The following is a 288358-nucleotide window of genomic DNA, read 5'->3' on the forward strand; positions in this document are numbered from 1 at the left end:
AAATGACATTAATAAAAGTTTATAATACCACAAAGACACACTTACAGTATAATAAAAAAGTAGAACCAGAAGTTGAATATTAATATGGTCATGATTTTATAAATAAAAGGCATATAAGAAAAGGTTTTAGATGGAATGCAGCTATTTTTAGTTTCCTTTTTTAAATTTTCCAAGGTTTCCAGGTATTCTTTAATGAATATGCATTTTTATAATATAAAATTACAAAATATTTGTGAAACCATATTTGAGGAGCAGTTTGTCAAAATCTGTTAATGGTGAAGATGCCTATGTGTACAATCAAATAATTTCATTCCTAGGTATACAGTAGCCAAAAGAAATTTTCACATTTGTACACAAGGATACAAATAAAAACATGTTCATTGTAGCATCAACTAGCAGCAAGAGAACAGAGAAAAAACTTAAGCAGTGGTGAAACTGAATGAACCAGAGTTACATGTATTAAATCTGAGAAGCATAACGGTGACAGAAGAAAGAAAAAATCAAGTTGCCAAAAATATATAAAGTATGATCTTTTTACAAAGTTTAAAACATCCCAAAGAGTGCTATATATTGTTTATGCATGCTTATATCTGTAGTAAACGTGAAAAATAAAAGAAATGCTTGGATAGAGTAAATACCACATTCAAACTGGTGTAAACCTCCAGGAGGAGAGAGAAGAGATCAAATCAGAGAGAGATATATAGACTTCATTTGCTGTTTTTATATTTCATTACATTTTTAAAAAGATTAAAAACAAATAAGGTAAAAATGATAAGATTTGGCAAAGCCAGATTGTAGGAATTTGTATCCTTATTATATGACAATGCTTTGTAATATGCTTGAAATACTTCATAATGCCAGAGAAAATAAACAATATTTTAATATATGTAGAGTGAGAAAGTTACTTCTATTAGGAAAAGGTAGCAAATTTTCATCTATACATGACAAAGTTATTTTTATAAATCAAAAAATTTTGACTACAAGAACTTAAAAGTATATCTGCTTAAAATGTGTTTAAATGGTCAGAAATGGGAGGAAACAGAAACACATTTGCACGCTGTAAAAAACTGAATAGTAAATTACAGTTACTAAATGAAAAAAGCAGGAACCTAAGAAACCAGGAGTCTGAGCAGTTTTTTTGGTTTAAGTAATGTTACCCAGAAAGCTGAATAGAGTATGTTTATGAGTGTGGACGTTGTATTGTATTCATACTATCAGTGTTTGAATTCTAGCTCTACCAGTTACTAGCTATTCACCTGAAGCAGGTTACATATTTTGACTGGGTGATTGTGCTTTTTTTTTTTTTTTGCAAGTAATATATTTTATAATTATATCATTTGAACAAAAATTTTTGTTACTTCAAAATGAACCCCATGTACATACAAATCATCTCCCTGTATTTCTTGCCTAATCAGTCACTGAATAGGATAAGCATCTATGATGGATCAAATACTATAAGAGATACAATGTTATAGAGTACCCTTTCCAATATCCTCAAGAGACAATTGGTTAGAAATATACATGTAAAATATATGCAAGGTTGACCAAATGGACAATGAGAAATGCAGAGTTACCTTGCTTGGAATCTTCCTTTCCTCTGTATTTCTCCCTCTCTCCATTGTTTAGGGCCTAATCCAAGCACTATTGTTTTTTTGTAATTTTACGTTTGTTTGTTTGTTTTTAACATCTTTATTGGAGTACGATTGCTTTACAATAGTGTGTTAATTTCTACTTTATAACAAAGTGAATCAGTTATACATATGTTCCCATATCCCTTTCCTCTTGCATCTCCCTCCCTCCCACCCTGCCTATCCCACACCTCTAGGTGGTCTCAAAGCACCAACCTGATCTCCCTGTGCTATGCGGCTGATTCTCACTAGCTATCTATTTTACGTTTGGTACTGTATATATGTCCATGCAACTCTCTCCCTTTGTAACAGCTTACCCTTCCCCCTCCCCATATCCTCAAGTCCATTCTCTAGTAGGTCTGTGTCTTTATTCCCATCGTGTCCCTAGGTTCTTCATGACCTTGTTTTTTTTTTTTTAGATTCCATGTATATGTGTTAGCATACAGTATTTGTTTTTCTCTTTCTGACTTACTTCACTCTGTATGACAGACTCTAGGTCCATCCACCTCACTACAAATAACTCAATTTCATTTCTTTTTATGGCTGAGTCATATTCCATTGTATATATGTGCCACATCTTCTTTATCCATTCATCTGTCGATGGACACTTAGGTTGCTTCCATGTCCTGGCTATTGTAAATAGAGCTGCAATGAACATTTTGGTACATGACTCCTTTTGAATTGTGGTTTTCTCAGGGGATATACCCAGTAGTGGGATTGCTGGGTGGTATGGTAGTTCTAACTTAGATTTTAAGGAACCTCCATACTGTTCTCCATAGTGGCTGTATCAACTTACATTCCCACCAACAGTGCAAGAGGGTTCCCTTTTCTCCACATCCTCTCCAGCATTTATTGTTTGTAGATTTTTTGATGATGGCCATTCTGACCGGTGTGAGATATCTCATTGTAGTTTTGATTTGCATTTCTCTAATGATTAATGATGTTGAGAATCCTTTCACGTGTTTGTTGGCAATCAGTATATCTTCTTTGGGGAAATGTCTATTTAGGTCTTCTGCCCATTTTTGGATTGGTTTGTTTGGTTTTTTGATATTGAGTTGCATGAGCTGCTTGTAAATTTTGGAGATTAATCCTTTGTCAGCTGCTTCATTTGCAAATATTTTCTTCCATTCTGAGGGTTGTCTTTTCATCTTATTTATGGTTTCCATTGCTGTGCAAAAGCTTTTAAGTTTCATTAGGTCTGATTTATTTTTGTTTTTATTTCCATTTCTCTAGGAGGTGAGTCAAAAAGGATCTTGCTGTGATTTATGTCATAGAGTGTTCTGCCTATGTTTTCCTCTAAGAGTTTGATAGTGTCTGGCCTTACATTAAGGTCTTTAATCCATTTTGAGTTTATTTTTGTGTATAGTGATAGGCAGTGTTCTGATTTCATACTTTTACATGTACCTGTCCAGTTTTCCCAGCACCACTTATTGAAGAGGCTGTCTTTTCTCCACTGTATATTCTTGCCTCATTTATCAAAGATAAGGTGACCATATGTGCGTGGGTTTATCTCTGGGCTTTCTATCCTGTTCCATTGATCTATATTTCTGTTTTTGTGCCAGTACCACACTCTCTTGATTACTGTAGCTTTGTAATATAGTCTGAAGTCAGGAAGTCTGATTCCTCCAGCTCCGTTTTTCTTTCTCAAGCTGCTTTGTCTATTAGGAGTCTTTTCTGTTTCCATACAAATTGTGAAATTTTTTGTTCTTGTTCTGTGAAAACTGCCAGTGGTAGTTTGATAGGGATTGCATTGAATCTGTAGATTGCCTGGGGTAGTAGAGTCATTATCACAATGTTGATTCTTCCAATCCAAGAACATGGTATATCTCCCCATCTATTTGTATCATCCTTAATTTCTTTCATCAGTGTCGTATAATTTTCTGCATACATGTCTTTTGTCTCCTTAGGTAGGTTTATTCCTAGATATTTTATTCTTTTTGTTGTAATGGTAAATGGGAGTGTTTCCTAAATTTCACTTTCAGATTTTTTATCATTAGTGTATAGGAATGCCAGAGATTTCTGTGCATTAATTTTGTGTCCTGCTACTTTTCCAAATTCATTGATTAGCTCTAGCAGTTTTCTGGTAGCATCTTTAGGATTCTCTATCTACAGTACCATGTCATCTGCAAACAGTGACAGCTTTACTTCTTCTTTTCCTATTTGGATTCATTTCTTTTTCTTCTCTGATTGCTGTGCCTAAACCTTCCAAAACTATGTTGAATAACAGTGGTGAGAATGGGCAACCTTCTCTTGTCCCTGATCTTAGTGGAAATGGTTTCAGTTTTTTACCATTGAGGACCATGTTGGCTGTGGGTTTGTCATATATAGCCTTTATTATGCTGAGGAAAGTTCCCTCTATGCCTACTTTCTACAGGGTTTTTTATCAAAATGGGTGTTGAATTTTGTCGAAAACTTTCCCTGCATCTATTGAGATGATCATATGGTTTTTCTCCTTCAATTTCTTAAGATGGTATATTACATTGATTGATTTGAGTATATTGAAGAATCCTTGCATTCCTGGGAGAAACCCCACTTGATCATGGTGTATGATCCTTTTAATGTGCTGTTGTATTCTGTTTGCTAGTATTTTGCTGAGGATTTTTGCATCTATGTTCATCAGCGATATTGGTCTGTAGTTTTCTTTCTTTGTGACATTTTTGTCTGGTTTTGGTATCAGGGTGATGGTGGCCTCGGAGAATTAGTTTGGGAGTCTTCCTCTCTCTGCTATATTTTGGAAGAGTTTCAGAAAGATAGGTGTTAGCTCTTCTCTAAATGTTTAATAGAATTTGCCTGTGTATCCATCTGGTCCTGGGCTTCTGTTTGTTGGAAGATTTTTAATCACAGTTTCAATTTCAGTGCTTGTGATTGAACTGTTCATATTTTCTATTTCTTACTGGTTCAGCCTCAGAAGACTGTGCTCCTGTAAGAAATTGTCCATTTCTTCCAGGTTGTCCATTTTATTGGCATATATTTGCTTGTAGTAATCTCTCATGATCCTTTGTATTTCTGCAGTGTCAGTTGTTACGTCTCCTTTTTCATTTCTAGTTCTATTGATTTGAGTCTTCTCCCTTTTTTTCTTGATGAGTCTGGCTAATGGTTTATCAATTTTGTTTATCTTCTCAAAGAACCAGCTTTTAGTTTTATTGGTCTTTGCTCTCATTTCCTTTATTTCTTTTTCATTTATTTCTGATTAGATCTTTATGATTTCTTTCCTTCTGCTAACTTCGGTTTTTTTTTAATTCTTCTTTCTCTAATTGCTTTAGGTGTAAGGTTAGGTTGTTTATTTGAGATGTTTCTTGTTTCTCAATGTAGGATTGTATTGCTATAAACTTCCCTCCTAGAACTGCTTTTGCTGCATCCTATAGGTTTTGGGTTGTCATGTTTTCATTGTCACTTGTTTCTAGGTATTTTTTGATTTCCTCTTTGACTTCTTCAATGATCTCTTGGTTATTAAGTAGTGTATTATTTAGCCTCCATGTGTTTGTAGTTTTTACAGAGTTCTCCCTGAAATTGACATCTAGTCTCATAGGGTTGTGGTCAGAAAAGATACTTGATACAAATTCAATTTTCTTTAATTTAACAGGGCTTTATTTGTGGCCCAAGATATGATCTATGCTGGGGAATGTTCCATGAGCCCTTGAGAAGAATGTGTATTCTGTTGTTTTTGGATGGAATGTCCTATAAATATCAATTACGTCCATCTTGTTTAATGTATCATTTAAAGCTTGTTTCCTTATTTATTTTCATTTTGGATGATCTGTCCATTGGTGAAAGTGGGGTGTTAAAGCCCCCTACTATGATTGTGTTACTGTTGATTTCCCCTTTATGGCTGTTAGTATTTGCCTTATGTATTGAGGTGCTCCTATGTTGGGTGCATAAATATTTACAATTGTTATATCTTCTTCTTGGATCAATCCCTTGATCATTATGTAGTGTCCTTCTTTGTCTCTTGTGATAGTCTTTATTTTAAAGTGTATTTTGTCTGATATGAGAATTGCTATTCCAGCTTTCTTTTGATTTCCATTTGCATGGAATATCTTTTTCCATCCCCTCACTTTCATTCTGTATTTGCCCCTAGGTCTGAAGTGGGTCCCTTGTAGACAGCATATATGGGTCTTTTTTTGTATCCATTCAGCCAGTCTATGTCTTTCGGTTGGAGCATTTCATCCACTTACATTTAAGGTAATTATCGATATGTATGTTCCTATTACCATTTTCTTAATTGTTTTGGGTTTGTTATTATAGGTCTTTTCCCTCTCTTGTGTCTCTTGCCTAGAGAAGTTCCTTTAGCATTTGTTGTAAAGCTCATTTGGTGGTGCTGAATTCTCTTAGGTTTTGCTTGTCTGTAAATGTTTTAATTTCTCCATCAAATCTGAATGAGATCCTTGCTGGGTAGAGTAATCTTGGTTGTTTTTCTCCTTCATCACTTTAAATATATACTGCACTCCCTTCTGCCTTGCAGAGTTTCTGCTGAAAGGTCAGCTGTTAACCTTATGAGGATTCCGTTGTGTGTTATTTGTTGTTTTTCCCTTGCTGCTTTTAATATTTTTTCTTTTTATTTAATTTTTGATAGTTTGATTAATATGTGTCTTGGCATGTTTCTCCTTGCATTTATCCTGTATGGGACTGTCTGTGCTTCTTGGACTTGATTAACTATTTCCTTTCCCATATTAGGGAAATTTTCAACTATAATCTCTTGAAATATTTTCTTAGTCCCTTTCTTTTTCTCTTCTTCTTCTGGGACCCCTATAATTCGAATGTCGGTGCATTTAATGTTGTTTAATATCCCCATATTTTTTTAAATAAAAAATAATTATTAAGAAAAAAATTTTTAAGTAATGATAATTTAAAAGAAAGGACAGACAGAACCCTGGGACAAATGGTAGAAGTAAAGCTAAACAGACAAAATCACATACAGAAGCATACACATACACACTCACAAAAAAAGAAAAAGGGAACAAAATATATATATATCGTTGTTCCCAAAGTCTACCTCCTTAATTTGGGATGATTCGTTGTCTATTCATGTATTCCACAGATGCGGTGTACATCAAGTTGATTGTGGAGATTTAATCCGCTGCTCCTGAGGCTGCTGGGAGAGATTTCCCTTTCTCTTCTTTGTTTGCACAGCTCCAGGGGGTGCAGCTTTGGATTTGGCCCTGCCTCTGCGTGTAGGTCGCCTGAGGGCATCTGTTCTTCACTCAGACAGGACGGGGTTAAAGTAGCAGCTGCTTCAGGGACTCTGGCTCACTCAGGCCAGGGGGAGGGAGGGGTACGGAATGTGGGGTGAGCCTGTGGCAGCAGCAGAGGCCAGCATGACGCTGCACCACCCTGAGGTGCGCCATGTGTTCTCCCGGGGAAGTTGTCCCTGGATCACGGGACCCTGGCAGTTGTGGGCTGCACAGGCTCCCGGGAGGGGAGGTGTGGACAGTGACCTGTGCTTGCACACAGGCTTCTTAGTGGTGGCAGCAGCAGCCTTAGCATCTCATGCCCGTCTCTGGGGTCCGTGCTGATAGCCGCGGCTCGCACCCGTCTCTGGAGCTCCTTTAAGCAGCACTCTTAATCCCCTCTCCTCGAGCACCACGAAACAAAGAGGTAAGAAAAAGTTTCTTGCCTCTTTGGCAAGAGACTTTTTCGGCAGACTTTTTCCCGGACTCCCTCCCAGCCAGCCGTGGTGCACTAGCCCCCTTCGGGCTGTGTTCACGCCGCCAAACCCAGTCCTCTCCCTGCGTTCCTACCGAAGCCTGAGCCTCAACTCCCAGTCCTGCCCGCCCCGGTGGGTGAGCAGACAAGCCTCTTGGGCTGGTGAGTGCTGGTCGGCACCGATCCTCTGTGCGGGAATCTCTCCACTTTGCCCTCCACACCCCTGTTGCTGTGCTCTCCTCCGTGGCTCCGAAGCTTCCCCCCACCGCCACCTACAGTCTCCGCCTGTGAAGGGCCTTCCTAGTGCGTGGAAACCTTTCCTCCTTCACAGCTCCCTCCCACTGGTGCAGTCCTGTCCCTATTCTTTTGTCTGTTTTTTCTTTTGCCCTACCCAGGTACGTGGGGAGTTTCTTGCCTTTTGGAAGGTCTGAGGTCTTCTGCCAGTGTTCAGTAGGTGTTCTGTAGGAGTTGTTCCACATGCAGATGTATTTCTAATGCGTTTGTGGAGAGGAAGGTGATCTCCACGTCTTACTCTTCCACCATCTTGAAGCTCCTCTGGGTGATTGTGCTTTTGTTTCTTCATTCATTAATTGCAGAAAATACATATAATTATTTCATAAGCTAAATGTGAGGTGCAAATGAGTTAATACACATAAAATGCTTATAACTGTATATAGCTCCTTTACCATGTAGATGTTATCTCAAAGATCACTGCCTCAGAAAGGACTTCACTGAAATCTCAGTTTAAACTCCCATTCGCTTTATTGTATCACAGTTTTGTCGTCTTCATAGCACTTAACATTTTCTCATACTATGTTATGTACTGATTTATTTACTTTTGTTTTCTACTTACCACCAGTATGATACAAGTTCCATGAAAGCAGGCACCTCTCCTGTCTTCTTCACCACAGTATTACTAGGACGTAAGTCAGTGCCTGGCAAAAATATTTATTTAATGAAGAATAAAAGGCACATCTCTAGGAATGAGTGAGTCTTAATAGACATGGATGTCTATTCTTGAATATTCTTACTGGTATTGTGGGAATTTTGTCCAGTCAGATTTGGTAATAAATACTAACATAGTTATAACTGATACTAAACATTCAATACCCCCTGTAACAGCATCCCTTTCAAGAGAAACTGTATCCACCCACAGCCCCTACCAAAATAGCAGAACTAAACAGCCATGTTGTATTACATGAACCTACCTTCCAGCCAAAAGTGATTGGACTAGGGATGAACAAAGGGAGTTCCAGACATTAGCCAACCACATCCTTTCAAAAGAATTTGAATGAAGAGCACAGAGAACATTGTTAACTAAAGGTGGCTGCTAAAACTAAGAGTTCATGATGTAGTGATGGAGTTGGAGACCATGTTGAGCCAGATATATTTTTAGTAAGCAGAAAGGAGAAACAGAACACTAAGCAGCACAAAGATTAAAAAGATAACATGGTTCCACAGAGATAATAAGAATGAATTCATTTCCTGGGTTTCTGATTCCCAGCTCTGCTACAGTATACACTATGAACCTCACCTTGGGATCCTTGAGATCCTCTGCATCTCATTATAAAACCCCCTATTTTGCTATTTTGCTAGTGTGAAAGGGTGACTCTTCTTTGCAGCCGAAAGAACCTTGATTGGAACTCTATTGAAATCCAAATATTTTCATTCAAGAGAAAAAGTGATCCAAATTTACAGAAAAGAGGTGATCCTTAGAGAAACATTCAATGAATAGTGAATGATCAAAGGTATAATACAAACCCGACCAAAATGTGACTCTTACATTATTAATATCGTCGTGGAAGAAGAATTCACTATTAAAGGTGTACCAAAGGTGTGATGTAAAGCATTAAAGTCCTTTGAAGTAGGTACCATGCCCTAAACTTCTTTTCACATTACTCAAAGTTCTGAGAACATAGTGGTTTCTCAGTAAATACTTTCGATTGACGTCATCACTGTGAATTTCTTGTATTTTTTTTTGTTTTTATAATTACATGCTTATTTTTCTATAGAGGATGAGATTTGCTTTGATATTTTTCACAGGACAAAATCTTAACCAAATGTCACACCAGCACAGCATAGCAGTTATTACCCAAGCTATTTTCATTCTGCTCGTTTGGTTTCTTTCCTCCCAGTGAAGTATAATACCACCTAGAACTGAGGTGAGTGTAGAGTCTGTCGTTATGAGAACTTAAAAAAAATCAACAAACTTCTCTGAATATGAAGAAGCGTGAAAAAACTGCTTCGTCAGAAGCCGAGAAAATAATTCTGGAAAGTCACAGTATATTTTCCAAGAGGGAGAAAACTGCGGGAAAAAAACAACAGGTTTAGCATAAAGATGGAAATGGAGTGCCAAAGGCTATTTATTTTAAAGATATAGAGCATTATGGAATAGCTAATAAAATATGAATGCAGATTTTCTGTTTCACTCTGAAAATGCCAATAAAAACTTGGCCGACTGAACATTATCTTCTATCATCCATCCAGATGTAAAAATGTGGAAAACATACAATAAAATCTTTTACATGTTGAATCTTTCATGTTAATTTAAACTCTGACTTCTGAGAAGCGTCAGAAGTCTTCCCTGTCTCATGTTTATTTCTGAGCTTACCAGTTAGCCAGAGAACATAAATAATTACCCATTGTTAAGAAAGTAACATTTGTGTCATTAAACAGTAGGAAATACAGGTTCTTTAAAACATTCTAAAAAATGCAGGCATGTTAATAAAATTGCCTTTTGTTTCAAAAGCTTATTTTATTATAACCTCTGACTTCCAGGAACATGGCTCATTTGAATGAAAAAAAAAAGACATACCAACATATTATGTTCTGGGTATTTTGTTTGCTTTTACCAACCTCTCATGACTATTTTGACTGGGTTGATTAGGTACAGTGAACTGAAAGCCCAGGACATGTCTTGCTTTATCCAGGATTCTAAAGTGTATCCCTGTTCTCCTAGAGCACAATGGGTTAAAAAAGCAAAATGCTTCATAATCAGCACTCTAACCCTCAAAAAAATACATTTAAAATTCTTTTGAGTGGTGTTAGGCAAATTCCAAGTATGAATAGCCCTTAAGTTTAGTAGAGTAGAAAGATTTTAAAGCTGTCTTTTATCAAATCTTTGCCCATAAATAGAAAGGGCCTTTCTTGTCTCATAGAAGACAACTAAAGTAAAGAGAAGCTTTACTTAGGTAAAGAGTACAGGAGCCACAGCTTGCTTCAGCAAGTTTTAAAGACTTTCTTTTCCTTTCCATCAAATAACCCCTAAAGTGTCATATTCTTGTTAGTTTCCCAAGCAAAAGCAAGAAATAACCTATTAAAAATTTTATAGCTCGGTAAACCAAGTCCCAAAGCACAATAAAAAATACAGCAAAAGGGACAGTAAGTTTTCATGCTCTTACTTTATGAAATACATTTATTTCAGGTTATTTTCAGGCTTTCTTTAAAATAAAAAGTGATTTGTGACCAGAATTGATCCAAATTATGCTTCCAATCTTTCTCTGTTCCAGCTATAACATTACTTCATGGGTTGCCTTCAATAGAAAATTCATAGTTATTTTTCTAAAATCCAAACCTTAATTAGATTTTAAGGACTTTTTTTTCTAATGAGAGCCATAGATTTTTTTCCTAATAAAAACATGAATTTATTGCATTTTAAATTTCCTCAGAATATCCCTGATAGAGGTTGTCATGTGTGAAGATTTAACTTCTCAAAGTTAGCCTCCCAGGAACCAAGTGAAGGCAGCACATTTATTTATGCCAGTTCCTTCTATATACAAGCCTTTGTCAAAAACCAGTTGAGTCAAGTAAAGTAATTCCTTAATTAAAGAACACCATAAACTATAAAAAGTATCATTTGCTTAAAAACTTCTTAGGTAATTTATACACAATAGAAGTCACACAATTTCAAAAGTGTTAAAACATCTGTATCAAAGCCAGGAAGAAAACCTCAGTTCCCAGAGTTTCCCATAGCAAGAACAGTGCCTAGAAAAATACTTTGAATTTGGTAAACCTGTTGACATCTGACTGATCTTCAAGTATAGACAATTCAAAGTATAGAAAACATAGAAAAACTGGAAATATTGTCAAGTGCTAGTTTCCTGAAAATATTACCAAAGCAACTTTTGATAAGACAAAAAAAGAGTATTTTTTTTTTACCATGGTAAAGGAGAGCAAAATAGGGATATTTATGGAGGATTAGATTCTGGTTTAACATGGGTCTTTCAATTTACAGGCTTAGTTAGGATTGGGTAAGAATCATGATAATGCTAGTGTAGTACTGATGGACATCAATGAGGCAAGGATTTTCAGGCAAGTTCAAATACTCTTAGGAGTAAATGGTCATTCGAAACTAGCTATTGAAATGAAAATTTCAGTGTCCTTTGTAAAGTATCTTCGTTTTATTGCAACACAGACATGCTCATTTGCTTATATATTTTCTATGGCTGCTTTTGAACTGTAAGGGCAGAGTTGAGTAGTTGCAATAGAGACATGGCCTGAAGCACCTAAAATATTTACTACCTGGCTATTTACAGAAAAAGTTTGCTGACTACTGCTATAACAAATACCGTCGATGTTCTACAGAGATTCCCTTTCTTTACCAATTCTGTGTGCCCCTCCCTTGACTTTTGTGTGCTTTTACTTCTACCTGCCTTCTTGTGACTCTCTTTGGAGGACTGCTCTGAAGCTATTGGAATCACTTTTCTTGGAGACACAGGTGGCTGGAAATAACAGATAGGTTACATTTCCCCCATCCTACTATGGCTCTCAGCCAATTACTGACTGGTATGGGATTGTGAAAGCAGCTCCCTTCCCTCAAGTTGGAATAAATTCTGAGGGGTAATTTATAATTCGCAGATACATTTATACTTCAGAGTCTTTTCTACTGGGGAGTGGCTTATCTTTCTGCCTGCTACCTCAGTTTTCTGTAATGCTATGGAGATGGCAAGGTTAAGTTTTTTCCGATGTCATCATCTTCCTTCTTTACAAAAAAACCAAAAATTGTAAAAAGGCAAATAATAAATTGCGCACAAACTGAAAAAATGTTTCCATTACTTAGAAAATAGGGTGTCACACTATAAGCCCCCCTTTTCTTAGTGCAGTTGCTCATAATTTGCTGTTTAACCATTTAATGGCCACAATGGGGTGATCTAGAGACAAGTTTCATTTCTCCAGTTTGATTCACTCAGCAGTTTTTGACTATCCAATATACCAGGTCCTATGCTAACTACTGAGAACACATTGAATGTAAGATGACCTAGGCCTTGAAAATTTCACACTTTTGTGAGATACTTATAATTTCCTATGCCACTAGAGCAGGGACTGGAACTTCTATTATTTTTCAAATTTTCTGAGTGCCAAGCACAGCGATGTGTTGAATAAATACTTGTTAAATGTAATTGTACCTCATCATTCTCAAGAATGGAAATCTATCCACCCAGGGCAGCAGCTTAATGCCATACATAATTCCTAGTAAAGGAATTATTGACACATAACCAGCATGATATAATGTCACAGGAGTGGGCTCCAGGCTGAGCTCCTGAAGTCCAGATTCCTGGTTGCCACTCTATTAGTAATTCCCTAGGTGACCCTGGACAATCCATTTCACTCTCTAAGCCTCAAATTCTTCAATTATAAAATAAAGAGGCCAGACTAGATTATACATAAGGTTCATTCCGGCTCTGAAATTCTGATTCCTTTGAACTCTCCAATTACTTAGCAATGCCTGACTTTTCATGAACTAATAGACTTATTTCAGGACTCAATCCAATATTCTTACAAGAATTGAACTACAGAATTTTAAAATGTGATAAACCTTTTTGTGATAGAACCTCTATGTCCCTTGATTTATTCTGTCTACAATCTCAGGCATGACAATGATATTTCCCCAACATTTCATTCATAGCTTTCAGTCTCTTATAAAAAGAGGTTTGCAGTAAGTTCTGAAAATATTTGCTACTTATTTTCTGACTCACATTTCTAGAAGGATCCAAGTTCCAATCAATGCCATCTTTCTTCTATTTTAGCAAATTGCCTTATTTCATCATTTTGAGTTATTTTTCAGATTTTTATATTTTTAACACACTCAAGTTTGTTACCTTTTTTCTAACCACTACACCGCTTTCTTAGGTCCTAGACCTCAGTAAGAGCCTTAAGATTTGTAGGAAATTAAAGCAAAAGTAGCTTCTATAAAAGTTTGATATAAAAACATGAATAATTTATATTTGTTATTTTGATGCAAATAATTTATTATTTGTTCACTCAGACACAATTGTAGATATGTAGTTGGATATTCACCTTGTTCCAATTTTTTATCAGGAGCAGTTTTTATGTGAGTCTAAAAAACTTTCATGCATAAGAATTTTATATTCTTCATGTCTCCCTTTCTTTTCCTCATCTCTGAAACTGTACCACCCTGCAATGCCTTTCTCCAATGGAAAGAAAGAATTTTCTCACCACCAGTTTTGATTCCTGTATCACTTACCTACTGTTTCAATATTTATTGGACACCTAGTACTTGGTCTGATGCTAGGCACTGAGAATATAAAGGAAGAAGAGAGGGACGATTTCCCAGAAAAGTTGTTAAATTGCATTTTGAAGAAGGAGTGAAGTTATGAGAAAGAGGATGGAGGCTTGAAGATGAGAAAACACAGTACATTCAAGAGTCTGAAAGTGTCATAGGATGGCCAAAGCACAGGGTCCTTTATAAAACATAGTAAGACTAATCAAATATCGGTAGAATGTATGTGATTTATCTATGTAACTATCATTGTTTTCTCTTCCAAAGCTGGCTCTACTATAGGGCTATTTATTTAGGTTGTGATAAAAGAAAATAAATTTTTAGAAAATTTTCACCATCATCCATTTCTATTTTTTTCTTTCTTCACAGACTTTATCATCTAACCCCATCATTCAGCTCTCCTATCTCCTTGGGTCCTGTATCAGTTGTCACTGGGTAAATAGGGACCAACTACAAACTGGGCCCAAGTTCAATTCTACATTAAAATTCTGGCATTCAGCATTTATGGATTTAGAAAGACTAAAAGCTAAGCTAAAGAGATGAAAAATTGGCTTCAAACCAAAATCCAAATCTCAAAATCAGCAGTGTGTGTTGTGGAGTCCTGGGTATGGAAATCCCTTAAGACCATCTTTAGAAGAAAAAAAACAAGAAATTTTTAAAAAATAATGATTTCACACACTTTCTAAAGAAAAAAATAGCATATTTGATATAAGCAGAAGTGAGGGAAAATTGCTTTTTAAAAGCAGATTGCCTGGTTTAATCCCATCTCTGCACCCCAAGAGATCCTTAATAAGCCAAAAATAAACATAAATATAAATAATAATCCCCCCACGGACACCTATATCCTGAATGGCATTACAAATACATGTTTGCCAGTACACTCACACACACGTGCCACACGTGTGCATGTACACACCCCAGATCCTTGCCCTTCAGTAGGTGATCAAAGCCCATGAAATGGAATCAGATTCAAGGACTAGACTTGACTTAGATAGGTCATCAGTGGCAGTCAAACTAAACAGATTGTCTACAATTCTCTCACCCAAGTGCAGAAGAATGTGGCACTATGCATCATTCCCACACCTTTCCATCATATATGCTCAATATATACATGCCTGTATTCCCTCTTTTCACACTCATTATTTCATTATCTCACCACATGAATCAGAAAATAGCTGTAGGCAAAGTGAATGCAACTTAATTTTATCTAGACTTTAGTGAAATACTTTCTGGTCTAGTTCTTTTTCCTTTTACTCAGCTCTGAAGGTGACCAAATTTAGAGAATTTTTCACCTCTCATTGGCATCACTTTGGTCATTTGAAGTTTATCCTGTAAAAGTAGATATTCACATGCCAAATCATTCCCTTACATGTCAGCATGATGTTTTACAAGCCAAAAAAAAAAAAAAAAAAAAAAAGAAAGATGGCCATTCTTGTACTGGTGGCAGAAAACTAAGGTCCGGGACCCAAGGGTTTTCTGAAGGGTATCTACAAAAGATCACCTGGGGATAAAAAAAAAGGATTCCTCTATATATTAACAACATCATGCATCAAAAGGAAGCAATCAGATAACTATATATTTGACAGATAAAAGCACCAAAATGTTAAGATGACTAACTCATGGTAACAGAATTACAGACTATGTTGCTCTTCTATACTTGAATTTATAAAACATAAGCAATTATATTATTAATCAGAAAAATTAAAATGTCACAATACAGTTTCAGAAACTCAATATCAAAAAGAGGCAACAATGCATAGCAAAACCAAACAAAACAAAAAAGCAATTTTCACTGGATCAACCAAACTCAAATTTTAGCTTTGCCTATTATGTGATCATCAGATTATTTAGCTTCTCTGAATCTCAGTTTACTAAAAAACTACCATAACTAACTCATAGGGTTGTAATGAGGATGAAATAAAACAAATGCATACAAATTTAAAAGAATTTTCATTAGTATTATCAAGATGAACCGTCGCCTTCCCAAAGTTAAAAGACTGTCCCGTCTTCAGAATGGTGCTGCCATCTTATCCATTAATAAATGGATACACCTGTGATTTATACCCCTGACACTCATTCCACGGACATTGAAACATTTAACAAATAATAAGAAAAACCTTGTAGGTACTCATATAGTATGACTTGCATATGTAATCCTGGCTTCTATTAGTAACAACAATAACCATAATGATAATAAAGAATTCCTGTGGCCTTATTCTGTGCCCAGTTCTAGATTAATCACTTTATGTGCACTATCTCACATTATCTAAAAAGAGACCTAGTGAGGTAAGTACTATTATTAGAGGTTAGTAACTTGCTCAGCATCATGGAGCTAATAACTGATGGATCTGTGTCTCTAATCCCAAGTTTGTATGGTTTCAAAGAGCAGTCTCCTAACCACTTTATAATCTAAAAAAAGATAAGAATTCTGGCCAAGACATACTTACAATTATTTTTTTTTATTCACAATCTCATTCTTAGATATAAAGTATATTAGACTCTACAATGTGCTATCCTTTCCCTGAGGCGTGTCAGAAACAGCAAAAATCCAAACTCTGCAAACAAGTTTGGTCATGGGAGCTAAAGAAACTGGCAAAACTGTGACTAACTCGCAATTTTGATGCATGCAAATTATCTGCTCCTCAGACACTATGGTCAGAGTAGCAATTGTTACAGTGTTGTGATTTTGTTTTCACAGACCAAAGTACAATCAAGTCAGACCAAGCTGAACCTATTGGAAAATAAATCATTCTCTTCTCAACTTTTTAACCATGTAATCCTGGTTAATCGAAATGGAAATTAATTCTTCATTGTCTAAATATGATGGTATTTCTGTGTCCTGGATATTTAGTGATCTTATTCCCTGAAGATGATGCCCTCTCTTCCATCTGATAAAATAACATCCTCAAATAGCAAATGAAGGAATTTGGGAATTGCAGAAACAGATACTGTGCCTTTATGAAGTCTAAAAACTAATGTTGTGCAATATTTTTAAAGTGTGTTAGATTTTGAAGGAGGATGTTCTTTTGAATTTTTATTTACTTTTTTTATACAGCAGGTCCTTATAAGTCATCCATTATATACACATCAGTGTATACAGGTCAATCCCAATTGCCCAATTCATCACACCACCATCCCCACACCCCTGCCACTTTACCCCCTTGGTGTCCATATGTTTATTCTCTACAACTGTGTCTCAATTTCCGCCCTGCAAACTGGTTCATCTGTACCATTTTTCTAGGTTCCACATATATGCGTTAATATACAATATTTATTTTTCTCTTTCTGACTTCACGCTGTATGACAGTCTTTAGATGCAACCACGTCTCTACAAATGACCCAGTTTCATTCCTTTTTATGGCTAATATTCCATTGTATATATGTACCACATCTTCTTTATCCATTCATCTGTCAATGTGCATTTAGGTTGCTTCCACGTCCTGGCTATTGTAAATAGTGCTGCAATGAATATTGGGGTGCATGAGTCTTTTTGCATTGCGGTTTCCTCTGGGTATATGCCCAGTAGTGGGTTGCTGGTTCATATGGTAATTCTATTTTTAGTTTTTTAAGGAACCTCCATACTGTTCTCCATAGTGGCTCGATCAATTTACATTCCCACCAACAGTGCAAGAGGGTTCCCTTTTCTCCACACCCTCTCCAGCATTTGTTGTTTGTAGATTTTCTGATGATGCCCATTCTAACTGGTGTGAGGTGATACCTCATTGTAGTTTTGATTTGCATTTCTCTAATAATTAGTGATGTTGAGCAGCTTTTCATGTGCTTCTTGGCCATCCGTATGTCATCTTTGGAGAAATGTCTATTTAGGTCTTCAGACCATTTTTGGATTGGGTTGTTTGTTTTTTTAATATTGAGCTGCATGAGCTGTTTATATATTTTGGAGATTAATCCTTTGTCCATTGATTCATTTGCAAATATTTTCTCCCATTCTGAAGGTTGTCTTTTCATCTTGTTTATGGTTTCCTTTGCTGTGCAAAAGCTTTCAAGTTTCATTAGGTCCCGTTTGTTTATTTTTGTTTTTATTTCCATTACTCTAGGAGGTGGATCAATAAAGATCTTGCTGTGATTTATGTCAAAGAGTGCTCTTCCTATGTTTTCCTCCAAGAGTTTTATAGTGTCCAGTCTTAAATTCAGGTCTCTAATCGGTTTTGAGTTTATTTTTGTGTATGGTATTAGGAAGTGTTCTAATTTCATTCTTTTACATGCAGCTGTCCAGTTTTCCCAGCATCACTTATTGAAGAGACTGTCTTTCCTCCACTGTATATCCTTGCCTCCTTTGTCATAGATTAGTTGACCACAGGTGTGTGGATTTATCTCTGGGCTTTCTATCTCGTTCCATTGATCTATGTTTCTGCTTCTGTGCCAGTACCACATTGTCTTGATTACTGTAGCTTTGTAGTATAGTCCGAAGTCAGGGAGTCTGATTCCTCCAGCTCCGTTTTTTTCCCTCAAGACTGCTTTGGCTATTTGGGGTCTTTTGTGTCTCCATACAAATTTTAAGATTTTTTGTTCTAGTTCTGTAAAAAACGCCATTGGTAATTTGATAGGAATTGCATTGAATCTGTAGATTGCTTTCGGTAGTATAGTCATTTTCACAATATTGATTCTTCTAATCCAAGAACATGGTATATCTCTCCATCTGTTGGTATCATCCTTAATTTCTTTCATCAGTGTCTTATAGTTTTGTGCCTACATGTCTTTTGTCTCCCTAGGTAGGTTTATTCCTAGGTATTTTATTCTTCTTGTTGCAGTGGTAAATGGGAGTGTTTCCTTAATTTCTCTTTCAAATTTTTCATCATTAGTGTATAGGAATGCAAGAGATTTCTGTGCATTAATTTTGTATCCTTCAACTTTACCAAATTCATTGATTAGCTCTAGTAGTTTTCTGGTGGAATCTTTAGGATTGTCTATGTATAGTATCATGTCATCTGCAAAGAGTGACAGTTTTAATTCTTCTTTTCCAATTTGTATTCCTTTTATTTCTTTTTCTTCTCTGACTGCCGTGGCTAGGACTTCCAAAACTACGTTGAATAATAGTGGTGAAAGTGGATATCCTTGTCTTAGAGTTCCTGATCTTAGAGGAAATGCTTTCAGTTCTTCACCATTGAGAATGATGTTTGCTGTGGGTTTGTCATATATGGCCTTTATTATGTTGAGGTAGGTTCCCTCTATGCCCACTTTCTGGAAAGTTTTTATCATAAATGGTGTTGAATTTTGTCAAAAGCTTTTTCTGCATCTATTGCGATGATCATATGGTTTTTATTCTTCAATTTTTTAATATGGTTTATCACATTGATTGATTTATGTATATTGAAGCATGCTTGCATCCCTGGGATAAATCCCACTTGATCATGGTGTATGATCCTTTTAATGTGTTGTTAGAGTCTGTTTCCTAGTATTTTTTTGAGGATTTTTGCATCTATATTCATCAGTGATATTGGTCTGTAATTTTCTTTTTTTGTAGTATCTTTGGTTTTGGTAACAGGGTGATGGTGGCCTCATAGAATGAGTATGGGGGTGTTCCTTCCTCCACAATTTTTTGGAAGAGTTTTAGAAGGATAGGTGTTAGCTCTTCTCTAAATGTTTGATAGAATTTACCTGTGATGCCATCTGGTCCTGGACTTTTGTTTGTTGGAAGATTTTTATTCACAGTTTCAAGGTCATTACTTGTGATTAGTCTGTTCATATTTTCTATTTCTTCCTGGTTCAGTTTTGGAAGGTTATATCTTTCTAAAAATTTGTCCATTTCTTCCAGGTTGTCCATTTTATTGGCATAGAGTTGCTTGTAGTAGTCTCTTAGGATGCTTTTTATTTCTGCGGTGTCTGTTATAACTTCTCCTTTTTCATTTCTAAGTTTATTGATTTGAGTCCTCTGCCTCTTTTTCTTGATGAGTCTGGCTAATGGTTTATCAATTTTGTTTATCTTCTCAAAGAACCAGCTTTTAGTTTTAATGATCTTTGCTATTGTTTTCTTTGTTTCTATTTCATTTATTTCTGCTCTGATCTTTATGATTTCTTTCCTTCTGCTAATTTTGGGGTTTTTTTGTTCTTCTTTCTCTGGTTCCTTTAGGTGTAAGGTTAGATTGTTTATTTGAGATTTTTCTTGTTTCTTGAGGTAGGCTTGTATAGCTATAATCTTCCCTCTTAGAACTGCTTTTGCTGCATCCCATTGGTTTTGGATCGTCACATTTTCATTTTCATTTGTCTCTAGGTATTTTTTGATTTCCTCTTTGATTTCTTCAGTGATCTCGTGGTTATTTAGTAACATATTGTTTAGCCTCCATGTGTTTGTGTTTTTTACGTGTTTTTCCCTGCAATTCATTTCTAATCTCATAGTGTTGTGATCAGAAAAGATGCTTGATATGATTTCAATTTTCTTAAATTTACTGAGGCTTGATTTGTGACCCAAGATGTGATCTATCCTGGAGAATGTTCCATGCGCAGTTGAGAAGGAAGTGTAGTCTGCTGTTTTGGCATGGAATGTTTCATAAATATCAATTAAATCTATCTGGTCTCTTGTGTCATTTAAAGCTTCTGTTTCCTTATTTATTTTCATTTTGGATGATCTGTCCATTGGTGTAAATGAGGTGTTAAAGTCCCCCACTATTATTGTGTTACTGTCGATTTTCTCTTTTATAGCTGTTAGCAGTTGCCTTATGTATTGAGGTTCTCCTATTGTGGGTGCATATATATTTATAATTGTTATACCTTCTTCTTGAATGGATCCCTTGATCATTATGTAGTGTCCTTTCTTGTGTCTTGTGACATTCTTTATTTTAAACTCTGTTTTGTCTGATATGAGTATTGCTACTCCAGCTTTCTTTTGATTCCCATTTGCATGGAATAACTTTTTCCATCCCCTCACTTTCAGTCTGTATGTGTCCCTAGGTCTGAAGTGGGTCTCTTGTAGACAGCATATAGATGGGTCTTGTTTTTGTATCCATTCAGCAAGCCTGTGTCTTTTGGTTGCAGTATTTAATCCATTCACGTTTAAGGTAATTATCAATATGTATGTTCCTATGACCATTTTCTTAATTGTTTTGGGTTTGTTTTTGTAGGTCCTTTTCTTCTCTTGCGTTTCCCACTTAGAGAAGTTCCTTTAGCATTTGTTGTAGAGCTGGTTTGGTGGTGCTGAATTCTCTTAGCTTTTGCTTTTCTGTAAAGCTTTTGATTTCTCCATTGAATCTGAATGAGATCCTTGCCAGGTAGAGTAATCTTGGTTGTAGGCTCTTCCCTTTCATCACTTTAAACATAACATGCCACTCCCTTCTGGTTTGTAGAGATTCTGCTGAGAAATCAGCTTTTAACCTTATGGGAGTTCCCTTGTATGTTATTTGTCATTCTTCCCTGCTTCATTCAATAATTTTTCTTTGTCTTTAATTTTTGCCAATTTGATTAGTATGTGCCTTGGCGTGTTTCTCCTTGAGTTTATCCTGTATGGGACTCTGCGCTTCCTGGACTTGGGAGGCTATTTCCTTTCCCATGTTAGGGAAGTTTCCTTTAATAATCTCTTCAAATATTTTCTCTCTCTTCTCCTTCTGGGACGCCTATAATGTGAATGTTGTTGCATTTAATGTTGTCCCAGAGGTCTCTTAGGATTTTTCATTCTTTTTTCTTTATTTTGTTCCACAGCAGTGAATTCCACCATTCTGTCTTCCAGGACACGTATCCATTCTTCTGCCTCAGTTATTCTGCTACTGATTCCTTCTAGTGTAGTTTTCATTTCAGTTATTGTATTGTTCATTTCTGTTTGTTTGTTCTTTAATTCTTCTAGGTCTTTGTTAAACATTTCTTGCATCTTCTTGATCTTTGCCTCCATTCTTTTTCCAAGGTCCTGGATCATCTTCACTATCATTATTCTGAATTCTGTTTCTGGAAGATTGCCTATCTCCATTTCATTTAGTTGTTTTTCTGGGGTTTTATCTTGTTCCTTCATCTGGTACCTAGCCCTCTGCCTTTTCATCTTGTCTATCTTTCTGTGAACGTGTTTTTTTCCCCACAGGCTGCAGGATTGTACTTCTTGCTTCTGCTGTCTGCCTTCTGGTGGATGAGGCTATCTAAGAGACTTTTGCAAGCTTCCTGATGGGAGGGACTGGTGGTGGGTAGAGCTGACTGTTGCTCTAGTGGGCAGATCTCAGTAAAACTTTAATCCACTTGACTGCTGATGGATGGGTCTGGGTTCCCTCCCTGTTGGTTGTTTGGCTTGAGGAAACCCAACACTGGAGCCTACCTGGGCTCTTTGGTGGGGCTAATGGCGGACTCTGGGAGGGCTCACGCCAAGGAATACTTCCCAGAACTTCTGCTGCCAGTGTCCTTGTCCCTACAGTGAGACATAGTCACCACCTGCCTCTGCAGGAGACCCTCCAACAGTAGCAGGTAGGTCTGGTTCAGTCTCCCCTGGGGTCACTGCTCCTTCCCCTGGGTCCCAATGTGCACACTACTTTGTGTGTGCCCTCCAAGAGTGGAGTCTGTTTCCCCCAGTCCTGTCAATGTTCTGCAATCAAATCCCACTAGCCTTCAAAGTCTGATTCTCTAGGAATTCCTCTTCCCATTGCCAGACCCCCAGGTTGGGAACCTGATGTGGGGCTCAGAACCTTCACTCCAGTGGGTGGACTTCTGTGGTATAAGTGTTCTCCAGTCTGTGAGTCACCCACCCAGAAGTTATGGGATTTGATTTTACTGTGATTGTGCCCCTCTACCATCTCATTGTGGCTTCTCCTTTGTCTTTGGATGTGGGGTATCATTTTTGGTGAGTTCCAGTGTCTTCCTGTCGATGATTGTCCAGCAGCTAGTTGTGATTCTGGTGTTCTTGCAAGAGGGAGTGAGCACATCCTTCTGCTCTGCCATCTTGGTTCCTAATCTCTTGTTTTTAAATTAGAGAAATCATGCACACATTTGTTTCTTCTGCCCTTGGAGATTATAAATAGTCAGAGGCAACTCATTTTTGCAGAGTATTTGCTTTCAAGAAGCAATGAAGTGCAAATGGAAGCCAACTGAATTTAGCAATTTGTTTACTCAGAAAGAAAATAGCTGGAGAAAAAAAAAAGAGTATTTTAATAATTAACCAGTCATGTTAGATAAGGGACATTCCAGTATATGTTCTAGCATTATAATAAGGAGGCTGAGACTTTGGATGATAAAGAATTAGCAATTAACCTTCTAACTCAAGAAAAAAGTACTCAAAAAGGGGGGAGAAAGTAGAGAAACAGACTTCAGTTTTGAATTTTATTCACTATGTCTTCAAACTCACAATGGTTAGTTTTTAAAAGTTTTACCAGGTAATATGCTTTGAGTACTTTTGCAAATAGAAGGCTTCATGAGCCCGTGCTAAAGGTAATGTTGTTGAGGAATTATAAGATAGAGCAGTTATCATGGGGAACTTTTCTCAGCTGTCTAATGAAAACTCAAATTCTGTATTCCTTTGTCTACAATGTCTGTACCTACTGTAAATTATTAGAAGAAACGAGTTAACCTCTGCTATATAGCTTAATTATTAAATAGTTGCTGGCACAGAATACAAAATTAATAGCACTCTTCTTTACTGCAGATCTTTAATTAACCACAAAGTCCTTTCACAATGTACGTGGCCAGAACACTTCTTAAAAATACAGAAGACACATTCAAAGAATATATATAATTCTTCGTTGAGATGTGAGATTGTGACTATGGTCCAAACAGAACCATAGCAATAGGAACGAGGATGGTAATTTTCTCCAAAGCTCACCTGTTTGCTTTCTTGCCATCAGCCAACCAATGGAGAATTTGAGATCTTTCCTTTCAGAGAAGCATCCTAACTGCCAGTTCAGAAGGAGAATGGCCTCTTCTGCATGTACTCTGCTTTTGTGTAGCAATATCTAAGCAGATGGATAGGGCTTTGAAGTCCTGATGAACAAGAGGAGAGCTACACTAAATAATAGTTATATCCCATAGGTCCGAGGGAGTATGACAAAGAAGCAGGCATTGTGTGAAGTTGCTTTTGGTGCCTAGAGGAGAGAGAGGAAAGGAAGGGAATTACAGAGAGCAAAGAACTAAAACGAGGGTTAAGGAAGAAATAAAGATGGTTTATGGTCTTATTGGAAGTTACTAAAATTGGTTACAAATCAAAATAACTCAGTATAGTAAATGCACTGAACCAGAATAACCCAACAGCTGAGGCTCAGAAAGTGCTGCTGCTATAATTATTGTGTGATTGTTGTTGCTGCTGGTGCTGATGCCGATGCTGCTCTTCTCCAAGAGGTTCTGATATATTTGAAGAATAACCTGAAAAAGATGCTAGGCTTAGAAGCCCATGGTAAACCACCATGTAGCTGAGTTACCCCAGGACTTCCAACATCCAGAGGAGTAAGACCATGTAACATCAACATTTCTTCTCTGTAAAAACAGGCTCTTTTTCTCCTCCTTTGATCCCATAGATGTGAATATAATGAGATTTTATCAAAACCACTTCATCCTATTGTTACTTCTGCCAGAGAAATAGTGCATTACACCCTCCTGGCTTTGATGCAGACAATGAACCTTTCTAATACATTGCCAATTGCTTTGACACAAAAGCTAGAGAAAATGTAACTTAGCCCAGAACCTTGTTCCCAATCTGTCTCCAGCATTGCAGCTGTCAAATTCATCCCCTAAAATGCCCTTGATTAAAGGAGTGAGCCAAAGAAAGAGTAATAGTCTGCCAAGTTAGGTGGCTATAATCCTCAATATTGGTAATTACACGTCAAATACATCAAGCTTTGTTGTTGAAGCTCAGAAAGTAAAACTCTGATTCATCTAAACAAAAGATGATTCAGATCTTGCAAGACTCAAAAAGCTCAGTATGTTCTAAAATATCCCCTGTGGCTAAATTACCTTCGTAGGATTTTGTCAGATTTCCCAAGACAGCTTTGGCCTAGTCTGGTCATCTGAAGAAATCTTAGCCAACCATAGAAAGTACTACATGTGGCTTACTTTTCTGAAGAACAGTGAGTCTGAAGCTAAGCTCTATTTGATACAACATAAATCTAAGGTGTCTCCCATATTTGGCCAATAGCTCTGAGATTTCATCAAGAAGGAAGTGCTCACTTGCAAAAAACAGCCAGAGGAATCAGCTCTTCTTCCGAAATCTCTAACCATTTGCATCATGATCATAGTCAAAGCCTTCGAACATGCTGTTCGAGTTCTCATATCTCAGTCAATAAAAATGCATTGTTTTTCACTTTCAGTATGTCACACATTCATGAGTTAGAAATATTTACAGAATCAGTAATGCAGGGCAAACTCATCTCCTATTGGCTGGCATTATTTTTATTTATTGGTTTTCCCATGAATAATAGAATGACTTTGTTCAAATTGCCATCCTGTATCAGTTAATACATCACTTAATTTCTTCTATAGTCAACAGTGTCAAAGTTCACATTATAGTGTTTCTTCTGTTTGTCTAACTTATAGATGGCCTGTTGCTAATGTAGCAACATTAAATTAAACAGTAGCATGGTAGTAATAGACCCTGAATAGAGTTCAGTACCTTTTACACTTTTGCCACAATTGGCATTGCTTAATTCACCTTTATAAAATCATTCATCAAATATTTGAGATGAAACACAAGGATTTTTATGTTTAACCCCTCCCCCCCACTATTTGGTTATTTAACCACCAGCCAACCAAATAAAGCCAGCTTATTGCAGACAAAAATTAAACCATGGGGACTTCCCTGGCAGTCCAGTGGTTAAGACACCACCACACTTCCACTGCAGGGGGCAGAGGTTCAATCCTGGATGGGGAACTAAGATTCCATATGCCCACATGCTGCATGTGGTGCTGCCAAAAGAAATATTAAAAACAAAATTTAAATCATGATTATGTCCTTTAAAATATTTCTACCAGAAGTCTCTATATAGTTTCAACTTCACTCTTTCAGAACCTCCTCCACGTTCTATTTAAAAATGATCTTGAAACTCAACATCACTTTTTAAAAAGTCACATTCAGAAAACCCTCATTCCACACTGCACTCTCCAAGTATTCCCAAAATAATGGAGGGACGGATAGGTTGAAATCCCCAGCTCAAAATGTCATTTCAGAAATGAATCCCACCAGAAAGTAATGCTTATTACATGTCACAGCTATGGCCAAATTATCTTTTAGGCACTGATGACATGTTAGTCCTGATACATGCTTAGTTGAAAACACTGAGTTCTAAAAGAGGGCTTCTCTGACCTCGAGTGCACAGCCAAACCATAGCCAGAGGAGCACCTCTAAAGTTGGCACCATGTTGCTTCATGTTTTCATGATGCCACACCAATTCAATAGAGCGAGAAAGAAACCTTGTGTTTGGGAGCTTGAAATTTTAGTAGTAGGAGGAGAAGGAATAGTAGTAGAAATAATGGTAATGGTAGTACCAATTGTCATTTATTGAGTACTTCCCATGGGACAGACACCAGATTAAACGCTCTACAAACATTGTCCATGCACTTAATAATTATTTGAGAAAATATTAATTTTAATATTAGGATTCTCATACATCCAAATATTCAAAAGGAGACCTAGTTTTCTCTTCAGGTTTTCTATCTTATTTTTTTCTATCTTAGTTTTTCAGAAAAGTTTTCTATCTTATTTTCTTAAGATAGCAAGGAAGAACCTAATTACATAGCTATCAGCCTTAGGAAGAGGGAAATTAGTTAACTGTGCTTGAGGGAATAAGTCCTGGTTACTTCCAACTGAACAAAGAGAGCTGAATGGAAGTCCAAGGAAAGAAATATGAAAAAAGAGAATCTATTTCAGAAATAAATCTTCAGGAAATATCAATATAACAATATCAAAGACCCAAGTAAGATACAGATAGTATACTGCCTAGGTTGAAAGAAGAAGGACAAAGAGATTGTTCTAATGGCTGGCAAAGAAAGGGTGGGTGTCTAATACATCTGTGTCAAACATGAAGACTGAAACAAACTAGGTAGGCAGTTTGGGGCCTGTACAGCTTAACTATGGCTTTGCATTCATGAACAAGGTTGGTATTTAAATTCCAGATTACCTTCACCTGATAATGTTTCATGCATATTAAAGTGAGCTAAAAAGAAAATTAGAATCCTCCCCCCTTTGTTGGTCAAACCTTTTTATCAGCATTTGTTGGAAGTATAACCTTTCTGGGAATCAGTTTCATCAAATGTATAATGAAAATTAATAAAACCACCTGCCTATATCACACATTTTTTACACTGTAGAGGGTAAGATAATAGATATGAAAGCAATTTGAAATAATATAAAGCATTATGCAAAGGTAAAAGGTGTAATTATCATTTTGTATCAAATGCAATCAACTCCAAACGGATGACTGGATGGTCTAATTTTTCATGAAGGACACGGGACAACATAAAAATGTGAAATGAATTAGTGGGGTCTCTGTCTCGTTAACTTACAATGGAAAGGTTATAATGAGGATGGACTAAAAAGATCCAGTGGGAGTGGTACCTGGATGAAGAAATATATGAATATTTTCCTTGGGTCTCCACTAACTAATTTAGTCATTTATTCATTAAATCTATGATTTTCACCCTTGGGAGATTCCAAGCTTATTTTCTCTTATTTCTTGTTGAGTAGTAGTTCTTCATATATTAATTATAATAAAATCAACACCTAGATTTTTCTTCTTTAATAAAAATAATAACTCCAATGTTTTTCATTCTTACTCAGTGAGAAATGTTTTTCAACTCCTTATTTACCTTCACTGAACTTGTCTGGACTTAACAGTGTGGAAACCTGGGTGTCTATCAAATTGTCAAAATGGAGAAAGGTCTCCATGTCAGATATTGTCCAGGGCATAGACCGCAGCTTGGCTTGGAGTCATCTGGGCCTGAACTCAATTAAGATCAACTCTGATTGCTACTACTCCTACATATCTGACAAAGCAAATGAAAATACTCTTTAGAGGAAGGTAACATGATGCTCAGTCTTAAATTATTTCAACAATTAATCTTTCAAAATACAATGTGCAACACACAAGCTAAGATAACTAGGAACATGTTGGGAAAAGAAACAACAAAAATAACAGGCTCAAGCATTTTATTTTTTTAAGGTTACAATGTTTAATGTTTATCAAGTAAAATTTCTACAACTAGCAAGATAACACATGAGTTACTAGGACTCAGACCACGTCCTAGGGAATGTTTATTGGGCCATCCCAATTACACCACAAGCCAAATTCCAAGTCAAGCTTGAAAATGTTGGCAGGGAGCTGGAACCTATGGGAAGTGACATAGGGAACTGTAAAATAACCAAGTGAAAATGCTAGGAAAATTCTAGGAAATAATAATAGAATTTAAGAATTTGAGGCATAAAACTGAAGACAGAATGAAGTGTGAAGAGGAAGAGATGTAGGAAGGAATGAAGAGCAATGAAAATGGTAAATACATGGCAGTCTCTAAATGAGAAGTAAATGAATAAAACAATAATAATATTGTTTTAAAACACACATTATGTAAATATATATCTTACATACTGTTGTTTGTTGTTTTATAGTCATTACTCATTTAGATTTACCCACATATTTGCATATATATGCATGTATGTGTATGTGTTAGAAAATATAAGAAAACAATGGCATGTAAGTCAATGTAAATGAGTTTAAATGTTTTAATAACCTTGCAATGTCCAGAGGAAGTCAAAGGTACATGTTTTAATTTCTAGAGTGAACACATACACACACTCCACACAAGACAGACAATTCTAACTAGAGGATGAATGGTAAAAGATATCACCCTGGAAAATGGAAAGGAAAGAGAGAGCTAGAGCTGATTCTCTGAATGCGAAGGAGACATGTAAGGAAGGGAGGTTTGCAAATTGCATCATTTTTATATTAAGAGAAGTTAAGAGATAAGTAGAAAATGAATGGGGGGGGGGGAAGGAGATTTACAAACAATAAAGAAACAAAATTAACCAAACAACTGAGCGAAATAGTATAGTTTTTCAAAATGGGAAACATGGTGAGGTGATACAAAGCATTATAAATGAGCTAAGTGTTCATCCTTCATCATAAGGAGTCAAACTGATAAATTAGGAGACAGTAAAATAAGAATCTCTTTTGATTTGAGGATACCCAAAAAACTAAAATAAAAAGTAGGTTAGTGATATTCTCTTAAAAGTGGACTGAGGATGGTAAAGACGTTGTTTTTAATTTTCAGTTCTTCTGTTTGATTATTTTACCCTCGGTATATAAAAATTTAGATTACATATATTTATAGATGATTTTATATTGCATGAATCTACAGCTATAGTAAATTTTGCTTATATATATGCTATATATTCCTGACATAGTATATATTTTACATTAATATAATTCTCTTTATATATTATATATTTTATTGTGTACAGATCCATACTTTATATAGTTATGTTTATATATTTATGTTAATACTGGGAAATTAAACTATAATCATCCTTATAAACTGATTTTATTTTCATTGATCTCTAATACATAAGGGTGTTAAAATCCAGATCATACTTTCGCAAATTTCGAGTCAAACGGATTAGGTTTCAAATCTTTTTTCTGCCATAACCTAGCTATGTGACATATGAAAATTCACTTAACCTCGCTGAGTCTCTATTTGCTCATCTATTGATTTAAAGGAAGAAAAATTATAGCTACTGTCAGAAGTGCTGTGATAATCGGAGATAATATATTTAAAGTGCTTAGCCAGTGCCTGATATAAAGTAAGTGCTGAATAAATGAAAATAATCATTATAATTCAACACTATTACGATGCCTTTAGTTAATTAACATTTTCTGGGGCCTATTATGCATCAAAAACTCTCCTAAGACTGCCCACAAGAAGATTACAGTATGGTGGGAGGAGGTGAGCAGAGAATGCTGTGGGTGCAGGGCTGTCAGAAGAGGCTTCATTAAGTCATTAACACTTGAATAGCATTGTGACAAATAATCTGAGCTAAAGAAAGGAAATTCCAAATAGATGGAACAGTGTGGGCAAATGACATAGAAATAAAATAACATGACATGTTTTATATTTCAGATATTGACTTTGAATTTGACCACCTCTATAGATAGCCATTGAATTAAGCAGGACAATTGATATTAGAAAAAACACTCTGTTGACAATAATGACAAACTGGAAGGAGACTACTGTAAGCAATTAAGATGAGAGAGACTAGTTAAAATAATACCATAGTAATCTGGGAAGTAAGTGACAAAGACCTGAATTAAGTCAATAGGAATAGAAAGGCAAGGTCAGAAATTTTAAAATTAAGAATTTAGGGCTTCCCTGGTGGCGCAGTGGTTGAGTCCGCCTGCCGATGCAGGGGACACGGGTTCGTGCCCTGGTCCGGGAAGATCCCACATGCAGCGGAGCGGCTGGGCCCGTGAGCCATGGCTGCTGATCCTGCGTGTCCCGAGCCTGTGCTCCGCAACGGGAGAGGCCACAACAGTGTGACGCCCACGTACCGCAAAAAAAAAAAAAAAAAAAAAAAGAATTTAGACATTAGAGACATGGACTACCTTAATGTGACGAATGATAGGGAAGTATTTAGGATGGCTTTGTAAATGGGGTGAACAGTAGTGTATTAACTGAGATAAAACATGCAGATGGAGGAGAGCAGGTTGGGGCATAGTGAGTTCGGATAATCTCTAGAACACCAAATATGCAGTGGGTATTTAGCTTTGTGGATCTGGAGCTCGGTAAGAAGAAGGGGCTGAGGGTCTCTATATGGATCAGCACATAGAGAACAGTTGAAAATATTATTTATTATTAGTTAATTTACTTAATTTAGAAAATATCATTTTAATTCTCCAAAGGAAATTATAGGAAGTGAGAGGAACAATTACTCCTTGTATAAAAACCAATCCTCCAGACTCACTCATTGCACTTGTACAAAACTTCATTCCTTCATTCACCAAACGTTTTCCAATTAAATATCTATTACTGTCTAAATGAATTGGTTTTTTGCATGCCATATACTAAATGTATATTTTTTATTTTTTATTTATATGTGTATTTTTTATTCACGCTAGACTAAATTTTTCTAGGGTAGGGAACATGTCATACCTACATCATCTTTATCACTAACATAGTTTCTGGCACACAGAATGCCCTAAACACATGTTTACTGAGTTCATTCCTCATGCCTCTGATAGCTTTATAATGCTATTCCTTATCCTGTGTTTGGGTCACAGCTGTTTCTAAAATTTTTTTTTTTTTTTTTTTTTGCGGTACGCGGGCCTCTTACTGTTGTGGCCTCTCCCGTTGCGGAGCACAGGCTCCGGACACGCAGGCTCAGCGGCCATGGCTCACGGGCCCAGCCGCTCCGTGGCAGGTGGAATCTTCCCGGACCGGGGCACGAACTCGCGTCTCCTGCATCGGCAGGCGGACTCTTAACCACTGAGCCACCAGGGAAGCCCTAAAATTTTAATTCAAGTTGTTTCTCTACTTCCCTACCTCCCACTTTATGCCATACTGCATGTTACCCCTCCTGAGTCTTTTAATAAATATATGGCAGTGAAGTCACTCAGTCAACCACATGGAGCTCAAATGATTATGATATAAGTAGTGAGAGAACAAGTGAAACCTTGAAGAAGCTGAAGGTAAACATTTGCACTCCCAAATTATCATTGATGAATAACTTCTGGGCCTGAAATACATGGTATCGTTGACATGCAATTTGGAGGGTGACTTTGATATTCTCATGTTGGGGGTGATAGTACTTTCAACTGGAACCAAGGTCAGTAGAGAAATGCCTTTGGTCTGTAGGAAACTTGCCCTATTCCAGGCCTATCCACCACACAAAGATTTAACCCGCAGACCTAGCAGAAATGAAGACATTCCTCCTAGATGAAAATTTTGAAAAGAATAACACTCAGTAAGACATGAAGAATATTCTTTAAAAAGTTTCATTCCAAAAGAAGCTTTTTTTCAAAATGTGGTGTACATTTGGAAAGAGAAGGTCACAGTGAAAGTCAGCTCCACATAAACGTTTGCTCACAAAAACACGAGTAACAAATAAATAATATTTGAAGCAATTGTCTTGCACAAACTATGTACAAATGGAGAAAAGTCTTCAAATACTTCAATACCTTCATTTTGAAATGCTGGTCAATCTCAGAAGCTGTCCCTTATAATACATTCCTGGCAATACTTGCACCTCTTTGTTTTCAGACCTATTAACCAAATTTTAAATATTATGCGACTGCTATTTGAAAAACAGTGTCTGAGATGCATTTATTTTGTAATTATAATTATTATATAAGGTTCTCACAAATAATTTAACAGAAGACTATTTGGAACAAAATTTTTACCAAAAAAGTAAAAATTTCAAAAAGTGAGATAAACAAAAAACAGGTGATTTATTTTTAAATAAAAACAATGCAAAGTATGACATACAATGAATTAAGGTAGTGAAGGAGGGACACATTCTATATTTGACAGCACCTTGAACACAAGTAGCAGTGGCCTATTTTATTTTTCCTTATGATCCTCATTAATAATTAAAGACAGTTAAGAATTGCCCTTCTGTATCACCTGGAGAGAGCCGTGCATTCTAGACTTCTGCCAAAGTAAGCACAGTCAGTATTTATAAAGGTCAAAAACTTAAATCGTTAGTAAAAAAAGAGAGAAATGCTATTAGCCACATGGAAAAACAAAGAAAGCATTTCCACACTAGTTCTTCCATCTCGCCAATAATTAGCAGCTCAAGCCCCCAATATCTACTAACTCCTGATGGTTTCCAGTATCCCCATTCAAGTTCAAGGTCTTTGCAAGCCAGCCTCCTTTGTTGCTAGCCACAAGGCCTAGTATTCTGCCCAAATGCCTCTTGGTTTGCTGACTGACAAAACTTGTCAGAGTGTACATTTTCAGATAGATAGAATATTTTCCTTGAGTATAATTCTAAAATGTCATGGCCACTGTTGTCCTCATTGATAAAGGCAGAGGCATGAGACAGGAAGAGAATAAACATAAAAGGAAAGCAATTTCCCCAAGTCCCCATTAACCCACCTAATAAATAACAACACAGTCATCATATTGCTTAGCATTCTACTGTACCTCGATAATGCAGTCATCTGATTAATAGATTGCTAAGGCTGTATTTGCCTTGCACCTTAGAAAAATTAAAAGACAAATGAGATTGCCATCTTTGGCAATGTGCCCATTGAATATCTTTGTGCTTATTGAATATTATTGCAAAGAAAAGGACAGTAGTCATTCCTCAAAGGATCTGTTTTAGGCAGGGACTGACACAATGACCCAGGAGCTCTTTATCCTCATTCTTTAGAACAGTGCAGATAGTTAATGAAATATTATTTGTCCAGTTTAATTAGCCATTTTCCTCCATGTGGGTAAGAGTCAGGTGGTGCCTAAACAGGAGGGAATACTCCTCTCCACACCAGGGGACAGAATACATTCACAAAACACATCCTGCAGGGATACAGTGGTGGATTCAGAAATCAGACTTCCTGAAACTGAATCCCTATCCAGCCATTTAGAACCTCAGGTAAGTTACTCTACCTCTTTGCCTCAGGGTCCTTATCTGTAGGCCACATGGATGTAATAACAACTACTTCCTAGGCTCGTTGTGAAGATTAAATAAGATAGGGCATATTTTATTTTGGGCATGTCCACTACAATGACTGGCACATGCAAAGAGCTCAAGAAACATTGACTATTACTATTATTATTATCATTACTCCTGGGCTTAAATGCACAGAGCCTACAGAGGGGATATCATCTCATGTAGGGGGTCCACATAAAACCAAGGCTGAGACACATCCAGTGTGTCATTTGGGTGGTACCCCCTCTCTCACTAAGCTTTTGTGTGCATCTACTGATTTCCTAGAGGCTGAAGAGCCCCTGGGACAAAAAATTTAAACTACATCCACAATTAGGGTTCAGATCTAGACAGGAATGTGTGAGCACCTGGGAAGCGGGGATGAGGTAGCGGTGACAGGAGGGGAGTTCTTCCAAATTTGCATAGGGGGCAAAGGAGCCCTAAAAAGGAAATCACTTGAAGAAAGAAGAGCCTGGCCCAAGGAGCCAGGAAACAGCCAGGAAAAGCCAGGAAAAGCATTAGAGGAAACAGTAATTCTAGATACAGATGGTGGTCATTACGTGAGACTATTCCAACTCAGCTGTTCTAGTGGACTGAAAAAAAGAAAAGGGCTATATTATTAACCTCTGCTGTAAATCAGAACCGGGGCAACAATACTGGGGATGCTTCTTGTCTCTGATCTAAACAGAAGGCAGACGTGGCACCAACATATGAGGTGAATCGGCAGAGATCTGACCCTCAGCAGGTCAAGACAGCTGAGGGCAGAGCGGCGCTGTTCAGACGTCAAAGGCAGCAGCTGCAGAATCCAGATCAACTAATGGTGAGGTCAGCAGATCTTTGGGGCAACCAGCGCTGAAGTTGTGAAAGGAGTCCAAACAGAACAATCGAGTTGGTGGCACAGCACAGAGCGGCAGAAATCAGCCCTGAGGAGTGGCCCGGCTGATTGCAGGTACTTGTAAAACACCTCCTAAGTGAGCCTCCAAACCCTCAGCAGAGTGGGCTCTGCCAGGGGCTATCATACTTTGAGTGTGAGTGCAAATAGGCCTTCATTTGTGTTCTCTGGCTGCTCAGTCCTGGGACAGCTGGTTTTCAGTTATGTCATATTTGTTGCCTTTTTCACAAAAGCCTGTTTTCATTTTTGTGACAGGTGTCTGAATTCAGAGTAAGGAGTATAGCCTGACAGGTTGGTGCACAGATTTTTCTGGTAATAACTAAAGCACAAAACTCAGATGTGGGAGAGCTTCTTCTCCATCCAAATCCCAGAAGCCAGGCCATAGTGCTGTTGTAGGTTCAGATGTGACAGCTGAGCTGCAAACAAAGTTCCGTGTCCCTATTTGAGATAGGAGAGTGTTGGGGGGTGGGAGGTATAGGGAATGACATCATCAGTGGATATTTTCCAATTTCTAATATTATCTATCAAGTGAAATATAGTTAAAATGAATAACAACTTAAATAGTAGGTGAAGAGGGGAAGTTATAAGAAAACATGACTATCCTGTAGGATTCTCCGTTTACAAACTTGGGTGTGCAAGAAATATTTTTAACATTTTCTTAAACCAAAACAAAACTCAGACTCTGAGCCACCCCCATCTCAACAAACTAGCAGAAAAGTCAGCCTTGGTCCCTCTTGAAGTTTCCCATCCTCCTGCTCCTTGGCCTGTCTCCTCCCCTGTATTAAGCAAAAGTCAAGCATCTTACAAAAGAATCAAGGCACTGAGGAGGCCTTTCGGTCAAGATACGTCACTCCCTACTGTCTACCTCCGAGACAGGCATGATCTCTTTAGAGCTGGCAGCTCTGCTGCTGCAGCGCCACCCTTGGGTTAGGAAGTGTTTGAAGAGGGCTGGAGCGTCCAAACTGGGCATCTCAGCCTCCCCAGGTGCCCCACTCAGCCTTTCTCTTGGCAGGTGACCCCTCTGCAATGTGGACTACAGAGCAGGACAAGCGGCTCCACTTTTTTTTGTTTGTTTGTTTTGTTTTTTGCGGTACGCGGGCCTCTCACTGTTGTGGCCTCTCCCGTTGCAGAGCACAGGCTCCGGACGTGCAGGCTCAGCGGCCATGGCTCACGGGCCCAGCCGCTCTGCGGCATGTGGGATCCTTCCGGACCGGGGCACAAACCCGCATCCCCTGCATCGGCAGGCGGACTCTCAACCACTGCGCCACCAGGGAAGCCCGCGGCTCCACTCTTAAAGCACACTCCCTCTACTCTTCCCCATGGAGGGAACATGTTTCCCTCTTCTTGCTGCCCTTAAACATTTTTAAAATAAAATGTAAAATAAATATCGAGAGAAGTATACAGACTAAAATATGCTGAATCCCAAAACCCCTGAGCTTAACTTCCTGCTTGCATAAAGGAAGGGAGAAAGGTGGGAGATACACAGAGAAAGTCATAGATTAACGTGTCAAAAAATCTTCCTGCTATAAGTGAAAAGCCATGGTGACAATTTATTTACTTATCAAGCCCTTACTTATTGCTTAGCACAGCCAGTCACTGTTCTAAGTACTTTACAAATATTAACTTATTCAATCCTCGTAACAGTCCTACATTCTCCTCATTTTACATTGTAGAAACTAAGGCACACAGATTCAGTAACATGTGCCAGTTCACACAGCAAATAGTGGCAGAATCTATATTCAAAGTAAGACTGTCAGGCTCCTTAGACTCTGCTGTTGCCCGCTGCTGTGTGCTCCTTCCAGAAGGCAGAGATGGGGCTGCAGAGTACTACACTGTCTTGTCTCGTTGCTGCTTTCTCTGCTGCTGCCCTCTTGCCCTGGGTCACTGCAGCTCCCTCCACCTGATCCACAATTTGCTGGGCCCAGGTTTACATTCTGAAGTTCAGACCTTACACTGGCTCATATCCTCTCATCTTGATTCAACATTTGCTCTTTGCTCCCTGCTCTGTTCTTATATCTTCATTTTCCTCCTTGACCTTCAGACTTTAGGAACAATTTGGTCTTTCTGGCTTTCATCCTCCAAACCCTCTGACTTTCCTCTTGAGCTCTTAGAGTAATCCTCTTGGCCAAGTTTAAATGCCATGAATCTAACTTTGACATGAGGTCTCTGGACCTGTGTCCCCACTGAGCTTGCGCTAGATCCCAGGGAGGAATCGTTGCCCGTGCAGAATTCTATGAAAATATGACACGTTCTATATCCCTTGAATGCAGGGATCTCAAAACCCTTTAAAACATAACATTTTTTTCACAATAAAATATAGTTAATGTTTGTATTTTTAAGGTACTTAATACTTTGAAAATCTTTATTTTTCAAATTTTCATTCAAAATAACATGATCCTATTATGGAAAATTAGAAAATAAAGCACTAAGTATTACCAAGTATTTTTTATATTAGAGGTTATTTTCAATACTGTGCACAGTTACACATGAACCTTGTAATAATTCTTTGAGGTAAATTGCTTAAGAGACTTGTTACTTTAGGCCAATGCCTCAAATATTTTTAACTGCAACCTACAATAAGAAAAACAAATAATGGTACAAACGAATGCATACATACTTAAAACTTTCCTGTAACATTACTTCTTTTCCTATTTCAATACACTCTGATTTAGTGTATATTATGCTACTTCATTTTTTTAATAAATCCATTAATGTTATGTTTTAGTTTGAGAAACAACATAGTATGCTATTTACTGGCTTTTATTTTTTGATAAACCTATCTTCTTGCTGCTTACACACACACACACTCACATGCACTGCACAGAGAATGTGTATCTCAAAAAATACACTAGGAACAGAACACTCTCTCAGAAGATGGCTTTTTTCACAGTCCTAATGACCGTCAGGATAGCATGTGAGCACATAGATTTCCTGTCCTTCAGGTCCAAGGGATCGATTGATCAAATACTGGCAGGCTTTGTGTAAGAGTCTATCCTAAAGCAAATGGCACTGGTAGAGCTTGTTTCCTCCGTCTGAATAAGGTAGTATTGACTGTGGGACACACATTATTTGTCAAAGGAGTGTTAAGTGATACTTGAGGTTTAGAAGGGGAGGTATTTATAGGATGACAAGAAAACAAACTATAACTTTTCTCTAGAAGTGTTATTGTCTGAATCTAAAAATCATATTGGATTAAGAATATAGGATTTCTTACTAAAAGTTCACCTTAATATGCATTCTTTTCTATCTCTGTGATATAAGAATAAATGTTACTTCATTAAGTTATCACAAGACTTTAGGGATGGGCCTGGGATAACTTATCAAATTATCTCCTTCACCTAAATCCATCATACTTTATTCTTGGCAAGATCGGTAACCAAGACTTATGGACTGAATGTGTCCCCCTAAAATTCATATATTGAAATCCTAATCCCCAATGTAATAGAATTAGGAGGTAGGGCCTTTGGGAGGTAATTAGGTCATGAGGACGGAGTCCTCATGAATACAATTAGTGACCTTAAAAAAAGACCTCATAGAGCTCTCTTGCTCCTTTTGCCATGTGAGGACACAGCGAGAAGATAGACGACTATAAACCAGGAAGCAGGCCCTCATCAGATACCAAGTCTGCCAGTGCCTTGATCTTGGACTTCTCATCCTCCAGATGTGAGAGAAATAAATGTTTTTTGTTTAAGCTGCTCAGTCTATGGTATTTTTTATAGCATCTCGAACTGACTAAGACCCTTTAAGACAATATATTCAGTCTCCAGATTCAGCTCAGAGGATTTATTTCCACTGCATAAAGAGAGTTCCCATCTCAGAGAAACTCAACTGGTAACAAGGATCAAAGAGCCTAAGGATTCATCGTGATTGCCTCGCTACTCTTTAGAGCACCATTATGAAGGAAGCTAAAAACTCCACATCTGCAAGGGCTAGATGTTGCTGGAATAAAGGAAAAGGTTCATTACATTCATTACTTTGGACTTGATTCTGTTATCTTCTCAACACTGAGGGTATAAAATAGTAAGGATAGGATAAAACCCAAGAAACAGAATGTACACCAAAAGTGGAGGTATAGAGGTTGCTGAGTTCACTGTTTTTGCTTCAGAATGGAGAGTTAATATGAAATTGAAAGGAAATGAGGAACTAAAATACTGCCCATCAAATGAGTAACAATAGACAAACTCACCAGGTCTCTTGGGGGCAGAAAATTTCATAGTTATGGCATTTATTAATGTTTTATTTTCATCAAAACTCTAAGCTTGTCATTGCCTAGCACATTACTTAAATTATTTATGTAATTCATTTCAAAGAAACATAATCTGTCTTCTCTGGATTCAGTCACTCTTCTCTTTCAAATGTTCATTCAAAACTCACCCACAAGGTAAAGGTCATCCCATCAGTCATCTCAAATTCCCATAGTACTGATACTTATTTTCTGCACAGCTTATTTTTGCACCTGATCACACAGACAAGTTTAACTTGCCTCACCCTCTGCACCCATACAGATAAATATGGCTATTAGAAAAACACACAACCACACAGGCAGACACTCTAAATTAAGAACCACAGTTCAAGATGAACCTTTAATGTTGTCCAGAAATCCTACTAAACTTCCCTAAACCATTTACTTTCCCACTCCCCAAGATGATAATCCACAACTCCTTCTCATGCCTCAAACACCTTCTCTTGTATCCTCATTCCCAGTAGGAAGCTGGTCACCTTGCTTTCTATCACACTGAGAAAATGAGACCAATCAGAAGAAAATTTCCATAGACTCCACCACCTGCTAACATGTGTACTCACATACTCAGCCCTTCTTCTGTTACCACTGATAAATTACTAACGCAACTATCTAAATCCAAACCTTTCATTTTTGCACTAGATTTCCTTGTCTCTCTCCTGTACCATCAGAGTTTTACCTTCTACTGAGTCATTCCCATCAGTATACCAAAAAACCAGTCTTCTTGACCCTACTACCCCTGCCACCTATATGTCCATATCTTGATCCCCTTTGCAAAAAAACTTATTGAAATAGTTGTCTATATTAATTGCCTACAGTTTCCCTCACCCTAATTCTCTTTTAAACCCATCACATCAGACTTTTGCTCCATCAGTTCACTTAAGCTTCTCTGGTTAATGTCACGAATGACCTCCATGTTGCTGAATCCAATGGTCAATTCTCATTTTTCATCTTAGTTCATGCAGGTAATCGACTTCCCCTCCTTGATATGTTTTCTTCTCACTTTCCAAAGGCTACACTTCTCTTGAGTTTCTTCCTGTTGCACTGATCACTCCCACTCCTTTTCATCCTCCTTTGTGGTCCCTCTTTGTCCCTCAAACTCTTCATATTGAAGTGCTTCAGGATTCAGTCCTTAATCCTCTCCCAAAGGAGGATTTACAGTAAAGTTAATGAAGTTTAATCTTAGCTTCAGCAACCCTCTTTTGCATGAGCCCATTTTACAATGCTAGGAAGGCCCTAGGAACATTTTCACATATTTTAACTGCATTTGCTTAAGACTATTTTTTTCCATTTACACTTCCTCTGTAGCACATTTTCACACATGTCAAGTGCTGCTGAAGTAGTGGCAGTTATTTTAGGGATGTGGCCAAAAGCAAGTGGGGTTTAGTAAGGTATTTTAAGTGGTTTGCAGTCATTTTCATTTATAGTGAAGCCAATGCTATCTACCTCATAGAGATGTGGGCTTCTAAGAGTACTCCACCATCACCCATGTGCCAGAGGTCACGTTGCAATATGAATATGTTCCAAGGCACCTGAGACTATGTAGGTGTTGGAAGGGAAAAATGGTTTAAAACATGTGGATCCAGAAACCAGTCAATGGAAAATTCTTCCAATCTTCAGACGTGTAAAATTAATACCTAAACAAAATGGAAGTTCTCTCCTGTCAGGAATGCACTCAGTAATTCAGCATGTCAATTATAAATATACCATTTTTATGGGAATGATACGCAATCAAATATATTAGAATTCTTGTGTTTATAGGGTATAGCCTATATCAGTATTATACAGTATGTCTGTGAGCAAAGCCATGTGTCTTAGGCAATCAAAAACAAACTTTGATTCCAATTCCAGCAGTCAAAAAACAATTCTGATATAACATTTCTATTTTCAATGGAAACATATCTAAATTGTGGCTACAGGAAATTGTTTTAAGGATGGGCAGCCAAAAAATGTAGGGAAAAAGGCTTGAGTGGTTTATCAATTGGTAAATTAATAAAAAATACTGTTACTTTCATGGACTTTGTAATATTTTTATATTTCTCAGCTTTTTTAAATGTGTAATTTATTTTTTAACCTAAATAATTGTTTACTTTTGTACCTAATCTTGAACTCATAATTTTGTATTCTATTTATTCAAAGGGTCACCCACCTTGTGAGTCAAACCCTGGAAACCTGGATCCATTCTTGCTACTTCTCTTTCTTATCTACATTCATTCCCTTGGGGATCTCACCCAGTATCATGGTTTTAAATCTCACATCAATACTAAAGACTCACAGACTTCTATCTCCTGCCCAAACCCCTCTCTTAAGCTCCAGACCCTACTGGATGTTGACTCCTTTAGGACTCCTTTCTCTGATAGTCCTTTCTCTATAGTCCACAGTCAATCCTGTTAGCTCTACCTTCATAGTTTATCCAGAATCTGAACTATATCCAGGTCACTTTTCACCATCTTCACTGTTCCGCTTGGGTCCAGGCCATCATCATTTCTTGTCTGGATAACCATAGTTTCATGTGATTCTTTGCTTCTCCCCAACCCTCCCACACCTGCATCATAAGTCAGTCCATGTCTCTCCTCTTCTCAAAATCCTATTCGGGCTCCCCATTACAATCAGAATGAAATGAAAAGTCCCTACCACAAAGCACTATGTCATTTGTTCTTCTCCCTCCTCTGTCTCTGACATTATCTCTTACTACTCTCCCCATCACTGTCTTTGCTCCAGGCACACAAACTTTCTCTTCCTCAAGTACCCAATCCTAATCCTTGAGGGCCTTTGATCTGACCATTACCTTGGTGTGAAATGCTCTTCCCCTCTCCTTGACTAAACTTCTCACTTCTTCAAATGTCACCTTCAAAATGAGACCTAACCTTGACTACTCTGTGTAAATTATAATGCATTCCTCTTCCATTCCTAACACTCTTAACCCTGCTTTGTATATTATTTTTTCCATAGCATGTAAGACTACCTTCTCACATGTTACATAATTCACTTATTTCCTATTATGTTATTGTTTATCATTTGTATCTGCAACACACACACGGACACACCTGATTGTAAATTTTGCTCTTCTCCAAAGACATTTATTTTGTTTTTTGTTTGTTTTTTTTTTTTGCGGTACACTGGCCTCTCACTGCTGTGGCCTCTCCCGTTGCGGAGCACAGGCTCTGGATGCACAGCCTCAGCGGCCATGGCTCACAGGCCTAGCTGCTCTGCAGCATGTGGGATCTTCCCAGACCAGGGCACAAACCCGTGTCCCCTGCATCGGCAGGCAGACTCTCAACCACTGTGCCACCAGGGAAGCCCTCCAAAGACATTTAAACAAAATGATATAAAAAGGTAAAACTAAAGATAGAAAAAAGCTATACTAATCAAATATCAATAAAAAGTTGATTGAAAATATAACATAAAAAAATGGAATTTAAAGGAATAGAAAAAAAGGGGCAAAGTGACCATTATCATTGCTTTAAATTAAAAATAAGCAAATATTTATTCATTAAATCAACAAATATTTGTTGATAAACTACAATGTGTCAGGCACTGTCCTAGGCTGGGGACACACCAGTAAAGAAAACAGAAACAGAATAGAAGATAGAAGAAAAATACTGCTCACCCAACTAAAAAAATAAAATAAAATACTTCTAACTAAATATAACAAAGTATTTAAAATCTTAAGATTAAACCATAAAATGGCAAAATATTCAAAAATTATAGTCATTGTAATTATAATTATTCTTTATAAAATAATAAAATTTTATTAAAAACATAGAAGGCATGAATAAATTGAGAGATACATCATGTTAATTAATTAATTCAACCTTGCAACAAGTTCCTTCCAAAGTAATCTGTAAATTCAAAGAAATTTCATTAGGGAATTCGCTGGTGGTCCAGTGATTAGGAACGGTGCTTTCACTGCCATGGTGAGGGTTCAATCTCTAGTCAGGGAATTAAGATCCCACAAGCTGTGAAGCAGGGCCAAAAAAAATTTTTTTTCATTAGAATTCCAGAGGTTTTTTTGGGGGGGAGGTGGGGTGAGAAGGGAGCATGAGTGTTGAATTCAAATGACAATTCTAAAGTTCATATGGAATATTAAAGTTACATTAAAAATTAAGAAAGTTTTAATAAAGAATAACTTGGGGTAAAGAACTTGCCCTCAAGAATTAATAACATACTTCAAAGCTAAATTAATTTAAAACAGTATGAAATTAACACAGGAAGAAAAATAATCTCAAAGGAACTGAATAAAGAGCACAGAAACAGACCCATTATATGTGGAATCTCAGAATGATAGAATGGCACTGCAAATCAGTGGGGAAAAAAGACAAATTGTGTAGGACAATTGGATTTCCATACTGAAAAAAATAAAATAAGATTTCTATTTACACCATAAACAAACCATTTCCATATGGATTAAAGACCTAAATTTTAAATAAAATTGAATTTAAAATACAAAACTGTTAGAAGAAAATGATGGAAATTATCTCTACTTTCTCAGAATAGGAAACCTGTCTTAAATGAGACACAAAGCATGTACTCTAAAGAAAGAGATAAATACACTTGATATTACCAAAATTTAAAACTATGGTATAGATGGAGAAGAGTGAAGATATCAACAAGAGGCAAGTCAATTCACCTTACAGAATCTTAGAGTCTCAGGAAATGGAAGCACCTAGTGTCCCTGAAGGCAGTTTTTGATTTAAGACTGAGAATAAGAGACTTGATTGAAAGTCTTTATAAAAAGCCACAGTCCCCATGTTCTCCTTTCATTACGAAGTGTCAAGTAACAAATCCAGTCTCACCCCACCCTCTCTCAAGCACAAGACACTATAGAGTATATACAGTATAGAGTATACCATCTATGGAGAGAGTGTAGATGGTATACTCTATGGAGAGAGTAGCCAGAGAGAATCTGGTACAAAGGACACGAAAGTTGAAGGAAGAAATGAATCATTGTACTGAAGACCAAGGGATAAATACAAAACTCAGCAAATCAAATAATGAGATGCTCAGCCCTCAGAATGATATCAGCCAGGCTTACACCCATCCATTTCCATATTCCTGGTGAGTGATTAAAAAATTTCCTGGGGAGACTGAACAGACCAAGGGGGTGGAGGTGGAGTGAGCTCTGTAGACCTACTGTTAAGGATCCTGCAATAAAATAGCAAGGTCCTCACCTTACAACCTACAATGAAATCTAGCCTGTCACACTGTGTACACAGAGCTGCAATCAGGTTTGTTGTGCCTCATTCTTTTTCTTTTTAATTGAGCTTTGCTTTATTGAGCTTCACAGATAATTGCATTTTTACAAATTGAAGTTGTTTTGACTCATTCTTAAGTATGAATGGATAACCGAGGATCACCAAGAAATTGAGGAAAACCTCTTTCATGAAAGAAAAGAGACAAAAATAAACACATATTCTAAAGGAAGTTTAAATAAATAGACACAATATATGCAGCAGCAGAAAATTTTTTTAAAAAATGTTTATCTATAATTGATAACAGCAAAGAAAAATTAAACTTTTGAACAAGGAAACAATTACAGAATACTATTTGGTACAATAATATTCTGGAAAAAACTATTTGGAAAAACCAAATCAGAAAGATTGCCAAGGAATATGGTCAATAACACTGTAATAACTTTGTATGAGGACAGATGGTTACTAGACTTATTGTGGCGATTATTTTGTAATGTATTTAAATGTTGAATCACTATATTATACACCTGAAACTAACATAATATTGTACATCAACTATACTTCAATTAAAATAAATATGTATTGATAACATACATATATATAATAAATATAAAAATATTTTAGCCCAAATAAAAAATTTAATCACAAACTTGGAAGATGAAGAAAATTTCACTGAATGCAGAAAAAAGAGAATATGAGATGGAAAATAGACAGAAAAAAAAAGAAGGAAAAAGAAAAGGAAAGGAAAGGAAAGAAAAAAGAAAAGAAGAAAGAAAAAGGATCAGGCCAGGAGGTCCCCAATCCAAATAATTAGTGCTGTAGAGAATTAGAAAAAGAATAGAGGGGGAGAAAGTATCAAATAAATAATGTAAGAAAATTCAACAGAGCTAAGGAACATGTGTTTCCAAACCATGAAGGAGTCCACACAATAAATAAAAGGGGAAAAATAGAATAATTTTAGACACAAGATCACGAAATTTCAGAACCATAGAAATAAAGGGAAAAATCCTAAAAGTTTTCAGAAGAAAAAAAAGTGTGTAATATACCAAGAAACAGGAGTCAAAATTTATTCAAACTTCTTAACTGTAACACTGGAAGCTAGATGACATTAGAGAATTTGGAATTATAGGGGCAACTGTTTACAACCTATAATTCTATGGGCAGACAGATGTGGGCATAGAATAAAGTGTATTCAGATTCACACTCTTTCTCTGAAAGCTCTTAAAGAATGTGTACCATCAAAATAAGGGAATCAAGCAAAAAAGGAGAAGAAATAGGACTCAGGAATCAAAAGATCCCACACTAGAGAGGGACAAAGGTAATTTATGGTATAAGTCTTAAGCTGAAAAATGAATAGCAAATCTTAAGAGTCACCTCTTCATTCCCAACAGCTAGGTATTACAAATTCTATTGAATCTTCTATGTACCACTTATAAAAATTGACCACATACTAAGTCATGAAACAAATAAATAACGGGACTATGTAGATCACATTTTTATGATAGTTAAGTTAAAAATCAAAATCAAAAGGAATTTTTAAAGTTGTGTACAGATTTTAAATATACTGCTAAATAACTCACAGGTTAAAAAAATAGTACTAAAATCAACACTACAATGAGAATCATAACAAACTTAGAACAGTTGAGTTGGACAAAGAATAAGAAAACTAAGAATATTTTGAAGGTCTAAATAATAAAGATGCATCAGAAATAAAGGTTAAAAGATACAATGGAAATAATAACATGATTCCACTTAAAATAAATAAGACAAGAATGGTCACTCTCACCACTTCCACTCAACATTTTAGTGGAGGTTCTAGCCAGTGCAACAAGTAAGAAACAGGAAAAACACATAAGAAAAAGATAGAACAAGCAAAACTGTTATTATTTGCTTATAATATAAATGTGTGCAGAAAAAAAGAAAATAATCTATGAATAAGGTTTTAGAATTAGTAGAGTTTAGTAAATTTACTGGATATAGAAATACAACTGACTTTTTTGTAGTGGTCTAATATTAAGTAAAATAGAACATAAGTTTTTAAAAAAATTGTACTTATACTAGCATTTACGATAGCAAATGAGAATGAGATGCCAAAAAATAAATCTAATGAAAGGTACTCTAGTTTTTCAACAGAAAAATATTAGTAAGATCTAAATAAAAGGATAGATATACCATTATGAAAAAGGCAATGTCAATTCTCCTTAAACTGATATAGATTCAATACAATTCCAATCTAATGTATCCTGACCTTTTTTCCAAGAAACTAAACAAATTCACTTTTTAAACTTGAAAAAAATTTTTTGAGATAGTTATAGATTCTTGTACAATTGTAAGAAACAATACAGAGATTCCATTCTCTTTACCCAATTTCCCCAAATGGTAGCATTGTATAAAGCTCCAGTGCTTTATCAGAAGCAGGATATGAACACTGGCAAAGTAAAGATACAGAGCAATTCCAACACAAGTATCTTCATGTTACCCTTTTATTGCCACACGCACGCCACCCCCCTATTCTTACCACTTGGCCATCACTAATCTCTTCTCTATTTCTATAATTTTGTCATGAGGATGTTATATAAAGGGCATCATAGAGTATATAACATTTAGGGGTTGGTTATACTTTTTTCACTCAGCTTAACTCCCTCAAGATCCATCCAAGTTATTGCATGTATCAATAAATTTCTTTTTTATTGCTGAGAATTCCATGTATTCCATGGTATGCATGTACTACAGCTCATATAACCATTCACCTGCTGAAGGATATCTAATTATTTCCAGTTTGGGGGTATTATGAATAAAGCTTCTGTGAGCAATCCTGTCAGATTTTTGTATGAATAGAGGTTTGTATATCTCTGGGATAAATATCCAATGGTACAATTGCTTGTTTATATGGTATTTACATGTTTAGTTTCTAAGAAACTGCCAAACTGTCATCCAGAGTGGCTGTGTTCCCACCAATAATGTATGAGTGATCCAGTTTCTTTGCATTTTTTGCCAGCATTTGGTGTTGTCATTAATTTTTATTTGAGCCATTCTAATAGATATGGAGTGATAGCTCATTGTACTTTTAATTTGTGTTTTTCTAATGACTAATGATGTTGAAATCTTTTCACATGCCTACTAATGATCTGTATCTTCTCATCATTGAAAAGTCTGTTCATGTCTTTTGCCTATTTTTCTAATTGGATTTTTTTTTGTACTTTATTGTTGAGTTTAAATAATTCTTCATATATTCTAGCTACTAGTCATATTTCAAATAAATGGTGTACAAACACTTTTTCTTGGTCAGTAACTTGTCTTTTCATCCTCTTAATGCGTCTTTTGCAGAGAAAAATTTTAACACTTTGATAAAGTCCAGTATTATATTGAATAACAATGATGTCAATAAATTTATATTAATATTTATGTAAAAAGCAAAAAGGCTATGAATAGCTAGGGCACTCCTAAAACACAAAAACAAGTTGTGAAGATATGTTACATCAAATGTCCAAATTGGTTGAACATATTTGTTTCTTGCCACACCACAACTCCACTTCTAGGTGTATACTCTAAAAAATCACTTGCACCTATGTTCCTGGAGACATATACAAGAAACTTCATAGCATAATTGCTCCTCAGAGTAAAATATTGGAAGCAACATCATCTGCAGAAGCATTGTTAATGTAGTAAATTGTGTATATTTGCAAAGTGGAATACTATACATTACTGACAAAGGATGATGGAGAGCTACATGAAACAATGTGGATGAATTTGAAACATAAAAGACAACATACAGGAAGATATAACTTTTGAAAAACCAATTAAAGCAAAACTAAACAGTATGTTGTTTCAATATGCATGTATATGTGGTAAAACAAGGAAAACAACAAACAAGGGAATAATAAATACAACATTCTGAGTATTGATTACTTTGATTGAGGGGTAGGCAGAGAGATAGGATTAAAGAGGTACAAAGGTAGCACTAAGAGTATTGGTAATGTTGTCTTGCTTAAGTGGGATGGGGAAGACACAAATGTTGGCTTTATTATTCTTCTTTATAATTTAAATACCTTATTTTGCTTATAATAAGTATTTCATAATTTTTAAAAGATACGGAATACGCGTGCCAAACTCATTATAGTGGCTATTTCTCAGGAGAGCAGGAGGGAAAGAGAATTGGAGGTAATGGTTTAAAGGGACGTTAGTCCTAATGATTCATTTATTTAACATGAGGGGAAGAAAACATAACAAATAAGGAAAATATTCACACATATCAATTGTGACAGTAGGTATAGGGAATATAGCTTTTTGCCATATCATTCTTTGCAATTTTCCTTTTTTGAATTATTTTCAAGATAAACTCTTGTATGCCCATCTCCTTTGTGCCGGGATCATAATGTCATAGATAAAGAGACAGATAGATAGACAGATTTCTAGGCAGATGGATAGGTAATAGAATAAGAATGTGAAGAGTAACACTATAGATATTTGGTTTCATCCTCTGAGATACACTGAGAGCAGCAACATGATGCATCACAGAAGAGCACTTAACTCCTGGATGAGTGAGATGGTAGAGAGAGAAAAACACTTTTGGTTTATACCACATCTTTATATTGTATATCATTTTAACACCACCTAAATCACCACAGAATCTCTTTCTGACAACAAAATTAACAGAAGCTAAGCAGTGAAATACATTTCATTTTGGGGTAAGAAATAGTACTGAGATATTTACTAGCCATCAGTGACACTGTACCAAATATAAGCATTCAAAGATATAAAAAAATCTAAGGGCTACATCTACAATATAAACAGACAAAAATAACTTGAAGTACAATTGAAATCTGCAAAACTGTTAAAAATACCACTTGAAATCTCAGTCACAGAAGTCAGAAAGTGTGCTTTCAAAGGCTAGGGAAAGAAATTTGCACAATGGAAAGATAAAATCTTCAACTAAACAAGAGCCTTATATAAGCGAGGAAGAGAAATGAAATTGATTATGTCAAAGAACTCAGTGAAATATGGAAACTATCAAAACCAACAGAAAGGAAAATGCATGAGAAGATAAGAAAATCCAATGTGAAAACTGGGGAAAGATTCACTGAAAATGTCAAGTACTTCAAGGCAGCCATAGGAAAGTACATGCTGTTTCCCTGGGGAGAAAAGACTGCTCCATATCAGCAGAAAATTGAGGACTTGTAAATACAGATGCAGTTTATAGAATGCCATTTAAACATATGGCCATTGTTTTCTACGCTCGAGTATTTGGAGTCTAACTAATTGACTTTGAGAGACCATCCCACCAGCCCTGAAGCACACTGGGTCTCAAGGATTAACACAAGCTAAAACCCTTGAATGGCTGGGTCACTGTCTGGTTCATCATTTTTATCTCCCCAGCACTTATTATAGTACTTTGGTCAGAATAGGTACTCAATAAATTTATGGTAAAAATAATACCGATTCTGCTAGAGAAAATAAGTCTTTTCTACCACCTTAATAATCAAATGTGCTTTAAAGTAAATTAAACGTTTTTTGACAGTGAAATAATACAAAACAGCAGGTAAACCATAGCACTGTACTTTGAGAGAACTGTCTAATATGGTATTGCAAATATTTGTTGTGCTCAGTAAATGAAAGCTTTATTCAGAGAGTCCGTATGGAATGAGAGAAGCTCTGCACTAAGAGAATCAGATACCTACTCTACCTCTTACAGGCTATTTAGTCATGGGATCTTCCACAAATCACTTTATCTCTCTGACCCTAGGCTTTCCAATCCAGAAAATGAGGTTGTTAAACTAGAAATCCCTAAGACCTCTTCCAGCTCTGTCATACAGTCTCTGATGTGAATCCATGAAAACACTAAACATAACCTCTGATATTCTTAGATTTCACTTTATTTAAAATAGATTTTCTTCCAAGGTGTGGTTAAAACAAACAAACAAACAGGAAATAAAATTTCCTGGAACAGCCCAGCAGGGCTTTCGTAACTAGGTAGTGATATACCACAAACACCAGCAGAACCATATGAACTTGGTGAAGGCAAAATTGCTGCCTCGTCAATTAGTGTGCATGAAAAGACCCATTAGGGAATAATGGGGTTCAAACCCGTGGGACAGCATCAAGACAGAGCTGATGGAATAGCAGCACTGCATTGTGCCTGTTCTCCCACAAACAGACATGCAAGCCTGGTAGTGGAAGGAAGGCAATGGAAATGAACAGACGATAACCTCTGCTAGTGGGTGCCTATCCCACCCCTCCACTTCCATCCTGTGGAAAGCACAGCCTCGATGGAGACCTACGGTTTGAAACAATTGGCTCTTTTATGACAGGGTAACAATTCCCTGTCCTTGTCAGGTGTACTACAGTCAGTTTCTGTTAAGTTAAAAGATGCCAAAAAGATCAAGGAAAACAGGCAATGAAACCAAAATAGTGTTAACTGAAATGAATGTGAAAAAGCAAAAAGAATTGTGTAGCCCTTATGACTTGGAGGTGCACATAAATTCAACATCTCTGCAGCTACAGAAATTTATAGCCTTCCATGGATTTCAACATTTCAAATTGCCTTTGCTAAATCAGAAATGGCTCCACAATATAAGAATTATATATAACATGAACCATTGGTAAAAAGCATAGCGGCTTCTTTTTTATTCTTTCTAATAGTGCATGCTTTACAAATCCCAAATGAAGAAAAACCCTCTATGATTCCTTGGCACAGAATCATACCACACAAAAGGTATCTTCTGGAATAAACAATCCATTTCTGTGGAACTCAAAGTTCTGTATTGCAAATGAAGACTCTCTAGAGTCAGACTTTGTTTTTTAACTTTGATCATTAACTTTTTCTCTTACATGTCTGATTAGGTTTAATGAGTTAGCTAAGTTAATGAAGTGTGATGTCCCATTAAATATATCAACTGACAACAATTAATTCCTCAGAGAATGTTCTCTGTTGATTGATTATATTTATCAGTGTAGTAGAATTTAAGTGATGTAAATCTCTTAGCAGAAAATAGGAGTTGCAAATTCTGGGAGTTTAATTCAAAGAAAATGATTATTTTCTATAAGTGAACTTTGTTCATCAGTTCAGTGAATGAGCCTATTGTCAACAAATTAATGAAAACGTCACAAAAACAAGTTATCAGTCAATGGAAAAAATGTCCTCTATCATCGAAAGTCTTAGCTAGGAGCCCCTAATTGTGTAGAGTACTTCTATGTAGTTGCATTAGATCTAAGTAGTACATCACTGTGCTACATCTAAATAAGAAGCAGTGTGAAGTTTAGAGGTTTAGAAAGAAAGCCCAGAAATATAGAGAAAATGTAAGTACCTTTGAAATTAGGGAAATCTCAAATCCCTTTATTCATTTTTGGTAATAGACCAAGTTTCCCCAAAGCACCTAATTGTCACAGGAAGCCTGCAAACTTTCTCACAAATCACCTCAGTAGTAATGGGCCATCACAGATTTCTTAAGTGATCCTGATACAAATAGTACAGGATTTCCCAGGAGATTAAAACCCAGCTAAATCACCTCAGTGAGTGAAATTAACCAATGCAGGAAGATCCTAGTTGGAAAAGACCAAACAACTGTTTAAACATAAATAGCTTGATAATAAGCAATAAGCAAAATGACAGAAGAATTCAAAGTTATCATTTGTAAAATACATCTATAGTTAGAATTCTGAGTCTAATTAATCCAGATTATTACAGGGATTAACGTTAGATGTGGAGAGAAAGCAGTTAATGGATGCAAGCATCCAAGTATGGTTGATAGTAAGAAAACTCTTTCTCATTTCCTTGCACACTTCACTACAGTTCCCGCAAGTTGATACATTTGGGAAGACTGAAGAGCATTTACCCACGTATTCATTGAATGAACACAGCAACACAGAGCCCAGCTTGTCCTTGATATATGCATTTGTAGGATCTTTCTGATAACAGAATAACCTTTCTTGGTTCTTATATATTACTAAACAGCTGAGAGTCCTCAATAGAAAAAACTGTGTATTCAATTAAGTAGGTGTTTAATGTTTGCAGGCTTATCAAAGAGGCATCCTCGAATCCTGTTCATTTAACCAATCCATGAATGTAAGCAGCATTTGTTAGCTATTGTCAATGGTATATTTTGGGTTGTTTGTTTTTATGGTGCCTAAACCAGGATGTAAAAGCAAATGATCAGTGATAGTCATTTTACATATTCAAGTAAAATATTTAACAAATACATTAATTGAATCAAGCCCTCCACATCCCATCCATAACCTTGAAGTTAGTATAAAAGGTTTTCACGATTACCCGAGCAAAAAATAATAAACTTACAGGGGTGAAAAGTATACCTTACCTCTTCTGTATCTATGTGAGAAACGACTGTTGAATCCTGACAGTAGATGAAAGTAAAATATTCCCAATTAGAGTGAGAGTCACTGGCTAGCCCAGCCATTGAAATTAATAGGCACCTGCTCATCTAAAGGGCCTGAAGTGGTTAGGCGTGTGGCAGACGAGAAAAGCATGAAAGTCCAGTTCTACCTATAACACTTCCCCTTTGTTTCTTTCCCTCCTTACTCCCAAGATTAGATCCATCTGCTAGTGCCTCCCTTCAATACTCCTCATTTCAGAAAAGCAGAAAGAAGACGACTAAACACTGGTTTAAGCATAAAGTATTTTCCTGGTTGCCAAATAAAACTGTTTTAACTAAGTAGGATAAATCCTCTGTTTAGTACGGCCATTCATTATTGCACAATTCTTGCTGTCATTTAAACATTCCATTTAAATGTAGCAGATTCTGGATATTTAAACAAATAATAAGTAAAATGTTATATTAATTCTTCTTAAATATTATAACTAGCTCCACGTTACTATTCTCTGTGCAGTCCAATGTCTCCCAAAGCGTGGACTAAACACCATCTTAAACATCAGAATCACCTGGGGGTAAGGAGCAGTATTAGAAACACAAATTCCTGGGCCCGTACCTACTGAATCAGAATGTCTTGGAGAGGACCATGGAATCTGCATTGTTAATAAACACCCCTAGTGATCATTAGGTACTAAAATCTGAGACTTACTGTCATATCAATGAACCCTTAAATTCCCTCTTTAAAAAAAAAAACTCTTTGTGAACCATCACCACAAATGAAGGCATGAATGATAAGGACATTTCATAAAATTACAAATGTACAAAAGAGGTTAGTTGCCTGAAATATGCTGAGTTACTACTATTCCACACTGTACCTTGTATTTATCTTCAAGTACAGCACTTACCACAATGTTTTATGCCATAATGTATTTGATATATCAATTTTTCCTACTTGGCTATAGGCTATTAGAAAGCAATATCAGTGTCTTACTTTATTTTCCTAGAGCCAAAAAACAGTGTTAATTATACATACTGAAATGAAGGAATAAAAGAATAAATATTGTGCCTATTAAGTAAGCTTATTCAGATATATGAGTTACTTAGAGAAACTCCACTTAAAGTTGCCTGAAGAGCAACACAGTGTATTTCATTCCATCTAAGATGCCACTGAGTATAAGACACACCATTATTTTATATACTACCAAGAAAAAAACTCTGGAAAATAAATGTGACATCACCATTGATTATAAGATACAACCCAATTTCAAGGATAATAAAAATGTGAAAAAGTGTGTGTCTTAGTATCAATATAATAGGGGACTTATTATATGGTACCCTGGTAGCCAGAAAGAGTAAACACACTGCCACAGAAAGTGGTTTTCTTGATTATATCATCCATTTATTCCTGACTAACCATATTACCATGTAAAGCAAGTAGGGTACATACTTCATTTCAGGAATCACAGTCTGAGAAATTCCGCATAAAGACACTTTTCCCATTGAACACTGTCCAAAGCACATGCAACTCACTGTAAAATGTGAGTCTCAACAGACCTTGATTAATTGATCATCCAAATAGGTTGCTTGTCTCTCCACCTAGTGTGCATTTGTTTAGGCCACAGAGCTCTGCAATATGAGCCTTAAATTGTATTCAGTGCTTAAATGGGAGTAATAAAAATAAGTGGGTGGGCCAGGGATTGAAGCCATCTATTTAAATGAATTTTAAACCTAATTAGGTGACTAATTGTGTGTCAGAACTCAGTTGGTGTACAACACGCACATCTGGTTAATGATGATTTATTCTAAAATTTTTCATTCAGATTGCTTTGTTTTCCATTTTCGATGAGTCAGATCACTAAAAGAACAGCCTTAATTTTGAGAATGTTCTCCTTTTTAATCATTCTCTGTCTATTAAATTTGCAGAAATTTAGAGACATCACAAAATAGAACCCAAAGTTACAAAATGAAAAGAAAGAAAATTTGCTATTCAAAGCCCTCCCTAGAGCCTTACATGTGGTACATAATTGAAGAGGTAAATTCTGGGTCATATTTGTCAAACACAAAGTACTACACTGGTAATTATCAATATTTCAAAACAAAAGGAGAATTGTGTGGGTAAAACTTCTTGCAGGTCTATGTAGTATGGCAGTAAATAAACTCCTCTAATTTCCCTAAATGAATTTTTGGGGACCATGGAGGCAAAGACAATAAAAAATTAAACCAAACATATTTTACTCAACTAGCCCAACAAAGAGACGGAATTACGGTATCCAAGAAATAAAATGCAGATAATTAATCTTTTGGAAAGTTCACATGAATCAGACCTGGTAGACAGATCTTAGGATCTTGGTCTCCTCATTGGCCTTCCTTCCTAAAATACTGACCTTACTGGGATGCAGAAGGTAGGAGGGAGGTGAGAAGGAGTTGTCTAACACATGATACAGAGAGGACTCCTCCTTCCAGATGAAGGCTGGACTCTGTACATTCAGGAAATTAAGGAGAGAATGTCAGAGTCTCTTCACCCTCTTATTCTCCACTATGGTCTCCTCACTTTTTCACTGGCCCCTTGTATCAAACTGTTCCTTTTCTTTACCAGCCTCTCTGCCATCCCCAACCAGTATTCTGCATTCATGAAAGCAATGTATAACCTTTATGTTAACCTTAGGCAAAAACGGAATTTTTATTCCAGCCTCACCACTGACTCCATTCTGTGATCTTAGGAAAGCTCAATCCTTCTGATCTGTACAATGAACATAATACCTATTTCAAGAGTTATTATAAATATTAAAGAAGATAATGTATGTGAATACCTAACTTTATGCCTGGCATATATTTATGGAACCTCCTCCAACAAATATCTTTAAAAGTGTACTCTGGGCTTCCCTGGTGGCGCAGTGGTTGAGAGTCTGCCTGCCGATGCAGGGGACACGGGTTCGTGCCCCGGTCCGGGAAGATCCCACATGCCGCGGGGCGGCTGGGCACGTGAGCCATGGCCACTGGGCCTGCGCGTCTGGAGCCTGTGCTCCGCAATGGGAGAGGCCGCAACAGTGAGAGGCCCGCGTACCACAACAAAAAAAAAAAAAAAAAAAAAGTGACTCTGAGTCACTTACTGGGTTGGTATATGGGTGAGCTAAGGGTGGAATAGTGAACCAAACAGACTTGGTACCCCTTTTAGAGCCTGAGGTCCACAGATGGGATAGAGAATTAAACAATTATAATAAATCACCCTAGTGCTCTAAAAAATGGAATTACAGGGAGCTTGGTGAGGCACCTGTACTGGTCTAGCAGGTGGCAGAAAACATTACTAAAAGATATGTAAAAATTAGTCACACGCCACCTAGGGGGGAAGATTGTTCTAGGCAGAGAAAGCAGTTGAGTGAAGGCTGTGTTTATTTCAGAAAGTGAAAGAAGTTGTGTTTATATGGGATTGGCAGCTTGTGTGAAAGAAGAAAGAGCCCAAATGGAAAATAAAGAACTCTTACGGAGTTTGGACTTTGTTGTAAGCAACAGAAACAAATAAAATACCTTTAAATCAAAGAGGGTCGTGATCAGAATCGAATTCTAGAATGATCACTTTGCTTTAGTGTGAAAAATGGATTGCAATGGAGCAAGACAGAAGGGAGAGATTCATGCTGGAAGAGTTATGTCATTCTAGAAGGGAGTGGATGGAGACATGACCTGGGAAAGGGAAAACTGGGGATAATTAAAGGTAGACGTGGGAAAATAATTGAAGATATCATAAAAAGACAGTTGGTAATTTATTTGGATGTATCGGTGGGGAGAGGTGGAGAGGGGCAGAAAGGAGTGATGAAATTGAGAAGGCAAGGAGTCAGGCTCCAACAACTGCGTGAATGATAGGGCCTTTCACTGGGAAACCAGAGAAGGGAAGAAGGAGGAAATCTGTTTTAGATATTCTTAGAATTCCTAGAATTCTTAGACTGCCACTCAGGAGACAGGTGAGTTCACCATGAGGACGTGACCAGTTGGCAACTGGCTGGCAGTTGTATAAATGGGTGTGTGACATTTAGGAGAGAGTTTGGGTATGTGTCAACATTATTTTTTAAATATGTTTTATTTATTAACTCATTCTGGATTTTTGCCTAAGATGATCTCTCGAACCTAACAGAGGTCATACTTTCTCAGGTCATTGGAGTCAAAAAATGGCAAAACACTGTTGTAAGGGTAATGAGGAAAGCCTCTAAGTGTTTGCCAGCTCTGTTCCCAAGACACCTATAATTTTTCTGAAGAATGGTTTTCCTGATCTCAGTATGCAAAGACAGTAAACCACATTTGTTGTATAAAAAATTGATTTTGCTCAATGTACGCTATATATCTGCCATTTTCTCAAAACATTTCTCCATGTCAGCAAATCTGAAAAGGCTGCCACAGCAGATTACCGCAGCTAACATATAGCAGGCCTTAGCAAATGTGGTCTGAGGGAAAGAAATGAAAAGTGGAGGCTTTCTGTACTGAAGAGCTAAGAGAGCAAGCCGGGTTCTCTGTATTCTGTAAGAGAAACAGGTCTGCAGCACAGCAAGCTTGAGGAAATATTCTGCAAAGATCTTGCACAAATCGAACAGAACATAAAAGAGTGTGTGCTGATTAGTGCACAATTGCAAACACAACCGGAGCCTTCCTTATTCATTTTCTACTCTGGAAAGCTCTGCTGGGCACTCTATAACCATGAACAATTTCTTTGCCAATTGCATCATGGGCTTAAGAAAATATTTTTCATAACCATCTCAGGAACAGATTTTCCCCTGATGTTTGCCATATCCTTTGGGGTTTAATCAATGCTTTGCTTTTGAAATTCATTTTCTAGTTTCAGTCCATGAGCAGCACTTAAATTTAAAACCAGCAGACAGTTCTCTTCTGAGAAAATGATGATGCTATGTTTCAGATGCTCATTAATGAAGACCAACAACAAAAACACGCCAAGTCCAAAATCATTTCATCTCTCTTCCCACTTACATCTGAATCTGGGTTTTGCCACATTCTTTATGAAGTTTCCACTGTCCACCTTGGGAATCATTTCTTTGTACAAATCAAGGGTGCATAGCTCACTGGCCACATCTGAAGTCTACTTATACACAATAAGTAAGGATTATTGTTTCTCTGACAAATACAACTTTTCTCTTCCTCCTCTACGTTAAAATATACTTTTGCTGGACAACTTCCAGCAAAAATTATGGGTTAGGATATGTAGAAAATCACTAACTAGTCTTCTTTATACTAGTAAAACTCTAAATTGCACTTTGCTCACCTGGTGTGTCTTCATAAGAACTTAATCTCCTCCTTTCTTTAGAACACATTTATATGGCTCACTAGAAAAGTGTGTAATTTCAACTCATGCTGAGGATAGAGAATGGGAATTTTAAAATACAATAATAATGATACTTTAGCCATAATAACAATAATAATGGCTACAAGTTATTGAGGATGTCCTGTATAGAACTTGGCTAAGAGGTTAACATAATTAAAAAAACTTTTTTAACTCCACAAAATCCAAGGGAGATAGATATTCGTTTTAATCAAATATGCTTTTTAACCCCATTGGTTAACCCTTCCTAGGGTCCTGGGGCAGGCTGGGCACACAACACCCAACGCCTGACGGGTGAGATTGATAATTAGTCACAAATACTGACAGCCTAGGGGAGGAGGATACCACGTGCCACACAGGGCCACCTGGGCTGCATGCAGGGACAGAAGCAGGGCTTGGGAGGCAGGCTTTGCAGTGTCGAGAGGGTGAGGGGCCCCTGGTTCTGATGGGAGCATGTGACTGGCTTCTTTGAATAATCCTGCGGGCTGGCAGGGAACTACATCCACAGGGATCAGCAGAAGTGGCACTTGGCCAATTTGGTAAGGAAGCATGCTTGGCTAGGAGGTCTTACCCATGGGAGCAGAGGAGGGAGGGGAACTTGGGCTCAGGATATTTGAGGCCCTTCCAATTTCAGCAGATGTCAAGGCAGCACTTATTTTAAACCTTAATTTTAGACCTTACACTCTAAGATTTTTTTCACATTACCAGATGTAGAGACTGAAATTCAGAGAGGATTGATGATATTCGGGGTGACACAGGTGGCAAATGGTACAGCCAGGATGTAGACCTAGTTTTCTTAGCCTCCAAAGATTAAGAACTATTTAGTTTTTGTCTTAAATCAGTATTTTGTGTTATATTTTTAACCTTGCTCTATCTTCCTTTTGAGATACAATAGAATTCTCTGTTTAAAATCTAATCACATTGACTTTACCTTAATAAAGGCAAACACCTAAATCCTGCTTAGGAATTGTGGCAGGCAGAATAATGGCCCCTTAAAGATGTCTATGTCCTAATTTCTGGAACCTATGAATATGTCACCCTTCATGACAAAAGGGACTTTAAAGATGTGATCAAGTTAAGCATCCACAGATGAGGAGATTATCCCGAACTACCCAAGTGGGCCTAATGTAATCACAGATGGGTCCTTATAAGTGAAAGAGGGAGGAAGGAGAACCAGAGAATGAATGTGATGACAGAAACAGAGGTCAGAGCCATGCAATTTCTGGCTTGGGGCCATGAGCACAGGCATTTAGGTAGTCTCTAGTAGCTGGGAAAGGGAGAGCAACAGATTCTCCCCTAGAGCCTCCAGAAGGAACCAGCCTTGCCAACACATTGACTTTAGCCTGTGAGATCCATTTCAGATTTCTGACCTCCAGAACTGTAATATAATATACTTATTTTGTTTTTAAACCTTTCAGTTTGTGATAATTTGTTACAGCAGCCACAGGAAACTAATACAGTCATGGTAACCATCAACACTTATTTCAAACTTTGTTTTTTTCTTCTCCCACATCTCCAATTTCCCCCTAGGAGATTTTGATAGCCATGAACACTAACCTCTGCTCCTGTGGTCTCTCATAGGTGATTTCAATGTCCCTCTCTACTCAGCTTCTCCACATTCTACCTTATCTCCAGCATCCTACTTCACTTTATTACTTCCCCAATTCACCTCTTATTTTCTTCTCAAGGATTCTCATTCCCATTTTGTTTCTGCTTCCTACTTCCTTTAATGTAAACCTCAGGCCTTTCTGCCTTCAACTTTTATTTTACTGATTCCTTCATGCTCTATGCTTCCTCTATCCACTTCTGTGCTTCTTCTCCCTCTCTGATCTACTAACACTATCTATTATTCAACCCAGGACTTGGCTTAAAGGTATTTCCTTTTAAGTCTTCCTTATTCCTCAGACATGGTTAGTACCTCTTGCTCATACAAGATATGAGCAATCATATCACTGTTTTTGTAGCACTGTAATTTACTAAATAGTTTTCCATTAAGGTCTATCTTTCCCATTAGACACAATTCTTGCTCAAGGATGGTTACTGTCTTGTTTATAACTGTATCTCTAACATTGGGCCAACTATCTGGTACATAGCATATGTTCAATAAATAGTTGTTGAATGAATGAATAAATACAAAGTCTCACCGGTACTTTCTATAACTCAGAAGACAATACAACCATCCTTTATTCTAATACTAAAAGGAAAATTTTCTCAATAATCATAATTAAGAGGAAATAGAATATTATAATCAACAACACTGGTGCAATAACTGGAACATTTATATTGGCATTCAAGACATAGTCAACATTTATGTGATAGTCAACATTTATGTGAGTGCATTCATACACACACACATATGCACATACACACAAAACGAATTTCATAGAGCCATTCTTCATGATATTCCACTGTAAAGGCTAAAATTTCAAACTAAAATACCATTGAGTACTATCAGTTCTACAGCTGGGCCAATAAAATATGGTAGAATTTATATCAGATTACAGGTCACTGAATACAAGACTGACTTCCATCAGGGCTAGCTTCATGGGTGCACAGCCTAAGAAGTGGCACAGGGCCCCAAACTCAGGACGATCTCAAACCCAGTTTAATTCTCTACCTTTACTGTCTTGAAATTCTTAATAATTATTGAACAAGGAGTCCCATGTCTTCATTTTGCACTGGAATTCACAAATGATGTAGTCAGTCCTGTTCCTCATGGATGGATTCATTCCACAATAGCTTTTAAGATCCTATTATACATCAAGCACCATTTGTGGGGATACAAAATATGAATAAGATGATGTCTTCACAGATGGTATAGAGAGCCAAATAAATATTTACAAATAATTACAAAATAATATGACAAAGTCTATAATGGAGGCAAATGAAAAGGACTGTTGGAACACTAAGGGTGAAGTTAAGGATGCTGCCTGAGAGCTCTCAGGGAGGCTTCTCAGAAGAGATTACAACTGAGTTGAATCCTCAAGAATGAAAAGGAATTCTCCAATGGAAAGGGTCATTACTAATGTAGTGACTAAAATTACTTAATAGATGGATAAGAAATAGCAGGATAATAGGGCTGTCACCAACCACTTTCCAAGGTCAGAGGGTATCCAATATGTGCATTTCATTACCCCCCAAGAACAAATCCAAGACTGCTTCCCCATAACAACCCAGTTAGGAAACAAACAGACAGTCCACTTCTTTGCAGTTTACAAAGTTCTGTGCAGGTGAGATGGGGATGAGAGGATGATAAACAGTGAGCACAGAGCAAAAGGGATCTGCTAGAATTAACTGACAAGGACAGAACAGAAGGCCCAGGCAATATGACAGGCTACTTGGTACAGCTTTCTAAGCATCCAAAGAATCTTAGCCAGGGCACTCACATGGGTCCTCCCTCTTTCTGGAAAACTTCTCCAGGGTCAGCCTGTTGATTCTTTGGCACCTCTCTGATGACTCTCTCACTTTCTCCCTCTTTTCTCACCTCCTCTTAATCTTAGGTTAATCCTTCCCTCTACAACTTTTTCCAGTGTTCCTCAAAGGGAGGCCCTCCCTCTCTTCTCAAAATCTCTTTGTGTTTTTTTTTCACATTATTCTTTAATAGGATATTAAGCCCTGAGCCCGAATCATTAACAATTAAATAACCAGTTCTCCTTTCTTTAAAGGGTCAGAGGGCTTAATATTTAAAACATCCCAGGAGATGAAGAATAATATTTGTGTCCTATCCTTCTGGTACAGAAGAAAACTAAAGAGTTAACTCTCTACCTAAGAGAGTCTGCAATTGTTCATGGAGCACAAGATGGAAGATTCTGGCTCAGAATCCTTGGGGCAGGTCTTAAGAGATCCTGATGGGACCATTTAGCATCAGTGAATTCTTATGGTTAAGGTAGAAATTTTGGCTTCATCTTCTCCAAACTCTTCCCTTTTCTAAAAGAATAGCCTAAATCTGGTCTGGTCATCTCTTAAAGATCTAGAAGTTATGGCTCTGGAATCTGTGCTATCCACTTTTCTGTTAAAAGATTTATCTCAGGGGAAATGGCAATGCCTAGACCTTGCTCAGAGAGATGTAGATAAATTTATGATTCTGAGGAATTATAACAAACTGGATCATTTTCAGGACTTTCCACTTCTAAGCCAAATGTCAACTCCTTATTGGAACAAAGGAAAGAGCCTTAGTTTTGCTGTCAGAGAGCTAGAAGGATGCCTGTACCCAAACAGCATATTGGTGGATATTTCTGTCCAATATTAGAATCTCCAACTTTTAGTTCATTTTGATATCAATGTTATACTGGTCTCACAAAACAATTTGGGAAATGTTCCTTTTTTCTATTCTCTAGAAGAGTTTGTGGAATATTGATTCTATTTCTTCCTAACTTATACCTGTGTCAGAAAATACATTATTTGAAAATGCCAATTCTCTCCCAATTGATCTAAAGATTTAGTGGAATCTCAATAAAAAATCCCAGCAGTTTGTGTGTGTATGTGTGTATAAATTGACAAGCTGATTGTAAATTTATATAAAAATAAGAAGGGCCAAGAATACCCAAGGTAATCTTGAAGAACAAAGCTGGGGACTTGTATTGACAGATATCAGGACTCACTATAAAACTATACTGTTCTATTAATGTAAGAACAGAAAAACTATCAATAGTACAGACAGGAGATTCCCACAACCAGTGCCATATATACATATTGTAACAGCTTGCACTCAGGACAGGATCTCTCACATTACTTGCATCTAACACCCTATGCCTTCTGTTCCCAAGGAGAGTTGGATAATCAGGGAAGTAGTCACTAACCGGTCTTCTTGATGCATTGGCATAAGTGGAAAAGCCACAGTTTGCAGAGATACCTGAACACCTAAGCAAAACCCCCAGATGTCCAGCTGCAGACCTGAAGAAGAAAATGGTGGAAGGTCTACAGCACACTGTTGTCTCCATATCTTGCCATACCTGTGGTGTACTGCCAAGCACCTGGTGGTGGCCTAGGGCTGCTATTGGCCAGCAAGGGTAGCAGTCAGCAAGAGAAGCTAGACATGGACATAGGAAGAAAGAGGAAAGCTAGAATCCACCAGCACCATGTGTCTTTCCATGGCCATATCTAAGAAGACTTCCAAAGAACAATGGTAACATCCTCATTTTTTCCTTCCAAATCTTGTGCGAGTTCCTCTATTAACCAACTCTAATGGAAACCATTCAAAGAAGGAGATTCTGGGGAAAGTCCTTCTCACCTTAACCAAGTTAACACAGAAGAATTCAACATATATGGTCACCTGCTTGACGACAAATGTAACAATGCAGAAAGAATGATCTTTTCAATAAATGTTCCTGGATCAATTAGATATCCTTATGGGAAAAGAATAAATCTTGATACCTAGCTCACACCATAAACAAAATCAATATCAGATGGATTATAGACCTAAATGTTCATGATAAAACAAAATTTTACAAGGAAACATAGACCAATGTCTTCATAACATTGAGGTAGGCAGAAATTTCTTAAACAGGACAAAAAAGCATTAATTACAAAGGCTAAAATTTTGATTAAATTGACTGTATTAAAATTAATAATCACTGTTCATCAGAAAAACTCTACTTCATTGGAGGAAGCAAGCAAGGTGGCAGGAGTGCCAGCGAAACACTCCAAGTCACAGTTTTTACAACCTAATCTCAGATGTAACATTCTATCACTGTTGCTATATTCTATAGATTAAAAGCAAGTCCCTGGGTCCAGCATACACACAAGTGAGGGTTGTAGATTACATAAAGGCATGACTATCAGGACAGCTAGAGCTCTCAAACACTGTTGATAGAAGTATACATTGTTACAACTGTCTTGGAAAATATTTTGGTAGTATTTATTAAAGTTGAATATATACATAACCTCTGACCCAGCAATTCCACCTCTTTGTAGATGACCAAACAAAACGTATTCATGTGTTCATTCAAAGAAATGTAAAAAAAAAAAAAAGTTCAAAGCAACACTGTCCATGACAGCCAAACCAATTTAAATGTCAATTACTAGTAACATGCATAAATAAATTGTGTCATATTTGTACAAAGTCAGTACAACAATGAGGATGATTAAATTACAATTATATCTAACAATATGGATAAATCTATCAAATATAACTTGAATAAAATAAGTTAGAAAATCAAGGGAGCATACCACACAATGCCATTTATATAAAGTTCAAGTCAAAGTAATCTATGGTGTTAAAAGTTAGAAGAGGTTACTCTTGGAGCATTGACTACAAGGGAACATAAAGGGGCTTCTGGGGTTTTGCTCAAAAACTTTCTATAACTTCACATCTCATTCAGAACTCATTGAACCACTAGAGACTATATGATTTGTACCTAAACTGCCCCTACTTTCTCTTTGTCGTCATTTACTATTCTCCTCACTCACTACTCTAGGTTCCCTGAACTCTCCAACCATACTTCTACTTCAAGACCTTGTCTCTTATTGTTGTTTTACCTGTAAACTTCTTCCCCCAGATTGTGAAATGCATTGCATTCTCACCTTTTTCAGGCTTTGTTCAAACGCAGCCCTATCAAAGAGGACTTCCTTAATTATTCTATGTAAGCTTGTCTTTAATCTCCTTCATTTTTTACCATGCAGTTATCAATACCCGGTATATAATACATTTACTTGCCTAATATCTGCCCTCCTCCACTACAGCGTAAACTCCATGAGCAGGGATTTTGGTTTTTTATTACTGTTTTCATGGAATCTAGAACAGTGCCTTACATGTAGTAGCCACTCTTTAATTTTTTGTTAGATGAATAAAGAGACCAGGAAGCCCTGTAAGAGATGAGGAAGGATCACAGAAACTGAGCCAGGATGAGTACAGACAGGGACCAGGGAAAATCACGTGCCATGGAGAGGCTACCCATTAGGGTTAGTGAAAAGGAAGGAGTTAGTGTTCCATGTTCAATACCTTAAGACCAAGAGGCATGGAGAAGGCAATATTCACTTGATGCAGGTGTTAATATCCCATGAGTTCATTCTGAGAAAGATGAGAACAAGAACCAGTATGAATACTTCTGGGTAGCAGTAGTTCTCCCCATAAGGAATAAATCTGAGTCTTGCTTGCATCAGGGTAATCTTAGACTAGAGAAGACACCACTCAGGCTTCCTGAGTGTTTTTTATGTCAATAGAGTTCATTCCCTCTGATAAATGCCTAATGGAAGGGTTCACAGACATCTTTAAAAAATAATGCATATAAATAGAAAGTAATGAAATCAGACTTTCAAGGAACTTGTAGTACATCAAACAAATTGTTTAATTGATTATTGTAGCCATTAGGGTAAGATGGCTGTTCATAACTACTGTTAAGATTATTGCTTTGGTAGATGGATTCATCTACGGAAAGTGGCAGCTTTTAATCAGTTGCCACTATATTGGTCACAAATAGAAACAATATGACAAATGTTACCAATGAACACTTAGTTCATAATTCTTTTTATTCCATGTTCCTATCTGTCTCAGGTCATTTGATTCACAGATTTATCTAATTCACATAAGCAGCTCATATGCCGACATTAGCAGTCTTCCTTTATATTTCCATTATTTGCACTCTGAAGTGTTTTATCTTCCCCATTGTCTCTATGGATTAATCACCATTTACAATATTAAGACGAAATGCGTTTTGTCTGGAGTTTTCAACTCCTAATAAACAATGAACCCGATGTAATATAAGTCAGTATTTAAATGCATACATCCTGTAATAACAAGATGACATTCAATTTGGTTATTAGCCCTTTATGATAGCATCTGTCTTCTAATTGCATTTTTAATGGTAGTTGCTCATGCATTTCATCATCTGAGAGAACCTAAGAGATGGTGTAAATAGATGTCTTGTGAACAGAACACATCAACATGTTAGCTAAGTATAAATACCCACATATAACCAGGAGATAGCACTTCAAATCTGACCTTCAAACTTCTTTTCAGGAAACCATAATGTGTGTTTAGGTGTGGCACAGAAAATTATGCATTTATTTATAATCTGGCAGTTTACATATAAAATATTTCAAGAAGTGTCTGAATGCATGTTTATTTAACATAACCATGTATTTACAAATCAAGAGGAATAGCATGAAATAGTTCTTTTTCTTGCTAGCATGTTAAATTCAAATAAAATCATACATCATGAATTAATTATGTAAAAATAGGGCAAATAACTACCATTAGGAAAAAGTAAGTGTGAAAGAGCTTCTATATAAACTGCATTGAAAAAAGCAATATTGACCTTGTTTATTTTCCTCTTCCAAATTATTAAACTTCTATGGCTACTAAAGGAAAGTAGCAAGCATATACAACTCAATTTGACCTTCCATTAATAAATCAATCTCAGTTTTAGACCTACAATTGCCCAAAATAAGGAAACTCCCCTTTTTATAAAATTAACACAATATTTTCTCAAAAAATCCATGTCTTTTCTCAAAACAAACAAATAAACAAACAGACTTACTTCTGGTATTTCCAAGTTCATTTACACTTTATATACTCACTCATTACTTCATTTATTGAGAATCTAATATGTTCTTCATCTTAGCATTTATTTCTTATCCCTGCTTGGTTCCCAATGGCCATGATGCTACACAGAAACTGCCCAAAGATCCTTATTTCAAGCCCCCAAACAGCCTGCTTTTTCTCTGAAGCATTCTTGGTTTTCAAATTGCTATTTTCTTTCCTTTGTGCCATCTCACTATCGAAGCCCCACGTTTGCCTTAATGATTCTAGCTGAGGAAATGCAGGCAAAAAAATCTACTTATGCTAATATTCACTAAAGTAAGAATGAATAAATTATTGGACCCCAATCATTCCCTACATACCTTCTGCTTAAAAGCCAGTAAGAGTTAAATCAAACACTCTGGAATATGGTGGGCATGCCAACAAAATGACAGTGAAGGTAGGCAGGGTATTAGAAATTTGAGTAGACACTGTCCTCTAGCAGAATAAAATCTTATGATGTGGGTATGTTCCACCATTTCTGTCATTGGTTGAAGATGGCTTCTGGAACCATGTTCTCTCCTTGGAGGCATAGTGTGCTCTTACAACCAGAAAGAAAGCCCCAGGATATAGTCTCAGGTGTTAACAACGCTCAGCCTTTAGTGGGTAGAGTTTCGGGCTGTGAGACGGAGTAAACAAAAAGCATCTGCTACATAAAGGAAGACAGTTAAGAACAATGAACAATCTCCCGATTATCTTCTCCCATACCTAAGTCTTCACAAGTGGGAATGAGTCAGTAAACCTAATGCATCATCAATATCATTCCAACAAATCACCATCGTCTTCATTCAAAATATTTACTGAGTCCTCTGTGCAAATCTCTAGGTGGAAGAATATAAAAGAGTAGAGAAATAGTATAGGCCTTCTAGAAATATACTAGTAAGATACGGTTATAAGGATAATTACAAAAGAATAAATGAGTTAATAGCAGCACAAGATAATATGTTTTATATAGCCTAAGTATTATTAATTCATAGACATTTTAGCAGCAATCAACCTTAGATATTCTTCAGTCTGGCTCCACTATGGAGTCATAGAGGTTAAGTGGGTTGTCCAATGTTGCATGACTTAAAACTGGCGCCAAAACTCCTCATATTGAAAATAAGTGTTGGAAGTAATTAAAGAAAGTAACTCGGTCAATATAAAGCCAAGACAGGAAGAGAGGTCATTGTTTCTCTTTCAATACATGTACCATTTTATATTGTAATATCCAAAATCAATGGTGGTGGGTGGGTCTGTATTCATCCGGTGAAAACAATCTTCAGTAGAGTAAAAATGAGCCCTGAGTTTTGCTGCTGTCAGGTTTCATAATGACCAGCAGCAGGAAAACATAAGCCTGTTTTGAACATGCTGTGATCCATTTTACTGGTCAGAACAACTGGTCATCATGTAATGAGGTTCTGAAATATCTGCCTCTGCTATTTATTCTTCATTTATTAAATGAATTAGGGAAGTTCTCACATATTAGTTAGTATTTGTGAAGACAAGATTAAAAGAATTAAATGACTATCCAACTTTGAAATGAAGAATCTTGCTTATGAGAAATATTATTCTCTTATTCAAAGTTTCATAGAAGAAAATAGCCATTCTTAGAAAGATAAAGAGAGGAGGATGCCACTAAAATATAAAGAAACTAATTTTCCTCAGTGGCCAAAGGGGGAACTAGGGAAAAAAGACACAAACAAAGTAATTTCTTAGGTAAGTAAATGAAAATTGCATTCACTTTCACAATATTGTTGATTTTTTCACAGTTAAAATTCCCAAGTGTATACACCACTTCAGAGTCACCATTACCCCTCTGAACATCTTCAAGAAGGACAAAAAATAATTATTGGCCTACAAGAATGGCCAGTTGATCTCTTCTGAAGGGCCAACAGAAACCACATAGATATTCATTAAGAAATGTTCAAAGCTCATACATTATCAACATGGATAGTAGTGGCAAGCAGATGTCAGAGAAATGAATATAGGATGAAATCACAAAACACTCAGAAAAGTATGAAGTGGTAAAAACACAAGGTGATAAAAACTATCCAGGATGCTTTCCTAAAGAGTAGATCTGTTCAAGTAAATGTGGTAGAAATTTTAAAAAATAATAATAAGTTCAGTGGAGTGAATCACTGGGTATTAGCAAATCCCAAATGAGTTTGAAATTTGTGCCACATAGTCTTCTCATATAGAGAAATCCAGTAGAGATGGAGAGGGTGGAGGGGCTGCGGGGAGGAGGAAGTCTAGTTAGTAATAAGCAACCAAGTGCCTTACCGAAAAGAACTTGCATTCCTTTAATTTAGCCAAATGCTTGCTTTATAGCTGGTAGTCAATATACATTTGCTGTAGAAAACAAGAAAGAAAGAAGAAATTTGCTTTCCAGACAGAATCTAAACTGATGAGGTAATCAAGAGAAGACCACAATTAATTTAGAAATAAGGAAGAACTGATCCATTAATATATAAAACTCTGTATTAGGGTCATGACTGTTTAGAAGAGAAATTCGTTTGAGGAAGTGTTGGCAACAGGAGTATTCATCTCAATTTAGAATTATATAAGCATTAAGACGGACAAAATGAAGCTTCTCTTTTGTAGGGCACAAGATGGAAATTATGAACTTTCACTTGGGGATTTCCTTTTTTTAATTATACAAAAAAATTATATACTGTGAAGTTCAAACAGTCTCTCAAAGCTTTAGCCACATCTCAATTAAACAGCACTGGGAATTGCATAAGGAACCCTGCTAGAAATGAGAACAAGTATGTAAAAGCAACTTTGATCAAGTTAAGATTTGTTTCCAAAGTAGAATTTTAAAAATAAAGAAATGGAAAAAATGGTTCTTGTCTTTTACTGTTTTGTCAATTTAACTTGAATCTTATGCCCAGCTCATTAATTATGTAGTATCCTCGCTGTTTGAGTGAAATATTGTAGCTATGAGTTTGTGCCTGCCCAACACATTTCCTATCTTTCTATAACTGGGAACAACATGCCCTCTTTTTTTCAGGAACCATATAAATAATGATACCCTCTACTTCCTCAGTCAAGGTAGAGGCATTTGGCATAGTACTGCCTATCAACATACCCTACTCCTCTGGCCAGGAAGAGGCCCATGGTATAAACAAGGGCTGTAAGAATCAAGAATTTTTGAGATTAGCCTGACAGAAAGGGTGCTCAATCAACATTAGTTAAAAGAATGTCAGTCAACTGAATGAATATGTTATGGGAATAAGCTAGACCTTTTTCTTTGCTTTAGAGTCTGATGCTAGGAGAATATCACCCTGGGCTTCTCCAGCCTTTATTAACTTACTAGAAGAAGCTCATCATCAGTAGATAGATGATAATGATGCTGAGATTAAAGGAAAGCAGAGACAAGTATTACTATGAGGTGAATGAAGAGAAAAAAATATTCATGGAATCCTCCTGGAATTTCTGGTTTTGTGACTAATAAATTTCCTTTTCAGTGGAGTTGATCTAAGTTTCTACCACTTGCCCAAAGAAGCTCATGACGAAAACCACAATATTCAGTAGGGCTTTAACAGACCCTCAGAGTGCCTAGCAGAAATGGAAGTGATCAAACAAGCAATCATTATAGATTTAAATAAAATGTATTTCATCATAGATGTAAATAAAATTAAAAATTGCTGTCGGAATAAGCAAAATTTTGCTCATGGTGCACTTTCAGTTCACAGTTACTTTCACATCAAGTCTAATAATATTACTTTAGAAAAAAATAGATAATATTAAGTTCATATATACTGCATATCCTGTATAATATAGAAGACTCTAAAAGGATAAATGTTTACTATTTCATTTTCATGATTTAAGACTTTCATATCGTATTAAAAACATTTACAACTTATTAGCAACTGCCTCTTGCATTTCCTGCTTTCTTATTTCTTTGGAAGGCTATTTTAAATTTACCATCAATTGATGAGTTTCATCTTACGGACATTAAGTTTCAGAATCATAAGTTCAGATTCCCACAAGGCTGTAAAACAGGCTTTACTCCATGGTAAGCTTAAGAGTGTTTTAAACTATAATTCTGGTGAAACTAATTCTCCTTATCAGCCTTTGGAAATCAAGCCACAACTGTAAATTACTCCTCCGAGTGTAGAAGATGAGTAGGAAGAAAACACCTCAACTGTAATTCAACATTCATCTGATAAATATCTATGGAGTTCACCATGATAGAAGTATTGTTCTAAGTTCTAGAGATAAAACCACGAAGAAGGAGACAGAACTCCGATATTGTAATTGGAGACAGAGCTAATAAAGTAAACAAACGAATGAGATAATTTCAGATAGAGATAACAAAATTTAAAACATACCGTAATAGAAAATGGTCAGGTTAGGGAAATCCACTGTGAGGAGATGATGTAAAAGCTGAGATCTGAATGAAGGTCACCAGACACTGAAATTGGGAGACATGCATTCTGAGCAGAGGGAACTGATATGCAAATGCTCTAAGAGGCAGTGTGTTTGAAATTCAAGAAAAGTATATGGATACTAATGTAGCTGGAGTGTGGGGAGCAAAAGGGAGAGTGGTAGGTGATGAGGTCAGAGAGCTCTGTGGGCATTGGTAAGTTTGAGAAGCCACTGAGGAGTTTTAGATGAGGAGTGACACTATCTAATGTCCCTTTCAGAAGGGTCACTGGCTCGAATGGGAGGCTGGATTGTAGGGCTCAAGATTAGAATGAAAGATATCAGTAGGAAGCTATTATGATAGTCCAGGGGAGACATGATGGTAGCTTGGGCTAAAAGGTTCAAATGAAGTGAAGTGGAATAGTACAGGATCCTTTGAGAAGTAAAGACTATGAGATTTATAAGATGCAGGTGAAGAAGAAAAGAGGAATCAAGGAATCTCATAACTACATCTGACGATCAACTTTAAGAATGTGACTCTAGATAACATGGTATACTTAGCAGATTTCCAAGTTAAACTAAATTATTAAATTTACTCTCGTTTTCAGGACTCTTAATGTCATAAAGTAAAAATGACTAAGCCAAAAAAATAATTAAGAATGTGTATGACCAAATTTCTTCACAAGGAAAATAATCACTTTTAAAAGCATTGTTAGGAAGAAGTAGATGATGGCAGTTTGAATATTTAGGTCTTTAAATTGACAACGTTATACAACCTTATACGGAAATCCCCTTCTGAACATTTTTTAGACCTTCTCTCTGTATCACTTAAAATGATATTTAATTATTCCCTCTCATTTTCGTGTATAGGATTTACATCTTATTAAATTGTAAGTTTATACTCCTTATATCCTCTCCATAATTTAACACATTTTTTTCTCACAATAATGGCTCAATAAACATTTTTCAGTATACGAATTATTTCCTTTTAGAGAAACGTCTCCCTCGTCTTCACTTTTTCACAGTTTACTCATTCTTCCAGGACAATTCATCAACAGCCCCTGCATATGCCTTCTCTGCTGTCTCCTCAGTCCTCCCAGAGCATTTCATCCTCACCAGTTTCATTGATCGACTCTTGATTCTTCTCTTAGCATTGCGGTTGCTGGGCCACAATTGGTCCCTCCATCACTAATGGAACTTCATGTCCCATACTCTAAAAGTGAGCATCTCAACTGACAAAGAGAATCTTAATGTTTTACTCCCCTGGGCAAACACTGAAATCCCTTCATAGATCTTGAATATTTTTTTCTCCTGTACAAATCCAATAACCCTTTAAAAGATCCTAATGTTTTACTAGACAACGGTTGTGACCAGTATGGCATTTCTAATGCTATATCTCAAATTTGGAATTTCTATGGTAATTTTTTTCAAATAGTCCAAAGCTCATTAAGGAATGACAGACTCCTCTTTCCTTCTGCTACTGACCATTCACCATAGTTCATCTCCCCTACCCAAGTGCATGAGGCACCTCCTTTCCTGCAGAACACAAGACAAATCTGGAAAAGGGTCTTTTATACTTAAGTGTAAAAGGAAGCCTGTAACTTTGATGTGTTTAAGAAGCAGTGTGTGGCATCCCCCAGAGCCTGGCTGGTGGGTACTCTCCTCCTTCCTTCTTGAAATACATTTCTATCAACAGCACAATCTTTTAAAGTTTTGTGGTGTTTTTACAATATCTCACCTTCCCTACTGAACTATAAACTCTTAGACCAGTGCTAATAACCACCACAGGGTGTTCAGAAAATATTTGTTTAATCAATTATTGCATACACTTAATTAAAAAACAAATCAATGAATGAAAAAATGAATAAACGTCTTGATGGCTAACATTTGACTATGAAAGCAGTCTCATTTGGGCGAAATTTTTAAAAACGTTTAATACAGTCAGATTTGCATTAGAAAGCCTCCTTTTTGCAAACGCTCCAGGGGAACTGTGCAAAGTCACTTTGAAGGTAAATGCCATCAAATATTAATAAGATAAGCCAAGGGAAATAAGTTTGTAGTTTAGCCCAGATAAAAAGAACATATTTTTCCCCTGAAGTATGACTACATACAAGAATTTAAAGCTCCCTTCTAGATGCCAGACAGAGGCATGTGTGCAGCAAAGCTGATTAGGGAAAGCAGAGTGAGTGAGGCATATTGGTAAGAATGAGTGGGTGGAAAACCCCTCATACGGTGAACAAGAATCTTAGAAGATGCTGCTATTTTTCTCATTAGATTTTCTTCCCAGAATATACTTACTTCCATATCTACCCTAAGGTAGAAATAAATTTAAAGTTCTATTTTAACAAGCCTTCAATCACACTGTAACCTTCTAAAATAACAAAAGCAGGGCTTCCCTGGTGGCGCAGTGGTTAAGAATCTGCCTGCCGATGCAGGGGACACGGGTTCCAGCCCTGGTCAGGAAAGATCCCACATGCCGCAGAGCAACTGGGCCCATGAGCCACAGCTACCGAGCCTGCGCTCTGGAGCCCACAGGCCACAACAACTGAAGCCCGCGCGCTTAGAGCTCGTGCTCCGCAACAAGAGAAGCCACCTCAATGAGGAGCCCGCGCACCGCAGTGAGTAGTAGCCCCTGCTCGTCCAAACTAGAGCAGCAATGAAGACCCAACGCAGCCAAAAAAAAAAAAAAAAAAGTCCAGGATCTCTACTCTATGGTCAGAAAGACTTCACATATTCTGACCAAAGAAGAAAGAGAAGGGGTGTCTTGGTCTGACAGAGCAGCAGCAAGCCTGGCTGGAAATGGAAGAAAACAGGTCCCACAAGGTCCCCACTCAAATGAGTTTCCAGTGAATTGTGAAATGTATCTTATTGGCTCAAGAAATTAAACACTGTAGAAAGAGCCAATTAGTCATTAAACAAGAGCTGTATGTCCTAGTTCCTCCCCACAGCATCTGCCTGCTATGCCCAGGGAGTCATCACCAGCTCTAGGACGGGTCTTACATCATAGACTACCTGTGGTAGTAACAAAAGCATTGGATTGTCAAAAGAGCTGGATTCTAATTCTAACTCTGCAACTTATTAACTGGTTGGCCTCAGCCAAATCATTCACTTCTCTGAGACTTATTTTACTTACCTGGAGTAAAAATACAATATCAATCTGATATTGTATCAGATATCAATCCCACAGGACTATATGCATATATGTAAGATATAAGCAGAATAAACTCCAGCCTACACAGTGTGTTGAGATAAGCCTTCTGCCACCCAAAACTCTCTCCCACATGCTTAGATAAATGTTGACGTTATGTAAATAAAAAAACCTTGGGCTTCCCTGGTGGCGCAGTGGTTGAGAGTCCGCCTGCCGATGCAGGGAACATGGGTTCGTGCCCCGTTCCGGGAGGATCCCACATGCCACGGAGCGGCTGGGCCCGTGAGCCATGGCTGCTGGGCCTGCGCGTCCGGAGCCTGTGCTCCGCAATGGGAGAGGCCACAACAGTAAGAGGCCCGCATACCACAAAAAAAAACCCCAAAAAACCTTACATGTAAAAGTATAAACTTTAAATTTCAGGAAACATGTCATTGACTAATTAATAATAATTAATTAGCCACTGACTAATTAATAATATGATGTAACTAACATGATGTCATATTTTCCCTGAGTATATCCAGTGTAGCTCCTCTCCTGTCAGAGAGCTCTAGTAAAGAATGGACCAAGTGAACCTATGCTAAAGGAAACACAACTGTGCATTGAGCCAGAAGGAAAATAAGAGAATCAATCTGAGAAAGAAGATATACAGATTTCCAACAAACACATGAAAGGATGCTCAATATCACTAATCATTAGAGAAATGCAAATCAAAACTACAATGAGGTATCACCTCACATCAGTCAGAATGGCCATCATCAAAAAGTCTACAAACAATAAATGCTGGAGAGGGTGTGGAGAAAAGGGAACCCTCTTGCACTGCTGGTGGGAATGTAAATTGATACAGCCACTCTGGAGAACAGTATGGAGGTTCCTTAAAAAACTAAAAATAGAATTACCATATGACCCAGCAATCCCACTACTGGGCATATATCCTGAGAAAACCATAATTCAAAAAGAGTCATGTACCACAATGTTCATTGCAGCTCTATTTACAATAGCCAGGACATGGAAGCAACCTAAGTGTCCATCAACAGATAAATGGATAGAGAAGATGTGGCACATATATACAATGGAATATTACTCAGCCATAAAAAGAAACGAAACTTAGTTATTTGTAGTGAGGTGGATGGAACTAGAGTCTGTCATACAGAGTGAAGTCAGAAAGAGAAAAACAAATACTGTATGCTAACACATATATATGGAATCTTAAAAAAAAAAAAAAAGATGGTTCTGAAGAACCTGGGGGCAGGACAGGAATAAGGACGCAGACATAGAGGATGGACTTGAGGACAAGGGGAGGGGGAAGGGTAAGCTGGGACGAAGTGAGAGAGTGGCATGGACATACATACACTACCAAATGTAAAACAGATAGCTAGTGGGAAGCAGCCTCATAGCACAGGGAGATCAGCTCAGTGCTTTGTGACCACCTAGAGGGGTGGGATAGGGAGGGTGGGAGGGAGACGCAAGAGGGAGGAGATATGGGGATACATGTATATGTATGGCTGATTCACTTTGTTTTACAGCAGAAACTAACACAACATTGTAAAGCAATTATACTCCAATAAAAGTGTAAAAAAAAAAGAATGGACTAAGTGAGCCCATGCTAAAGGAAAGACAACCATGCATTAAGCCAGAAGGAAAATAAAAGAATCAATCTGAGAAAGAATGTCAAAAATCAAGCTGAGATATTGTGTCTAAAAGTGCTCCTCCAAGCTGATAGCATTTAGGGTGTTAATTGTATTAGGGTGTAATTAAGGATTAGTAATCTCAGCAGTGCCATTGGTACCTCCCGGCCACTAGGGGGGGCCAGCAATGCCCTGCTCTATAAAAGGAAAAGGCTTGTTTCAAAGTCAAAAGGAAAAGGCTTGTTTCAAAGTCAAGTCTGGACTTATCAAAGGGCAGGAATTATTTTGATTTTATAGGGCCACAGGAACTCTTGCCATCAAATTATTCCTCTGAAATATAGAAAGAAAAATGGCAGTTCTATTCCCTAGAAAGAAAAATGAAACAAAACACAAATTCAGGAATGAAAAATCAGATATTCTGAGCATAACTGCCTTAAAAATTCATTTGCTAATCAGTGGATTAAACTAGAGACAGCACTCCGTATATTGTCTCCAGGTAATGCACACATTTATTTATTTTAAAATTTGATATTCCGTAGATATTTATTTCCATGTGTGTCCCACATGGGCCAGAGAACTTGAATACGCCTTTGCTTCTGCGCTAAGTGATAGGACCTGACCACTTGCAGCACATGTGCAGGGCAAAATGGCACTGCTATACTGCTTGCTTTTCTTTTCCTCTAAACTTGTATGTGTGTATATATATATTCACATTTTTGTTTATGTATATATGTGTACACACTATATATAAATAATACATATAAACAATATTTATAACTATTTGATACATGCAAAAGTAAATAACATCTATATAAATATTGAAGAATATTAATAGAAAAAAAATAAAAACTCTGCACCAACTAGAACATAACTTTAAAATGTCTGTTGTCTTCTTCCCAAACCCAATTGCCTGTTTCTACTCATACTGATTCACTACTATTAATATTGTGTTTATCACTTCAATGCTTTTTAAAAAATTTGTATCACACCTATGTGTACTTTTAACAATACATATTTTTAATTTCTTGGAATTTTATTAAAATTATATCATTCTGTATGTTGCTTCTTGTGATTTTTTTTTCTTTCAAAAATATGCTTCTATGATTCATCCATTTTTTCCATGTAGGTGTCATTCATTCTTACTACTAAATAGTACTCCATGGTGGAGAATATCACACTGTATTTAATTACTATCTTCTTATTGGACATTTGGGCTGTTTCTACCTTTTGCTCTCATAATCAGTTAACAATTCTGCTATGAGCATTCTTGCTTATGCCCCTTAGGACACAGAGGCACATACCTAGGAGGAGAATTTCTGGTTCATAAGTTGTGTACATCTTCAGCTTTCAAGAAAATACTAAATTGCTTCCAAATTTGTGGTTCCACTTTATACTCCCACTAACAATGTGTGAGAGTTCTCATCGCTCCACATCCTTACCAAGAGATTGGCATTGTCAGACTTCTATTTTTTTTTAAGTTTTTCTAGTTTTGTCTTTTACATTTCATTACATTTTCTCTTTCACCCTGATATATAAAAATGCAACTGCATTTTTTAAATGGGTCTTATATCTAGCCACCTAGCTAAACTCTCTTATTAGCCTTAATAAATTATGTGAACAATCATATCATCTCTGTAATTATTGTGCATGTTCCTTTCTATAGTAGGCTGAATAATGGCCCCCCAAAGATGTCAACATCCAAATCCCCAGAACGTGTTAATATGTTACCTTCCATTGTAAGACGGACTTTGCAGATGTGATTGTGAAAGACCTTAAGATGAGGAGATTATCCTGAATTATCCCAGTGGGCCCAAATAATAACCAGTATCCTTCTAAGAAAGCAGAAGATTGGATTACAATAGTAGATGTACCAAAGAAAGCACAAGATTGTAGTGATAGGAGGAGGGGGATCATGAGGCAAGGAATGCAGGCCTCTAGAAGCTGAGAAAGATAAGGAAACAGAATCTCCCCTCAGAGTCTCCAGAAGGAACTAGCCTGCCAACACCTTGACTTTAGTCCAGTGAGATTGATTTTGGGCTTCTGACCTCCAGAGCTATAAGATAATAAATTATTGTTGTTTTCAGCTACTAAATTTGTGGTAATTTGTTAAAACAGCCATAAGAAAACAATACACTTTCCTTTTTATTTCTTTTTCTTCCTTTAATTCTTTGACTAGAAATTCTAGCCAAATATTTTATTCTGACTACATGCTTTTCTAACAGATTCTTAAATATGATAGGAAGAAAAACTTATAATACTCTAGACATTTTCGGATTTATTAACTATAGGATATTTCCAAAGAAAGATCCAAATTATTTTCTAAAGTCTATAATTTTAGTCTGGAACATGTACTTTCAAATATTCCAGGCACACTGCCTTTAATGATAACCTCCTACTTCTCATGTCTATAATAATGATCTGGTCCGTATATATTCTTTTTTTCATATATATTCTTTATTTGTGATTGATTGATACTTTATCTCTGGAAAGGACTGAGGTATCAAAATAGTTAGAATAGGAAGATTAAAAATAACAACAAAAGAGCACAGCATTCTAAGGAGGAGAGAAAATAGATGTACCAGGTGCCTGGAATGAGTAGTGAGCACAGTGGGAATTCTGAGAACACTGTCACTTTGGAGAACTTAATTTGCAAGTCAGAGGTTGACCTGCCCATCAGCCAAATGTGAGAGTATCTTCCTAGATGTATAAATAGCCATAATTATTAATAACTATGGCATCATGAAGAAGTGGGAGTCAACTGCAATTGACACCATGGTCAGTAAAATTTGGAAAATTTCCATCAAAGTAAAGCCATTGTCACTCTGTTTATAATGTAATAATTTTAGTATGTAAACCTGATCATTTTTCCATTGAATACAGAGCTTAAATTAATATTAAATATGATTCAACAGAAAGATGCAGAAAAAAGCTAAAGTTCACTTTTGTGCTTTTTATGACTTTACACCATAATTCTTATCATCTTCCTGAGGGGAAGTATTATATATTCTATTCTCCATGATTGAGACATATACATTGAATCTACTGATTCACTCTAATAAGAACTGGATAATCAATGGATTGTAAATGCTTATGTACAGAAGTTCTCTGAGAAAACACTAAAATTAAAAAGAAGGGGCAGTTGTACTTCCTACTTCCTCAGTAAGGACTAGAATAATCATAAAACTATTAACTAGAAGTGTAAGAAAGAGTACCCTAAAAAGTTTATTTCGTACTCCCTAAGATCTGGTTAGATTTTGTTAAACAGTTCAGAGTTTTTGAAATCCCCGTTGCCTTTCCTAGTCTAGTCTTGTGTGATAAAAGCTGACTTCTTGGGTTTTCATAGCAGTTAGTTCAGCTCATACATATTTTGGAGACTTACACCCAAGGTAGCCAAGAAGATTTCTTGGCTTAGGTTCAGGAATCTGCTTACCAGCTTTTCTCATAAGTTGTACCTTCCTTTTACTGATTTATTCCTGAAGAGCCAGCTCATTACACTGGATTTCCTTCTGTAAAGGAAAACATCAACACAAAGAAAATTTATTTCCCTCAGTGAGTATTTTTATGTGTTGACCAGGTGCTACTTTAACCTTCTCACTCATAGCTAGCCCGCTCCCAAACCAACTTGCATGTCTAATGCATAAAATCAAAATAGAGGAAAGGACACATAAAGGTTTCACTTTTAAAGGTACCACTTCTTGCTCAGGATTGAATGTAGAACCATCAGTGGGAGGAGTAAAGAAATGTCTCCATTATCCTGACATAGACTGATGAAAACTCTTCCCAGTTTGAACATTCTCCTAGGATCTGTTGGCTCAGTCTGACTTTTGAGGCCCCAGGTCTGGTGGCTTAAACAAAGTGGAAAATAGGAGGCGAAGATGTGACTTCCAAGACTGAGCTCTGATGTAGGCCTCAGGAAAGAGTAATAATAATAATAACAATAAAAACATTATTATTTTTATTATTATTATTAATACCTAACAGTTCTTTATAATCTAATATGAACCAGACATTTAGAACTTTACATGTACTTTGTGTATTCTAATTTATGTGATCCTCGTAACAACTCCATGAGTTAGTTACCGATAAAAAAATGAGATGATGTAAAATGCCCGAAGTCATGGAACTATAAACTATGCCGCCTCTTAAAAGTTCATGAAGTGGTAGTATTATCCAGGCAGCTCATCAGGACAGGAGTCAAGATAGTGATTTAATGTAGAACCCTATGTGGAAGTTGACTACAAATGCCCCTCATCCTGGTGGTGGTAGCTGGTCTGTGTGGAGCCCAAATCCAGTGGCGGAGAGAGCTGCCATATGCAGAGTAGTGTACTATACTCTAAGAGGACTATATAAGAAATACAATACATTGTTTCTACGTTCTGAAGGTAAGCTTAGATATTCACATAAACAATTAACTAGTAATTCAATCCAATATGTATTTATTTCATTCAATTCAATAAACATTTGCTTGAGCTTACTTTATTTTACAAACTGACTAAAGATTGCCAAAATCAGGATCTGCATTCAAGAAGAAGAAAGATGAATAAGTTGTGGGATCTGTTTGAAGGACCTCAAGGTTTGGTGGGAAAAAGCAGATGTCAATCAGCAATTAAAATTTCAATGCAGTCAATGCATTCAGGCACTAGGTGCCCAAGAAGAAGATGTGACTGGCATTTCCTAAAAGATCAAGGAATGCTTGCCAGGGAAGGTAATGCTTAAGCTAAATCTTAAAGGATACATTTTTAATATTTCTATGAAGGGAATATTTCTCATTTGAAAACATACATTTTCATTCCTAAATAAAATCATTGATTGTATATGGCATCTCCTCGGTACATCATGGATATGCAAACCTGAAAGTAGCTCATTCATGACACAATTTAACTTTATATGTTGCAAATCAATGGCATTTGGAAAATCAATTTCGTGAAAGGCCAGCTGCCAGGGCAAAGGACACGTGTTTTCACATCAGTACCTTTCTGCTGGCTAATACAAAAGCTAAGTCAATGACTAGATCAATGCCATTAATAAAGAGATTTGACAGGTTTAATCCATTGTAATACCTTATTTTTACACATTTAAAGAATCTAAGGATTTGGAAATACATTGTGGGTTCTTGTCAATATTTTTGAAATAAGATCAAGATCCAATATTTTGACATATTCATCAGTAGTGCTCCACTTCAGATGCATTCATTCTTTCACTACATCCTTACTGAATACCCACTCAGTACCAGGTACTGTCCTGGGCATGGAGTATATAGTACAGCAGTTCACAAGGCAAGCAAGAGTCTAGTTTCGGGAAGGCTACACTCTAATGGAGAAAGACTGACAATAACCATGTAAGAAATGAATAAATAAGCTGCTTTTACATAAGAACTAGAAGATAAATAAGTGCCATGAAGAAAATAAATAAAACAAGATGGTGGCTTAGAGAACGAATTGGGGGCTGTAGAAGGAAGCTATTTGAGCAAGGATGGCCCCAAAATCCTGGTATGAAAATATGACATTTTTATCTAACACTAGAATGTTGAAAAAAGTACCAACTATGAAATATACAGTAAAGAAAATGCCAGGCAGTAGGAACAGCAAGTGCAGAGACTAAGAGACAGAGGGGATCTTGGAGTGCTTGAGGGACAGAAGGAAAATGAGAGTGGCTGGAGAACAGTGTAAAAAAATGAGAGTGGTCAGAGATGAGACCAGAGAAGACAGCTATAGACAGATCAGAGAGGGTTTTAGAAAATAAGGTAAGAAGTCTGGATTTTCTTCCAATTGGCATGGAAAGCCATTGGGGGAGTATAAGCAAAGTAATGATGTGATTAGATTTAAACTTTTAAAAAACTGTTCGAGCTACTGTGAAGAGAATTGACTATAGATTAAGAATGAAAGCAGGAAAATCAATTAAGAGGCAAGTACAGCTAGGCAAATAAGACATGAGGGTGGGTCAGACTACAGTTGTAGGAGTTGGTGGGGTATGATCACATTCATGATGCGTTTTGGAAGTAGAGCTAGCAACATATTTGTGAATTGGGTTTTTGGTTTGGGGGCCTGGATGATAAAGATAAGACTCAGAAAGAAACTAAAAAAGAATTGGGAGGTAGAAAAATAGTTATCTTTTGCCATGTTAAGTTTGTAATGTCTATTGTATATCTGAGTGAAGATGCTAAACAAGCTTCTAGAAATGTGATTCTAGAATTCAGAGAAAAGATATGGAAAAGGGGATTTATATTTGAGAGTTATCAACACATAGGTAGTACTTGAATCCATGGAACTGAATGATATTATAAAAGAAAAAATATTTTTAAAAAGGAAAGGAGGACACACATAGACCCCTGTGATTTCCAACATTTAAAGATCTGTCAGAGGAGGAAAAGAAGTAAGGGAGATTGAGGAAGAACATCAGTGAGGTAGCAGGAAACCAAGTAAATGTGATATCATGAAGGTCTAGAAAAGAATTTCAAAAAGGAGCATTTTGTCAGATAACTGACTCTAAGATGTCGTGAATTAGAGGGCCCTGGTGACCTTGATAAGAACAAGGTCACTTTCAGAAGTGTGGTGGCAATGAAAGCCAGATCAGTGGAATATGGTAACTAGCTACTGCTGTGTAATAAACCACTACAGAACTCAGTGGCTTAAAATAACAATTATTTCTCACAAGTCTATGGATCATCTGGGTGGCTCTGCTCATCTGGACAAGTCTCAGCTGATCTCAACAGGGTTAGCTCATGTAACTGCAGTTAACCAGTGAGTATTCTAGGGGTCGGCTGCTCTAGAATAGCCTCAAGTGGAACAATGTTTTGCAGGGTTTCTCAACCACCCAAAGGACTGTCCTGGCTTGTTTTCAGAATGGTGGCAGGGTTCCAAGAAAGAGGGCAGAAGGGCACAAGGCTTCCTGAAACATTGGCTGAAAACTGGCACACCATCATTTCTCTCACAACCTATTGGCAAAGGCAAGTCCGAGTCCTCCCGGAAACAGAGTGGGTGAGAGACTACAAAGTTAGAGACCAAAGGGCATGCATACAAGGAGGCTATTAATTAGAGCCCACAATGTAATGAAGTTTCCATATGTGGGCAAAAGGGTCGAGAAGAAAATAGAAAGACAGTGCATAGAGACAGCATTCTGCTTCAAAAAGTCAAATACATGGGTGGGTGCCAAACTAAAGATGCTGTGGAGTGAAGGACTCTGTTCTGTTTGTCTAGTAGGTTTTTCTTTTTTAAAATAGATATGAATGATTGTGTTCATTGGCTGATTGAAATGACTGAGGACAGAGAGAGTTCAGGAGAGAAAAGGATTCCTGTGGGAACAGTCTATGAGTAGATCAGCTAAAATCAGAGGGGTTGGCCTTACGCAGATGCAGGGGCATGTCTTCAAGAGCAACAGAAGGGAAGGAAGAGCATGTGCACACCTGGTCTCCCTCATGTTAAACTGGATGTTAATTTCAGAATTCTTAGGGATTAAGAAAAGTGTACCAAACCGGTTTACAGGGCAGAAATTGAGACACAGATGTAGAGAACAAACGTATGGACACCAAGGGAGGAAAGCAGTGGCGGGGGGATGAATTGGGAGATTCGGATTCACATGTATACACTAATATGTATAAAATGGGTAACTAATAAGAACCTGCTGTATAAAAAAATAAATAAAATTAAATTTAAAAAAAAGTGTACCAGTTCAGGGAAATCTTATTTTTTACAAAAAGACTTGTTTACAATTCAAAATTATAGAGAAACTGTTCATACCAGGTGAATTTACTTCTGCTAGGCAATAAAGCTACTGAGAGACAAAGATAAAATATGTTCTGAAGAGAAATCAGCTGGGATCAATGTCTTGATTCCAGAAATCAAAATATTCCACAATGACTTGCACATCCAGTGATGTGTTCACTGGGAAGTCACTCTCCAATGTAAAATACTGATTTAGATCCACGGTACAAACTTGCATTATTACTGTACTCCTAGAGTGTTACATTTTGAATGTGCACTATTGCAACATCCTTTATTTGACTAATCACTTGATCACTTGATCAACTGAACAGCCATTCAGTTAAAGATGGCTTAAATTTACAAACCACAGCATTCATGAAAAATTCATCAGCTCACTGCTGAGAGATGTTGAGCTAATTGTTCATGATGTGGGTCAAATATCTTTGAGTGCCTAAGACCGTTTAGGGAAATTTGTGCACATGGAGATGGTTGGGCGAGAAAAACCTCACAAAGTTAAACTTCAAAAATCTGAGTTTATTATGTAAAATTTTACAAAAGTTTAAAATTGTACAAAATTTTAGGCATTAAGTTGCAGATTGAGAGGGATGTGTGGCTGACAATGAACATGACATATATAGTAACTGTCTCAAAATCAGAAACGCTCTTTCACTCAAACCAGGTTCTGATTTCACTGGGAACTCAGGCAGACCAAATATCTTAAAGCTGAACTTATGTCAATTGTTAGGTCTTTATTTTCACATTAGTTAAAGCCAATGCAACAGGACTCTTAGGTCAAGAACAAAAGCTTTCTAATTTCAAAAGCCTTCCTGTAAATCCTTCCTATATATGATTTCATCTTTATGTAGATTGCCTCAGGCTGCCTGTGAGGATCCTAACAGGTCAGGTCATTAGCAATTAAAAGACAGGACAGGCTTCTTTAAGGAGTTCTTGATTTCCATTTTCCATTGGTGCTTTGTGACCACCTAGAGGGGTGTGATAGGGAGGGTGGGAGGGAGATGCAAGAGGGAGGAGATATGGGGATATATGTATATGTTCAGCTGATTCACTTTGTGATACAGCAGAAACTAACACACAATTGTAAAGCAATTATACTCCAATAAAGATGTTATTTAAAAAAAAAGAAAGAAAGAAAACATTCTAAAATCAAAACTGTTTCCAGTATTCTCCATCTGACCCTAGGAATACCTAATTGTACTGAAGTCAGCACACTATGAGAAGGATGTGAAGGTAGGAAATATATATAAAGTTGGAGGTTTATACAGTAAGGCAGAGTCATCACAAAAACACCAATCAGCAACCAGGAGCATGTGGAATGAGGAAAAAGAAAGAGAGAGATGAACAGACCAGAGGCAGATAAGAAATAAATTTAATTCACTTTCGTAAACACTTACTGAGCAGCTACCATGAGCCAGACAAGGTTCAGAAATAGAAGTTGGGAAGGGGTACAAGGCAAGATAGACATAATAGCATATGATATTAATGGAATGCAATGGTAAGGCGTACACAGGATTCCATGGGTCCCCAAAAGAGGGGCACTTGATTAAGTCTGGGGCACCGGAGGGTGTATACTAGAAGGTATATTTTCGGAGCTGTATCTTAAAGGGATGGATAAGAGCTAGAGAGGTAAAATAGAAGAAGATTTTAAGGTGAGACCAAGTAGAGGTCCAAGGGCATGAAATATCATAATATCTTATAAGGATATTACAAGCAGTAAGGCTAGAGTGGTTAGTAAGCCATATCATGGAGAACCTTGTTTTCTAAGTCTAAACTTTATCCAGTAGGTAATGGTAATTCTTTTCAGCACAAGAGTCAAATGATTTGAAGGGATCAAGACTGGAGACCAGAAATCAGTGAGAATAAATGCATGAGTTTAGGAGAAGGAAATAGTGTAGAGTAACGTTTGTAGGATTCGGTATATAAATGGAAATAGAGGTCATTCTATGGAAAGAGAGGTGGAACAGGAGGAAGGTCACTGCGAGAGATGCCACACCAACAGAAATATGTCATGATCAATAGGCCTGACAGACACACTAGCTTTCAGTCCTGGAAATTTTAACATCTTTCCTTTGCAAGCAGAAGTCCACTTAGAGATGATCCCAGAGGGCTGTGAAGAGTCTAAAACAGATATACAGGCAGTTTGTACCATTAGAAAACACCTACGGCACTTTTTTCATGGAAATATCAGGGAGTACATAAACGAAACATCTTGTTTCTGAGCATCTGAGAGATAAAATGACATACACATGCTAGGATAACTGAGTAGTGACCATAAACACATCCATATCTACAGATTGCTGGTGAAAATATGTAACCTTTCAGTTTAAAGTAGGTTGTTCTTTGGCCAGATCAAATGCATGAAGGCAAAACTACTAATCTCCATGTTCAGCTTTTGCTATGATCAAAAACAGACTAAAAATATTTGACAACCTCAGTTCCAATTTCTCCTCACCAATGAAACTCAGTATTTGTGCTTCAACTCTTCCTTAAAACTTTTACACTAACCTTTGATTACCTTGATGCAGCTAATCAATTAAAGCCATTTAGGAAATTATTAACTGAGGGTCAGGATTTTGAAGGTTCGAATGGTATTGGGAATAGTAATAATTGAATATATCGAATAAGTCATTCACTATCGCTGCACTGATATGGTAAAACTCTATAAAGTACAGCCTACCAGTATTTGAGTCAAAATTTCATGAGATCCCATTTATGGAAAAATAATATCCTGGGCTGTAATAAGATCTAACACTTTAGCTGGAAGACAGAACTTGAATAGCAGAGCTTATTACATAATCTGAAATCTAGAATGTCTCTAGAAAGCTTTAAAAGATGTAGCTCTAACATATTTTTCAGCTGTCCTGAAAAAGCTAAATCTTCTTTTTTTCAATTGTGAAATCTCTGCATCTATCATCAGGTTAAATATCAGTCACCAAGTTCTGCTCCTGCAGTTCTTATAAAGTCAAGTTCCTAGTAATTAAAGAGACAACTACTCATGTTACAGCTGTAAGATCAGCTCTCTAATAGGAAAGCAAACATCTCACAAAGACTGAGATCAAATCCTTTTAATGCGCTTTCAACTTGCTGTGGAGGAGATCTATTCCAAGCATAAACACAAGCCTCCAGAAATAGCTTTTTTATGATGCTCTTAAATGTCTAAGAGGTGTTCAACATCCGCTGTGAACTGGTGAACCTAAAAGGGATTTAAGGGTATTTATAAGTGTGATGCCATATAGTACAACACATACACACACACACACATATCTGATGCAGGCATAGTTATTGCACCATCATCCCTGTAAAAAACTACTTGTATAGTACCATAAGGCCCCAAAAAAAGATTTTTAAATTTTACAACCGAAAAAATAACTACAAAATGGATTATAGTGACTCTATAAAATCAATAGTTAGCCACATTAACACAAAAACATTTAGGATTTGAAAGGCACGCTGGTTTGTAATGTTGAATTTTTTAGTTAGAAATGTGTTTTATTGTCTTCATTTAAAAATCCTAAATAATAAACATATTCCTCAACAGTATACATTCTTCATAATGTTGATATTAAAAAAATCATTTCAATTTTGAAAGTGCTTTTGGAGTCCTTTGTTAGGCCTTGGGGAGTGGTGATTTCACAACTTCCCAACCAAGCATTTAAATTATCATGCTGGGCTTTCCTGGTGGCACAGTGGTTGAGAGTCCGCCTGCCGATGCAGGGAACACGGGTTCATGCCCCGGTCCGGGAAGATCCCACATGCCGCGGAGCGGCTAGGCCCGTGAGCCATGGCCACTGAGCCTGTGCGTCCGGAGCCTGTGCTCCGCAACGGGAGAGGCCACAACAGTGACAGGCCTGCGTACCGCAAAAAAAAAAAAATTATCATGCTTAAACAAAAGCAAATCTCTATTTATGTAGCAGATATGGTCTTGAAGAACTCTTTAAAAACAGAATTTCTTAATAAATGACAATGTAGTAAATAAATGGGGAACCGGCCAGTTAAGTAAAATATATAGTTAATTTTTTAATATGGTAAATCTTTTGATAAAATAAAAAAGGAAGACCTTTTAGTATATCTGTTTTGTAAGTTAAGATTTTGTGTATGAGATTTTCTTAAACTGGGGCAGATTTGTATACCTTATGGCTGAGGAAGAAACAATTCTAATTGCATGAGTTGAGACTTTGGTGAGATTGTTCAATCTTTTTTTTTTTTTTTTTTTTTTTTTGCGGTACGCGGGCCTCTCACTCTTGTGGCCTCTCCCGTTGCGGAGCACAGGCTCCGGAGGTGCAGGCTCAGCGGCCATGGCTCACGGGCCCAGCTGCTCCGTGGCATATGGGATCTTCCCGGATCGGGGCACGAACCCGTGTCCCCTGCAAAGGCAGGCGGACTCTCAACCACTGCGCCACCAGGGAAGCCCTGTTTAATCTTTTTAACACTGAGTGGGGTGCTTTAAAAAATATATCACTTCTTCTATGATGGCTTACCAGATTATTGCCTACATTTCTCCTTTTGGTTACCACAAATATCCATGTATCAGGAATCATTTTTAGCTGTAAATAACAGAACCCATTCCATCCAAGATACACATAAAAAGAATATATTAAAGGTTATGAGGTCACTTATACAATATCAAGGAAGGCTGGAGATATCTGGCCTGCAGACTATATAGCCAGGAAGAAGAGTCCAATTACACTGATAGAATGCCCCAGTAAGGCTCCACTGTCACCACCACAGCAGTACAGTTTGTACTGCCCATGCAGAGCATGGAACTGTACACTCAGAACTCTGTGTGTGTGTGACTTCTGAAAGCTCATTGTCTCTCCGTTGTTCTCACAAGAATTAATTCTCTGCATGTGACATTTTCATGTCGCTCTCTTCTGAAATGACTCCCAGGTGGGTTCTCTCCAACCTACATTCTCACTCTAATGGAAAGTAGGAAAGCATTTCTGTCTTCTACCTCAGAATGATCTACCATAAGGTGAGAGATTTTAAGTGGGGAATTCAGAAGGAGCTAGGAAGACCATAACCAAGACAAATATTCACTCTAGTCTCTTCCCGGCATCAATATATTCCATTTTTCTATGCGTAAATTTCCAAGCATTTATACCACAACAACAAATGTTCATATCTAACAAGATGAAACTACTCTTTTTAATATGAAAATGCATTCACTCTCTTCCTGAAAGGGGGACTGCCTGAAAAGTCATTGGTTACTTCATCGGCTCCAAGTCCAGAACCAACTGGCCTCACGCTAATAGTCTGCAACAAATGGATGAAATTGAGAAGTCAACCATCACCATTAGGTATAGTTAAATTAAGTAGGTGAAATAGCAAGGGAATTGTAGCAAGAAATAGAAGCATATTAATGAACGTGAAATTTCTAAATATTTAACAATTGGCTCCTATGAGCAAAGATTGTTCTCTACTGCAAGAAAATTAAGCATCCAACAGTGATGTTAGTCAAATCAGCCTTAGAGGGTGCCACCATGGTATACCACCATGACCACTTTATTTACTGTCTCATTGAGTAAGCACTGGTTTAGCTGGGAAAAGGCTACAGACAAAATGGTTATCATGTACACCTAATTATCAAGAGCCTCTTCTATAATGAAGGGTATTTGCTGGATATTCAAATATTCTCACACTACCTAATCTGAAAGAATAATCCACATATTTCTCTCACAGACTTTCTTTTCATGAAACTTCCTGTCTGTTCATTCAAAGATACTAGGTTATCCAGCTGAAGCATTAGCATCTCCCCATGAATCACTGTAAATGCATACCTCAAGCATCTGTCCTTCTAGACAAAATGAGCATGAGGCCTACTATTCAACCAGCTATACATTGAGATTTCCCTTCCCCCAAGTGTTCAGAGCCTCTTCAGTGTGGGGTTACAATGCTGCAACTGTCCACTTTCAGCTAGTGCCAGTGTAGTATTAATGAATCTACTTTTAACTTTTGCCTTCTTCAGTCAAAGGTCACTGGGATAGGATGATGAAGGATAGCTAGGAATGTAAGCCCCCTGCTAATAGAATTTACTTTTTGTCATATTGAAGCATATTCCTGGTTTGCCAGGCAAAGTACCAGTTTATTCTAGTTGTCCCAGTATAATTATTAGTAGTGCCCTTTTTACTCTCAAAAGTGTCCTGGTTTGGAGACTTCCCTGGTGGAGCAGTGGTTAAGAATCTGCCTGCCAATGCAGGGGACACAGGTTAGAGCCCTGGTCCAGGAAGATCCCACATGCCACGGAGCAACTAAGGTCGTGCACCACAACTACTGAGGCTGTGCTCTAGAGCCCGTGAGCCACAACTACTGAAGCCCACATGCCTAGAACCTGTGCTCCGTGGCAAAAGAAGCCACTGCAATGAGAAGTCCGTGCACCGCAACGAACAGTAGCCCCAGCTCGCCAAAACTAGAGAAAGCCTGCGTGCAGCAACGAAGACCTAATGTAGCCGAAGATAAATAAATAAATAAATTTATTTTTTTTTTGAAAGTGTCCCAGTTTGGATAATAAATTATATATTCACCCTACACATATACTATTTTCACTTGATAATAAAGTGCTACTGGGCATGCCTAACTTTTCTTCTTGGTGGACTGGCTTACCAAGTTATGCACAGCATAAGCATGGCCAGTGGCCAACTGTTTAAACTCTACTAGAAACTATTAATAAGAAGAGAATAGTTACTTGTCAAAGAAGGCATAGTTTTGCTCCAAATCTCTAGGAATCTCTGCTGTGATTCTCCGAACAGTGATTTCCACAAGCACCCTAATAGGCTACATATACTTTGAATATCATTGTATCCACTTAGTCATGAGAACTAAATGGTAAAATAAATTGTACTATAGCTTGGCTCTGCTGGAGAGGCTTTCCTTGGTGTAGGGCCCTCTCATATCTGGCATTTTGGGTAATAGGGTGAATTATTCAGAGGCTCACTCCCATATCTGACAGGCATTTCTCCAATATAAGTGGGCCCACCAAACTTGTGCCATTTTACTAGTAGTACGGTACTACGTAAAAGGCTTCTTTTACTTTGAAGGCAGTCTCTTAGCAGGTCTCTTAATAGATCCATTAAAAGGTAAATGGAGCTAGAGGCCCCCATATCTTTTTGCGTTTCATCGGCCCACCTCTGGCACTGCACACGAAAGCACTAGAATACCTGATACTCCCTGATCTCATAGTCCTTTCAGCATGATGGCATCAAGGTACTAGAATATATGATGTCCTGTGAAACAGTGAGAAAATTAGGGTGCCTGAAGACTACATTTTATGTCTTGAATCTGAAGAGTTAACATGACCCTGAGATAGGATGAGGAAAATGAATTGCTCTCACTGTAAGGTTAAAGAAAACTGCTTCTTTTTTTCTCTGTATATTGGAATAGATAAAAATCAAGAGCTATATAGTAGATGCCACGGACTCTGTTAATTTGTTCCAATAAAGATAATTTCTATGCCCGGGCCGGTGCAGTGGGTACCGGGGCCCCGGTGGCTGCGGGGCTTACTTACTGCAGCGCCCGGTGGGAATGGGAGTCGCCTCACGTGGGAGAGGCTGCGAAGGCATAATTAAAAGGAAAACCTCCTTGTTATTCTTGTAAATGCTTGGTTAAACTATCAGAAATGGAATTAAATAATAAAGCTGAAGGAAGCCATCCAAAAAAAAAAAAAAAGATAACATCTGGAACAGCAAATGAAAATTAGTCACTATCTGAATAAGCTGCTGAAATTATGTCAATTTTTTTAAAACCAATATGCCTTCTGAATGGCCAAACCGGTAAGGTAAATGAGGTTTCCACTGATTGGTTTTGGCTTTAAGTCTGTGTTGAAGGCACTGGACACAGTTACCCTATAAATGAGTGCAAGTTTAGGGAAAGTTTGGTGGAAGATTTAAGCAGTCTTATGACGTTATCACAGAACCTTCCTCAAACACACCACACCTTCCTCTTTTTTTTTCTTCTTTCTTTTTTTTCCCAGAGTGCCTGTTTCTGTAAATGGACTTAGTTTTTGGAATTGAAGAATTCCCATGACTATCCATCATGGGGGTCCAAGACAAGCCTCTTTTTACCAGACTTAGAATCTTTGGTTGTTTTCGGTTTTCCAGTTCAAGTGAGACTTTAGAAGGCTACCTATCTATTTCAATCCCAATGACCCTGTAATCAATTAGGCACCCCTAAATATGCTTGCAGGTCATATAGTTCTGAATATGACTCTACCTTTGCTGCCTGTAATGGAAACCATAACCACTTATGCCACTCTTAAGATCCATCATTCCCATCGAAATCATAGAACCCACTTTAATCCTGCCCCAATCACTTAGGTAAATAATTTAAGCTCTAAATTAAAATTACTGGTATTTTAGCAGGTTGTTTCTTCTTCTTGCACTTGCTATTTCTATAATACCTTACAGTTACCATGAATAAAATGAGTTAAAACACACTAAGTATTTAGAACAGTACCTGACATAAAGAAAGTGTTCAATGTCAGCTATTATTTTTTTTCTTTTGAATTATTTTTCCTTTTTTTTGGTAACGGTTTAAATATATGACTAGGTATGGCACCTTACGTGAACTGACTTAAGAGATTCTATCTCTCCTGTTTAGTCTAACAAGACCTATTTTCTTACTAAATAAAACCATTTTTCCTTTGTCCAGCTTGATACCACCCTGTCTGAATGACAGAGGCCCTGAAGCACCAGGAAGTCTGCGTGTTTGCAATTTACTGATGTTTACATGTAGGGTTAGAATAAACAACACAATTCTTCCAGAATTCGTTGGTAATCATCTTTTTTTACACTAAAATAGATAGTTCTCTCTAAGAGATTCACTAGAGGTGTCATAGAGCATTGTGGCTTTGAAAAGACCAGAGTTCAAATCCTGGTTCTGCCACTTGCTGGCTATTGTTCATTTAGCAAGTTTCTTAAACTCTTTCAACTCTATCACATGAGAATTGAATTTTATTATATGTAAAATGCCCAGCAAAGAACTTCTCACTCTTAACATTATTATTAATAGCCTCAACACAAAATCATTTTTGTTATTTATTACACATACAGTTATAGTGAATGTCCTTTAAAACAAATTACAAATAGCCCAGTAAACAGAAGGTGAAACTAACAGCTTTAGAGTATTACGTTGGATGGCTTTAGATCACAGATAAAGGTGTCCTAGTCCATAGCAGTAATTGATGGTCTTTATTCACAAAGGAAGAGAACAACACATTTCCCTCACACATCACTAGGTCTGAGTTATGGAGGCATTCATTATTTTGAGTACGTCCCATTCCTCACTACCATCCATAAAGTGGTTTCTCACCTTGCACCCTTGACAACATGAAAAGTGAAAATACAGCTTCTAAATACCATACGGCAATTAGGGTAATGATCCTTCCACGTACAGGGCACTGGACTGCTCTCCACACTACCCCATTTCAGCTGACTAGGAAGGCTGCCGTAGGGTGCTACTTAAAAAGGCAATTTCCTATAAAAGCTATGGAAAGAAATTGTCTGTTGAAAAATACCACTAGAAATTGAGCTTGCATCTGCCTTACCAAAAATGTTACATTCTCCCAGCAGTTTTTTGAATTCTATTCCAAAGTAATATTAAACCATTTAAGACAACACTGCATAATTCAAAAGAAAAGAATGGATAGACTGTAGGAAGGAAAATTGTATAATACTGTGGTTTAATGTAATAGAAGTCAGCATTATCTGGATCTTTCTAACCATAATTTCAGCCATTAAAGCACCAGGGACTCCATCAGTATAGACACTATATTCTGACTCAATTACATTGTGCATTAAAAGTAGTGGTTTACAGCATCTATTAGACTTGTCATTACCCTTGTGCCATACTCGATTGACCAAAGGGGTGGAGGAAACCCTCTCTCCTAAGGGAAAAGAAAACTAAGAAGCAAATTCAGTGGAATGCATAATAGGTGTTCCTTGGGAGAATGCTTTAGTTTTCAGTTCATTTCTTCATAAGATGAACGTTCCCACCAAAAGCATCAGAGTAAACAGCATGCCTCATTATTCCTTTCCACTGTTCATACAGCACGCATGTAGGTATAATGCTGATTAATGCAAAAAATTACAATATTCAATGACTTTGAATAAGCAGTGGAGGAAGCAAACCTTTCCTAGATTCCATGAATAAAAACCTCTCTAATAAAGTTTATGTTGGAGGATAATGGCTCCAGCTACCCTAGCAAAGGAGGCAGAGTCCCCTTTCCTATGAATAGCTGGGCTCATGTGTGATGTTGGGAACAACACAAGCCCATACATCACTCTGAAATGACAAGGCAAATAAATAGCAATTGAGAAAATAAGTTCTTCAGATACATATCATTTGGTGGGCATTCGATAATCTCAAAAAGCACATATGGGAATTGTATGTATAGGCTCTTATGGTCTGTAACTAAAAAAGCTTTGATTTTACAAATTATTTTCCTCTAGAAACCAGAAGCATGGTATTTCAGATGGAACAATGCCCTAATGTAATTAGTTTGGGCCTTCCAGTAAAGATTTGTCAAAAATAATAATAATACATATAGATTCAATAGTAATAATGATTATAGACTAAATAAATAGGTAAATTTTTCATGTGGATATTTTGCCATAACCTGAATCTCAAAATAATGAAGAAACAGAACACCAATGTTGGTTTTCACAGCTGCAAAAGAAGTAAAACATGTTACTTTTTTTTTAAACATAATACCAATTAGTTTATACCTTCACAAAATGAAGAAGATTAAGATAGTGCAATTCACATGGTACAAAACCCACTAAACAGAGAGCTGAGGAAAACGCTAAAGATCAAGAGGCACCTACTTCATAATTTCTCTTCCTGACATTAAAGAGAAGAAACATACCCCATCTGCATTTAGGGGTGAGGGTACTAGAGCCAATCTCCAATCTTCTTACCATGGGGTTACACTTTATTTGCATTGGATCCTGGTTTAGGTCCACTAATTCATGTTCTTTTTTTTTGTCTTTATTAGTTATTTTATCCTTTTGCTTTTTCTGGAGAACTTTCTAGGAGGTAAACTTTCTGAGTATTTAGTTGCATGTTTGTAAAAGACACCTGATTATTAATTTAAAACATGTTACTTTTAATAGAATCAGAAATGTTAAAGGTGATTTAGATCCATAATATCCAAACTGGACTAATCTTCAGGATTATTTACAGTGCTTCCTAGACACTATCCCAGACATGCTGTTTTGGGCTGAATTATGTCCCCTCAAAATTCATGTGTTGAATTCCTAACCATCACTATCTCAGAATGTGCCTATTTTTGAAGATATGGTCTTCAAGGAGGTAATTAATGAGGAGTAAGGTCATTAAGGTGAGCCCTAAACCAATATGACTGGTTTTCTTATAAGTGTAGATTAGGACACAGACAGGCAGAGAGGAAGGTTCATGTGAAAACAGTGGAAGAAGAGGCTCTCTACAAGCCAACGAGAAAGGGCTCAGAAGGAATCAACGCTGCTAATACCTTGATCTCAGACTCCTAGCCCCCAGAATCATGAGAAAATTAATTTCTGTTGTTTAAGCCACCCAATCTGTGGTACTTTGTTGTTAGGGTAGCCATAGCAGACTAATATACCCACTAAATCAAAATCTCTAAGTATTGGCCAAATAATTTTTCTCTTTTAAAATATCCCTAGGATTACATGTCCAAAGGAAATGAAAACAGGATATCAAAGAGATATCTGCCATCCCACTTTTATTGCAGCATTACTTGCAATAGCCAAGATATGGAAATAACTTAAATGTCCGTCGAAGATGAGTGGATAAAGAAGATCTGATATATATATATATATAAATCACACAAGTGAATATTATTCACCCATGAGAAAGAAGGAAATCCTGTTTGTGACAACATGTATGGAACTTGAGGGCATTATGCTAAGTGAAATAAATCAGACAGAGGAAGACAAATACTGTATGGTATCACTTATATGTGGAATCTGAAAAAGCTGAACTTGTAGAAACAAAGAATAGAATGGTAGTTACCATGGGCTGGGGGTGGGAGAAGCAGGGAGATATTAGTCAACAGTTACAAACTTCCAGTTGGAAGTTGGAAGATGAATAAATTCTGGGACATCTAATGCCCATCACTGTGATTACATTTAGCAATAATGCATTATATACTTGAAAGCTGTTCAGACAATAGACCTTAAATGTTCTCACCACAAAAAAGAAACGGTAATTATGTGACATGATGGAGGTGTTAGCTAACCTATGGTGGTAGTCATTTGCAATATATAACTGTATCAAACCAAAATATATACCTTAAACTTACAAAATGTTATATGACAATTATATCTCAATAAAGCTGGGGGAAAAATATCTCCAGGTGATTTTGCTAATTGGCCAGGCTTAGATCAACCCCACCATCCAGAAGCTGAATTCAGTTACTTATCAATTCATTTTGCCTTGTTTTGTTTTGAGTTTTGAGAGAACAATTACCAAGCATCTGCTGACCTAGGAATAGTTCCAGACACTGGGGATACAGATGAATAAGACATGATAATTGCATTCAAAGAGCTCACCATTTAAAGGATATAGATATAAGATGTGGAATTAACACAGAGCACAGAGTATCAAAGGGATACTGACGAAGGGCACTTAAAGTCTGCAGAGGACAGGGAAAGCTTCTTGAAGGAGGCAGTGTTTGAGATGTGCATTAAAATATGGTTAGAGGTAAAGCAAGTAAAGAAAACTGGAGGAAGAGAGAATTCAAATATTAGCAACACTTATTTTATAGCTGAGGAAAATGAGGCCCAAGACGGTTAGGCAGTTCCCCAAGGTCATAAATGCTGCAAGCAGAAGAGCAGAGATTTTAACCCAAGTAACCTGACCTCATGCCCCAGGCTCTTCCTCTTCCTGGTACATAACTGGTGACATTTCCTGTGTCCTCACATGGTACAAGGAGCAAGGAATCTTTCTGAAGCTTCTTTTGTAAAGTCACTAATCCCATTCATGAGGGTTCCACCCTTATGACCTAATCACCTCCTAAAGGCCCCACCTCCTAACACCACCTGCAGGATTAAGATTTCAACATTTGACTCTTGCGGGACATAAACATTCAGACCATAGCTGTATAAACATTTCTAATTTTATCACACGATACACTTTAAATATTGTGTTTTATTGTATTATTCATATATCAATAGAGCTATTTTTAAAAATCCATCAGTTTGAAAAGCTTTCAGGTAAAGAGACATGGTTAAAAAATTATGAGGTCATAACAATAATTAAAAAAGAAAACTGCCAATGACACACAATCTAAATATCCCATATAATAAGTTAATGTGTAATATTTTATAATACAGATTAAGACCTTCATACATAAATACATTAAGATATGGTGAGTCCAACATATTTTTAGCGGGTGGGAAGCTAAAGATGCTTTGAAACTTCATCAAAGGGCCTGCATCAAAGAACCGGGCTCCATCTGGAGGCTGGAATATATATGAACGTCTTTGGCGGCCATTGACAGGAAGGGATCCTAAGAACAAACTAAAGTGATCATTTAGGGCTGACAGCCTTATAAATGCTCCTCTATACCTATAGGAAGGACATAAATCATAATTGAGCTATTAAATCAGGAGAGCGAAGTTTGAGTCCCATAATTAATGCCCAGTGGTTCATTCCACTATTCTCTCTACTTTGAAATTTTCCATAATAACCAAATACATTTTGGTTCAGTCACACAGTAGACTATTAAGTGGTCTCTAAAACTCCTATTTTCAAAGAACATTTAATAAGCTGAAGAACAGCTCAAAATAAAATGCTAAGGGCAAAAGGCAGAATTAAAATTAAGTATGTATCACGATCCCAATTATTGGTGTATGTGTTTACAAACAAGAAGATGAATCAAAACGTCTGCAGTGTGACCTCCGTGTGAGGGGACCATGAGTGATAATTGTTTTCTTCTTTTTATCTCTATTTTAAAAATTATCTCCAGTCAACACAGAATATTAAGTATATATAATAAAGTGTGTATGTGTGCTTATAAAGTTTAGTATTAATTGACTAAGCTGTTTGAGGTAAAAGTAGAGAATGAGAAACTTTGGGGCCTCTCTCCAGGCCTATAATTTTACAGCATGTCTCAAATCTAGCTTCACATTAGAAAGACATAGGTTATCTTTAAAAAATTCTAATGCCTAAGCCCCATTCAAAGAGCTGGTGATGTAACTGGTCTTGAGTAGAGTCCAAGTATGAGTTTTATTTCTCCTTGTTTTAGAGTTTTTGTTCGGGTTTTGGTGGGGGGGAGAGTGGGTATTTGTTTTTTACTTCTCTCCAAGTGAATCTAGTTTGAAGATAGGATTAAAAATCAGTGCTCTATATGTATGGATCAACTATTATTTACCAAGCACTATACCTTGCTAGAGTGAAATGTACATGGAAATGCACAAACTTGAGAAAAGAAGCATGGAGATCACTTGGAGATAGAGAGGAAAAACAAATCATCACTGTAAACTTCCTAGCTAGAAGCAATTGGAACACAATTAGCAGAGATTCTATATCTGTATGTACACCAAGCTTCCAGAGTGATATTCTGAATTCCCTCATGGTCATCTGCTAGAAGTTTATTCAGGTAAGTTCAGAGAATGTGACAAATAATTCCACTTGCTAATAATTTCAGCTGTTTGTGTACAGGAGCATGTATTGATTCCACTGAACTCTACGTAGAGACTGCGATTTGGCCATTCTTCTCTCCTGATGTCCTTAGTCAGACCAATAGGCTGGAAGCTACCATGCTGGTTAGGAAAATGGATGCTGATTATCAAGAGGAATTAGGGATGCTACTGTGCAATGGGGACAGGAGGAGTAAAGTCTGGAATCAATGGGCTCCTCTAGGTTGCCGGCTAGTTCCACCTTATCCAGTAATAAATTTTAGAAAAGCTATAGCAATCTAATATAGGGAGACCCTCTCAGCCCTGGAAGAACTGACTGAGGGCAAAGAAATTAGATAATGGACAAGAGAATGAAGGAATTAAGAATTAGGAATGTCCCTCCCCTTACCCAGTAACTAAAGTTTTTCCTTTCCATGTTCCCTACTATTTTATATAGGATGAGCTGGTGATGATAAACCTTATAAATTTGATACATATTTAAGTATATCAATACAGAATAGTGACTGAACTAGAGGATTTATGAACATCGCCCAGATGGGTAATGATTGATGAGATTTTAAGCCTCCCCTCTCTTCAATTATGAAAAGAATAGTTATTTTATATTATGTTCCTTTAATATGAACAATGCTGCTGGCTCCCATTGTTACAGGCAAGTTTAAATCTACGAAGAAGAATACATACGCATGTGAGGTTGCCTAAGGGTGACTGCAGCAGACACCACAGATTGATTCCCTCAAGGCCACTGCAGCAGCCTTACAGTATATCTCCCTGTTCATTAGAGGTTAGAAAATTGTCTACATTTCCCAAGTTCCCTGTATCTAGGTTATACATTTGACTACATTCCCCTAACAGACTCACTTATGAGACTTTGATGGTAGAGGCAAGATTATGAGCAGGGGCTGCACAGATCTAACAAACAAGATCAAGGAGGGCTTAGAATTTCAACAGCAGCACTTGAGGAGGTTTGGTGAATAGGTGTAGAACAACAGAGGGCAGAAGTACAATTTCTTGGCTTCTTTCAGAACAGAGAAATGATGTATTTGGGCATTTCTTCTACTTGTAACACCTGTGTGTGTATACAACATTGATCCAGTGCACATTCAGAAATTCTCTGAGCCAATTAAAACTCTGTAATAAATTTCCTCCCATTTAAACTAACCAGAATGATTTTGACTGTAACTAAAAACACTGACTAATACAAGGAGATAGTGATATATATATAACTGAGACGCTGATAGACTAAAACTGTGTTTATATAGCCTTTATACTAACCTGCTAGAACAAGACCAAGTTTATATATTATTTATATAACTTACATTATAATAATGTATGAATTATGTTTACATTAAATTTATATTAAGCAAGTCAGAATGCTCTCTTGGCCTGTAATTATGGTGGGGAGGGGGAGCCTTAAAATTTAAAAAAAAATTTAAATAAGACTTTCTCATTTACTAAAGGCTTACATGTGAGTTGAAATGAAAAAGGCAACTACGAGACAGAAGCTGGGCAAATACCACATCTTAGTTCTTAACAAATTAAATTATAAACTGTCTTTAATATAAGGGCACAGTCTAAGTCATCTTCCAAGAATTGTCTTAAAAACAGAGGGGAAGAAATGATCTCATGACACTTAGGTAGGAAAGGTGAGACCTCTAGTTACTCAGAGAAGAAAATGAATCTTTAATTCCTAACTTGGCAAACGTCAAAAAAGGTATTTTAAAAAGATGCTAATAACATCAATTTGAAAGAGCTCTCAGGTTTTGTAAACTATTGAAGATCTTTACAGTGTTTTCCCATTTGAATAAAACATTACATCTCTTTGTTACTTGAAATTTCAAATTTTAGAATATGTGACATGAAGCTCTGTTAATTATGGAGGCTGCTTTTTTCTTCAGAATCTCTGGATGAATAAGACAGATATGACAACCAGGTGTTATATCATTGTATAAATGTACAGTTGATTGAATGACTGTGTCCAGAGAATGGCATACCATGTTTTGTCCTCTGCCTTGTTCTTTTCAGTATTTTCAACAATGACAAGAAAGTAGATTAAAATAGAGGGACTACATCACAGTAAGAGGCTTCACTATAGCCAAGGAAACCATCAACAAAATGAAAAAGCAACCTATGAAATAGGAGAAAATATTTGCAAATCATATATCTGATAAGGGGTTGATATCGAAAATATACAAAGAATTCATACAACTCAATAACAAAACAAAACAATCCAAATAGAGAAGAAAAGGAAATAAAAGGAATCCAAATTGGAAAAGAAGTAAAGCTGTCACTGTTTGCAGATGACATGATACTATACATAGAGAATCCTAAAGATGCTACCAGACAACTAGAGCTAATCAGTGAATTTGGTAAAGTAGCAGGATACAAAATTAATGCACAGAAATCTCTGGCATTCCTATACACTAATGATGAAAAATCTGAAAGTGAAATCAAGAAAACACTCCCACTTACCATTGCAACAAAAAGAATAAAATATCTAGGAATATACCTATCTAAGGAGACAAAAGACCTGTATGCAGAAAATTATAAGACACTGATGAAAGAAATTAAAGATGATACAAATAGATGGAGAGATATACCATGTTCTTGGATTGGAAGAATCAACATTGTAAAAATGACTCTACTACCCAAAGCAAGCTACAGATTCAATGCAATCCCTATCAAATTACCACTGGCATTTTTCACAGAACTAGAACAAAAAATTTCACAATTTGTATGGAAACACAAAAGACCCCGAATAGCCAAAGCATCTTGAGAATGAAAAACGGAGCTGGAGGAATCAGGCTCCCTGACTTCAGATTATACTACAAAGCTACAGTAATCAAGAAAGTATGGTACTGGCACAAAAACAGATAGATCAATGGAACAGGATAGAAAGCCCAGAGATAAACCCATGCACATATGGTCACCTTATCTTTGATAAAGGAGGCAGGAATGTACAGTGGAGAAAGGACAGCCTCTTCAATAAGTGGTGCTGGGAAAACTGGACAGCTACATGAAAAAGAATGAATTTAGAACACTCCCTAACACCATACACAAAAATAAACTCAAAATGGATTAAAAACCTAAATGTAAGGCCAGAAACTATCAAACTCTTAGACGAAAACATAGGCAGAACACTCTATGACATAAATCACAGCAAGATCCTTTTTGACCCACCTCCTAGAGAAATGGAAATAAAAACAAAAATAAACAAATGGGACCTAATGAAACTTAAAAGCTTTTGCACAGCAAAGGAAACCATAAAAAAGACAAAAAGACAACCCTCAGAATGGGAGAAAATATTTTCAAATGAAGCAACTGACAAAGGATTAATCTCCAAAATTTACAAGCAGCTCAGGCAGGACAATAACAAAAAAACAAACAACCCAATCCAAAAATGGGCAGAAGACCTAAATAGACATTTCTCCAAAGAAGATATACAGACTGCCAACAAACACATGAAAGAATACTCAACATCATGAATCATTAGAGAAATGCAAATCAAAACTACAATGAGATATCATCTCACACTGGTCAGAATGGCCATCATCTAAAAATCTAGAAACAATAAATGCTGGAGAGGGTGTGGAGAAAAGGGAACACTCTTGCACTGCTGGTGGGAATGTGAATTGGTACAGCCACTATGGAGAACAGTAGGGAGGTTCCTTAAAAAACTAGAAATAGAACTACCATATGACCCAGCAATCCCACTACTGGGCATATACCCTGATAAAACCATAATTCAAAAACAGTCATGTACCAAAATGTTCATTGCAGCTCTATTTACAATAGCCAGGAGATGGAAACAACCTAAGTGTCCATCAATGGATGAATGGATAAAGATGTGGCACATATATACAATGGAATATTACTCAGCCATAAAAAGAAACGAAATTGAGCTATTTGTAATGAGGTGGATGGACCTTGAGTCTGTCATACAGAGTGAAGTAAGTCAGAAAGAGAAAGACAAATACCGTATGCTAACACATATATATGGAATTTAAGAAAAAAAAAATGTCATGAAGACCCTAGGGGTAAGACAGGAATAAAGACACAGACCTACTAGAGAATGGACTTGAGGATATGGGGAGGCAGAAGGGTAAGCTGTGACAAAATGAGAGAGTGGCATGGACATATGTACACTACCAAACATAAAACAGATAGCTAGTGGGAAGCAGCCGCATAGCACAGGGAGATCAGCTCGGTGCTTTGTGACCACCTAGAGGGGTGGGATAGGGAGGGTGGGAGGGAGGGAGACACAAGAGGGAAGAGATATGGGAACATATGTATATGTATAACTGATTCACTTTGTTATAAATCAGAAACTAACACACCATTGTAAAGCAATTATACTCCAATAAAGATGTAAAATTAAATAAATAAATAAATAAATAAAAGGTACAGAGGAACTGAATAGACGTTTTTCCAGAAGAAGACATTGAAGTGGCCAACAGATGCATGAAAAGTGCTCAATTTCACTAATCATCAGGGAAATGCAAATGAAAACCACAGTAAGGGGGTGGGGCTAATGGCAGACTCTAGGAGGGCTCACGCCAAGGAATACTTCCTAGAACTTCTGGTGCCAATGTCCTTGTCCCCATGGTGAGCCACAGCCACCCTCTGCTTCTGCAGAAGACCCTCCAACACTAGCAGTTTCCAAATCTGTGGATTCAACCAACCATGGATCAAAAATATTCAGAGAAAAAAATTCCAGAAAGTTCCAAAAAGCCAAACTTGAATTTGCTGCACACTGGATAATCTTTAAATAGGTTTCCCACCGTGTATTAAATCCAGCTAAAGAATGTGGTTTCAAGTTTGATTCCACAAAAGGATGTGGCTTAATTTGGTGTCTATGAATCAGTTCTCACCTCAGTTAAGCCTCCCCTAATCCTGTTCGTCAGAATCAATTGCTTTGGGAGTTCCCTGGTGGCACAGTGGTTAAGAATCCGCTTGCCAATGCAGGGGACACAGGTTTGATCCCTGGTCCGGGAAGATCCCATATGCCATGGAGCAACTAAGCCCGTGAACCACAACTATTGAGCCTGCACTCTAGAGCCCACAAGCCACAACTACTGAGCCCGTGAGCCATAACTACTGAAGTCCACAAGCCTAGAGCCCTTGCTCCGCAATAAGAGAAGCCACCACAATGAGAAGCCCGCACACCGCAATGAAGAGTAGCCCCGGCTGGCTGCAACTAGAGGAAGCCCACACGCAGCAACAAAGACCCAATGCAGCCAAAAATAAATAAATAAGTTAATTAATTAATTAATTAAAAAAAGAAGAAGAATCAATTGCTTCTTCCCCTAAGCTCTCCCAGTAGGGTATTTGTATCTCTAGTATTTAGTTATTTGCCTAATTGTCTTATCTTTTACTAGAAGGAAGAAGGGACTCTCTTATTCATCTCTATGCCTCCCTAAGCACCTAGCATATGCCTTGTACATAGTAGGTCTCAAAACATTTTTGCTGGATTAAAAATAATTTCATAGATGAAACAGAATTTGTAATACCCATGATATCCTGAGAACTTAATGCATATTTTAAGAAGCATGCACTTTAACAGTATGGGTGTGTGAGTATTTGGTGGTACTCCTGTGTGAAATCTGCCTAGATTTTTTTTTCAAACAGGATTTTCATCAGCCAGGCAGCTTTTAGTGTTCGAAACCTTATCACTACCGGCAGTAAATTTCTTTGAAAATGCCAAGTGAGGGTCATCGGGCTAATGGATTTAGTTACTATGATATTCTAGGAAATTATGATATCCAACTTGCCAGAAGTTGTTTCAAGGTCAAATACTGACATATCTAAGTAGATTACAAAGGTACCTGGAAGATTCTTTTTTGACAGTCTTGCCTGTTTCTACACCTGTATTCCCAACTCTGATTATATATTTCTATTCTCCAATGTTCAGATGTACTTTCTTTACCACTCTTTCTATTTATAATTAGGATCCAGCACTTATTTGAATTTTCATCTCACTGGATATTTCAGAAAATTTTACCCTTTGAGCAGCACTTCTTTGGCTCTAAAAACCAAGGAATAAAACCAGGAAGATGAAATAGTAACACTTCATTTGGAAATGGCTTCCTCTAGAGCAAGTGAACTCTGATCAGGAATTAGAATATGATCACACAGGTGCACTGAATGGGCTGAACAAACTCTCTTCTTACTGACAGGTGCGTAATGATTGGCAAGTATTAGACAATGGAAAATACAGCTCCCCCTCAGTCAGTTCCTCTGAAAACATTATCCCTCCCTGGCCACTTCCTGTCCAGTTATTCACTCAAGACAGGCCTTCAATCACCTGGCCAATTATAAAACACACCACAAGCTACCTGATTACTCTCTGGCTTCCTATTTACTTTGACAGATCTCTGATCATTGGGTTCATTAAAGGAAAAAACACCATCATGGAAAGACATTAAGTGTATAACAAAGGCCCCAGCTTAAGCATAAGTGGTGCTCAAGTATGTTTCAAAATGCCCCAATAGACTGTATATATATATTCCATGAAGGCAGAGACCATCTCTCTTATATTTTCTGAGCTACACCTCTGTCTTCATTGTCACTTTTGGGCTTATTGGTTTGACATTTCTCCTGTTTTTTTTTTTTTTCCTTGGCGCAACATTTTATTTTTAATTAAAATTTTTTTTTTAATTGAAGCATAGTTGATTTACAGTATTATATTAGCTTCAGGTATACAACATGGTGATTCAAAAGTTTATAGATTATACTCAATTTAAAGTTATTATAAAATATTGGCTATATTCCTTGTGCCGTACAATATATCCTTGTAGCTTATTTATTTTATACATAGTAGTTTGTATCTCTTAATCCCCTACCTTTTTTCCTCCCCCACTTCCCTCTCTCAGCTGGTAACCACTTGTTTTCTATATCTGTGAGTCTGTTTCTGTTTTGCTACACACATTCGTTTCTCCAGTTTAATTCCACATTTCGTTTTGACTTTGTTTGATTCCACATGACTTCCTTGAACTCCATACCACATGTGTTAGTGGCACTTTGGGGAATCAAGGAGGAAGAGTGCTAGATGGGGCGGGGGGCGGGGATGGAGGGCCACAAAGTAGGGGAGATAAGAGGTCAGCAGCTTTCAGACTTATGATGATAAGGGGATGGAGAATCAGTGAGGGATGTATTTGGGGATGAGATTTCAGGGCTGCAGCCACCAACCCCCACCCCAGGAATCCTTGGTTTTTAGGGAGGGTGCTGGACTTTTCATTGTATAAGTAATGGTGATTTACATCATTTTATAATTGGATATTACACGAAAGAGTGGCTTCAGAAGCCTGGAGAACTTGGCAGCATTTGGGTATTGGAGCAGGGTTTTTTTTACATTGTTATTCAAGTCTCTTAAGTATTCTGTTGTCTTCTAGCAATTGTTTTTCATATACAGCTGTGCTTGTTAAAAATCCTGGGTTGGATTTTAACCTGGTTGTAGAGGAAAATCAAAGAGGGAGGCAGAGAAGCCTTTCTTTACCTCTGTGCCAAGGGAGTATATGAGAATTTTTACACAAGATGTAGCCCTGGATTTGATTCGGGAAAATACCAGAGAAGACTATAATTGAGTTCCTATAAAGAAATAAGTTCTTTAATTCAATATCATCTTTTACTTACCAAGAAGAACATGCCATCACAGTGTGCCAGGAAAGTAGAATTCTGTTATGTTTACCTTGAAGTGCTGGGTGTAATGAAGTCATTGGCAAGTGCTATTTATTTTTTAAAGGCAAGCAAGAGAAAAATAATAAAACTCAAACTTCTACATTTCTATTGATCACAGGATGCAGATCTTATTCATTGTTTATCTGTCAAGAAATGGGAACATATAGTTTTAAAAAATGTTAAAACTTTGATCTTCTCTTCCTCTCCAGTAAATTCTCTGAGTATTTGAAAAGGTGGAAAGATTAGAGAAAACTTTTCTTTTGATGTCTAGATACAATTTCGTTAGAATCATAGCAAACATGTTTTGTTTTTGAAGAAGAAGTGCAGAATATGGTGTCAATGCTGGGATAAAGTATACAATGGGAATACAGAAGTGTTACGTAGAGTCTTCAGACAGTAACACTTGGAGTTTGTAATAAATTTGGGGAAAACACATTTATTGAGTTAAGCAATAAATTGTAAGAACTAGTCTTACTTGTAGTCTGTAACATGTTCAACTAAACAATAAATATGCTTGTAACGTGAAAAAAAAAACAAAAACACAGTGAGGTATTACCTCACACCTGTCAGAATGACTATCATCAAAAAGATGAGATAAAAAGTGTTGATGAGGATGTAGATTAAAGAGAAACCTTGTGCACACTAAGTGGGTTTGTTAATTGGTACAGCCACTATAAGAAACAGTTAAGGAGGCGCCTCAAAAAATTAAAAACAGTACTACCATACAATCCAGCAATCCCACTTCTGGGTATATATCCCAAGGAAATGAAGACAAGATCTCAAATAGATATCTGCTCTCCCATGTACATTGCAGCATTATTTATAATAGTCAAGATACTTAACCTAAGTGTCAGTCAATGAATGAATAAAGAAGATACACACACACACACACACACACTGGAATATTTTTTCATTCTTTTCAATTTTTTATGTTTTTATTTTTTTAAAAATTTTATTTTAATATAGTTGATTTACAATGTGTTAGTGTCAGGTGTATAGCAAAGTGGTTCAGTTATATCTATGTATAAATATATACATTAGGGGCTTCCCTGGTGGCGCAGTGGTTGAGAGTCCGCCTGCCAATGCAGGGGACACGGGTTCGTGCCCCGGTCCGGGAAGATCCCACATGCCGCGGAGCGGCTGGGCCCGTGAGCCATGGCCGCTGAGCCTGCGCGTCCAGAGCCTGTGCTCCGCAATGGGAGAGGCGACAGCAGTGAGAGGCCCACATACCGCAAAAAAAAAAAAAAAATATATATATATATATACCCATTATTTTTTCACATTCTTTTTCATTATAGGTTATTACAAGACATTGAGTATAGTTCCCTGTGCTATACAGTAAGTCCTTGTTGGTTATCTACTTTATGTATAGTAGGGTGTATCTGTTAATCCCAAACTCCTAATTTAATCCTCCCTACCCCCCTTTGGTAACCATAAGTTTGTTTTCTATGTCTGTGAGTTTTCTATGTCTGAGTCTATTTCTGCTTTGTAGATAAGTTCATTTGTATCATTTTTTTTAGATTCCACATATAAGTGATATCATATATTTGTTTTTGTCTGGCTTACTTCATTTAGTATCATAATTTCTAGGTCCATCCATGTTGTTGCAAATGGCATTATTTCATTATTTTCTGTGGTTGAGTAATATTCTATTGTGTATATATATCACATCTTCTTCATCCATTCATTCGTCAATGGAAACTTAGGTTGCTTTCATGTCTTGGTTATTATATACAGTGCTGCTGTGAACATTGGGGTGCATGTATTTTTTGAATTATGTTTTTCTCTGGATATGTGCCCAGGAGTGGGATTGCAGGATCATATGGTAGCTCTATTTTAGTTTTTTAAGGAACCTCTATACTGTTCTTCATAGTGGCTGCACCAGTTTACATTCCCACCGAGTAGGAGGGTTCCTTTTTCTCTACACCCTCTCCAGCATTTATTAATATTATTTGTAGACTTCTTAATGATGGTCATTCTGACCAGTGTGAGGTGATACCTCATGGTAGTTTTGATTTGCTTTTCTCTAATAATTAGCCATGTTGAGCACCTTTTCTGTGCCTTTTGGCCATCTGTATGTCTTCTTTGTAGAAATGTCTATTTAGATCTTCTGCCCATTTTTTATTGGGTTGTTTGGTTTTTTGATAATGAGCTGTATGAGCTGTTTGTATATTTTGGAGATTAATTCCTTGTCAGTCGCATTATTTGCAAATGTTTTCTCCCCTTCTGTAGGTTGTCTTTTTGTTTTGTTTATGTGCTGTAATTAAATATCAAAAACCAATGTTCTGTTAAAAAGAAAAACACTGGCCCAAAACGGACTCACTTATGTCAGGCCATACCACCAAACCCGGGCTTAATACCTAGCCTAATTGAAGCTTCATCCTCCCCTAGAAGGGGAGTCTTAACTAATCAGTCAGGAATTTTCTCGTCAGCACCAATGAGGTAATCTGTCACTTGGGCCCTCTCCATCCCCCAAAGGAAGATGAAGTAATCTGCCACATACCCCCTTTCTTCCCCCATAGGTAACCGGTCATCTAAGCCTGAAATAATCTTTTTAGTTGATAACTTCCTTGTCCTGCTGTTGGAAACTCTTGCTTTTCTGTAGCCCTTTGGAGTTCCTCTCTACTGGCTAGAAAGGATGCTGCAGGATTCATGAATCATTGAATAAAGCCAATTAGATCTCTAAAATCTACTCAGTTGAATTTTTGTTATTTAACATTCTTAGAGTTGATCTGCCCATCACCACGTTTTTTGGACACGTTTATATTCTTGTTTCTTCCCTGAATCCCAGAACTGCAAACTCCAGTCTTTAGATCATCACCAGATCAAAACCAAGTTCCTATTCCTTAATTAAACTTTATTCTCTTTTACTCATTTTTCCCCTTCCATATACAATATCATGGGTCTTGCTTTCATAATTTTTCAAAATTTGTTTTCCTACAGAAAAGAGACTTCTAGCCATACTTCCAACTTTATGCAAAGAACCACTTAAAATGTTGAAGGTTCTGGTCACCAACTGTCATGTGTGGTTGTGTGTGTGTGTGTGTGTGTGTGTGTGTGTGTGTGTGTGTGAGGGGAGGTTTCTCATACCACCAACAAGCAATTCTTGGATACCAGCAGGGTGTACAAGAATTCAACTCAATTTGAACACTACCTAGACAGAGATAACGACAGATTTCCAAAGGCTAAGGATTCAGTCTTACAAGACTGCCCCACCCACCGACTTCAGATGCCAGTCACCAGCCCAGGTTGTCATCTGTGCTTTAGACCAACCTGCACCAATCCCAATAGGTCATCTAACCCAGTAGATCAGATGTTCCAATGACTCCTTGTCCTGGGGTTCAATTACAGTAGTCCCCGCTTATCTGCAGGGAATACATTTCAAGACCCCAGAGGATGCCTGAAGCCACAGATAGTACCAAACACTACATGTATTATGGTTGCTTTTTCTTTTTTTTGCATTTTCATATTTTTTTATTGAAATGCACTTAATTTACAATGTTGTGTTAGTTTCAGGTGTACAGAAAAGTGATTCCGTTTTATATGTGTGTGTGTGTATATATATATATATATAATTTTCCAGATTCTTTTCCCTTATAGGTTACTATAAGATTTTGAATATAGTTCCCTGTGCTATGCAGTAGGTCTCTGTTGTTTATTTTATATATAGTAGTGTTTATCTGTTAATCCCAAACCCCTAATTTATCCCTCCATCTTCCCACATTCCCCTTTGGTAACCATAAGTTTGTTTTCAACGACTCTGAGTCTATTTCTGTTTTGTAAATAAGTTCACTTGTGTCATTTTTTAGATTCCACATATAAGTGATATCATATGATATTTGTCTTTCTCTGTCTGACTTACTTCAGTTAGTATGATAATCTCTAGGTCCATCCATGTTGCTGCAAATGGCATTGTTTCATTCTTTCTTTTTTATGGCTGAGTAATATTCCATTGTACATACGTACCACATCTTCTTTATCCATTCATCTGTTGACGCGAAACCATGCAATCCAGATTGGGAATTGAACCCACAGTCTTTTAATTGAGATCACACACCTGGTCTAAGGACTTAATGAAGCTCAGGTTCTTGATGTCTTATCGCAGAAAGAATTCAGTGAAAGACAAAGTGATAAGTAAGAAATGGATTTATTTGGGCTTCCCTGGTGGCGCAGTGGTTGGGAGTCTGCCTGCTGATGCAAGGGACGCGGGTTCGTGCCCCGGTCCGGGAAGATCCCACATGCCACGGAGCGGCTGGGTCCGTGAGCCATGGCCGCTGAGCCTGCGCGTCCGGAGCCTGTGCTCCGCAACGGGAGAGGCCACAACAGTGAGAGGCCTACGTACCACAAAAAAAAGAAAAAAAGAAAAAAAAGAAAAAAAAAAAAGAAATGGATTTATTTAGAGAGAAACACACTGCACAGATGGAGTGTGGGCCATCTCAGAAAGAGTGTGGGCCATCTCAGAAAGAGTGTGGGCCATCTCAGAAGGCAAGAGGCCCCGAAATATGGGGTGCTTAGTTTTTATGAGCTGGGTAATTTCATAGGCTAATGAGCAGGAGGATTATTCCAAGTATTTTGGGGAAGGGGCAGAGATTTCCAGGAATTGGGCCACCGCCCACTTTTTGATCTTTGATGGCTGGCCTCGGAACTGTCATGGCGCTGGTGGGTGTGTCAGTTAGCTTATGCTAATGTATTACAATGAGCATATAATGAGGCTTAAGGTCCACTGGAAGTCAAATCTTCCACCATCTTGGACCTAGTTGGTTCTAACCAGTTTTTGTCATGTCCTATGGTTATGTCCTTCTTTTGCTTTTTAAACAACTATTTTATTTATTTATTTATTTAGGCTGCTCCAGGTCTTAGTTGCGGCATGCAGGATCTTCACTGCGGCATGCGGTATCTTTAGTTGCAGCATGTGGGATCTTTTAGTTGCAGCACGCTGGCTTCTTAGTTGTGACATGTGGATTCTTAGTTGTGGCATGCAAACTCTTAGTTGCAGCAGGCATTCAAGATCTAGTTCCCCAACCACGGATTGAACCTAGGCTCCCCTCATTGGGAGCCCAGAGTCTTACCCAGTGGACCACCAGGGAAGTCCCTATGTCATTCTTTTAAAGGTTGTACCCTGCCCCTTTCCCTCCTGTTTCAGATGGACACTTAGGTTGCTTCAGTGTCTTGGCTATTGTATATAGTGCTGCAGTGAACATTGTGGTACATGTTTCTTTTTGAATTATGGTTTTCTCTGGGTGTATGCCCAGTAGTGGGAGTGCAGGATCATATGGTAACTCTATTGTTAGTTTTTTAAGGAACCTCCATACTCTTCTCCATAGTGGTTGCTATGATAAAGTTTAATTTATAAATCAGGTGCAGTAAGAAACTAACAGCTGCTAATAATAAAACAGAACAGTTATAACAATATACTGTTATAAACGTTATGTGAATGTGGTCTCTCCTTTCAAACTGTTGCCTTGTACAAATTTAATGCCTGTTCCATCTTAACTAAGCACTTTTGCAACGTGGCCATAATTTTTGCAGTTTGAGGTGCTACAGCAAAGCTAGCATGGATTTTTTTTTCCTTCTTAACAATTTCACAGATTTGTTCATACCACAGATTTTAAAAACCTCAGCATACGACTTTTTTCTTTCTTTATTAAGTGGAGAATTTTTACCTTTTCACCTAGAGGTGAAAAGCTTCTCTTTGGCAAATCCAAATTGGCAGCATCACTAACACCTGCACTTTGGGGCCATTATTAAGTCAAGTAAGGGTTGCTTGAACACAAGCACTATAATACCATGACAGTCGATCTGATAACCCAGGTGGCTGCTAAGTGACTAACGAATGGGTAGCATATATAATATAGATACGCTGCACACAGGGATGATTCATGTCCCATGCAGGATGGAGCAGGACAGCATGAGATATCATCACACTAGTCAGAGTGGCACTCGATTTAAAACTTATGATTGTTTATTTCTGGAATTTTCCTTTTAATATTTTCAGACCATGGTTGACCTTGGGTAACTGAAATGAAGAAAAGTGAAACCACAGATAATGGGGGACTACGGTGATTTGCTAATGCAGCTCACAGAACTCAGAAAAACATCTTATTTACTAGATTACTGGTTTATTATAAAAGGATGTTGGCCTGAAATAAATGGAATGCCAGATATTTCTTTAGCAAAGATGGGTTTACTCGGGATCAGCAGAGAATTGCAATTCGGGGTCTGCAATCATGGCAAATCACATGCAAATCCCCACACAGCAATGGAAGAATACATTTAGAGAGGGAAAAGGAATTTGGGAGGGCCGCAGTAAACAAAGAGTCCATGGCTTTCTATTGGCTGAGTCCTTGTCAGAAAAGAAGAAGAGTCATTCTTCCTCCTGTTTGGCCCTGCTATCATCACAGGGCATGAGAGCTCCGTCTTCTGGTCTCCCAACTCTATTTAATTGAGGCTTCTAGTTATTAATTTTTTACAAGGATATAACTCAGGAACAACCAGATGGAAGAGATGCAGGGCAAGGTATGGGGAAAGGGCGCCACTCTCTGGGAATCTCCACATGTTCACCAATGCAGAAGCTCTCCGAACTCTATCTTTTGGGGGGTTTATGGAGGCTTATTACTTAGGCATAATTGATTAAATCATTGGCCGTCGGTGACTGATTCAACCTTCAGCCACTCTCCCAGTCTGGAGGTCAGGGAGCTAAGACTAAAAGTTCCAACCCTGTAATCACGATTGGCTCCACTGACAACAAGTCCCCATCCTTAGGTGGGGTTTAAAAGTCACCTCATTAAAAGTCACCTTTGTCTCTTCTTAGGAAATTCCAAGGGTTTTAGGAGCTCTGTGCCAGAAACTGGGATGAAGACCAAATATGTTTTGTTTGTTTTTTTTTTGCGGTACGCGGGCCTCTCACTGTTGTGGCCTCTCCCGCTTCGGCACACAGGCTCCGGACGCGCAGGCTCAGCGGCCATGGCTCACGGGCCCAGCCGCTCCGCGGCATGTGGGATCTTCCCGGACCGGGGCACGAACCCGTGTCCCCTGCATCGGCAGGTGGCCTCTCAACCACTGCGCCACCAGGGAAGCCCCCAAATATGTATTTTTTATTAGAAATCATAATATCACAGGCCTAAACTTTTTATTTAGAACTTCACAAATTACAAATTTCTTAGAAGGGCTCAAGATTAATCTTACTGTGCTCCCCTCCATCACTACTGCTCTGAAAGCAGAAGAGTAAATAGGTGATAGAAGAGTGAGTTTCCTCTTACCCAAAGCAACCCCCAGGTGGGGTATAACAATAATTTTTGTTGTTACATTAGGAAGAGCTTTCCAACTCTAGAAGTGTCTGGCTCTATTAGTTCCTGTAACATTGATAGTGAAACGCTATCAACACCCCTTGTGGAATGAAAACATCACATAACACAGAAGAAAAAACATCACATAACACAGAAGAAAAAAAGAAAAACAAGACAAACTAAGTCTAAGTGGCTTCTTCTGTCCAACTAATATTTTACCAATGAGCAGTACAAGAACAGTGCACTTTGTTCATCTTTACTCAGTCCAAAGAAACTGTATTTTAATAAGAACTGCCTCATTTACTTCTTTATAATCCTCTGCTAATCTTTAAGTTTGAGTTAATGACATTTCTCACAAAGAACAACTCCAATCTTTGAGCCACGGTCATCCAACCCAATTCAAATCTTTAAAACATTTTCCTCTCAGCTATTTCTGGTTCCTAAGTAATTTCTCTAATTCTCAAAGTAATCCTCATTTAGTAGAAGACTCCTCTTTATGGAAACCAAAGTCCCTTTCCTAATTACGATTGTCCATTTAAGTAGGGCTAGTTCTAATAGGGGGTTTCATTAAAAGAATTTAAAGGGTATCAAACTCTGCCTTTCTGTACTGTGGCATAGCTGACACATCAATGTTCCTAGTTCAATAATCGAGCTATATATGTTCCTAGCTGCATATATATCTACATAATAAATTTAGCTACAGGAATTACTGACAATCCTAATAAGTCAAAATTAATCAAATGTAGCATTACATGTCAACATATGTTCTACATTTTTTTTCTTGTGAATATAAAATAATGAGTCTAGACGTGGCATATTGGCATTGGGAAATTCAAACCATTTGTGTCTTCATTAAAACTTACCTCTCTAGCAATTTTTAGATAATTATTATAACCACAGAGGTTTTCATTATAGTCTCTTAACCACAATGGTTTTGAGGTAAAGGCCATCTGTGCTGTTTTCTAGTCTCCAAAATATGAAGGCAGATTCTCTCTAAAGTCGAGCCCCAACTTCTGTATCAGCTTGACACACCAAGATATTGCCTTTCTCCCAGATACCCTCGGTTAGGGCAATCCCAATAAATGCCTAAGATTCTCTAGGTGTAGTTCCAGGCACATGGCTTCTGATAAGTCATTTCATTAGGGATGAAGTTAAAGATGCAGCAAGGTGAGTCAGCCCAGGTATTCACTCTGGTCACTGCTCCCTCAGGCACTACCACTGGAAAAGTGCATTATATTTCAGGTCAATGGGGAAATGCCCAAGTGCCCTCCAGAGTCCTAAAATCGTATCACTTAGTCCACAACATTTTGCAAGTTACTTCAAACATTATGAACATTATTAGGCTTCAAAATTTATAGACCCTCATCATTAAACCATAAATGACAACCCGATCCACTCGCATTTTCTTTTCTTTGATAACTGTCATTATTAGGTATATTTACAATGTGCTGTTATTACTGATATTATAACACTTATTTCTCATAAAAATCTTACTATGTGGTGATTGCTTTCTCCTTTAAAAAATGAGGAAAATAAGGCCGAGATTGGTTGCTCAGGACAACTTTCTCATAAGTGACAGAGACAGGAATCTAAAGTCTGTCATATTCTGAATCTTCCACTATTCCCACTGTATCTCACTGTCTCCTCTTTTAAAGCATTACACCATTCAAGCATTATAACATAGTCTTATTATCTGTAAGTGTATTTCCATCTGCACTGAGATGTTTCAGACATACTCTTGGGGCCAGTTGCTACTTTCCCTGTGGCATCTGTCGCCTCATTCCCACTTCTTTAAGTACCTAGAATACCAAAAATAAAGCTCCAAGACATGCCCACAATTAGCTGGAAATTAGAATCCAATCACAAGCTATTGTTCGAGGCCTCTTGAGAAGTATGGGGGGAGGAAAGAAAACTAGTTGCTGGCTTTCTAGCTCTCTCACAGTTTCACAACCACTTCAGTGACCTTTAATCTGACTGAGTCACTATTTTTGCTATTTTTTAGCATTACTGAGCTTTGTAAATTGCATAATATATATACACTATCAAACAGTAATTTTTCAAGAATATACTCAATGCTGACAAGTTTGTTGTAAGAATGGCATTCTCATACACTTCAAGAAGCAACGCAACCTTTCTTAAAAACCTTGGCTCTATGTATTCAGAACTTTAAATATTTAAATGTTTATGACATTTGAACAAGTAATCCCCACTTCTGGAAATCTATCATAAGGAAATAATCAGAAAAGCAAACAAAAAATATTGTTATAGTCTTATTTTGAATAGTGACAAAGTGGAAAAAAAGGAAATGGTTAAATTATGGTATTCATGCAACTAAACATTACAAAACCATTAAATTTTATGCCTATAATGAATTTTAAATTACATTTTTAATTTTAAAAGTAGAGGGTAAAATTGCAGACTGTAGCACTTCGGTATACTTTTTTTTAGTGGAAGGAAATGCCAAAGTCAAAAGCAGTAGGATTGAGAAACTAAAAAGAAAGAATGAAAAGGAGAGATTTTACCTTCTAAAATTTTCTAGAAAAGGCAAAAAAAAAAAAAATGTGATAATATAGTGAGTAGAAAATATGCTGAAAATTCCTTGTGAACAATTTATGTACCTAGAAAGTCTTTGAATGGTAGCTTTTAAATCCCTCCTGACCTCACTTAGGACTCAGTGCAACTGGGACATTACAAATGTCACTTATAACTTTTTTCCTTTTTTTACTATGATTTATTGTAATCGGGTTTTACTGCATTCCATTAGCAAAAATATAAGCCTAAGTATGTGTTTTCTGGTAATTAATACTCTGCTTTTGGCCTAATACTGCTTCTTGCACCTAAGGCATGAACTACTGGCCCTAAAACATGTCCTATTGATTCTCACCATTAGACTTGCAACTCTAATCCTACCTAGGCAAATTACAAGGCCTCTGGAATCCAGCAGTTGAACCATCTGAATCTAAGAAAAAGAATGCGTCCCTGATGCTATCATTTGGGATCTTCACTCCCCACAAAAAAGAAATATTGAATGAGATTTGTATAAGTTAACAGTTGCTACAATACTACTATTAATAAACTACCCCCCAAATCAGCCTTTATTTAGCTCACAAGTCTGCATAAGCAATTTAGACTAGGTGGACCTCCTGGTATCAGCTGGACTTGCTTGCCCATCTGGGGTTGGCTTGCTATCAGTGCAGAGACCTGACTTGCCCCACATGTCTCTCACATCCCTCCAGCGAGCTAGGCTGAGTGTGTTCCCTTAAGAAAGGCACAGGTTCAAGAGCAGAAGCAGCAGTAATAAGCACTTTTTTGAATGTCTACATACATCAGATCTGCAAATTACATGGCCAAACTCAGAATCCAGAGACAGAAAGAAACTTTGCCTCTTTAGTGAGAGGACCTACAAAGTCACAAATCAAAGGTCATGAATAAAAGGAGGAGTAAAGTATTGGGGCCACTTATGTAATTAATCTACCGTAAAGGCGCATCTAGATTCCTATTATACCCAACTAATCTCTTTTTCAGCAAGAAGTTTATATCATTGACACAGTGGCTCACAATTTCCCCAGAGGTGATTAGTGTCTTGAGAAACCTAAAGCAAGGATGAAATTGGCCAAGATATTTTAAAAACAAAAACCCTTGCTACTCTTGTCACCTTAGACACTGTTATACGTTCCCCTAATTGGCAACCACTCATGGGTGAAGCAGGGTATATTGAAAGTTAACATTAAACATATACATATATTATATAAATTAAAATATTAAAATAATAATGAAAAAATATAAATAAATTAAATGGATTAATTTAATTGAAATCAAAATTATGTGAGGAAAATACATCAATTTGTAAATTAGTTATTATTTTTATGATAGAGGAAGGAAAATGAAGGCTATTAATAAAACCAAAGCCTTTTCAACAGAATTTGCTAGTCACTTCCTTCAAAAATGGTAAGTCTTTTTCTTTCCCTTACACTGAAATAGTGCTATGCCATTTATGATTCCCAAGCAACTAAGCCTATATACTGATTGATCACCTATCTTTACTTCTAGACCTGACCCATGTACAAGAAATTCTCATGTACACCGCACAAGACAGGTCTTCTAGGATATAAGCGTCCTCAAGGAGGGTAGCCCAGAATTGCAACAGGGTGAGAGCGGAAGCTGCGAAAACTTTTGAGGTCTAGGCTCAGAAGGAACAGAGCATCCTTTCCACTGCATTTTATTGCTTCAAGCAAGGAACAAGGTCATCCTACATTCAAGGGGTAAAGAAATAAACTCACCTCTTGATGAGAGAGGTGACAAAGTAACATTGCAAAGGGGTGTAAGTATTGGGACAGGAGAAATTATTGAAGCCATTTGTGCAAAGTTTCTATCACAAATGATGGTAATCATACCCATTTCACAGTGTTAGCATAAGGATCTGAGAAATAAATAAAAACACTTTATACATTATTTACAATTAGAAATAACACATTGAATTTAAAAGGAAAATGTCCCTGAGGGTTTGAAATCTGCAGATAGTCTGGGTATAATCATACTTATTAGGTCTGACTAGTGGCTCAACACCTGCCCCAGTGATCCTTGCCATTCTCCTTCCCCAGAATTCCCTTCTAAAGTATGTGGGGTGGGCTGGTGAGTTGGTTTAAATATACATCCAACTGCATGTTTTCTCCATGATTTTGGTTTTGCCTTCATCTATAGATTTTTACTTAAAAGTAAGAAAGGGGACTTCTTTCTCTATATTATCATCAGAGATTCAGAAAGTTTCTTTACTGAAATGGTTGCTATATGCCTATTTTGCTCTATATCTATTCAATTTGCTTCCAGAACGTCTCTTCCCAGTTCATCAATTACTTTTTTTTGAATGAAGTATGACTTTTATCTCCTTCTTTAAGACTATAAAATATATATGAAAAGTTTTCCCAAAGTGTGAGCTTGTTTCACCACCACCACTGCTGCTGCTGCTGCTTACCTAATAACTCCCTGGTCCTAACCCAGCTGACAACCCAGCAAAGAGCAGCCTTCAAGCCACCACAGCCTATGGAGAAATCCCATACTTGTTTCATGTAGTGGGTTGCTTTATGAATAATGGCCCCCAAAAAGCTATGTCCGTGTTCTAATCCCCGGAACCTGTAAAGAAGACTTTATTTGGAAAAAGCGTCTTTGAAGATGTAATTAAGCTAAGGATCTTGAGATGAGATCATCTTGAGATGAGATCATCCAATGACAGACATCCTTATAAGAAAGGATACAAAAAGATGCAGAGAAGAAGACCATGGCTGAAGACAGGCTGAGATGGGCTTTATCCTGCCGTAAGCCAAGGAATTTCTGGAGTCACAAGAAGCTGGAAGAGACAAGGAAGGATTCTCCCCTAGACCCTTCAGATGGAGCATGACCTGCGGATACCTTGGTTTCAGACTTCTGGCCTCCAGAACTGTGAGAGAACACATTTCAGTTTTTTAAGCCATCTGGTTTGTGATGATTTGTTATGACAGTGCTAGAAACTAATATACTTCGCTTGAACATTACCAAGATCCACACAGGTAGAAACCAAAAGAATAGTCCCTGGACTTGAGCTGTCTTTGATTGGGAAGATAACTTCTATCTCCTTTGGCCGCAGTTGTATGACTGAGTCACTCAATGACCCATTCCATCACTCCAGCCAGGAGATATCCTGGCAGGGAGCCTAGCCGCTGCACACACACACACAAACCTGTCATTATAACATTCATACTTCATGGCCCCTACTTCCTGAGCTGATAACACAAAAATGCTTATTGCAAAATTGATTCTTATACCCCTTTCTATATCTTATCAGGAAGGGAAATTTGGGAGTTCCCAAGGTTTAAAATATAAGTAGTTGAGGATGCTATGCATTTTTATGAATGCACGACTTATGTGTACATGCATATGTGAAGTTGTGGGCAACCAATGTAAGATTCCTGATAGTATTTATACTGGTGATTTACTGCTGTGGAACAAAGTACTCCAAAACTCAGTGGCTTAAACCAACAAACATTTATTATGTCACATTACCTGTGCATCAGGAATTCCAGTGTAGCTTAACTGAGCAGCTCTAGCTCAGAGGTGCTCATAAGGTTGCAGTTCAGATGTCAGCTGGAGTGAAATCACCTGAAGGCTTGGCTGGGGCTGAGGGATCTGCCTCCCACATTGCTTGTTCATGTGGCTGTTAGCAGAGGGTTGCAATTCCTTACTGGCTACTTGTCAGAGGTCTCAAATCCTCACCACATGGGCCCCTCCTCAAAACATGGCAGCTGGGTTGCGTCGGGGTACATTATCAGAGAGTGGAGGGTTAGGGGGCAGAAGAAACAATGCCTTTTGAAAACTTACTTTGGGGGTGACATATCATCACTTGTACAGAATTCTGCTGGTTGAACTTACCACCCCGATACCTGAACACCAGGAGGCAGGGATCATTGAGGGACATTCTAGAGGATGGGTATCCCAGTCACTTTTTCTAAAAGTAGTTGTTAACTTTCAGATTAGGTTTTTCTAGTCCTTGGGATACTTAATATAATCATTCTCCTCATTCCCACTCTGAAAGGGTTAGGTTATATATTTTTTAATCTTGAGAATTTAAAAAAGTAGAATTAAAACAATTATTATTCTTTCTAGTGTCTAACATTCTGCGTGAAGTAAGGTAGACAAAAATTAGGAGACAGAAGAAAATCTCAGTTACTTTCATAACATTTTATATCAATGGATTATGAGATGGTGTTCTTTACTAGCTAACTAGTTTCACTCTACAGATATTTTCTCATCATCAAAATAGATAGTAAGACAGTATTTTCATTAATTACATGAGATATGGTACCAAACTAAAATGCATTTTAAAATCATTGTTAGACAGACTAACTACAGGACTGGAAAAATAGACCTTGGCACCTGGTTTGAGAAGGGACAGGGTTATACAAAATAAATGCCATACATCTCCAATGTTCAAAACAAATAATTCACAGTTGTTAAGAGGACTCTTAATGACGTCTTCTTAGAATGTTCTTTTCTTTGGGGAAAGCTTTGTGACATCTGTCTGGATCTCAAAGGCAAATCTCACCCCTCAAAACATAACAATCACAAGCCATAACTGCCCAAGGTAATAATGGTAGTACGTATCAACTCTTTCATTAACACTAGAATTATGAAGGTGTTCTGCACAATAATTTCACACACTGAATTATAATTTTGCATTATTTCACTTCTTTCATCAATCATTTCCTCACAAATTTAAATATAAAAGAAAGAAAGAAATTCTAGTTGGTATGCATATTCAACCCCTAATTTTTTTTCAAATACAGAACTACAAAGTAATTGGTAACATCTGTTGTCATTGACTGTTTTCATGATTTGTGTGGTACCTAAAAATTTATTGTAACTAAAAACAGAACACAATTAGCTTTATTTTTTTTTCAGATAGTGATTCCAAGAATGCAGCAACAGCATCTGTGACTATAACTAATCAGGGAGTCACTCAGCAGAAATATGGTACAACCACATGTGGCTGATACACTGAAAATTACCGCTAACCATAAAGTATTGTTTTTTTTAAATAAGCCTCCAGGCCATAGCCAGCTGGATTGCTGCACAATCCCTGGAAATCTTGGATAGTTCAAAGCAAACTTTCAAAATAAATTTTTAAAAAAGCAAAACAAAACAGAAACCAGTCTTCACCTATGGAAATGATCTAGAGTCAGGACCTCCCTTTAGCACCAGCAAAGACTCTGTGAAAGCATGTATCTGCCTGTGGTAGAAAACACCAAACTAGCAGTTGCAGATACATGATGTATTAAAATTATTTCAACATTTATTGTGATATAAATCTTCTGTCTGTGTGGGCAGAGAGGAGATGGTATAATTCTCAATGACAACAGAAATTCTGATGTTTGTTTTTAGTTTACTCATCCATTACTATAAGCATTACTAGTAAGGCCACAAATGTCTTTTGCCTTCGGTATCCTCAGGATAGCTACATAAAAGAGATAGTGATTCAACACCACCAGTGATGAAGAATGAGCTAGATAAGGTCAATAAACTGACAACTCTAGCAAAAATCCTACTAAAGTTGCTTTAGATTCTTTAGCGGCTTCAACAACATGGATATATCCTTATAATGTTCAATCTTATTTGTAAGATCAGAATATAGTATTGAAGTCTCAGAGCTGGACCCTGAATTTCATCTATTTTCTTTTTTATAACTGTATTGAGCACCTTCTATGTGCCTCTCTTTAGGGTGAAAGCTCCAGTAGTGAACAAGACATTGTCACCATTCTCAAGAAGACTGAAGTCTAGTACAGACAGCAGCCAAGGAAATAGGTATTTATAAGATAATGTGATAAACACTACAGGAAAGATATATACAGTTGTGATGGGAACCCTGAGTTTCAAAGCAGGAAAAACTTCCCATAGGAAGTTCATCTCAGAAGTAGGGACAGGACAAGTCCAGCTTTAAGTACAAGGTCTGAGGGCAAGAGACAACCTGGTGTGCTAAGGGAATGTATGTAGTGCTACATGAAGTGGAGAAGAGTGAAGATGTATATCAATGAAAAAAATGGCATCAAGTGAGCAAGATAAGAAAGAAGAATCCAATCAGGCAATAAAAAGATTTGTTGAATGTAACCTTGCGGCAAAAAGATTAGCTCTAACTAGTTAAAAGAGTGAGCAATTCTATCAATCAAAATCAGGGGATGACAAAAAAGCATTTTTTTGTTAGAAAGACAAAAAAAGCAAAGATATATACAGTATACATATCATATACACATACAAAAAAGCATGGCTTGAAAAAATTTTCTTAAAAAGGACAGAGGGTGCTCAGCATATTTACAAAATTTTATTTAACTTATTAATTAATGAGAAAATCAATAAGGTGTTAAAACTGGTTCAAAGGAGAATCTGAAGCACAGACATATATATAGGCAATCAGGACTGCTAAAATGAATTTGCTAATAGATGAAAACTGATTAATAGTTTAAAGAACAATGTTTGAGATGATCTTTTTCTACAAAGTAGAAATGAGTTTGAAACTGACAAGCACCCGTGGGGCTCCTGGGCACAGAAGCCTTTCCATGTTCCCCATTTCTTGTTTGCAGGGAACAGACTCCAGCCTCCATGACCTTCTCTGAGTTCCAAAGGGCAGATTCGAACAGTTGCTAAGGAAGGGAAGGGATGCTGAGTCAAGGGAGGAACAGCCAAGAAACAATAGTGCAGCCTTGGGGCAGGATCCTGGTTCCACCTCAAGGGACACACATAACAATATCTTTAGGCCCTTTTATAGAATTAAAACCAACAAATGGAAGATGTCAGCATTCTTCATTCCAGAGAAGACCACTTGAGGCCAGATTAAAGGAGCCAGAGAAGCTCATCAAAGACCACTTGAGACCAGATTAAAGCAGTGCAGGTCCTACACACACCCTAATCCTTATCAGCAACCCTGCCCTTGAACCATTGCTATAAAACTCCTCACCAAATCTTCTTGGGTTGGGACACACAGTTTTTGAGGGGCATGAGCCCCTGTGTACCCCATTGCCTGGCAAAGCAATAAAGCTATTCTTTTCTACTTCACCCGAAACTCTGTCGCTGAGTTTTGATTTGGCACCAGTGCACAGAGGCCAAGTTTTCGGCATCAAGTTGTGTCTCTACAGGACACAATTCACTTGCATTGCTGTGAATGAGAATAATTTGAGAAATATCGGTTTTCTATAACTAAATTTCTACCCCTACAGCTTTGTAAAATTGTCATAGAAAGAAAATCAAAGGTGCACAGCCCTAAAAAGTCAAATAATCTCTGAAGGGAATCCTCAACACTCCTTTAAAAGCACAATCATTTCTTTGGCCCATTTCTAAACCTTTGAATTTTTTTCTTAACAAATCTAACATTAATCACGCAACTGTTTTTTTTTCCTGTATAATATCCCTACAGAAAATGCATATTTTAATTGGTCTACTAGGAACATTTTCCTTTATATCAAGATGATAATAAAACCTTCACACATTCTCATAACTAAATTGCCTGAAAGGTTTTGCTTCACATTTTGAAAAGTTCCAAATGTTTAAGAGAATCTGACATAATAGCCTTGTGATCTGACACTGAAATATCTAATTGAGGGACTGCCCTGGCGGTCCAGTGGGTAAGACTCTGCTCTCCCAATGCAGGGGACCCAGGTTCAATCCCTGGCCCGGGAACTGGATCCTGCATGCATACTGCAACCAAGGGTCCACATGCTGCAACTAAAGATCCCACATCCCTCAACGAAGATCCCGTGTGCCACAACGAAGACACTGCGCAGCCAAAATAAATAAATAAATATTTTTTAAAAAATAGTAACATAAAAGCTCTGTGATACCCTATTTTTTAAAAAAAGAAATATCTAGTTGATATCTTTATTTTAATGTAAAGGATATAAAAGAGTTAAGTTTGTGGCCAGGATATGAATTTTTTTTTTTTTTTTTGCAGTACGCGGGCCTCTCACTGTTGTGGCCTCTCCCGCTGCAGAGCACAGGCTCCGGACGCGCTGGCTCAGTGGCCATGGCTCACGGGCCTAGCCGCTCCGCAGCATGTGGGATCTTCCCGGACCGGGGCACGAACCCGTGTCCCCTGCATCAGCAGGCAGACTCTCAACCACTGCACCACCAGGGAAGCCCAGGATATGAATTTTTAAAGGAACCTACCCACAACATTTATGTTAGATTTATCAGATTTATAAAATTTAAGTGCTTAGAAAGTCTATTTTTAAAGCTTTAGTTGGAGGAAGGGTAAGCTGAGATGAAGTGAGAGAGTGGCATTGACATATATACACTACCAAATGTAATATAGATAGCTAGCGGGAAGCAGCCGCATAGCACAGGGAGATCAGCTGGGTGCTTTGTGACCACCTAGAGGGGTTGGATAGGGAGGGTGCGAGGGAGACACAAGAGGGAGGGGATATGGGGATATATGTATACATAGAGCTGATTCACTTTGTTATACAGCAGCAACTAACAGAACAATGTAAAGCAATTATACTCCAATAAAGATGTTAAAAAAAAGCATATTTGCACAACAATATGAGCGTACCTAATGACACTGAACTAATTATACACTTCAAAATGGTAAGCTTTATGTTATGTATATTTTGCTATAATAAAAAAGCACATTTACTTGTTTTTTAAAGTGTCTAAGATCAAGATATTTAAAACTTTTAAATGAAGTTTGAAACACTTAAGAGAATTTAAAATAACTAAATTTGTAGATGGAGTTATTGCAGGGGATAATCTAATCTACTACTTTATGAATTAAATTATTATTAATTTTTAAAAAGTTGAAGGTCATAATTCCTGTTTTTAACATTAGATTTACAATAAAATTAAGAAGTTGTGGATTTTGAGTAGAAGGATAATAAGATGAGGCAGGAGAGCTAAAGAGAAACCAGGTCACAGTAATGAGTTTAGATTATATCTTGTGAGTAACAGGGAGCTACTAAAGTAAAGCAATAAGAGCAAATACAGCAGTAGCATGTTTGCACCTTAAAAAGTATCACTCTGACTTGCTCTGTGAAGAAAAGCAGGGAGGAAGACTAAATTGTGGGAAAAAATATTACAGGTTATTGCTGTTATTCAGATAAAATATAATAATAATCAGGACTATAGCAATGAAACAGTAATTATAACCAATTTATATTGAGCACCTATTTACGTGTCAGGAGTTCTTTTAAGCACTTCACGTGCTAACTCATTTTATCCTTATATCAATGTCATAAGGCAGGTACTACTAATACCTTACACAGCAAAAGAATTAATCCTCCACTCAGTATCATAGTTCAAAGTTATAGGGAAATTCTAAGAACACATGATTTAGCAAATGCCTTATCAGCCCGACTGGGGAAATGAGAAGCGGGAAATCAGTTAATACTGTTTAAAGATAAACTGAGTCATATCAAACATTTTAATAGTTTATTTGAGCAAAAATCTATTTGAATCAGGCGGCACCAAACCAGAAGTAGTTAGGAACATGCCACTGACAGTTGCTTGAGGAGAGACTTTTATAGAAGGAATGCAGAAGAAAAGTAAAGGAATTATTGATTGTCTATAGCTTTAAGCCTTAGTTGGCTGCTAATGACTGATTGTCCTTAGGTTTCAATTTCATAACCTTGAGGTCCTTACAAGCTTAGATTTTGGTTTGCTTACACAGGTGTCTAGGGCATTAAAGCCACCTCAGCCTAATGGCCTCCTTGTTTAATTAATTTAACAATATCAAAATGCAAACAAAGAATAATCAACTCTTTACTTCTTAAAGTTCCAACTTCAAAGGAGAATGGGTTCAATATGGAAAGATTGTACCCAAGAGCAGTTCATACTGATTCAAACAACCAGTTATTAACTTAAAAAGAAATCAAGTTCCAAATATACAAATAATTGATTTAGAAAGAAACAAATTAATTGCTTGTGATAAGATATTTGAAGGAAGAGTTAGTTTTTGATTTATTTGTTTGTGCCTATAGTGGTTGTGGTGTTCTATCTCCCAAGAAATCTTGTTTCACTAAATGACTAAACAAATGAGAGTAACTTGAGTAATGGGTAAAATTTTACATATGCCATGAAACCTTACAGGTCATATTTTCTCTCTCCATGATAGCTTCAAATTGCTGGTGATAAAAAAAGAACTAAATGGCTTGTCTCTTATAAAATGTGAGATTTTGAAATCTGCATGTATAAAACGCTCAGATCTTCAAATGCTTCCCCTGAGCTCAAGGAATTGCAGGGTTCCAGGATTTCGTTGTCCCGAAGTACATTCACTGGCCAACCCATCCTCAACCTCACCTTGCTCAGTTGCATGTAAAAGCACCAGAGGGGTATTAAAAGGCTTAATTTTTATAAGAGAGAGAGAGATGGAGCCTCTGGGTGATGTTTTTTCTTTCCTAGTGGTAAGGAAACACATTGTCTGCTTTATGTTTGCAATGCAATTGTTTGTCACAGGGCCCAGCAGTAAGGACAGGTTAAGAATCACAGGATGGGAGATATATGAAATGTAGCCAATATTCAATCCATAAGTCGTTCAGTTTATTGCAAACAATTAGTACACAACACAAATTAGTCTCCAAGGAGAAGTCCTGGAAGCAGGTGTCATAGCACAAGCAGCAATCTGGCAACAGGTCTCTTGACCTGCGTGAGTGGGAAGCAGCCCTCTGCTGCAACAGGGCCTCCAGCAGCACTGGTCTGGAACAGCTCTCAGCAGCATGGAGATGGGTCCTCCAGCGAAAAGACTTCAAGTCACTAGGCTCGGTGGCCTCTTTTTAAGGAGCAGCACTTATTCCAGGAGAGGGGGTCATGGCTCTATCAGTTGCTCCTCCTGTTCCAGTGACACTTATCGCCCATCAAATTTCTCATCTAAAGTAACACACTCAGTTTATCACTGAGACACCTGCAGTCTTACAGCAGATGTTTTAAAACCACTGATATATTGAAGTTCACATTGGCCACTGGGACTACATTTTGAACTGCCTCACAGAGTTTAACACAGCTTAAATCCTATAAGTTTCACACAAGATGAGTAGGAATCAGAACACAAAATAAATCACATGAAAACAGCAATACAATGGGTTGGGGCAAGAGAAAAGGGAGTGTCTCTAAACAGGTTTGACTCATACCTTGAAGAACACATGACTGATCTGACTCCTTCTGGATATTCTAAAAGAATGCTACTCTAAAATTCTACCATATTTTCCCTTTAATAGTCTGCAAATTAGGCAGAAAGCTTTAAGTGTGCAAGCCAAAGGCAACACCTGCTGTCTCAGGACCAGCTCAACATCCTGCTCCACAGACTGGTTCATGCATTACAAACCGTCCCGATGACTGTCTATTATCATGTGGTATTTTCACCCATCCCTGCAGTGTCTGCATCAATTGACTCTAATATTCATCCTCCTCTCTTAACTGAGACTCCCTAAAATATGCTCACTAGAAATTCCTGGAAATAAATTACCAAAAATTTTATACATCCTTAGTCAGCATTTTAGAACATCATATTTTAGCATATTCTCTTTTTAACAACAAAAAGCTTCTTTGGGGAAAAAAAATCATGACTGTGGATTTAGAGTGTGGTCATAATGCTGGTTTAAGTTTTTGCCTTCTTAGGTAACTTCACTTGCATTACCAGTACACACTGCCTGACATTAAATGGTAAAACAATTGGGCTCCACAACAAAGATTTAAAATATTTCAACCCACTAAAAATGAAGCAACAGTCATTACAATATCCTAACTGCTTTAAAGGGACTGTAAGTAGTGAAAGTCTAGTATCAGGTGGAAAATAGTACCATGTAGTGGAAAGAGCACAATTTTGTTCTAAGACTTGAGTGCAAACCAAGTTTTTCTTTTTTTTTTTTTTTTAACATCTTTATTGGGGTATAATTGCTTTACAATGGTGTGTTAGTTTCTGCTTTATAACAAAGTAAATCAGTTATACATATACATATGTTCCCATATCTCTTCCCTCTTGCGTCTCCCTCCCTCCCACCCTCCCTATCCCACCCCTCCAGGCTGTCACAAAGCATCGAGCCAATATCCCTGTGCCATGCGGCTGCTTCCCACTAGCTAGCTATCTTACTACGTTTGTTAGTGTGTATATGTCCATGACTCTCTCTCGCCCCGTCACTGCTCACCCTTCCCCCTCCCCATAACCTCAAGTCCATTCTCTAGGAGGTCTGCGTCTTTATTCCTGCCTTACCCCTAGGTTCGTCTATTAATCTGTACTGTGATCTCAAGAAGTTAATGTCAGGAAGGAGAAATTTTTCCTTTTCTCTTCCCTTTTTTTCTTGTTCTTTTGGCTGGTCAAATTAAATGATGTAAGGCAGATTAACAGGAGAAAATCAAATTTAATTTCATATGTGTGGGAATCCCACATACATGACAGGTTCAGAGATAGATAAAAAGGTAAAATGAGGTATATATGTCGTCCTGAGCTAAGAAATGGGATAAGGACCTGGGGCTTCCAAGGACAGGAGGGTCATTAACAGGCGCAAGAAGAGTAGATGTTTGGTTATTATATGTTCACCCTACCACATAGATGGGGCCAATAAGATAAAATTTATCTCTGGTAATAACTCTTTTTCTGGGAAAAATCCCCAATTCAAATTCTTCTAGCTGGTTACAGGAGGGGTTGTAGTTTCCCTTGAGCCCCTAGGGTCTCCATTGCCTTTAGCTCAAAATAATCTTCATGCCCAAGTGGCACATCTTGGGGAGGTCTGTTCTGAACCCCTCCGTTAACTTAAATATCTGTGTCTTAGTTTTACCATTAACAAAACAGGAGCTATGATAATTGCCCTTTAAATCATTATGAAGTTTATTTAAAAAAATATAAAATACCTGGCTTGTGACAGGCATTATTGTCGCTTTCAGTATCAGTATTCTCAAGCAACTGCTCTCTGAAAATCTATAAAAAAACATGTAAGCCAAGTAGAAAACACATTCGAGAAACAATAGAAAATTATCTCTCATAAAACTCCTAGAAGAGAACACAGGCAAAACATTCTCTGACATAAGTCAATGTTTTCTTAGGTCAGTGTCCCAAGGCAATAGAAATAAAAACAAAATTAAACAAATGGGACTGAACCAAACTTGTAGGTTTTGCGCAGAATAAGAAATCATAAACAAGACAAAAAGACAACCTATGGACTGGGAGAAAATATTTGCAAACAATGCGACCAACAAGAGCTTTATTTCCAAAATTTATAAACAGCTCATACAACTCAATAACAAAAAAAAAAAACAACCCAATCAAAAAATGGGCAGAAGACCTAATAGACATTTCTCTAAAGAAGAATACAGATGGTCCATAGGCACATGAAAAGATGCTCAACTTCTCTTATTATTAGAGAAATGTAAATCAAAACTACAAGGAGGTATCACCTCACACCGGTCATAATGGCTATCATTAAAAAATCTACAAATAATAAATGCTGGGGAGGGTGTGGAGAAAAGAGAACTCTCCTACATTGTTGGTGGGAATGTAAATTGGTGTAGCCACTATGGAAAACAGTACAGAGGTTACTTAAAAAACTAAAAATAGAGTTACCATATGATCCAGCAATCCCAATCCTGAACATATATCTGCAGAAAACTCTATTTCAAAAAGATACATGCACCTCAATGTTCATAGCAGCACTATTTACAATAGCCAAGACATGGAAACAACCTAAATGTCCATGGACAGATGAATGAATAAGGAAGATGTGAGATATATATATATATATATGTGTGTGTGTGTGTTGTGTATATATATATATACACAACACACACACACACACACACACACGATGGAATACCACTCAGCCATAAAAAAAGAATGAAATAATGCCGTTTGCAGCATCATGGTTGGACCTAGAGATTCTCACACTAAATGAAGTAAGTCAGAAAGAGAAAGACAAATATATATGATATCACTTATATGTGGAATCTAAAATATGATACAAATGAACTTATTTATAAAACAGAAACAGACTCATAGACATAGAAAACAAATTTATGGTTACCAAAGGGGAAAGGGGGTGGGAGATGGATAAATTAGGAATTTGAGATTAGCACATACAAATTACTATATACAAAATAAATAAACAATAAGGTCCCACTGTATGGCCAGGGAACTATATTTAATATCCTATAATAAACCATAATGGAAGAGAATATGAAAAAGAACATATATATATAAAAAAATAGAAAATTGTCTCAAGCACCTCCATTAAGGAATGAGTTGACTCAATTTTAACAAAGGCTTCAGAACCATAATCTATAGAAAAACAAATGTTTTCAGTAAACTGATTACAGCTCCAAAAGAAAAGCCATTCTTCACACTTGCAAAATATGGACATAAAGGCAGCTGTCAGCCATGTTTACAGCAGCAGGATTTTTTAATTAGAAGAGATGATAAGACACATTGTACAGGGAACTCTACTCAATATTCTTTGAGAACCTATATGAGAAAAGAATCTGAAAAAGAATGAATGTATGTATATGTATAACTGAATCACTTTGCTGTGCACCTGAAACTAACACAACATGGTAAATCAACTACACTCCAATAAAATTTTTAAAAAAGATACACTGTATTTACAAAAAACATAAATAATCAAATAATATCCATGACTTTGCAAAACATGGCCTTCTTCCAAGCACCTACTGAAGCTACCAAATGATCCTAAAGATTCAGCAAATATCCTACACATCACTTAAAAACTATTGAGAAAATTCCAGCACATTTCCTTCAAGTCCTCAGTGAATAATGACATGTCTACACTGATAATATCATGCTAACTAAGACATATTCATGCTGTTTTCTCTGTTTTAGACATTTGTGTTTACTCCATCACAGAGCATAACTCAGTGTTTTATACATAATAAGTATTTCATAACTACTTTATAGAAAATAGACACAGTGAACACAAATGAAATTCTTTAATCAAACAAGGGAAGATTTCACTTTAAAAGGTAAAATACTATTGAAACATCCATATTAAACATGAGCTTTGATTTGAGAGGATTACAGCTTGTGAGTCAAATAATTACACGTTTCATATTTTGCATATTTATTTCCAAGTCTATTTTCTATCTATCTTTTGTCTGCAAAAATTTTGGACTCATTTGATCACATAAAGATTCCTGAATTTCTCATATCCGTTCTCTTCTAATATGAAAAAATTAGTCTTTTATCACGGAAGTCATAATGCCACAAATAGCTGTTGTAAAAACTTTCCATGACCTTACATATGTGAAAACATTAACGAATTGCAAAAGTCAAAATTGGTGTTCCTCATTTTGGCGCATAAAAAACAAGAGTGTGTCCCATGATGAATCACCCAGGGAATGTGCACCAGAGCCAACAGGCAGTCAGGAGAAGCAGCTGCTTTCTTGGCAGCAGAAGTGACAGCATCTGGAGCATCTGTGTAGCAGACTGCATCAAGGTGCTATGATTCTCCCCTGAAATGCTACTAAAGCAACTTATGCCTGACTATCACATGAAAAGTGCCATAGTTATTTTCTCACAGTTTACAAAGGGACTAGAAAAGACATATGTTACCAGCACGTTAGGATCACTTTCCTATACAAGACTTCATAAAGATCCAAAATCAGGCTCTCTACCAAAATAAATTGGCTTCAACAAATAGAATTTTCCTTCCCATAGGAAGTCCAGGATAGGCAAACAAAAACTGATACGGTGGCTTCATTATCACCTGGAACTTGTACTACTTTCAGTTCTATGTCATGATTACTTATACTTGGTCCAACATGGTGCTCCAAACATCACTTCTGAGTCCTAAAGAGTAGGAAGAAAGTAGGGGGAAGCAGGATCAAAGTATACCTATCACCTATCTTAAGAAAGTTTCCCAGAAGCTGCCACACACTTCCATTTGTATCCCTGTGGCTAGACCTTAGACATATGACCATACCTAGTTACAAACGTAGTCCTTATTCAGCTGATCATGTGCCTAGGAAAAATTGGGAGTTCCAAGAAGAAGAAATGGATATTAGGATGAGCAACACTCATCATTTTACCAGCCACAGCAGGTAAAATGTCAAGAATTTGAGTAGATTATAAGACAAAGAATATTTTCAAATGTGGGTGTTAAGAGTACAGATCTAGAAAGAAAGGAAACACTATGGTGCTTGGCTTTGCTATTGATTTCATGAATCAGTACAACTTGAATTTTCAGAGTTCTCTTAAAACATTTCTGAGGTCCTCACACATTAGAAATTATTTTCAATGTCATAAGTTTCACAGCCCTAGATTAGTCTCCAATCAATCACAAGTGGCTAGAATCCCTTGTAAGACTTACTTTGGTCAGATATTCTTCTACTTGGTCAGAATGCCTTTGATTACCAAATTAAGATTTAGATGTCAAGCAGGTGCCAAGGGAGTAGAAAAAGTTGAAATGGGTGGTAAATGAAGACGTAGAATAAGAAATTTTAAGGTGGGGGCTGGCAATAGTGGATTAACACCTAAACACCCACTCTCTACTCCCCTCCCAACTCTCTATCATCCAAGATCAGGCCAATTCATCATGATACACTAGAATATAAGCCAGCCAAGTACGACACCAGCCCCAAACACTATTCAACCAGTGTGCAGAAACAAATGTCTCCATTGGGTAAAACATGACAGTTTCAATAATACTGTCAGTAATAGTAATAAACTCAATATTAATAATAAACCCAAATGAGGAATACAGTTCAATCACTGAGGTACTTGGCAGAAAGAAGAAGCAAACCTCTTGGCAGTCACTTGTGTCATGTTTTTGAACATTCACAGACTATGAATTTCTTCCTTTCTCTTTTAAGGTAGAAGATAATTATTTTTCAAAAGAAGGCAGGTTTTTCACCTTGGTCTCAAAAGTTGGCAACGGTTTTTAGCCATTCCAGGAACATTGTTTTTTGTTTTGCTTGCTTGTATTTGGTTTTACTTTTTTAATGTGAAAATACAATGGTCGTGGGGGGGGTGGTTCTTCCCTACCACTATTTGATAGCAATTTTAGCACAATTATCCCATAGGGTCATCACAAGGCACTCCTGCTTCTGTCAGTGCTTCTATGTATAATATCGTGATTCAACATCACCAACTGATGACAGGTATTCACAAGGATTTTCTAGTGAAAACATGTTCTATCCCAATTATTTGCAAAAGGAAAGGGAACTTCTCTAATAGAGTGTCGTAGCCAGCCTCCAAGATGGCCCCAGTGATCCTCACCTCCTTGTATTCATGTCCTGTGTTAGTCTCCTTTTATGCTGAATCTATGTGATAACTAAAATATGGCAGACATGACCATACATGACTTCCAAGGATAGGCTGTCACAGTATTGAAGCTTTGGTATTTTTGGATGGCTTACTTTGCTGGAAACCAGCCATCATATCATTAGGACAGTCAACAAGCCCTGTGGAGAGGCCTACAGGGAGAAGAACTGAGACGTCCCACCAGCAGTCCACTCTAACTTGCCAGCCACAGGAAATAATTATTTTGGTGGAGGATCCTCCAGCTTCAGTCAAGCCTTCAGATCACTGTAGCCCCAACTGACATGTGACTGCTGTAGGAGTCTTCAAACCACAACAGTCCAGCCAAACTGTTTCCAAATCCCTAACTCCCAGAAATAGTGATAGACAATAAATGTTTAGGTTGTTTTTAAGCCTCTTAATTTAGGGGCAATGTGTTACACAGTAATAGATAACTAACACAATCATACAACTCTCCTTTATAGCTTTTACCCACTGGTTAATTCCCGCAGGGACATACATTGACTAGCAACTCCCTTCAAATACTCCTTAAAAACACATACACACACACACTCAAGTATAATCAGACTGAATGTTTGACAGTATTGAGTTAAATTGCATTGATCACTCCAGAAGGCTAGTATGAGACTAACATGGCCTGACTATGGTCATGCCTTCCCCTCTCTCAAAGATGTCAGAAAATATCTCCACAATGTCATATTTTAAAATAGTCATGTTGGTCCAATGAATCAAGGAGACAACATAGGGTTTGGGGAGATGTAGCCTCCTCCAGCTGACTTTCAAGTTATCAGTCTGTGAAAAATGTCTCTCATTTTTTTAGGTGTCTTCATGTATCTGCCATATCTTAGCCATTTAGTTCCCTCTTGTTTCAGAAAAGGTAATCAATCTTCTCAGCCAGGGATGTGCCCCATACCCTTAATCACTGCTCACTAGTGCCACCTCCTGGACGTCTGACCCTTTGTAAACATTAAATCAGTGACGGTATCATTTCTTGTCTAAAGACATCAAAGAAAGGCTTTCAGTGCAACATAGTTATGTTCACATTTTAGTCTCTTTGGTTTATTTAGGCAGCAAGAACTTAGCCCAACATACAGTAAACCATGATATTCCAATAGGGCTTAGCTAATAATTGAGACAACAGAATGGAGTTTCTATTCATAGCTTCTCTCAAAGTCTAATTCTCCTTCTGGAACCAGCTAGCTGCGTGACTTGGAACAGACCACCGGAGTTTCTCATGGCACCATTTAAAATAAATGCAGATGTGCTGATCTACTTATTTAAAATGGGGAAAAAATTAACCAAATTATTTTAAATTATAAAGTTAAACTATGCCAGCATAAAAATGTTCAGTGTGGTGATTTAAGGTAAATTCTCACAAGCACACACCCCCTCTTTATGATATATATTTTGAAAGTTAAAACTCAAGCAATATTCCCTGGTGGCGCAGTGGTTGAGAGTCCGCCTGCCGATGCAGGGGACACGGGTTCGTGCCCCAGTCCGGGAAGATCCCACATGCCGTGGAGCGGCTGGGCCCGTGAGCCATGGCCGCTGAGCCTGCACCTCTGGAGCCTGTGCTCCGCAACGGGAGAGGCCACAACAGTGAGAGGCCCGCGTACCGCAAAAAAAAAAAACTTAAGCAATAAAAGTTATCCTTAATAATTTACAACCTTAATGTCATACTCCCTCTGTACTTCTAAGCAAATACTGTGACTTCCTTTCTTAACCAATCCATATCTAAATCAGAATACCTAATCTGTTCAGTGTGACTCCTCCTGTTTTCAAATGTACATCTGTATCTCTGATTAGATTTATAATTTACCTAGGCCTATTCCCCCATTTTCAAAATATATGCTTGAATCTCTTCTCAATGTATATTGTAAATCTGTATATTTGTGAGTATAGGATACCCCTCTTTAATGGATCCCAAAACAACTCCTGGAAAGGGGGGTGTTGCTCTTGGGTTGTATTCCTATGTAAAAGAGAATTTGTAAAACTGATGTATTCGAAACTGAGACGAATAGTCACCTGGTTTCTGACTGGCAAATATTCCGTCTTTTCTGCCTGCATGCATATCCTGAGTAAATGATAAAAACCATGTTTCAAAAATGTCTGAATGTCTGCCCCTAAACAAGACAAAATGTCTTGTTTCCACAAGTGAAAATGTTGACAGCTCTCTACTAAACATTTGCACAGCCATTATCCTTTCAACAAACAGTACACCATCATGAACACCATATTTATTTAGCATGCTTCTTCTTCAGTCATCCCACCAAAAACAAATAACCCACACACACACAGAATTTTCTAACTTCTCACGGAATGCAGATGTTGGTAGCTGTTTAATTAAATCCTGTTTGAACAGTTCTTTTTTACTGCTTCAGTTCTTCTTATCAAACCTTTAAGAAACAATGCTATACATACTTAAAACAGCCTGATGGGGGGAGAAAGCATTCCTAGTGATTCCCAATGTTCAGCAATAGCTCTCAGAAACTAGCTTTAACAAGATACCAGCAAATGATTGGTTAAAAGAGACTGGATATGTAAATTCTACGGCACACATTTAAATTCCCTGCCTACCCCAGAATGTCTTTCACATGCCTTGACCTGAGAGGTCAATTTCACTCCAATAAGATTGAGATATAGTATCTCAATAAAGGAAAATCTCCAGTGTGCTACAATCTTTGTGCTTTTGTGTGTGTGTGTGTGTGTGCTATCTATCCTTGGAACAAATTCTGTCTGCGCGGATCAACTTTTTAATGTCCAGTGGCTTTGGCTGACAGATCACATCCAACACGGACACTTACCCAGGATGAGGAGGGGAGAGTGGGCGGTGGATTGACAGTGAGCCAGCTTGTGGACCATATGCAAATGAAACAGCTTGTAGTCAAGTCTGCTTGTTCCTCCCACTCTCACATCCTCTTCAACTTGCAGCCCAGCTGTCAGTGCTGTCCAACTCCCTCTCCCATGCCAACTAGAGAATACCACCTAGATAGCCTAGCCTATTTTTTTCTTTCTGCCTCCCATGGAGTCTCCACCTCCCCACTGTGCAAGGAGCAGGCACCCCAAGTGTTTCACGTCATTATTTTGCTATTCGCCATCTCATGCTGCTCATTTAATTTTAGCAGTGTGCGTGTGAAGAATTGTCCATTTATAGTCTTAAAAGGCAAGAGAGGCCGCTAGGCTTGCTCAGTATTTGAATGTTCCTTTCCAGTAACAATGTGAGCTGTCTGGTTTGATGGATATTTGGAGCTGTGATCTTTAACATATAAAATGTCATACACAGCTTTTAAATCCTAGGACTGAGTTATTTGGGGGTAAAAATAAAAAACACCTTCCCAGTGGTTATATTTCTTAATGATTAATACTTATAAAAAAAGATAACAGAGAATTCCCTGGTGGCGCAGTGGTTAAGAATCCGCCTGCCAATGCAGGGGACACAGGTTCGAGCCCTGGTCCAGGAAGATCCCACATGCCATGAAGCAACTAAGCCAGTGCGCCACAACTACTGAGTCTGTGTGCCACAACTACTGAAGCCTGCATGCCTAGAGCCCATGCTGTGCAACAAGAAAAGCCACCACAGTGAGAAGCCTGTGCACCGCAACGAAGAGTAGCCCCCGCTTGCCGCAACTAGAGAAAGCCCATGCACAGCAATGAAGACCCAGTGCAGCCATAAATAAATAAATAAATTTATTTATTTAAAAAAAAAAAACAGATGCTGTGATACAGAAAAATATCAGTTGACAAGGGGTAGCTCTTCACATGTATTGCAGGAATTTCATTTTCATCCTACTTGCCCCTCCAGTTCCTCCTCACTCTCCCCTATTTTACCAAGGAAACTTTGAAATGGAAAAAGGGGAGAAGCCAGAATGATTCTTTCCTTTTTCAGCCCAAATGGTAATCAATCATATTTCCCTTCTTTTCCACAATAGCAGATCAACACACACACACACACACACACACACACACACACACACACACACACACACAAATGCTTTGCTTTCTTAAGGCTTTGTGAGAAAAATGGATGAGGATGGGTGAGTGGAAGAGAAAGGCTTCTGAGGGTAGAATTATTGTGTAACTGGATGCACCACACCTACTCCAAAGAGAGAGCAGGCATCACTTCCAAAGAACACACACTTCCTGTTGCTACTCTCCACTGAAGTTTTTAAAAATAGATTTTATATTTAGAAGAATTTTAGATTCACAGCAAAACTGAGCAGAAGGTACAGAGAGTTCCCATACACCTCCTGTTCCGACAGACACAGAACCTCCTCCATTATCAACATCCCTCAACTGAGGTACATCTGTTAACAACTGATGAATCTACATTGCCACATCATTATTACCCAAAGTCCATTGTTTACATTAGGGTTCTCTCTTGCTGTTGTACATTCTATGGATTTTGACAAATGTATAATGAGATGCATCTACCATTATATTATTGTACAGAGCAGTTTTACTGCCCTAAAAACCTTCTCTGCTCTGCCTGTTCGCCCGTTCCCCCCACACAACCCCTGGCGACCACTTGTTTTACTTTCTCCATATTTTACTTTTTCCAGAATGTCATACAGTTGGAATCATATGGTTTGTAGACTTTCCAGACTGATCTCTTTCACTTAGAAATATACATTTAAGTTTCTTCCATGGATTTTCCACTGCATTTTTGTTGATTATAGATGTGGGTACTAACCAAATCCAAGGGCACAGTTAAAGTGAACACAGGGTCCAGGGACTAGGTGACATAAAGTTCCCAAGAAAAAACTAGAAAGAACACAGTAAAGCAGTGTCTTCCCTTGTCTTTAATGCCACTCTCTATTTTAGCAATTTCAAACAAAATATCAAAAACGAAGTGGGAGGCTGAGAGGCACAGTGAAAAGAGCCAGAGAGACCTGGCTGGATTCTCACTCCTGTGTACCTGTGAGATTTTTGGCAAGTTTCTTAGGCTTTCTGATGCTCAGTTTTCTCACCTATAAAAAGAGAGTATTCTTAGGATTTCATACAATACCAGCCCAGTACACCACAAGCACTCAAAAAAATTATTATAGTATCATAATGCAGATTTGTGGCAGTATATAATGATTAACAGTGAGGCATTCTCTCCCCAGGAACTTAAAGCTGAAGAAAATAAATGTTTTTTCTGAACTAGAAAAAAAGTGCAAATATGATGATTGTATTAACCACCTGCGGATTTTAACTAATAGATCTAAAGAATTTAGGAACACTCAAAACTGAAATCAAAGTGATTTGATTGAAATTGGGCAAGCAAGAGCCATTTCAACTGAATTGTACCATGCCTAAAGAAGGACTAAATGAACTAAAGGAGGATGGTCAATGAAAAAAAAAAAAAAAAAGACACCAACATCCCAGAGATTAGCAGCAGTTTCCTGCCTACCTGGGGAGAGTGACAGGGAATATGGAGCATGTGAACACCCCAGATAAGTTACCCAATTCTAGAGCAGGTATGATTCATTGAGCCTACCTGGCTTGGATGAAATATGCCTTAACATTATTCCAGCTTCCTCTGCACTGATTACAGGTTTACTGAACAACTTTCTGATTATTCATTTGGCTTCTGGGTATATTGATTCCAGAGCTGAAAAAGTGTCCGTAATAGCAAGCTCCACCATCTCACTCTAGAAAATAACATTTCCCATTGTATATTTATAAGTTGTAGATCTGGGTTAATCTACTTCAATCTTTGATATACTTCTTCAAGTCCAGTGAATACTGGGACACTGAAGGATTCAGAGGTGGTCTGAACCACCGTAAATTCACCAGATGATTGGTCTTTTGTAGTCAGTCCATCTTTTCTTGGTGGCATCTTACCTTCCTCTCACTACTTCTATGCCCTATCCCTTTCTACTTCTAATAGTAATTAATGTCAAGTAAATATAATGTTTAATTTCCACTTGAAGGTAGAGGAATTTTTCAAGTGAAAATGCTCTCACAGGAGACAAAAAGAAGGAGATGATCCCTTAGGTCAATAGAATAGGAAAGAAATTCCTCCAATTTTTCCGTTATTTCAGTGGGGGGTGGGGGGATAATTCTCAAAGCAAAAATTCTCAAGTAAAATAAAATATAACAAATTTTAAAACAAGAAGATAAGAGATATGTCACTAAAGAACACGATAGGAAACAATCCCAATGATCTCAGAAGTGTAGGCAATACTTCTCAAAGCAAAATTAAAATGTAAAATAAATAAATAAAATGTAAACATTTTATTTTTCTTGTTTTACTTTTTTTAATTGTAATTTATTTTATTTTGAATTTTTGAATTTTATTTATTTTTTTATACAGCAGGTTCTTATTAGTCATCCATTTTATACACATCAGTGTATACATGTCAATCCCAATCTCCCAATTCATCACATCACCACCCCCGCCCCCACTTCCCCCCTTGGTGTCCATACGTTTGTTCTCTACATCTGTGTCTCAATTTCTGCCCTGCAAACTGGTTCATCTGTACCATTTTTCTAGGTTCCACATATATGTGTTAATATAAGATATTTGTTTTTCTCTGACTTACTTCTCCCTGTATGACAGTCTCTAGATCCATCCACGTCTCTACAAATGACCCAATTTTGTTCCTTTTTATGGCTGAGTAATATTCCATTGTATATATATACCACATCTTCTTTATCCATTTGTCTGTCAATGAGTATTTAGGTTGCTTCCATGACCTGGCTATTGTAAATAGAGCTGCAATGAACATTGGGGTGCATGTGTCTTTCTGAATTATGGTTTTCTCTGGGTATATGCCCAGTAGTGTGATTGCTGGGTCATATGGTAGTTCTATTTGTAGTTTTTTAAGGAACCTCCATACTGTTCTCCATAGTGGCTGTATCAATTTACATTTCCACCAACAGTGCAAGAGGGTTCCCTTTTCTCCACACCCTCTCCAGCATTTGTTGTTTGTAGATTTTCTGATGATGCCCATTCTAACTGGTGTGAGGTGATAATACCTCATTATAGTTTTGATTTGCATTTCTCTAATAATTAGTGATGTTGAGCAGCTTTTCATGTGCTTCTTGGTCATTGTATGTCTTCTTTGGAGAAATGTCTATTTAGGTCTTCTGCCCATTTTTGGATTGGGCTGTTTGTTTTTTTAATATTGAGCCACATGAGCTGTTTATATATTTTGGAGATTAATCCTTGTCCATTGATTCATTTGAAAATATTTTCTCCCATTCTGAGGGCTGTCTTTTCATCTTGTTTATGGTTTCCTTTACTGTGCAAAAGCTTTTAAGTTTCATTAGGTCCCATTTGTTTATTTTTGTTTTTATTTCCATTACTCTAGGAGGTGGATCAAAAAAGATCTTGCTCTGATTTATGTCAAAGAGTGTTCTTCCTATGTTTTCCTCTAAGAGTTTTATAGTGTCCAGTCTTACATTTAGGTCTCTAATCCATTTTGAGTTTATTTTTGTGTATGGTGTTAGAGAAAGTTGCAGGATACAAAATTAATGCACAGAAATCTCTTGCATTCCTATACACTAATGATGAAAAATCTGAAAGAAAAATTAAGGAAACATTCCCATTTACCAATGCAACACAAAGAATAAAATACCTAGGAATAAACATACCTAGGGAGACAAAAGACCTGTATGCAGAAAACTATAAGACACTGATGAAAGAAATTAAAGACGATACTAACAAATGGAGAGATATACCATGTTCTTGGATTGGAAGAATCAATATTGTGAAAATGACTATACTACCCCAAGCAATCTACAGATTCAAGGCAATCCTTATCAAATTACCAATGGCATTTTTTACAGAACTAGAACAAAAAATCTTAAAATTTGTATGGAGACACAAAAGACCCCGAATAGCCAAAGCAGTCTTGAGGGAAAAAAACAGAGCTGGGGGAATCAGACCCTGAATTCAGACTATACTACAAAGCTACAGTAATCAAGACAATATGGTACTGGCACAAAAACAGAAACATAGATCAACGGAACAAGGTAGAAAGCCCAGAGATAAACCCACGCACCTATGGTCAACTAATCTATGACAAAAGAGGCAAGGATATACAATGGAGAAAAGACAGTCTCTTCAATAAGTGTTGCTGGGAAAACTGGACAGCTACATGTAAAAGAATTTTAAAACAAGGAAAAGTAAAATATGTGCCGCCGCCCCCGCCCCCGCCCAGCCAGAAAGAAAGATACAGGGAACACTATTTTCAGAAAGGGTTATTCTGAAAAACAAAAATAAAGATCTCCTTGTTACAGGGCTTGCAGAATAGAAATTTACAGAATTTAAGATAAATGGCCTTAAAAGCTGAACCAAATTGAATACATTTTAGTGGACTATTCAAGATAGAGAACTACTTCTCAGGTCCTTTGGAAAATAATGGAATTCAAGTGCAGTACTAATCCAATAAGAATTTTCAAGAGTCAATATCAGCTACTTACCATGGTGACAGCCCCAAAGCCATTATTATTTTTTTTAAAAGCCATTATTATTGACTCCACTTCCACTACTCAGAAGTATTGCTTTTCTATTAAACTATGGCTTTAGGGGATATTTAGACCTCTTCCCCCTAAGCATCCCTCATAATTTATTCCATCTGGAAGATTTGCATGAAGGATAATTTAAAATCTTTAGTCTCTATTCTCTCCTGCTGCCGAAGTATAACTCCCATTAGCACTAATGAAAGCTATCTGTTCATCCCAAGCAGTGTACTGCTCTTAAGTGTTTAAGAGCCAAAATGTTTCATGTCCTCTGAGAGAAGCAGCATTAAAGAGAACTTGTATACAATATATTAAGGTTAAAATGCAAAGTGTGAATTGTTTTCCAGATGACAGTATTCTTTAAAAAGTATGTCACGTTTCTGTCAAAAAAACAAGTTTCTCACAGACTCACTGGGGAAAAAAGGAGTCCTAACCAACTTTGAACATACACAAAGAATAAGAAATACTTCTCTTTTAAAAAGGAAGTTTGCAGTTTGAGATTAGTATTCTTACCTTTTTTTTCAAGAGGAGAAAGATATTTGTGCTCTAAGAGTGTAATACTTTATCTATGGAGTATCCCTTGCCTAAGTTCAGAAGCTCACCAAATCTTGTATAGGCCCTGTATCTCCTTTAGCTATATTATTAGAAGGTTAGAAAAATTTGTTTGTAAATTCGTGACTAAAAGCCTGTCATTTCCCATCTCCATGGTACTCAACTGCTGTTCTCTTCTTGCTTTTCTAGCCAGTGTGCCGCTGGACTGAATATCCCCAAATCACACTCCAAGCAGCCTGCCGCCGTTTCTTCTGACAGCCTCACCAACCTTGGAGCTTCCTCCTGCAGGTTCTCCTGGCCAGCTGGTGAGCTCATCTGGATCACCAAAACCTCGGGACTGCTAAAAGAGTAAGTCTGTTCCAAGTCCCCCCAACCCCTTAGTGAAGCAAAGAGGATATTTAGTGTTCCCTGAAAACACAGAAACAATCCTGAAGAAAATAAAGGATTTCATCATATTTTGGAATCAAATGGCTGTTCAAAAAACTGGGATAGTCTCCAAGTTTTGATGTGGGGAAAAATCTGGTTATCACAACATTATCACTGAGGCTGTATGCGGCACAAAACATTGATATAAAGCAACATCACTGCTGATTAAACACTATTAGCATATTCAGTTGGAAACACAAATGTAAACACAGATTTCCAATGTTTGCATCACGTACAACTGCAATACTCATCTTTGTGTAGGGGTGAGAAAATAGAGACTCAGAGACAGAAGAAAAGCTAGTGTGCACACTCAAAGAATGTATAAATGAATACTTAAAGTGGCTTAGGAGGTCTTATTTATTTTTAAAAGAAACTGGTTAAGCTCTCTTTTATTTTTTCTTTACAGCTTGTAGCTATTATGTAATTGTGATCTTGCCAAGTGGAATGTGGCTGGGAGCATATGTTTAATAAAAGTGTGTGCAGGCATGCACACACACACACACAACATTAAAGCAACGCTGTGGTCTCCTCTTAAACTGACAGATGCAAGGCACTGTGGGAACTGAGGCACTCCTCTATTTTAACTCTCCACATTATGTTCAGGCACTTGGAGTTTGAGTACATCAGAGCAAAGGGAAATAAGTAAGCCTTATGCACATCAAGAACAGTAAGAGCTGACAGGCAGTCTAGAGCAGTTACTGTTGTTGGCCCAGATTTCTTTTAGTGTTTTTCCCCCCAGGGTTGATTTCATACATTTTCAAGGTGCCAGAAATTCTGTGTTGTTTCCTCTGCACTGACCTCTACCAGGGTCACCATCCATTTATAGCCCACCCCTACAACCATCCAGACTTTAGCACAGGTATTTTGCAACTCTAGTTCCACCTCACTTTCCCTCCCCCAAATTCCTAATTTGTTGTGGCAAGCCACCTCAAATTCTTCATGGAAAAATGTTGTCTAGAAATAATTTTAAAATGTGCATGCATATTCATGGAGAAACATATTAAGATAATATTAAAGTCATGTTTATATTGGGCTGAAGTAGCTCTATATCCTATGCTCTGAAGACATCAAGGATGGAACACTGAAAAAGCCTGAGGTTCAAAAACCTGAATTCATATCCAAATTTTGTTTCTACTAAATGATATAATAACTGTGTAATTTTTTCCTAGCCACTTAACCTTTGTAAGCTTCAATTTCTTAATTTGTAAGATGGAATAGTTGCTATACATAAGTGGTTTTCAATTTTTTTAGTAATAAAACACTTTATTTCATGTGAAAGCCTACCCAGAACCAATATTCAGAAGAAACAAAATCATAGCAGCTCAAGTTGAAGCTGGATGGACTGTGGTGTTCCTTCTCTACAAACTTCTCTTTCAGCTCCCACTTCACCTTTATGGTTACCACCACATCTTCTAGCACCTCTTCTGTGAAACCTTGAGTGTTCTGAGGAACACTATTGAAAACCTGTGAAATACATCATCTCCATGGACCCACTCAAACTGAAATTATTTTATCCTATATATACTGAGAACAGCATGGCTTAGCTGGCTCTTTTAATCAGGGTCCCACGAGTCTGCAATCAAGGTTATCAGCTGGGCTGCATTCACATCCGGAGGCTTGACTGAGGAAGACTCTACTTCCAAGCTCTTTCAGGTTGTTGGCAGAATTCATTTTCTTATACTTGTAGAACTAAAGACCCATTTCTTACTGGCTATTGACTGGAGGTCCCCTTCTAGTTCTAGAGGCCACTCACAGTTTCCTGCTATGTGACTCTCTTCATAGGCAATTCACAACATGGCAGTTGTTCTTCAAGGCCAGCAGACTCTGCTAAGAGGGACTGATATATAATGAAATATAATCATGAAAAGTACCTACTCCATCACTTTTTCCATATTCCATTGGTTAGAAGCAAGTCACAGGTTTCAACAACACCCACAAAGGGGGAATTCTATTTCCCTTCTCTCAGCCTCGGTCTTCTCAAATGTAAGAATGGAGCAAATAATAATAATAATACCATTATATTATTGAGAGGAATAAATGAGATATTATGTGGAAAGCTTAATAAGGAATTGAACACCTAACAGGCTTTCAGTAAGTTAGACACTGTTTAACTGCTTATTATGTAGAGTCCTAAGTCTATTCAAAGTTGGCTTTAGTATAAGGCAGCTCATTAAAAGAAATTGAAGGTAGGTGGGAATCTACAATAAGACTTCATTTTTAAACTTCTTTTTTCTTTTATTTTTGGCTGTGTTGGGTCTTCATTGCTGCGCGCGGGCTTTCTCTAGTTGCGGTGAGCGGGGGCTACTCTTCATTGCTGTGCGTGGGCTTCTCATTGTGGTGGCTTCTCTTGTTGCAGAGCATGGGCTCTAGGCACGTGGGTTTCAGTAGTTGTGGCACATGGGCTCATTAGTTGTGGCTCACAGGTTCTAGAGCGCAGGCTCAGTAGTTGTGGTGCACGGGCTTAGCTGCTCCGTGGCATGTGGGATCTTCCCGGACCAGGGCTTGAACCATGTCCCCGGCATTGGCAGGTGGATTCTTAACCACTGCGCCACCAGGGAAACCCTAAACTTTTTAATATTTGTGGGAAAAAAATATTTTAAATGTGATGGGAAACTTATTAAACCTGAAATATTTTACCCAATCTAGGAGCAGCTGAAGATTTACACAAGCTTGTTAGATATCTATTACCACATAATAAATTACCCTCAAATTTAGTAACTTAAAACAACATTTATTGGCTCACACAATTTCTGACAGTCAGGGATCAAAGAGTGGCATAGCTAGTAGCTTCTGACTCAGGGTGTCTCTCAAGGTTGCAGTCAAGATGTCAGCTGGGGTTTAATCATCTGAAGGGCCTGAAGAATCCACTTCCAAGCTCATTCACATGGATGTTGTCAGGAGACTTCAGTTCTTCACTATGTGGGCCTCTTCTTCCAGGGTTGCTCAAACAACATGGCATCTGGCTTCCCCCAGAGTGAGTGATGAGAGAGAAGAGAGGGACCCAGGATGGAAGCTGCAGTCTTTTAATAACTAATTTCAAAAGTGATATACTTTTGCTGCATTCTATTTGTTAGAAACAAGTCACTAAGTCTAGTCCACATTCAAGCAGTAGGAAATTAAGCTTTTCTTCTTTAAGTGAAGAGTACCAAAAAATTTGTAAATATACCTTTTAAATGACCACAAGTATTATTGTTGTCTTGAGATTTTTTGGTGTGTGTTTGTAATTTTCTTGGCCATGGATGAACCAAATTTGGCACCCAAAATTGAGTCATTTCCTGGGAAAGATGCAAAGGAAAGATTAGCTGAGACCACTATGTATTTTAGCTTTTGGCATCTTCTCCAGTTCTTACAACTCAAGCATATATATGTATGATTTCTTATAAGGAATTGGCTCACATGATTATAAAACCTGAGAAGTCCAGATCCAGAAGAGCCAGGTTTTTTTCTGTTGAGGTCTTCAATAGATTGGATGAGGCCCACACTTATGTGGGAGAGCAATCTGATTTACTCAGTATACAGATTCAACTATTACTTTCATTCAGAGAAACCACATAGACAAACCCAGAAATAATGTTTAACCAAATATCTGGGCACCCTGTGGACCAGTCAAGAGGTGACTTGCTCCTAACCAAATGAATACTGCAAAGGTGATGGGATGTATGTGATTGCATTATATAAGATTATAACATTCCTCTTTCGAGATTTTCTTCGACGAAGGCAGCCATGTTGAGAAGGCCCACTGGGCAATGATCTGAGAGTGGCCTCCAGCTGACAGAAAGTAAGGAACTGAGGTCTTCATTCCAACTACCTACAAGGAACTGAATGCTGCCAATAATCATGTGCCCTTAGAATCAGATCCTACCACAGTGACGCCTCAGATGAGACAGCAGTACCAGGCGAAACTTTGACTACAGTGTTGTAAGACCCTAAAGCAGAGGACTCAACTCTGCCATTCCTAGATTCCTTACCCCAAAACACTGTGAGATAATAAATACGTGTTGTTTTAAACCTCTAAGTTTGTGAAAATATAGTTACACAGCAATAGAGAACTAATATAATCCCCTTTTAGGCCATTCTTCCCCCTAAAATGAAGGGTAGAACATTATCATCTGGACATATGATTAATCCAGTTCTGCGCAGCTGAATGATGTGTTCTGGTTGTGTGTAGAGCTTCTGATGGTAGTCATTCCAACACTAAAAAGTATCAGGTTTTCTTATTTTTTGTGGAAAATTCATTAATTGCTTCATTTCACAGAACAGTGACCTCTCCACAGCATTCAAGACCCTGAAAACCATACAACTGAGCACTGAAAAACATATACTAACTGAAGAATAGTAATCATAATTTGTAGTCCATGCATAATACAGGAACCAAGAGAAAACATCCCATCCCAAACCAAAGAGCCTGTAAAACCAAACATGGGAATATAAGCCAAATTACCTAATTTCATCATGTCTTTGTTCCCTGGGTATTTTTTGTAATATAAAATATCCTGGAGAGGTCTACAGGGATGTAAATACAATATTCTTCTCCTAAGACGTATACATTCTACTTCCAGATGCCAATAACCTAAAATTTAGCAATATCACCTGTCTAATTTCAGAAACCTCTCCTGTAAGTTCCACAACCTCAATGGCATTCTCTAGCTCTCATGCCATACATTGAACCACTGCATGTAGGATTATCTACATTTGTGTGGGCTTTTGTAAAGTATAAACTGAAGAAGTTTGGGGGCAGAGGAAAGATGTCCAAAATTCTCTTTCAATGTTTGAATGCAAACTGGGACCCAATTTTTCTAATTTTTGAGTTTAATTATCTAAATAACCCTTTTTTTTCTGAGAAGAGAAATTGACGGGCTAAAATGGACCTTGGGTAATATCTGAAGGCAGTCATCAGACTACCAAGATAAGACATCTCTACAAAGTTTGTGGGGATAGTCAATAATCTTTTGTGACACAAATCCAATCCCAGTCATTAAGAAACAACCACTGATCTATTTTCGGCCACAATGCCTCATGTGGTTGTCATATATTATGCAATGTTTTAGTACCACTCATTAAGAATGGCCCTGTGCCAGGAGATAAAATTTGTCATACAGAGACCATCAGTTAAATCTAAAGCAAAAAATGCTTAGGGCTGTCCTAACTGGCATACCTTTCTTATAAGGTCTGAAAAGGTGAGACAGCCTCTGAATACTTGCCATCTGACCTCCAGTTCTTTTCCAAGCTCTAATTCTATGAAAGTTCTATAGCAAAGTCTAGCTCCTGTGGAAGGTCCCCAGGTGTAATTTCTTTGGGGAGAGAAACCTACCATTTTAGGTATGATGGAATTTAGGGTTTTAGATTTCTGGCTGTTTGGCCTGTTGTGATTTTTTGCCGTATGAAAAGTTGCTTAGTGGGTTGAATTTTCTTACTCAAGAAACTAACTGGAACTGGTACCATGCATGCAAAGGAAAGTGCATACAAACAAAGCTTCTAGGGATTATGCACTCTGAGCATCAAACATTTCCTCAGACTAAAGTAAAATCTTGTGGTTTTAATGGTTATTTTTACCATCACATGCTTTCTGTGGGCCAAGTTCATAGTTTCTTAAGTTATACAATTCCCCAAAAATCTTAATAGGCTTCTGTTCTATTTGCTTCCAATCAATTCCTAGTCATGAATCCAAGCCTTCTATAACTTGTTGTTTCTCAAGACTATTCCTCTTTCTCTTCCGGCTTAATGGAATTTGCGTTGAGGTCTTCTGAAACAACAGCTTGAAAGGGAGGTAATATCCTTAATGTAGCATCTGCTGCCCAGATGAGTCATTTGTTTAACTGTAAACTCAATGGGTTTTTGCCATTCAAAGCTTTTTGTAACTTTATTTCCTAAAGTTTGGTGTCTAGAAGTAGTTGGCTCTTCCATCTCTGTAAGGTGACAAATTTCTGAACTTTCTCTACTCTCTTTAATTCTACTTGCACAGAACTCATTTATTTCTTTTAAAACACCTTGCTAAGTGCATCAGTAAGCAATCAATGCATACTAATACTCTTGCTCTTCCCAGACATTTTCACTAAAGTTATGGGGATTCAGTAAGAACTTGGTCTGTCTGCCTTCCATGTTATCACAAACAAGAGTTTTATAAAAGCTTATTCCCATTTTTAACAGCCTCTCATGTATGTTTTCTCACCACTCACTATTTAAGCTCTAACTCAGTGTCACTATTTTAAGTTTTTGTTATGGCATAACTCCATTTCAATTCTGTATTAGTTAACATAATACTAAAAGCTATAGCAAATTTCATTGCTTTTACATGATATATGTTTGGGGGTTTTCTTGCTGATATAACAGCAGTTAGTGTTGCTGGTGAACTTAAGGTTCTTTCTTTGTCGGAAAAGAATTCGGAGACAAAGTAATAGGTAAGAATCAGATTTATTTCAAGAAAAACACACTCCACAGACAGAGTGCAGGCTATCTGGGAAAGCAAGAGGCAAGAGGCAAGAGGCCTTGAAATATGGTGTGGTTAATTTTTATGGGCTGGGTAATTTCATAGGCTAATGAGTGGGAGGATTATTCTAATTCTTTTGGGCAAGGGGCGGGGATTTCCAGGAATTGGGCCACCACCCACTTTTTGACCTTTTATGGTTGGCCTCAGAACTGTCATGGCAGTGGTAGATGTGTCATTTAGCATGCTAATGTATTACAATGAGCATATGAGGCACAAGGTCCACTGGAAGTTGAATCTTCCACCATCTTGGACCTACTTGGTTCTAACCAGTCTTTGTCATGTACTATGGCTATAACATTCTTTTAAAGGTTGTGTCCTGCCCCCTTCCCTCCTGTTTCATTAGTACATAAACAGGTGGAGGGGACAGTCTTGTTCTGTGGTAGGCAGAATAAGGCCTTCCAAACATGTCCACATGCTGATCCCCTAAACCTACAAATATGTTACCTTACATGGTAAAAGGGACTTTGCAAATGATATTAATTTAAGGATCTTGAAATGGAGATTATCATGAATATCCAGGTGGGCCCAATGTAATCACAAGGGTCTTTATAAGAGGGAGGCAGGAGGGTCAGAGTGAGAGAAGGCGATGTGACTATAGAAACAGAGGTCAGAATGATGAGAGCAAGGAGGTATGAGCCAAGCAATTCAAGTCACCTCTGGCAGCTGGAAAAGGCAAGGAACAGATTCTTCCCTAGAGCCTCCAAAAGGAGCACAGCGCTGCTGACCCATTTTAGATTTCTGACCTTCAGAACAGTAAGATAATAAATCTGTGTTGTCTTAAGCCACTAAGTTTGTGGTAATTTGTTTTAGCAGCAATAGGAAACTAATAAATACATCTACAGAGTCAGCTAGGCATCCAAACCGAAAATCTACTGTCTTTAAAATGTAAACTCAAAGTTTTGCCTGAAGTTTATCTCTATCACAACCAGCTGAAAAAAGAAAGAGTATAAAGCACTTCCCAAGAAAAGATGTATGGACTAGGCACCTAGAGACACCTAGATATATTAGGGGATGGACTATATAGGCTCTGGCTGGGAAGCTGCTTCCAATAACTCCATACGTAATGGATGTGGACGCATGAATGCTGGTAGCAAGCTAGCCATCGTGCCACAACCCCAGACTGAGAACAGGGCAGCTAGGTGAATCTGTATGTACTAGATGGTAAGCTCCCACACTCCCTTCCCTCAGTTGATTATCAGAAACTGGCAGCAGGCTTAATCACCCCCAAATACTCAGAGATTAGAGGAGTCTCTTCTGGAGGAACTGAGCAGCCCAAGAGAAAAAACACACAAATATGGATATTTAATATTCAGGGATTCCCACACACATACCACATCTGACCACTCTGCACATCATTTGACAAGTCTCTCCCCCACCCCTCCCACCCAGCTGCACAAAAAGATTTCAATCATCTTTTTAGTGTCATAAATACAAAAGAAGAGTCAAGGATCACCAGACACTTTAGAAAAGCCTCCAATAGGAAAGACAAAGACCAAGAAAAACAAACAGGAAGGGGAAATTTGAAGAGACAATGGCAATGCATTGGTTGGTGGCACAAAGAAAAGTTAAAATTTAAATTAATATCTTCTGAGAAATAAGAATATATATTGAATTCATGAAACCAGAAGGAAAAATACGTTAAAAAAATGAAAAAAAAGAACTCTTAGAAACTAAAAATGTGAGAGCAAAATTTAATTTTAGACTGAAAGATTAAGTTATGGCTATATTATAATACACGAAACAAAATATCAGAATTGAAAAACTGGAGAGAAAAGATGAGAGCCCTATAGGTTTGCGGTAAAAGTAGCTACATTCATCAAATATTCCACTATATTTCCCAGCACACTTGGGACTAGGCAGGGTTGTGTGACTAGTCATGTCCAATGAAGTGTGAGCAGAAGACATGTGTTACCTCCAGGCTGAAATAGAGAAAATTCTCCACTCTTTTATCTGTTTGATAAAAAGCTTTGCAGCAAATGGTGGTGCCTCCATCGGCTGGGTACCTGTGTGACCATGTGGAGCAGAAGGAATCTCACCCAATTCACGCTGAACATGAGTATGAGACAAACAGTTGTTGGGTTAAGCACTAAAACTTCACAACAGAAATTTATAACAGCAAAACCTGGCCCATACAAGAATCAATCCAGGAGGTTCAACATGTGACTAACAGGAACTTCAGAACAAGAACACTAAAAACACTGCTGTTTTTAAAATATAACTTTATGCTTCTACTTCTACTTTATAAGCAATATACAGTCATTAATTTGACAAACATTGCAAGATATTTAATAAGATAATCTTAGTATTCAGATTGGAAAAAAGTTAAAGATTGATACTAGCAATATTTGCAAGATAATAGGAAAATGGGCAGGCTCATGCATTACTGATGGGCTCAAAAACCAGTAGGACTTTTTAGGAAAGTAATATGGTACTGTCAATTAAACTTTAAATTTACACACCAGTTATTCCAATTCTAAGTGTCTTCAGAAATACACTAGTATATCTACCAGAGTATTCTTAGAATAATACCAGGGAATTCCCTGGTGGCGCAGTGGTTAAGAATCTGCCTGCCAATGCAGGGGACACAGGTTCAAGCCCTGGTCCAGGAAGATCCCACATGCCACAGAGCAACTAAGCCCATGTGCCACAACTACTGAGCCTACGCTCTAGAGCCTGTGAGCCACAACTACTGAAGCCCATGCGCCAAGAGCCCGTGCTCCACAACAACAGAAACCACCACAATGAAAGCCTGCGTACCACAACGAAGAGTAGCCCCCTCTCACCACAACTAGAGAAAGCCCATGCACAGCAATGAAGACCCAATGCAGCCAAAAGTAAATTAATTAATTTAAAAAAATACCATAAATTAGAAATTACCCAAATATCAGTTGGGAAACAGTTGTATATAAAGTACATCCATACTCATCAATGCATGGAATAATATGAAGTGCATGGGGTTTTTTTGAAGAAGTAGATGTATGTGTATGGATATGAAAAAATGTCCATGGGACTTCCCGGGTGGTGCAGTGGTTAGGAATCTGCCTGCCAATGCAGGGGACATGGGTCCGAGCCATGGTCCGGGAAGATCCCACATGCCACGGAGCAACTAAGCCTGTGCACCACAACTACTGAAGCCTGCGCGTCTAGGGCCTGTGCTCTGCAACGAGAAGCCACTGTAAGGAGAAGCCCACGCACCACAACGAAGAGTAGCCCCACTCACCACAACTAGAGAAAGCCCGCACACAGCAACGAAGACCCAATGCAGCCAAAAATAAATAAATAAATAAATTTAAAAAGAAAAAATGTCCATGATAAATTGTTGAGCAGATAGAACAAGACACAGAACAATATATATAGTATGATTTTCCATTTATGTAACTAAAAAAGGGAAAGAGAATCTGCATATGTGAGTGTGTGTGTGTGTGTGTGTGTGTGGGTGTGTGTGTGCGCGCGTGCGCATGCGTGCGCGCGCTGAGAGGGATAAAAAGATAAGAGGCTATGTTTACCATCTTCTTTCCTCTCCATCACCATCACAAAGAAGAGAGATGGGGCTTCCCTGGTGGCACAGTGGTTGAGAATCTGCCTGCTAATGCAGGGGACACGGGTTCGAGCCCTGATCTGGAAGGAGCCCACATGCCGCGGAGCAACTAGGCCCATGAGCCACAACTACTGAGCCTGCGTGTCTGGAGCCTGCGCTCCGCAACAAGAGAGGCCGTGCGATAGTGAGAAGCCTGCGCACTGCAATGAAGAGCGGCCCCTGCTCGCCACAACTAGAGAAAGCCCTCGCACAGAAATGAAGACCCAACACAGCAAAAATAAATAAATTAATTAATAAACGCATACCCCCAACATCGTCTTTAAAAAAATAAAAAAGAAGAAGAAGAAGAGAGATGAAGCTGAATTACTTGCTCTGTCAGCTTCAAGACCCTACTTTGCTTTGCAGAATCTAGGTATTGAAGGAAGAGAAAAACTGATTGAGTAAGAGAAAACTACACCAGAGAGAGGGTTGGTCTGGACTGAATTGGGTGGAGAATTTAGAAAGCTTGGAGTGAGAAAGGAGTGAATCCTTAAAGCACTGCTATGGGTGTGAACAATATTGAAATAAGAACTTGGGGAAAGAAGTTTTTGAAAGAAATTCTGTGATGCATGGGAATGTTCTCCTCTTTGGATATTTTTATGCAAGACTGGAATATGATTCACATTACTTTGAATTATTTTCTTGGACTCTAGATTTTTTTTTTTCATGTAATCAGATCTTTGGGTATACAAGGATTATAACTGTATTATAGACAGATCAGAAGGTAACATATAAAGATATACAGAGATAATCTACAAAGATGAAAACATATTTATGTTTCATGTTTAGGAAAATTTATTGAGGAATAGACATCAAACTGCTAACGGCAGAAATCTCTACAGTGTCAAACTAGGTGAGGGAAGGCAGAACATACGGTCAGTAGGACTTTTTTTATACATGCATATATGCATTGTTTGTAATATGATTTTTAACTGAAACAAATGAAGAAAATAAATGCAAGCTATTACTTCTTAGAAAATGTGACATTTTCTTATTTATGACTGTTAATTAAAAACTATATCTTATAGGTAATTTTTTTCTTCATTTCAAATACCTCTCCCAGTCAACAGACTATGTTTATGTGCATATACAGGTCGCAGAGGTCCTTCAACTAAAACATTAAAATAATTGAGGCAAAGATGTTTTTAAAGCTTAAAATAAGCATGTAATTATTCAATTCGCCTACTCAATTTTCAAGTATAGACACATAGTGAAAGCTCAGTTTTCACGAAGAATTTTCTTTCTGGAAAAGCTCTTTCTGGACATGTTTAGTCTTCTACTCTCTAAACATGAATATTCAAAGAAAACATTTTTATATTGTGTTGTCAGATCTTTTCATGTACGGGCTAGAGGAAAATGACATCTTAAACGATGTCAGACAAAGTAACACTCCGTACATACTTAATAAGTAACATTTTTAAGGTAATACGATTTTAAATCCGACAATAATGACTCCAAATACAGAGGAAAGTGTGTGAAGTCTAGATATGAGATATGAACTCTAGCGCCATCTAGCAAACATGATGGGTAACGTCACTAACATTCTCTGTAACAGATCTAACAAAGCAAGGTTGTGTTCTTGAGTTCTACGCTGTCAACCTTGGAAATCCCACTTAAGCATTCTTTAGTCTTTCTAGAGTTCTGAACGTGGTTTATAGCCCTTTAAAAGGCAAGGGGAAAAGACACTTTTCAATTCCATCGGGCCTAGTACAGAAAGGTGTCTTAGAAAAGAGTAAACACCACTTAACTATAAATTTGATACTATATAAATGTATTCACCCTCAGAAGAACATTGATATCTTTTTATTTCTTAATAAAAGCATAATGTTGCTAAATTTACTAATTTGTAATCTGGGCTATTTTCAGTCATTAAAGTAAACAAGAAAAAAAAAACTCAGACTCCCACCCAGCACACACACACACACTTGCTTTAATTTACTGATATTTTAATACATACTCATACGTAATACTTGTCAATCTATCCAAACCTCAGCTACGCAATGATTTTCAAGCAAAAGTATACATTTAAGCTCACATTTGTGAACAAAATGAGTTAAACACAAAAGCCTCTTGGCCTTCCAAGACCTTGAGGTCTAAATAATATGAAAACATAGTACCTGATACTTTGCTGATAAAATTGCTCAAGTAAGGGGCTATAAACATATGTTTTAATGATGAAATCCCAAATGTCATAATCCCAGATGGATTTCAGCAATAATGTAAAAAGTTCCATTTTATAACAGAGAAGACATGAATGAATGACTAGAAGAATTAATAAATAAAACTTCTATTATCACCATGTTATCAACCACAGAAAACATTTCAAAAACAATATTAATTTATTACTTTCTACTTATGAAGAACTTCTTCAAGAAACTCATTATGTTTGCAGCCTTCAAAATGCTTATATGATGTTGCTTTTACTGCTCCCTAGCAGCAAGAAAAATATGGGTAATAATATGACTCTATTTGGCTAAAACACATAGCCTTTTATATCTTCACATAAAGAGAAATGTAGACGATATTGCTTAATTATGAATGTCCAACAAAATAAGATACTATTTATATCAGTCAGGGTCCTATGAGGACCTATATCACAAAGATTATACAGGAGTTTATGGGGAATGTTTAATATAAATGTCTATTAAATTCAACAAGGGATTGGCTAGTGAAAAGCGAAGAAAACACCAAGGAATACAAAAATTACAGATAAAGGAGTAGCCACTACCCTTAGGGCTGAGCTATTGCCCCACATAAGAGTCTCCCCCAACAAGGGCTAATCCACTCCCTCATTGGAGAGGTAGGAGCTGTGGCTCATTGGTTGGTAGAGAAGTTGCTGAAGTCCTGTGCCAGCAGAGCTTGCCAGAAAGTTGACCTCTGGTGTCCTGGAAGAAAGCCATCCACAAGGTTGTCCTTCGGCAGTGGCTCTGCTGCAAAGCCACCTGAAGGGGTGCCAGGAGAAGCTGCACTGATGCTACAGGAATCTGATGCTAGAGAACTTGCACAGGCGGCCAAAGCCAGACCTTGGAGAAGCCATGTGTGCTACAGGAGTCCGGAGAGAGGTGCACACTGGGCCCAATATAAGGAAGTCCTTCCTCCAGTGTCCCTGCAGTGCCCTTCAATGGCAAATCGTAACAACTTGTCAGCTGGCAGACAGAGCCCAGCTCCACTCTCACAGAACACGCATCACAGTGTGAATTTGGAGCTGAGAGGCAATAAATTCATACCTGGTGCACAATTCTTTAATTGTACCCATTGTCACATATCACATCATGCTTTAGGAATTGCTTATTCTCAGCTCACTGGTTTTCTGAAGCTTAATTTCCACACGAGGTTTCTTACTGGTTTAGCTGCCTTTAATCTCCACTTTTAAATCTATAAAGCACTATCAGATTGATTTCCCTAAACCATCATTTCACTTTGTCTTTATGCTGCTCCAAAGCCTTCAAAGGACTCATATTGCCTAGAGTAGTGATCCTAAACTTCTTAAATATGAAAACCCCTTTACAATATCAACAATTTTGTATAGGTCACCACATGATAGTAGTCTTACTATTAGAACACTTTAATTAAAAAAATAGATGATACATGCTGCAATAGAGTTAGACATATACAATTAATCTGTATTTTGCTAAGTCACATCACCTACAGTCAAGTACAAACCGTAGCTCATATCATGGGACAGAGATATCTGTTCCATGTCCAGGCTACGCACGGTATGCATATGGATCAGAGAGCCCCTGACAATAATAACTCCAGGGTCCCAGAGGCCTCAGGCCCACAAGTGGGGACCCACTAACCTAAAATCCATTCCCATCCCTTCAACTCACCATTGAGCTGTTCATAATCTGACCCAATCTATCTTTATAACTTTATCTGTCACTGACTTTCCACATGACTTCAATTTGCTATAATCCCTGCACCCTGAACACATTTTGGAATATCCTCAGCCCTGGTTCCACCTGGAATACACACCTTCCTTCTTCCTTCTTATCCAAATCTCACTTCTCTTTAAGACCCACATTATATCTCTCTTTCATTTGCTTTTCTTAGCTACTGCAGAAGATGTGTCTGTTGATTCTCAGAAACATCACTGCCCTCTAAGCCCTCTCCTGCATGGAAGGGGATAAATTCAGGAAATTACACTTCCAGGCTCTTTTCAGCAGAGCTCATTGGATTCTACCAATAAGGGGCTGACCTGGAAGGCAGGATGAACAGGTCATTACTCCCCTAGATCATCTGCAGGTAAGTGAGGTGGCACTCCCAGATGGCAATGTGAGGTTTGGCCGGGGACACTCCCTTCTCTATGCCCTTTTTGCGCTCTGGACCTGACTCTACCACATCACTTATCACACTGTATTTTGATTATGAGTTTATCTGATTATTTCCTCCAGCAGAACAAGCGCTCCACAAGGATAAACATGATCTCCTGAGAATCAGCCACTCCAATGTTGCAGACAGCTGAGCTCATCAGTGGCAGTTTCCCTGTGAACCCTGCACTTCCAGGTCTCCTAAAAGCCAGCACTCCCAGCCCTTGCAACACTTGTGTAAGTCTCTCAGGCCCTGCATTTAACCCCTTTCTATTCAAAATACCTATAGCAGCTTTCACTCCTCTAAATTGCTATAAGGCCTTATCATAGTCGTTTTACTGCTTATACAGTTAGTTATCTTTTCATATGTATTCAGATTGTCTTCACAACTAAGCTACTGAAAGAAAGGGCTGTTTTATATTTCTTTAGGTACAATGTAACATCTTCCCTTGAAAGCAGTTTTTCAATAAATGATTACTGATTTGACTCATTTAATTAAATATAGGGATAAATAAGACTGAGCTGATAGTCTATCAGACTTACATCTTAGAAAAAATGGACAGACTTTCAAACTGCCAAGTCAATACTTAAAAGTTTCAGTGGTTTAGGACTTTTCAATGGTTCTTACCTTTCTGCCCTTCAGTAAACTAATTTACCTATTTTTGAATTAAGTTTCTGACTTCCAATCTAAATATCCGTAACCATTTTTGGAAGAACAACTTTGGGGAAGTTAGGCTATCACAGCACTTCCTGCATTACATTTTGGTCCTAAGCATTTCATATTTCTCTACATGTTAAATCTCCTTACCTCTATCAGATCTTACCTAACTACCCTTAAAGTCTACTTTTTCCCTACTTCTTTTTCTTTCTACCACCAGGTATAAAAATAATATAAAGAAATATCTTTTTTCAAATGTGAAGTATAAAGCTTTTATCCTTGATCTGCAAATATATCTTTTGCTGTTTCTGTAACTCTAACTGTAATAAGTTGAATACTGTTCCTCAAAATTCATGTCCACCCAGAATCTAAAATGTGAACTTATTTTGAAATAAGGTCTTTGCAGACATAAAATTAGTTAATGACCTTAAGATGAAATCATGCTGTGGGTTTAGAGTGAGCCCTACATCCAATGACTAGTGTCTTTATAACAAGAGGAGAGAATCAGAGAGACACAGGGGAAAAGGCCATGAAAAGACCAAGGCAGAGATTAGAGTGATGCTACTACAAACCAAGAAACATCCAGGGCCACCGGAAACTGGAAGAGGCAAGGAAGGACTCTCCCCTAGAATCTTCCGAGCATGCCTCGGAAGCATGGCTCTGCTGATACCTTGTTTTAAGCCACACAGTTTGTGATACTTTGTATGGCAGCCCTAGAAAACTAATACACTAGTATTGCTGGTATTTTTCATTAAAGTCAAAACAACTTTATAGGCATAAATGAATGTATTACATTGTGAGTAAGTTGACATCAATATACATACTGCTAAGTACAAAGTATTCCTAATACATACCCTCTACTCTTTTAGGACCACCTCCAGTGATGTAAACAAAGCATTTCCTGGTGAAAGGACTTCCTGGCTAAATAGTTTATTAGGAGAATCAATCTGACATTTGACATTTCAAAGTTGGTTTCAAAGAGAATTACATTGGTAAAATTAAACTATTTTCTACTTTCTAAAGATAATAATATAGTAATTATAAAAAAAACTTTAAAATTCAGCGAAGACATAATGCTCTTTTCCCTCTGGGGACAGAGCAGCTGAAAAAACATTGCACAGCCTACAAGCATACATGCTTCTCCTCCCAAACACATCAGACCTTCTGAGGTTTGTATTCTAAGGGATGCTGTAGAATACAAATTCCCAGGCAGAGTTAGACAACCGCTTCTCAGGGCCCTCTCTGAACTCCGTAGGCAGCTCTATTGTTATCACATTATTTTGTTATTATTGGTTTACCTGATTGTTCCTCCCAACAGACTGAGAACTCCGCAAGGGCAGGAATGTGTATAACTCATTCTCATATTCCCGGGCCCTGGCACCATGTCTGGCAGCACTTGGTGCTTGATAAATACTGAACTAATTAAACTGTTGACCTTACTCTGGTCATAAGGGAGTAGACAAATTTAAAACACACTGCCAAACTGCAGTCCTGAAATTGAGCATTTATTCTTAAATCAGATGCAGCAGACATATTTTTATTTACAAAATGTACTTTATATACTGCCCCTTTCTCAAAAGAAAGCAGCAAAACTCAGCAATTAATTATCCAAACCTAATGAGGGAAACGTTCACAAGTGACTGCAGCCTGATATTTATCAGAAAGATATAACAGCCTGGGTGGTGGCAAGGACAAGACATTTTCCCTCTTTAGGCGCCATCCTCCCATACAGCAGGTTTTAAGAACAACGGGAATGTGTAGCTGAAGGACAATGAGTTTTGCCTAGAAGTCAAACAAAGCCAGAGGTTCAATCTTCCAAATTCTTGGGCCTGGGGTTTTAACCAGATTCCACACCTCCTACATTTAAAATTGATAATAAATATGTAAATATTCTAAGGTGGGTCTAAAGTTTTTTTAATCCTCAAAATCGGTAGGTGAAGAGAACACACGCTATAGCTAGTATACCTGTCTCTGAGATCACACCAGCAGTCTAATTCTAGGCCACTGTTAATGGCTTTACAGAGCAACCTCAAAAACTGTTCTAGGAAAAAAATTCATGAAAAGTGAAGAAACTGGGAGATTTGGGACAGGGATCCCAAAGATGAAAGAATATGAAGAATCCTGGTTGCAGGAAGTTGACTAAGAGGGGTCTTAAAGAAGAACTACTCTTGCCAGGTTTTCCCAGTTTGCAGTTGGCAGCCTCTGAGATGGCCCCAATGATCCCTGCCTCCTACTATTCATGCCCTGTGAAGTCCCCTCCCCTTGTGTGGGCTGGACCTAGTGACTGGTTTCTAACAAGGAGGCTACAGCACAAGTAACGGGACGTCAATTCTGGGATGAGGTTACAAAGAGATTGTGCCTTCCTTCTTGGGCTGCCCTCCCTCCCTCCCAATCCTGCACATTCACTCTGAAGAAAGCCAGTGGCCATGGTGTGAGCTGTCCTAGGGAGAGTCTCCTTTGGCAAGGAACTCAGGCCTTCCATCCGACACCCGACTAGGAACCGAGTTGAGCCATCAACCACTTGAGTGAGCTTGGGAGATCCATGCCTGATTGACCCTTGAGATAACTGCAACGCTGGCCACCTTGATTTCAGCCTTGTGAGAGACCCGGAAGCAGAGGCACTCAGCTAAGCCACACCAGATTCCTAACCCACAGAAAACGTGTGATAATAAATGCTTGTTTTGTAAGCCATTAAGTTTTGGAGTAACTTGTTACATAGCAATACATAACTAATACATAGCAACTCCTATTTATAATACTAAGTTCTTCCTTACTTCTCAAAACACATATCCTGATTTTTGTTTGTGTGAGGTCATCTGACCCCTTGGATGGAAGTAGAGACCACTCTCTTAGGAGCTAAGTACTTTTTTGGATACGTAAATTCAGGGAGCAAATCATTATAATCAAGGATTGGCCTATCGCCCTTCCCAAAAGGCCAATCAAGCAGAATGTGGTGAAACTGACCGTAGGGTAGTCTTCCTAACACCAGAAACCATAGCAGCTGCAGTATCAACCCATTCACTCATCATCTCATGAACGGTAGTGGAAACAAAATCATTTTATTCTTTAAACATACAACTGTATGTTCATTAATCTTTTCAATGCAGTGTTTTTATAGGGAACTGGAAAGCACCAAGAACTGCTTCTCTCTTCTGAATCACTAGAGATGCCCTCTACATGCACAAAATTGATACTAAGCACTTATTCTGTGAAGGAACATAATTGCTTGGCTGCTATGAGACATTTCTTTTCAGATTCTATTCATTGCTTACTCTTTTCCCCAAACAATTTCCCTTTTACGCAAACTTTCCTAAACAATACAGTATTTTATTAGATAATGTTTACTAACAAACTGAAGGCATGGGTAACTATTAAAAAAGATAATGTATTCAATTACAACAGCTTAATTACAATGTGACTTTTCATAGAATTCTAGCTTGCAATTTTATCTGATAGCAATGTCAAGGGTTGTTCAAAGTAAGAATTGCACATTTAGTTCTTTCCAGATTTAACCAGATGAGCTGGACAACACAGGGCTTGGACATGGATTCGTGGTCTCTAGGCTTTTACAAATAATGCTGGTATGTTTTATGATGGGAAAATATCATATTAGAACACCCATTTAGGGGCTTCTCTGGTGGTACAGTGGTTAAGAATCCACCTGCCAATGCAGGGGACACGGGTTCGAGTCCTGGTCTGGGAAGATCCCACATGCCGCGGAGGAACTGAGCCCATGTGCCATAACTACTGAGCCCACGTGACACAACTATTGAAGCCTGTGCACCTACAGCCCGTGCTCTGCAACAAGAGAAGCCACCACAATGAGAAACCCGTGCACCACAGCAAAGAGCAGCCCCCGCTCACTGCAACTAGAGAAAGCCCGTGCGCAGCAATGAAGACCCAACGCAACCAAAAATAAAATAAATAAATTTATAAAAAATAAAAAAAAGGAACACCCATTTAGAACTTGCACTTGTTTAGGTCTCTCAACCTAAGCTACCACCATGAAATTTTGTGTTAATGGTTCTCAAGTAGGGGAAAGAGCAGAATTTGTCATTGGAGGTCTGTTCCACATTCTCTTTTCTACTTTTTCAATATACCAATATATCTAAAGCTGAAGATACACATGAATTCTTCTCCTTGAATCTTTTTTTGAAGTCCCCTTTTTGAATGGATAGAGTGTTTTGAAGACTCACTTAACTTCTCACTCTCCCTATATCAATCCTGAGCCAGTGACATGATTAAATGATGGTTTTGTCCTGCTGGAAGACTGATTAGGATGCCTGCCACCATCTACAAAATTGCCGTTAACCTATCTCTTGGACAAATATAAACAAATCACTAGCTTCAAATACTGGCAGCTGTTGAAACAATGTTAAGGCTGTCATTAGACCTCACCTTGGCTTATTGATAGTAATTTAAGTCAGGCCTTTCTTGACACTGTATTTTTCTTATTATATCTCACATCGTTGTTAAAGCATTATAGATTCTTTTCCTTGAAATCTTGTTCCCTATTCAAAGAAGGAATAGATGTTGCTTCATTCACATAAACTCTGCTTAATTATCTACTACCTTTATATAGATATGTAACAACTCAGGTAAAGTGAGCTGGCAATAATCTGGAAATCTGTCAGAGAAAAATCTGAATTACACAGGTGTTTGGAACCAAACTGACTCTTCAGTTCTAAGTTATTTGTTTGCTTCAGTTTAGTGCTTTAACTTTGCCTCTGGTCAGATGGCCTCATCCCCAAACACCAGGCTTTCACCTTACCATCTGTTCTCCAAACTACCACCAGAAAGATTAGTCTAAAATACAAATATTTTCTCACTCCTCTACTTAAAATTGTTCAGTGCATCCCACTACCTTCAGGATAAGGTTGATACCCCTTAGAATGACACATAAGGCCTTTAATTACCTGGATCCTACCAGCCTCTTCATCTCACTCTCTGTCCACTTACTTCACAACCTACTCTTCAGCCACACTAAGCCACTTGCAGTTCTAACTTTACCACATTCTCTCACACCCTGTGTCTTATGCCTTTTGTTCCTTCTGCCTAGGTCACTGTCCAGCTTAACATCTTTACCTTAATCACCCAGCACTACACCTTCTTCAGATCTCATCTCAGGTCACTTTCACCTAGAAACGCCTTCATTTTTGCTTCCGATATCAACTAAATATCTTTCCTATTTTCTTACTTAGCGTTCTATTCTAACCTTGATTATCACATTTATCACACTGTATCTTTGTTGACAATTTATATCTCTCAATCCTCAACTAATTGTGAAGTCCTGTGGACAGGTGTTGCATCTTACTTGTTTTGTCTTAACTGAAAAACTAGCATTGTGTCTGGAATGTAGTAGGCACTCAGTAAATGTTTGTTGAATTAGCTAGTATGTTTATAATGTCTCAGAAGTAGTTTGGGGAAAAGATCTTTTTTTTTTAAAGAATGCTAAGAGAAAAGAGTTATAGCAGGACAAATTACTCAGAAATTACCATTTTTGGGGGGTCTTATTAAATAAAAGCATTTGTAAACTTTGGTAAACATATATCCCATGAGACTCTGAAGGAATCAGTTGTCAATCAAATGCTGGAAAGGTCAGCATGATAACAAGTCTTTTGATCAGATAAAAGCCAAAGTTACCCAAACTAAAAACAAAAAATTAATGCATATCATTGAAATATGAAATAAAGAAACATCAAGCATTATATATATACATTGTAAACTAAACGTGAAAAAATAACTTCTCTTCAAGAATTCCATCTTAGGATCTTCTTCAGGCCTATTCAGTGAAATTCACCACGCAATAAATTTTATATTATTAGAGGGTAAAATTTCCTGAGAAACAATCAATTCAATACTTTTCAACTTCTGGAATAAAAAGTAACCCCAAGTCTACAGTTTGAAACAGTAGTTATTTCAGAGATCTTCTTAGAATTAGTTTCATTTTGCCTTTTACTATCTTTTAAAATTGTCTCGTATAAAGAAAACTGTTACAAACACTTTTTTCCCTCTATTGTGGGCTCAATGAGCTCTGCTGAAGGTGAAGTTAAAATCTGAAGGAATCAGAAATGGTGGAGACACCTAAGTACTTACACAGATAAATACTGTCTTATTACTCTAAACTAAAAGAATTGGCCAAGTCTCCAAATTATAACCCACTGAGCTCTGTGGGTGCAAATCTGGGACGAGGTAAAGACCCAGATGCCATGGGTGACGCTGAGGAAAACCCACATAATCTCATGGACCTTACATCAAGGAACACATTTGATTTGGGCTATTTTGGAGGAGATCCAGAAGCAAATGTCTATTCTGCAGTGACCGTAGGATCCCAAATCACTCAACCTACTCTGGAAAATAAGCAGATGCCTATAATAATCCCATGCTAATCATGGTCAATGAAAACACATTAGTCTCATACACCACTGTATCCCCAGGATCTTGAGTAATACACAGCACAGAGCAGATGCTCAGAAAATATTTGTTGAATGAATGAATTACTGAATAAATGAACCAGTAATGTCATACAACTAAACCATACTGCCCAGGACAACACTTAACTATATTCTATGTGTAGCCTATGGACCTTAAATTGGTGTTTTTTTTTTTTTTTTTGCCCAGTGTATTCATCGCCAGCATCTTTCCACTCCCACCTGCACCCCCAGGAAGAGCCAAGTTGAAACAGTCTTCCCAGTCTGGACACTAACACACAAGTAAGCATTTGTGACAGGAATCAAAGTCTGACGGTACCCTCCTACTCCTTGAGCCACTTCCCAACTTAGCTCACCGGAAACCTCTTAAGAAGCCTTTCCTACTTCCTCCCTCCCATAGAAATGACTCCTTTCTTTGTATTCCCTCTGTACCCTGCATATGCTTAAACATTTCTAAATTATGAAATATGACATGAAAAGTGTATAAAATATTGTGTACAGTTTAACAAGTTATAACTACACAGTTTAACAAATTATAGTAGAGTGGATCCCTGTGTAACACTCATCAAGGTCAAGATAGTTAACATCATCAGCATCAGAGAATGCTGCTATCACTGGCAAAGCCCGTTGACTATTCCCGGGAAATGAAACTAGAATCTGGGTAATTTAAAAAGTCTAACCTTTCATTTTTCTTTTCCTCTGTGCGTAGTCTAGTTTCAGTTGGTCATAGGGGGCCGTGTGAAGAGACCTGGCACCCAGCACTTCAGACCAGAGTTCTAGTGCACAAACAGCTGCGCCGACACCTCGGCTCCGAGGGACACAGGGCAGAAGCTCCACGAACGACACAGCAAGTCAAGATGGCGGCTGCAGCCCGTCTGCAGCGTCTCTGCACCCGGCACCGTGATCTAAAGCCGCAAGCGGCTGTGCCAGCCCGGCGAGAAATCCGCCCCTGAGAGAACTCCGCCCCCAAGAGAACTCCACCCCCTCCCCGCTGAAGAAAACCCTGTAAAGCAGCGGTACCTCTGGGCTGCCAGGGAGAGCCGGTACTCTACAGGATGATCTCGCCTCTCTCCATTCTTTCATCAAAGAATAAAACTTTCTGGTCGTCCCTGGTGGCGCAGTGGTTGAGAATCTGCCTGCCAATGTAGGGAACGCTGGTTCGAGCCCTGGTTTGGGAAGATTACTACATGCCATGAAACAACTGCGCCCGTGAGCCACACTTACTGAGCCTGCGCGTCTGGAGCCTGTGCTCTGGAACAAGAGAGGCCTGACAGTGAGAGACCCGCGCCCTTGCGGCCCCTGCTCGCCACAACTGGAGTAAACCCTGGCGCAGACACGAAAACCCAACACAGCCAAAAAGTAAATAAATAAATAAAATTAAAAGACAAAAAACTTTCTTTTGCTTGATCTCATTCTATTGGCTCAGATGACACTGGGCAGAAGGATCCTTGTTCGGGACCAAATCAGGAGGATAAGTAACTTCCCCACCATGTTCCTTGCTCATCTCAAACTCTTGCCTCCCCTGGGGTAACCACTCTCCTGACTGTTAGGTTAATGTGTCCCTGCTTTGTTTCATAGTTTTGCGACAGAAGCAGGAACCCCTAATCAATGTGGGTTACTTTATCTGTTTTTGTCTTGTTTCTTTTGTTGATGTTATGTTGCACACAGCTGTAGTTTTAAATTTTTCACTACTGAATGTTATTCCATTACATGAATAAACCGTTTGTCTATTCATTTTACTGTAGATGGATGTTTGGCAGGATCCCATTTGAGGCTATTGTACGCAACATTGCACATTCCTGTCAAGTGTACGGTAGTGCACATAAGTATGCATTTCAAAAATAGAACATATCTCTGAGAGAGGAATTTCTGGATATGCACAACTGCACATTACTGGATAGTGCCAAAGCATTTTCCAAAATGACTGGATCAGTGTTTACTGCCACCAGTTTTTGAAAGTTCTTATTGCTCCATGTTCTTGCCTTGGAATTGTCCTACTTTTAAATTTTCTCCAATCTAGTGGGTAAGCAATGGTTTCTCATTGAGGTTTTGATGTGCTTTTTCTGCTTCCCAATGAGGTTGAACGCCATTTTAAATGTACATTGGTCATTTGGATTTCCTCATTAGTGGATTCTCTTGCCCATTTTTCTATTGAATTGGCAGTATTGCTTTTGGGTTTTTTTTAATCATTTGTAACAATTCTCTATGTATTCTGAATATTTTGGTTAAAATTGTTGGAAATATGTTCTCCCACCCTATGGTTGCTTTTTACTATCTTAATAGTGTATGTCAATGAAGGGAACTTAATTTTAATGAAATCAACTTTATTGATCTTCTCCTTTTAGTTAGTGCCTTTTGCATCATTTTTTAAAAATTTATTTATTTTATTTATGTATTTTTGGCTGCATTGGGTCTTTGTTGCTGCACGCGGGCAAGTGAGGGCTACTCTTGGTTGTGGTGTGCAGGCGTCTCACTGCAGTGGCCTCTCTTGTTGCGGAGCTCGGGCTCTAGGCATGCGGGCTTCAGTAGTTGTGGCACGCGAGCTCAGTAGTTGTGGCTCGTGGGCTCTAGAGCACAAGCTCAGTAATGTGGCACACAGGCTTAGTTGCTCTGTGGCATGTGTGATCTTCCCAGACCAAGGCTCAAACCTGTGTCCCCTGCATTGGCAGGTGGATTCTTAACCACTGCACCACCAGGGAAGCCCTGTGTCATGTTTAAGAAATCATTTCCGTGCTCCCTTTGGCAGCACATATACTAAAATTGGAACGATACAGAGAAGATTAGCATGGCCCCTACACAAGGATGACATACAAATTCATGAAGCATTCCATATTTTTCCCACGCACATATGTTCACCTAATCTTTGAAATAAAGACAACAAAGGAGGTGAGAATATACAATGAAGAAAAGACAGTCTCTTCAATAAGTGGTGCTGGGAAAACTGGACAGCTACATGTAAAAGAATGAAATTAGAACACTCCCCAATACCATACACAGAAATAAACTCAAAATGGATTAAAGACCTGAATGTAAGGCCAGACACTATAAAATTCTTAGAGGAAAACGTAGGCAGAACACTCTTTGACATAAATCGCAGCAGGATCTTTTTTGACCCACTTCCTAGAGTAATGAAAATAAAAACAAAAATTAACGAATGGGACCTAATGAAACTTAAAAGCTTTTGCACAGCAAAGGAAACCATAAATGAGATGAAAAGACAACCCCAGAATGGGAGAAAATATTTGCAAATGAAGCAACTGACAAAGGATTAATCTCCAAAATATACAAACAGCTCATGCAGCTCAATATCAAAAACACAAACAACCCAATCAAAAAATGGGCAGAAGACCTAAATAGACATTTCTCCAAAGAAGATATACAGATGGCCAATAAACACATGAAAAAAATGCTTAACATCACTAATTATTAGAGAAATGCAATCAAAACTACAATGAGGTATCACTTTACACTGGTCAGAATGGCCATCATAAAAAATCTACAAACAATAAATGCTGGAGAGGGTGTGGAGAAAAGGGAACCCTCTTGCACTGTTGGTGGGAATGTAAATTGATACAGCCACTGTGGAGAACAGTATGGAGGTTCCATAAAGAACTAAAAACAGAACTAACATACGACCCAGCAATCCCACTACTGGGCATATACCCAGAGAAATTCAGAAATTCAGAAAGACACATGCACCCCAATGTTCATTGCAGCACTATTTACAATAGCCAGGACATGGAAATAACCTAAATGTCCATCAACAGAGGAATGGATAAAGAAGATGTGGTACCTATATACAATGGTGTATTAGCCATAAAAAGGAATGAAATTGGGTCATTTGTAGAGATGTGGATGGACCTAGAGACTGTCATACAGAGTGAAGTAAGTCAGAAAGAGAAAAACGTATATCATATATTAACACATATATGCAGAATCTAGAAAAATGGTATAGATGATCTTATTTGCAAAACAGATGTAGAGAGACAGACATAGGGAACAAATGTATGGACACCAAGGGAGGAAAGGGGGGATGGGATGAATTGGGAGACTGGGATGGATGTATATACACTATTGATACTATGTATAAGATAGATAACTAATGAGAACCTACTGTATAGCTCAGGGAACTCTACTCAGTGCTCTGTGGTGACCTAAATGGGAAGGAAATCCAAAAAAGTGGGTATACATGTATACATATATCTGATTCACTTTGCTGTACAGTAGAAACTCACACAACATTGTAAAGCAACTATACTCCAATAAAAATTAATTTAAAAAAGAAATCATTTCCTATCTAAGGTCATGAAGAGATTCTCTTTTTTATTCAGTACAAGTTTGATTTTTTTTTTGATATGTAAGTCTGTAACCCACCTGGAATTGATTTTCGTGTTAGGTGTGACAGGAGATCCAATTTTTTTTTCTACAATAAATGTTGTCCAATAGTCCCAGAACCGTTGTTGAAAATACTAGCCTTTCCCCTACTGCTCTGCAGTGTTATTTTGCCATATGTATATGGTTTCATTCCTAGACACTCTATTCTCTTCATTCCCCTGTTTGTCCTTGTGCTAATACCACAGGGTATAAATTAATGTAGACTTATATTAACTTGGCTATTCTTTAATCTTTGTAGTTCCATATAAATTTTAGAATCAACTTTTCACATTCCACACACACACAAAAAAACCCTACTGCAATTTTTATTGGATTTGAATTAAATCCATAAATAAGTTTAGGGAAAAGACATTTTGGCAAATTTGAATCTTCTAGTCTATAACCAATATCTATTTCTCTATGTCAGTCTTTTTAGTTTATTTTAATAAAGTTTGATAGTTTTTTCCATAAATTTATTTCTAGATGTTTGATATTTTAATCCTAAGTGTCTTAAGCCTTTTCTCTTTTTCCAAGTCTTTCTCATACACAACAGAACTAACATTTTCCTTTCAAGGAAAGCATGCAGAAGCTTACTGATAAAACAACTGCACTCAAACAGGAATGCTGTTGCCCTTGACAACAATCTGGTCCACCAGCTAATTAGGCCATACCCTATACTGATGATATGCATGAAGCCACAGGCATCCAATCAGCAGAGTCAGTGGAAAATGGGAAATTATAGGCTAGGTCTACAAGAAGTATGCCTGGAAAATAGATGATGAGGAATCCTGCTGCGTAGCATAAGAGGAGTAGTCTGAACACACTTGCTACAGTGGTGGTTGTCTTTATTTCAATGTAAATTATAAATGTATAGCTGTTTGTTTTATTATTTTCATCATTTTTCAATTTACAATAAATCCTGTTAGCAGTAATGAGTTCAAAAGAATGGAACAGTGTGTTTAATGAAAAAAATAAGTGCTACATCTTTATCTCTGAGAAAGTTAATGATGACCATGTAACTTGCAAAACTTGTCAACATTTACCAACCACTATGAAGGTCATAGTGATATCACTGAACACATACGAAGACACAAATCTGCTAAAGAATTCTCAGCTTCTGCAAAAATAGCTAAAAAGACTGAGTGGGAAAATAAGGATTCAACATGTGCTACGGAAGAAAGTGCATTTACACAAGACTGTGACGCTTATCTTTCCAATTAGAGCCAATGCCTGTTCTTCTAAATGAATTTCACTCCTTTTGATTGCAGGCTTTTTGTGCACATTCAAGGAGGGGAGCAATGGCTGTGAAGGAGCCGGCTCCATTAGTAGCACCAGGACTTCACACACTGTTAGATGATGCCAACTTTACAGTGCTATTTCCAGATACTTTAAAGATTAAGAGACATACAGAGATTTTCAGGTGTGTATATGTACATCTATTAGTAAACTTGGCCTATTTCATACATATATTTGCATATGTTTCACTCTGATATGTCTAAGTGTGGATTTCTTTTTATTTGTCATCCTTAGGATATTTGAATCTGTGTATTTTATAAGTTACAGAAAATTCTCAGTCATTGTCTTCAGATATTCCACCTGTCACATTCTCTCTCTTTCCTCCCCTTCTTGGACTCCACTTATGGCAGCCCTTCTCACTGTATCCTCTATTTCTGTTACCCTTCCTTCAATATTTTCCATAAATTAGCTTCTCTCTACTTAATTGTGATTAATTTCTTCCATCATGTCATCCAGTTCACCAATTTTCTTATCAGTTTTGTCTAATCTGCTATTAAACTCATTCATTGTGCTCTTTATTTCAATTGTTGAAGTTAGTTCTAAAATATATACTTTAATGCGCTGTGTCACTCTTCATAATTTTCAGTTACCTGTCACGGTTTTATATTTGATGTTTATTTTCTCAGAACCATAGTAACCATAGTTTCATAGTTTTTGTCTGATAATTTCAGTATCTACAGTCTTTATGGATCTGCTCCTATTAACTGAGGTTTCTCACCTAGAGGAGTCTTGTCCTTTGGATCTAGATGTTCTTATTGTATGTTAAATATGTTATTTGAAAATTATTAGTAGTATCAATTTATTATCTTCCAAACAGGATTTTATAATGCTTTTGCCAAGCACCTGGGGAAACTAGGAATACAAGATCATTTGAATCCAAGTTCAGAGCTTGAGATTTTACACACACACACACACACACACACACACACACACACACACACACACTGACATATTATTCAGCTATGAAAAGGAAGGAAATCTTTCCATTTGCATCAATATGGGTGAAACTGGAGGACATAATGCTAAGTAAAATAAGCCAGACACATGAAGAAGATATTGTATGATCTTAATTATATGTGGAGTCTTTAAAAAAAGAGTTGAATTCATGAAACAGAGACTAGAACATAAGTTACCAGGGCTGGGCCAAGCAGGGAGGAGGGGAGGGGAAATAAGGGAGGTATTGGTCAAGGGTCAAGGGTATTGGTCAAAGTTGTTGGCCGTTATGTAGTATGAACAAGTTTAAAGAATAATATACAGCATGATGACCATAGTTAATAATACTATATTGAAATTGAAGATATAATAAGAGAGTAGATTTCAGGTGTTCTCATCACACACACACACAAATAACTATGTGAGGAGACAACATGCTGATTAGCTTAACTATAATAATCATTTCACTATACCCATATATATATATATCAAATCATGATATTGTACACCTTAAACATACACAACTTTTGTTTAAAACTATATTTTAAAATGATTACATCCCAAGAGTCTGGAAAGAGTGTTGGATCCTTCTCAGGAGACCCGTCAGTAGTGCTCTGTGTGTCTCTTCTGATTTATCTCCTCTCACTCATCATCACACAGAATCTTCATCTATCTGGATATTAGAAAAAGTGCCTCTGACCCACAAGATATTCTTCCAAATCTATCACTTAGGCCATAAATTCTGCCCACTGATCTCAGGACTAAGGCCTCTGATGCTCAAATTCCAGATTCTTACAACTCATAAGCCAAGACCTTCACTCTTGTTGCAGAGCCATGCTCTAAAAACCTTCCCTGGAGCTAATGAATGACCATGAGTAAATGTAAGGAGGTCAAGACTTCAAGGTAAGAAGAGATAGGAAGACACACATGTCAAAGGAGCTAATCCATTTACTGGAATATATTAAGCTTGTAGTTATCAGACTGTGCTCTACAGAACCCTAAGACATAATAATGATTTGATAAACATGATTTTTAAATTGCCACATTATTTGCTAATATAAACAGTGTATGTAATTTATCAGTAGAAACAGACTACACTGAAGTCTGCTTCCGTGTTGTTAGGACGAACAGTCTCTAGCCATTGAGCCACTGAAACCTCAAGAAGCAACTTGCTGGAGCCCTGTCAAGTCCTCCCAGAATCTCCAGAGCTGGTTAGAGACAGAGCTTTTCCCTGGGGAGCCATTCAGTTGGGAGCATGGAGAGCGTCATGAAAAGGGCACAGGAAGGGCCACAGAACTATACTCATTGTGAGAAAGCAAGAAAGTTCCACAATTTCTCAGACTTTGTTTCTTACACGTTAACGAAAAAAAGGGAATAGAGGGATTTCCCTGGCGGTTGTCCAGTGGTTTAGACTCAGCACTTCCACTGCAGGGGGCGAGGGTTCAATCCCTAGCCACAGAACTAAGATCCCACGTGCCACAAACCGTGGCCAAAAAAAAGGGGGGAGGGGATAGAAATCCCTGTTTCTCAGAGTTATTTGAGAATCAATGACCTAATATGTGCAGTAGAACATAGCACAGCACTGGACACAAAGTACTTAATGAGTGTCAGTCACCTGTCCTTGTCTTTCTTCTAACAAGTCTCCAGACCTCTTAGAAAGAAGTTTTCCAGCTCGTACTGAATCACAGCTTCCACAGAAGCTACTCTATCTATGTCCATATATGCAGAGCCATGAAAAAGGTAATTTTTGTGCTTAGGTTTGATGCCCTTAAGCACATCTTTTTCCAAACAGCTTCTCCTCATCTACCCATGCCTGCTAATCCAGCAGTACTTTACAGGGTTCCGATTGCTCTGACTCTAAAACAACCTACTTTTGCTTCTGATAGCCCATAACAGGAAACATTTTTATAGAGTATAACGGAGAGGCTGGCAGCATAATGGAGACTCTAGAACAAGACTTAAAATGCTGCAGTTATCCGTCAGTCACACAACACAGAATGTCATGCATAAGAAACAGCTGATTTATTAGCCTGATGGAGCAGGCTGTGAATATGAAATGATAGGGTACAGCCACAGACCAGTTGCAGGAAAATGTGCAGTTGTGGGCCAACTCATGGGTGCCATTGACAATAATGCCAGAGATCAATTCTGACCAACACATGTTTATTTATCAGGAAAACTCTGAGAGATGACAAAGCACGGGAGCCAGCCAGCCCCACAGCGAAGACAACCAGTGTCCAGACTGAACTCTTTTGTCAGTTGGTAACAAATCTACTTTCCTCCGCGTGGTGATGCTACTAAATAAATAACATGAATAAAAATAAACTATTGGAAGCCTATTTCTCACATTACATTAGCGAGGATATTTGAGGATCTGTTTCATGGCTTTAATTCAGGCATATTTCCCCCCTCATCTTTTTCTGAAACAGTTAAATTTCTGTTTGTGACATTACCTATCTTAGGAATAGTTGTTTATGGCATGTGGAGAATGGGAATTGGTTAGCCAGCAAAACAAAAAGGGCAGATGATGTAAACATCGTAGGGCAGAGATGCTAAAAAGTTCAAAACTCCTCACCTTCTGAGCACCAATGCATTTCCTGAAAGGCAATCAAAAATGTACCACCTAGGGCTTCCCTGGTGGCACAGTGGTTGAGAGTCCGCCTGCCGATGCAAGGGACACGGGTTCGTGCCCCGGTCCGGGAAGATCCCACATGCCGCCGAGTGGCTGGGCCCGTGAGCCATGGCCACTGAGCCTGTGCATCTGGAGCCTGTGCTCCACAACGGGAGAGGCCACAACAGTGAGAGGCCTGCGTACTGCAAAAAAAAAAAAAAAAAAAATGCACCACCTATACTGGTTTGAGAGTAGTAATCCCCACATTCCAGCTGAATGTTAAGTACATACAAATTTCTAAAGCCTCTCATAATATTATTTTGACATTTCCTTTTCAAAATAATACTTACGTGATTTCATTTTGACCTGTATAGTGACTTTTTGATCCATAAGGATGTCACAGAATAACATACTGCTGAAATCATCAAATTACTGAGTATGTGCCTCAGACTATGTCCAGCCAAACTAAAGTTGAGCATTTCATGGGAAAAAACCTTGCTTAATGACCTAGATATTTCCCATCTTAAAATTCTTTAAGATAGTATTTCAAGTCAATTTTTATTTCCCCGCACAATCCATGATTGTGCCATGATTTCCTATTTCACTTTGCCAGTATTCACACAACATTAGGTGTAACATTTTACAAGAACCCACTACAACCAGTTAAGCCTGACTGGCTCTATAGACAGTGACTTTACTTTCTGAACCAGAAATATTATAGGACACATGGGCTGCCAGCAGGGCAGAGCACTTTGTATCCAACCTGTATCCTTGAAACAGTCTCTCCTCCAACAAATGTGTCCTCAAAACTGCCACTGGAATTATCTTCATAAAATTGAAATCTGATCAAGCCACTCCAATGCTTTAACCCCTTTGAAATCTCTTCTTTTCCTGTAGGATAAAATCTAAACTTTTTGAGTGGGCAACAAAACTCCAAATAGCCTACCTCAGGACATCTCTTTCACCATTGCAGGTTCCATCCAGCCATTCCGAATTTCTCACCATGTCTTAACACAGCCTTTCCTAAATTCCACATCTTTGCACCTATATCCTCTCTCTGGAAATACTCTTTCCCACCACACAGACACACACACACACACACACACACACACACACACACACACACACACCCCCCACACGAGTGCATAAGCACATGTACTTATCCTTCAAGACAAATTCTTTCCCATGTTCTCCCACGCAGTTAGCTGTTTCTAAACAACTTATCTGTGCCTCTATCAAAGCATTCACCACATTTTATATCAACTTATCTATTTATACATTTAGGTCCTCTCCTAAGCTGGAGTTCACTATAGTTTTAGATAAACTATATTAAGGAATAACTCTAAATTATAACTGCTGAATTATGGAGTCTGCTTTCTCCCCACTGTCATTAGGTGGGTTCTATCATGATCAAGACAACCACTTGGGGGAGATGTTGTAAAGATGTTACCAGCATAGGGTGGGTGAGGGGACAGACTAGTGAGTGACCTTTAATAACTCTAATAACGTTAATATCTGCAATAATTCTTCCAAACCTAAGATGATGAGTGCAACAACAGAAACAACCAGCATCAAAACAGTCTAGTTGTTTAATCAATAACCAGCAGTTGTAAAACCAGGGCTTCCATCAAGTTCCACTGTGTGGGAAGGCAGCATACTTACAGCTGTTCATTAGGTTGAAACTTCACATTCGATACAGCTTGGATTTAATAGCTGTGAACTTTCTATCTCTAGAAAGCTAATTAAAAGACCATCATTCCCCTTTTTGTTGGTTACTAAACAAGTTTAGGAAGTATACCTACTGAAGAAGTATGAGAAGTTAGAGAGGATTAATTTAGATAGGTGCTAATTCCAAAGAAGAGGAACAATAATAACAAAAAGCCTTTCTTTCCTTACACAGAAGTTCTCTTTGAATACAAATATAAACTCTAGGAAAAATGCTTTGGCCCAAATAATTAGACTCCTGCTGACAATCAGAGTCAGCGGTGGACTGATGTCATGCCAAAGGACACGCAGTCTGAGCCTTTAACGTGGAGTTCTAGGGCTAATTAGAAAAATTACACCATGCCACATCCAGTTCTGGAGTCTGTATTTCAGCTGCAGAAGGTGATAACAGTAATGTATGGTGTCACATCTTCAGTCTCAATCTAAGACAAAGAACAAAATACTTTTAAAAGAATTCCTGAAGAACAGAAGGGGTTTCAGCCTTACTTGCCTCTTCACAAACACCTAATAAAAGTGAGAGAAAACATGGTTACCTTCAACAAGCAAATCTTTCTCATTCTCAATTTTCATCCACCTGATTTGCAAGTTAATTTTTCCCCTCTCCTCCTGGAAGTAAAACAATAAAAACCTAAGCCACTTCTAGTCAGTTTCCAGTATAATGCAATACAGTGCCAGCTTTTGTTCCCAGAGCCTAAAACAGGCTGGGGAACCGCACATGTGCCCTCCAATGTCCATGGACAGCTGGAACTTAGAAAAGGTGCCTTCAGTTGACATAAGCTGTTTCAGCCTTGTCCAGAGTCTGAAGCCAGTTCTGACCTGGGTGTCTCTCCTCAGACACTGGGGATACGGATTCTATTTGGTTCTAAGCCCCAGTTTCCTACTAACTGCGACGACTTGAACTAGAATCCTGTCCTGCCTCTCCCTTCTCAGGAGGCTCCACACCACCGCAAGGATGCTAACACAGTTTTTCCAGAAGCAATCATCTAAACCAAACCTAGGTCATCAAAAAGCCATAGCCAAGAGGTAATCAGAAAAAAGAAGTTTCTGGGAGAAAAGAGGTCTCAGAAAGCATTGATCACAGACAGCATCTGATGAAAAATTTCCATTATCTCAGACACTCAGGACCAGCCCCCGATGCCTGCCCAGCGCCGGGGGTTAAAGAGGAGGAAGGTGGCAGATAAAGTTCTACCTCAGCGAACTTGGGAGCCAGAGCCTCAGGTGTGCATGGATCTCTTGGCTTTTGAGCAGAAGCTGGACCAGACCATTGCTCGAAAGCGGATGGAGATCCAGGAGGCCATCAAAAAGCCTCTGACGCAAAAACGAAAGCTGCGGATCTATATTTCTAACATGTTCAGTCCCAGCAAGGCAGAAGGTGATAGTGCAGGAACCGCAGGGATCCCCGGGGGGAAACCCCGCAGGGGACAAGGTGGCTTCCTGGGAACTCCGAGTAGAGGGAAAACTGCTGGATGATCTTAGGAAACAGAAGAGGAAGTTTTCATCATTCTTTAAGAGCCTCGTCATTGAGCTGGACAAGGAGCTGTACGGGCCTGACAACCACCTGCTGGAGTGGCACCGGATGCCCACCACCCAGGAGACAGATGGCTTCCAGGTGAAACCGCCTGGAGACCTCAACGTCAAGTGCACCTGCCTGCTCGTGCTGGCTCATCAGCCTCCCCAGTACAAGTCGGACCCCCGACTGGGGAGGCTGCTGGGGGTGCACACACAGACGAGGGCTGCCGTCACGCAGGCCCTGCGGCTCTACATCAAACACAACCAGCTGCAGGACGGCCACGAGTGGGAGTACGTCAACTGCAACCGGTACTTCCGCCAGATCTTCAGTTGTGGCCGACTGCGTTTCTCTGAGATTCCCATGAAGCTAGCCAGGTTGCCGCAGCATCCAGACCCCATTGTCGTCAACCATGTAATTAGCTTGGACCCTAACAACCAGAAGAAGACAGGCTGTTATGACATTGATGTGGAGGTGGATGACCCACTCAAGGCCCAGATGAGCAATTTTCTGGCCTCTACCACCAATCAGCAGGAGATTGCCTCCCTTGATGTCAAAATCCATGAGACCATTGAGTCCATCAACCAGCTGAAGACCCAGAAGGATCTCATGCTCAGTTTTCGTACTGACCCCCAGGACTTCATCCAGGAATGGCTCCGTTCCCAGCACTGGGACCTCAAGATTATCACTGATGTGATTGGGAATCCTGAGGAGGAGAGACAAGCTGCTTTCTACCAAAAGCCCTGGGCCCAGGAACCAGTGGGGAGGCACATCATTGCCAAGGTGCAGCAGCAAAGGCAGGAACTGGAACAGGTGCTGGGAACCCACCTGATCTAACTGCTCAGGGATCCCTTCCTTTCTTCCCAGCCCTGGAGCCACCCCTTCCTCAGCCTGGAAGGGGACCACCCTCTGGGGCACAGACATGTAGGATGAGGGGGTGAGGGGTGTCTCCTGTCACTCTCTGCTCCCCAGCTTTAGTTTCATAAGTGTAGTGATAGGATTCCTTGTTGCTTGGTCCCCAAGGCCTTACTACTTACACGTTGGCTTTAATTGGATTCACAGCAGAGGCCTCCTCTGCCCCCTGCAGGCAGGCCCAAGTAGGACCTGGAGGCCGTGCTTTGACATCCTAATGGAGACCTTTCAGAACCAAAGGCCCCTGGCTTTGCTTGTTTACTGACCCCCTTGGGGCGAGTGTCAGCGCTGGCTCTGGGGAGCTTTGTGAGGAAGAGAGACACAGCTCACCCTCTTCCTAGCCTTTCCAAACCAAAGTTCTTTGCCATTCCTACCAGCCCAGCCTTGCTGCTGTTTTTTTTTTTTTTTTTTTCCTTTCCTTTGGGTATTTGCAGTATTCGTGGAGCAGGTTTTTCTATGCGGGAGCCACTTTTTTTGTACAGGGGTAAGCTTGGGTTTTTCAGGGAGCCCTACTTGGTGGCTCCTTCCTTATTTTCTTTTCTCAATCTATGCAAGCGGCTCTGGCCGCCATCATCTCCTGAGAAGCCAGAGGGCTGCCACCCAAGCTCTTGGGCCCAGGGGTAATGCCTCCTAGAGGGAGGACACACTAGTTCTCTGGTGTGGCCTGAGGCATGGGTGTGTGTGGGCAGGGGGAGGTGCAGGGGAGGTGCAGGGGAGAGGTGGGGGGGGAGACTATCGTTGCCCTTCGGAGCTTGGTAAGGAGGGTGGACCTAGGGCTTGGCAAGTGCCACTTCTGGCAGGTTTGGAAATTTCCAAATAAATCTTTGTTCATTGGTGGTATAAATAAATAAATAAATAACAGAGCCATTACAAAGTTGCTCTTTCCTTATCAGTACATTTGAAGAAAATAACAGGTCTTGGTCTTAAGGTGTTCATTCAACTTACAGAGTTCAGTTCATCAGAAGCTCCACAATTTGTGTTTTCTAGTTGCCTCTTTCTGGAATCATTGAATATTTGAATATCTAGTGCTTATATATGAACCAAATGAAAGTTACTCTGAGACAAATATTACTCAAGCCAAATTATTTTAATGTCAAGTATGTTAATAGTGGCTTTTCAAAAGTGTAAACATGGGGAGCTCAGAGAGCAAGTTTAAGCATTCCTTTATCAAATAAACAACATGGGTTTTGGCCCATTTTTTCTGCTGGAACAATAGAAATCCAAGTGATACATACAGAGAAAGCGGCAGAGGTCATAACAGCTTTTGAATCTCATACTAGCCTGTTTCACTTCCTTCTCACAATTACCATTCTTCTTGTCTTTATCCTAGGGATAAAAACCAAAATAACACCTCCAAATCAGATATTGAAACCCAAGATTATTTATAGCTGCCCAATTTCTTACGACATAGTTACATTAGATTTGATCCAGTTCTGCATGACTAGGGAAATTAAGCATGAAGCACCTTCTTCAACCTACTTCTCTAGTATCTAGGATGCTTTGCAGCAATTCAACATGTGTGTGCTTTCTCTTTGGTGGAAAGAAAAAGAAAAACAAAGATAGATGGCATCACCTGAAAAGCAAAAGAAGTGAGGGCCTAAGCCTGTGGAGGCAGCTTAATCACCTGCAAGCAGTTTATCATTCAACATAATAGCACAGGGCCTTAAAAAGCCTGCTCTGACACTCTCATTTGTCCTGTGATAGAATGCTCCCTGCATGGGAATTTAATATCCCCACTGCAATCAAACTTTGATGTGCACAGAATGTGTCCGTCATCTGTAAGCTGGAAGTCACAGTGCAACCCACTTCGCTGACCAGGACAGGGCCAGTCTGTTTCCCACAGGAAGGTTCTCAACCTCAGTTAGCACCTAAGACACAATTTTGGACACCCAGACCCCACCTCAGAATGCCCAAGACTAGGGCCTGGGCATTTTTTTCAAAGCTACACAGTGATTCTGTCACAGAGCTGCATTGAGAATCACAGGGATGCAGTGTTGACCTTTCAGTGTCGTTGCTGGTGCATTGTTTTAAAATTCAGTCCAGGGACTGGGTGTATACTGCCTTCCAGAAAATGAAGGCAGCCTCTTTTGTGGAGGCTACATAGTAGTTTTCCCTGGGGGTGATCAGCCCCCCGGGGAAACTCTGTGATGGAGCGTAAATCTCCCTTTTCATACAAACAAGCCAATCTCCTGGCTGTTCTGCTCCTCATTAGCCTGGGACAAAATCTCTTGTTCCAGGCAAAGTAGGTGTTATTATCATCATTTTATAAATAAAGAAATGGAAACCCTGAGAGCTAGAATGACTTGCCTACTTTCATACTACAGACTAAAAAGTGACTGGTTCAAAACGAGGATTAAGATTTTCTACCTCTAAGCTTTTTTCTGATTTTAAAATGTATTTTCTATTGTGTTAGGTTCACATGCAAACAAAATCTCAGGGTTAGGAAAGCAGGATGTCCTCTTTAAAAAAATAAAAAGCAGTTTATTTTAGAAAAGTGGTTCTCAGAATGTGGTTTCTGAATGAGCAGCTTGAGAATCACTTAGGGATTTGTTAGAAATGCAAATTCTCAGCCCACACCCTAGACGCAGAAAATGAGAACCTTTGGGTGTGGGCTAGCTCTCCAGGCATTTCTGAAATTTTAAAAACCACTGTTTTAGACAAAAGCCAAACTATAAACCCTTTCCCCCAAATTTTGTTGAAATAGAATCTCATAAATATATTTTTTTAAAAACTCAAAGGTAAAGTCAGAGAGAAGTAATAGTTTTTGGAGAAGTAAATATGCTTGGTTGCCAGAGGTGGAGTCTTCTTGGCTGGAAAATAATCATTAGACAATTGTGGGAAATCATCCCCAAATATTTTTCTCTCTTGAGAAGATATTTAAGTAAAAGTTAAGGCCAACAGGCAGAAACAGTTTAAAGGAAATATGTTAAGTAAAGAAAGAGAATTCTCTGGCAAGGAAGGTACTAGGGCTTAATTAGGTCCTCAAACTAGCAGAAAAAATGAAAAAAGGCCCTTAGGAGAGAGGTGGACAGGGTTACCAAATCTGTTTTCCTTTCCACTTGAGTACACAGCCCAGACTCCCTGGTAGTAGAGTGTGGCCCCAGGACTGAGTTCTGACTCCTGGACTATTAGTAGAAGGGGTGGACGTTACTTCCAGTCCAGCCCATTAAAATAAAAAATCTCTGTCGGGCTTCCCTGGTGGCGCAGTGGTTGAGAGTCCGCCTGCTGATGCAGGGGACATGGGTTCGTGCCCCGGTCCAGGAAGATCCCACATGCCGTGGAGCAGCTAGGCCCGTGAGCCATGGCCGCTGAGCCTGAACGTCTGGAGCCTGTGCTCCGCAACGGGAGAGGCCACAACAGTGAGAGGCCCGCGTACCGCAAAAATAAATAAATAAATAAATAAATAAAATCTCTGTCATAATGCTCACTCTTCTTTCTTCTCACATTGGCCTACTGGAAGCAGAGGATTCAGCAGAAACCTTCATGGCTTTAAGGGACAGTAGATCCACAAGCTAGAAGGACCCAGAGTTCATAAGTCACCCTAGGGAATGCCACTACCACACACCTACACAAAAACACTCTATGAATGAGACAAATTCCCAGTGGGCTAAGCCAGTGAAGTCTGGGGTTTGTTACAGACAGCATCTACCATGTGTAATCTAAGTCTTTGCGAGAGTGACTAAAATAAATGCATTTTTAGTCAAAGCAGCAATGTTTCATGCCGAGTTCTGATGCCTGCACCTCAAATGGCTATAGAGCAGTAGCTACGGAATTCCCTGTAGATCAAAAAGTGCCCCTGTAAGTAGCAGCCAAGCGCACCTGCACCTTGTGTTCTCTGTGAGCCCTCCCAGATAACACAGGGTCTCACTGCTCCTCTTCACCAGATTGCCCCTTCTGGAATTTGCCATTATATCCACGTGACGTTTAGAAGACAGAAAGGTGATCTATTTAGGGTCTATATTTTAAGTCTAACACTAGTAATTGACCACAAACATCATTCATGATGAGTATGTTTTCAGAAATCTCTACTTCTCTCCTCAGTCCCACCTTTTGTTATGACATCCCCATTTTCCCTTAATGCCCTATTTTCTATCTTCCTTGAAGATGGCATAACTCTGGTTCAATATTCATTCATTGCTTAAAAAATTATTTGTCCAGTGGGGGAAATAGACAATCATCTTTTCAGTCTGTACACAGCTTCTGACACGGATGAGTCTTCCATCACACAAGTCTCTCCTGGTTTATTCATATTCTCTGGCGCTTCCTCCTCTCTCTGCTTTGCATGACCATCCTTCTCTATCCAATAATTAAATGATATTAAGTGATGGAACTTCCTCAAGTCTCTGTCTTAGCATTTCTCTCTCTCCAATTTCTATATTCAGGCTCTTATATCGACATCAACAACTTCTATTTTTGCCCACCTACACGTGACTCTCAAATCTGTGAATATTTCTCAGGTACAGACCTTTCTTTGGCATTCCAGACTCACATAACCAATTACCTACTAAACGTGTCTACTTGGATATCTCAAAGGCATTTTAAACACAACGTAACACACAATTGAATTCATTGTTTCCAGCCGCATACCCCACCTCCACGTCTTCTTACAGTGACCATTGTCAGTGAACGACACAAGCTTCCATTCTGATAAGCAAGCCAGACATCTAAGAATCATCCTAGTCACCTCCCTCTTTCTTGCCCCTGGTAGCTACTCCAAAACCACATCTTACTGATTTCACTTCCAAAATACCTCCTGAATCTGTATACTGCACCACATCTCCTCTACAGTATCCCAACCGAAACTGCCCACATCTCTTGCTTGAATGATGGCATTGCTTTTCCTTTTTAAACCACCACCAAATAGTCCATTCTCTACAATGCACAGTGATTTTTTTCAACTTGCAAATCTGATCCCATCATTCCACTACTATTTAAAACTTATCAGAGGCTCTCCATCAATGCTAGGCTAAAGATACAAACGCTTAACATTGCCCACAAGACCCTACCTTGGCCTGGATGCCATCTGCCTGCCCAGCCTCATCTCAAAACCACCCTTTCACTTTCCCTCTGCGAACCAACCACACTGCTTTTTTTCTTGAATGGGCATGTTCCCTCCAACCACAGAACCTGGAACATACAAATTCCTTGGTCTCAAACAATTTCCTTACTTGTCCCATCTCCCTTTCACTTCTACTTTTAGATTTTATCTCACCTTGTTTCCCTTTCTCAGGGACCCTAGTGTGACCTCCATTTTATGGTTAATGGCCCATTACTAAGTCCTCCTAGAATGGCTCTATCTCCACACTAATGATAGCTGTAAATTTGCATTAAATTGTAGGATTCTTTGCTTAATGTCTATTGCCCTTGCTAAACTACAAACTGCCCCGCAAAATCAGGAACCATGTCCACTTCTGTCCCACCACTGTACTCTAAGTCTCTCACTCATTTAACAAATATTTATGTGTCAGGAAATATTCTAGGTGCTAAGGACATAGTAATAACAAGACAGAGAAGTTTCCACCTGTTGTGGTATGTACATTGTAGTAATAGGAGACAGAAAATTTAAAAAATATTTTTTAAAATAAGAAAAATAATAGGTAATAATAAGTGCTCTGCAGAGAATTCAAATAGGATCATATGATACAATGTGATTAAGATGTTTATTTCAGATTGAAAGAAAACCTTTTTGGAGTGGTGAAATTGAAAATTTTCGTTAAAATGAAACCAGTCATGTGAAGACTGATGAGGATAACCCTCCAGGAAGAGGGCTGTAAGATGGGAGCCAACACCTGACACAGGCTAGGCTCATTATGAATGTTTAATAAATATTAATTGACTGTTGTCAGATAAGCAGGGCCCAGTGAGGGGCTACTAACCCAGGCTTCTCTTCTTTAGCCTATGAGAGATGTAGGGGACAAAAGAAAAAGGGGCAGGTGACATGAATGGTGTCTGTTATAGTTGCTGTTGACTGATAGATCCTCAGTGCTGCTTTCCAGGGAAGCGAGATATGACACATTGATTTTTGTAATTTCTATTGTGAGACGGGGATGACTGGTCTTAGGGACAAGAGCGATTAAGTAACTTGCACACAGTAAGACTCTGGACAGGCTGAAGGAAAAGCTGTATCTGCTGTAACTATTACTGTTTGACTCAAATTATAGCTGACTCCAAGACCTGGCTTTGGACTTGGCACAGTATGGTTAAAACTATTTTCTTGATTTAGAGATTCTCCTTTCAAAGTTAAGCTAAGTGTGCAAACAAATTCATAACATCTAGAAGATATTACAAACATAAAATATATTTTTTAAGTCTAGGATCATCTCATGTCTTCTTCCCTTGCGTACTCTCTCAAATTGCAATTGTCCTTGGTTATTTTTCTCCTCCTCTAACTGTGGAGTAACAATAAAACTTTACACATTGAATGATGAATAAGACATGTTCTTCCCCAGGCAGAAAAGGGGATCAAAGCAGAGTATGTTACTCAAACCATCAGTCTTTTTCAAAAGCAAATGTTTCTTCCCAGGATGAACTAAAATATTTAAGGTTTCAAGAAAATATGGTCTGGAAAGTCCTTTAAAGTTGTTGTTCAATTACATAAGTAAATTGTTCTATAGAATAAGAGTTTTAAAACAATCAGGTTTCAGATTTTTTTCTACATGACTGTGTGTGTGTGTGTGTGTGTGTGTGTGTGTGTGTGTGAGAAAGAGAGAGAGAGAGAGAGAGAGAGAGATAAGAAAGAGAGGGACTTTGGAAATTTTCTAAATAAAACTGCAAATGAAAGAGCCTTTGCGGCTTTCTTTTTGAAAGATAACTTTTGATGACAAAACTTGAAGATGCTTCAGTTACTACAGATCATTAATGAACTAATAATCAACCTTATGCTAACCAACTCAATATATTCAATGGCAGTTCCTTTGGGAAATTTACTTATTTTCCCTGCTTTTCAACATCCTAGTCTGTAAGAGGGTGATAACATCACCTCCCTCACATTTAGATAATGCCGACAGCATCTAATACGTAGGCTACGAGTGGAAAGTGCAAAGGTGAAGATAAAAATTTCTATTACCATGATGTCTTCCTATGAGGAGAATAAGACTTTACAACTTGAAGGTAGGCAGTAGGAAACATATTTGGATTAAGTACATGATCCACAGGGTACTGACATCACCAGTCAGTTGGTTTTCTGAGAATGTGACATAAGAAGTTGTTTTCCACTCTAGCTGATCATCAGAATCACCTGGGGAGTGTTTTCAAAAGTACAGATCCCCAAGGGACTCTGATAGTCAACCAGGTTTGGGAACAGCAAGTTGGAGGACATATTATAATGACTAATACTCTAGAGTATTTTTCACACATTATCTCTTATAAAGCTCATGACAACTCTTACTGTATGGAAAGGAGAACAGAATTTGCAGTCAAAACGACTGGACTTTAGCTCCCACCTAGTCACTTTTTTTCTCTCTCTCTAGTGGTGGTGCACGGGATTCTCTCTAGTTGTGGTGTGCGGATTTTCTCTCTCTGGTTGTGGCACACAGGCTCCAAGGTGTGTGGGCTCTGTAGTTTGTGGCACGTGGGCTCTCCCACTGAGGTGCGCGAACTCAGTAGTTGTGACTCGCAGGCTTACTTGCCCCGTGGCATGTGGGATCTTAGTTCCCCAACCAGAGATCAAACCCACATCCCCTGCATTGGAAGGCAGATAGATTCTTTACCACTGGACCACCAGGGAAGTCCCCAAACCATGTCACTTTTTAGTGCACAAAAACTTAACTACTGTGATTCTCACTTTCTTCACCTATAAAATGAAAATTAAATGTAGTTATATCTGCCCTGCATGCCTGCTAGACCTTTTTTAAATGCCAAAGCACCTGAAAATATAAAGCATAATTATTAAAAATGAGAAATGGTGTCATTATTTGGGGTGGGTTATGTGTCCTGAGTGTCTTTATTAAACAGTAAAGCTAAATAAAAATCTGGGCATCTGAAGGAAGATGTGTAAGTATCTATGTGTATATGCAAAGATATGTGAGTGTGTTGATGACAATATTAGAGATAAGTTGTACCAAAAAGATTTTAGATGGTATCTACTTTAACAGCACTCTTTTTTTTTCAAGTTTTCCAATTGGCTGAATGAATTCAGGTTGAGTGTTAAAAGAAATATCTCACGGGCTTCCCTGGTGGCGCAGTGGTTGAGAATCTGCCTGCTAATGCAGGGGACACGGGTTCGAGTCCTGGTCTGGGAGGATCCCACATGCCGTGGAGCAACTAGGCCCGTGAGCCACAACTACTGAGCCTGCGCATCTGGAGCCTGTGTTCCTCAACAAGTGAGGCCGCGATAGTGAGAGGCCCGTGCATCACGATGAAGAGTGGCCCCTGCTCGCCACAACTAGAGAAAGCCCTCACACAGAAATTAAGACCCAACACAGCACAAATAAATTAATTAATTAATAAAACAAAGGACTAGTCTTTAAAAAAAAAAAAAAGAAATATCTCAGTTTTAAATCTGAACTCTGGAAGAAAATTCATCTTCTAGAATGAAAGACAATATTTATACATTAAATTAAAGTATTTGGGAAAACTACTGTCATTCTTTAACTTTAACTTTTGCACTGTGAATTATTCTAAGAGTGTTTATAATAAGAAACCATAATGGGATTCTCACCCCTCCTCTGTATATAATTTTTGCTTGGTTTTACTTTAATAGTTTCCATTCTTCTAAATAACCACCTAAATTAAATTTTGTAGTAAATGGGAGCACTTATAAAAGAAAAGAACAAAATTAAAAAGTCATGTGGTTTTTAATGCATACGCTACAGAAATGAATATTTTTCCTGTGGATACAGAATCAGCTTTCACTTATGAGCCTAGATTATGGTTTATAAGACAATTACAATGGTTATGTGAAATGAGCATATAACTAGAATGCCAGCTTTAAGAAGCATGTGTATTACACTTCATCTGGAGAATAGACAGTGACCACTTATGGTCTAAGAGTAAAATATCCTCCTATTATTTTCTTAACTCTGGACATTAAAAATTAGAGCACAGGTGGAAAGAGCAAGGACATAAAAACGACACATTCTCTGAGACCAAAAATAATCCACATAAAATGAGTAAGAGCCATTGGCACCTAGAAAACATCCCAGAAGCAATTAGGAGACAGTCCATTGAAAAGGTAGTCACTGTAAAATTGGATATTGACATTGTAAAGATGTTTGGAAGGTATTTCAGTGAGGTAGAAAACTGCAATAGTTGAGTTTGGGGACAATGCAGGGACTACAGAAAGGAGAGTTGGAAGAAAATATTTTAGTCGTGTGCCTCAGCCATGTCCAATGAAAGAGATAATCTGTTTGTTTGTTTTTCTTAAAATCCAAATTATGAGAAAAACAAAAAACAGAATTTTATCAAGCTAATATATATCAAAGTTATTCCTAAAAATCCATTCCCTTTAAACCTGAATTTCTCAAGTTCTATTTTCTTATGCCATTTGGTTTCTTAAGTGAACCCAGCCACAGAGAAATCTCAACTATAATTAGCAAAATATATCTCCTGTTGTAAATCAATACTAACTTTCTGAATTCAAAGAGGTCTCTTGAGAGTATGGTTAATGTCAACAAATCTCCCAAAGACTGATGAAACAGAGGATGCAGAGGAGTAATATAGAGGTAACTATGAAAAAATATAGTAACCAAGAAGCACCATCTGTCTGCCTAAAACACACACAGTCACATGCACAAATACATGCAAAGAACACCTTCAAATCTGAAAAGTCTTGGACCTCTGGAAATATACCCTCAAAATTGGGATTGCCAAATTTAGCAAATAAAAATACAGGATTCCCAGTTAAATTTGGATTTCAGATAAACAACAAAAAAATTATTAGTATAAACATGCCCCATGCAATATTTGCGACATACTTATGTTAAAATACTATTTGTTGCCTATCTGAAATTTAAATTTAACTGGGCCTCCTGCATTTTATCTGGCAACCCTACATAGAATTCTGTGTACTCAAATTTTAAAAACACACTAAAAATTAAATGCTGTCACTTTAGACAACCAACTGTCCCCAGCAATCATAACCCTATCACAGATTTCATGACTGAAATTATATGATGGTCCTCTGATGGGAGATGAACATCCAGATGATCCTGAATATAAATATTTATCATTAAATGCAAACACAAAAATTTAAATTCTCATTCTGAAGATCAGAGACTATGTCCTCTCATCCCCCAAGGTAATCCTGGGACCGTGGTGTATTATCAGGGTTCTCCAGAGAAACAGAACCAGCAAGAGAGACTGCTTGTGGAGGTTGGCAGGTCCAAAATCTGCAGGGTAAGCTGGCAGGCTGGAGACCCAGTGAAGAGTTTCAATTCAAGTTCAAAGGCTCTCAGCTAGCAGAATTCCCTCTTCTGGGGAGGTCAATCTTTTTCTATCAAGGCCTTCAATGGACTGAATGAGGCCCACCCACATTACGGAAGGTAATCTGCTTCACTCAAAGTCTAGTGATTTAAATGTCATTCTCATCTAAAAAGACACTGTCACAGAAACAACTAGAAAAATGTTTTACCTAATATCTCAGTACAGTGACCGAACCAAGTTGACACATAAAATTAACCATCATACTCAGTTTGCTCTACATCATACTATAGTACACTGCACACCACATTTCCCACCAGAATCACAGTGACCCTCATCACCTGATACCCCAGTCTATATACTGATTCTCAATCTTTAGAGAATCTAAATATCACCTGAGAAGTGTCTAAGGAACACCTGAGACGTTTGTTAAAAATGAAATAGCTGAGCCCCACCTCCAAGATTCCAATATATTAAGTCTGGAGTGGGATCAAGAAATCAGAATTTTTAATAAGCACCCAGGAGATGTTTGGGGACCACTCTTTGAAAATACCACAATATTGAGTATAACTCAACGCAATATAGGATTTTAGTTAGAGTGAGGTATGTGGCAAAGACCTACAAATCACAGTTGAGTCAATTAGATTCCATGTTCTTCACATCTGTATCTGTGGAATCTATAGTTCTTTATTCAATTGAGCATTCCGTGTGCAATAAAATTTAGTGAGAACACCAGTAGGAATCCCCATAACTCTATCTTCCCTACTAACTCAATCCTTTTCTAGCTAGCCTGAAGGGAGTCGGTCTGGACTAAAAGTGTCCAGTGGGTCTGCCCCAGGAGAGACTCAAATTATTCCTGATTTGAATTCCTACACAAAGGCCCAGAGTAGTGAGAGTCACTGACCAAAACAACAAATTCAGGTAAGTCATATAATTGTTTTTATAAGCAACATCAAATTACTGAATTCAGGCTTATTTCTCTATGGTCCTTCCACCCTTTAACAAGATTTCATCTGCCTCATTTTTATGATGTTAAAATGCATCTTAGAACCAAGAAGATAAGGAGCTTTCATGTTAGAATTCTGCTGATGATAGTAGTGATGTGTATCAGGAACTGTGAAGGGTCTGAGATTTCAATTTACTTGCAAACAAACAAGTTTCATGGATGTTGCTAAAGACATGAGTATCCTGGCTCAGAGACCCAGGACCTCATGATGCATGGGGCAACAGGCAGCATAAGTACTAGCATATTTACATCAGTTCCACCTGCCCCCAAGTCCCATAGAGGTGACGTGGATGGGCCCAGAGAGATGTGTACATGTGCAGTGAGTTGCATTTTAAAAGAAGAACCCTGAGCTTCCCTGGTGGCCCAGTGGTTAAGAATCCACCTGCCAATGCAGGAGACACGGGTTTGAGCCCTGGTCCAGGAAGATCCCACATGCCGTGGAGCAACTAAGCTCATGCACCACAACTATTGAGCCTGTGCTCTAGAGCCTGTGAGCCACAACTACTGAAGCCGACACACCTAGAGCCTGTGCTCTGCAACAAGAGAAGCCACCGCAATGAGAAGCCCGCACACCGCAACAAAGAGCAGCCCCCCACTTGCTACAACTAGAGGAAGCCCATGAGCAGCAACAGAGACCCAGCGCAGCCAAAAATTAATTAATTAATTAATTATTAAAAATAAAAAAATAAAAGAAGAACCCTGAGCTTAGGGATCTAAATCTTTTATAATGGGCAGTAAGTATATCTGTCCTTTGGTCTGGAGAGAGACACTGTCTCTGTGTTCCAAGCCTGTTTGCTATAGCAAGATTCTTTTTTTCTTTTTAAATTATTTATTTATTTATTTTTGGCTGCATTGGGTCTTCGTTGCTGCTTGCGGTCTTTCTCTAGTTGCAGAGAGCGGGGAATACTCTTCATTGTGGTACGCAGACTTCTCATTGCAGTGGCTTCTCTTGTTGCAGAGCACGGGCTCTAGTTGCGTGGGCTCTAGTAGTTGTGGCCCATGGGCTTAGTTACTCCACGGCATGTGGGATCTTCCCAGACCAGGGCTTGAACCTGTGTCCCCTGCATTGGCAGGCAGATTCTTAACTACTGCACCGCCAGGGAAGCCCTAGCAAGATTCTTAAAATGATCATCTGGAGCAAAGGGCAAATTGGTACCCTTGTTTATAGAAACTCACAGAACAGGAGAGACCCATAGGGAATTGTCTTCAAACAAAATGTTTGTTATTTGGTTTGTATGTTAGACTGCAAGTTGCATAGAGTCAGGCACATATGTTTTATGTTGCCAATTCCCCTGAATCTAGTATAGTGTTCTATAATTATTATTACATAAATTATATATAAATATAATTAATATATTAATAAGTATATAAACTAGCATTATATAAATATTTGTAGTATGACTGATAACTTTTTAAAATGTAAAGTATGAAACTGATGAAGGATAAATGAATATCTTCCATTACTACTGCTACTGTCTATCTATCTATCACCTCAGAAACAATGTTGTTTATGAGATGCCTCATTTATTTAGTAACAGCATTTGACAGTGGCTTAAGAACAGGTGAAAACTAAGGTACTTAAGTTACATATTTAATATACAATATATTTCAATTCCAAAATAATTAACGGTGTGTAAAAATGTTAAAATTAAGCCAAAACTTATTAAATTTGAAGATTTGGTTTGAAAATCAACCTAAAAATTTCAAAAAGGATCTGATGTTCTGACTCATTCATTTATTTGACAAATATTAATTGGTCAGCTCTTATATTTCAGACACTGCTCTAGGTGTTGGGCAGATACACTGCTCTAGATGTTTGCCCAATGAACAAAGCAGATAATAATTCCAACTTTCATGAAAATTTCATTCTGAAAGGGAAATCAGATGGCAAAGATAAAAGTAAAATACAATATATACCAGATTGTGTACCAGATTGTGGTACACAATCTGGTACAATGTATACCAGATTGTGATTAGTGCTAAGGAAAACAATAAAATAATGAAGGGAATAGGAAATATTGGAAAGGGACATTGATTTTTTTTAAAAAGACCTAAGAAAGGTTTTACTGAGATTTTTGTTGAGTAAAGATGTGAAGAAAGTGAGGGATCCAGCCTCACGGTTATCTGGGAGACTAACATTCAGGTCAGAGGAAATTGTAAATCCAACAATATTGAGACAGGCACAGCTAGGAGGCCAGTGTGATTGAACCAGCGTGATCTAGGGAAAGAGTTGGAACATATGAAGTTAGAGTTATTGATGAGGGGTTTAGAGGTGAAGATGAGGGAAGAGCATGTAAGGACTTGAGGTCATCATAAGGTTTTGGCTTTTACAGGACTGAGATGAGAAGCCAATGGATAACTTTGAAGAGAGAAGGAACATGACATATCTGTATTAGGGTTCTCCAGAGAAGCACAACTAATTAGACATATATAATATATATATTATTATATATAAATGGATATTATATATTCATTTGTATTCATATATGTGCATATATATACATACATATGCAGGGGAGGCTGGCAGGCTGGAGACTCAGGAAAGAGTTGCAGTTTAAGTCCAAAGTCAGTCTGATATAGAACCAGGAAAAACTGATTTTGGAGATGAAGTCTGAAGGCAGTCTGCTGGAGAACTTTCTCTTCTCCAGGGGAAGTCAGCCTTTTGTTCTATTCAGACCTTCCACTGATTGATTAAAACCCACCCACATTTTGGGCAATCTGCTTTTCTCAAAGTCCACCAATTTAAATATAAATCTCATTTAAAAACACCCTCACAGGAATATCCAGAAAATACGTGACCAAATATCTGGGCACTGTGGCCCAAACAAACTGACACATAAAATGAACCATCACAGCATCTAGAAAGATGAATGAAGTGGAGGAAAGAACAGACTTGTTCTGTCAGGTAAAGATAACAGAACTTGTTCCTATGGACGAAAGCTATACCTAGGTAGATCAGAGCTTCATATAAAGAAAAATTACTTGATAAATAATTCTAGTAAAGTCTGGGTGATATTTAGAAAAAATTATTACTGCATTGGTGGGTAGCTGAGCCAAGTGGCCAAGTTTCTTTCTCACCTGTCAATCCTGTGATTCTGTGATTTACCAATAGAGTTAATCACAGTATTTCAAAATTTCTGACTGTCAAATGGAAACATTTTTGCATGTTTAGACAAATGAATTACATGTTTCAGAGGAAATCCTTGATATTTGGTCCTTAACTAGTAATACTTAGTGATACTGTATCTACTGTCTTAGGTTGCTTGGGCCGCCCTAACAAAATACCATAGACTGGGTGGCTTAAACCACAGAAATGTATTTCCTCACAGTTTCGGAGGCTAGAAGTCCCTAATCAAGGTGCTGACTCATTCAGTTCCCAGTGATAATTCTCTCCCTGGCTTGTAGACAGCCACATTCTCCCTCTGTCCTCCCATGGCAGAGAGAGAGAGGGAGACTGAGATTGAGAGACACCTCTCCCGTGTCTCTTCTTATGATGATACCAGTCCTATTGAATCAGGGTCCCCATCCTTTTGACCTCATTTAACCTTCATTACATCCATAAAGGCCCCATCTCCAAATACAGTCACATTGGGAGTTGGGGCTTCAACATATAACTTGGTGGGGGGGGGGGGTGAGGTGGGGCAGTGGAAACAAACATTCAGTCCATAACATCAACCTATCTCTTTCTGCCAATAGCCAGCTCAGTAGGATTCATGTAAACATACTAATAAAAAAGAATTTACTGAGCTCTCCAATGTGAGACAGATTCTAATACTATGTCATTCCTGCTTTTGGCAATATGGGGATCCAGAGAAGTTGAGTGGCCTAGATTTCATCTAGCTTGTCATCTCTAATCAATTAGTTGTGGCTACCTGGAGCACTGTGCTGAGATCTCAGCTACAGGGTCGTTGTCTTTTAGTAAAGTCTTGCAGGATTATGGCTACATATTTGCATATACCTATCATGGACATAAAGGACTCTGAAGAAAGACAGGAATAATTATGCCATTATCCTAGTCTGGTCATCCAATGTAATTCTTTATTATTGTTTATGTCAGCAAAAATAATAATGGGGGTAAGTTAGGTAAGTTATCTCTTCCCCTGCAAAAATATTCAACCACTACATATATGATTTAAGTATTTATTAGATGAGGTAGAAAGATGTTTGTGATGGATTTATTATGAGAAAAAGTGGGTTTCAAACTACACAAAGTATGCTCACATTTTCAAAATAGATTGTTGAGATAGAAAATATTGAGAAAGTATTTACAAATGTAAACACAAAGCAAGTCAGAGTTTTCTTCCTTCCTCCCTTCTTTATTTTCCTTCTCTTCTACTCCTTCCTGGGAGGAGTTTTGAGTTTTGTCATTATGTCATTATTGTTTTTGTTATAGTTATTTTACTTTATGTATTTTTTTAATTTTTGGCTGTGTTGGGTCTTCATTGCTGTGCGCGGGCTTTCTCTAGTTGCAGTGAGTGGGTGTTACTCTTCGTTGCAGTGCATGGGCTTCTCGTTGTGGTGGTGTCTCTTGTGGCAGAGCACGGGCTCTAGGTTCACAGGCTTCAGTAGTTGTGACATGAGGGCTCAGTAGTTGTGGTTCACACGCTCTAGAGCACAGGCTCAGTAGTTGTGGCGCATGGGCTTAGTTGCTCCGTGGCATGTGGGATCTTCCTGGGTCAGGGCTCAAACCCATGTCCCCTGCATTGGCAGGTGGATTCTTAACCACTGCACCACCAGGGAAGTCCCAGAAGGTAGATTCTTAACAACTGCACCACCAGGGATGTCCTGTAGTTATTTTTTTATTCCATTTTATTTTGTTTGTGTCTTTTTAAGGTAGGAAAAAAAGAGGCAGAGAATCTGCTAGCCTAGTAAGGCACTGAATTTATGCTATAAAAGGCATCAATATAACCAAAGTGTTTTTTTGTCCTATAAATGTTTAACTCTGTATAAAATTTCTTCCAAGGAAGAGCAGGATGAAAGGTGCTAGTACCACCTCTCCAGGAGGGGAAATCAATCAAACCAATAAACTAGGAGACAGGGAAAGAAGATAAAAAATTCTAAGACAAGAAGGAGACCAAAGACATAGAAGCAGCATAATAGTCCATCAAGAGGTAAATGGATAAAGAAGATGTGTGTGTATATATATATATATATATATATATATATATATATATATATATATATATATACAATGGAAACAACTCAGCCATAAACAAAGAATGAAATTTTGCCATTTGCAGCAACACAGATGGACTTGGAGGGCACTTTGTTAAGTGAAATAAGTCAGAGAAAGACAAATAGTGCATGATATCACTTATATGTGGAGTCTAAAAAATACAACAAACTAGTGAATATAACAAAAAAGAAGCAGACTCACAGATATAGAGAACAAACTAGTGGTTACCCGTGGGGAGAGGGAAAAGGAGAGAGGAAATAAAGGGGTAGGGGATGAACAGGTACAACTACTATTAAGTGTAAAATAAACTACAAGGATATATTGTACAACACAAGGAATATAGCCAATATTTTATAATAATTATAAATGGAGTATAACCTTTAAAATTGTGAATCACTATACTGTATACCTGAAACTTACATAATATTGTACAGCAACTATACTTCGATAAAATGTTAAAAATGCAATTTTAGAGAACACAAAAAGAAAGGAGGCCAGAGGAAGCCCATCTGAGGCAAACCTAGATGGACTGACACATAACCCAAAATAGAAGCAAAGGACCATCCTGTCCCTCCTCCAAACTCTAGACGTATCCTGAACATCTAATAGTGACGGTTTCTTAATGCACCTCAACCTTAATAACCTTCAAGATGCCACTGACATAACTAAAGTGTGTGTGTTTTCAGAAATATCTGAAACAATGCCAGAGGTACTGTATACCACAGTGTTAATAGTAGTTATCCAAGAGTGGTGAGAGTATGCATAGTTTTTATTATTTTTGTTTATCTACATTTTCTAACTGTTCTGTACAACAAGCATGTAGCGTTTTTTTGTTTTTTTTTTTGCGGTACGCGGGCCTCTCATTGCTGCGGCCTCTCCCGTTGCGGAGCACAGGCTCCGGACGCGCAGGTACAGCGGCCATGGCTCACGGGCCCAGCCGCTACGCGGCATGCGGGATCCTCCCGGACCGGGGCACGAGCCCGTGTCCCCTGCATCGGCAGGCGGACTCTCAACCACCGCGCCACCAGGGAATCCCCATGTAGCGTTTTGAATAAGATTTTTTAGGTTATATCTATGACTTTAAGAGAGAGAGGAAAAGGCTGCAAGGGATATTCAGACAAAGAAACTCCGATATTCTCTGCATGTTCTTTCCTGCACAGCAAGCAGTAAAACATGTTATATACTTCTGGAAACTGCAAAGCTGGAAGGAATCTTAGAGGTGATATGGTCCCTCACTTCCACTGTGTAGGTGAAGGAACTCAGGCCTAGAGATCCCTCATATCGTACCCAGTAAAGAGTCACAGCAGCAGAGCAAGGAAATAATTTAGATTTATTAATTCTTAACCCAATACTTTTATTAGGTGGCAGGAGAAGCAGTATCATTACAGTTTAGAGTTCTACGGTGTCTCTAATTATGTCCAAAAGTAAAAAATAAAAATGTGAGGATTTTTTGGCCAACAGCAAAAGAATAGAATCAGCAAAACTTTAAGGTATTAGTCCAATCAATTTGGAGAGGCCTTAAGTCAATGGCCAGTCTCCCAGGATGTGGTGGAGTGGATATGCATCTATAACATGCCCCTCTTTAAGTGCTGACGTCTGCACTATATTCTCTCCCTTTATAACGCCATCCCTTGGGGGAAGCCCTGGGATTGGGTCACCAATGACCCTCTTATCCCCTCTAAAGAGAGTGAGGGAACATTATTATAAAACCCCAGCTTTTTTCAATATCATATTTTTTAAATGTGCCTAACTGACACATAGACAACATTTTTCTTCTATCTCTCTTTTACACTTAAGAGTAGAACTTTAAAGAAAATTTTACAATAAAGCATGCCTCCACCCTGCCTCAGGTAAAATGAATGTGACGGTGTATACAAAGTTCTTTGAGCTCCCCAGACACAGACATCAGAAGCCAACAGCAGCTATCTTGCCCTCATGAAAAGTATCTGCTGAGCCTGGCAAGACTCCAAACCAGAAAGTAACTTTCCTGTATTTCTCAGTGAGGTCCAACCCCATTTGTATTTCTCAACTAGATACAGAAATTGAAACTAGGAACCAGTAGTTTGGGGGAGAATCAAATGCCAAAACTGTTCGGCAGCGTGGGTAAAAAATGAGGTGAGAGGTACAAAGAGGAAGCTCTCTGAAAGCAGAGAGTATAATTAAGTCAACTTTCAAATTTAACTTCTTTCTTTCCCACGTATTTCAAATCTGATGTCTTTCCCATAGGCCTGCAGATGGTGCCTCTAGGGTGGCCCTCACTGATCTCTGAAGGGTGAGACTGGAACTGAAACCCACAAGCCTTGCACCTGTGGGGTCAGCTTCATTCACAGTGTTGACCCTTGCTGGTTTCCAAGACCTCCCCCAATAAATGTCACCCCCACAAGGAGCTCCTAGAACATCAGCCTCTCTTTAGTAGTCCAGTTTTAAGTACTGCTCCGAGTTGATCCAGGGCAGATACCTTAAGTCAGTACTCTGTTTAGTGAAACATGAGATGGATACTTGCTCTTTGACACATCTCATCCAGCAAAGGGAAGTTTAACTATTCATTTACAACTTGGGCTTCAATTAACATCTTTTGATTTTTAAAATGACTTAAATTGCCACAAAATAATGGTTCTACCCTTCCTCAGACAGATTCCATCACCTTGATTTTCCCATTTTTAGCCCAACTGCAAGGAAAGCATGCAGAGGACATATTGGTAAGGCCAGGTTTAGGTCTTATCCTGCATAGAATGTCATTTTCTGCCGTAGGAGCTGTCCCCACGTACAGAGGAAATTTTCCGGAGATTCCTGTGAATGGTGGAAATATTAGACCACATCTGTCGTAGGTAGAGGAAAGCTGTGGAGTAGAGGAAGAAATACCAGGAATTACTGAAAAAAAAAAAAAAAAAAGACCCTGAGTTTTGTCCACAATACTTACCCTCATTTTACAGAATTAAAAAACCTAGGCACAGAGAGGTTAACCTGGCCAAATGATACAACTAAATTATAAATATTCTTATAAATACTTTGTCAATATGTAAATCACATTATACATCTATTGAAACATTTAGTATTACTAAGTAATTATCATTCTAACAATTTAGGAACATATGCCTTAAAGAATAAGGAATGGAATTGATCATTTTGAAGAAGGCTTTGGGCTGGCAGTGAACCCAGACAACAGTTTTATACTGTTTGAGAACAGCAGCTCTTTGCATAGTAGAAATAGTCCTTACTCACAAGATAAACTCAGCTCCAGGGCAGAAAAGGATGTTTTATTTCAACTCTAAATATACGTTTAGTATCTACTATGAACTAATAATCCCCACGCTGAGCTGGTATGCCATAGAGACGTGTTTATTCTCTCTTTTTTCAAAATTCTGAGAGTCTAAGAAGGGTGAAGAGATAACCAGCTATATCATAATGCAGAGTAAAGAAGTGTTCAAATAGAGCTACAAGTGAGGAGAATTTGGGACCCACAGGAAGTAGCAAGATGACCAAGGAGATGTTCCAGAACTGTTTGCCCAACATTCACTTTTCAGCCACAACCACAGACATGAGCACTGTCCCCTCCTCCACTTCCCAAAATAAGAATCAGCAATAATTACAGGTTTGAGTTGGAGATAAATTTAGCCCCTAGAAGGTGCTAACAAGGTGAAAATGATTAGAGGAAATCCATGAAGGTTTCCTGGAGGAAGAGTGGATAAAGAACAAAGTAAGGTGTGGTAGGGCGTGTCCAGCAGAAGGGAGACTGGTTCAGGCGTGTTGGATGCCAAAAGGAAGTAAAAAAAAGGAGAAGGGAAAACAAACAAAAAGCAACATGGCCAAAACCTGTTTTAAGCCATTTGATAAATGGAGACAGAATAAAACCATCAGAATGAGCAAAATGGAAAACTCTTAAACAACCTGATGCTCTTGGGAAGTTATGCTTCTTGTTAAGTCTGAAAGGCAGATAGAAGACAGCCCTTGCACTCAAACGACATACAGTGTAGTTAGGAACGCAGGAAATGCCAAATATATGAAAAGTAAGTGCTTTGGGACAGAGGACACAGTAATCAGAGACTCGGAGGTTAAGAGGCAAGAAAGAAAGGGTCTATCGTAAAGCAAGGATGGGATAACTGGGGCTCAAGAGAGAAGTAAGGATGTGAAACACTTTGTAGTGAAAGCTAAAAAAGAGCGATTTGAGATTAAACTGCTATAAAGATACTCAAATGAAGCATATTATTCTGCGGTACAGAACACATCCACCCACAAACTCTAAAATCATCTGGACCCCAGAGACTTTTCCAGGATGTGAAATGGCAACCAGGTCTTCCATGAGTTAGAGAACAGTTCATTGAGGGTGTGTACACTCTTAAAAAAAAAATCATTTCCCTTATGCTCACCATATGTACCGCATGATGTCCAAAAGGCAAGTCCTATTTCAGAGGCTGGAGAATGATGCCTCTAATACAAGTGACACAATTAATTAGCAACATCTTCTGTGAAGGTGTTTATTAACTGTGCATTTCTGTGTTTAATTATTCAGATGTGTTGCATTTATATACAATAACTTTCAGAGAGTTCCATATACCTAGCATGGCATGGGAGTGGTCTTGTATTTAGAAAATGTGAAATCAATCTCTTTTGCTTAGAAAGTACAGTGGAAAATTATTATGCTTGTTTGGAAAGTGCTTTATTTATGCAAATATGCATTGTACTTATGTAGTAAATAATTAATATGCTTTCCATTCAAAACGCAAATAAAATAACTATAAAAACTTTCAAACCACTGTGTCTGTCATCTGACCAGACACAACCATTGCCATGGAAGCTTTCTGGAACTGGATTTAGGAAATGTAAATTAAAACCTAGTACTCTGGCCTCACCATGTTCTAATCAACTAGGAATGTTTAGCAAGCTTTTCCTGTAAAGGGTCAGAAAGTGAATATTTTTGGTTTTTGTGGGTCATACGATCTCTGTCAAAACTAAATTCTTCTGTTATAGTGCAAAAACCACCATAGACAATGTAATTGAAGGGGTGGCTGGCTGAGTTCCAATAAGACTTCATTTATGGAAAAGTTGGTGGGCTGGGTTTGGCCATAGCCTGACCCCTGAACTAGGTATTGACATCAATCAGTAATAACAAACAAGGTTAAATAGTCCTCCTTTACAAGGGCTTAGTATGTGGGGACTATTGGTGATCATATGGAACGCTTTGCCTAAGCAAAGAAAGAGCCCTGGGGACTCCACATCAACATATCAGAAGAGTTTAAGAGATGGTATGAGAGTTACTACAAGGGATTAAAGATGCTTTTGTCACGAGGTCTCACCAGGGATTAGAAGAAGTCTGAATTTTCATTTCAGGATTCTATCCATTAAAAAACATTTCTTCTAACTCTCCCACACCCCTTCCCACTTCAGATCATCCCATATTTTCTCCAACAAAGGTGCTTTTAGCCTAAAGAATTCTTCACTCTAGTGCTGCTATGACAAAGCTTAATTTCACCTCATAGACTGGGTTCAAAACCAATATACGGGGAAGGTTGACAGGCTGCATGTCTTCCTTTGTTCTCTGTGTACAATTTACTTCCTGAATTTTCTACTCTAGAACATATGAAATGTTTCAATTCCAATTATCTCCACAGGAATGAGGGCTTCCGCTTCTCTTATTTTATAGTTCGGAGGGGACTGAATATCCCCTGGGATGGTAAAAGATTTTCTAAGGGGGGGGGAAACAATTCCCTACAATAAAAGAGTTCTTGATAAATAATTCTTCCTAATATTTTCAGTTGCTGCGTTTAGTATCCTTTACTCAAAAGAAATCACATGAAGAGTCTGGGAGAAGAATGCAAAGATTCTCATTTTAATTTTAATCACTCTTCTAAAACCCTGGAGTCATTATCCTAGAAACAGGGTCTACATTTTCTGAAGTGGCTACTCATCTTGCTTCCCAGCACTCAATGTGCTTCCCAGTGTTTCTCTGTCATTTTCCATCCATTCTGTTGAGCAAATCAATCCTTCATCAGGAAGGCAGCATCATTTATAATGAATTCTCCAGGAAGGGGTATTTATCTCACACCCAGACAATGGTAACCTTTCCAGTGGCTTCTCCATTTCTGCCCTGATGTGCCCTCTTAGCATCTCAGTTCCTTAATATGGTATTGAACAGGCAGCAGGATGAAAGGACACGGAGGAACACTGTGAAATAGATGCACTTAAGGGTCTGAGACACTTGCCAGTGCGTGAGAGAAGAGAAATCTCTTATACTCTAGCACATTAGAATGATGTCAGGGGAAGCAAACAAGCAAGACTGAATCAGGAAAGATTTGAGATTGTACCTGTATCACAAAGAAGTGTTGAAAGGTTAACAGATGCCCAAGTGGTCAATTTAGGTTAAAACACAAGTGTGATGACAGACATTCGATACAGATGTCAATAGACTTGGGCTGATTGAAGTGACAAGTGCATAAGGACTGAATCTTAATGAAATCCTTTTTTGCCCTCACAAAATTGTATATATACAATATTTATATATACACATAGATCTTCTATATACATACAAATGTAGTTATGCATACATATAAATACACGTAAATATAATGATTACACTGAGTTTTAAAAACCACGCATTGTTTTAAAATAGACTAAAGAATTTTCCCAGACTATTCACTGTATCTAGGTGTGATTTTTATCACTATATAGTTCTGTATTTTCAAATGTTCTTTAGTAAGTAAATATAACTTTTATAATTAAAAAATTAACAGTAGTAAAAACCCTCTTTTCATTCCATTTCTTAAAAAAGTAAGATAGGCTCTCAGGAATGCCTCCTGAGATTCCTGCTGAGGAAAAACTGTCAACAGAAAAAGAACTGCAGACGACGAGTGCCTGTGCTTACACGGTGGTGGGGGAATGCCCCAAAGCCTTAATCCTGGGCCCATTTTATGCCTTAGAGGAAGGGAGGAAAGGTGGAATAGAGGATGTAGAATAAGGCAAAGGTCCTAAAATAAAGGAGGAATTAAAAAGCAGGCTGAGTGAAGTGTGAGTACAGGAAAGCAGGTGGGGCTCGCAGACCCTGAGAAGGGCCAGTCTAGAGACAGTTCTGCCCAAGTGTGAGGCAGGAAGGTGTGCTTTTTTTGGTCTTCAAATATTGTATTTATTCATGAACAGTGTAATAAACTTTTATCAGGATAATTCTCTTTACACCCTCCACCCCCATGGTCCTTGTCTTATATCTCACTTATATTTTTATTTTTAACCCCAAATACTGGTTATTTTGCTTTTAACAGTATCAATCTTTTAAAGAAACGTGTGTGTGTGTATGTGTGTGTGTAAATAAAAGCAGAAACAAAGAAAACTCTTGCCATAAAGCTCTATATCCAGCAGAATATCCTTCAAAAACCAAGGTGAAATAAAGACATTTTCAGAAAAACCAGCCAAATAAATGTGTCACCATCAATGCTGAGATACATGAAGTAATAAAACGAGTTGCTTAGGCTGAAGGGAAAAGATATCAAAGAGAACCCCAGACCTATAGGAAGGAATAAAGAGCTCCCAAAGCAGATATATGCATAAACATAAAAGGGAGGGTGTTGCTAATTCCGCTCTCCCTCCCTGCCCTCCAATCCAGGGTTCTTCCCTCTCATCCAGTGTCTTAGATTCTCTCCTGACTCACTACCTTAAAGATCTGATGAACTTCTCAGAATGAGTTTTAACTCCTATGGGTTAACTCCATCCAGTGGTATTTGTTGACAGGAGGAAAACCCCTTCTGTGACTAAAGCCAAAAGAATGAAGACCACTGTGAGGAAAGTCACATATTAAAAAAGAGGAAGGGAAGAAGTGGGGGGAGGAAGTATTTCTTCTTCTAGGACTAGCTTCCTCCCTCCTACCTACACACCTCCACTAAAGTGGTGTAGTTCATGCACCTGATCCTACCTCTTCCTAGCAGTGTAAACTAAGATAAGTCCTTAAGTTCAGTAGCCTCAGTTTAATCATCCCTAGAATGGGTATAACAATGGCGTGTTCCTCATACTTTTGACTGTGGGGATTAAATGAACTAATCCATGCAAAGTACTTAGAGCCTACCACATAGCACACAGACAGTAAATGTTAGCAATAATGATTAGCACAATGTACACACAATACACATGTTCTGCGTCCCAAGGGAAATGAGAATCCTTCAGAATGGGACCCATGTCAGGGTTATCTTTGAGCCTAGTTGACATTAGGGGGTCCATGAATGTTGATTATTTTAATATATTGATGAAGTCAGGTATTGCATAGAAGAAAACTAAAACATCCAAACACATCTCCCTAGATTTCCTGAAACCTGAGGAAAACCCAGTGCCACTCCTTCCAGGAAGTCCTCCCTGATTGTGTCCTAATCAGAGCTATGAGGTGCTATGAGCATCCCAGTTACACACTGAACTTTTCCCTTGTCCTCATTTTTTGAAAACTTTTGTTAGATTTTCTTCCTCATCACCAGAGAAAGCTTCTTCAGAGCAGCAACCATGTTCATCACTAAGTTTAATCACCACTTTCTCCTTAATTCCTTATACAATATTGGTACATGGTGGATGCTCAATAAGCACTTTTGAATGAATAAAAATAATATTATTACCATGTAATAACATTATTACATTTAGTGCAGTCTTATATTGTTCAAAGCACTCATTTAATCCTCATGGCTAGTGGTACTTTTATTAACCCCATTTTATACACCAAAAAAAAAAAAAAATTGAAGCTCAGAAAGGAAAATTATGCTGAGTTCACACACACATAGGATGCAAGCCCAGGCCCATTTGGCTCATAACTGTGTTATACAAACTCTAAAGAGTTAGACCCAGGATCATATACAGAAAACTAGAGGGAGAAGTAGTGTTCATATACAAATTCCTTACCAGCTCTATTATTTATATTTTCCCAACCTAACTTTGTATTTTAATTAAATAGTGGATTTGATGGATATGTTCTGTGTAAGTCTTATTACTAAGAACCTCTGAGGAAAGAAAAGAGGTCAGCATATTTTAGTAGTTCTGTTTTGAGCAATGCTGGTGACAAAGGGGAAAAAATCAATAAAGAAAATTGTGCATTAGGAAAGAAACATTGGGCTAATGGTAAATCAGAATGTTTTAAGCAGAAACCAGACAAAACTGGATCTACTTAGGTCTTTCCACAGTTTAATTGGTTAAAATCCATGTGACAAAATTCAAGGGGAAATAACATATATTGGTGTTGGTGAGAGAGAGAACAGATTTAAAACATTTCTTGTAAATTTGAGTTGGTACCCAAGAACTTCAGTTCTCCCCTTTTTACCAGCATCCTTTGTGCCCAGCCAAGAGGAAATAGCCCTCAGCTTGCAGGAAAGCTCCAAGAGCAAGGGACCAGAGAACTGACACGATAAAGATGATACTCAAGAAAGGCCACAGTCATCTGGGAGCGTATGAAGTGTCTCAGGAATGTGACGGGCCTCCGAACTAGTCAGAAACCTGATTTCATTTTGATTGTTGTAATGACACTCTATCAGACGACGTGGTGTGTGTGATATGATTGCATATATGATTTTGTGTGTGATATGGTGTGTGTGAGAGGGAGAGAGAGTGTATGTATGTGTATGCTGTGGTGTATTTGTGATTGTGAATGTGTGTGTGATTGTGTGTGCATGTAAATACAATGAGAATCTATGTCAGAGACAGAAAGTAAAACTACCCCTCTGCTCAGCTAGGGGAGCAGACAGACTGCGGCAAAAGACCAAGAACGACCAGCAACGACGCACTCACAAGCAGGATGGGGCAGAGGTTGAGAGCAAGGGAGTGTTCCCCAAGCCAAAGGATAGAAACTTCTCCTGAAGAAAACATATCTAGATCTAGGTTCAGGAAACCAAACCAAACAAAACAAAACAGTTCTTATGTAAATTATAGAAAAATTAGATATTGGTTTTTGCCTATCGGTTTGATAAATGTTAAGAAGACTGACAATATCTGGTTTAAGCAAAGGTGTGGGAGATATAATGCTTTTGTAAACATCCAGCGGGAGTGTGTTTAGGACATTTCTGGAGGGCCATTAGCCACATGCACTACAATGTAAATCATGCATACTCTTCGACCCCACAATTCCACATTGGGAGATTTCTCATAGGAAATGAAAGGGTAACTATGGAAAAATATAAGTGGAAAGATACTCCTTGCAGCACCATGCATAACAGGGGCAATGCTCATCACTGAAAGATCTGTTAAATAAATAATAATAATGCTGTTTGAAGAGTGAGCTGTAGGTCTGTAGATAACGACTCAGGGAGATGCCCAATACATAGTGTTAAGGTAAAAGATCACATGACAAAACAAAAGTGTATTTTCGTTTCAGAGAAACAAAATTGTGTTCACATTTTTAGAAAATACTTGGAATGATTTATAACAAAATATTACCAGTGGGTTATGTCTGGGAGGTGATGACATTGTGGGGAGGGAAGAGAATTTCACTTTCTACTTTGTGCATAATGATTTTTTTCCTTAAAGAGTATATATCATTTTTGCAACTAGAGATTATCGTACTAAGTCAGAAAGAAAGACAAATACCATATGATATCACTTATATGTGGAATCTAAAATATGGCACAAATGAACCTATCTACGAAATAGAAACAGACCCACAGACATAGAGAACAGGCTTGTGGTTGCCAAGGAGGAGGGAGGAGGGGAGAGGGATGGACTGGGAGTTTGGGGTTAGTAGATGCAAACTATTACATTAAAAAAATTTTTTTTTTTCACCGCTCCACGTGGGATCCTAGCTCCCCAACCAGGGATTGAACTTGGGCCACTGCAGTGAAAGTGCCAAGTCCTAACCATTGGACCACCAGGGAATTCCCCAAACTATTACATTTAGAATGGATAAACAACAAGGTCCTACTGTATAGCAGAGGGAACTATATCCAATCTCCTGGGTTAAACCATAATGGAAAAGAATATTTAAAAAAATGTATACATTTGTATAACTGAGTCACTTTGCTGTATAGCAGAAATTAGCATATCATTGTAAATCAACTATACTTCACTTAAAAAAAAAAAAGAGTATGTATTATTTCTACATTTGGAAGAAAAACACCAATAAGGATGTTGCCATTTAGGATGGAAAGAAAGGAGCTTTTTCTAATATGCCATAGTAGAGCAGATTCACTTTATGTCTCTCCATTTCAGGTTTGAGTCCCTGGCCAGATTCCCAAGCTACGTAAAAAACTAAAAGTTTCACTCCCTAGATTTCTGAATCTGTTTTCCCACTGATTCATAGCCTGATGTTTCTTATGCAGCCTGTGCATCTGCAGCCATCTTGGCAAAACAGAGCTGCCACAGTAGACAAGCAGGGAAGAAGTCCTTTCCTGAGAGCTCAGCTAGTGCTTGCTGACAAATAGAAAAGAAAGAGCTTTGCTGTTTAGGACCTTATAGACGGTTTAATTTACTTTGATAGTAAAAATGAAAGCAAGGACTAAATATGCTCTTACAACAAAATCACCAATAGACATTAAGAATGCACGCTATTCAGCATACAAATATACAGATCACCTTTTTGTATTTGGCAATAATGTTTAGATTTCAAAGTGCATGGTAGAATAATGAAACAGTATCCTACTTTCAACAGTGCTGAAGCTCTATCCAGTTGTCTGGGGTTTTGTTTTCTGCCCGCGACTTGCTGAAATGGAGCACTTCATCATTCTCATCACTCGTGGCAGGTCTTGTTTTCACAAAGTGCATGACCATACCTCTTTTCTGTGTGAAAGATAGCTTTTACTACAAGGAAAAGACAATTTCCACCTTACGAACCATAAAAACTTTCATTTTGTATCACATTTTCGTGAAACATGAATTTAATCTTTTTCTCTTGGCTTAACAATTTTCTAAGTGTTTTTTTGTTTGTTTGTTTGTTTTTCACTTTTTATTGATCTTTAATCACTATGGTTTCCTAAAACATTTTACCTTTCTCTGGCTTCTCTCCTCTTCCACCACCACCTCCTATTTCCTTGTTATCCATAAATAAAATCTAAAGTATATTAGATTCATCCCGTTTAAAAGAATTCTTGAAGAAAAGCCTTTTAGAAATCAAGGAATTACACAGGCTAACTCTATAACTTATCTGTTTTGTAAAATTTCCCATTTTGAATGTGGATTCTTTTCTAATAGGATACATCTGTAGTTTTCTTTTCCTTGTTGTATCACTATAAAAAGTAAATAAGGAAAGTAAAGGAATATCTTGAGACAGTTTGCAAATTAATGACAGTTGAATCAGGAGCCCTAATTCTCAGTTACAACCAAGGTATGCTCACTATTAATCCATAGAAATTTTTTTTTAATTCCTGAAAATAGACCTTTCTATGAAGGAAAACACGGATCTATTGCTGGTGCTAATTTCTCTGAGAAGACTACAGGTCAGTTCTACCTGGTGTACAGCTTCTTTTTTCTGAGTAACACCAAAGACTTTTTTAATCTTCCTGGCATCAACACTTTGTCAATAACCTGAAGAAGGACATGAAGAAGCAGTAAAGCAAAAGTAAATAACTATGACCTCATATACAAAGCCTGAAATTAAAGGAAAACAGTCAGAAATACAACCCATATGGTCATTTTTCTTTGTACATGCTCAGATGACAACAGGAAAATATGCGAGGCACATACAGATGGGCAAAGGCAGGTACCAGACAAAATACATTGCAAACGATCCTAAACTAGGTTCAGCTCTGACTGCTGAATGACCTTGTATGAGGCGGGCAGCAGCTCTCAGCCTCAGTCTCCCTCGGTTGCTTGGAGTCTTGTTGTAAAAGATGCAAACACTATAGAGGTTTAAGGAGAACTGGAGTCTTCCTTCATCTGTTTGACATTTCTAGCCCTATGCCAGAGGATTGCTAGTACTTTGATGGGTATCTTTTTAATCCTTTTTTATGTCACCACATAGAGATAAATATAGAGAAAACATTTATCTTCTCATTGCATTAATAGACTTGTGGTAGATTGCATTATTGCTGTCTGCTATTGGCTCCCCTCCCTGAATGGATAGCACACACTGCTGCCTGTTGCTATATGATTTGCAGTATTTCCCAATAGGTACATTTGAGACCATGGAAATTTGCATATGCAATTGGAACTCCCCATCTGGATCTCAGAGAAGTACATTATGTGAAAATTTGGGGATTGTCATATGAGTGATGATGCAGATCTCTGAATAAGGGAACCATGGAGAAAGGCCAGTATTCTATTTACTATGGCTGCATAATTACCCCCAAACTTAGTGTCTTAAAACTACAACGAAATTTAATGTTTTCTCACATGGTTGTGGGACTTCACTGGACCCCACCGGCCAGATCCTCCTCTGGCTTTCTTACATGGTTGCAGACAGAGGGAACCCACTTACTTACATGGTATCATGTGAGTATCTGGTATCATAGCTGGGAAGACTGGAGCATCTGGGGATCCTCTGATACTTTTCTCTATCTCCTTTTAGTCTATCCACCTGGTCTCTCCAGCATGGTGGCTTTAGAGTAGTTGGATCTCTTACACGATAGCTTGGGACTTCCAAGCTGCATGTCCCAGGAGAGAGCAAGTCACGCACAAGCTGCATCCCCTTTATGGGCTAGCCTCGGACGCCATGCAGCACCACTTCTGCTTCACACTGAGTCCAAGTAGCAGTTGTTAGTCTCCTTGGGAAAACAACCTCAAGAGAAGAGAGAACACGCCCCACCTCTTGGTAAGAAGGGTGTCTCAATTCAAGAAGCATATGGAGAATGGAATATGTATCTAGCCATTTTTGGAAAACATAGCCTCCCCTGGCAAGGTTTAGGAGGCTAGTAAAATGAGCTGGTAGAGATCATGTCAAAATCCCTGTGAGTTAAAAAATATTATCACCATCATTGGGACTTCCCTGGTGGTGCAGTGGTTAAGAATCCGCCTGCTAATTCAGGGGACATGGGTTCGAGCCTTGCCCTGGGAAGATCCCACATGCCACAGAGCAACTAAGCCTGTGTGCCACAACTACTTAGCCTGTGCTCTAGAGCCCGCTAGCCACAACTACTGAAGCCTGCGCACCTGGAGCCCGTGCTCTGCAACAAAAGAATCCACCACAATAAGAAACCCGCGCACCACAACAAAGAGTGGCCCCCACTCGCCGCAACTAGAGAAAGCCCATGTACAGCAACAAAGACCCAAACCAGCCTAAATAAATAAATAAATTTATTAAAATATATATATATATTATCGCCATCATTAAAATAACTACTTAGATATTTTCACCCAACCTATTGGTAAAATTTGAGACGATTAGTATTAATTGAGTTATAATTATGCTTTTCTTTGTCATTAGGAGGAAGCATTTTACTCATCTTTATGTCACTTTAATCAATATATTAATAAACATTTATATGAATAAGTTCATTAATCCCTGCTACTCAAAGCTTTTTTTGCATGACCTTTTCAGAAGATGATTACTAAAAACATGTGAAGTACAGTATAAATAAGATTAATGGGAAGATTTTATTATAAATACATTGATAAAGTGTTCATAATAAACCTAATTTCCTTACCTTCTGGGGATAAATATCTAAGAGTAGAAATAGGACTATAAATGAAGTTATTTATCCAGAAAGCTGAAAGCTTCTGGGATCTGTGTACTGTAAAAAGCAAAAGGCCTCTTGGAGAATGGAGCTATATATATGAAAATGATCAGGTAGAGATTTTTATCAGCATTTCTGAATTATTTACATCAAATTGATTTCAGCTATTCTGTTAATACAATTCAGAAAATACAAAAAGAATTCTTATCTTCATCACCTTTCAGTAATGAAGATAAGAACACCTGAATAAAAATACTAGTATGAGATTTACAATTTTATGGAAGCTAATGTGCTAATTCATGGACACAATTTCTAGTTATCAAATGTTCCATTAGCTACTGGTTTGTGATACAAAAATTGCTATATCTATTGTATTAGATTAAAGTTAACTAAGCTATATAATGACACATTAATAGAAATAGAAAGCCCTTTGCCATCAAATTTGTACAGCTCCCAATGAAACAAAATAGTTTTCCTATTGAATGTCAAACCTTAATCTTTATATTAGTACTATACAAGAAGCATATTTTCAAAGGAGCTAAACATCACATTATTTTATATTTATAAGTCTCCATAGCTGAATATTATAAATTTAACATTTCACCTATTAGATAACAATAGCAAGAAGACCAAGTTTATTTGGGAATTAATTTAATTTAAGTACTATTATCTTGAAAAAAAGTTTTGAAATCATTGTGCCAAAACTTCTGGTCAGCTTGAAAATTTTGCATGTGCCATAAACACAACTCGATGTCCCTCGAAAATAGAACGCACTGGTTTATGTAACTGAAAGATCCGGGATAAATCTTCCTGTGCGCTGGTGTCAGCAACTTGGGTGATGCAGTCAGAGTCTCTTTTTCACTATGTATATCGAATGTAGTCTGCCTCTCAAGCGGAGCTCATCCAGTGTCGTGACTTAAAATACTGGCATTTGCTTTAAAACACTTTAGCAAGGGAGGAGAGAAGAGAGGGAGAAGGAGAGAAGAGTGGAGGGGAGAAGGATTGGGGAAAAAAAGAAAATGAGGCATGTACAATAGATGTGGCAAACTTGTGACAACTTTTGAATATGAGTGATAAGTATGTAGGGATTCATTACATTCTCATCCTTGAATTGTACATTTTTTACAATTTAAGTTCTAATCTATGAAGGATTGCTCAAAAAAGTGGTGGCATAAAACAAGGAAGAAGAAAGCACATGATCAAGGAGACAAGAGATCCCACACAGAAGAGAGGCGAGGACCCAAGATGATTATGTGCAACAGGCCTAGAGAAAAAAAAAAAAAAATTGGAGCAGAAGTATCTGTTCACCAGAGGGAAGTGGGGAGAAGGGTTGTGGTGACAACTAATAAATTAGCAGACATGTTAAACTGTTTGGGGAAAGCTTCTTAAACATGTACAGCAGATCTAGTAGAGCATTTGGAAAAAATTAGTGGGTATAAAGGAGATTATGGGACTGGAAAAATAAGAGAGTTTTAAATTCCAAGAGAAGATTTTTAAAAAACAAGAAGGAAAGTACAATCATAATATAATAGTAGGTTCTTCAGTAAAATATATTTACTTAGATCATAATAATAATGTAAAGGGCTTCCCCGGTAGTGCAGTGGCTAAGAATCCGCCTGTCAATGCAGGGGACACGGGTTTGAGCCCTGGTCCGGGAAGATCCCGCATGCCGCGGAGCAACTAAGCCTGTGTGCCACAACTACTGAGCCTGTGCTCTAGAGCCCGTGAGCTACAACTACTGAGCCCGCGTGCCACAACTACCGAAGCCCACATGCCTAGAGCCCGTGCTCCACAACAAGAGAAGCCACCGGGATGAGAAGCCCACGCACCGCAATGAAGAACAGCCCCTGCTCGCCGCAACTAGAGGAAGCTCACGTGCAGCAATGAAGACTCAACACAGCCAAAAATAAATAAATAAAATAAAAATTAAAAAGAAAAAAAATAAAACAATGAAATCCAAGTATCTGTACCTGAGTTGATTGTATGGTACCAACATCAATTTCCTGGTTTAAAAAAATGATAATAATAATAATAATGTAAAGACTGAATTTTGACTTCACTAAAATTGTGGTCTTATTATTTATAGTGGGAAAAGGAAGGGAAGAAATTTGGAGGGTGGTGGAGAGCCAAGTCCTCAACTGTCACAAGAAGAAGCCAGTAAAAAAATTCTAAGTTAAAAAAACTAAAAATTTAAATTATTTTTTAAAAATTTACACTTGGAAATGTCTAGCTAAGTTTTACCCTTTTCAGGAGTTTGTAAAGTGCCAAACACACCAAGCAAAAATGAGTATTAATGTCTGCCTTTGACCATGGCAGGAGACACAGTCTCAAACAGATCACCACTAAGGTACCCCTAGTCTTAGGAAAGAAGCCATTCACTGAGGGCTTTTAATTATCCTGCACCACAGTAGGGAATGAGGGTGGTCATCATTCAAAAACTTATTCTGATAAATTAATTAGCCAGCTTATAAAATGATGTATAAATCTGTGGAAGTGGAATGGATTTGAATTAGGTCTTAGTGTAATAAACATCACAAGTGTGTTTCTCTGAATCCTTTAAGGATTTTAATAGTTATGGGATTGTGGATTCAAATCAAGGGTGGTAGGGTAAATCTTGGTGCAATAGAGCATTGAAATAGACACCACAAGATCTGTCTTCTGACACCAAATAAATGAGCGACACTATTGTGTAACTTAAATACTCTGAGCCTCTGTTTCCTGGTCTTTAATTTCCTTCAAGTTTGAAAATATGATGATTTTGGACTTGGTTCTGATCAGAAATGTCAGCGTATGTGAGCAGAAAATAGAAAGCTGCGTTTTCATTTTGTGGATGGTTTCCTTTGCTCTGCAAAACTTTTAAGTTTAATTGGGTTCCATTTGTTTATTTTTGCTTTTATTTCCTTTGCTTTAGGAAACAAATCCAAAATAATATCCCTGAGATTTATGTCAAAGAGTGTCCTGCCTGTGTTTTCCTCTAGGAGTTTTATGGTATCTGGTCTTACATTTAGGTCTTTAATCCCTTTTGAGTTTATTTTTGCGTATGATGTTAGAGAATCTTCCAATTTCATTCTTTGACATGTAGCTGTCCAGTCTTCTCAGCACCACTTAGTGAAGAGACTCTTTTCTCCATTGTATGCTCTTGCCTCCTGTGTTGTAGATTAACTGACCATAGGTGTGTGGGTTTATTTCTGGGCTTTCTATGCTGTTCCATTGATCTATGTGCCTGCTTTTGTGCCACATGTCTAAATTTTTCATTTTATCGTCTTTTGATGATCAGAAGAACTAAAATTTAGCACAGACAAAACAAAAATCATTTTGAATTTTAGGCCTGTTGTCTCATGTTTGTTTGGAATTATAACTGTTCAGAGCTCATAAAAAGAATATATTATATATATAATAAACACCTGCAGCACAAGCAAGATAAGAGCTAGGAGAGATTCTTTTGAAGCCAGAATATCCTGTCCTTTAAATTGCAGGTACATTTTGACACGAAGATACTCACACAAAAAAAATCTAAAAAGACAAGAGAAAACTGGATCTGTGAGAAGGACTATTTGATCAGTTGAACAGATGAGGCCAAAACATTCACTTACTCTCTTTACCAGAGTCCATCTACTTGGCCTTGTGCTGCAAGGACTCAGGAAAAAAAATAGTATCCCTTCCCTTGTGTGACTGGACAGATGCAGGGAAATAACATAAGTCAACAAAACGGTGCCAGGCTTTTGGGCCACACTGAAAACAGCTCCGGGCTTTATGGTCTGTTTTGAGCTTCCAGAGAGTCTTCTTCATTTTTCCTGACTACCCTCTTCCACCTCCTCTACTATCTCTCCTCTAAACATGTACAAGCATGCACATCCCTCCTCTAAGTGTGCATGAAAATGCATTGCAGAGTCCTGGAGCGTGTAACAGGAGGACATGTGTGTCATTATGAATGTGGACAAGAGTTGTAACCAAACAGGCAGTGAACAACTTCCAAAAGGAATCTTCCTATCTGCTCACTTGTCACCAGCACTACCCAGGGAAGAGTGTTTTTCCTTTTTATTTTTCCACTCAGCTGTTAGGTCCCAAAGTCCTTTTTATCTTTTCCTTTGGTATTCCTCCCACTGATGTCAACTGGCATAGAAAACTAGGAAGACAGTTTCCCCTACCCCAGAAGAGACAGGTCTAGCGGGTCAACAGCATATAATACACTACTGGGAATAGGAAATAGGAAGGAATCATAGAAGAGCTAGTGCTTACTGACTGCTTACCTATTAAGTATCAGATATTATGTTAAGTGATTATTATGTAATACTATTCATTATTATTATTCCATTTGACAGATTAGGAACTTAAAGCCCCGAATGGTTAAGTCCCATTGTCTGAAGTCACCCAAATAGAAAGTGGCACACACAGCACCTGAACCCTTCTCTATCAAGCTCCAAAAATCTCAGTGCTTACCTCTGTGCCACAGTGATACCAATGGAGGGTAAGGATATGCCACTTCAGTCACCTGCTTACTACACAGAGCACACAGGAGTGGGTGATGGCTTAAAAGAGCTTCACACAGTTTAACAGAGCGGTTCACAAACCTTAGTGACATAAGAACTCTCCTGGGGAACTTGTTTAAAATAAATTTGGAGGTTCTTCTCCAAAGCTACTAATCCAAACCTTTGAGAGTAGGGACTGGATAACCAGCATCTTTAACAAGCTCTACTGGTGATTCTTATATAGATGGCCTTTGTCCCACCTATGAAAAAACACTGGTTGAACAGCTCTTAACAGGCTATTCCTCTAACCCAGCAGTTCTCAAAATGAGATTCCCAGAGGAGTGAGCAACAGCAACACCTGGGAATTTGTTAGAAATGTAAATTCTTTTTTTGTTGTTGTTGTTTTGTTTTTGCGGTACGCGGGCCTCTCACTGTTGTGGCCTCTCCCGTTGCGGAGCACAGGCTCCGGACGCGCAGGCTCCGGACGCGCAGGCTCAGCGGCCATGGCTCACGGGCCCAGCTGCTCCGCGGCATGTGGGATCTTCCCGGACCGGGGCACGAACCCGTGTCCCCTGCATAGGCAGGCGGACTCCCAACCACTGCGCCACCAGGAAAGCCCTAGAAATGTAAATTCTTGAACCTTACCCTAGATCTAAGGCACTCTAGGGGTGGGACCCAGCAATGTTCGTTTTAACAAGACGATTTGGATGCACGTTAAACTATGAGAAAGAATGCTCTAACAATCTAACCTTTTATAAGGTTATCATGTAAAATATTATCATTTGTTTACCCAAACTCTGATTTGGCTACTAGAATATCCCTTTGCCCTTTGCATCCGTTCTTCTTTTTTTTTCCCTTTGGCTGTGCAGCTTGTGGGATCTTAGTTCCCTGACCAGGGATTGAACCCCGGCCCTCGGCAGTGAAAGCCCAGAGTCCTAACCACTGGACCGCCAGGAATTCCCAAATATCCCTTTGTATATCAATACTTAATTGGAATTTTGCCTAACTAAAAAATTGGCTCTTCACCATCCTTCCTTCATCCAGTCCATTCTTCACGGTCTGTGAATGTCAGTCTGCAACACCATTGTGAGGAGAGTCCTGTGCTGAGTGACAGAAGGTTCATCATTATTCATTTAACAAATGGATATGTTGGATGCTAATCTCTAGAACCTGTGAATATGTTACCTCATATGGCAAAAGGGACTTTGCTCATGTGATACATTAAGGATCTTGAAATGGGTCACTACCCTGGATTACCCAGGAGGGCCTAAGGGTTCTTCTAAGAGGGAGGTAAGGACCCAGAGTCAGAGAAGGCAACTTTATACATACCTTGTACATCAGAGGACTGAACTAAATAGACTTGAGAGAGCTACCTGGAAATATTGTCAACAGGAAAGAGCTTCCTGAAATTGTTTTAATAGTAATAACTCTATCACAAAAACAAACGAGGAGAAGAGCATAGTCTTTGTCAGAGCCTCAGGGATCCTCCACTTATTGTACCATCACCCCTTCGAAAATGGACAGCCTTGGGTTGACAGAGGCTCCCCACTGAGGCTGCAGCACGTAAATGAATAAATAAATTACTTCTTATTGGTGTTTATCTGAATTGGCTCAAGGCAATGCTGGTGTTGTCCTTTGCAATAACAATAGAAGAATTTGGATGTGGGCTACACAGTTGTAAGTACATGCATTACAATTTATCACAGAAGTTATTGTTAGGGATAATGATGCCTAGTTATTTCATCAGATGCTAAAACAATGCATTTGTAAGCTTGTGTGGCCCTCTTGACTTGGGGCAAGCCAAGCTACTTTTCTTTTGGAAACCTGCCTGTTAAAACTCAAGGTAGTAACCAAAACTCTAGCAAACACTCCTGATGCTACTTTTGTCCAGCTCTGTTCTGGCCGGTGAAGAGGAAGAATAAGAGGACATGACTTCTTCCACTCATTCATTCCTTCATCTAAGTAGTAAAAGAGTCAGATAATGTTTGTTACAGTAATAGAATGGACTACCTCAGAGGGAGTTCAAAAAGAGGTGCATATCTAACCATAAGAAAGGGGTGGTGGAAGGGCTTCCTTGGTGGCTCAGTGGTTGAGAGTCCGCCTGCCGATGCAGGGGACGCGGGTTCGTGCCCCAGTCCGGGAGGATCCCACATGCCGCGGAGCAGCTGGGCCCGTGAGCCGTGGCCACTGAGCCTGAGCGTCCGGAGCCTGTGCTCCGCAACGGGAGAGGCCACGACAGTGAGAGGCCTGCGTACCGCAAAAAAAAGAGAAAAAAAAGAAAGGGGTGGTTTAGGGAGGTGTGCTGTACTAAAAATGGTCCCCAAAGATGACCACACCCTAAACTCTGGAACCTATGAATATATTGCAGGTGTGATTAAGTTAAGGCCCTTGAGACAGGGAGATTATCTGGGGTTATCTGGGTAGGCCCTATAAGTTGGTGGGGTGGGGGGGCAATAGAATAAGAGTCAGAGAAGGAGATGGGATGATGGAAGCGGAGGTTGGAATAATGTGTCTGAAGATGGGAGAAGGGGCCACAAACAAAGGACCATGGGCAGCTGGAAAAGTCAGGGAAACAGATTCTCCCCTAGAGCCTCCAGGGGAAATGCAATTCTGTTGATTCCTCATAAGATCCATTTTGGATTTCTTACCTCCAGAACTGTAGGATAATGAATCTGTCTTGTTTTAAGCCGTTGAATTTGTGATAATGTGTTAGAGCAACAGTAAGAAAGTAATACAGGCAGGATTCTAGATTCTGTGAAAATTAGACCAAGAGACATGTATTTATGATTCTAAAATTCGAAATGTAAAATGTTGATGTATTAAGATCACTTGCAAATTCTATACCCACCATGCTCTTTCCAAACTCAAAAGACTGTATCCCTCCTTTAGTGTATATATGTGTGTGTTTTCAATTAATGTACACCCCACCTCGGTTTACAAACTGATGAAAACGAAATCAAGATACAGAAACAGAAAGGGGATATAAGGCCCCTCTTTCCCATTTGCCCTCATTAGTTCCGTCATTGCCCCACTTTGGCCACCAAAAACTCTAACTTATCTAACTCATTTGCTCATTTCACCTGGATCTGTTATACCATGTATCCTTGTATTCTTCCAACAAAAACAAGTTCTACTTTGCCTTTATGTAAATTACCAGGTCTCACTTCCTACCCCTAACACTGAGATAACACCTCATTTCCAAGAACCTACCTCCTACCTATTTTCATTACTTGAAAGAGCTAGCAGTTTGGCATAAAAGCTAGCATTTCTTATAAAATCCAGAGCAATAATTTTGGTGCCCCATTCTAACTGGGGTAAAGAATGGCCTCTGGAGGACCAGTCTAGCAAGGCTAATATGACCGGCCATTAAAATGTTAGGAAAGAAAGGGTGGAGACATTAATTGAGCATCTACTATGCACCAGACGCATTACATAAACATACATTTTATCCTTAAATGAGCTTGTGAAGTATTATTTTCTCTTTTTAGATGAAGAAACAGAGGCACAGAGTGGTTAAGTAACTTGCCCAAGGCTACCCAACTAAAAAATGACAGTGCTAAGACCTGAACTCAGGTGTTCCCTGACATTTTTAGCTAAGTAACTGCAAAAGGATTTTGGGTAGCATAAAAAGCTTCCACCATCCGCGTGGGTGACTTGCCTTAGGTACCCACAGTCCCAGGGTTGGCCCCCTGCTCTTTGATGTAGAATCTTCAACTGCCACCTCATTCCAATCCCTGATTTTAATTCCACCCTCCATTTGATGGTGCATTTGTTTCTTGTCAGCCTGAGAGCAGGAAATGGAAGCAATCTCTTTTAGCACTTAGCACTTCAGTATTTTGCATCAAATGCAAAATCTGGTGGGTTTTCCCAGGCTCCTGCTCTGCTGTCAGCGCTCCCACCCAGCACCAGCTGCAGGAGGGAAAAATTACTTTTCTGTGGGACCGAGCTCAGAGGCCTGAGGAAAACACCAGAATCATTTCCTTGGGTTCCATCAAGAGCCAAAGCCTCTTGGCCAGAATCAGGGTCGACTTACAAGTGAGGGCAGGCTATCCAATGCCGTGATTCTCCCCTCCAGGGTCATAGGCCAAGCGTAAGCCCTAGAGAGGCAGGACAAAATGAGTCCAGACGCCCGGAAGAGAACTTACGGCTAACCAAAAATTGGCCTCCTATTTTCTTTTTATTTATCCCAGAGAGACATCAAGAGAAATATACTGCTCTTACTAACCCCCAGTTCTCAGCGGAGGCAAAAAGAATCACACGCAACCATTCCCTAAAAGTCAATTTTGAAATAGGGGGCTCCACAAAATATCGAGCACGCAATTTTGTATTTCTTGATAAATTGGGGTCAGAAAGTGTTACCATAATTGGCATATAGTATTTGTGTCCCTGGAGCCTAAAGGTGTAGGCATGGGAATGGGGGTAATTAAGCACTCTTGTTTCTGGAGCTTGTTGGCCGGCAGCTCATTTATGCTTGATGACCATCCAGAAGACACCAGACCCATCTGCATATGCGTGTCATGCCGTGCCTGACTAATGCTTCCTGACGTGCTGTTGATTTAAGGTTAAAATCTCATACAGCGGAGAATTTCCCTGGTCTCCAAAGGTTCAAAAATAATGATGTGTGGACGATAAAGATGTGCCATTTATTTTATTCCTCTTCCTGCAGCAGAGACCAAAAAAGAAAAAAAAATTATTTAAAGGCAAAGATAAGAAAAAGGCACTTTAATACAATTACATTTTCAAAAGACTTGTCGAAAAAATATCTTCGGCTGCCAAGTCAGCAATTTTCCAAAGATATCCTAACAGGACAAAAGGATTAATGGAAAAGAAATTATCAGGGGAAATTTAACTGCAGTTTAAAGAACAGCAGGTGGTACGCAGCACATTATTACTTTTTTATTCATGACTTGCCTCAGAGACCCTCCCCCCAAAAATCTAACCAAACTGACAGTCGCCCAGTATTATGACCTTGTGAATACCAAATCTGTGCAATAATTATATCCGTCTGATCTGCTGTGCTCTGACTCACTACATCCTTTACTGCCTTCTTTAAAGCACGCAGCAAACAGCATCCTTCCTGATTTGCAGAGAGAATCTGAAGCATCAGGAGACAGAAAGACCTTCCAAGGAGCAGAGGAGAGGCCTGTGGGGAGAAATATGCCAAGAGCCCTCCCCTCTCCCACTCCCACCCCCGTCCTCCCCTCCTCAGCCCACCCCCAATCCTCCATCATCAGCTATGACTCCTTTCTAACCCCCAGCCAAACAGAGCCTTCTTTCCATCCAGACAATGGGGAATGCCAACCAGGCTTGAGCAATTGGTTTAATGTGACTCCTGGGTTTTCCTTAGAGATTTTAATTTCAGAAGTTAGAAGATTTATGCCAAGGGGTGATTTGGTGAACATTTTTTATCTTGAAAAGTGCATGAATTTTGGTAAATTTCCATGGGAAATATAGAAGCACTATTCCTGTGCTTACATCAACTTTCCATTTATTCAAGACCTGCTTATCCAGTTTGTGTGTTATTTATATTTTTAATTCTCCTCTCTCTCACTGTCTACCTTTATAGCCATTTTAATGCTCTCGAAACTTTCATAGTAACATGGCAAGGAATACATTTCACTACCTTATAGTGAAATACCGGAGTATGGGGAGAAATTTAAAATCCTAGTTACTTCATATTTTCAGCAATTTAATACAGTACATGGTGGGAGAGAAGAATAAATCATTGCTATAATTAAAATTTGGTGATTGGGTGTACATTTTGTTTATTTTACCATTAATATTTCAAACAGTATTTAAGAGCTGACTATATGCAAAATATTCTGAAAAAGAATTATGTGATAGGAGAGAAAGAAGAAAAAGACATAGTCTGCAGCCTGATAATCACATCTTCTATTTGGTTAATGCAATTTTCAAACTGTTCTCACTTTGAAATAATATTTATTCCTTCGTAATACATATTGAACATCTACTGTGTATCAAGCTCTGAGATAGGTTCTGAATATACATTAAATTGCTCACTGGCAGAAATTGAGTCTCATTATTTTCAACTAAACATCCAGCTCTTAATGGCTACCATTTTACTGAGTACATGTCATATGCTAGGTACTAGATTAAGTAATTTATCAACAATAATGACACCCGGAATTCATTAACTTCATCAGAGCCAAGTTTTGTGTGCTGGGAGACAATTCCCAATGGGTCTCTTGCGTTCCTGCACATCTTGCAAACAGATGCCCTGACTGACTTTGTTCTGGACTGTCTTTTCTAGGACGTTTGTATAGCTAATAACCTTGGAAGATACAGAGATTTTTTCCATCGGGGCAAAGGTGCAGGTTTACTTTGGAGTTCCCCGAGATCAGGATTTCTCTCTGTAACAAACCCATGGCATGTGCAGGCTTCACCTGGCTCTCAGGGTTTTGCCTCATGGGAAGTAGAGCTCAGGTAACCAGCGTAATCGCTGATCCTCTAGCTACTGCTATTGCTATGAGTAAGAAAGTCATTCATCTCTGACCCAGGAGTTTTGTGTCTTTTGCCCAGCATCTGTGAAACTGTGGCAGGCTAACTTGTTAGCTTATAAGTAGGGTAAAACCACAGGCCCTTCGGAGTTCTTGACACTGTTGAGTGTTTTACCTATGTTACTTCACTTCCCAAGAAACTATTCATATTGTGCTGACTTTAGAGATAAAGAATCCAAGGCTTAGAGATGTTAAAAACCTGCTCAAGGTCACAGAGCTGGTCTTCCCCTCCCACTTCCCAATACTTTTTGCTTATAGTGAATGCCCTACTTCCAGCCCAGGGTGCAATCGTCCAGAGTTATGAGTGTGAGAAATGCCTCTAAGGGAACACAATGATTGAGGCAGGGGACCCAGCAGGCCTGGGAGGGAAATAATAAGCCCTTTCTCAGTGAGTTGAGTTGCTTTGAGTTCTACAGATCAAGCTCCAAGCTTTGCTCTTGATGAAACAAACAGGACTAAAGTACTGAGTCGGAGGAACATTGAAGAGTCATGTTTTGGAAAGTGATTCTCTTGCAAGAGCTGTCACGGGGCAACAGGCTGGGCTTAGAAGCAAGAATGGGAGCCAAGTCAGAGAAGGGAGAGATGGCGGCACAGACAGCACCTGGAAGGCTATTACTGCCGCTCAGAACAGGGTGTGATGGGACTAGAGGCACACCCACAGTCAGCATTCTCACTTCAGAGCTACTGAGAATAAGGTGACCTATCAAACTCTAAGATCTGACTCATACTGAGAAGTTGCTCTGGAAATAAAAAAGCCTGTTGGCTGCCAAAGCTGTTGGCTTAGAGTATCTTTCCCATTTGACTTAGAAAGACGACAGAGACCACAGGGATGGGCCTCTGAATATCCTCCCAGATGTAGATCTACTAACCAATGTTCAGTGCAGCGGCCTGAGCATTCCCAAGCTAACAGGCACTGTGGGCAATGATAGGAACCTGTCCCTTGAGAGAAAACAGGAAGTGGGACCCTAAGGTCTGACTTCTGCCACTAGAAGGCAGTTTCTCAATGAGATAGGCAGCATAGGCTGTCAGCATAGCCTCTCAGTAGGAAAATGAGAGTGTGAAAATGATTTTCCTCGTATCAGAGGGCTTAGCGTGTCCCAAACTTGAATTGCACCCCAGAGTGTGTCAGAATCCTAAAGAGCATATCTGGGGTGATTTACAGACTACCCTCCCAAATTCAGCAGATCTAAACACATGGACATTCCTGATTTCCACACACTGGGACATTTTTTTGTGATCCTCTGGGGAAAATTCACAAGTGCTATTAATAACCTTTGACCTTAGAGATACATCACGGTCAAACAGACGAAGTCATAATTAGGAAGTACAGTCTAAGAGGTAAAGGTCAGGCAGCGCACTAAAATACCGCGCAATATACAGAGCACTGTGCAGAAGTGCTGATGCAGGAGAAATGACTCTTGATTAAATCTGGTGCTTCAAATCACTGCTAATGCCATAAAATTTAATGGATTACAAAGGGAACCACAAACCACAAGGAAAGCTGTGGGAAACACAGCTTCAGTGACTCTCCTAATTAAGGCAAGTTCAGAACACATACACTGAATTTCTTTTTAATCCAAACCTTTAAAGATGGGATAAACATGGCGTCTTTATTTAAACTTGCCTAACATAGCTTTCCATCCCCTCTTCTTGAAGAGAATTTACTACTCACATAAGGAACAGCCCTGGAGACTGCAGGGCTGTGTCTTTTCTTTACAGCCAGCAGAATGTGGACTTTGAAAAGTTCAAGCCAAATGTCCCCACAGTCCTCAGTCAGACTCCCTGCTTGGTGCTGTCAGTGCCGGACAGCAGCAGTGGAGGGCCAGCTTGGGTCAGCTCTCCCCATTGTCATTCTCTGTGGTCAGTCAAGGCTCCAAGAAGGACGCTAACGGGAGGTCTTGTTCTCTTTCTGCTTTGCTCGGTGAGGAAGATGATTGTTCAGCACATCGCGAGCAGCCTTAGCAGCTCTCCTCAGAACATGGCAGAAGGACCATCCCACCCCCTGATGGCAGTGCGTTCACTTGTCCCCCTCATTTTCATCCTGGGCACAGCTGCCAGGGTGAGCCACCCCAAAGATGCCTGAGCCTGTGACTTCACTTTACAAAAAAAGGTTCTTGGTTACACAAAATAGACATTAACTTTGGCTTTCTTAATTAGAAAAAGAATGTCCTGGAAGGAGGACCGAGAGGTCAGAGAATCAATATGCAGCCTAGGGAACCCGGCACAGAAAACAGACATGCATCAGGTGAGCAAAGCACAGCTAAGATGGGGGCACGGAAATGATCTACCCAGAACTCTGTTCTAGGCACCACTTCCTGTGTCAGAACCACAGCTCGGCTCACCACCACACTCGTGGACTCAATCTCTTTTCACTCTCAGGATTCAAAGTCCCAGGCTGGAGCATCCATCTGGCAGAACATGATCACACGCCTAACCCAGACCTGCCTGGTAGCTGTAGGGGAGAACGTCTGCCTCCAGAAACAGGATGGTCTTCAGATGGCAAGGAGCCACCGACTCAACACTCTTCAGAAAATCTCTATTACCTATGGCCTAGAGTCCAAATCCCATACCTGCTGTAGAAGTAAGGTGACAATGTGTCCCAGGTTTTCTGAGACAGCCTTATTTTAAATTTTTGTCCTTGAATAATTATTGGGACTTCTTTCACTCTCAAAAGAACCTGTTTTTTGTTTGTTTGTTTGTTTTGCGGTATGCGGGCCTCTCACTGTTGTGGCCTCTCCCGTTGCGGAGCAGAGGCTCCGGATGCGCAGGCTCAGCGGCCATGGCTCACGGGCCCAGCCGCTCCGCGGCATGTGGGATCTTCCTGGACCGGGGCACAAACCCGTGTCCCCTGCATCGGCAGGCGGACTCTCAACCACTGCGCCACCAGGGAAGCCCAAGAACCTGGGTTTTAAAAAATTATATGGTCACCCTATTTATGAAGTTCTTCATGACATGGCCCCTGCCTACCTTTTCAAGTTCACTATTCCCTGATCCATCTTTATTCTTCAGCATAACAAAAATATTATGATTCCTTACATACAGGTGTTATTATTACTTCCAAGTGTTTGCTCTCTGCCTGGAGTCTCCTTTACATGATTTCCATCCCATCCTTTAATACCCAAAAGTCTTTCTTGTGTTGTACGGGTTACTGAGTTATCTACGTCCACCCTTGTTTTCTGTTTGTACATACATCTCTCCGTGTGTTTACCAGATTATATTGCAATCACCTATTTTGGAGTCTAATTGCTCCCTTAGACTGTGAGGTCTTTGTGGGGAGCAGTGACTTGCTTATCTTAGATCCCTCAGCACCTAGCACAGTGTGTGACACATCTGAAGTGATTCTCTCAAAAATACGCGATGGATGTTTGAGTCCTGCAAGTTCGAAATAAAAGATTGGTCTGAAAATTATCATAATGGAGCAATAAATGGAAAGAGGAAAGAGAGGCAAGAAAAGACACAAAGGAGAGTTAAACAAATTACTGGGCTGACCACACAAGGCAAAGGTGGTTAGTCATCCAAATCACAGACCTCAAAGTCATTCTTCAGATCAAACTCAGAGACCAAAGGGGTTCGATCTGATGGGTGGAATGGTGCAGAGCCTGAAAAAGTAGAGGAATGGTGTTTCCAGTTGATATGCTAGATTTTAGAGAAAAGCCCTGGGGTACAATCCACAGACAGGCCACACAGCTCGGGGAGGATGAAAGAAACCTCAGGTCTGGAAGATGCATATACACCCCACCTCCTTCAGAGATAGCAAGCCCACCAGAGCAAGACCACTTCTTGATGTCCAGCTCCATGGTCAGGTCTGACTCCAGGCCCTGGACTAGTAGAAACTTCAGGTTAAGGAGCTGCAGCACCTGCCCTTCAGCAGGGCTGGGAAAGGTAGAGGCTGTCACCTGCAATTAATGGCAACTGCGAGCAAGGCTTTAGATAACAAGATCTATTGGGAGGGGGCGGGGAGCATCCACATGCTTACCCTCTGAAGAATCCAATATATACGTTCTGGTCTATTAAGTGACATGTTTATCTTCCTTCAAGGCAAAAAGGAACATCTGTCCCCAGGCTCTTGACTTAATTTCCATCGTGAACCCCAAGCTTCATCAGATGCCCAGTCAAGTCACAGAACGCGGAAAGCTTACCGGCCAGGGCAGCAAGAGAAGCCGCACGGAAATACCCCTTCAAAGTTCAAAATGGGCCCCCAGGTGTCCCCAGTATGTGTCCTCTGTCCAGCATTTTTTAATCTAAACTCTATTCCCTTGTTATTCATTTTGTTCTGTGTCTGGGCTTCTTCAGAAACAAATTAGTGCTTTTTCTCTCTTGATTCTAGCATAATGCTAGTCTTGTTGAGGAGAGGACAAAGACAGAAATGGTTAGGAGACTGCAAAATAGATACAGAAAATTTTTTTTGTTGTTGCTGTTTTTTGTTTTTTTGTTTTTTTTTAATTTATTTTTGGCTGTGTTGGGTCTTCGTTGCTGCACATGAGCTTTCTCTAGTTGTGGCTCGCGGAGTCTAGAGAGCAGGCTCAGTAGTTGTGGCGCACGGGCTTAGCTGCTCCGCGGCGTGTGGGGTTTTCCCGGACCAGGGCTCAAAACCGTGTCCCCTGCATTGGCAGGTGGATTGTTAACCACTGCGCCACCAGGGAAGTCCCAGAAAATGTTTTTGATTGCCACCTGAGCGTTGTGATGGGTTTTGGAGTCAGACAGACCCATGCTCTAGTCTCAGTTCTCCTGGGGCCAGCTTCATGCTTTTCAATGAGCTACGTCGTACAGCCTTTATGTACCTGACTTTGCGTTAGGGTAGTTCTTTTCACGTAGTAAACATGCAGTAAGTATTAGCTATTATATAATTTCATGTACAAGGTATATTGGATAGTACTGGTCCCTAAACCAAGTAGCTGGAGGGTGAATGAATCCCCCTCTTGCACTAAGCTTTGAACAGTACGCATCTGTCTCTGTATCATCAATACAATTTGAAATCGAATTCCAAAACTCAGACTCTCAGTATGTCCAGAACTTGGAATGTCCCGATGACTAGAGCACTGAGACCTTGCCAGTAACTTAGGGTTCTAAGCTCCTGATGTCTTAATAACATTTCTGTTTCCAGGATGTTTCATTATCATTTAGGAAAATAGCACCTTTAAGTACCTCCCTAACTTTCAAAGCCCCCTTGTGGGCAAACCATAAACTCTTTTTCAAAGGAGATGGTATCTAGTTTTGCAGAAGAAGGTTGTCTGTCTCACTGGCAAAATTCCATCAGCCTTGAATACTTTTTTTCTGCCTAGAAAATGACACATAATTAACTTATCCTCTAATAAATGCCAGCAAGGTTTTCCTGCAGAAAAACCTAAGTGATATTTCGAGCTATTCTTCCCTCTTAAAAGTCTCTTGCTGGAAGCCCTTCACTGAACTAAACCAGCCTTGAAATTTAAGATGCTGGTGTGCACTGCGGTAGGGGTCAAATGGCAATGCGGTTGTGAAATCAGGAGAGCTCACAGAGGAAGATCCAAATGGATGTTCTCTTCCTCAGTCCTTCCATCTCCTTATATTCTTGTGATTGTCTTGCTGCTATTTGGACAGTTTCCTCTTATGATTACACTGCATTTTGGCGTCAGGCAGGTCTGCTCCCTTCCTTTTAAGGAGGGACCCAGGAGGCACTGTCCTTTTACAGCCTTTACCCAGGCAGGTCCCCAGATCTTTGGGACGCCAACCTGAGGCCAAATCAAGAAGGGCCTGTAGCCAGGAAACCCCTGAAATTGTCTCTAGGATTATTTATCTTTTCATTCACTATTGAAATAACTCCTCTTCCAGAATCACATGTAGATCTTCCTGACAGCTTCTGAATTTCCATACAGAAGGTGTTCAGTGGTTGGGCTTCCCTGGTGGCACAGTGGTTGAGAGTCTGCCTGCTGATGCAGGGGACACGGGTTCGTGCCCCGGTCCGGGAAGATCCCACATGCTGCAGAGCGGCTGGGCCCGTGAGCCATAGCCGCTGAGCCTGCGCGTCCGGAGCCTGTGCTCCGCAATGGGAGAGGCCACAACAATGAGAGGCAAAAAAGAAGGTGTTCAGTGGTAGCAATCTACTTAAAAAGATAGCTAAAGGACTGACCTTGAAGCTACTTTTGCATGGAAAGTACACAGTTTGGGGTTGCATTATATGTCCCACATCAGTTCTTTTAAATAGCAAATTGTTCTAAAGATGTATATATAATACATAACATTCCTTTAACTGTCCTTATCAAAGAATGGGAGGTTCATGGAGATTATGGGGGTTAAAGGCCCAAATCATCCCATGACACCATTATGGCTCCAGTCTTCTCCTAGACACTCTCAGTATACTCAGTGAAAAACATTTTCCTAATCTCTCCCTCCAATCTAGAGAATTTCCTCAGAGCTGAAGGCTGTAACCCAGGCCGTGGCACTGCGATGGCGCTGCTGCTGAGCCTGCACTGTCTGGTACCTCCTGGAACCCCCTACTCCACTGCTGGTTTCCTTCCTTACCTCTGCCCTCTCTACTCCCCTAACTCAAGGCAGATCGCTCCTAAACTTCCTGAGTCACTGGGGATCGTTGGATATGGTCGGTATGTCTCATTCAAGGAGAAACAATTCAAATTTTCTTGGTTGTCTGAAGAATTTGCTTCTAATTTATATCGTCCCCAGCTTCCCCAGATTTGGAAATAACTAAAGGCTAAAGTAACAAACCCAACATAATCCTTACCCTCCAAGGCTACACTGACCCCTCTTCAGTACTGTACTGGAAAAATGAGCCTGTGTCCACCTTACTTTCACCTCCAGGTCACCTCCTCTCCCCAGCAGTTCCCAATGTCTCAGGCAAACTGAGGTCCACTCTTGCTTGCCTTCCCCCCAACTCCACCCTTAGCTCTGGCTATTCTTTCCTCTACCACATGGTGGCACTGTTCCCCGACAGCTTTTCCCCTGCCCACGGGTTGAAAATGAAGCTCCCAGTAAAGTCCTCAGAGTTGCTGGAGGTGTTCTCCCTCAATCTGGATTTACGGTGAATATTGCTCCGCATTAAACTCCCAGATTCAGCCCTTTCTTTCCGTTTTTATTGTCCCCTCTTCCAAGGACCTGGATAAGAAACTGTTTGAGAATACTTGAACCTCAGTAGGCTGCATTACATGAAAAAGTGCCCCCTCTCCATGAAACATGAACCAGAACCTAAGGACAGAGTTCAGTGCCTTGAATCTCCTAACTTAAAGCAAGTTTCCTGTTTCCTGCTGGAGGGAGTACAGCATCCTAAGGTCCACCCTTGAGTCAAAAGTCATTTGTACCATTTTCCCCAAGAGACCCTGATGGTCCCACTCCAGATTTCTATCACATCCATAATTCTCACACCACCTCTTCCCCCAGCACAGAGGAGAAGACAAAGCTTTAAGATCAGATCTGCCGCTAAACTCAAGTTCTATCCTTACTGGTTAGTAGCCAAACATTCCTGCTAAGTCTCAGTTTCCTCAGATACAAAATGGGGATAACGATACTTAAGTCAGGGATTAAATGAGGTGTCTTCTGCAAAGCACCTGACATGGTACTCACTGTATAGTAGATGCTCAATAAATGCTTGCTCCTTTTTCTTCTCTCCTTGTCCACATGCCAGGCTCCTTCATTCTGTAATCTTTGTTCAGACTCCAGGGCCCATCAAACTAATCTACTTTCAATATATAGCTCTATTTGTTTACATATCTAAACAGCAATTACCAGCATGATATACAGGAGATAAGGTTTTAACTGTACGATTATGAAAAAAAAGACCAAACTGTTCTACTTTTTAGGATATGATTTTAATTGATTAATAAGATGAAGATAATAATAGTGGCTTAAACAAGGTTGAAGCTTTTCCTATCACAAACTGGGCTCATACGGTAAGAGCTGCTCACGTGGGCACCCAGGCTCCTTCTAGGTTGTCACTTATCCATCCCTAGAGTATTGCATTTGCTCTATAGCCCAAGATGCCTTGCCACCGTATCTGCATTGCAGCCATCAGAGAAAGGGGAAAGCAAAGAAGGAGGGTAAGCCGTATCTCCCTAAGGACACATGGAAGTTTCTCAGTTACACCCAGCTCCAAGGAGGCTGGGAGGTCAGACAGGCTGCTATGTATTCCAGTCAAAATGCTATTTCTATGGAGGAGAGAGAATAGCATGCGAGAAAACCAAGTTTCGGCCAGAGTGCTAATCAGGAGTTTTTCTCTGCCAAAATAAATAGCAAAGACAGGATAATACACGTAAGCCAAAAACTATCCAAACTGCAAGTGATGACCCATTTATTTCAAACAAATCCATAAAGAAAATTTAACATCAGCCTAGAACATATCTATAAGTGACAAAGACTTTCAGCTAAATCAAGGGAATATAGCCATATAAGAAAACATTAAACATTGTATCCTATAAAATCACCGATTCTTAGAGATGGTAAGGATCCTAAACGTGATTTAGTGAAAACCTTCCACTCAATGCAAACATTCTCTCTACAGTAATCTTGACTACAGCTATCCCATCTTTGCCAGAACACTTTCGGGGATAGTGCCTGCAGCTTTAAGGTCCACAGTCCCTGAGAGTTGTGGACAAAAGCAGAAAGGGCGAGCCAGCAAGGGACAGCGGTCAGAGCCTGCACCTAGGGTGCCCAGCCAGGTGCATGGCCACGGTGTAAAAGCTCCAGCCCCGGGATCAATTAAGAGTATGAAGCATGGTGGAGGGAGAGGGGTTCCCATTGGTTTGCATCTAGAGGTAAATTTTCGTATATATATAGAGAGAGAGATAGATAGATAGATAGATATAGATATAGATATATGTAATTTTTTTCCTGCAACATAGTTTTGAAAGCTCCAAAATAAATGATTTTTGCCAAAGCTGCCTATACCTGAAAGGAGTAGCTGTCAATAATATTGCATTGAAGGTGACTATGAGATGTTTGGGTGGAGATTTCAAGTGAATACCTAGGAGTATGTATCTGGAGTTCAGGCAGAAGGTTGCTAAGTATATTTAATGAGCTACACAGAGGTTATACATTCGAAGTATTGAGATAGAACTAAAAGAAGCTGGGAAAGAACCTCTCTTTTAGAGAATGGAAAGTAAAAATGTTAGAAAAGGAGGAAGATGAAGTGTTTTAATAAATAAATAAAAGAGAGGAAGGAAGGTGTGAATCTCTGGAGGAGCCCTCATTAAGAGGCAAGGAATTCCTGAGGTGTCAGCCCAGTGAGGGTTTCTGAGGTCAGGCTTAGACCTTCATTTAGGCCACAAGATGAGTCATTTTTAGCAATAATTTAAGGATCAGTTCCATGTTTTAGAGAGGGTGCAGTTAAGGGAAGGGAGAGTCTCTTTCCCAAGGCTAAGTAAGAAAATGAGGGGGTCAACAGCAGAGGACATCAGTGCCCAGGAGACTGGGATCTGACTGAGGTCACTGGCAGTTGAGTGTGGCAATGAGACAAGAAAATAGGATATGGAGAACAGGAGTGACCTAGGACAACCCAATTTGAAATGACAAGAAGGACGTGCTGGAAAAATGGCACAGTAGAGTCATTTGGGTTGGTCCCTTAATGTGACCTGTGACAATCAGAGTAAAATTTGTGAAACGTGAAAGACTTCCCTGGAAACGTCCAAAGATGTTGAGAAAGAAAACTCAATGAAATACTAGACTTCCTTCAGGGGAGCCATGATCATTTGAATATAAAAGGCAATTTTGGGCTTCCCTGTTGGCGCAGTGGTTGAAAGTCCGCCTGCCAAAGCAGGGGACACGGGTTCGTGCCCCGGTCTGGGAAGATCCCACATGCCGTGGAGTGGCTGGGCCCGCGAGCCATGGCCGCTGAGCCTGCGCCACCAGAGCCTGTGCTCTGCAACAGGAGAGGCCACAACAGTGAGAGGCCCACGTACCGCAAAAAAAAAAAAAAGAATTTTTGTGATAATAGCTTGGTAAGGCCTGGGATATACAGATAACAGAGAAGGAAAAAATTCCCAAGGTTTGGTTTAAATGGTGTCTCATGCTCTAGACAGAATGAGAAAGATGGGGATTAAAAGAAATGTCATCAGATGAGTGGCTGCTTTTATTAGTGACTTTCAAGAGCTGTTTAAGAAAGTAGATGGGGCAGAAAGCAAATTCAAGGGAGTGAAGAGAGGGGTGAATACTGAAAATGTGTGGGCAACAAGAACTGACTATGCTTCCAAGAAGTTTGTGGAAAGAGGGAAGAGCTGGAATCACAGAAAACAGGATAAGGAGGCTGAAGGGAGGGCGGTTGGCAAAGAGAACGGAGGAGAATGTGAAGGGAGGCTGAAGAGATCCCCTAGGGGGCAGGGCTCAGCCTCCAGATCCAGCTAGTTCCTGCGGCAGGGCTCTGCCCTTTAGGAGCTGCATCATCCTGAGCATGAGACGTACCCTCTGTCAGGGTGATGTGAGATGTAAGTCAGTGAGTTCAGCTGAATGACTTAGCGTGTGGGAACAGGGGCCTGGACAGGGATACAGGTTGAGAGACACCCAGGCACTCCTCAGCTTTGGGTAGCAGGAGGTGCCTGTTAGAAAAGAAGGGAGGGAAGACAGGAGTCAATCTAAGTGCGACTCTCTGGTCAGGTGACCTTTGTGAGTGGACTGTCATCCTACCACCCATCACTCACCACTGAAACAGGGCAGGGGACAGGGGAGAGCGTCTTGTGTTCCCATCTCCCTTTACTAAGATTTACACATATAGTTTCATTCAAAAGGCTCAAATAGCTTTTTCCTTAAAGATTCCAGTAATAAAATACAGACTCTGGGGGAATTAAAAAGTTGGCCATTGGTCAGCAGATAAATGGATAGACCAAGTGTGGTATATCCATACGGTGGGATATCATTCAGCCTTATACAAAGGAAGTTCCGACATAGGCTATAATGTGATGAGCCTTGAAAATATTATATTAAGTGAAATTAGCCAAAGAAAAAAGGACAAATATATTATTCACTTATATGAAGTCACTAGCATAAGCAGATTCATAAAAACAGAAAGGAGATTGGAGGTTACCAGAGACTGGAAGGGAAGTAGAGGGTCATTGCTTAATGGTTACAGAGTTTCTGTTTGGGGTGATGAAAAGGTTTTAGAAATAGATAGTGGTGATGATTGCATAACATCGTAAATGTGATCAATGCTACTGAATTATACACATAAAAATGGTTAAAATGACAAAGATTAAGTTATATATATTTTACCACATTAAAACAAATTTTTAAAAGTTTGGCCTTGGGTGTTGTGCCCCTAATCCAGCTAGTGTATGCCATTGCAGTGTGAAAGATCAGAGCATCAAACCAGGACTTCTAGGAGTCCTTGGTCTACACTGGGTGCTCCAGCTCTGGGACCTCTTCCTCCTTTCTGTCCACACAGCACCCTTTCTCCTCCCAGCTGCTCCCTTGGGCCTTTTTAACTCTTTGTTTCTTCTCAGAACTCTCTCTTGTCCTCCTATTTCAAAGTTGCTGTATTTTCCCCCAACAGAAATATTAAGCTTACTCTTCAACCTTGCAAATGTGTTCAGCCTCTTGGGTGGGTTATGAAAATACAGCCATTCTCTTCTATCTCCATTTTTACTGCTTCATAATGAAAAGAAGGGTGTCCCAAGGTGGAATAGGGATGGAAGTTTCTCCCTAAATACCTCAATAATAACAACAATGACAGTAGAAATAATAATAACGCACAGTCATACTTTAAAAGTTAACTTTCCTGAAAAAATAACTTCTCACTGTTTTTTGTTTTGTTTTTTGGGGGGGTTTTTACGGTACACGGGCCTCTCACTGTTGTGGCCTCTCCCGTTGTGGAGCACAGGCTCCGGACGCGCAGGCTCAGCGGCCATGGCTCACGGGCCCAGCCGCTCCACGGCATGTGGGATCTTCCCGGACCGGGGCACGAACCCGTGTCCCCTGCATCGGCAGGCAGACTCTCAACCACTGTGCCACCAGGGAAGCCCTCACTGGTTTTTCTTATGTGAGTTTCCTAGTATTTGTCCCCTTCTTGACCTTCAGTTATGTTGCAGTGCTCTCTGTCATCACCTTAGCACTGACAGAAGTCATTTTCCTGTTTGACTTGTGAATGATTAGCACGGGAATTGGGGAGTGGGACAGGGAGGAAAGAATGGAAAACATTAAGTCAATATGTAAGTTCCCAAAATGAAATGGAAGAATACAGACTGAAAGAGAAGGTACAAGGGTTAATGGTGGAAAGGAAGCGGGATTCTCTGATTTGCGAAAATTGTTGGAAAGAATCAATGAAGATAAATAGAAACCTTGAGGAAGAGAGAACATGAAGGAATTCAGGTAGCATGGTCTCAGTCATCCACTAAGCCATACCCTTTGGATATCACTCTTCAGCTAACTATGAATCCAAACGACTCCACCTTGCCAAAAGAATCATTCATCCTTTTCGTTTTGTTCTGTCTTGCTTTTCAACATTAACTCAGTATGTGTATGTACCATGTACATGACAGAAGGAAAGAGGAAAAATGTATCTGGCCAAGATCAGCTCTCGAAGATCTAGGTGAATGGCTAGTAGAAGGAGAGGAGTAAAGAAATAACTTCTAACCCATCTGATAAGTTCAGTAATCAAAACATGAACAAGCTGTTGTGGGAACATGAAAAAGGATATGGCTACCTCTGCCTGAAGTGTCAGAAACGACTTCAAGCATGTGACACTGGCCTGGCTTTGAAATATGAGTGGCAGTTTGCCAGACAAAAAAGGAAATCAGACGTAGTAAACAGAAAGGATCGCATTGTAAGGGCAAGGAATTAAAAGTAGAGTGCGTTGAAATAAGAATAACAAAAAGTTCAGTGTAGAAAAATTATAGGTTGTATTGAGTGCTTTGGAAGGTCATTGCTTTGCTAAGAAAGCCAGGAGCAAACCATGAAGTGTTTTCTGTAGGTGCTGGGACTTTATCCTGTGGATGTCAAAAAATCAGCAAAGTTCTAAGCACAATCACATCTGCATTTAGAGAACTCTGGCAGCAGCATACAGTATGGTCCAGAGCCAGAGCCGTGAGAGAGAGGTGATGTTGTCACAATAATCCAGTGGAAAGAAGCAAAGCATCAAGGAGTAACTAAAAGGACTCCATCTTAGAAGACTGGTGGCTCAGTGGTCCCCCTAATAGGACATAAAGAAGAACAGCTTCTGTGGAGGAAGATTGTAAGTTCACCTCAGGTCACGCTGTGGACGAGGGAATGACTTACCAGTAGGCAGTTAAAAAAATGGGTTTCATTCGGACTTCTCTGGTGGCACAGTGGTTAAGAATCCGCCTGCCATGCAGGGGACACGGGTTCAAGCCCTGGTCCGGCTTCCCACATGCCGCGGAGCAACTAAGCCTGTGTGCCACAACTACTGAGCCTGTGCTCCGCAACAAGAGAAGCCACCACCGTGAGAAGCCCGCTCACGGCAACAAAGAGTAGCCCCAGCTCGCCGCAACTAGAGAAAGCCCACGCAGCAACGAAGACCCAACACAGCCAAAATAAATAATAAAAATAAAATAAATAAATTTTTGAAAAATGGGTTTCCTTAGACACAAATACCTTAATAAAATCAAGATCAAGTGTATCTCAGACGCTCCCCTCATCCACCAACTGGTAATTTTTCCCAAAACACAATGAGCTTGATTTGGCATGAATTCCTTTTAGTGACATGGATGTCATGAAAATGCATGGAACTTCAAATAGCAACGATGGATGCCAACTAGTGACTACTGCTTTCTTTTTTCAGTGTTTATAAACCATCTGCTTAATATTCTGTTTAATAAAAATCAATGGCAGCTCAATCATGCATAATTTTTAGAAATTATCTTCTCTCTTTTGGAAAATTAACACATTGTGTATCTCTAAATGTCTTCATGTTGTTAGCTGCCATTATTCCGCAAAAATGAATGATGACTTTTTGGCATCCCACCTGCACATCTTCTCAAGGCTCAGGGACATTATTCATCCAGGTCTGGGGTTTGATCTCATTAAAAACAATTAATTTTTCATTTGCTATCTCGACCTAGTGTGGATTAGAATTCCTTTTTTAAATTACTTATTTAGACTTTCCAATTTTGAAATTATTATTCTGGGTGACAGATATGAAAATAAAATAGGACTTGAGCAGTTTTGCTTTCTCTTTGTCAGAAACATTCCTTGTTTTTTGGAGATAAATCTGTAATATAGTCAGCTAAAAGAGTTCAAAATAGATGCCTCTGCGAAAGTGGAAATGGGGGAAAAGGTAGTGGACTGCCTTCTGTTTTCATAGAAAACCTTATAATACTTGTTATTTCTTTAAACCATGCATATGTATAACTTTTGTTCTTAAAAGAATGTAACTTTCCTGATAGCAGGGACCGTGAGAGTCTTGTTCTATTAAAATCCCCAGTGTTCCACCTGAAAAAAAAAAAAAAAAGAAACATTCCTTGTTTTTGTGTCTCTAACACGTTAAATCAAAATTGACATGTTGCTGTCCTTAGCATTTTGAGGAGTCTTGGTGCATTCTTGTCTGCAGGTTTCCCAACACTGGTCGTATTGATTTACGCCATTCTTCTATTCACTCTTAGCCCTGCGTCCCTCCCTCCGTGTTTTATGAATATGCTGCCTGTGGATCTTTTATCTGAGCTCCTCAGTACATCCTCACTGAAGTCAGGTGTAAAAGCAACATCAGACTGATGTTTTTTAGACCCACCCGTGTTTCTTCCCAGTTGGCGTTTTTGATGATGAAACTAATACCTATCTTTTCCCTTCACAGTTCTAAGTGTGATTTCCCCAAGTCCAGTGTATATGTCTGATAATAACCAATATCCTTGACCATCAAACCCCAAGATGACAGAGTCACTTCCTTTAGCATTCAGGTCACCATTATGTACCCATATGTTCTCTTCTTTTTTGGTGATAGGTAAGCCTGAAGTCCAAATGCATCATATTCTCAGACTTCTGAGAGAGAAAATTACTTCCAAGACATCAATGTACTGGCTGCTCTATTTTTGTCAGATTAGCCCTCCCAGCAGATATGCAGAGGCTGGACCATCCTTACCCTCCCATCAAGTCAATATCTTGTTTCCATGCCAACTTCAAGTTTCTATTGAGAAATCATCATCTATGTTCCTTTTTTGGATAAGTGTTCAACAATGTCACTACCTTTTATCCTTACAAAAATGTTCCATACCATTTATTTACCTTAATAGATACTTATTAAGCATGTGTGCTTTATTAGTTTGCTAGAGCTACTGTTAACAAAGTACCGTAGACTGGGTGGCTTAAACAACAGAAATTTATTTTTTCAGAGTTCTGGAGGCTGCAAGTCTGACATCAAGGTATTAGTAGAGTTAGTTCCTTCCGAGGGCTCTGAATTAGGGATGTGGTCCAGGCCTCTCCCCTTGGCTTATGCATGGCAGTCTCCTCCCTCTGTCTTCACATCATCTCCCCTCTGTACGTGTCCATGTCTAAATTTCCTCTTCTTACAAGGATACCAGTCATATTGGATTAAGGCCCACTCTAATGACCTCATTTTAACTTAATTACCTCTTTAAAATCCCTATCTCCAAATATGGCCACATTCTGAGGCACTTGGGGGTTTTGACTTCAACATATGAATTTTGAGGGACATAATTCAGCCCATAATATGTACTATGAGCCAGGCCCTGATCTAGGCCCTGGGAATATAGTAATGAATGAAACAAAGTCCCCGTCCTCATGGAATTTACTCATGCTCTGGTGGAAACTGGAGAGGATGGGCAATAAACAATAAATAGATGTTGTATCTAAACACCAGAGAGTAACATTTAGAATCTAAATAGGCCAGGAGATGGAGGGTGACAGTGGGGATGCACGGGCCTCTCACTGTTGTGGCCTCTCCCGCTGCGGAGCACAGGCTCTGGACACGCAGGCTCAGCGGCCATGGCTCACAGGCCCAGCCGCTCCGCGGCATGTGGGATCTTCCCGAACCGGGGCACGATGCCGTGTCCCCTGCATCGGCAGGCGGACTCTCAACCACTGCGCCACCAGGGAAGCCTCTCTCTTTTTTAAAAAATTGAAGTATAGTTGATTTACAATGTTGTATTAGTTTCAGGTATACAGCAAAGTGATTCAGATATATAGATAGATAGATTCTTTTTCAGATTCTTTTCCCTTATATATTATTGCAAGATACTGAGTATAGTTCCTTGTGCTATACAATAGGACCTTGCTGTTTATCTATTTTATATGTAGTAGTGTGTATATGTTAATCCCAAACTCATAATTTATCTCTCCCTACCCACTTTTCCCTTTGGTAACTGTAAGTTTGTTTTCTATGTCTGTTAGTCTGTTTCTGTTTTGTAAATAAGTTCATTTGTATCACTTTTCTTAAGATTCCACATACAAGTAATATCATATGATATTTGTCTTTCTCTTTCTGACTTTTTTCACATCTGCTTTATCCATTCATCTGTTGAGAGACATTTAGGTGGTTTCCATGTCTTGGCTATTGTAAATAGTGCTACAACGAACATTGAGGTGCAAGTGTCTTTGAATTATAATTTTGTCCATATATATACCCAGGAGTGGGATTACGGGATCATACGATAACTCTATTTTTAGTTTTTGTTTGGTTTTGGTTTTGGGTTTTTTTTTGCGGTACGCAGGCCTCTCGCTGTTGTGGCCTCTCCCGCTGTGGAGCACAGGCTCCGGACGCACAGGCTCAGTGGCCATGGCTCACGGGCCCAACCGCGCCGCGGATCTTCCCAGACCGGGGCACGAACCCGTGTCCCCTGCATCGGAAGGCGGACTCTCAACCACTGTGCCACCAGGGAAGCCCCTATTTTTAGTTTTTTAAGGAACCTGCATACTGTTCTCCATAGTGACTGCATCAATTTACATTTGGAAGGGTAGTGATCCTAAAAGAAGCCACATTTCAACAGAGACATGAAAAAAGTGAGGGACAAACCATGCGGTTGTATAGGATACATGCATTCCAGGAAGAGGCAACAGCCAAGGCAAAGACCTGAGGCTGCAGCATGGTGAGCGTATTCAAGAAACATGAAGGAAGAAGTCAAGTAGTAGTAAATGACACCAGCGCTGTATGGGGTCTTGTAAGGGTCTGGATTTTACCCTGAGTAATATGGGAAGCAATTAATTTGAGGTTACAAACAGGGAGCTGACATGGGAAAGAAAACTGTATGAAACTTGGATTTTATGAGATGTAATGTACCACAGTTTCTGGGAAATATATGCCATTCCTAATAATGCTTAAACAATATTCTGGTATATTTTAAAGAAATTAAGAATTTCTTCTGGAAAAGGAATTACCCATCACCCACTTACCTAACGGGGATCTTGTAAGGAGCCTAACAGTCTTATTGTCTCCAATTAAACATTCATATAAAATATCTCTACCAAGAAGGAGTCTTTGAACTGGCTTTTTCAGAAGCCTCTTCCTTTATGGCAAGTTTGAAATTAAATTTTGCCACATGCTTGTTGTCAATTTGTCTAAGAAGTTGTTTTAATGAAGGAAATCGTGTTTACATTTCTGAAGGATCACTCTGGTTACTGGATAATTCACTGTAGGATTTCCATCTGGGTGTATACCTTCTTCTATTAAAACTGTTTCTTCTGCATATTCCAGGCACTGTTCTCTTAACTGTGCTAGTTCTTGCAAAATCTAAATTTACTTCTCAGGTCCTCTGCCTCTAATACAGTCTACTTAAATTACAAGAAGATAAATGATTACAAAGTATCTGAAATGCCGAACGAAGCCCATTTCTGATACAAACTGACCTTTCGTCAGCAATAAATAAAAAGCTTCCTAAACTCTCCTTTCTTCTGAATTCCCTCTTTAAAATCTAAATTATGTATACATTGAGTCATCAATAGTTTGGAGCCTGCATAACCAAATAAAACTGATTATCCCTTTTCTACTTTAGAAAAAAGGCAAACGACAGGGTTTTTCTTACATGATTTACATCTTCTGACCTAAACACAGCATTAGTATTCATTAAGGGAGTCCCAGTAAATATCAAGGAGAAATTACACTGTCAGCAGAAGTCACTTCTTGTATCATCTGGTAATACTGAGGTGTTTTCAGTTCCAATTTTTAGATTAAATCTTATTAATGGAAAAGGGCAAACTAAAGGTCCTTAGATAAACCAGGGCTCTACAACATTTTGTTTTGTGTTTGTAAATAAAACTTATGAAATTGTCTCCTCATAAATGAGATACTGAAAAGGCAAGTTTTTAAATCATCAAATCAAATCCAGATACATTTTCCCTTTCACCAGGATGGGCAAGTACTATATTAGCTATTTTTATGGCTTTCTCTCTTCCCAGGGCTACCAATGGTCCTGGAAACCAGGTTGAGGCAGGTCCCTTGTTGCCATTGCTTGCTGCAACCTTCCCACCAACTTTGTTCATTGAAGAGTAAGTACCTGCGGGAAATATGAATTTATCAGCTAGTTGAGATTTTATTTAGTTATGGAACCCAAAGAACAAATGGGTGAGGGATACGAGGGATGGGTTAGGAAGGAAAGGCAGTAAAGAAGAAGGGAGGAAAAAGAAAGAGAAAGGGACAGAAGGGAACGGTAAAGTTCATTTAAAATTTTTATAAGGAATCAGTATGTGCAAAGTAAATTGCACTCAAAAGATTATTTACTTTGGGGCTTTCCTGGTGGCGCAGTGGTTAAGAATCTGCCTGCCAATGCAGGGGACACAGGTTCGAGCCCTGACCCGGGAAGATCCCACATACCGCGGAGCAACTAAGCCCGTGCACCACGACTACTGGGCCTGCACTCTAGAACCCGCCAGCCACAACTACTGAGCCCATGTGCCACAATTACTGAAGCCCATGTGCCTAGAACCCACGCTCCCCAACAAGAGAAGCCACCACAATGAGAAGCCCGTGCACCACAACGAAGAGTAGCCCCCGCTCAACACAACTAGAGAAAGCCCACACACAGCAACGAAGACCCAACGCAGACAAAAATAAAAAATAAAATAAATTAAAAAAAAAATGATTATTTACTTAAAGATAAAATCACATGAACGTATGTATTTCAAGTTAGAAATTATTAGTGCCACATTAAGCAACTGGGAAATTAGGGGCTTGCACTGACAGGCAGCACATATACCAAAAATTGAAACTTGGAAATTAGTAATTAATGTCACAGTAGTGATGTATTTTCTTCCAAATGAATTGTACCATTTTTTGCTTAGGGATTTCAAGCTTTCTGCATTTAATGTTACTGCTGGTCTTCGTTAACCAACACTAAATATTTCTAAAATGTTGTATTATACAATATACTGAGTCCCTTTCTGTTACCAAAATTCTAACTAAAGAACATTATAGAAAATGTCTTCACTTTATTAACTGATCTTTATTTGATAACTCTCATTTGATGGTCATTTATTTCACAAAATCACCTTAACTTTGATATAGTCCATTATTCTGAAGCTATCATTTTCATTTTCATTTTTTTTTTGCTATCAATACTCAAAAATCTACAAGTCACTGTGGGTTACAGCCCCTGAATAAGAAGCATGACTTCACATGTGCCATCCTTCCTTGAGTTCAAACCCTCCATAAAAGGTACTGCTGTGGCTTCCAAGAACCCTAATGTTCTCCCTCCACAAAGCCATAATTGTGCATCTTAGGCATTGTAAATCCATGGTGTATACAGATTGGGGCTGAGTTAGGTGAAAAGGTCGAAGAAAAGATTGTTCTCCCATATACATCAAATGAATGGATTTAAACATACTGTAAGTTTAAATACTTGATACCTTTTTGAGCTAAGTCACTCGGCATACAACAGGTTAATTGAAGCATTTGGAAAGGTTCTAACAGTGCCAGGCTCAGCCTAGCTCAAACACTGAGGCTTTTTGATATTGACTAAAGAATTAGGAACTAATTATCTATTTTCAAATTTTAAGGTAATTGCAAAGTATAGAGATACTGAAAATAATTGCTTGGTTCATGTGTTGTCAATCACCCTGAGCTTGCTGGAGCTTTAACTGCACAGGTTCTATGTCAAAGTGAGCTGTAAGCCAGTATCTGCAGGAACACTCACTTATTTCCCCTTTGTTATGCTGTAGAAAGTTAGGTGGTAGATTCCCTGAACTAAAATAGCATTGATAAACACTGTGGTGCTTTGTGTCCACCTAGAGGGGTGGGATAGGGAGGGTGGGAGGGAGACACATGAGGGAGGAGATATGGGGATATATGTTTATGTATAGCTGATTCACTTTGTTATATAACAGAAACTAACACACCATTGTAAGGCAATTATACTCCAATAAAGATGTTAAAAAAAATCAATAGGAATCCTGCAGGCATTTCTATTGGACATTTAAGTGAAATTTTAAATGTGACCCAAGGTTTCTTTTTGTTTTATTCACGTTTATTATTTAAATGTTGCATTTGCAGCCTACCTGTGGTTACCCTAGCCTGATTTTTGGCTTGAGAAGTTGTCACTCAGGCAACTTATAGCCCTAGACCCCCAAATTAGATCACTCTCTCCATTCACAATGACAATTGTTGATCTTGTCTCATGAAATAATGGTGGATTCAAATCTCCCTTTCAGTGCCATCCACTCCCATCTATCTCCAGCTCTTTCCCAGGATAGTTCTCAGAGAATGATAGCAACTACTAACCTCTCTGTAGAAGACAGTTAACGACATATACAAATAACGTGGCTCTGGGAGGCTAGCAACCGTGTTGACTGAATCACCATGGATGTGCTCCCTCTCCCTGCATCCAGAACACACACACATACACACACACACAGTCATCACTAGAGTTCATAGCCCTTTACTTCAGAGAAGCAGAAACCCAGGTCTTTGTCTGATTTGTTGGGCTTTGAGAAAATCACTCACTTATCTACACCTTAGTGTTTTTAAAACATTTTTTTAAATATTTGAAAAATTTTTAGTGGGACTTCCCTGGCATCCCAGTGGTTAAGACTCCGTGCTCTCGGGCTTCCCTGGTGGCGCAGTGGTTGGGAGTCTGCCTGCCAATGCAGGGGACACGGGTTCGTGCCCTGGGCCGGGAAGATCCCACATATCGCGGAGCGGCTGGGCCCGTGAGCCATGGCCGCTGAGCCTGCGCGTCCGGAGCCTATGCTCCACAGCGGGAGAGGCCGCAGCAGTGAGAGGCCCGCGTACTGCAAAAAAAAAAAAAAAAAAAAAAAAAAGAAAAATGTTTAGGAAATATTTAAGGTATACAAAAGGCATAAAAATAAAATACAATGGACACCTGTGAAATTAACACCTAACTTTAAAAATAGCATAACCATCCAAGTTGAAGTCCCCTGTGCACCCCTCCCAGATAGAGAAGATGACCACAACCCAGGGTCTGTTGTTTATCTTTCACACACATCTCACTATACCATTACTGAGTCCAAGCTCTTACTGCTTACCGCACGACAGGCCAATAAATCAAGAAATGAGCTGTTGGGGCAAGGAATAGTGATTTTATTCTGAAAGCCAGCAGACTGAGAAGATGGTGGACCAGTGTCCCAAAGAACCATCTTCCCTGAGTTAAAATTCAGGCTTCTTTTATACTGAACGTGGAGGGAGTAAAGTCCTGGTTCTGGTGGGAATGTGTTCATTTCTTCTTTCCTGCAGCCATTCACAGGTGGACCTGCTCAGGACGTTTCCTGTCAGCTACACAAAGGTATTTTAGCTTAATACTCATTACATGGGAGGCAGGGGTCTCCGATATGGGCCGTTATGTGTAATTTAAACTTATAGCAGCATCCCTTTAGTAATTGTGGCAAAAGCAATAGAATACAAAGGTTAGGGTAAAAGAAACAGCTCCAATATGTAGTTAGATTTGTTCTTCCCTATTACAATAACTTTCAGGTGTCTGTGCTATCCAACGTGGAGCGTTTTGTGTATATAAAGGTTATAATATTGCATATATTCTTTGGCAACTTGGCTTTTTCCCTTAAGATTGTATTTATGAGTCATATATTGATATGTGTGGTTGTAACTCATTCTTTTTCACTATTGTACAATACCCCATTTTATTTGAATATATCAAAATTTATCTTTTCATTCTCCATTCAATGGATGTTGAAATTTTTTCCAATATTATGTTCTTACAAATAATGTTGCTATGAAAATTTTTGTATTTATTTCTTTTGCTAAGACAGAGATGCTAAGCCAGGAAGCTGACCACTTGGGGTATGAATCTGTTAGAGTGTACCAAGGGATGTATCTCTCCGGCCCTCAGATTGGCCAGTTCAGCGCCTGGGTTGACCAGAGCCCCTCCCTGGTCCACTCTCTCCATGAGCTGCCTCACCTGTTTATGGCAGTGCATGCAGTGAAATAGGAACCAAAGTCGTCTATTCCCACGCTCATTTGGGACACTGAGAATAGAAATCAGATCTTACTGTTTACAATAACATGATTTTGTTATTTCACTACATTAGCACTACTTTACTTCCCAGGGGTCTTTTGCTCAGGCAATTTAATTGATTGTTTGTGGCAGAATTTTCCCAAAAGACTCATTAACTCTTCAATGGAAAACATCAACAGACTGTGCCCTAATGTTCTTTGAATCTCTTGCCTCAAAATCCTCACCTTGCTGTTTCCATCATCCTGAACTGTTGTATCATGATCCTTACCCAATCGTAATCAGGCTCCCACAATGAAGTAGCTGCCTTAAAATTCCCATTTCCCAATAAATTCTGATTTTGCCTTTCCCCTTCCCAAATACTGCCAAAGTTATGTGTCAGTGGTAAACAATAAACTAAGCTTTGTCTTATCAACAGGTTGTGTGTGTGACCTTAGAGGAGCTGGTATTTGCATTCAGAGGAATATTTTGCTGTCACATGACATGACAGCAAAAGCTTTGAGAAGCATGGCTTATAGAGTACAACCTAGGTGTGGAATGACTGAAACTCAGGATAAGTGCGTTGTCAACTTCACTATATACTGGCCCATAGTATCAGTTTAAGACTTGTTTTCTCATCTGTAAAATAAAATGTTTGGACAAAATGATGCTTAAATTCTTTTTTGATCTTAAAAATGGTTTCATCTTCTGATTTCCAACAGGAACTCATTCTAAGAACAAAAAACATTACACTGATTTTACACACACACACATATTTGTGTGTGTGTGTGTGTGTGTGTGTGTGTATAGCAAAGCCTCGTCTACCTTATCTTGCAAGGTAAGGTATTTTTAAATGACTTTGATTAAGAAAGAAAATAAAACATAGGGAAGAAAAATGACCTACTTAGTGTTTTGTGCTTTTTGTTTCTTTCTTTCTTTTTCTTTTTTTTTTTTTTTTGCGGTACATGGACCTCTCACTGTTGTGGCCTCTCCCGTTGCGGACCGCAGGCTCCGGACGCGCAGGCTCAGCGGCCATGGCTCACGGGCCCAGCCGCTCCGCGGCATGTGGGATCTTCCCGGACCGGGGCACGAACCCGTGTCCCCTGCATCGGCAGGCGGACTCTCAACCACTGCTCCACCAGAGAAGCCCTACTTAGTGTTTTTTGATGATCTAAGAAGTGGAAAAAAAGAACCAAGCCTCCAAGCCTTCTCCAGAATATCATATAAACACATTTCTTTTCATAAGTTCTATTGATAGGATATCTACAGCAGGAATATCAAATACATGACACGTGTGCCAATGCCTCCCTCTTCCTTGCCTTTGGCAGACATTACAAAGCAATCACAGCACTCATTCCACAGCCCAAAGTCTATTTCAGAATCCTTCTTAACACACCATTCTAGATAGCCAACACCAATAACCTCAGGTTGGTACTCAAGATAATACCTATTAACTCTTCCTTGTTTGTCTCTGCTTCTCCAGTCCAAGCAACCTGGTTTGCTTTCTGCCTTCCCTAATTGCCAGGTCATTCCTTCCCTGGATGCTCTGATGATATTCTTTCCCCATCTAGGATTCCCACTTCTCTCACTTTACTGTCCTCATGGCCATTTTCAAAGTTAAATTCAAGTCAAATCTCTTCCAAGAAAGTTTCGTCTGCAACTCCACATCATGGTAACCTGTCCCACGCATAAACTCTAGTGGAACTTCAGCCTACAGCCATCCCCAGTGATTTGTCATTCTCTACAGCTCTTCAGTGCTTCTGTGCCTTTGCATATGTTTCCTGAAACCTGGAATCTCTTCTCTCCTTTCTCAGCCAGGCCAATGATCACTTCAAGATTAAGTTCAGATGTCACCTGCTCTTTAAACTCTGAAAGAAAATGCCTCCTTCTTCAACAGTTAGACATTCCTTTTCTTTGGCTCCCAAAGCATCCTTTGCTTTCCTCCATTATAGCAAGTATCCTGTTGTCATGGAGCTGTTTAATTGTCTTTCTTCCCCAAGAGACAGTGAGTCCCTTGAAGGCTGGGATTTGCATTCACATCACCTTTCACAGTACCAGGTGCAGGATTAGTAATCAAGAAATGCTTGCTGAGTTGAAATGAAATGAAATAAACTAGATTTACTTCAACTTATAGACCTTGCCCAACTTTCTCAGGAAAATCTCAATTTCAAAAAACTGTACTATTTTATTGAATGTTATTCATTAATATATAACCATGATTTCAGTTTATATAATTCTGTCAGACTTTTCCTATAAATAAATTCACAGATCAGGAGAAAAGTCTTTTCCCAGATCCTATGTCCTCATCTTGGGTTTGAGGGGTATTGTTGCTGAATACCACACTTGCTGCAATTGGGAACATGGCTTGCAGTTGCTTGCCCCTTTCCCTACCTCACCACCAAACTTGGAGCTGATCACAGAGCTAGCAAACAACAGACTCACTGGTTGGCTTTTGATGTACTTACATACAGTCACCTGAAAGGAATGGAGAAAACATGATAACCATCTAATGGGGCTTGTCACTGCACTCAGGAACAATCTCTCAGGTCAGCATAACTGTAAAAGTATAAGGACAGGTAGGAAGGAACCTGACACTTTACCCAGCACATATGCTGGATGCTTGAGAGAACACTAAAGAAAAAAAACAGATGAACTCTTTGGAAATGTATTGCCTGGTTGGTTAAGAGTAGAAAGGGGGAGGACTCAGGTGTCTCCTTCAGTAATTGTTTTTTGCAGTTGGGTCATTTTTTATTTATTTATTTATTTATTTTTAAAAAGTAAATATATTTATTTTGGGCTGCATTGGGTCTTCGTTGCTGCGCACAGGCTTTCTCTGGTTGTGGCAGGGGTCACTCTTCATTGCAGTGCGCGGGCTTCTCATTGCAGTGGCTTCTCTTGTTGCGGCACACGGGCTCAGTAGTTGTGGCTCGCAGGCTCTAGAGCACAGGCTCAGTAGTTATGGTGCACAGGCTTAGTTGCTCCGTGGCATGTGGGATCTTCCTGGACCAGGGCTCAAACCTGTGTCCCCTGCATTGGCAGGCAGATTCTTAACCACTGCACCACCAGGGAAGCCCCTTGAGTCATTTTTTAAAAGGAAAGTGTATGCGAATTGTGATGAAGATGAAGAGTAGCTGAGAGACAGGACATTTCTACTTCCTGAATTCTATTTTGCAGGCTTTTTTTCAGATATTGAAGTTGGAAAAAGGAAATGATATTAGAATTAAAACATCTTCTCCATTAAGATGATCAGCAGAAAGGGTTCACCTTGACTACAGAGATTTGGTGATTATGTACAACTAGCCCTAAAATGGGAAGGCCAAGACTAATAGGGAATCACCAAACAACTGTCAGACCATGCTCCATCAATCTAATTTCACCATTAGGGTAGCCAAAGCAACTGGATTGATAATATTACGACCCTTTGTTGTCTTGGAAAGAAAATGGCTCACCTCAGTATGCAGCTGATTAATTGCACAGCAATCACATTGCAAATAATGCTTTGGCTGGATTGTATACCTGACAGTTTTTGGACACCAGAGTAATTAGAATTCTAGTCAGGCTTTCTATCACAGAAGTTTAAAGAGACTTAGCCAACACAAAGGATTGAGTTCCTATATATTTGAAATTACACAATTTTCTATTTCCTTGGTCCCTTCCCAAACTCACAATTGCTTTCAATAAAGTTGCCTGTTTAATTGCTTTCTCTGCAACCAGCAAGACTGCTTATTTGAATCTAGAAACTAAAGGTACTGATTACAAATACAGCATTTTAATCACTTATGTATATACAATTTCTGAAGAAGTTATGTACATTTTTTTATCCTGTATCCTTTTGAAAACAGCATAAATATTTGGTTAGATGGTTTACTTTTGAGGTATTAAGCAATTTACCTCAGTTCTATATAAGAGGTCATGAATGAGAATCTGAATAAAGGAAAATCTTAATGCAGCTGTTGGAAAGCAAAATGAAGGAAACAGAAAGTTTAAGAATGCTGTGACTGTTCTTTAAAAGAAAAAGAAAAGCAAAATGACTGGGGGAAGAATTTAGAAGAGTAAATAATTATGAGGAAGAAATAACCAGTGAGCTCCCCAACGTGTAACCCATATTCTGCCTCGTTCTTTCTTTTCTCTTAGAGGAGATGGCCCTCCTCCCTGGCCAGTTCTATGCTTTGGAGCCTTTGAAACCATCTCTGAAACCTTCTTTCCTATAGAAGTCAACTTCTCCCTTTCAACTGGATCTTTCCCATCAACAGTTATACATGCTCAAGATTAGCATATCTTAAAAAAAAATTCTCTTGTTACTCTACAGCATTTAATTCCTCTGCTTCCCTTTAGAGCTAATCTCTTGAAAGAGTTGTCTAAACCCAGTTTCCATTTCTCACCTCCCACTCACTAAAACTAACACCTATAAACTTACTGGTCTCTGATCTCTTTGCCTGCTTTGCTCTTTTGGCCTTTAACAGACCCTGTGATAAATCTCCTCAAGACTGTGCCCTCTACCACATTCTTTTCTTATTCTTTGTTCTCTTCTCAGGCAATTTCTTCCAGTCCTATGCCCTTGACTAACAGTTCTAGACTCTAAGACTCTCAAGGTCATACCTCTCTTCTGAGCTTGCAAACAGTATATCTAACTCCCATTCTGAAACTGACAATTGAACGGCTTCAAGGCATCTTGGTCTCAACCTGTACAAGACTGAACTCGTTATCTGCCCTCAAAACCTAATCTTATTCCAGTGTTCTCCACCTGGAGAACTGCATGGCACTGAACCAGAATCCTTGCTTAACTATTTCTCAAATACGCCCACTGCTGACCGCATCCAGTGCCACTCCAAGGCATCTTGGTCTCAACCTGTACAAGACTGAACTCGTTATCTGCCCTCAAAACCTAATCTTATTCCAGTGTTCTCCACCTGGAGAACTGCATGGCACTGAACCAGAATCCTTGCTTAACTATTTCTCAAATACGCCCACTGCTGACCGCATCCAGTGCCACTCCAAGGCATCTTGGTCTCAACCTGTACAAGACTGAACTCGTTATCTGCCCTCAAAACCTAATCTTATTCCAGTGTTCTCCACCTGGAGAACTGCATGGCACTGAACCAGAATCCTTGCTTAACTATTTCTCAAATACGCCCACTGCTGACCGCATCCAGTGCCACTCCCCTAACCCACGTTACCCCTTCTCTTGCAAAGTCTTCTGTTAATGGCGCACTACTAACTGGTCTCCTGACACTCTAACCCTCCTCCAGCACACTCTCCATGTAGCAGCCTGGGTGACATTTTCAAAACCAAAGTCTGATGATGGTAACACCATGATAAACACCATTATTGACTTCCCACAAATCATAAATTGAGGATTGAAAATCTCCTTGTGGACCACAGGGTCCTGCATTTCTGGCTGCTGCCCGCCTTTCAAAGCATCAAATAGGGGACTTCCCTGGTGGTCCAGTGGTTGAGACTTCGCCTTCCAGTGCAGGAGGTGTGGGTTCGATCCCTGAGTGGGGCGCTTAGGTCCCACATTTCTCGCGGCCCAAAAACCAAAACATAAAAAACAGAAGCAATATTGTAATAAATTCAATAAAGACTTTAAAAATGATCCACGTCAAAAAAAACCAAAGCATCAAATAATACCATCCTCTGCCTCATTCTCTAATCTCCAACCTCACTGACACTTTCCTTCATTCCTGGAGTTCAGCAATTTCTTTCTACTGGAGAGACATGGCACACGCCACCCCCTCTGCATGAAATGCTCTCATCCTCTCCTCACCCCCACCTCCAGCCCACGCATCCTTAATGCTTCAGCTAAACCACCGCTTTCTCCCAGAAAATTCTTTGCCACCCCAGTCTAAGTCAGTTTCCTTTGTTCTACATTTTCACAGAAACTCACTCTTCCTTTGAGAATTTAGCTATGCTTATAACTACACATCCACTAGTACATTCATTTGTTCAATGTCTATCCCACCCACCTGCCCATAGGAGCAAGCTCTAGATCTGCTTTTGTTCACCACTCTTTCCAAGGAGCCTAGCAAAATATCCAGCACGTAAAGATCAGTTAATAAATCATGTGTTTAACAAAGAAGTGTTTTAAAAGTATTTCACCATATTTTATGTTTCTGCCATTGAAAGTGTGATCAGGGACTTCCCTGGTGGCTCAGTGGTTGAGAATCCGCCTGCCAATGCAGGGGCACACAGGTTCGAGCCCTGGTCCAGGAAGATCCCACATGCCGCGGAACAACTAAGCCCATGCGCCACAACTACTGAGCCTGCGCTCCAGAGCCCGTGAGCCACAGCTACTGAGTCCGTGCGCCACAACTACTGAAGCCCATGTGCCTAGAGCCCGTGCTCTGCAATAAGAGAAGCCACTGCAATGAGAAGCCCGCTCACCATAACAAAGACCCGCCGCAGCCAAAAATAAATAAATTTATTAAAAACGAAAAAAGTGTGATCAAATATCCCAGAATGGCTGTGGGAGGACTCACACAACTGCTCTGTGTGAAGGCAGGTGTCACAAATGTTGCATAAATATTCTGGAAGCTGTGAGGGATTACTAAGTCCATTTATTTTGAGGCAAAGGGTTGGAGAATCCATTGAACAATTCCCCAACTGTCACTGTGCTCAGTGAGAGAAATTACTAATGGGAATGTGCTGTGACCATAAACGTGTAGAAGGAATAAAAGCTTGTACTCTTTTTTTGTGTCGAACCCTCTCAATTTATAAAGTAGATGAGGTCCAGAAAGGTAAAAAGACGTGTCCAAGTTCCTATAATGTAGGACCAATAACACCCCTTTATTTGTATCCTTCCATGTACCTAACATTGGGCTCTGTTCTCAGAGGACATATGATAAAGTGTATTAATTAAAAGGAACATGGTAGGTATACAATAAGTAGTACTTATTTAACACACATTTATGCAACATATTCTAATTCTTGGACCTGGATAAGTACTGCAGAACTGAAAACAAGACAGACATGATATCTTCCCTCATGGATCTTACAGTAATTAAAATAATTATAGATTGTGAGAGTTTTGCTATAAAATGTATAAACAAGGCAAGGGGACAGACTAGTGACAGGAGGAAAAAGCAGACTGGCCAGGGAAGACCTCTCTGAGGAATGACATTGGAGTTTAGACATAAAAGATGAGAAGTGGCCAACCCTGTGAAGAGATTGTGGGATAACTTCAGTGGAAAGAGAATTCCAGGTAGAAGCAGTAGCACATGCTAAGGCCCTAGGGGTACAAGAACTTTTCTTCTTGAAGGCAAATAAGAGCAGTGTGGTTGGGAGGTGGTGGCTAGTGGGCACATACTGTGGAATGAGGCTGGGGAGGCTGCTAGGAGGCAAATCACCCAGGGCTTTGAAGCCTATGGCAAAGGAGTTTATACTTCCTTCTAAGAAGTACTCATGGCCATTGAGAGGTCTTCGGTCTGCTAAGTGGAGGCAGAATGGTGGCATGCCCTGATTTTCATTTTTGAAAGACTACTCTAGCTGCTGGGAGAAAAAAAATGATTTTAGACAGGCCATTTAGGAAACTATTGCTGAGGTCCAGGCAAGAGATATTAGTGTCTTGGGTTATTGTGATGACAGTGAAGATGAAGAAGTAAATGCTTATGCAATATGTTTGGGGAGAAGAAAGACAGCAAGAAGTAGAAATGGCAGTGGAAACGATGATCAAGGAGTTAAAGTCTTCAGTGAATGAGTGACCAAGAAGTCAGTAAAAGACAGCTTCAGAAAGGGTTAGTGATGGGCTTCCCTGGTGGCACAGTGGTTGAGAGTCTGCCTGCCGATGCAGGGGACACGATGCAGGAACGGCTGGGCCCGTGAGCCATGGCCGCTGAGCCTGGGCGTCCGAAGCCTGTGCTCCGCAACGGGAGAGGCCACAGCAGTGAGAGACCCACGTACCGCAAAACAAAAAACAAAACAAACAAAAACAGAAAGTGGGTGGTGTAGCTGAACGTCATAAGATAAAAGGAGCTTAGGGCTTTGAATGAGAAAGAAGAAGAAATCATTTAAATATGACCATGAGAAGTAAGGAGCATGCTTACTACCTCTCATGGGGCATGAGAGAGAGAAAAAAAAACAAGAAAAGAAAACAGCCTCCACTAGAGAGGGTTTCAGAGGAAATTGTGTTAGAAGGGGACAAACTAGGTTTCAGTGAAGGCACGGAGATGAAAGGAATGCTCATCTACAAACAGAGTCTGTTGATCACAGATCAAGAGTTCCAGAGGACACAGTGAGAGAATTTAGAGGAAGAGGAGGGAAGATGGGGGGTTTGAGATCAACAGCATGACATGAGAATACATGTCCTTAGAAAAACAACGGTTGCCTATAGACCCTGGGACTTCTGCAGGGACTGCAGTAAACTGGGACCTGAGGCATGACAAGATGAGAGGCTCATGAGAAAGAGGACAATAAATTCAAGACATGATCCTGAACAAGTGACTTGACAGCATAAAGTTTTCCAGGTGACTTCTCCCTCCTATAACTCATACAATAGTAGGTCTGGGTGATATGGTCACTTGGTACCACCCCTCCATCCTGTAAGGACGGTGACTCCTGTGACTAGGGTCCAGAGGAATACTCTCTCTCAGATAGCTGGAAATGGAGTCTCATAGCTGCCTTTTTCCTTAGACATAATTAATTGGAACATGGGTAGGCACCTGCCCCAATCTGGGCCAATTCAAGTCTATTCCTAGAATCTTTCTATTTATAATAGGGAGTCCTTCACTGAGGATAGAAGTCATTAGATATAAAACATGGCATCTGTGGACAGCTATTTTTTCAATCATGCAGAGACAGCCAGTCCAAATGAGAACTGTTCAACTCTTTCTTGAATGTCATGAGTCAATAAACGTATCTTTATGCCTAAGATAAAGTTGGGTTTCTGGCCCCCAAAACCAAGAGTACTAACTTGAAACCAAAGACTAATAGCTAATGCACGAATTCTGTAACCCTCTGCTATGGACCATAACAAGACATAGTGTTAACAGCTCCATAAAGTTAGCTAGGAAATTTTCTCCACATCAGTGTGAGGGAGCCATAAAAGTGGGAAATACTAATGCTACTGTATTAGCCAGGGTTCTCAAGAGAAACAGAACCAATAGGGAGTGTGTGTGTGTGTGGAGAGAGACAGATAGACAGAGAGAGTGAGGGAGAAAATAAAGAGCTGGCTCACACAATTCTGGAGGCTGATAAGTCCAAAAATCTGCGGTCAGCAAACTAAGACCCAGGAGACCCAGCGGCATAGTTCCAGCCTGAAGGCCTGCAGCCTGGAGGCCCAAGAAGAGCCTCTATTTCAGTTTGAATGCAAAGGCGGGAAAAAATGGATGATCCCACTCAAAGACAACCAGGTAAAAGGAATTCTCTCCTATTCAGCGTTTTTATTCTATTCAGGCCTTCAACTGATCAGATGAGGCTCACCCACATTAGGGAGAGTAATCTGCTTTCTCTACCAATTCAAATGTTAATCTCATCCAGAGACACCCTCACAGACACACCCAAAATAATGTTTGACCAGATATCTGCCCAGGCCAGCTGACACATAAAATGAAACTTCACACTACAAAATCTTACACAGCTGCCTTCCAGAGGTATGACTGCTTTGCATTGTGTTGAGGGCTGCAGGATATATTAATACTGCTATTGAGTAGGTCCAGATGCCAGGGAGTTGTGCTTGCCATGGTGACCTTGGACTTACCTCTCAGGTTAGGTAACGTCCTGATGAAGGAATAGCAGAGGTAGGGAAATTGTGTGGAGGAAAGAAAGAAAACACCCTGAACTGACATTGCTCCCTAATTTGAGTGAGGAAACTATTTTAAGTAAGAGGAGTTGTGAACATTTGGAAAACTCTATAAAGCAGCTTGTGTAAGTCCATAAAGCAGCAACCACTTTAGGAAGGTTAATTGGAGGAGACTGTACTCCAGGAGAGCCAAGTTGGTAGGGTGAAAATTTCATAATCTGGGCAGAATACAAAAAAATCACCAGGGTAAGGCTTGAAATGGTATCAAAAAGAGTGGGAGCCTGATTCCAAGGGAAAAACTAGAGCCTAAAGAGAAATCCCTCAGTTTACGCATCTGTAGAATGGTCCAACAATAGTGTGTGACTTATAGGATTATTATGAGGATCAAATAAATCCCACTTTTATGGCTCTCTCACACTGTTGTGTAGGGGATTTGCTAGTTTTTTCTATGAGGGCTGTCACACTATGTCATGCTATAATCAATAGAAGAAGACTACAGAATTTGTGCATTAGCTATTGTTCTTTTGGTTGTGAGGACTGAATAATGCAAGAAACCATTAGCAACTACCTGGCATATCGTAATGGGTTACTTACCTCTGTAGCACTATGCCTATCCCAAACACTGCCTGCTGCCCGTGAACTAAGGGGCAGGGGCACCACAGAAGATGTGAAGGACAAGAGCTATGGCATCAAAGACAAGGGCTGAGGGTCCAAGGACCAAGCCTTTAGGGGAGAATTTTCTGAAATTTCTCGAGTAGTGGCAGCTTTAAGATCCCCATAACAGGGCTTCCCTGGTGGCGCAGTGGTTGAGAGTCCGTCTGCCGATGCAGGCAGGGGACGTGAGTTGGTGCCCCGGTCTGGGAAGATCCCACATGCCGCGGAGCGGCTGGGCCCGTGAGCCATGGCCGCTGAGCCTGCGCGTCTGGAGCCTGTGCTCCGCAACGGGAGAGGCCACAGCAGTGAGAGGCCCGCGTACCGCAAAAAAAAAAAAAAAAAGATCCCCATCACAGGGATGTCTTTGCATATTGGGTTTAGGGGGCTTCCCTGGGCCTCATTTTGCTACCGCTTCTTTTTAATGCTCAACATTCTTTCACAGCAATGATCTCATCTGTTCATAGAACATCCCTGGGAAGATTACAGAGAGGAAACCATGGTCTTCATTGTACTGAGTCCTAGAGCAGTTTAGGGACTTACCTGTTGCAGATAAATGATCAAAAGCAAAGTCAAGACCCAAGCCCAGGGACTTAACCCCTGGTCTCATACTCTTTCCACAAAGCCACAGCAGACTGGTTTTGCCCTCTCCTATGCTATAGTTGACATATTAAATATCAAATAAAGTTTCAATGTTCAGTTCAGCTCATGTATTTTTTTTTTATAAGATCTTCGAGTAGAGAATCATGGGCCAAACTCTAGGGTAAAGAGGATAGGGAGACAGAGAAGACATCCAGAGGTGAGATTTTTTTTTTTTTTTAAGATGTTGGGGGTAATTAATTTTTGCTGTGTTGGGTCTTCATTTCTGTGAGGGCTTTCTCTAGCTGTGGCAAGCAGGGGCCACTCTTCATCGCGGTGCGTGGGCCTCTCACCATCGCAGCCTCTCTTTTTGCGGAGCACAGGCTCCAGACGCACAGGCTCAGCAGTTGTGGCCCACGGGCCAAGTTGCTCCGCGGCATGTGGGATCCTCCCAGACCAGGGCTTGAACCCGTGTCCCCTGCATTAGCAGGCAGATTCTCAACCACTGCGCCACCAGGGAAGCCCCATCAGCTCATGTATTTTTGAGCACTTACTATATGTTCTTGCTCGATGTTATGGTGAAAATGAAGGGCTGATGTAGCTAATCAGAGGGGCACCAAGTATAACTCCAAAATACCTCTTGAATTGTCCACTTCTGCAGCCCCGGCCACTGCCTCTACTCAGACTCTGCCTCACATACTGTAAGAATCATCTGTTCTCTCTGTCTCCAGCTGCTCCAATCTTCCTACTGTCACTATCATTTATACCCACTTCAAAACTGGTTATTGTCTCCATTGAAAACCTTGACGGTGCCCCAATTACATTGGCAGGGTTCTTAAATCCTGGTTGCACAGTAGAATTACCAGGGCATTAAATGTCCAGGCCCTGTCCCAGATATTCTGACTTTAATTGGTCTGGGGTAGCACCATCATTCTTTTGGTTTTAATCTCCAGGTGCCATTAAAGTCCAGCCAAGGCTGGAAGTCTTTGGCCTACCAAATAAAGCCAAATCCCCTGAGCATTACATCTGAAGCCCTTCACAACTGGGCAGGAACTGATATTTCTTGTCTTATGTCTCCCCTTGTACATTTGTTATTATAATCATATCTTAAAATACCTGTCAATCCTGTTAGACTGTGAGTTTCTCAAGGGCAAAACCCCTGTCATTCACATCTGTATCCTTACTATTCATCATAACACCTTACAAACGGTAGGTGCTTAATGAATGTTGGTTGGATGGATAGATAGTAGTGGATGGGTGGGTGGATAGATGGATAAATTCTGAACTAATCTAATCAGGAATCTATGGGCCCGCACTCCCAGAGCTGAATTATCAGGACTAAGAACTAAGGTTCTTACATCAATGTGCCTCTACTATTTGCTCCAGAAAATTCTTGCCAAGGAAAATAAGAGTGTAAAGGGTGTAAACACTTGTTCCACCAATCCTAAATATTGAACTTAAACTTCGCTTGATCCCAATCAGATCCCCTTATGGAAATTCCACCTACCTTCAATCAGACTTTCAAATGCTATGAATTTCTGCCTCTGACCTCTCTCTTCTTAGATCCTAGACATTATCAAGGGGGTGTTCTCCCTATTTCAGTAAGTGATAAACTCACCTTTGTTTGAGCAATAGGTTATTCTAATGGTCTTTTGGAGGTGCTGAGAATCAACACCTAAGTTCTTTTCCATTCTTACAGTGTGGCTTTGGGTAAGTCAGTTACATTGTCAAATGTTTCTAAATGGAAAATGAATCCAATAATACTTATCACTTGTCTCTCTCACAAAATCATTGGAGAATGGAATGTGCTATAATTTTCTATGGCACTTTCTACCCAAGGATCTCAAAGCATTTTATTTCTGCCAAATGCAAATATATTTCATGATTAGTAGCATTGTTTCTGAAAGTCACAGAGAAAAGAATTTCATAGCTCCAAGTACTGCAATGTCAAACTCAGCATTGTCTAAATGCAATGACTTTATCATACCATTACATAAGACCAAGACAATTGGGGGCTTCCCTGGTGGCGCAGTGGTTAAGAATCCATCTGCCAACGCAGGGGACCCTGGTTCGAGCCCTGGCCCAGGAAGATCCCACATGCCACGGAGCAACTAAGCCCGTGCACCACAACTACTGAGCCTGTGCTCTAGAGCCTGGGCTGTGCAACAAGAGAAGCCACCGCAATGAGAAGCCTGTGCACCACAACAAAGAGTAGCCCCCGCTCACCGCAACTAGAGAAAGCCCTCGCGCAGCAATGAAGACCCAACGCAGCCAAAAATAAATAAATAAAATTTTAAAAATTAAAAAAAAAGACAATGGGAAGGATTATGAGCAAAAACTTGTTTCTAGTTTCCTAATTAAGAAGTAAAGAATGCCTCTCAACTGCTGATTTCTTGACTTCATTAGAAAATCACACACGGATGGATTCATAATTACTCTTAAATTACAAGCACTTGTTTATTAATGTTACCAAACTGAGGAGCAGTACAGCTGTCTATGATATGTCAATTTCAACAAAAAAAAGCTGTGAAGCAAACTGTTACTGTGTTAATTACATTGAACCTTTCACATTTTGGATTCTAAATGATACTAATGCTTTTATAGGCTTGGACTATTCTGTCTTTACCCTTCACAAGGAGAAAAAAAAAAAATCTACCTTAACAAAAGAGCACATAGAAAACAAAAAACAGTTAATATTGTGTTTTCTTTTTAAAGAATCATAAACCCAACTGCATTAGATGCCAGTAAAATCTGATTACAGAACAGAGCAGTATTAGAATTTCTGTGCAACAGAGTGTTGGTTTTGGAAGTGTTCCTTTCCCAGTTCTTGTGGGAAAGGAACAAAGAAATGGTTTAGAGCATTAGCTGATTGTTAGAAAAAGACTCTACTGAATTTCTGTTTATCACTACATATTGAGGTGTGTATAATTCAAAAGGTGCAATTTGGCATTCAAATAAAAATACTGGATTTAATGGACAATATAGAAAAACATAAGAGAAATGTGATGTCTCCTATGAACTTGAGATAATTGCTTTATCTTTACCAAGATTTAGTGAAACTGGATTTATAATCACTAAAGAGTATCTTGCCTAAAATCTGTGGTGTATAGGACCTTTCTAATTTGTACTAATTGACTAAAACACTCATGATGAATTATAAAATTTTGTGAATTGAAGAAATAAAATAACTATTAAGACTCCAAGGCAATGAATCAAGCCAAGTGTATTCATTGTGACCAGAACGTATCCTAGCAACAAAATAAATTCTTCATTGATAACAAAGAACAGATAATAGTTAAAGCAAATAACTGCTCATATCTAGGTTTGTATTCTATTTTTGGTTCTGATACTAATTTGTAGCCCTAGTAAGTCACTAATCTACCTTCATGTGTCCAGGTCTCTTTCCATAAAATTAAAGGAGATTTTGGGGGATATTTAGCAAAAATGTAAGGAGCCAGACTAGGTTAAGTAAGATTAATTTAATTCAAATTTGAAGTCAATAAAAAAGGCAGGTAAATGTCAAGGAAAGCTCAAACCTCCCCTTATCCACCAATTCCAGATTTCACAAAACACGGCTTGTTCTTTTGGTAGTCTCCAGAGACCAGCCTTTTTTTTTAAATTATAAATTTACTTATTTATTTATTTTATATTTGGCTGCATTAGGTCTTTGTTGCTATGCGTGGGCTTTCTTAGTTGTGGGTTTCCGTGCGCGGACCTCTCATTGTGGTGGCTTCTCTTGTTGCAGAGCACAGGCTCTAGGGCACACAGGCTTCAGTAGTTGTGGCACATGGGCTCAGTAGTTGTGGCTCGCAGGCTTAGCTATTCCGCGGCATGTGGGATCTTCCCCGACCAGCGCTTGAACCTGTGTCTCCTGTGTTGGCAGGCGGATTCTTAACCACTGAGCCACCAGGGAAGCCCGAGACGAGACTTTAAACTCTCATTTTAAAGTATTGTCAAAGCCCAGCCACACAGAGCAATAGTGATTTTTTTTTTTCTGTCTTTCCATTAACAATTCTTTATCCCTATTCCCTTCCTTCAGCTTTCACAACAGGATGATTTCTGGAGCAAATTAGGGGCAAGGGAAAACAATCTGGGGCCTCAACTGTCTCCCTCCCAGCTCCTCTCCTCCAAGCATCTGTCCCACTCTGTGTACCACCTTGTTACAAAAAGGGACAAGGTAAGCTAGATCCTGGAAAACTGTCACCACCAATGCCTCATCTGTCCCCCCACCACCACCCATGGATGCCAGTAAAATCCCTACATTTGGAATCCACTCCTGGGCATGCCATAAAAATGTACTATGAGAAAACATGCAGTGAATTTTTCTTCTCTATTAAGGGAATGTTATTAATTCTTTTAAAAAAATAATGTACCTTTGTTCTCCTCTAGGACATTTATTTTTCACTGCGAAAGAATCCAAGCCCAAACATTGCAATGAATCCACAAGAACTCAGCTATTAAAAGCTACACTCATGGGCTTCCCTGGTGGCGCAGTGGTTGAGAGTCCGCCTGCTGATGCAGGGGACACGGGTTCGTGCCCCGGTCCGGGAAGATCCCACATGCCATGGAGCGCCTGGGCCCGTGAACCATGGCCGCTGAGCCTGCGCGTCCGGAGCCTGTGCTCCGCAACGGGAGAGGCCACAACAGTGAGAGGCCTGCGTACCGCAAAAAAAAAAAAAAAAAAAAAAGAAAAAGCTACACTCACATCTTACCAAAGGTGACTCCTTGGTGGTCATTCTCAGCATTCCTTTCAGCAAATGAAAATGCATCTCAGACAGAAGCAGAGCACTCATTTACAAGTTAACTCCCTTGCGGTTAATATATTGTTGGTAGGATTTAATGCTCTCATTATCTTTCATTATTTACAGCCAATGTATTAATATCCCATGAAATGTTTCCTCTGAAATGATTTTAATCTTCTTATTTAGCTTGTTCTAAACTCAACCATTTTATATAATGAACTTGTTCCCCCTAATTAATTGTTCATGGGGAGCCCACACTACCCTGCCAGGAAGTTATTACTAACATGAAGTGTTCAAATGGCCCTGGTAGGGAGCTGGGATGCCGGTAGGCTCGGTATTCACGGTTCCATCAATTCTTTCATAACCATGAGCTTAGATTCTGAGTAGCAATACTTTCTAACAGATACCTTAAAGCCTGGACCAATGATTGATTATCTACATGTCCCAAACACAATCCCTTAAGTCATGTCTAGGACTGCAACAGTCAACACTAGAAATGCATTTATTAAATCAAACAGCTCTTACTGATACACCTACCAAGACACTGTCACTGTGCAGCGCACTAGAGATTAAAGGATATAGACTCCACAGTCACAGGGGTACCAGAATCATACAGGCAAGCAGAGGAAATTCCACAGGAAAGCTATTTCTAAAAATATAAGATATGAAAGATATTAAAACTGTGCACACAAAAAAATCATAAAACATTACGAGATTAATTGTCAACTAAGTCAACTAGACAGTTCAGAACACTAAGTGATCACTGTGGGCTAGAATGAGCTGGGAAGGCTTTGCTGTTTTAAAGATGCTGCAGCAAAATCTTGAGGAAAGTACGGGTTGAATGGTTACAGGTGGAGAAGGACATTCTTAGTCATTGCAAGTCACTCTTTTACCGAGTACCTATTATGTGAGTACGAATCAGCTAAGAGCGGTACCTGCACTAACTCGTTTATACTGCAAAACTTACAGTAAGTAATTCTTACAGCTTGATTTTTTTTCAAAAGACAACTAAAGCACAGAGAAGTCACACAGCTAATCTGTAGCAGAGCCATAGTCTGGACGCACTGTAACTCCTAAATTAGTATTTCCATTCTACTATAATGTATCCCCATTTGGCACTAGGAGGAAACAGAGTGAGAAGGAACTTGAAGACCTGACACTCTAAGTAGATGGGTTTGACTGCACGAAAGGGCCTAAGAAGTTGAACCAAGAGAGATAAGGATACAAAGGTGAACGTGGGAGGGCTCTGGATGGCATGAAGCCTCCTTCTGGGCAGACCCCCAACACATTGTGATGGAATGAGCTCCCCGCAGAGGTCACTCGCCATAAGTTCCCCAGCCAGGAACAGGTGCCACTTGCCTGGGTAACTTTGCATTCATTCCTGTCCTTTCAGCTTCGAAAAACAGTCAGCTTAGACAGTTTCAAGCCACTTGTTCTACAAGACGAAGCCTCAGAATATAACAGCTGGAAGGACCCAGAGAGATGGTCTAAGGCAAGCCCCTTCACGATCTGAGTTCTTTCTCTCCCTAACCTAAGCCTTTCATCACCTGCATCCAAATTTACATCACAGTTGAGAACTAGATACAAGACTCTGCCCTCTGGCTGTGTGATCTCAGACCCAAGACTTAACCTTTCTGTCCCTAAATCTGTCCATGGAATGATCTTTGTATTTGCTGCCCAGACAGCTCATGCATCTCTAAACCCCTCTTCAGATGTTTGATGCCCCAGCCTCCAAAATGTTCTTGGAATGTCACTACTCAGCTGGGAAAACTATATAGAGGAGTTCCCCAAACACTTTGCCTATAAGAACTCTCATCTAATATTTTAAAATGCCAAGAGTTCTCTCCTGTGAGCTTCCCTGGTGGCGCAGTGGTTAAGACTCCCCGTTCCCAATGCAGGGGGCCAGGGTTCGATTCCTGGTCAGGGAACTAGATCCCACATGCATGCTGCAACTAAGGAGCCCGAGAGCCACAACTAAGACCCAGTGCAACCAAATATAAATAAATAAATAATTTATTATTTTATTTAAAGAGTCGTCTCCCACTATGGCAGGTGTTTGTTTTGTACCTGTTGACTGAGAAAATAATGACCAAAACTTCTGCTGATAAAGGCACTTTTTAGAGTGAATTTGCATTTCACTGTTTGGAACAGCATCTACTCAGAGTTGAAAAATAAAATTACCAGTCCATGGGAGCCATTGTATTTATTCAGACTGTGGAAAATACTGATCTTCTAATAGATTTACCTTACTTCGCATTGACACTAAGGTCTTTCCAAAGATATTCAGCCCTCAGATTGCAAACCACTGACCAGAGCTATTTAACTAATTTGGTAATTATTATCCTTAGGAAGTTAACTTTTCCTACAGTTTCCTCATTTTACGGCACAGGATGTTAAATGCCACTGCCAAAGCCACCACACGGAGAGTGTGGTCTGTCTGATGTAGGCACCGTAGATTACAAATATAAAGATCCTTAACTCACCTTCATAGCACAACAGTATTCTGGTAAAGAATCTAGAAAGCAATTGCTTAAAGGGCAGAACTCTTCTTTGGTTGTTTGCTAGTTTTCCCATCCGAAAGGCCTCATTAGGCGCAAGAAACTGAACAGCAGGGTTTAAAAAAAAAAAAAAAAGAAGCAAAACTGCCTTCCCAAATCCAAGAGTTCAAATGAGATTGCATACAAATTGCTGGGGTCTCTCTTCGCTCAGCCTAGCAGCTATTATTCCTACTTCTATGTGACTTGCATGGCAAACACTGGAACAGAAGACAGAGACAAAGAACCAGGACCAGGAAAGACAATAAAATCGCTGCCTGTGTTTCTTCCGCAATCTACCAGGCTAGTCTCTGCCTTGCAAATTTCTTCCACATGCTGCTGTCCATCATACAGGCAGCTTGTAGAAAACGAAAAAAAAAAAAAAAGCCATCAGTTGTCATAGAAACAATAGCAATTTGTGCCACCTTTGTGCAAGCAGATAGAAAGCTTGCTGCTGCCGTTTGGCCGGTTTCCAAGGACACAGGTTGAGAAACACCGGCCGGCTTAAAAGGGAGCCCCTGAATTTCTACCAAGCCAGCAAACGGATACTCTTAAAGAGGGCTATCACATACTTGCCTGGGATTGAAGGTTAATTAAAATACAGTCCTGGATGTGGGAACAGTTTAAGAAAGACACATTCCTCGACCCCAAATTCCCCTGTGTGAGGTCTAACAAGGCGATTGTAACCTTGCACACTGGGGTCGTGCTGTGGGGGAGCAGCGGGGAGCAGGGTGTTCAGCCCTCAGTCTGATGGGATCTGTTTTCATCAGAGAAAGATGTAATCATCTCTAAGAGACTCTAATTAAGCCGGTGATTAAAGTTAGCTTTGGGAGAGGAAATATCCCAGGGGTGAGGCCGGGATGCCAGGCATCATGCTGACAGCGCACAGCCAGGTGGCTGTGGCCTTCTCTCAATTTAGGGCCTCTTTAAGACGGCTGCAGAATGGCTCCCCTTGTAAATCAGCAGGCTGTCATGAAAGAGTCCCCCCCAGCCTCTCACAGTACATTCCAAAGGGCCAGCCGGCCCTGGGGCTCTCCCAGCCCAGGAAGTGTCTGTCAGAGAGCTGTGACACAGTGACCTTAAATATAAAACTCATGTAAAACTGCGGGTCCCATGGGCTGGTGGAAGAGAAAAAAATCCTGTTAGCAGAGCTTCTAGAAGTCTCTCTCTCACTCTTCATGCTGTTTCTACTTGTCAGTATGGAGAGAGTATCTAAGGGCTGTAGACACAATCAGGGAGAGGCAGGGTTGGAGCTGTAGAGCTCGGTGGTGAAACAAGATGAGCAGAGGGTCTGTGACAGACAGGAGGTCAAATCCAAGGGACGGTCAGAAGAAAGCAGAGCGGAGGCAGAGGCGTCAGGAATCACAAGGAGTGTGCGCAGTGGGTAGGAGAGGGCCAAAGGTTTCCACAGGCTGGGAATATGCAGACTCCCAGAGTAGACTAGACCGTCCATTTGAGGCTTGATTTTGAGACATGCACCCAAAACATCCAAATGCACCCAGATGTTTTTCATGTGCCCATGCTCTGACAAGAATGAGTTACACACGAGATCAGCTGGATTAGGTTTAGCTGCATGAGACAGAAAATCAAAAAGAGCCCTGGCAAAAGCCAGAGGTTGGCAGACGAGGGCTGCTAAGGTGGCTTTATGGCAGTCAGAGACTCAGGCTCCTTTTAGCTTTCCATTCCGTCTCTAGGCCGTGGGCCTCGGCCTCATGCCCCATAGTGGCTGTTATAGCTGCAGGCCTCACAAGCACATTCCAAACAGCTGGACAGATGAGGAAGGGTACCCTCTTCCCCTTCTACAAAGGCTTGCCAGAAGTATCAACCAACACGTTTGCATAAAACGCCCTGGTCAGAATCTACTCATATGGTCACACCTAGTTGCAAGGTACGTATATGGAAAATGTGGTCTTTCGGTTGGATTCATTGCAACTCTGAATAAATTACTAAGTAAAAGGGGAAATAGATACTTTTAGGTACCTCGAAGTCTCTGCCAGTCAGGGTATTCTTTTTGGATTCTCTGATCATCTCTTTCGACTGTGTCAGTTATGGTCACAAAAAAGAAAACTGTTCCTCTGCTCCCTACTCACCAAATGTGTGTGTGTGTGTGTGTGTGTGTGTGTGTTGGGGGAGTGGGAAGTCCCACAGCAAGCAATTATACAACTCTCCAGACACCAGCTGTGTGTCCCACCCTTTAATTCTGACACGAACAGGCAGAGTCAGTGCAGACCCCACAGGTTAAGGGCTCAGTCCCATAAGACTGCACCCCTGAACCCCGCCAGGACTTCAGACACCAATTGCAAATCCGGGCCTCCCACACTTCTGACCAACAGGCTATAAATTAGGGGTTCCCACAACCCCCTCCTTGTGTTCAGTAATTTGCCAGAACAGCTCACAGAACTCAGGGAAACGCCTTACATACTATTACCAGTTTATTATAAAGGCTATAACTCAGGAGCCGTCAAATGGAAGAGCTACATAGGGCACGGTATGTGGCAAGGGGCACAGAGCTTCCACGCCCTATCCAGACACACTATGCTCCCAGCATCTCGATGTGTTCACCAGCTTGGAAGCTCTCTGAACCCCTTCTTTTGGGTTTTTATGGAGGGTCCATTACACAGACAGGGCTGATTTAATCACTGGTGATTGAATTCAATCTCCAGCCCCTCTCTTCTCCCTAGAGGTGGGGAGGGGGAGAGCTGAAGTTTCTAACCCTCCAATCACAGGCTGGTTCTCCTGGCAACCAGCCCCCTATCCTGAAGCCCTCTAGGGGCTTCCAGTTACCAGTCACCTCATTAACATACGAAAAGACGCTTTCACACTCTGGAAATTCCAAGTGTTTTAGGAGCTCTTGTGTCAGGAACCAGGGACTGAGACCAGTCATAACCAAAAAGGTTCCTATGCCCCTATCACTCAGGAATTACAAGGGTTTTAGATGCTCTGTGTCAGGAACAGGGGTCAGAGACCAAACGTATATTTCTTATTATGTTTCCATCACACACTCTGCAGCAAGAAATTCTTTGTTCAGCAGTTTGTCCCCAGAGTAGAGCACGTCTTCCTCAAAGTTGGCAGGTAGTGCTGGAATTATGGAGCCAGTGGGAGGGAAGACATCTTAGGAGCTCCCATCTACGAGAAGAAATTCTGGAAGGTAAAGCCCCAGCGATGAGTCATCACCACCCAGAGACTGAGCTGTATAGCCCTGTTGTGACCCTGGCTCCAACTACTCGGGGCTTCCGCTAAAGCACAGTCAGGCTTGGCTCCCGTGATAGCCAGGGAGACCACGGTTGTAATCACAGCTTCACAAGCAATGGGATTCAGTCACTGAGTCTCTGCAAACACTGTCAAGCCTCCCTGCCTCTGAAGATGCTTCTAGTCCTGCAAGTGAAACAGTATGTAAATTACAGATTAAAAGACAGTGTGATAAGTGTGATGCTAGGTGTTGCAGGTGCACTATGGGAGATTCATCTAAATCGTATGGGAGTCAGAGGAAAGCTTCTCCTGAGATGCAATCCTGCTGAGCTTGAAAGACAAGTAGAAGTTAGACTAATTGAAAAAACTGGAAAAGTATTTCATGCAGGGGAGCAGCACATTCACAGATATAGATATGAAATGGGACATGTTCAAGAGAAATCCTCTGAATGGAGTATATGGTAAAAGTGGATGGCTGGAGACCGAATCTTGAGTGATAACAACAATTAAAACATATAATGCTTATAACGTGCCGGATTCTGTTACAAATGCTTTAGGTATAACTCATTTAATCCTCATGACACCTCTATGAATAAATATCTTATCCCCATTTTACAGATAAGGAAACTGAGTCCCAGAGAGCAAGGGCACACAGATAATATGTGACAGAGGCAGTATCTGAAGGCAGGCAGTCTGACTGTAATGTCTATGCTTTTCACTGCCATACTGCAGTCTGGTGAGGGGCTTCCACATCTTGACCTTTGAACTTTTTCCAAAGGCAATGATGAAGCTTTGAAGAGTTTTAAGCCAGATGGTGACAGGATCCCATGTTTGTCTTTAGAAAGTCACTCTAGAGGTTGTGTAAAGAAGGTTGGAGGGGATAATGTCGGAACGAGGGGCCAAACCTAGTCCAACACTCAGGAGCAGGATTCTGGTCCCAGGATATCTGGGCATGAGACCGATGAGAGAGGTTGACCAAAAAATTCCTGAAGGTCCATGGGTCCCGAGCAGGGGAAGGTGTCAGGAGCTCCGGCCCGGCGGAAGACGAGACCAGGACTCAGTTACCAGATCAGAGTTATAAGCAGAGAGTGGACACAAAGCAGGAGGCAAGAACCTAGTTCTGAGAAGTGGGTCTCAGGACCTCAACAGAGGTTGACTTTGCGCGGGAAAGATGTCCTTAGGATTTCAGGCCAGGCAGAGGCTCGGCACCTTGGCTGCGCTGCGGGAGAAAATGGTCAAGGAGTGTGTTACCCCGAGTCCCCAGCACAGTCCTAGACCTAAGCCAGCCCACCTGCCAAACCTAGACGCTTGCACCATAGGGCCTGGGACACTTGAAACACAATGGTTTAAGCAGATTCTAAAAGCAATCTGAATGAGACCACTGGGAACATTCAAAGCTCTGAGCCTAAGGTGCTCAATGCCAGCAAATAAATTTCGGAAGTTGTCGTGCCATCTCAGGTCTGGCCAGAGAAGCGTCATCTGGCTTTTCTCTCCAGGCCCAGTCAGTCTATGGGTGCTGTGTCTTCACCTCAACAGGAGCAAGCAGAACCCAGGCATAGAGCCGGTAGTACGTCAGGCAGGGACAGGAACTGAGAATGGACCAGCCAGGGTATCCAGAGATTGTGACAGTTAAGGAGAAGGCATGACACAGCACAAGCCATCTAGGTCTTTAGCAAGCAGCACAATCTCCTGATTCCAGGGAGGAGGTTTAAAATTCATGACACTTGTTAAAGAACGATAAGGGAGACTTTATTCAAGGGGGGCCATTGCGATAAGCATGGGGACCACTGCAATGGGGATTCACAGTGAGAGAGAAAGATTGGCTCAACTCCAAATACGACAAAGAAAAGTGGGAATTTACAGCCAAGGGGTAGGGTGGGGTCAGTGGATAGAAAATTACTAAGAGGAAACATCAGGGGTAAGGGAAGATTCTGGCTAAACCTAGCCACCAGGACTCTCACTGAAGGCAAGGAGGGTGGCCAGACCCCACCAGTGGGATATTGGAGGATGAGAACTTACTTAGATATTGAGGGTGATCGGATATCAAGTGTAGGTTAAACTGACTTAGGATTCTTGCTAAAATTGGGCAATGAAGAGACAAATAGGGAAGTCCAAAAGTCGAGGCCTAAAAGGGCTCAAAGGAGACTGATTAGAGTTTGGTCAAGGAGAGAATCTTTGTCAGGGACTGGCAAAACCCAAAAAACAAATAAACCCCAAAAAACTCAATTATATCATAATGACAAATCAAGAACAGTCCATGCATCTTCTATATTTTCTTTCTTATTTTTTTAAAGTGAAGATAATAACTGTGCAGTTGAACACCATCATTTAAGTCTATATTTACTGCAAACTGGAGCCCACCTGGCCCTAAGAAGCAAAACTTCATATGAGTTCATTGCATGAAATCTGTCATCACAGAGCCATGCTTTAAATGATTTCACCCTTCCTTTTCCTATCCTTTCCCCACTCATAGGGAGCAGTGGGGCGTCTTCCGTTTGAATTTGTTGTTCAGAATAGATTTTGAGTACCTCAGGGTAAACTGAGAAATGGTGCCCAGGTAATATTCTTAAAATTAGAAAATATGTCTGTCTTACATCCATAGGCATTTTTTCCTAGTACAGATCCCTACACGATCTCCTTCCCTGCCCCCCCCCCAGAAGTAGGAGATGCCTTGAACATTTAAAAACTAATGAAGCAAAGACATGGGAGAAACTTAGATGCATATTACTAAGTAAAAGAAGCCAATCTGAAAAGGCTACATACTGCATGATTCCAACTATATGACATTCTGGAAAAGGTGGAACTATGGACGTTAATAAAAAATCAGTGGTTACCAAGGATGGAGAAGGAGGGAGATGAATAGGCAGCACACAGAGGATTTTTAGGGCAGTGAAACTACTCTGTATGATACTATAATAGCAGATTACATGTCATTATACTTTTGCCAAGACTCATAGAATGTACAACGCCAAGAGTGAATTCTAAGATAAACTATGGACTTTGGGTGATGATGATGTGTCGTTGTGGGTTCATCCCTGATAAAAATGCACCACTCTCGTGAGTGATGCTCGTAATGGGGAGGCTATGCATGTGCGGGGGGCAGAGAGTGTATGGGAGAAATTTCTGTACCTTCCTCTCAATTTTGTTGTAAACCTAAAACTGCTTTTTAAAAATTGTCTTATTGGGCTTCCCTGGTGGCGCAGTGGTTGAGAGTCCGCGTGCCGATGCAGGGGTACACGGGTTCGTGCCCCGGTCCGGGAAAATCCCACATGCCGCAGAGCGGCTGGGCCCGTGAGCCATGGCCGCTGAGCCTGCACGTCCGGAGCCTGTGCACTGCAATGGGAGACCCCACAACAGTGAGAGGTCCGCATTCAAAAAAAAAAAAAAAAAAAAAAAATTGTCTTATTAAAAAAAAACAAAAACCTAATGAAGCCTCATTACTTTGAATTATACTATTTTGGAAAATGCGATCTTTTTAATTTGTGTTGGGATGAAATTTACAGAAAGCGATTGCAGAAAAGTTTCTAAACCGCCTAATAGCACAAACACCATAATCAGGCCCCTGACATGTTACTTCGTTTCTGGAGATAAATATTTCTCTTTTGGGGATAGCTAACACAAAGGCAAGAGCCATCCTGTGCCCACCACCTGATGTGAGTGTAAAGGACCAATATGCAAAGGTGCCGGGGGAGCGAAAAGGAAGAGTGGGGAGACTTTGTCGATCTTACCCCCATCCCGCTCCCCCCTCCCCACAGTATTCAGGGCTGTGTTTAGTGCTGGTCCCACCGCGCCTCTCTCGCTGCAAAACCCCGCGGTGCGGAAACTCGAGCTGTGAGCGGCACAACAATGAGGACTCCAGGACCTGGAGGACAGGAAAAAGAGGCAGGCAGGGACACAAATGCAATGCTTGAGATCAAAAGGTGATCGCGGACTAAAGGTGACGGGTCTGAATGAGGAAGTGGGATGTGGCGGGTAGGGGCATTCCCTGCTCACACTTGGCCGTGAACCCTGCAAAGGGCTGCAGAACAATGAGGAACCGAGATGGCTGGTGCAAAAGGCAAATCTAACGCCTTTGAGGCCGGGAGCTTGTTGGCGCTAAAACCTGACGTATGGAAAAAAAAAAAAAAAAGAAGAAGGAGCAAAGAGCAAAGGAAAGTCGGAAGTCTCATGTATATCAAAGAAAAGAGCTCGAAGAAATGCTGCAAAAAAATACTTCAGCTCAGGAAGCTTCCGGAATTTGGGACGCTGACGTAGCCGCCGCCGCTGCCCTCTGCAGCTGTGACTCTGAGCGTTGTCTTCTCTTTAACTGCCACTTTGATACCACAGTCTTTTGAAGTCTTTTTTTTTTTTTTTTTCCGTATATTTGTCATTTACTTCTGCATCAGAAAGAAGTTACCGTTCCAGTGTTTACCCTCTCGCTGGGATCTGCTAGGAGCGGGGCAAAGGCAGGTCCGTCGGCGCCCTCTCCTGGTGCTACTGCGAAGCTGCAGCAGGTGGAGCTAAGGAGAGAGGGCTTGCGTTTTACCATGTCTGGGGCAGCAAATTTTTATTAAAGTTTACCCCGTATCTGTGGTTTTCAAACTTAAGCGATCACCAGAAACGCCAGACGGGATCGTTAAAACAAGATTTCTAGGTCCCGCCCCCAGAGTTTCTGATTCAGTAAATTTGGAGTGCAGCACAATTTGCAGTTCTAGCAAGTTCCCAGGTGAAGCACAATTTGCATTTCTAGCAAGTTCCCAGGTGATACTGATTAAGGGAGCACAGTCCCAGAACCACTACCACCTGCACAAGGGACTGGGCGAGGTAGGAAGGCACGTGAGAAAAATCAGTGGACCTTATCCTAAAGCAGGGAGGGCTCTGTATAAACTGAAGAAGCTTTCAACTTGCCAGGGTGTCATTCGCGGTAGTAAATGGTGCCACCTGAATGAGAACTAAGGTCTCAGCCCCCCCCCCCCCAGCCTGTGCTCTCCCCCTTGCAATGTGCCGAACCTCAAGTACCCTGACCGTGACCTTGATGTGTAGTAACATCTATAACTGCCACCTAGGGGAAAAAACACACTTCGAATGTTGCTGAGGCAGGAGAATTTACCCCGCGCTCACACACCCGCCGCCTCCTGAATGCTTTCCCCAGCAAAACCCACCCGTCTTCTGAAGCTCTGTGGCACCAAAGCGCAGTGGGGCTGTGAATGTGGTACCTTTTCTCCCTGCACCCTGGTGTGTGGGAGTAGGTGAGAGAAAGCCAAGACTTTGTTGTTGCTGCTTTCAGCCATCTTGTGGCTCCGGGTTGCCCCAGGATAGGTTTTTAGTAGAGCTCTGCATCACACCTCCTGTTTCCCCTTTCTTCTCATTTGATGCTTTTTTTTTTTTTTTTTTTTTTTTTTGCGGTACACGGGCCTCTCACCATTGCGGCCCCTCCCGTTGCGGAGCACAGGCTCCGGACGCGCAGGCTCAGCGGCCATGGCCCACGGGCCCAGCCACTCCGCGGCACGCGGGACCCTCCCGGATCGGGACTCAAACCCGTGTCCCCTGCATCGGCAGACGGACTCCCAACCACTGCGCCACCAGGGAAGCCCTCATTTGATGCTTTAAGTGCTCTGAATAATTACCGTTTCTCCTCTCTCCGCATGAAACATCTGGGCCTGTGGGCCTTCTACCTAGAATGTCCTCTCCTCGCCTTCTCTTCCTACCACCACCTTGTCTGAGGAACCCCTGTCATTCCATGAGGACTGAAGGTCGATTTTATCTTTGGACAACCTCCCTTCACACCCCCCTCCCCAAGACTGAGTAGGAACCCGTACTGCGGTGTTCCCACTGCCCTCCACACTCTCATGGCAATTGCACGGTCACCGGGCCGGTCCCATTAGACTCCTTGGGGGAAGGACTATGCCTTTTTCATCTTGGCACCTTCGGATCTAGCACAGTGCCTAGAGTATAATGGGTGCTCAGTACACACACTAGGAAGAATGAACACAGGGAGGTAGGATGGAGAATTTCTACATCATGAACCCATGTAAACTGAAAAGGAGCAAAAGTAGGTGAGCCCAAAGAGCATTTGAAGGCCATGAAGCACCACCATTCTCAATACCCAGGCCATGCAAGAAAAGCCACACTTCCTGGAAGAGACAGACACGGGCCTGCGAAGTAGAACCCCGGCAATCCCAGAACAAATCATAAACTCAGAAGTGTCATGGTTGGGAGGGATCTTGGACATTTCAGAAGACACAGAAAGATGCATGAATCGTCCCTGGTCCCAAGGTTTTTAGCAAATGCAAGTAGTACCCAGGCCTCTGGACCTGTTATCTGATGTTTTCATCACACATTATGACACAGAGATTGGATAAGCCCAGTGATGAAAAGGTGGGGCAGAAAATAGTAAGAGGGCCTCCGGACAACAGTGCCAGCTCTGGCAGCCACAGAGGTACTATGCTCAGATCTTGCTTCAAAAAAATAACTTACCAGCAGCTGCAAGGATTGCCCTGAGCTGACGCCTTACAGCTGTTAGCACCTCCGGGTTTCATGCAGGCTTTTTCATGCTCATTCCTAGAGGCTCGTAGCCAGTGACTCAACATGGAAGGGAGACTGGGACATAGTCATTTCTGCCTAACATGGAACTGCTCTGAGGGCGACATTTACTTAAGAACTCCCAAATGGATTGGCCGATACAGTCATATCTGTACAGCAATCTGGCACTTTAACTGCCAAGCCAGCTTTTCTCCCTTTCATCTCTCACAGGCATCACCCCTCACTAAACCTCTTGTACTCCTAACTCTGTAACTGAGCAGGATGCTACGGGGCTTTCCTGGGGCAGACCCTGCCCCCATATCCTCTGCTGAAGCTCCCCTCTGAAGTACCCAGATAATAGCATCTCATGCGTATTTCCTGAATTTTTCAGATGCTAAAAACCACCACCAAAAGGAAGAAATTGACTACTTGATGATCATGAGTACGTAGCCCCCAGAATTTTGGGCGCCTAAGGATTGGTAATGTTGACTGCCCTGTTACCTCACCATCAACCAATCAGAGACTTGTGCAGGAGCTGATCACTTACACTGTGACCCCGTCCCTCACTTTGCCTTTAAAAATGCTTTGCTGAAACCCTTCGGGGAGTTGGGGTTTTTTGGGCACGAGCCACCCATCTCCTGGCAGGGCCCTGCAATAAACGTTTCTCTGCTCCAAACTCCAATGTTTGTTTGTTTAGCCTCACTGTGCGTCGGGCACATGAACTTGCATTTGGTCACAACTCCACATTATCATCTACTTCCCAGAGGACCTAGTACATCAGCCAAAGCCAGATGGGGTCTCCAGAGGCAACAGTAGGAAACACAAAGGAAAGGGGGTCACTTGCAGCTGACCAAGTGCACCAAACCCAAGGTCCCATTGGTGATCTTGATCTCAGGTGACCTCGGCCTGCAGTGGCTTGAAGCAGGATCTCACTTCACTGACTAGAGCTTGAAGTCAGGCCGAGGCAGTGAGAGCACTGACTCCTAGCCACTAGACCACCAGGGACCAGTGGTCAGTGACAAGGCTCTGGCTTGTCTGCTCTGTAGAAATAAATTTCAACAAAGAGACGAAAAGTAGTGAAACAAGTAAAACGTTTATTAGGAGGAAAAACTATGTGTGAATGGACACACGGGCGGGCTCAGAGAGAGAGAGTTACACCTTCGTGGTAGTTTAAATCACTTAAATGGGGCGTTTCTTCCGGGTTTCCTCTGGCTGGTTATCTTGCACTGCCTGGCTCTGAGTCCATATTTGGTATAACTCAGGGTCCCCTTCCCCGCCCCCCCCGCACCCCCATGTGCACATGCGTCTCTTAGCCAAGATGTATTCTAGTGCAGAGGCCTATGGGAAGATTGACACCACCTACCATGGGGTGGTACCCCCTCCCTTTTTGGCCCCCGAGGAGCCTTTCTGTGCCTGTGTAGTCAGGAATGTCTTGACTCCAGAATGAGAAATACGTGGTCTGTTTATCTCTTATCTGGGCAGGACTCAGCTGCTCCCTGCCCCGCCTTTATCTTATCGTGGAGTATCTGCCCACAGGGAACCTGTTCCAGCTGCTCAGCCTGGGGCTTCCTTGAAGATAACAGAAACTGGTAAGTGTGCTTCCATATTATTAAAGATCCTCAACATTTCATGTTTTAAGGCAAGTTCCCTTAGCTCCAAACTTCATGCTACAGCCAGTCACACAAAATCATATCCTTGACGCCCAGGGAAGACTCCCAGTGCATTAAGTGAAAAACACCAGCCTTCCATCTCACAAGCATAACCTTGGCCTGCATATCCTTTTCTAGCTCATTGCCAGCACCAGAGCTCTGCCCCTTTCGTTGAAATGTCCTCAAAAAGGCAAGGAGAGGGCTTCCCTGGTGGCGCAGTGGTTGAGAGTCCACCTGCCAATGCAGGGGACACGGGTTCGTGCCCTGGTCCGGGAAGATCCCCCATGCCGCAGAGCGGCTGGGCCCATGAGCCATGGCCGCTGAGCCTGCGCGTCCGGAGCCTGTGCTCCGCAATGGGAGACGCCACAACAGTGAGAGGCCCGCGTACCGCAAGCAAAAAAAAAAAAAAAAAGCAAGAGAATTTAAAGAATTACCTATGCCTATAATCTCAGATCTTCTCAAATCTACATCTTCTGACATCCTAGAACCTTTTGGTTAAAAAGCCCAAGGAGAGGTGGGGAGAAAGAAACTAAAATTAGGAGTCTTATCTCATCAGATCCCTCCCAAATATTTCTCTAACCTATCCACTAGCTGTCCATCCTTGATGCCGGAGATACAGGAGAGAAGCCAAATGTACCTCAAGCATATCTTCCCATCAGCTCCAACCTCGAAGGCCTGAAAGCCTTCAAGGTATCAAAGGAAGAGAGAGAGAGATCCACTTCCAGTTGAGAACATAGAAGGGTTAGAGGAATTCATCTCACTGAAAGGAGCTGCCCTTTGGGTGTTAATGTTAAAAGTAACCACACAAATCAGCCACACTTTGTACTTGATAGATTTCTTTAGCCCAGCATTCAATATTGCCAAGTAATTCTAATCAAGCTTCTCTAGCCAGCCCAAACTCCAGAAGCACTCCTATCATAAAATATGTCACCACCCACCCTTGTACTGTTGATTGCATCCCCAGAAGATCAACCTAAGTATACCTTTAAAACACTGCCTTCTCACGTACATACAATGGAATATTACTCAGCCATAAAAAGAAACGAAATTGAGTTATTTGCAGTGAGGTGGATGGACCTAGAGACTGCCATACAGAGTGAAGTAAGTCAGAAAGAGAAAAACAAATACCATATACTAACACATATATATGGACTCTAAAAAAAAAAAAAAAAAGGTTCTGAAGAACCTAGGAGCAAGACAGGAGTAAAGACGTAGACATAGAGCATGGACTTGAGGACACAGGGAGGGGGAAGGGTAAGCTGGGACGAAGAGAGAGAGTGGCATGGACATATATACACTACCAAATGTAAAATAGACAGCTAGTGGGAAGCAGCCGCATAGCACAGGGAGATCAGCTCGGTGCTTTGTGTCCACCTAGAGGGGTGGGATAGGGAGGGTGGGAGGGAGACGCAAGAGGGAGGAGATATGGAGATATATGTATATGTACAGTTGATTCACTTTGTTATACAGCAGAAACTAACACACCATTATAAAGCAATTATACTCCAATAAAGATGTTTTAAAAAAATAAGATAAAACACATATATTAAAATAAAAACTTTATTTTCAAATCATGAAAAAAACAAAACAAAACACTGCCTTCTGCCACAATCATTATTTCTTGTTCCATCTGGCTTCCAAGATACATTTCCTGGTCAGCATAGACCTAGGAACATGTACTGAACTACATAGTACTACATTGTAACTCTATTTTAGCTCCTACTGTCAAAGAGAGTTGAGAATTAGGTTCATTTTCTTTGCCTCTAGGCTCGTACAGAGCCCTAGGAACCAGAGGGTGGCTAAGAGGGCAGCAGCTTTATCTACCACCTTTAATCAGGGCCATGCTTAAGCCTTCCCAACAGATGAGAATCTGTGTTTAAAAGTAAATCTCCATCATCAAAAAATCTACAAACAATAAATGCTGGAGAGGGTGTGGAGAAAAAGGAACCCTCCTGCACTGCTGGTGGGAATGTGAATTGATACAGCCACTATGGAGAACAGTATGGAAGTTCCTTAAAAAACTAGAAATAGAACTACCATATGACCCAGCAATCCCACTACTGGGCATATACCCTGAGAAAACCATAATTCAAAAAGACTCATGTACCAAAATGTTCATTGCAGCTCTATTTACAATAGCCCGGAGAGGGAAACAACCTAAGTGTCCATCATCGGATGAATGGATAAAGAAGATGTGGCACATATATACAATGGAATATTACTCAGCCATAAAAAGAAACGAAATTGAGCTATTTGTAATGAGGTGGGTGGACCTAGAATCTGTCATACAGAGTGAAGTAAGTCAGAAAGAGAGAGACAAATACCGTATGCTAACACATATATATGGAATTTAAGAAAAAATAATGTCATGAAGAACCTAGGGGTAAGACAGGAATAAAGATGCAGACCTACTAGAGAATGGACTTGAGGATATGGGGAGGGGTAGGGTAAGCTGTGACAAAGCAAGAGAGTGGCATGGACATATATACACTACCAAACGTAAGGTAGATAGCTAGTAGGAAGCAGCCGCATAGCACAGGGAGATAAGCTTGGTGCTTTGTGACCGTCTGGAGGGGTGGGATAGGAAGGGTGGGAGGGAGGGAGACACAAGAGGGAAGAGATATGGGAACATGTGTATATATATAACTGATTCATTTTGTTATGAAGCAGAAACTAACACACCATTGTAAAGTAATTATACTCCAATAAAGATGTTAAAAAAAAAAAAGTAAATCTCAAGATGCTGAATGAATAGAAGAGGTCATTTCATTAAGTATATGGTGAATAATGGACAATTCTGCACATAAAGGACACTGCCACTGGCTGTGCTACCTGTAGAAACACAGCCTGCACAAAAGTGCTGCACTTAGAAACATGATCTCATTGGTACACATTGTGAGGAGATAAGTACGTAATGGGCCAGGAGTTACAGAACGTTTCCCAGTTTGATAAATGAGTCAGATCGACTTTCTGAAGTCCTCTGGGAACATGCGTAAAAACCTGGGAAAAGGAACATCCTTCTCTGAGCAACTATGATCAACTCTCAGGGTATTTCCTGGGAATTCATAGACAGTGAGGCCACTCGCTGAGCTGATTGTGCGTGTCATGCCATTAACCCCAAACTGGACACTCATTTCCAGGAAATTACTGCACTTGAATCATTGTCTCTATAATAAGCATAAAAGAAGAGGGCATAACAATTTCCTCCAGAAGAAGCCTTTTTGCCTAGTTCTAGAGAATCATTTGCTGGGCATCAGCCTGGAATAATTCGTCCAGTCCTCGTGACTCTTCTTAGAAGAGGTTAATGATTCGTTACCAGATGCACTGGAAGAAATAGAACCTCATGAGTATTCCTGTGGCAATTGACAAAACTGAACTGGAATCCCAGGTCGATTATTTATTCATATACATCTATGGGAAAGCTGTTTAACCTCACTAGGACTTCATTTTCTCACCTGTAAAATAAAGGTAATACCAATTGCCTTAAAAGTGGTTGTAAGGATTGAATGGAAGTCATCACAGTCGTGAAATTAAGAGCTGCTCTTTGGCACCAGACTCCTATGTTCAGAATGGCTTCTTACCAGCTGTGTGACTTTGGACAAGTTACTTATTGTCTCTGTTCCTCAATTTCTTCATAACAATAAAACATACTTATAGTGTTGTTATGAGAATATAATGAGTTAGCACAGGTAAAAAGCTGAGAGCAGTGCCCGACACATAGTAATCACTCAAAAAGTGTTATTATTATGGGCTTCCCTGGTGGTGCAGTGGTTAAGAATCCGCCTGCCAATGCAGGGGACACAGGTTCAAGCCCTGGTCCAAGAATATCTCACATGCCGCGGAGCAACTAAGCCTGTGCGCCACAACTACAGAGCCTGCACTCTAGAGCCCGAGAGCCACAACTACTGAGCCTGCGTGCCACAACTACGGAAGCCTGCGCACCTAGAGCCTGTGCTCAGCAGCAAGAGAAGCCATGACAATGAGAAGCCCACACACTGCTACAAAGAGTAGCCCCAGCTCGCCGCAACTAGAGAAAACCTGTGCACAGCAACGAAGACCCAACGCAGCCAAAAATAAAATAAATAAATTTATTTTAAAAAAGTGTTATTATTGTTATTGTGTGTAAAGAACCAAGTGCGGTGCCTGCACTGCATATTCTAGACACTCAATAAACAGGAGTTCTCTCTCTCCCCTATTCTCTTGGCAAACTCCAGGGGAAGTGTTAGGTAACATTACTCAGTACCTTTTATTTTCCAGTTCCTCTATGTAAATCAGGATTACAGCAAGGGATTGTCCCCTTATCTCCATGGACACAGACCTCTTTGCCTCATTTCCCACTGGAAATATTTCAGATGTGACTGACCCCAAGTCCAACAAAAGTGACCTCTAAAGCCCTCCAACCCACCTGGCCCCAACCAAAAATACACTCCCCTCAACTCACCAACCCACCCAGGCGCTTCAAATACCCATGATTCCATAATCCAGCAAATATTTGCAAAGCACCTTCCATGTATAAAGCAATAGGAAGGACACAAAGATGGAGCAGTAGTGAACTCTGCCTCGAGGACCTGATGATTAGTAGGGGAGAGGAAGAACAAAAGGCACAGGCTGATAGTCACCATGAGTGGGAAACAAAGGGGGTCAGAAAACACTTCAGGAAGGAAGCAACATTGGGACTTATCTTAATCATTGTGTAGCATCCAAGGGAATGGGGAATTCCAGACAGAAGGAAGAACAAAGATTGAGCTGTTAGAAAGCATGAGAAAAAAAAAGAAAGAAAGAAAGAAGAAAACAAAAACAAAAGCAAAACAAGAAAAACTGACTGGGAGTTCCCTGGTGGCCTAGTTAGGATTCTGGGCTTTCACTGCCATGGCACAGGTTCAATCCCTGGTCAGGGAACTGAGATCCCCACAAACCATGCGACATGGCCGAAAAGAAAAGAAAAGAAAAGAAAGCATGAAAGACATACCAGGAAGGGTACGAAGTTGTCCCCTCTGGCAGGAGCTTAGGATAAATAAAAAGTTAGAGTTGGAGATAAAAAAAAAACGTTAATGGTGTTTAGGGTAGAACTGCGAGAGCATCAGCATATCTATAAAGTAGGGAGCCAATGAAGGTTTTGGAAATATAAGTGGCATGCCTAATGCTGGTTCTTGGATGGCAAATCTAACACCATCGCAGAGGATGAGTTGGAGAGGAGAGAGATAGGAGTTAGGAGATTGTTACACGAGTACGGGTGAGAACGGAGGCTATTGGTGAGGGTGGGATGGGAGAGTGAGGAAGATATGGGATGTAGTGGCCACAGATGTTGATCAATGATTGGCCTGGGAGGTGAAAAGAGAAAGAAACCAAGGATGAGCCGCAGATCTTGAACCTAGCTGCCTGATGGAACACAGGAGCCATGCCCTCCACAGAACTAGGGGAAAAGAAGATTCTGGCCTTGGCAAGGAATGATGACTTGGGTTCACCCCTCTGAGAGTTAGTCCTGGCCTTTCCACATTCTTTTATGAAACTGCAAATAGAGGGAATTACTTTTTCAGGTCTCTCTTTATTTACAGGGGGAGGTCTCTATGAAAATCATAAGGCTCTGGGACTCCTGAGTAGAGAGGAAAGAGTGACAAAAGCAGAGGCAGAGATGGGAATAAATCTTCTCTTCCTCCTTCAGGCTCCTCTGACAAGCTTGTCTCCTGCTCATGGGAAGGAAAAAGGCTGACAGGAGGAACTTGTCCACTAGAATGTAACTGCTAGGAGGGCAGGGAATTTTTCTTTTCTGTCTTGTTCAGTGATGTATCTCTAGTGCCTAGAGCAGTCCTGGCAATAGTGGGAGCTCAATAATGTTTGTTGAATGAACGTATGATCCCTGTTTCTAGGCTTATGAAGAAATAAAAACTAGGTCTCTCATAGCTCACTCAGGCTTCCCCTCCCAACCTCAGTCATCTATTCTGTTCATTCTTTTCATCTTTTTTTTTTTTTCCATCGTTGTCCAAATACACCTAGAAATAATTCTCAAAGAGTCCTGCTTTATAGTCTCACAATCTTGCTAAGCTCTCAGGAACTGACAATCGCAGGCAGGATAACAAAGGAAATGGCAGCTCTCCCAGGAGTAGGAAGCTGGATATTTATGTTGTGAAGCAAGCACGGTCCCTTGCTGGGGAAGAGGCTGGATTTGGGAGTGTGCAAGTGTCTGACTTCTTTTCTTGATTTTATTTTCTTTTTGTTGGTTCACTGCAAGGTTTTCATTGCTCGCCTCTTAGACTATGATTTGGAGACTGGAATGCTATCCAGAATATAATGTGAGTCTCTTTTGATGCTATGTGAGGATGCCTTACAACCAGTTTTCGCAAATTTGAGGAGTAGATTCCTCTGTAGAGTCTCAAAAAGCATCATAAGGTCCAGGAGTTGGTCCGAGACAGAGGACATCAAGGTGAAATGTTTAAGTGGATAAGGAGTGGGAATTGAAAGGATGTTATTGAAAAGAGTAGTTTACGAGTCAGGTTGGTCTTGACATCAGAAGTTGTAACCCCAGGCCCACCCATCCGGACTCATAGTTAAATTGTATCTTATCTTCCTCTTCTACTTCCTGAGACTTAATCGTGGTTTCCTCAGTTTTATCAGCTACCTAAAACTTTTTAAGATAAAAGAATGTTTTAGTTTTTGGAAGCTGCTACACAAGGGCTCAGACTGATTTCCAAACCTACAAGTTTAAACTAGGTAATGCTTGACATGAGCCACTCATCCCCCTCTTTTCAAATTATACTCTGGGGTCATTTATTACGTGCCTATTGCATGGCAGGCACAGCAGGAACGTGAGAACAGAGATGAACAAGACTGTCTCTGCCTAAAGAAAAAAAAACCACACACACACACAGGGGCTTCCCTGGTGGCGCAGTGGTTGAGAGTCCGCCTGCCGATGCAAGGGACACGGGTTCGTGCCCTGTTCTGGGAAGATCCCACATGCCACGGAGCGGCTGGGCCCGTGAGCCATGGCCACTGAGCCTGAGCGTCCGGAGCCTGTGCTCCGCAACGGGAGAGGCCGCAGCAATGAGAGGCCCGCGTACCGCAAAAAAAACAAAGACCAAACAAACAAAAAAACACATACAATTTCTGTGTAGAGAAAGACACACAACCAGCTCTTCTAGAGCAGGCCATGGGAAGGGCTGACACGGAGCCACTGAAGGCTTTTGAGCAGTGAGTTTCGTGATACCCAGGCTTAGCCTTTTCAAACGGCTTCTACTTTATCTCTGTCATGACTAACTTCATTCCTTCAAGGATGTGCAGGAGAGAAGAATGATTTGCTCATTTTACAAATATTTAGTGTTGAGTCCATTCTGAGGAATTATACAGGCACCTACTTCTAGTTAAATCCCAGAGGACTACTCACAATTGAAAGCAATTAGAGAGAGCTAGAGCTGAAGGTGAAGAAAGTAACTGAGTTCAAGGGGGAAAAAAATTACCTGGGTGAGGAAACCAGGAAGAAAAGATGAAAATGGTAGGGAGGAGAGAGACGTGTGCTATCTAGGAGAGAGACAAGATGGTCTCACCCAGAGGCATGAAAACACCAGGACCTATCAAGATGCTTGCCACTGGGCCATGTCTGGTTTCTCCCCAGGACTTAGGTCAGTGTCTCACATATGGTATTGAATAAAATATTTGTGGATGAAGGTACTAAGAAACAATCAGGTTTATTTCATTATATTCCTTATACTTGTGAATCATACTTGTTCTCTTTGGAAAGCAAAGCTTAAACTCTACCATCTCTGTTTAATTTCCTAGGTCATCTTCACATATACTAGGTTACCATATCATATTGTATCACTTAGACATTTTCCTGTTGCAAATAACCTACATCTTAGGTTACTTGCTGTGTTCGATTTTAATATTGTAAATATAAAGGGAAAGCAAGAAAGTATGACAGCACTACACAGAAATGGAGTTCCCCAGGAGCAACCCAAAAGGGAATCAATGAAGGTTCCACGATGGTTTACAATTCAAAGTCAATCCTGGTCACCTGCTCATGCATCTGTACCTCAGAAGCAGCAGCTCTGCTTCTCCCTCTGGTGACTCTTCAGGAACAAGCTTCTCTCTCCCTCTCTGCTTCTTTTCCTCTGCTATTCCTGTTCCATCTCTCCCTTCCTTCTACCTAGCATCAGATTTCCACACGGAGAGAGCATGAATGGATCGGTAGTAACCCAATGAGGGCTGCTGCCACTGGACAGAGTTCTCGCACCTGCGAATCTCACAGGCTACTCCACAGGATCCCAATGGCCGGGGTGCCCATTCCCACTCCATTCTGTCCATGAGGCAATGTGTGTGAAGGGAACTCCCTGAAGCTTCCTGAAGGGCTCAGAACGTGGCAAGCACTTAGGGTTTCATGAATTTTTATTCATTTAAATTAATTTAGTCAAACAAGTATCACAGGGCTATCCAGAATTAACAGAACATTGAAAACGTCATTTATCCAAATCTGAACTCCTGAAATTCCAGCCCACCACCACCCCCTACCGCCAGCAGACCTGCTCTTCCCACAGACCTCTTCATCTCAGCTGAAGACAACTCTAGGATTCTTCCTTGATTCCTCTCTTTCTGTCACATCCCACATCTGATCTACCTGGAAGTCCTTTTGACTCCCCTTTTAAAATATACCTGGAAACTTAGAACTTCTCACGATCTTTGCCATTACCCCCATGGTCCAAATCACCATCACCTCCAGCCTGGAATTACTGCGGTTGCTCCTAACTGGTCCCCATGTACCACACCCACACTTGCTCCCCACCCATCTATTCTCAACACCGCAGTCAGAATGGTCCCTCTAAACATTGGTTGGATCATGTCACCTGTCTGTTCAGAACTCTCCAGTGGGGATTTCCCTGGTGGCGTGGTGATTAAGAATCTGCCTGCCAATGCAGGGGACACAGGCTCGAGCCCTGATCCAGGAAGATCCCACATGCCATGGAGCGGCTGGGCCCGTGAGCCATGGCCGCTGAGCCTGCACTCTAGAGTCCATGAGCCACAACTACTGAGCCCACGTGCCGCAACTACTGAAGCCCATGCGCCTAGAGCCTGTGCTCTGCAACAAGAGAAGCCACTGCAGTGAGAAGCCACACGCCACAACGAAGAGTAGCCCCCGCTCACTGCAACTAGAGAAGGCCCACGCACAGCCAAAATAAATACATAAATTAAAAAAAAAGTGTCAACCTCTCGTCCCTCCCTCTCAATGATCCTGAACTGTAAAGATTTGTTACTTCAGCGCGACAGGTGGGGGTGGGAGGTGAGGAGCTCCATGGGACACAAGGAATCAGATCTTCATTCATCGTTTTGCCTGATGTAATAAATCTGAAAAGACAAAACAGCTTCAGAATGATCACAACAAAAGGTATTGTAAAATAAATTGAATGTGTCAATTTTTACACAATGTGAAATAAAGAATTGATCCAAATGAGCTAGAATTTATTAGAGAAGTGTCCCTGGAAGAAGTGGATTTTGAATCAATCCTGGAACAGGTGGAGAGAGATTGAAATTTCCCAATAAGGGAAGGACAAAATTCTTTTTGGTGTACAAGAGGCGAAGGAGGAAGAGGGCATGGAGACAGGAAGCAGTGAGTCATATATCGGGGAGGAGAGATAGAGGGTCCTGATGTGGGATACCATAGTCATTGTGGGGGGCTCTCCATTACGGCAGAACAACTAATCTACGGTGCAGCAGACTCGGCTAGATATCTGAGCACAGCAAGCATGACTCAAGACCGATTTAGATTCTCGGAAGAAAAACCAAGGAATGAAAATGTGCTCATGAGAGACAATCCACAAAAACAGAAAAGACCAAATACCACAATGAAAAATCCCAAGGGTAGCATCGGGTATTCCATTCCAACCAAAGCATAAAATTTCAACTGTACTGCATTTCCCAGAGCTACTTCAGCCACTGGGCTCATCAACTCCAATTCCTCCTTTTGGTGGTCAAAAAAATTGAAGCCACAGAGACTCATTAATGTAAAGAAACTTGAGGTCATCTGTCCGTATTTCCTGAGATGGTGCTAGACTTCGTGCCATTTCTCTACCTCAGGCACTCAAAACCCTTAAAAAGACAAAGAGCGTTATTGCCACAGAGGGCACACGTCTAGAAAAAGGGCTTTTAACAGCCAAAAGGAATTCCATCCCCTTCAAAGTAGTTTCACTACTATTTCAAAGTAGTAGTATATACTTAGTTCCAGCTGCTAGTACTCAGGCACACATCTTTTTATTATTTCTAAAATTTTTTTCTCTAGATATATGTATACGTATAGCTGATTCACTTTGCTGTACAGCAGAAACTAATAACATGGTAAAGAAACTATATGCCAATAAAAATTTTAAAATAATAATAATAAGTTAATTTTTAAAAAATTAAATTAAAGATGCATTTTTTAATTTATTTGTTTTAATTTATTTATTTTTGGCCGCGTTGTGTCTTCGTTGCTGTGCATGGGCTTTCTCTAGTTGCGGCGAGCGGGAGCTACTCTTCGTTGCAGTGCGCGGGCTTCTCGTTGCGGTGGCTTCTCTTGTTGCAGAGCACGGGCTCTAGGCACGTGGGCTTCAGTAGTTGTGGCATGCAGACTCAGCAGTTGTGGCTCGCAGGCTCTAGAGCGCAAGCTCAGTAGTTGTGGCGCACGGGCTTAGTTGCTCTGCGGCATGTGGGATCTTCCTGGACCAGGGATCGAACATGTGTCCCCCGCATTGGCAGACGGATTGTTAACCACTGCTCCACCAGGGAAGTCCCCCCAAAAATAAAGTTTATTGAATCTTTATCCTTTGAGGTAGATGATTATGAGAAACAGCCAAAAATCCTTCAGTTCTAGTTCTGGTGACTAAGGTATATGATCAGACTGGGGACAATACCATTTTTATTATAGTAAAATGAATAGGTTGACTTTCTCATGTGGTTTCTTTTTGAGCACTTTATAGAGAGCTGTTGTTTCTCACTCGGGTGCTGCAGAGGGAATGGATGGCTTCTATGGTCCCTGCCATCAGGAAACTTACATTTTAAGGAAATACTTACACAAGTGGACATGCTTATACCTGCAAAAGTGAAATACCATGATGTGTGAGAAGAGAGTGAGCCATTAGTTTGGTTTGAGAAACAGGGAAAGTAGCATTTTAGCTGGCATTTTGGGGAATAGATAGAATCAATAAGCAAAACAAAGAAAGGAATAAAAAGAACATTCCAGAGTAAGAAAAAACAAAATCCCAGTGATGTGAAAGTGCAGGGTGAGTTCAAGAAATAACAAATAGCTCTGTGGTTGGAGCAACAGGCGCTTGAGAGAATGGCAGTGGAGATGACACCAGATGACGAAGGGGCATAAACATCAGACTCAGGATTGCAGCAGACCCAGGAGAGCACTTCCAGGCGTATTCTGAACAACTCAGCTTTGTTAGAATAAACGGGTAGCTTCACCAAGATAAGTATTTTGAAGAATAACACTCTTTGGAACTCTCAAGGTCCAGGATCGCAGGAACACACATCAGTCTCCCTTACTTGATAACCGTATCTGATACTGGCGTATCTCCGTAGAGGAAAATTACTCACCAATTAGGTAAGAAATCGGGCTTCAGAGCACCAAACAAATCATCAGCAGACCAGCAACAGAGGAGGAGAGTCAGTCCTGACGGGCAGTCTGTCATATGAGGTTACAGAGTATGAAGATAAACTCTTCCAGGAAGCCCTCTTGATAAAAATCTATTTCTGCCTCAGGGGAATTTGAGAGGTCTCTCATAGGGTCAGGAGTCACCAGGGATGAGGTGGCAGGGGTGGGGACGCATGGATCAAGCTTGGAAAGGAGCCCAGCCTGGTGAAGTGCTGAGGTCGAGAAATGGAAGATTGGAGGAAGAAGCCTCATGGACTCTCCAGCACCAAGACAGGACGGAAGTGATGGGAGTGTGAGAGGAAGACCACAGCCAGCTCAGCCTGCTGGTGCCCAAGAGGAACACGGAGGGCTCAGGATAGAGCAGCCGTAGCAGCAGGATTCATTCTGAACGCCAACAGCTGGAGGTCCAAAGCTACCAAGATAATTTCCTGTCCTGGTCATAACTGATCCTAGAACAGTGGCTCTCAAGCTTGGGATACACCACAGTGGTCTGGAGGGCTTGTCAAAACACAGATTGTTGATATTGTCAAAACATCCCAGAGTTTCTGATTCAGTAGGTCTGGATGGGCTGAAGAATTTGGCTTCCTAAGGACTTCCCAGGTAGTGCCAATGCTGCTGGGAACCACTGACCTGGAACTTGATGGGCCAGAGTGCTCAGGTAGCCTTCAGTATCTGAATCTAAGAGGAACTAGAGAGGGTAGGAGTTGATAATTTCCAGCCCGGGCTACTTGAAGGGGTTTTATATGCTCAGGAGACTGATAAGCATCAAAAGACAACAATCAGGACAGTGGTGATGCAATAGAAAGAGGAGAGGAAGGGAAGGCTGTTTTAAAGGAAGGAGTTCAAGAAGGAATCTGGGGCTTCCCTGGTGGGGCAGTGGTTGGGAGTCCGCCTGCCGTTGCAGGGGACACGGGTTCGTGCCCTGGTCCGGGAGGATCCCACATGCCTTGGAGCGGCTGGGCCTGTGAGCCATGGCCGCTGAGCCTGCGCGTCCGGAGCCTGTGCTCCACAACGGGAGAGGCCACAACAGTGAGAGGCCCGCATACCGCAAAAAAAAAAAAAAAAAAAAAGAAATCTGGCCCTTTGCCCAGAGTAACCACCTGCTGGAAGAGGAAGGAACTGAACCACTGGGTAGCACTGCTGACCCACAGCTCTGCTACCACCTGGCTGCCTCTGGAATCATCTAGGAAGGTTTTCAAAAATACCAGGCCTTGGGCCCCATGCCCTGCAGCCTAAATCAGAATCCCTGCAGGTGGGGTCCTGACCGTGGGAGCGAAAGAAAGCTCCCAGGTGATTCTCACATGCAATTAGGACTGAAAGACACTGGTCTAAGGAGAACCTGATTCTGTCTAAAGGAAGAAAAGAATATATAATCAGGGAATCTATGGAATGAGGAGTTCATCTCCAGTTAACTTAACCTTAGCAAGATTTCCACACTGACTGGTCCTCCCTTGGCTCTGTCCTTGTCAATCCCTCAGACTCCTTTTACTGCTGGTGACATTCCAGAATCTGAGAAGCATCTTTGCTCTGCTCCCCCCACGCCTTGCCAACTGTGAATCACCACTGTGGTCACAGCAGCCAAACATCCTAAGAACTGAAAACACAGAACCAGGCACTTTCTGGAGCTTTCTTTCTTCTTGTCTCTCAGAGGCCTGACACCAAGCGCAAGTTCAAATGGTTTTTTAGTCTCTGCACAGCCACAAGTCTATGAATCATTCATTTTATAACAAATCAAAAATGTAGGTTTAAGAGTTATGAAATGCCCTAGTGAAAAAGAAGATTTATAGATAAGCTAGTCAAGTATTTTATGGATAGATAGTCTGGTTTAGTGAAATATAAGTGAAATTTCACATGAAAGTCCAATATATAAAATGGGTAAGAAGCACTACAGAACGGTGTGAGTGCTATGCTGCTATTTGTGTTAGTAAAAGGAAGGAGGTGAGGGACTTCCCTGGTGGTCCAGTGGTTAAGAATCCACCTGGCAATGCAGGGGACATGGGTTCGATCCCTGGTCTGGGAAGATCCCACATGCCGCGGAGCAACTAAGCTCCTGCGCCACAACTACTGAAGCCCGTGTGCCTAGAGCCCGTGTTCCGCAACAGGAGAAGCCACGCCAATGAGAAGCCCGCACACCGCAACGACTCAGAAGTCCCCAGTTGAATAAGGTGCTTGAACATCTCATCTTTCATAAAACACTGATTCAAGAGAAACGCTGGTAAGAGGGATCCTATAAATCCAAAGTAACTCATGGAGAAAACTTTGTGTTTAAATGTTAAATAACCTTTGTACTTACATGTTAATCACACCTATGAAAAAAATGTATAATCTCAGTTCCAAAGGCAAGGGCAATTTACATATTTTGTATTAGTTCATTTCATCAATAAATTGTTCTTTTTTTTGGCTAAAAAAAACAAAAAAGAACTCCAACTTTTTTTATTTTTAAAATAAAAATATTTATTTATTTTATTTAATAAAAACTCCAATTTTATCTTGCACTTCTTTGTGTAAGTTAGGTGGGGTGGGAAGTGGTGGTGGTGAGGCAGCCTACCATCTTGATTGGAAGTCCTTTTGGTAAGAACCTTTTTTTTTAAATAAGTTTATTTATTTTATTAATAAGTTTATTTATTTATTTTTTTAATTTATTTTATAATATTTTATTTATTTATTTTTGGCTGTGTTGTGTCTTCATTGCTGCGTGTGGGCTTTCTCTAGTTGCAGCGAGCAGGGGCTACTCTTCGTTGTGGTGCATGGGCTTCTCATTGCAGTGGCTTCTCTTGTGGTGGAGCACGGGCTCTAGGCACATGGGCTTCAGTAGTTGAGGCACGTGGGCTCAGTAGTTGTGGCTCACGGGCTCTAGAGCGCAGGTTCAGTAATTGTGGCGCACGGGCTTACTTACTCCGCGGCATGTGGGATCTCCCCGGACCAGGGCTTGAACCCGTGTCCCCTGCATTGGCAGGCAGATTCTTAACCACTGCACCACCAGGGAAGTCCGAGCTTCCCTGGTCTGGAACTAAGATCCTACATGCTGCGTGTTGTGGCCAAAATAAAATTTAAAAAAAGTTTTTAAAAACTTAAAAAAAGAAAGGAGGTGAGACAATATGAGGTGGGTGTGGGTAGCCTCTAGAAAGATAGACAGGAGATGGTGACCTTGGTTTCCTGCAAGGTGGGGGACTAGGGACACGGTAGTAAGAAGACTTTTCACTGCGTACGGTTTTGTACCTCTTGGATTTTTAATAATGTGCATGGATCACCTATTCAAAATTAATTTCCTAATTAATTTTTCGTAGTAGAGCTGTTACGGTTGGAGCAGGCTGGACCTCACCTTGACCCCTCTTCCCCTCGCTCTAAACCCTCACCCCCAGACGAAGCCCCAACAGGACTTCTAATCCTATGAAGTTCCTCAGAAGATGGGTGCCCCCCTACCATGGGATCCAGTTAGAGGACTGCTGAACATTTTCAACCCCACATTTTTTAGCCAGAATTGATTCCTAGAGAGGCCAAGTGACTGGCTCAAAGTCACACAACTAACAAATAAACCTAAATCTCCTCATTCTTTCTTCAATGTTTTTTCCATGAGTCCTGAAATATAATCCCTTCAACAGAGCAGATCAGACATTTGTTGAACTTCTATAGCTATGCCTAAGAGATACTATTCACACATGCACACATCAGTGGCAGAGAAAACTTATTGACCACATACCAAATAAATAAGCACAACCTCACTATCACAGTATTGATTATATGGCAATAAGCACCCTCACCATTAGTGAAAGTTCATGTTATTAAAGGATTATGTAGCTTATTTGGATATTTTTTAGTATGAGTCACAAGACAAACATTTGGAAGATGAAAGCACCATATATAGAAAGCAGCCCTGTTGCTTTTCATTGGTGCTGGCACAGCCCCACTGGCCACTAGGTGGCGTAGTGTCCTAACAACAGTAAAGCCGCAGGCCTAACGCTCTTAGAAAGTAAAACCGTGAATTAATATCCCACAAGTGACCCACCTGGCTACACACACAGCCCTGAGGCCCAGACGGAATTATTAGTACAAATTCCAAGTAATTCCTCTATCTTGGGCAGAATCTGGTCAGCAGCAGTGTGTTTTTGCCTAGAGCAGTGTTTAGTTTTGTTATTTTGTTTTAATCCAAAATGCCTTTAGGTGGAGCAGGCCCTCCCAGAACACCCACCACTCTCTAATGTCTTATTTTGGGCTTATCCACACACTTGCATGGTCCCTGAGGCATGAGGTTGGGATCCCTGCTGAAATGTCTTCCTTAAATACACAATGACTCCACAGTTACAATCGAAATGATCTCTCCAGTTATCTGGGGCTTTCCCACCTCCATTTATCTTTTCTCAAGTCATTCTTCCACAATGACTCCTCCATGGCATGTCCATTGTTTTGCAATCTTTCTCGTTCTCTTTTTTCTTTTTAATTAATTAATTTATTTATTTATTTTTGGCTGTGTTGGGTCTTCGTTGCTGCGTGCGGGCTTTCTCTAGTTGTGGCGAGTGGTGGCTACACTTCTTTGAGGTGCGTGGGCTTCTCATTGCGGTGGCTTCTCTTGTCACGGAGCACGGGCTCTAGGCGCACGGGCTTCAGTAGTTGTGGGGCACGGCCTTAGTTCCTCTGCTGCATGTGAGATCTTCCTGGACCAGGGATCGAACCTGCGGCCCCTGCATTGACAGGCAGATTCTCAACCACTGGGCCACCAGGGAAGTCCCTGCAATCCTTCTCATTCTTGAAGGCCCAGATTCAATGTCACCTTCCTCAATCATACCAGCCTGAAGTGCATTTTTCCCCTACTCTGACCTCCCAGGGCATACAGAGCGTGTACTACTTAGTTTGTGCTTCTTTTCTGCTCCATTCCATTAGCTGTCTTTCATATGTCTCAGCTATTTGTAAGTTCTCTGAGGGAAGCAAAGAGGTCTGCCACTTCATGTGTGTGTGCGTGTGTGTGTGTGTGTGTGTGTGTGTGTGTAATGGTATCCTGTACAGTGCCCTACCCTGCTTTTGATTTCTTCTAACTGAAAAGCTATGTGAACACCTCCTTAATGGGGACTAATAGGAGACACGGTGGTTTATAAAAAAGTCTTTTTTAGAATATCATGAAAGAAATAATTTATTGATGCAAGTGAAACCGTGCACCTCATATTGGGACTTGAACTCACACAGCTGGCACTCGAACCCGGCCTAAACCCACAGTCTTTCAACTGAGATCACACACTTGTTTTCAGGGCTTAATGAAGCTCAGGTTCTTGATGTCACATTGCAGAAAGAATTCAGTGAGACAAAGTGATAGGTAAGAAGTGGATTTACTTAGAAGCACACTCCACAGACAGAGTGTGGGCCATCTCAGAAGGTGAGAAAGGCACCAGGGTATGGGGTTGTCATTTTTTATAGGAGTGGGTAATTTCATAGACTAATGAGTGGGAGGAGTATTCCAGCTATTTTAGGAAGGGGTGGGGATTTCCAGGAATTGGGCCACCGCCCACTTTTTGATCCTTATGGTCTTGGAACTGTCATAGTGCCTATGGGTGTGTCATTTAGCTTGCTGATGTGAGCGTATACTGAGGCTCAAGGTCTAGTGGAAAAAGTTGACTTGTCCACCATCTTGGACCCATTTGGTTCTAATCAGTTTATGTCATGTCCTCGGGCCATGTCATTCTTTCAAAGGTTGTGCCCTGCCTCCTTCCCTCCTGTTTCACAAGTATATGAAAAATTAAAACTAAGCTACAACTTCATTATCTCCCCAGGTATTAAGGGGATGTATCACAGGGTTCAGTATAAGATCTGGACTTGGACAGCCTGGGTACACATCATTGCCTCACCTTTGACAAGCTGGGTAACCCTGAGGGAGTTACTTCACCTGCTAATAATAAGATGATGATAGCACCTACTTCAGAGGATTTGTTTTTATTAATATTTTACTTTGAAATGACTTTAGAAACATTGCAAAAATTGTAGAGAGATTCTATTATACAGTCTTCACTCAGCTTCCCCTACTATTAACATCTTACATAAATGTAGCTCAATGATCAAAACCCGGAAACTGACATTGGTATAATACCATTAACTACATCTACAACTTTGTTTGAAATTTCACGAGTTTTCCCACTGATTTCCCTTTTCTGGCCCAGGATCCAATCTAGGTTCCCATATTGCATTTGGGTATCAGGTCTTCTTCCTCTCCTCCAATCTATGATGCTTCTGGAAAGCCCAGGCCAGTTATTCACAATATGTGTCTCATGTTTTCTAATGAGTAAATTGCCGTGATGCACTTTGGGCAAGGATGTGATGTTGTGCTCTTCTCAGCGCATCATATGTGGGAATACATGATGTTGCTTTGTCTTATTACTGAGAAGGTTAACCTCGATCACTTGAATAAAGGGGTGTATGGGGGATGTCTCCACTGTAAAGTTACTATTTTCCTCTTTGTAATTAAAAAATATTTATGAGGAGATACTTTGAGACCCTACAAATATCCCATTTCTCATCATACTTTCACCCACTGATTGTAGTGACTGTCAATAGTTC

At 39.6% G+C, this 288358-nt stretch overlaps 1 protein-coding gene and 1 non-coding gene across 2 annotated transcripts; both read left to right on the forward strand.

The window, feature by feature from the left end:
- Window positions 1-33687: 33687 nt before the first annotated feature.
- LOC115859894 (SWI/SNF-related matrix-associated actin-dependent regulator of chromatin subfamily D member 2-like) lies at window positions 33688-176194 on the forward strand. Its single transcript, XM_030869306.2, is given in 6 exon segments — window positions 33688-33891; window positions 34020-34156; window positions 141212-141370; window positions 163621-163811; window positions 174965-175242; window positions 175244-176194. Coding segments are annotated over 6 exon segments (1920 nt in total).
- On the forward strand, window positions 165642-165748 carry LOC115859959 (U6 spliceosomal RNA). Its single transcript, XR_004042277.1, has one exon. It is a non-coding gene; the product is annotated as a U6 spliceosomal RNA (small nuclear RNA).
- Window positions 176195-288358: the final 112164 nt, after the last annotated feature.

This window comes from Globicephala melas, chromosome 1 (assembly GCF_963455315.2).
Source record: "Globicephala melas chromosome 1, mGloMel1.2, whole genome shotgun sequence".
In the NCBI taxonomy this organism is placed as follows: domain Eukaryota; kingdom Metazoa; phylum Chordata; class Mammalia; order Artiodactyla; family Delphinidae; genus Globicephala; species Globicephala melas.